This window comes from Epinephelus fuscoguttatus, linkage group LG17 (genome assembly GCF_011397635.1).
Source record: "Epinephelus fuscoguttatus linkage group LG17, E.fuscoguttatus.final_Chr_v1".
NCBI classification, from domain to species: domain Eukaryota; kingdom Metazoa; phylum Chordata; class Actinopteri; order Perciformes; family Serranidae; genus Epinephelus; species Epinephelus fuscoguttatus.
In genome coordinates, this window is record NC_064768.1 from 25,413,166 (window position 1) to 25,638,927 (window position 225,762).

General features: G+C 42.0%; 9 protein-coding genes and 1 long non-coding RNA gene across 35 annotated transcripts; 2 read left to right on the forward strand and 8 right to left on the reverse strand.

Moving 5' to 3' along the window:
• Positions 1-1,220: 1,220 nt before the first annotated feature.
• On the reverse strand, positions 1,221-8,446 carry LOC125904645 (ubiquilin-4-like). The gene is made up of 11 exons (XM_049602206.1): positions 8,252-8,446; positions 6,549-6,700; positions 6,209-6,357; positions 5,854-6,116; positions 5,527-5,685; positions 5,134-5,356; positions 4,581-4,720; positions 3,908-3,991; positions 3,113-3,228; positions 2,821-3,028; positions 1,221-2,727 (listed from the first exon to the last, which is right to left on the reverse strand). Exons 1-11 carry the CDS (start codon positions 8,444-8,446, stop codon positions 2,575-2,577), a joined length of 1,842 nt encoding a protein of 613 aa, XP_049458163.1. The 3' UTR covers positions 1,221-2,574.
• A 3,251-nt stretch (positions 8,447-11,697) lies between these two features.
• On the forward strand, positions 11,698-14,683 carry LOC125904762 (lens fiber membrane intrinsic protein-like). Of its 2 annotated transcripts, none has more exons than XM_049602375.1 (5): positions 11,698-11,916; positions 12,599-12,807; positions 13,368-13,517; positions 13,649-13,783; positions 14,414-14,683. In XM_049602375.1, exons 2-5 carry the CDS (start codon positions 12,633-12,635, stop codon positions 14,473-14,475), a joined length of 522 nt encoding a protein of 173 aa, XP_049458332.1. In that variant the 5' UTR covers positions 11,698-11,916; positions 12,599-12,632; the 3' UTR covers positions 14,476-14,683. The 2 variants fall into 2 exon arrangements, with proteins under 2 accessions (XP_049458332.1, XP_049458331.1); XM_049602374.1 differs by lacking the exon at positions 11,698-11,916 and adding an exon at positions 11,994-12,157.
• Positions 14,684-18,788: 4,105 nt separating this feature from the next.
• tinagl1 (tubulointerstitial nephritis antigen-like 1) lies at positions 18,789-49,637 on the reverse strand. The gene is made up of 12 exons (XM_049601832.1): positions 49,470-49,637; positions 45,139-45,449; positions 41,441-41,507; positions 34,769-34,861; positions 34,554-34,668; positions 31,454-31,580; positions 30,946-31,096; positions 30,631-30,817; positions 29,429-29,474; positions 28,353-28,476; positions 24,215-24,260; positions 18,789-23,003 (listed from the first exon to the last, which is right to left on the reverse strand). The coding sequence occupies exons 2-12, from the start codon at positions 45,440-45,442 to the stop codon at positions 22,836-22,838; spliced, it is 1,428 nt and encodes a 475-aa protein (XP_049457789.1). The 5' UTR covers positions 45,443-45,449; positions 49,470-49,637; the 3' UTR covers positions 18,789-22,835.
• A 4,370-nt stretch (positions 49,638-54,007) lies between these two features.
• On the reverse strand, positions 54,008-73,437 carry LOC125905000 (uncharacterized). Its single transcript, XR_007451609.1, has 3 exons — positions 73,305-73,437; positions 68,572-68,742; positions 54,008-54,088 (listed from the first exon to the last, which is right to left on the reverse strand). It is a non-coding gene; the product is annotated as an uncharacterized LOC125905000 (long non-coding RNA).
• Positions 73,438-73,679: 242 nt separating this feature from the next.
• Positions 73,680-79,462, forward strand: cfap300 (cilia and flagella associated protein 300). Of its 2 annotated transcripts, none has more exons than XM_049602502.1 (7): positions 73,680-73,815; positions 73,943-74,024; positions 76,154-76,223; positions 76,340-76,497; positions 76,583-76,755; positions 76,898-76,964; positions 78,295-79,462. In XM_049602502.1, exons 1-7 carry the CDS (start codon positions 73,706-73,708, stop codon positions 78,424-78,426), a joined length of 792 nt encoding a protein of 263 aa, XP_049458459.1. In that variant the 5' UTR covers positions 73,680-73,705; the 3' UTR covers positions 78,427-79,462. The 2 variants fall into 2 exon arrangements, with proteins under 2 accessions (XP_049458459.1, XP_049458460.1); XM_049602503.1 differs by having other exon boundaries at positions 76,340-76,446.
• A 143-nt stretch (positions 79,463-79,605) lies between these two features.
• On the reverse strand, positions 79,606-155,096 carry LOC125904838 (potassium voltage-gated channel subfamily KQT member 4). 3 transcript variants are annotated; one of them, XM_049602501.1, is made up of 14 exons: positions 155,000-155,096; positions 102,673-102,763; positions 100,660-100,786; positions 100,343-100,518; positions 99,575-99,700; positions 98,445-98,555; positions 98,259-98,354; positions 98,084-98,172; positions 96,773-96,898; positions 93,695-93,924; positions 93,514-93,613; positions 87,015-87,146; positions 84,583-84,721; positions 79,606-83,511 (listed from the first exon to the last, which is right to left on the reverse strand). In XM_049602501.1, exons 3-14 carry the CDS (start codon positions 100,775-100,777, stop codon positions 83,314-83,316), a joined length of 1,641 nt encoding a protein of 546 aa, XP_049458458.1. In that variant the 5' UTR covers positions 100,778-100,786; positions 102,673-102,763; positions 155,000-155,096; the 3' UTR covers positions 79,606-83,313. The 3 variants fall into 3 exon arrangements, with proteins under 3 accessions (XP_049458458.1, XP_049458457.1, XP_049458456.1); XM_049602500.1 differs by lacking the exon at positions 155,000-155,096 and adding an exon at positions 142,882-143,676 and having other exon boundaries at positions 93,695-93,921; XM_049602499.1 differs by lacking the exon at positions 155,000-155,096 and adding an exon at positions 142,882-143,676.
• Positions 155,097-155,182: 86 nt separating this feature from the next.
• Positions 155,183-183,060, reverse strand: nfyc (nuclear transcription factor Y, gamma). 14 transcript variants are annotated; one of them, XM_049603358.1, is made up of 11 exons: positions 182,958-183,060; positions 170,772-170,881; positions 170,510-170,578; positions 167,583-167,696; positions 165,279-165,374; positions 162,483-162,659; positions 158,834-158,902; positions 158,225-158,377; positions 157,820-157,924; positions 157,666-157,725; positions 155,183-156,511 (listed from the first exon to the last, which is right to left on the reverse strand). In XM_049603358.1, the coding sequence occupies exons 2-11, from the start codon at positions 170,868-170,870 to the stop codon at positions 156,392-156,394; spliced, it is 1,062 nt and encodes a 353-aa protein (XP_049459315.1). In that variant the 5' UTR covers positions 170,871-170,881; positions 182,958-183,060; the 3' UTR covers positions 155,183-156,391. The 14 variants fall into 14 exon arrangements, with proteins under 14 accessions (XP_049459315.1, XP_049459308.1, XP_049459318.1 ...); XM_049603351.1 differs by having other exon boundaries at positions 170,510-170,581; XM_049603361.1 differs by having other exon boundaries at positions 170,772-170,878; positions 182,958-183,049.
• Positions 183,061-183,580: 520 nt separating this feature from the next.
• Positions 183,581-195,318, reverse strand: si:ch211-13c6.2 (uncharacterized protein LOC100000125 homolog). 3 transcript variants are annotated; one of them, XM_049603365.1, is made up of 13 exons: positions 194,991-195,318; positions 194,630-194,698; positions 192,456-192,480; positions 188,249-188,335; positions 188,025-188,164; positions 187,788-187,907; positions 187,625-187,670; positions 186,259-187,216; positions 185,970-186,090; positions 184,708-184,773; positions 184,499-184,600; positions 184,138-184,402; positions 183,581-184,029 (listed from the first exon to the last, which is right to left on the reverse strand). In XM_049603365.1, the coding sequence occupies exons 1-13, from the start codon at positions 195,045-195,047 to the stop codon at positions 183,773-183,775; spliced, it is 2,313 nt and encodes a 770-aa protein (XP_049459322.1). In that variant the 5' UTR covers positions 195,048-195,318; the 3' UTR covers positions 183,581-183,772. The 3 variants fall into 3 exon arrangements, with proteins under 3 accessions (XP_049459322.1, XP_049459321.1, XP_049459323.1); XM_049603364.1 differs by having other exon boundaries at positions 184,138-184,405; XM_049603366.1 differs by lacking the exon at positions 192,456-192,480 and having other exon boundaries at positions 184,138-184,405; positions 194,991-195,049.
• Positions 195,319-195,459: 141 nt separating this feature from the next.
• On the reverse strand, positions 195,460-206,252 carry LOC125905416 (regulation of nuclear pre-mRNA domain-containing protein 1A-like). The gene is made up of 7 exons (XM_049603367.1): positions 205,843-206,252; positions 202,457-202,586; positions 200,795-200,901; positions 200,548-200,642; positions 200,168-200,294; positions 198,072-198,247; positions 195,460-196,343 (listed from the first exon to the last, which is right to left on the reverse strand). Exons 1-7 carry the CDS (start codon positions 205,991-205,993, stop codon positions 196,245-196,247), a joined length of 885 nt encoding a protein of 294 aa, XP_049459324.1. The 5' UTR covers positions 205,994-206,252; the 3' UTR covers positions 195,460-196,244.
• Positions 206,253-207,564: 1,312 nt separating this feature from the next.
• On the reverse strand, positions 207,565-220,566 carry LOC125904466 (uncharacterized). 7 transcript variants are annotated; one of them, XM_049601865.1, is made up of 12 exons: positions 220,157-220,566; positions 217,199-217,255; positions 217,035-217,112; positions 216,806-216,948; positions 216,594-216,716; positions 216,447-216,504; positions 216,019-216,297; positions 211,434-211,570; positions 211,193-211,309; positions 210,987-211,044; positions 209,974-210,042; positions 207,565-209,847 (listed from the first exon to the last, which is right to left on the reverse strand). In XM_049601865.1, the coding sequence occupies exons 2-12, from the start codon at positions 217,221-217,223 to the stop codon at positions 208,517-208,519; spliced, it is 2,418 nt and encodes an 805-aa protein (XP_049457822.1). In that variant the 5' UTR covers positions 217,224-217,255; positions 220,157-220,566; the 3' UTR covers positions 207,565-208,516. The 7 variants fall into 7 exon arrangements, with proteins under 7 accessions (XP_049457822.1, XP_049457823.1, XP_049457820.1 ...); XM_049601866.1 differs by having other exon boundaries at positions 220,448-220,539; XM_049601863.1 differs by lacking the exon at positions 220,157-220,566 and adding an exon at positions 218,857-219,247.
• Positions 220,567-225,762: the final 5,196 nt, after the last annotated feature.

The following is a 225,762-nucleotide window of genomic DNA, read 5'->3' on the forward strand; positions in this document are numbered from 1 at the left end:
CCGGCGATGGTTATTCTGACTGTAATGTTCTTAAATGTACAGTTGGTTTACACTTGATTAAATAGGTCCATACATAGTTATCTTAATAATGTTTTAGAAAGATTCCTGGCAGGAAATATGCAATTGGGTACTAACTATAGTGAAGACACACCATATGGAAAGGCAGATGTTTAGTTGGTTGATTTCCAGAGGAACTCCCTGAACTCCAAGCCGATTTAAAAACGAGAATTACCACCTCACCGTTGTATGACTCCGCCAACCAGTCAAGTCACGGCTGCTTCGCACACATATTAATCCCAGAAAAACAGAATTAGTGTCACCAATTCAGCATCTGACTGAATGTCTTCCCTTCTGTTCCTGAGATATGACATTCAATAATGGACTGCAAAGTGTTTTTGAAGAATATTATGATGCCACTGTGAAGGTGACCTTTGACCTTTTGGAAATAAGTATCTTCACTTGATCATTTTACCCTATCAGATATTTGTGTGAAATTTTGTCATGATTAGCATATGAATTCTTAGGTTATGGCCAAAAAGGTGTTTAGTGAGGTCACAGTGACCTTGACCTTGCAGTTCATCCTCGAGTCCAAGTGGATGTTTGTGCCAAATTTAAAAGGAAATTCCCTCAAGGGATTCATGAGGTATCACAGTCATGAGAATGGGTCGAATGGATGGACAACCCAAAAACATAGCACCTTCAGCTATAGCTGTCGCCGGTGCGTAGGCATGAAAAGTAATTATTTATTTATTAGTGTTTAAAACTATTTTATGCTCCCCTTTAGACAAAGTTCACGTGTTTGCATGTTCTCCAAAATTACCTTTGATTAATACCAAATAAATTTATTATTATTATATTTATAATTCTTTTTTTTTTTCCTTTCTTAATGCTTTGCAAAGTATCGGATCGGACTTGGTTTCAAAATAAAGGACTCAGTATCGGATCGGATGCAAAAAAAAAAAATGTGATCAGGACATCCCTAATACTTGGACCAAACAACTGTGCCCTACGTACTTTTCAAAATGACCATTTGTTCCCATAAAACACATCATTTAATCTTACATTGCAAGATGTTACATTTTCTTGATTAACAACAGAAGCAGATCATAATTCAATTACTCTTCATGAACCTCAAGGCCAGAAAATGTTAATGACTGGAAAGCGACAGGCGCCATCTTGCACCATCACAAGGCTATAATCACCTGACACAGGGCGTCGACTGTTTTTGACCATGTTTTATTCTTTTTTAGTACAGTACTGTTAAAAGTTAGTTTCAACATGTTCAATTGTGAGATGGATTTTTTTTTTTCAGCTGAGGTCAACAGACAAAGCAAAGCTATAGAAGCAGTTGCCAAGGTTACCACAACTACAATGCTGAGATTTTCAAAAGAAAAAAAAAAAAAAAAAAAGACAACCTAGAACTTGATTTTATAACGTATGGTGCCACCATACCATTATTGTTTGTAAAACCTTTCCAATATTTATTCACTTAATTTTTACTCACTTAATTTCCACGTTTGAGACAAATCAAAATTATCTCTAGGTACTAACTGCACCTCAAAAAAAGAAAAATATGATAAAAAAAAAAAAAAGAAGAATCAGATTAAAATGAAAGGAAAGCTTGTTTGTTTCATTCATATTCATTCTAACAGCATCCTCTGCCTCGGAGCTGCTACGACGCGTTGTCTGATTATGGTTACAGTCCTGGATGATGCTGTGTGGAATTTATTGGGGGTTTCTAATTAACCCACTGAATGGGGGGTGTCATTTGCAGACGAATGCTGTTATAGGGCAGGGAAGGGCAGAAGGCACAGCAGTGGTGCCTCAGAAGGAAAAGACACTGTGCACCTGTGAGTGGGCACTTTTATCTGGAATGACAAATTACAAGTTAAGGGAAGTGTGGAGGGCGTCATTTTCTTAAAGCGCTTGCAATAAATAGTGAAAGTTGTCGGGCAGAAACAGCTATTAATGTAGAATCTCGAGAATGGGGGAAGAGGGAGGGACTGGGGTTGAGCGCCTGTGTGGACAAGATGTCTTCCTGTTCTTGTTGATGATATCTGTCTGTGGACCAGAGAATGTTCATGTATTGATTTGCCAGTTAAATGCTAACAAACTGCTTCACAATGGCCATGTGAGACACAAAGCCAACAGCCAATCACATCACACGGGTTTAATGTGTTTTATGTAAATGTTTGTCTGCAACACTCGACTCCAGTTTTATGTGAAGAAAACAATGAATGAAGAAATGGTTGGGTGTCCCTTTTCAGTAGAGTTTCTCACTCTTTTCTCTGCACCAGAACACCCCTCACGGTGAGAGTGGTTCAGTCCGGCTCTACAGCAGCACTCTGGGACAGAGATCTGATTGGATGGTGCCAAAAAAGTATGGGGACTAGGGAATGATCTGAGAACAGATGTAGAATGAGGGTCTTACAGATCCTGCCCAAGTTTCTTCAGCAAAGTTTGGGACAATACACTTAAATTTCTCTTGGTTCTCTGTAGATGCTGGGTGTGTTTATGAGTTAGGTGTGTATGTGTGTATGCACGTGTCTGTGTGTCAGTATGTACTGTATGTCTTTACGAGGGCTGTGAGCCCAGCAGTCTCTCAATAGCGGCATTGATGTCTCCTCCAGTAGCGATGAGGGCCTGCAGGTTGGCCTCGCGGTTGATGAAGCCCATGGCGCTCAGCTGATCCAGCTGGGACTGGAACCGCACCTCTGGGGTCTGGGTCTACACGGGGGAAAATTAGTGGAACTTCAGAAAAAAAAAAAAATCATACAGGTGTGAAAGATGATGTATCAGTGCATGCGCGTTTGTGTGTACCGTTGCACTTCCTCCGCCTCCTCCCGCAAACATCTGGAGCATCTGTTGCATCAGCTGCTGCTGGGCAGCGTTTGTTCCCGCACTGCTAGGTGAGGAGGCCGGGTTCTCTGCGGGCATGCCCCCACCTGTGGGTATGCCAGGAATTCCACCAGCTATTCCTCCAGGAATTGCACCGGGAATTCCACCAGGAATACCACCTGTCATCAAACTAGGCCAAAAGAGAAAACAGAAAGGTTGGGAATAAAATCTACCAAGTAAAGCAATATGTGTGTATCTGTCTGTGAAAGCATACCTGGGCATGAGGCCTGGTGCTTCTGTCTGCAGTGTCTGTAGACCCTGCTGGATCTGCATTAGAGCCTGCATGGCCCGGGGATTGGTCATCACTGACAGGGCTTCTGGGTTCTGCATCTGAAGACAAACATAAGTTGCAGCATTTAATTAACCAACCGATCAACCGATTAGCAATCCATTTCTTGTAAAATATAACATCTGCGAGAAACGTAACACATTACACATACACGTACTTACACTGTGGGATTATTCTTATATCTATCATTACATAATTAATACTTGAGCCTGTATATATACACATATGCATTTTCTTATACATATCTTTACATATTTATACTGTTTTATACTGTTTACTTCTGACTCTTGAGCTGCTGTAAAAGAAAAATGAAAAAACAAATTTTCCCCAGTGTGGAATCAATAAAATCTTATCTAATTCACTGTACCATAAAGTGTTAAAAGAGGAACATCTAAGCGATGTACTGATCAAATGTCTGGAATTCTGACCTTGAGTTTCTGAGAAAATGACTAGTGGCTTATCAAAAACAAATCTAAACTAGTAGCCAAAAATGTATAATAGATACCCACAATCCTAGAGACAAAAATGTTCAGCATGTGCAGATACATGTCCGTGATCACCTTCACATCCCCTTGTTGTAGTGTACTGCCCCCTATAGGCCAATCTGTACCTATCATGTTACACCATGAGGACTGTCTTCATGTCTTATTGGACAAAAAAATAAATATATCAAACGAAACAATCTATGACTGGATTATCAGACTGAGATATGTGTGGTACCTGCTGCAGAAAGATGGGCAACTGAGATCTGAACTGTTCCTGCAGCTGTGGGTTTCCAGCAAACAAAGGGTTATTCATCAAAACCTGGTAAAGAAAAAGACAGAAGGACAGTCAAGGTAATGAATGTGTCATTCCACATCGGAATATCATGCTGACTCACTAGAGTTGATGTGTACAATATATTTGCTTAAGCACAGGCAAAATTTTGAAAACAGAAATAAAAGCTTGAGTCTCTCAGTTTTCTGTCACAATTTGTGCAACACTCCAGTGTCAGGTTTTCCAGACTGCCGCACACTCAGCATTGTTTGTTAGAACTAAATAAGTCAGAGCTGTGTTGTTTATTCTTTCTTACAATTTGCTGCAAATGCAAATAAGCTTAACAGACAATCCCCTCTGTTGAGTGTGCACTAAATAGCTGGGCTTATTGGCCTAATGCACAACAGGCCTCACTAGATCCTACTATTTACAATTCATTATAAACTGCGGAGTTCAACATAATCAATCGATTATATGTGGAACACAATCTGAATAACAAAGACTTCTTAAACAAGCTTTGAATCTAAATAACCAGAATGTGCACTGTAATATGATCTGTGGCTGTGGGTGTTTTATGAGCGATGGGTGTGTATGTACAGTACATGTGTTTGTGGGCACGCGTCTTTCTATTACATACCTGGGAGGCCAACTCTGGGTTCTGAGCCAGTGACTGCATCATACTGCGCATGTAAGGAGCAGACAGCATGTTCTGCATCAGCTGAGGGTTTTCCGAGATCTGCTGGAGTAAACTCTGCATGCCCGGGCTGTTGAACATCCCTGCAACGCACAAAATGAAAGGAGTTTAGTTATATATGTGTATTAGTGTTTCTACTTTGATATAATACTTTGACAAAAAATCAATATCTGATGCCATTTACCACAGGGGGGATATTGACATTGAGGACATGACATTTGAAATTTTTATTAAAAGATAAACACAAGGCTATAACATATCAGCAACTACTTTTTTTCTTGGTTAGTAGCAGAGAACAGCAGAATGACTGTAGTAAACATAAAGAGAGAGCAAGAACACACAGCTTGTGCGGGTTTAAATAAGTACTGAAACTGTTTCAAATATTCAGAATCAATATGTACCTATTAATCGATATTTATGACAACGCAAATGTGTATTCAGCTAAGTAAATAAATACATGCAGGTGTATTAAGAATCATAGCCTGCTCCGTATTACCATTGCCCAGACTGCCAGGATTGATGCCAAGAGGGTTGGACACACTGGGGGTGGTGCCCCCAGTGGTGCTAGAGGTTCCCGTGGTGGCCCCTCCACTCTCAGAAGGGTTAGAAGAATTTGGTGGCCCCCATGGATTGGGCAGGGGTTCTCGGTTTTCTGTTCGTGATGGTTGGGCACCAGACTCAGAATTCCCACCTAGAGCTGAGAATGGGTTGCTACCAAACTACAGGGAAAGAAATTGGACAGATTTGAACACACAAAAAGTCCAAATATAGCTACACAGGCAAGTAAAAACCAGACAAAGGTTACAGAATGTATGAAAACAAATGCTGGGAAGGATTAACACAGTGCAAACAAACAAGGATTTGATAAGTAAACATTCCTCCCAGATACCTGTTCCCTGGCAGCACTAAACATGGGTTCCTGGATGTCTGTGTACATCCTCCGCAAGGCATTGTAACCTCCTGGGATGCTCTCCAAGTTGCTCAGAGCTCTGTCCTGGTTCCGCATCATTTCCTGCATCATGGCTGGGTTCCTGGCCAGCTCCATGGTCTGGGAGTTGAGATAAAGGGAGAGTGGGGGCAAGTCAGTTAAAGTTCATTCTAAACAGAGAAAGTAAAACACTGAATATACAGAAAAACAAAATACAGTGGAAACTTTCTGTAGTTGTGCCTGTGCAAACTATCTGAGTGCCATTTAGCCCCTCTGCATGTCCTTTACCTGTCTCATGAGCTCAGGGTTGTTGAGCATGTGGGAGATCTCAGGGTTGCGTTCCATCAGCTGTTGCATCTGAGGGTTGGCCATGATCATCTGTCTCATCAGGTCTGGGTTGGACATCATGTTCTGCACCAAAGGGTTCTCCATGATCTGAGAAAGCATCTCTGGGTTGGACATGAGCTGCCTCTGCATCTGCTGCTGCAGCTCCATGAAGTTGGCCGAGCCCATGCCCATTCCAGCCAAACCGGCCAGGTCACCAAAGCCAGCTGAGGGAGGTCAGATGGGTGGGCGTTGGTTACACACATTACTATTCTAAGTTAACTAACGAATGTAAATAGTTACACACAGGTGGACTCACTTAGAATGTTGGGCGTCTGTGTGGATGGTGCGGCAGTTCCAGTAGAGCCTGCTGTGGAGGAGGGGTTGGTACCTGGACTAGAGGTGGAGGTATTGCCTGCTTGAGTGGAGGTTGAGCTAGAGGCCGAGGTGCTACCGCCATCTCCTGCCCTACAGAGACAATTTGTAGAGAAATTCAGTATGTATGTAATCTGACTGTGTCTGGACATTAAGTTATACATAAATGCAACAAGAACTGCAGCTCACTGAATTCCACACCAAGATTGTATTGCAAGATCCTATAGGCCTGCTACAAAATGATCTTTTATACCAACATGGATTATATAATAATGTAGCCTTACTTGTGTGCTGTCTTTATGACCAGGTGAACTGTTAGCCCATCCTTGATGCCGTGTTGGCTGAGGCTGTCGCCATCCTTCAAGATCTTCCCTGCAAAAATCAGAACCAACTGGTCCTGTTTGGCTTTGAACCGCCTCGAGATCTCTTCTTTAAACTAAAAGACAGCAAGAAATGAATAGAGATTAGATTGAAAATGAGACAAGAGTGACAGAAGGTGAGAGAGATACAGGAAATTAAAACGGATAATATCAAGAATAAGATGGTTACACCTTAGTAGAGCTGCTTGAATGTGTTTCTGTTCTTTTGCAACCCTCAGGCTTTAAATTCCAATTTCCAAGAAAGTCCTCTGTACTTATCCTATTAGCAGTGGTCTAAACACTCCAAATCTACAAATCACAGTTACTCTGACTACTATGCAGAGCATAATTTGCACAGAAAATGCATTTATCCTGAAGGAAGCTGCTCTCTTGTTACATCTTTCATTTACACTGCAAATAAGAGCTATCTTATCTTAACACTCCAATCAGCTACATGTAGTGCAGATATGGCCACACAATCAATTTTAAACATTTAAGTAGGATATGAATTCTGATTGCTGAAAAAGATGAGACAGAACCACCAGACCACACAGTATCAAAAGTACAAAATCTTTCAAAATTACTAAAAGAAAAGTGGATGAATCTCACTGTTTATGACTTTATGGTCTGTCCTTTCATCTTTCTTGTTCTATTGATGTTATGGGGTTTTAAATAACATATTATTTTATTATTATTTTTAGTGTGCAGGCATGGAAAATCTCTTTGTGGTAGCTTCTGATGATCCAAGTTAAGAATAAAGAAGAAAAAACGCTGCTATTATATTAGTTATCAGCTTTGATGATTTCAAACCAGTGTAATGTCACGTTAAGTGTATATGTATTCAAGAATTCCCAGTGTGTATATCAAATATAATGCCACATGTGGATGAGACCGTAAACTTGGATCTAAGTCCAGTGTTTAAGCATGAAACACGTGTTACTGTGCTATAACCTTTCAACACACACAGCCAGACAAAAATGGCTACTTAAGACCACATAGTAGTCACAATTGCTCGACAGCAAAGCTGGAGAGACTACTCTGGCTACATAGGTGGCATTATGGTTTCTCTGTAGCACGTCGCCAAGCCAACAGGGGCTCTGAGAGTACTGTATATTCCCTAGAAAGCTGAATGACTCAGTAGCAGCAGTGAGAATGTTCTAGACTGATACAAGGCTTTAGCATCTCTAAAGCTATTGAGCTGAAATGGGAAATGAAAGCGATTCATCGTATCTTCCATCCAAACCACTTCCATGGTTCTATCAGGCCGTTATTGCTTCAGCGGAGCCCGTCAGCTGACACTTGTTTGGCTACCGTTAGCTAACGCTGGCTTAGCTCGCGAGCTGAGTTAGCTAACTAGCTAACTGTTACCGTTAGCCGGCTAGCCGGTTAGCCATTTCATACGTTAACGTGGTTATATCCCTCTATTTGATGTTAACGGCGTTAATAACGCCAAACGGTTGTTGACCCAAGCTGTATCAGTTTCATTACACACAGCCTCTTCAATTTCACACACTATCAGTTAGCCGGTAGAGAGTGACGACAAATGCTAACACGGCTAACTAGCTTCCTAGCTGAAGTTGTGGGCAGGGGCATGACGTTAGAGCTCCCCACCGGCGAAATCGACAAACCTGAGTGACAGAGGCATCTTCTGCGATGGCGATTTCTTCTTTGTCTTTAGGAGTTTTTACTGTGACCTTAATAATAGTTCCCTCCGATTCTTCAGGTTTATTATTGTTGTTATTACCAGGATCTGCGGCGCCTTGGTCAGCCATCTTTACTCCGCCGATGGAACAGCTCGGGTCTGGCGTCAGCTTCCGGGTCATAAGAGGTCAAACCTCTTTCCAGAACGAATCTCAGGAGTTCACGTCTGCCTGGTTGTCTCGGTCACTACACTGAAAATATGCTTTTTCTGTTCATACAGGTTTGTGTAGTGTTTGATAAAGGCGCTGCCTGTTAGAACTTGTTTCTAAAGATGATAGTTGGCCTGTGTCAGGAAAGTTGTCCAAATATTTATTCTATTTAACATGAATCAACTGTGACAATTTGCTGCTTGTTCCTATTTCAATGTCTCAAAAACAGCTGAATAAATCACATATTGCTCTGGGATATACAATGATGGATATTTTCCAGAACTTACTAAATGATTACTTAGTCAAAAATATGTAATTGACACGTTAATCTATTATGAAAATAATCATAAGTTCCAGCATCAAAGTAAAGTGGTCAAATCATGTCAAATAATCTTATTTTTACAGATTTGTGATATATTATCACACATCACAAATGTGCCTCAAGGGGCTTTACACTCTGTGCAGAGGTGTAAACCTTCCTCGATTTGGATTAGTATGAACCCTCCCCCAAGAAAAACCTTAAACAGGGAAAAAAATTACATATCTAATTGGTCAATAGGGTTGCAACGGTATGACAGTTTTACAATAACCATCTTAGAAAATGTCACAGTTTCACTGTATCACGGTACATGATATCAGACAATAATTATCATCAGTTACAATGACCCATAAAGGAATGAAAACATATTTTTTGTTTGTTTGTTTGTTTGTTTGTTTGTTTTTTAGTTAAAAAAAAACCTCTTGATTTAAAAGTCTGTGTAAAAGTCTGAGAGGCGGTGCAGGAGTAAAGCAGATGTGCACATGCAGATGAGATTTTTTTTTTTTATTCATTTGCATTTTTGTTTTCCATACTGTTGATAAGCAAACCATATGATAACTGGCAATTTTCATATGGCAGTTTATGCTCAGGATGTCTTTATTATCCTTCAGGGACAATTTGTTGTGCAGTCAGTAGTATCGTACACATATAAATGAATAAAAAAATATGCAATAAATACAGAAAAAGACATCACATAGAGTTAGTTTAAAATAAAATGAAATAAAATAAAAAGTATGACATGAAAGGGTCATGTTGGTATAATACTGTTCCTTTACTATTTAGTTTTTGCTTAAAATAATTATATCCCCCGGCAGTCAGGAATTAGAGCACATGTTCACACTAAGTTTTGTTCATATTTGTGTTTAAAGTTGCACCAGTTGAATATCCAATAAACCCAGGAGCTACAAGTGTAAGTTGTTTTCTAACTACAGTGCATATGGTGTTGATCTCTTATTTCCACACTCACAACTGTTATTGAATCTGAGGAGAACTGACCTCTCTAAGGTCATCATCACTTCACAACATACTGAATTGCTCTGTGGCGAGTATTAACATAATTTTGTGTCTGCATCTGTTTAGAAATGTCAGACTTAATTTCTAGTTTTGATCAACCAGTTAATTACAATACAGTGTGTTAACCACAGATGGGAATGGCTTTTTTGTTAGACGACCCTGGGTTGTGTTTCTTTAGTTATGAATATGTGTGAATATGCATATGCATATAATCCTAATGCTCAGGCTCCTTCGTAAGGTCATAAGGGCACCGCTGTAAGAGCTGGCCAGAGTCTCAGGGGAGCCAAAAGCTGGTCTTATACCCTATTAAACATTTTGTACCACAATACAGTGAGAACTTGGAAATAATAATGTTAGCCTGTCTGACCAATGCTGACCTGTTCAGTCAGGAGTCATCTGATGGGACTCCCACTCCTCTGTTGCCCTGGGCTCCGGCCAGGAGTGCCAGCAACAGTTTATTATGAACACACTTGTCTGACATTTACATTTTTAAACAGTTTATCCAGAGAAGCTTCTCTAAAAAAAGGGCCTTCCATGCATACAGAACTACTACAGTCTCATTGGTTGGCCACCAGTGCCTTCACTAGAGCGGCTGGACCTTAGGTGCCTTGCTCAAGCGTCTCCTCAGTGGGGGCCATTCACTGCTTATCATAACTGCCCTTTCTTGTTTATTTCTTTTCACAGACTGAGACTGAACCATGCTCTGCCTCGTGCTCACACACACACACTCAGACACATGCAGACAAACAGAATCTCCTACAATCTCTCACATTACTCACAACCTGTTTGAACATTATGTACATAGTATGTTACGGATTGTATGTTTGTCTATGAAATACATGACCTGAACAGTTTACTTTTTGTGATTGCCTCCTGGAAAGAGTGTGCGTCAGCTTAAGAGAGAGCAATATGTATACTTTGGGTTTTTTTGTGAGTCACATTAGTTGATGAAAATGTTCACTTTTTTCTTCAGCCACAAAATGACCATTTGTATATCAATTAGTCATCAAGAAAACATACATACCTCCATGAAAAACAGCGAACATATTGATTTATTGAGTGATTGACATTTACCAGACAAAACCATATCAAAACATCTGTTATCAAACTCTCTCACAACTTTTGCAGTATAATCCAAGTCTCATTTATCCCGCCATATGCTCAGTATTTCCCATCACTTGCATTTCTGCTTCAAAACCTTAGTATTTGAATCTGGCTTTGAAGAGAGCGCAGATATGTTTCACTTTCAGTTCAGTTTTTAAAAGTACGGTTTAAGCAGAAATTCATGCGTATGGAAAGTACCGAGCATATGACTGGAGAAATGAGACTTGGTTTTTACTGAATGAGTTGTGTGAGAGTCTGTAAACACATGTTTAATGTAGTGTTGCTGTTGTTTAATACAGACCCCAATCAATTGATGAATCAATACGTTTGCTGTTTTCCATAAGGCATGTGAGAAAATCAAACTTTCTTCACAATTCAAGTAACACAGGGAGTTACATATGGTCAACTGAGTGCAATATTCCTTTAAGGTGTTGCTCAGCAAATAAAACATACATTTGATCTTAGTTAAGACAATCCTATAGTAGTGGCAGAGAGACACTGCCTGTATAGAGCGCTCCCTCTATATGTGTCCCTCCACACCGCCGCAGTGTGACAGCACTGAAAGAAAAGCGTGTTTCAGCATATTGCATTGACACACACAGTCCTGCATACCTATGCATATCCCCAGTTCTAGAGCACACCATTTACAAACAAACAAAAAATCCCCAAAAAGAAACATGGACCACCACCACCCCTTTTCCAAGGCCCCACAAACCCAGCATAGACACACACAGTCAAATGTACGGGGTCACATGCACCGTGGCCCCTACAGTGTCTCATTCAAGTGCATCCCACACAGGGAGACAGACTGCTGCAAAGGATTTTGCTTTCATCAACAGAAAAACCAGGGGACAACTTTTTGGTTGTAGTATTGTCTGTGACTCTCTCTCTTTCCCCCCAAGTGAGCAACAGCTCTCTCTCTCTTTCTCTCTCTTTCCCCCTCCACTCGTTTCTATCTCTACCTCTGAAAGGTGGGCAGTAGAGAGGGTGCATTTCCAGAAACAAGGTAAGGGATCAGATTTCTGGGTGTTTTTTGTGTGTATCCTAGTGCAATACATTGTAGCTTATGATGACTGTGATTGGAAAGAGGCTGGCAGAGTCAGATAAAACCTCATTACTGCTGAACAAGCACTGGTGTGACAGGAGGATAGGGAAGGGGAACAACGACAAACCGTAACATCAAAGCCTTTACAGTGGTCTTACTTTGCATCTGCTCAACTAATAGTGATGTTTCCACTAAAGAAGAGGTAAATATGTTTGATTTAAAGAGTGTGTTACTTACAAATCAGGGGTTCAAGCAACTATTCGTTGTTGTTTGTTTCATTAATAAGTGGTTGCCGTTATGTTTATGATTGGCTGGCAGTGTATGTGGTTTTCAATCGGAGCTCCAAGTCAAGTATTTAATTTCACTGTCACAACCCTTTCTTGATGGATACTTTGTGAACTGTTGGCAGACTTTGTATGAGTACTAACACATTTTTAAAGATGTTATTGTTCAAGTAATGCAATGTCGTGAACATATTTCAGTGTGTTAATTTTAGCTATTATATATCCATCCTCTTAAGCTGCAGGACTTGAAACAGTATGTGTGTATGTTAAGTGTGAAATGTCTTTGACTTTGTCACACTGTAAGTACGTGAACATGTGTGTGCAGTATTAACTTCCATTTTTTCCTCACTACATCACAGTTGCTCTGCAGCGGCCCCATTATCTCAGCTCAAGATGTACAGCTTTATGGGAGGGGGCCTGTTCTGTGCTATTGTTGGTAATATCCTGTTGGTGGTCTCCACTGCAACGGACTACTGGATGCAGTATCGCCTCTCTGGAAATTATGCCCACCAGGGTCTGTGGAGGTACTGCATGTCCAACAAGTGCTACATGCAGACTGACAGCATAGGTAAGGACACTCAGAGACCCCGGCCTACAATTTCAAAGTCCCTATATATTTGAGCACCAGCTAGTCATGGATGGATTACTGAGCGGGCCTACTGCACAAAGGCCCAAGGGCCCAAAGTGTCAGGGGGCCTTCACTTGCAAAATGTCTCTGAAATTAACATTTTAGGACCAAGGGGAGACTCAAAATGACCACAAAGAGATGCAGGAGGATTGTAAAGAGACAGAAAATAACTACAGAAACAGGCAAAACAACCACGAGGAGACACAAAATGACAAATAAGACACAAAGTACCTCAAAAAGAAGGCTCCCATGTGGAGGGGCCCTCTTAATCTGTGTCCAGGGGCCCACTGTTTCATGATCTGCCTTTGCAGCTAATGCAAGAGACATGCCTTTTTATTTCAAGTGTGACAAATGTTATTTGATGCCACATACTGCTCAGTCTTGTGCATCTGTTATTTGGAATTAAAGGGGACTATATATAAATAGACTATAGACGATATAAAGAGGTTTACGAGGATGGCGTATTTGATTGATATTGATTTCTACCTGTTTCCTTCCAGCGTACTGGAATGCCACCAGGGCCTTCATGATCCTTTCAGGGATGTCATGCTTCGCAGGCATCATCGCTGGCATCATGTCCTTCTCTCACTTCTCCTCCTTTGAAAGGTTCAACCGCTCCTTTGCTGCAGGAATCATGTTTTTCGTCTCCAGTGAGTCTTGTTTCTCCTGAATTCAGACACACACACACACACACACACACACACACACACACACACACACACACACACATTTACACTTAGCTTAATAATAACTAGAATATAACTCCCTTTTCCCCTCTTAGCTTTCTTTGTTCTGCTGGGTATGGCCATTTATACTGGAGTGACGGTCAACTTCCTGGGGAGGCGCTTCGGTGACTGGCGCTTCTCCTGGTCCTACATACTGGGCTGGGTGGCCATGCTCATGAACTTCTTTGCAGGTGAGAAAAGACAAGGGCCAGGAGGCAATCTTTGGCCAGACATTTATTATTATCATTATTACTCAAAGTTGTGAGAGAGCTCAGAATAAGCAATAACCACAGAAGGTAAAATCAAATATTTTTGCCAATCACCTTTTTTTTGCTACGCATTTTGACATCATATCTAGTCCCACTGATATTGTGTGAATAAAATCTTAATAAATATTCATAGCCAGATTGTTTAAAGGTCCAGGGTGAGGGATACATTAGCAGAAATTGAATATGATATAATAAGTATGTTTTCTTTGTTGTAAAATCACTTGAAAATAAGAATCATTGGGTTTTTGATACCTTAGAATGAGCTACTTATATCTACATAAGAAGTGGGCTCTTTCCCCACTGAGTCTGCCATATTATTTCTACAGTAGCCCAGAATGGACAAATCAAAGCTCAACTCTAGATGGGGCCATTCACGTTTTCACATCGGCCTCTGTAGTTCTCCTGCGCTCCTGGCACATTGGAGAAGTTTAATTTCTGCAACCTCACTGTTAGATGCAGCTCAATCCTACGCACTGGACCTTTAACAACTGCTGGTAGACTGCCAAATGTAATCTGTTATACATCACCTAATACATTGCGTCTGTCTTGCAGGTATTTTCTACATATGTGCCTACAGAATGTGTGAATGCAGGAGAGGAACCGGCCCACGCTAGAGGGAGACAGACAGTTTGTTTTAAAAAAAAAAAAAAAAAAAGGAGGACAATGCCACTTTGAATTAAGGGCAAACAGAAGGCGGTGCTGACTGATCTACTGAGGAGATGACGTTGGATGCTGCTCCCAGAGGCCTTTGATGGTCAATATGGAATTTTTGGGAGTAATCATGATGATAGCAAAGAGGAAGTAACGGCGTGTCTAATTATTGTAAAGGGATACTGGTATTATTTAAATTTCTCATGACTGTAATTTGACACATTCAATAAAACTGGTCCTCGAATGTTAGTGTGATGTTTGCAGCCGTACTGGAAGGCCACCAGAAGATGGCAGCACTAAAGCACTCTGCTCAAAGTATGAGAGCAGAGCGCTTGGATTTGAAAAGGAGGGATGTGGCCATTGCATTACAGGATGAGATTCAGACTGTTGAGAAACATCAATCATTTATTTAAAGTCCTCTGACTCTTTACACCGGAGCAAATTCAGCATCACAGACAACTGAAATAATGTCTCCCCTCAGGGAATGCTTTCCAGTAGCAGGGGTAATATATAGTGGGAAAGTGTGTAATGTTGGAATATTAGTCTACACAGCAGAGAACAATACATCAAAGGTATACAGTCCATATGTTTGTCTCAGGATTCCCCCTGAGGCTATTTGATTTGGTCCTGCTTCGGTACTTTTGACAAAGATCCCCCCAAACTATGGATGTTCTCTATTAGGTTGTTTATGGGAAAGTGTTTTGCCTCTGGCAGCCAACATGTTTGTTGACATCCCCTGAGTACACTCAAGTACAGACAGCACATGGAAAACTGGTGTTTGTGTCTGCGTGTGTGTGTGTGCAGAGCAGGCACAGCACAACCTGAGGAGAAGATCATGTCCCAGGACCGGGAGGAACCAGGGTGGGGTCTCCAGCCCCTGATTGTTCCACTGCCTCTGTCTTTAATAACCACTTCCTCCTCTTTCTTGGTACTCGTCCATTCCTCACCATCAGCTGGGAGGAGAGGAGCAGTAGCTACTGGGGTAATGAATGCTTTGGCTACTTGGTGACGCAGAAACAATGAGAGAAATGTAAACAGTCACCGGACAGATCCCTTGATCCAAGTTTCCATACTTGGTCGCTGTGGCTGCTGTGATGAGATAAGCTCTGTAATATTGTGTGCTCCTCTCCAGATTCTTTCATAACACACTCTGAAGCCTTCACAGAGGCCAGGTCTTAATAGCCTGTGGGATGACTTGGCGAATGTTCACATTTTAGCAAATCGACTAAATGATTTACAATATTTATTTACTGCAGATACACAATGGGAGATTTTATAGAGCCAGGGTTGTAAAAATTGAGGACATGGGAATGGTGGCGGTGGTTTCATTAATCTGTCGCTTCACACATGCACAAAGTAAACTGTGAGAAATGATCATAACATTTTTCAACACTACAAGGAGCTTGTATGAGCACTTTTTTGTGAGGGGTTATATTTTTAGAAGATTTAAAAGGATTAATAGTTTCCAGGTCAAAGTCCTGGTGTGTAATCATCTCAGAAAATCATACAAAATTATCTGTAAGTACTGGATGACGTTAAAGTGCTATAATATTATTTTGCCCAAAACAAGGGAAGCAAATGACCAATAGCATATTTTAATTACATGTTTTTACATAAAACATAACTTTATTTACACAGCAAAACACATTTTTTCTGGGCATCGATGTGGTAAGAAATAAAATATGAGATTATTTTTAAAGGTAGTGACATTTTCTATAGAAAATTAGATTCGTATCTCAACAGCAGGACATTTTTGAGCTTGTAAAACTGCACCAATAGATATTTTCTGCCATATGTTACCAAGAGAAACCAACCAGAACAAATGTGTACTTACGGTTGAAGTGTAACTTAAAGTGAGCTATAGATATACTCCTAATCTCATTAAAAAGTTTCATAGGTGAGTGATTCAATGCAGGAATGCAAGGTTAAAATCACCCCTCCGAGGCATGCTGTGCTGGACGCAGCAGGTCTGTTCAACCTCTTATTAGCTGAAGTTTGTAGAACATGACGTCGGTGATAACACCTGGTAGTTTTCACTGACAGAGTCTGTTGATATACTGTATGTGACGATTCGCTCAATGTGGCTGATTTTACAGTCCTGCAACTTCTCTCACTTCAGTTCACTCTCAGTTATAACACTGTCCCTGTCTGAGGCAGATGTTCACCCAGGTGTTTATGTGGGATACAGACATGCTAAACACACTCACACACCAAAACAAATTTAAGCAGGGGAAAATGGAAAGTATATTTGTGTTAAGAGTGAAGATTGGATTCTTTTTTGTAGAGAGTTTAAAGGGGAACACCACTTAAATTAAGAATTCCAATATGTTGTTTCAGTGGCTCAGGAAAGTTCAATAAATATTTGTGGCCATGAGTTACTCGCTCTCAAAGCCAGAGAAGTAAGTCTCAAACTTTTAAAAGTGTAAAGTCTTGAGCTGCTCCAGAGACAATGAACAGGAGCCTGGTTTTATGGAACCACTGAATGTTTTTCTGTTTTATACTCAAATGAGCTTTATTGTGTTGTAGTGTTCTCAGTTCTGAAACAGAAAATGTGCCCATAGACTCAGATCATTCCTCTGGTTGCTTACATGGACACAAATAACTCGTTCAAGAGGCATATCCCCGTTATATATCCGGGATATGTTTTTGACATGAGCACAGAGAAATCAGTTTATTCATATTCCCCGTATGGTGCCTGTGATGCCTTTAAAAACAACATGGGAGATGACAGAGGCAGGAAATATTAAACATGACACTGTACATTTGATAGTACTTAACAACTTAGCTGCTAATTTCTTCTCAGCTCTGATTGCCAGCAGCTATTTGCCCTAAGCGCATCCACTTTCTCTTTTTCTTTTAACCACAAAAACCTACTAGTTACCCACTTAACATTATTACTGAAAGCAGCTACACTCCTCGTATAACACTGTCCTCCACAGTGGCGCCAGTCTCGGCCTGCCATTCTCAAAAGACAAAATTCGGTTTCTTGAGAAGTGAGACACTGCTGTTGCCGCCATTTTTTTTTTCTGTTACATAACTTACTGTTAATTAGTTATTTATGTCTATGGAAACACAGCCAGTGTTATCTTAAACATCTTTCCCAGTTCGTTGTCTGTGGAGCAGCTCCAGACTCAATACTTGATGACATCACAAATTTGAGTTTTAGCACTGTAGTTTTTGGATTTTGGAAAGAGTTGTTCATGTTTACTAAGATTTTTGGACTGTCTTAGACCATAGGGAAAAAGTATGAATTTTGACAGTGGGCGCAGTTCCCCTTTAATAATTGAATTTAATATTTAAAGTTAATTTTGTTGTGTTTTTAAAGAGATTTAGCTGACAGGAAAACACACGTACACAAGAAAATAGATAAGAGACAATGTAAATTGTCACAAGTCAGTTAGTCTGTGCATTATTATTTTTGTCATAGTCATTCATACTGTACGACTACGCGAAGCCAGACTTTCTTTTACATGACAAACTCACTGAAGCCAGATCCACAATGCTGCCTATACACTTCAATACACAAAATAAAAAGTCCATGAATCTGACATGATCTAGAAAACCAACTGGGACACATTTCACAATCAGCTCTTCCTCATCGTCTAAGCTCATAAATCACACACAAAAACATCCAACACTTATTAAATATACATTCTGTTCTTGGTTTTTGTGATAAAGCTCACAAACTTAGACGCATCAAAATTAAACAACCATTATGATTTTTGATCATCTGTATGCCACAATATTTTTTGTGCCACATTATGACGAAAAAATAGATATTTACATCATCAAAGTTTGTACAGTACAGTCTGAGTATTTTGAATCTGCTGACCTATCTGTGTGGATCTTTGGTTTCTAATTAGGTCAGTGATAAGATTAAGAGCTTGTATGTTCTTAATTTTTTTTATTCTAATTGTTTAGATTCTGATATTATGATGGATTATGCGCACTCTTGGGCTGTGTCTCCCACTGACTGATGGTCAGAGTTATTGCTCTCAGTGATGGAAGAGTATGCTGACACAGCAGGATCTTATAAAAACTGTCCTCATCCCACCCGGCCTCATCCCATGGAGCTTCCCCCTGAACACCCTGTACCCAGTCCCTCCCATTGTGGCTCACTGATCCCTGATGTTCCTAAAAATCACACACCTTCTCAACCATCTAACCTTCATACATGCAGACTAAATAACACATTTTTCCCCCTGATAATATCACTTTATTTAAATACTTCAAGGATACGATACAAACAGGTGCAAGTGTTCACAACGAGACCGCGTGGTTTTGGAAAGACTTTATTGTGCTGCACAAGTGAACACGAACGTGGTATTGCATTTAGTGCACACAATACAAGAGACAGAGAGATAATAAAACATTGCACAGGAAAACAAGAAATAAAAGTATATAATTTACACATCTTGTCATAAATAAAGTCTACACATCAGTGAATATGGAGTGAGTCATTTTACATAAAATACACAACTTCTGAGTGGATGTCTGCTGCAGCTCCTGTTTTTGTTTTTTGGAGGAGAGGTTGTGAAGTCGGAGAAAACTGTTGCTGAAAGTAAGATCGAGTTCTACGGAATAGACTTGGGTTTTGCAGAATATCGTTATAGTTATTCTTGGTCCCATTGAAATGTAACTCTCAAAGTTATAATTAACATGGCACATATCGTGTTCCTCATGAACATTTTTTACCCCTCTTTTCTATAAATATTCAGTGTCATATGTAACATTTAGGTCCAGGTAACAGTGAATCTTAATGGCTGTTAATCAAACAGCAAAATAAATGGACACTGACAATAAAATACCTCATCTAGCTTTGGTCAGATTCTAATACTCCCCTCTGCATGGAAACTGTTTTTCTCAGGCCACTGATACACACCAGTTCATTCAGTCTGTGACCTGAATCAGGCTGTTCTCATGCACTGTTTTTACATATACCTTCAAAAAGTAAAGCACCAAAATTCGTATATATTCCACCTAGTTATGAGTCAGTAATTCATGTATAACCCACATATTTGAGAGGGCTGTGATCACATGACCAACACACTGACTGGACTAAATAAAGAAGTAGTCCCTGTAAAAAGGGCTACTGGGAGAAGTTTTCCAAGAGGGCTTTTTTAGCAGAAAGATTTCTTGATTAAGGTGAGGAAAAAAGTTGCGGTTTGGGTTAAAGTAAACAGATTTCTGTCAGAACAGGCTTTTGAGAGAAAGCCTACACAGAAAACTTATCCCATGTGCATAAAGAGGCAAGCTGGGGTGGTCACAAAACACGGGACATTCCCACAGGAGACTGGTGTTGAGAACCGGGTGACACCAAGTGAACTTTGACTTATTTTAAGGCACGTCGTCACCATGTTTCTTTTCCTGAACCTAACCTAACTTTACGTAAAGTACAAAAATTTATGTTAACGTCATTCCTGGGGCACTAACGCTTCATTTCCACATGGTTTTAAATGTCCTTATTTCCATATAGTATGTGCACCTAGTGTTCACACAAGGAATTGCATCTCTTTAAGGATGGATTGGAACGCTTGGAAATTTAATTTTGAGTATTTTTCATTGTCCAATCTTGTGGAATATGCACATGGAGCATCACAGAAACAAAACCAGGACCAAAAATGCCTCGCAACGAATATGTAAGAAGGTTGGCCTGTCAGGTGTGTAGCCAATTTTGTCTTAAAGTTTTGTGTCTTTCTTAAAATACGCATGATCCACTATGCGGGAACTCTATATGTTACACAGCTAGCATGCTACCAATAACAGCTAGCTAAAAATGCTATCGAATTTTTCATTTAAGAAAAAAAGTATAAATAAATTTGTTTTCATGTGAACTTCCTGTGGCACAGTGTATCTGTCCATGTGTACACGAGGCAAATTCCACACCAAAAAAACAAATGGAAGAAGGAGTTTCGCAAACACATCGGAGATCACGCAGGTTCTCATAGGAATGAACAGACTTCAGGTGGACTCGCATACACGTGGAAATAAGGTGTAAATCGTTAGATGTCATACGAACCGTTGTATGAGGATACGCTACCTGAACTTGTGCATCTCACACTGTCGCTGCTCTTGAGAGGGTTATGACATATTTCCTAAGAATCAATATTAAAAGCTTCCCAATTCCTGGTGAGAATAAATTGTATTGACACAAACAAACAAATCTGTGCACTTTCACTGAGGACTGCACAATAGCAACGTTAATCAATCTCGCAACTTCAGTTTTGTCCATTGATCTTTTTCTCTCTTGTAAAGGAGTTATAGCAACATGCCCACAGATGAAAATATATAAAAGAAGAACCTCCTTCTTTCTCCTGACAGAGGATTGTGATAATCACTCTGCAGGCCAAAGAGCTCAGTTTCACATTGTCCTTGGTGTTGTTTATTGTAAACCTGTCGTGCATCTCATGTTGACGGGCCACTCTTCACCTTCCCCTGCCCACGCTCACTTCAGAATGAAAGCAAAGAGTCACATTGCATGAGAAACATGCAATAACCACTTATCTATCCACCACATTACACACTGCCTGTCCATCCAGCCATTTCTCTTTGCTTTTTATCTGCTTATACATGCCTGACGGAGATGGACCTTAAAGATCACAAGACACGATGATATAGATAAAGAAAAAGCCGTTTGAAGTTACAGCTGAAGCACACCAGGATGTAATTTAAGGTAAGTGGTAATAATACTCCATGCTTTCCTTTTCAAGTGAGGCTGTGCTCCACAAAGATCTGAAAATCCCTCAATCAGCCCGCAATCGGTTGAAATAAAGACATCATAAAGCGGTGCAGCACAGAGAGGCACATGGCTGATAAGTCGCAACATGTTAAAGTTTTCTAGCAGAAAACAATAAAAATTAAAGTGAGAACATTAAACCAAAGAGCTCATCTGCAAACTGTGTGGCTTTCTGCATTAGTTAGAAGTGGCTTTTACACATTTATTACACAAGAAATGCATCAAACTACAGACTCTGCAGTCAAATACTGTAGCACAGACTGGACTTTAGCAGCAGCATCCCCACCTCATCCTCCTCACTGTGGTCAAACACTTACAACTATGTAGAAGCACAAGCAGGAAAAGCAACTGAGTGATGAGTGTGTTATGAAAGTTACTACATACAGTACATTGTAAAACAAGTAGTAAAATAAATCTTCACAATATAACTGAAACAAAAAAATAACTTCTTTATCTCAAATTGTATCAGTGTACACAGAACAGAGCAAATTAAGACTACTATTCATAAAAACTCTCAGTGGTCAAAACAACTCTGTTTCTTTAAGGCATTACAATCTTTCAGAGAATGCATCAGAGTTTTATCTTTTCAATCAGATGGTGGGGTTAAAAATGGCAGCACGGTTGTTATTTATATGTTTATCATTGTTCAAATGATGCATGTTGAATTTGATGTGCTGACACTGTTTAGACATGTAGAAGAAGGTTTAGCTTTTGTGTTGGGAGCCATTTTTAAGGTTGATCATTGTCGATGGCAGTGTAAATCCTCCTAAAAATCCCAAATCAGAGTTCTTGTAATCTTATACGTCACATCAACAAGAGTCTCCAGTGTCTGATTCTACGCTTTTTACTGGAATGTGTGAGAAACTCTTCTGCCTGCAGCTACTAACTCTGTACAAGTGTCCTCTCTGAAACTGAGGGAATGGCCCGAACTGTGCCTCCCTATAGCTGACAGGTAAATGTCAGTAAGGTCATCTATGATATATTATCGTGTTACACACATTGGCTGGGTGTGTCTCTCTGAAAAGGACTGATGTCTGATAATCTGGCTCTCGGATTTCCTCTCTTCCAAGCTGCCCCTCTGAAATTGTGTTTGTCTGGATTTAGAAAAGACTAAAGGTTTGGGTTGACAAAGAAGCACGGAGAAGAATAAAAAGATCGGTTTGAGCTTCTCTTTCTGTCACCACCCAACTTTGACATGAACGTGTTTCACCAGATGCTACTCTGAGGAATCTGGGAAGTGTGGTCTTTGGATGAGTAGGTACCTGAGGTGCCTGAATGTAAGGCGATGTAAAACAGCTTTAGCTTAGTTTGAGTTGTTTTTGGTGCCATAAACCTTGAGTTAAACGGACAGCGAGGAGGGTTGTTCTCTTAAAAGGGGCAAAGGTGGAGGAGAAGGGAGGTTGTATTGAAAAAGAGGGTTGACAGGCTCTGGGGTTGATTTTGCGGCTGTCCCAGCCAGCTTGATGGATAAGGGGATGTGCTGAGACTCTTGTGTGTGGTTCTCCTCGGGGGGCAGGGGGGTAAAAACCATCTATAGGTGGGATTAAAAACAAAGGTCTCTGTGGAGTTTAAACATCTGTTGTGTCTCTAAATGTGACGGCGACGATGGTGGTGATGGTGGTTGTGCATGTCCTCCATCGTGATCCTGCCCCACACACCAATCACAAATGTTTCAATCTCACACTCGTTGTCCCCGCGGGCGATACGGAAGTAGCCGTTTTCTCCCCAGTTCTTCCCCCAGGAGTTGGCAGCAATCTGAGAGGAAAAGCAAAGTCAAACTTAGTATTAATAAGGGCAGAATTTAATTTGAGAATGCATACATAGGACCTGGTTATATTCATTCAATGGAAACAAGGCATGGGACAGTATGAAAATTTCATGTCTCGATTATCCTGGCCAAAATAATTGCAATTCACGATACCATTCCCATAATCATAAAGATATGCTTAAAACTCTAAAAATGGCACTAAAATATACTGGATTTACTTTACCTTACATTTTGTTAAGAAACTAATATTGTTATTCTTTGAGGTTGGTGCATATGGAGTACAACCCAATACATTTTTAAAAAATTTTCCATAACGTTTCCATATTCAACCCCTTTTCCTGACTTTATTTAAGTAATTTTAAATATGTATATGTGATTGAATCACCAGGAATCACAAGCACAGTGTTGTTTGCAAATAACAAACCCATTAATAGACAACTGTTTGAACTACAGGCTGAGATTTAGTTGGAGACGACAGTCAGATGAAGCTGTAGTGTATGACTGTGACTCACCGCAGCAGCCTCCCGCTAAAGCTAACCTTAGCTATCCATCAGTACTAACTCAAGCATCATTCATCCATTTACCTCACTGACAGTGAATATTCAGAATGTCATGTGCCTCAAAGTGCAGTGTGAAAGCATGGGTTGATCCTTTGTGCAACAGTTTTTCAGCTTTTTCCTGCTTCTCTCCTGATGTGACAGGATGTTTCTTTCCCACAAAAGGGTGTGTGACCTTGTCGATGATGTGATGACACTCTGGTATGGTCTATGCGTGTCACATGACACTAGTGACGCTTCAACAGTCACACAGCGCAGCACTGGATTTTAAATTGGTGATACGAGGAAAGTATTTCACGTAACGTTAAGGCATGTTTGGGGATTTTTATGAACATATTTTTGTAAACAATGTATATTCAAAACTGTTTCCAGGAATTCTGTAACCATGAGAACACTGACTGTTGGTCGCCCAGCAGTCCCTTTGGGTACTGCTGGACACAATATTCATGATTATCCCGTTAGGTAAAATTCAGTGTTCTTCATTGCAATGCACAAAAAATCAATATCACCCCATCCCTATTAACGAAACTATGAAACACTCCCTTTAAAATGTGAATTTATTCATTAGATAAAGCACAGTGTTCAAGACAGTTACTGGCTAAAATCTGGTTGGGTTTGTTTTGCACACTGAAACAACTTACCCAATATTTTTTTGATGTCCCATCAAAGTTTCTCTCCTCTCCCCACCTGGCACACAAAACAGAGAGGATGGTTACTCAAAGTGAAGAGCCAAACAACAGGACAACAAAATATCTTTAAATAGACATATCAGCTGTGCCAGAGTTGAAATGCTATTTTTAAAGGATGCCATCCAACAAACATGTCAGGTGTAAACACTTCTCAGGAATGTGCTCACCTAAAACACGTTTGGCATTATTTGATGAAGAAAAGCAGGAAGAGGTATAGGTAGTGTTCAAGAAGGGGGAAAAAACTTTCATCTTGTTAATAACAACATCCTGAAAACAAAGTATTTATGGCTGGACACCGCCTAGTTTCACTCCTACATCATTCCAATCCAAAGAACAAGGAGTTCCCCTTTTCCTCTGCCATTTCCGTACTCCAGACATGAAACAGGAAGGAGAGGGTAGGTTATGAGGAAGTGAACACCAACTCAATCCTGTCACAGACAACAACACATAAAATGCACAAATATACACGTGCAGGTCTGAACTTAGAGACCTATCTTTACCCTCTGTCCTCGCCAGCAACTTTGTTCTCAGGAAACATTGGCAAAGGCCCATAAATTCCCATCATGTCTTGCGCTTTGGTCTTAGCTTAGCCACTGCCAACTTTTAGACGCCCGCCGTTTCTGCTTGTCATGATCAAAACATTCTCCCAAAGCCAATTCCCATCCTGTTTTTGCACTCCAGGCCTTTCGTTTCCCAAGAGACTCCCGGTGCCCAATCGCTTGTTATCTTTTATGAGGGAAAGGAATGCTGGGAAATAGAGTGGCTGGTCTCAGACTCTGCCAACTCAGTAGCCTGCCACCACAACACTGGCAGATAGTGCCAAGCTTCTATCAGCGTGTGTCTTTATTAGCCCGCGACTGGAGTCAGATGTCACATCGAAAAGAAGCAGACACGTTAAAAACAGCTGTGTAAACAACTACAATCTGAAACAGGCTGGACGGATGGGATTCGTGTTTGTGACTGAGGGCACATTCACACCTGCATAAGTGTGTGTGTGTGTGTGTGTGTGTGTGTGTGTGTGTGATCCCATATGCATGCCTGCCTGCCTGCATATTTATTGGTATGGACAGAGCCAGACAGGATCAGACCACTGCTGATCTCTTATCTGGCCTCCAATCAGCTCACTTGCTCACTCCGGGACAATGATGGGCATACCGCTGTGCCCATGTGCCCCGCCCTTCCCCAACGCCCCTCAGCCCACCCCTGACCTCTTCTCCGAGGTTTGATCCCCCTCTCTCTGTCCGGTGCAGTCAGGATCAGCGGCCCAGACAATGCCCTTTCCACCACAGTGGACCTCAATGCTCTTTCCACAAACTTTCCCAGGCCCTGGGCTTAAAGGAACGCACCGCTATGGGATTTGGCCTATGTAAACACACTGATGCCTGTGGCTGGCAGGTTGGAGCTCAAAACACTATGTAACCCCCGCCTCTCTTCGTTTCACTCCATCCGCCCCAAAACCCAGATGTCGCTGGTACATCCACATCCACTAGCTCAGTGAGCGCTGAGGAGTCAGTAGAAGGTGCCAAAGAGCAGGAGGCATTCAGGGAAGTTGGGAATCCACATCCTCAGCATCATCTCACATCCTGCATACCTCCACAGTTCACTGACAAACTGAGACTGTGGCGATGCAACTACAGTCCACAGATACTCTTATTCCACCAGATCAGCTCTGGTTCTTGTTGGTTCTGTTTCATTCAAGATTCTTTGAACCTTGGCGCTATCTAGCGAACAAACCATCTCCACTTGTTTGCATGCAACTATTGTAATCAAAAATGTGTCACCAACGTAGGGTGTTGCACAATGCACAATGCAAGTTAACAGTAGCAGCAAAATCACGGATTACATTGATTCCTTGCGAATGATTGACCCACTCTTAATGAGACCACTGCATGCTCCATTTTTTTCCCTCCTATTTCGTCATTTGACTTCTCCATCCTCTCTTTCCAACCGACACAGCCACTGATGTCGTCACTGTTTTTTGGTTTCAGCTGAGAACCAAAATTTTGAGTTCTGAACCAATTTATTTTTGGCTGAAATGCTCTGAATGGTTCAAAATTAGGTGCAGGTACCATAAGCAGTTCCATGTTGGTGAAAAAGAGTACTGTAAGAGTCTGTAAGAGAGACCTGTGCATCCAGTTTTCCATAAGGGGAGCACAGAGCAGCTCATGCTTACTGTATGAAGGATGTTGTTCAAACAAGCTAAGTACAGGTTGGAGGCTGAGTGTTTGTCACACACATGCCTAAACCCGCCATCTGATCTGAAAAAATAAAATATACATCCAAGACATGCCCATTAAAGGGACATAAAAAGCTGCTTGTATATGGGTTGTGTTTTGTCTGCACCAGTGGCCAATCAGATAAAAGCAGAGAGACTGCTTTTATCACAGCGCTGAGATACTACTGTATGTCTAGGATGTTTAGGGATGAGCTCAGATGCTGAGGTACTACGATACAGTCAGATGCTCTCAAATACACATTCCTCAGCCCTCATTAGACACCCATTACGAGGGAGCTGCTCATTTTTATAATTTGGAAAGTGAGACTAGTGCACTGCAACGTATCACTGTCATTACAGACACACTTCAAAACCAGCTGGAGGACCCCTTGCCAGATATTTACAAGTGAGAGGAATGTGACTTTTTACAGACTGAAGCCTCTCACTGCCCTCCAGACAACACATAAAAACAGCAGTGAACTACCTGTCTGTCTGCAGGTAGTCTAAACGATAACAAGAGTGTTTTGGCTTGGGTATGGAGAGGAGAGAAAGAAGAGGAAGTGGGGCGGTCAGTGAGTCAGATGGCCGGCTGAGGAGTGATGATGGAGACATCACAGAGAGATAGCAAGAAAGCAAGGGGGGGAATAACGAGAGACAGGTGGGTGGGGGCAGGTAATCCAGGTGTGTCAGCCGTCTGCCCGCCTGCATATTTGTGGTCGTTGTAGTTGCTAGATAGAGGAAGAAGGAGGGGGAGGCCTCGTCTGGGGCAGACGGAGGAGTGGAGCCAAGGTGTGTCTCCAAGAGCAACAGACTGGGAGTGGGGGGCTTGTCGGCACGTATGCTCTTAGCTGTGTGCAAACACACGTGCAGGTGAGGCTTTGTATCAAATCTGATACCAGCAGCTATTCAATTCAAATCTGATTCATCCCTAATAAACCCTTTTTCTGCTGAAATGGCATCTGTTGAGCATGTAGCAACAGTGAAACCAGACATACAAGGACTCGGATCGGGAGGAAGGAGGGTAAATGTTTTTGTCCAGAACCCATTCAATCAAGTTTGCGGAACGTTGCACGTGGTTTTCCCGTCAATAACTCAAACTGAACAAAAGCTTTCATCATCAAAAGGCATGAAATCCTAGCACAATCTCAAAGGTGTTTATGTTGAGTCTAAACGGGTTTGTGCACAGAGTAAAACCTCTTCTTAGGGCCATGCTGTGAGAGCAAGAGCCTGACACACCAAGCCGACGGTCAGACATTGATCAAGGTCTGGCTGTCGGTTAGTGTCTGTCACCCTAGTTTTGGCAGTGTGTCCCATCCTGTTGGCACTAGTTGGCCCTTGTCTGCTTTTTGTTGGCCGATTCAGAATGTTGAATCGACAATAGAGACAGCGGAGCCTGTTGCTGAGAAATCAAACTGATTGGCAGTTCAACTCAGCGCAGTAGAAGAGAAAAAGGAAGTGAGGAATGTAAACAAATGACTAAAGTCAAGAGGGCGTGAGATTGAAACAAACTTGTTATATTAGGTAAGATTTTTTTTAGCCATTGAGCGCTTTAGCACATGGTGTCCTTTGTTCTTTAACATCGGGTTGTGATGTTACTACCGTCACTTGCTGGTATGGAGAGTAATTTCTTTTCACGCAGACGTGGAATGTATGTGCTAGTTGGCCATTAGCTGTGATCTTTGCGTTGTGTTCAAGTGCAACTTTTTGCCTGAGACACAGGCAACATGAGGCGACGCAACAGTCGGTCTTTGTTGCAACTACGTCTTTGATGTTGGTTTGATGTGTCTGGGCCTTAAAATGCTGTTGTTTCATAAGACAATGGGAAAAGGGTTGTTATTAAATGTTGTGCACTGTTACTGTAAACTGGTAACTCACCCAATGATCCTGATCGAGTGTGTGCCGTGTTTGCGGTACTGTGAAGGTTTGGTGAAACTGACGTCAGTGTGTTTGTAGATTCCACTTTTATAGACAAAGAAGTCCTCGTGGACCTCCATAATCGCTGCAAGAACAAACAAGCAGGGAGAATTAGTAGGTGGATATAACACACACACGCGATATGACTATTCAAGCTGCAGAACCTATTATGGGAGGGAGAGATAAAAATCTTATTCAAACAACAATTAATCTAAAAGTAATTACCTAATTTCACCAAACAAATTCCAATTTCCCCCCTGAGACACACACACCCAGACATCAGACAGGGCAGCAGTGTGTGTGTGTGTGTGTGTGTGTGTGTGTGTGTGTGTGTGTGTGTGTGTGTGTGTGTGTGTGTGTTTTTGAGCTGAACTCCATGTGACTTTCTTATTCCAGTTCAATGGGAAAACTCTCCGGATGTGAGAAATTCACTCTTTCGGGGGACTACCTGCACTTAATCCAGTATTCTCCACAAGAGAACAGTGTGTTGACCTCCGCTCTCATAAACAACTTCCACTGACATACAATGCATGAGTTCATGAGTCCACACACACACCTCTACACTTTTGTGTCAAAGAGAAACTCAAAGGCAAAAAGGGAACTTGGCATAAGGCCAGTAAGTTTTCCTGCTTAACAATAAAACAAGATGCTGGCTCAGAGAATCACACACACACACTCACACACACACGCACACCTACACGTGACTCATCTATTCATGTGTACTTGACAAAGGTCCAGATGGGCACCAGACAGTGAGGCGAGCTAAAGGAAAGTCACTTCCACCACACTGACATAAAGGCCCATGATTTTTGACCAGGTGACTCTGGGTCAAAGTTAAAACCCAGGACAAAACCATCACGATGACAAGGTCAAACATGACCTCATCTGAGGTCAGACACCTAACACGAGGCTTCACGGTGCATGTGCTTAGATTTGTGGGTCCCTTGGGAGTGTGGTGTTGTTTCGATTTTTAAAAAAGCAGCGCTCACTTGGGAGCAAATGTTGACACTAAGATATTATGTACAAGTTCACCTTACCTTGCACGGGGCCATTATCCATGATCTCCTTCATGATCTCCTTTTCCTGAGTGAGACGATAGAAGGAGCGATTTATAGGCAGAGGAGAGAGAGACAGACAGGAAGATCATTACATGTCAGTGAAATGGAGAGGATGAAAACAACCCCCCTGGATGTTAAAAGTCAGATAACAAGATTGAATCCAACAGGGCCCCTTGGCCTTAATGCCTGGCTTATTGACTTCACAGGCCATCGGGAGACAGAAACAACAGGCAGTAATGATTTTGAGAGGCATTAGCCGTCATTTAGCAATGATAGATGCAGGCTGATAAAACCACATGTCGGCTGCAGCTCAGTGGTTGACGGAGATGCACGCAGCTGCATGCAGAGACGGCTTCTGGAAATGGTTTTAGTGAACGTTACATGATACTTTGAGCTCAAAAGAAAGGGCAGAGGTGCTTTCTTCTTGAAGTGGACACGTTTAGATCATCCAGCCTTTTAATTAAATTTGTAATTTTGCCTTTAATGTCAGCCAAGTAGAGAATGCACATATAAATGTACACAGCAGAGTTATTTATCTGTGTTTCCTCAGTGTAATCAGTCAGACCTTTTGGCTGCTACGCTCTCATATCAGCTGACAGATTTTAATTTAATCAGCTCCCTATTGCAGCTGAGCATGAATAGATGACATGTAGAGTGATTTGATATTAGAAGGTAAATATTATCTTATTACAGATACACATTTGAGTCTTGAAATGACAGTAGATAATGATTATGGATGATGATATGCAGTCTGTAGATCGGTTTAATTCACTTACTGGCCTGTATACTCAGTGTATTTCAAACCAAACTACAATCAAAACTGATTTAATTCTGTATAATATTTCAATCAACTTTCTCAATCCTGAATCCAACTGCCTGGACCATTAAAAGTGGCAAACATGCAGGTAAAAATACAACTTCCCGCTCGTCATTGATTCAGTGATGAGTGCTGTCGAGCACTTAATCCTGTACATTCCCATGTTCATTCACAACAGAGTCAAGTATGCATGAAGAAAGTCTGCAAAAACACATACTGTAATAAACATGTGAAAGAGATTATAGCCTGCTGTGGCATGAGAAGGTCCAAAAAATGTACAGTGAGCTCATTAAAGCGGAGTGTTTACTGGAGATGTAAGAACATATCGTCCTGGATGGATGTCTTGTGTTTGTGCAGTGCTTACATTGGATGAGAGCCTGTAGGGTGGTGTGGACTGGTAGATGTCGTTGTGGTAGTTGTGTGTGTTGGGGCAACGTTGTGTGGCCTGCCTCTTCCCCCGGCCAACCGAGCGACTCTGCATCATACAGCGGCCCACCTCTGCTGGTGTTTCCTGCGGGGGTCGGTATGGATAACAGTCTTCTGTCACCACTCTGTGAGAGAAGAGGAGAGATGGGAAGATGAGCCAAATCTTTAGAGTGTCATCGTCAAGTAATCACCAAAGTTACTGTGTGTTGCTTTGCTTTTTTTGTTTCCAGTACATATAAAATGGAGCCTTTACCCTCTACGTCGGAGGTACCACCAGGCTCCATCGATGCGTCCCCCAGCACAGCCTCCCTGGTTGCGTGTGTCACAGGAGATGAGATTTTGTGGGGACAGCTGAGGTGTCATGTGACCCATAGACTGGATGGAGATTCTGTCTGATGCCACAGCTGGTGAAGAGGAGAGGAAACATTACAAAATGTCAGACCAAAATTGTTACAATTTGTGTCCTCAGGAAGCTACAGTATGTGATAACTAATGTCAATCAATCATCAGAAGCAACACCCAAACATCTGCACAGAAGATGACATACTTCAGCTATAAACTTTAGGAAGACCTTTGCTAGGCAGCACATTTTATAAACTGGGAACAAGGCTGCAGTGTCTGTGTATTTCTTTTGACTTTTTTTTCAAATATGTCAAAAGTTGCTCAACTTTTGTTTTTATTCTTCTATTTCTGTCTTTCCTGTATGTCTTATAATGACATCCCACATTTCCCAGCTTTCATTTATTCTGTTCCTGCTCTACCTGCAGTTGAGAAAGCCCAGGATGCAGCACAGTTGCCCTGGTCCAGTGGCTCATGGATCTTTCCCGGCCACTTCTCTGCTGAGTTGAAATAGAGCGGCAGATGGTCACTCTGAGGATCCATGTTCATCTGACAGAGAGAAAAGGCGAGTTGAGTAAAGTCAGTAGAGCTCAATAACAGTTACACTCCCGCAGAGCAACGCTCATTGAGTAAACATTCATGTTTCTCAGTAAAAACTATTATTATCATAAGTGACAGCCCAAAAATGTAAACAAGGATTTAGAGTAGGCTGCAGCAGTGGGATGACTTCTGTGAAAGTATAGTGTCAGGCAGTGCAGAGTAATTATTTGCCCACAAACCAACAGCTGCAATTAAAATACTTGTGGACGGCTTTGTACGACAAGTTTGGATCATGGGCAGATTACATAAGTCTGCTAATCAAACCTCCACTAGAAGGGACGTATTCACAGGCGATTAGGACCATTTGGCTCAGTGTCAATCTCTGGCGCTGTAGAATAGACAGCAACCTTTGATTCCGGTCCTTTCCGTAACACCATGAGGCCATTTGGTTATGCTGAATGCATCATTCGAACCAACTGAACTCATGGCTTTTGTGGAGGCATCCATCTCTATTCAAAACACCAGTATCACTGTGATGATGAATCCTAATTAGGATAAGTCTGTGATGGATTGCAAATATTTTCCTGATAGCGTAAATTCACGCACAGGTGCTTCTCAGATGCCAAGCATACTCATTGTGTTAGTCTCCACTCGAGGGTGGATGCCCTCCTAATCTCCCAGTTATGTGTGATATGAGGGCACACACTTCTGTACAACTGACTTCCCTTCTCTCACTCTCAAGGAGGCTGCCCGCCTGCACTGCATTCCTCCGATTAATAGTGAGGTATTCAAAGTACAAACGGCCACCTGATACAAAACTAAGGAATGTGCTCCTGGCCAGAGATTTGTAGTTGTGGGAGGTCAAAGTCTAAAAGCACAGACACCTCAAACACCTGACCTACAGGCGTGATAAAAGAGGGAAAATGGTGGCAAGAATAAGTCTGAATTCATTCATGAATTTTCCATCCCTTACACGGGAGCGTACAGACAGACATGAAAGGAGAGAGGGACAGAGAGATTTATGAATGGGCTGCGAGACTCTGATGTGGTTCCTGGCACAGGTAGGGACACGCTGACGGCGGAAGAAGGAGGGGGAGCTGTGAGGTTGTTAGGGTGGAAGGAGTCGTGGAATGCTGGGAGAGGTAAGCGCAGGGAGTGAGGATGGATGGATGGAGGGATGGATGGAGGTGGGGAGGTGTAGACTGAGGAGGAGGTCTGCTCTTTATTCTCCAGGCAGCCACTATCCCCTCCATCTTCTCTGTCTGATGTTTTGGTTCCGTCTTATGTAATCTGTCTGGGTGCAATGTAAACAAAGACTGAGCGGATCAGAGCGGGCTGAGGTTCCAGACGGCAACGCCATTGCATACCGACAAGCCACCATAATTAAGCAAGAAACGTTTTGATCAGCACTCCCTTGTTGTAATAGGTTTCAAACCTGCGTATCGCAAATCATCAACTCACAGGAAGTGTGCAGCAGCTTTTAAAGAAGTGAGAAGTCTCAACAAAACTGTAACAATTCAATTTTTCTCTGCGTTCTCACCTGTCACTAAAACTTCCTCTATCATCCACACATCACTCACCTACATGTGTCACACACTTGTTTTTGACTGGTGTACATACACTATATTTATATATAGGTTTTTAATTAATATGTTTTAAGAATAAGAGATTAAGAATCATGGCTTAAAATTAGTCAATATAGAGGACCTACAGGAGAAAGGCTATTTAAACTGATGGTTGATCAAATGAAAGAAATCCTTTAATAAACTGAAAATAAATTAGTTTTCTATGCAATTATTTGCCTCTCTAAACAGCTGCTAACCTGGTTTTATAAATAGTATCGTCTCCAGACCACGGCCAAAAACATAATTAAAGTAAAGAGATCTCATTGTAGGAAACTGAAATGTAAAAAATTAGCTTAACTGACCCACTGTTGGTTCCACCACTGCAAATATACAAAAATGATCAAAACTTATGTTGAAATCTAAAGTTAAGGGCTGACCCACATGCTGAGAAGCCTATAACTTTCAATCGTTGCCATGGTAATCGATGTCGAAATCAGGGTTCAAATGCATTTTTATAATTACCCCAAAAATCCAAAATAGCCCATTCATCAAGAAATAGTTATCCAAGATTATTCATTATGCATCAACATTAATTTTTTTGAGTTTCTTCTTAGACAAGGACATTTAAACTTTGTGACAGTTTTGTGACTCAGACTCGCTCTCATCTCACTACTGAAACTGGGACAGTCTGACCACACCTGATAGGCCCACAGACATGCTAGCAAGATGTCAAAAAAAACCTTGAATTTGCAAAGGTGACTCCCAAAAATCAAGCGCCAGATATGCTAAAGGAAACTAGTATGTTATAAATCTATTATGAGCTCACCACATCAGGCCCTCTCAAAGCTTCAGTTACTCACAACAGTGAAGCTTCAATGCCCACAAACTTGTATGTGGAACAGCCCTAATCAACATGTCTGAATTACGGCGAAATGCACTGTATTTAAATCATACAGAAGCAATCAATATCCACACTTGCTGCAATGGTGCAGCTATAAAAACATGACATCATGCAGCTTCAGTGGGGACGACAAATGTACCATATGTGATTTATGTGACACTTAAGTGTAAAAAGTGCAAATATTTCTTAAAGCGGAATTTTTAGGGGGAAACCCGAGGTTTAAGTGGTTTGACCCAGTAGCAAGAAGTAACGTGATATTCCTCCAGTCCCTGTATGGAAATAAGTTCTCGCACGCCTCTTTTTAAAAGCCAGGTCAGAGGTCAAAGGTCAGTTACAAAACTCAGGGCATGGCAGGGTTTTCATGACTTGCTTAAAGGCATGTAAGCAAAGAATATGACTGCTGAACTTTGTACCTGCGCCTTCAGGAACTTGACCACCCACCTGTGTCTCTGTCTACATTTGTCTTTGTCTTATCGACCCCAAAAATCATTTTCAAGGATGAAGGCTGTCCTGTACCTGGATCTCATTCATGTTCATGATAGTCCTGGAGGGTCTCTGTGTGCCCAGGCGGAACCGGATGCCCTCGTCTAGAGTCATGCCGTAGAGCTGACTGTAGTTGGCTGCCTTCCACCTAATAGGAGGAGAATGTGTTTGTGATCATGCATAATAAAGATCTTATTGTAGAGCATTAAATACCATCACGTATGTTAGTTAATGTGTCTGTTTTTTACCCGTAGTTTCCTCTGTTGATGGCATGGATCATGTCAGGATCCATCAGACAGGCGTTCTGCTCACACTCCCAGCGTCCTGTCGTCCCACATGTACTACAGAGGAGAGAGAAAGAGAGATGAGACCATTAAAAGGCATGAGCAGCTGTAGTTGCATGAAAATAGTTCCAATTTCCATATTTATGCTAAAAGCAGTCAACAGCTAAAATAGACAGACCTTGTGAGGCATGAACAAATATGCAAAGGCTCAGAGGAATTCCAAATAAGAAATTAATTGAGAGATGAATGTCAGTAACTGCGGAAAAAAAAGGGAAAATAAAAAGAAAGTAGGGAGTGAGAAGCAGAAGGAAAGGGCACAGGAAACATTCAGCCTTTTAAGGCTGCAGAGCGCAGATCCATTTTTAGTTTAAAGGCAGTGAGAGAGACTAAAGAATTCAAGATGATGACGGAAGAGATAAGAGAACAGGATATTAATGATGACGATGCTGTTTACTTTGGGGATGTTCAAAAATAACTTGCACTGTGTAGTTTTTGATGACTCACTGTGTGTGTGTTCATGTGTGTGTGTGTGTGTGTGTGTGTGTGTGTGTGTGTGTGAACAGTGGTGGGGTGAGTATCAAGATTCTTTAATGACAACATAGAGCACTGTAAAAGTTCTGCATTCAAAGTATTATCAGCAAAACATACTTAAAGAATCAAAAGTTGAAGTATTCATTATGGACTGGCCCATTTCAAAATGTTAGCCTCTGATATACACACTACTGTGTACTGTAATAAATCTTTAATTATACTTCATTATTTTGGATAAACACATTAGTTTAAAAATTATATGCTAGTAATCGTAGTTGTAAAAAACTACGTAGGAGTAAAAAATATATTTCCCTGTGAATGCAGTAAAATATAGAATGGAAACATTTGGCTAAATTACAAGCACTTAACAAAAGGTCACTCATACAGATGAGTCATGACACATATGACTTCAGTTCACCTTCGGGCGATACTTCAAGAAACATTTTGCTGCAGATAAATATTCAGTTTCACCAGAGTCCCTTAAGCTTTCTGATTAACTGTTTAAGACTTAATTTATGTTCATATTCCATCCTGTATATTTTCTAAAAGCAGCTGTGTGGAAAAAACAACACCAAAATGGAGGCCTGTCCCTTATAAATGGTATATTATCCTATCAAGATGGTACAGAATAATGCAGAATATTTACACTGATAATACAGTGATTTATACATGATTGTTCCAAAACATAAAAACACTGGTGGGTCAACTTTTGTGTTTTAACTATTCCTGAGACCCTCTAATGTCATATTATTCCGTCATTTCTTGCAAGAGTCATCTGACATTTTGAAAAATAAACTTTCTGCCAGCTAACGTGGATTTGTCCAAAGGTACAAATCAGCACTTCTAAAGTTCACTAATTAACAGGTCGTATCTCATTTGTTTAATCACGATTTTGTTTTAATCTTTATGCCAAGCTAAGATAACTGGCTGCAGCCACATAGTTACTGACATGAAAACGGCATCAATCTTCTCATCTAACCCTTGGAAGTAAAGCAAATAAACACGTTTCGTAAAGTGTCAAACTATTCAGCATTTAAATGCAATCTTTCAGTTTGCTCTATCAATACAGACATATTTCTTACTCATTGTTGTTCTCTGTCTCTCAGAGTTGGTCTCCTTATGTACACATTAAGGTTGGCAGGACTAGATACAGGTATTATGTTATTATGTAGCTTTCTAAATAAATAGGTTCAAGCAAGATTCTCTCATTTCCCTTGGAGATTTCTTGATGTTTTTTTGTTGCCTGACTGTAAATATTTCCATTCTCAGGTCCCTCTCACTGAGACTACCTGGTTAAATGAAGTTACTAAGTCACCATAAATAACAGCTGCAAGGTCTGACGCCATTTTGGGAATATTATAATGAGCGACAGCAGAAAGAATGAGGGGTGTTTCCCACACAGGCGTGTATAGACTTCCAACCATAAAGTCTACTGTACATTAGTCGTCATGTTTACAGAGAGGGGAACCTGCCCAGGAGGATCATTAAACAAACACACACACACACACACACACACACACACACACACACAATGATGAAGAGGCCAAATTCCCCTTTAGTCACAGTGAAGCCCACAGAGTGTGTATCAACTCTCAAACTGCGCTCCTCCCTGCTGGGTCTCTGAGACATGGGCAAATACAATGTTCAAGCACACACCCACTCAGACACTCAGACACACAGACACTGGCAGAGTTAAGGCCAGGACCGTCTGACGTCTGATGGCTTTGAATTGAAGAAAAAACAATGACCTTCTCTTCCTCCCTTCAGCAGGGACACATCAGCCCAGTCGCCAGACTAAGGTGTGGGCATCATACGTCTCTGCAAACCACCATTATGTAACATATGTTTGTGTGATATACATGCAGCGGGGTTCAGATTACGAGTATATGAGCTGAGTTCCTCATCAGGAGGAGGGAGGATGGTGTTACATCTAGGTGAGACGGCTGCCAAGCAGCAGACAGCAGCACACCAGTGTTCAAGACCAACAAAACCAGGTACTTTTAATGAGAGTTTGGGACATTTCCAGCTGTGGTTGTAACAACAAAAGCCGTTTTTTTTTTCACAAAAGTTAGGGACATTTCCAACTGTGCTCGTAGCAACCACACCGGGTATTTTTAACGAGAGCTTGGGACAATTCCAACTGTGTCTGTAGCGACTAAACTGAGTATTTTAACAGGAATTCTGTACGCGTGGAGTCATGTTTGCAGCAACCAAACCAAACTGGGCATTTTAAGCCAAAACATGATGTTTTCCCACCCCTAACCAAGTGGTTTTCGTGCCTAAACTTAACCACATGACAACGACAGTGTTGTGAAAACATAAAATTTAAAATTGAAACATATCGGTGACATGTATACAAATGTAAGATGTCCATGATTTGCAGAAATGTACAATGCCAACATTTATTCTGCCGTTTGGGTTGAACACACACATGCAGCTCAGTGCCAGCAGGGGAAAACAACAATAAATTCACACAGTAATGGTTCTCACACACACACACACACACACACACACAGAGGGACGGGCATTATGACAAACTCATGGAGACTGAGACAGAGTGTGACTGATAAAAAAATATGATGGCTCGTGGGACAGTGGGAAGCCATATTTCATATTTTCCATCACACTCCCCAATTAGAGAAAGACACCCACTTCACCCCTGAGACCATACACACACTTGCATACATATAAATAAACACACACCTGGGTGACATTAGAAGTATTATCTCGCTATATCCTGTTAGATCAGTGGGAGCAGAGCCACGTTTGTGTGTGTGTTTACATATGACATCTACATCATCTGAGAAACTGTACAACAACTAAGAAAGTCCAAGCTGGCGTTGGCTATTGTCCAATCTGAAGTGCTCTGAAGACAGAGCAGAGCTGCTGCCAAACCGTAGCGGAGATGGTTGCTCCTTCAGGGCTGTGTGAGATTGCGGGCTTGAGCAGGAGGCGCCATTTTTCAGATGATTTGGAGCAGATAAAGAGTTATCAGGATGCCAACAGCACGGGGAGGAAAAGGTCCCAGCTGGGGATCCCATTAACACAACAATAGACTGCCACACGTATCACGGTACATCTTCACACACACGCACACTACAGTAAACTAAGCATTGCTGTCATACTTCATGCTCAGTCAGGTTGCGTTTATATGCTGTCTAACACTGACACAATCTGCACACGAGGCAGTTAAAGCTAAAAGATAACATTCATACCTACTGTGATGCGGATGGTTGAAGAGCTAATTTTTATTGACAGGGATGTTTGGCTTCATGTTTTGCTCAGTTGTTAGTCAAGACATGTAGGAGGTAAGGTAGCAGCGAGACTTTGGAGGGAAAAAAGGGAGTCGACACAAGGCAGAAGCTGTTAGAGTTAGGAGGACGCACGTTTGGGAAATTAATAAGTGGAAAGTGTAGGAGTAGGAAAAGGGAGTGTGTGTGTGTCCCTCTGCGCCCAAAGCTGTGGTGCAATTTTTCAAGCATCCATGTGTATTGCCTTAACAAGCACGTGTGAGAGCATATGTGCATAAGACTCTTTTGTTTGGCGGCGAAAGGGGGAGTTAGCACATACACGCTGTTTTGTGGTGGACACTGGAGGTTATTTTTACCACACAGCTCAACCTCCTCTAGTCTTTCCTCCAGAGGAAGCATTCGCTCCACCATTTATCAACTGCCAACCTCGCCTGTCAACGCACCCATCAGATGCTTTAGGTCAAACCTAATGAGCTGCCATGATGCGTATCTGACTGACACAGGACAGCTCAGGACAATGTGCAGACCTTACTGTGAGGAGTTTTAATGTAGGGACTATTTTCTCTCTATTGAACTACAACCGCCAAGCAGAGCACAACAAAGAAGGAAGTGTGCATCTACTCACGGAACAACCTTAGCTCGATGGTGATCTGGTTGGCGGATGTAGTTCAGGAGAAAGAAAATTGTTCCTACATGAAACTGCTCACAACAAGTAGATTATCTAGTAACCGGGTCATGGTTTCTGGAAAGAGACAATGCTGTTGAGTTTTTCAAATTAATTTTTTGGGCGCTTTGAGCACCACAAGCCGGAGTCCTCTACTTCCTTTCTATCTGAGAGAAGGCAGACATCTCTACAGCTGAAACCACTGAGCAACTCACACCAAAATGATCTAGACTGATAAATAGCACTACAGAAAGCAGGAAAGAATCTGTATTTTTGATATAGTGGTGAACTGTCCCTTTAAAGCAGAGGAACTGTCCCTTTAAAGCAGAGGATGTGGAGATCAGCGGGGTCAGCGTGGTTTGGGTTAGAAGTGTTGCGACAAACCGCGATCTTGTGTTCTTGTTTCATGGAGATAAATATAGTGATACAAATGGATGTTAAATCAACATTTGTGCACATGCATGTTCACACAGAGTCTTTGAGGAACATCCAATGATATGGACATGAGAAACCACAGTGGAGGACAGGTGAGGAATTCCCATTTCCCCTCTCCCTGCCTTCACTCACTTGACCTCCTCCGTCTCCCTCCTCGAGTCTCTCAATATCTGCTTTGCCTCTCCTTGACTGCTGTCGATATCAAGCACAAATATGACAGCAGCCACATGGACTCTGTTGCCCTCAGGGCGTAGAAGGCCATGGAGATAAAAAGATACTTTGCTGTCACTGAGAGCTAATCTAAAATACTGCTTTTAGAAACTCTTGGTGTCATGTCAGGGTCACAAAGTGAAGGACTGTTTGTAAGTGCATCCATCAGTATGCCAGAACTGGAAAAATACTGCAAGGAGATCTAATGCATCACAATATCCAGCCTCACTTTTGTGCTTTTATAGGATCTTTATCAAGATGAAAGTAAGAAGAGTTCGAAGGCTCAACAGAAAATCTCTTTCAATTATGATTAAATTTGCCAAGTTACTCAGCAGGGGGTATGAAAAACACTGTTGGAGAAGTTGGTACACACAACGTGCTGTAGCTACGAGATGGGATAAATTAACACGGGGTCCAAAGCATTTGATTTATCCTCAGTTATGCAGCTACTGTTCCTCCTCATCATAACAGATCATAACAGAGAATGCTTTGGAATAAATTATTACTCTGTTCATCAGCATTAACTGTATAATACATGGAGCAGACTAAAGACTAAATATTATTCTCCATAAAACTTAAAATAAGTCAAGGCCTACAGCCTGTTGTTTCTCTAACTGTATATAGTGTTCCTTCCTTTTCTGTCTCATCACGCTCATACTGAACTACAGGCCTTTTCCACAGCTGATAGTTTGACTTGTCATAGTGGGATAAGCACAGGTATTACCAATAATATTAACAATGTTCTATTCAAATAACCCAGGAAGCTGTTTCAATGTGAACGTGCAGGAGCCAACGGGATTTGAGCCATGATTAATTTAAGATGTACACCTGTGCTTTTCCTACTGTCAAGATAATTTATGAGAAAAAGTGTAAGTATGGCCATAAGTGTAGATTTCAGGGGTACACAGGGGACACGTCAACCTCAATATTAAGAACGTACCAATAAAAACACAATGTGCATCAAAATTCAACAGAATGCACGAAATTAAATGTTTCAAAATGTTCTTGTTGAGGATCCCCACCCCCTTTAATATCTGCCCCCAATGTTGAAACACATCACACACACACACAATTATGGCATACAGAGGATATAATATGATGATAATGTGATCAGTGCAAGATTTCAACTCAGAACATTGATATAAAACAGAATATTACGCCACCAGTGGCTTTATTATTAGAAACACATGCTGTGCACACATATTTCTGTAAACCCACCCAACTTTATTTTTAAACTCCACAGCAGATCCCACAGGTTTTAAGAATACCAAGTTCTGTTCGTCAGCATGAAATCTGAATAACTGTGATGCAGCTTGTTGCAGTGTTGCGTCAATATAAACATGTCATCTTGGGCTTGAATATCTCACTCAATATAAGCATGTAATGGTTCATGTGAACTGTTAGAACAAGCAGATGTGGAGCATATAGATGAAGTGGGGAGGAAATGTTTTGAAGCTTAAAGCTACTTAAGGGGACGTTTAAGGGAAAGCCAGGCATTTAAGAGGTTGAAAGAGAAATAAGAGGAAGAAAGAGGGAGGTACATACCATAAATTGCAGTTCTCTTTGTATGTTTGCCCCGTGAAGAACTTGTTTCCATTTCTTTCGCAGGTGCCTGAGAGGAGACAAAGAGAGGCAATTCAGTATATATGGCTTTTATGTGGCTTATCGGCAATGATCATATCACTGATCTCAGAGACAAAGCCACGCACAGTCTTAAACACAGATAAGAGTCAGAGATGCACTTTGATATACAGCACTTAGACTTAATATAGTGCAATCACACGGGCAGATTCCTTCACTTGCAACACCAATAAAAGCTTTAACGCTAATTCCCCAGGTGTGCGTGAGTGTGCAGTGTGTGTGGGTCTGTGTGTGCAGTGTACACACAGAATATGTGAGGTCTAAGGAGCTCTGAGCTCCAGTAATCCAGTGTAGGAATGTGGCGTTAGCTTCTTTCCTGCCTTCCCAGGCTTCCTGGGCCCTCGTCATGCTTTAACCAGCTTACGCTCCACTCCGCCACCTCTAGTGAGACCAAGGGAGAGGGCCACGAAAGTAGCCCGTCCATCACAGCCATAATTAAAGGTGTACTGTGCAGGACTTTCCCCAAAAAACTGTGTAAACTCACAGGTAAAAAACAAACGTACATAAGTAATCCCTCTCAATTATCACTTGTGAGCCAGTGGAGGTGTGTGGCAGTGTGTGTATCTGCAGACATGACTTCTTATTTCACTGTGTTAGGGATGCTCCTGGGTACAGCACGCAGGTTCGACTGGGACTTTCAAAGGTAGGCTCTTGATGCAAGGCTCTGAGCAGCACGCATCCAAGATGAAGGTACAAAAATCGCAGACAGAGTGCCAGAAAAATGCTAATACACCGATGCACAAATAAAGTGATGTGAAGCAACAAGCTCGCTCAAAAAAGAGAGTGAATTTGGGGTTGGCTTTCACTGGCAATACTCTTTACAAACAGTAATCAACAATTCCTGCGCAGTATTTCTTCAAGCGCCAGACGCACTGTTCCACTCAGAAATGTCACAAACCACAAAAATGATTTAAAATCTGTCCTGTCAGACTTTTGAACCCTGCTTCCTAACAGACTGTTAAAAACCGTACTGGCCTGGTGACAGATTCACAATGATGTTTATCCACAAGCAGATTTACAGTGCCAGTGTGAATTTCATATGGAATTTAGGGAACGAGCTGGCTGAGAATTTACAGCGTGAGCAGGTTTCCTTGCTTCTGGTGTGAGGCCCAGAGCTGATTGTGTGATTTATGACTGAGGCCCTCTGTTATCCGTCATCCCCTTCACAGCTGTCTCAGCCAGTCTGTCACAACTCAGCGACTGCAGAACTGAAGGGTGTGACAAGTTACTCATTGACAGGGAAGGATTTTATATAGGGGCATTATGTTGAGCTGAAAGTATGTGGTTTCATGTAATAGGTTATTGTAACACTGTCACAGCATGATGGAGAGGTTTTTTCTGTGTGTGAATATTAGAAAACTATACACTGGAAGATGTTGATGACATCATGAGAAAAGTCCAGCTGTGTGAAGTATTGAACACTGAGTTATAGACTACAACAATCTGTGACTGCAGGGCAGCGATAAGAGAAAGGACCTATTGTAAAAGATCTGTCACCTCCTTCCTTTAGAAGTTTTCCTCTAGGCTGTGTGACTGTGTGCTCAGATGCATGTGTGTGTGTGTGTGTGTGTGTGTGTGTGTGTGTGTGTGTGTGTGTGTGTGTGTGTGTGTGTGTGCATACTCTCAAACATGCATGTGTGTCCCACCTCGTGATCCCCCTACCTTGTCGTCCAGGGAACACATACCTGTACCGACCCCTCTGCCTCCCGTCCCGCACCCTGTCTCTCCGTCTCTCCACATAGCCCACATTCTTTCTCCTGACCTCCATTCATCCCTCCATCCACCCCTCCTCCCTCCCTCTGTCTGGGTTAATAAGAAGCCTACTGTTCCCTGCTCTGTTCTCAGGTAGACCTCCGCTGACGCTGGCACATTTTACACCTCTGCACTGAGGGAATGGCACTATAACTGTGTGGGGAGTCCAAATGTAGTCAGCTAAACTGGATGGAAAATGAGCTAAATCTTAACTTTTCTACTTAGGGTCTGTACAGAAATTATCAGGGGAGGTCAGAGGATCAGGGGGAGGGTATTTAATTTTAATCTTCACCTGGAGGGTAATCTATGGAAGCCCTGAGAGGCAAGTAAGATGGTCTAAATTGTTTTCTCTCCTTTGTTTGACTTAAGAACAGATGAGATAAGGTTCTGCCAGGATAATATTTGTAAGTTCCTTAAAACAATTCCATCTGCGAAACAGGCGGGGGGGAGTTATGCCAGGATCATTTTTTCTAAGATACTTCTTTTTTTTTTATCAGGGAAAACAGGTTTAAAAAAAAAACAAAAAAGGTTTTTGTCAGGATCAAGCATTTGTTATTTTAATACTGATTTCAGCCACAAGAGTCTTAAATGCACCACTGCACCAAGATTGTTTTCACATGATAAACTTTTTTTTTCCCATCTGTTTTTACAGATGATAAAAAGTAACATAGGGACCGTTCTTTATTTGTCAAAGGAGAAAAGTGGCTGGGGTGTGGCTCTGTTTTGTTTTTGTTTTTTTAAATTTTATTTTATTTTGACACTCCCCAAAGCTACAAATATTCCATCTTGAGCCTCCCTGAGTGACTGGCAGAAAATGCATGACCCTCCCTTTACCATAAATTAGTTATTACAATTTAAAAATGTACCCTTAGATGTTTGAAAGTTAAAGTTAAAGGCGAAATCCTTGAGTTAAAGAGTCCTGGCTTTTCACTCTTGTCGAGCATGTCGGTTAGTTGGTAAAAACTATTTATTTTTGGCAAAATTTTAAATAAGATGTGTAGAATAAAGTGATTTTGATGAAATATCAGTATTTTAAGCTTAGATTTGGTTATGTTTTTATCTGACACAAGGGTTTGTTCCACATAATGTGTTCAAGGTACGTCGGAAATTTAAAAATCCAGTGATCATTGCCGTTTTTATCATTTCTGGCTGTGATTAAGCAGTGTAATTTTGGCATTTTTTTAAAGAAAACATGGCTCCGGAAGACATGTTTTCTTTAAAAACTGGCAGAAAAATAAATACAAAACACAACAATTTGCATGCCTCTCTCCAAAGCCAAAATAAAAAAACACAAGTTCCACACCAGTGCTTAAAAAAATATTTGACATGCCTCTCCCTTTTTGCATGACCCCCTCCCGTCTTATACATAACAAACAGCCCCTTAGAAAAATAATCTGGCATAACCAAACCAAACACAGGAAAGAAAACTATTTAGATCCGACTTAGAAAATGGATCACCAGATATATTTTTTTCCCCTCACTTGCCTCTCAGGGTTTCCTTAGTAATCTAACTTTTTTTGGAGAGCAGGGGAGAGTCTCTTTTTAAATTTTTCAGCCTTCCCTTCTGAGATGTATTAATACAGTAGAGACTGGAAAAAAGATGGCAGTCATGTGTCCAATCTTTTTTAGACAGTCCCTTATCTTAAACATGTTTATTTCTTGTGATATTAATAAAGCAGGTATGTAACTGTAATTCGATTTCAGGTGTCATGCTGCTCCTGTCAGTGGGGTTCTGTGCTGTTCTCTGACTGAGCTTAACTAACTAAGACAGGGACACACACACACCTGCAAAACTCACTGATGCGCACACACAGACACATTCATACATTTGCTTGTGCACCCTTACTTACCTATGAAAGGTGGCTCAATGCCGAGACAATGACCCCAGAAGTCAGGGCAGCAATCAGAGACGGTGCGGTTGCAGAACAGGTCGCAGTAGCAGATGGTGTCCAGGTAGGGGACCGTGCACAGGTCGTCTCTGCCGGGGCAGCAGCCTCCTCTCCTCTCGCAGTAGGAGCCAAACGGGTCCCTGATGCCTCCAACATGGAGCGGACTGGCAAGCTCCCGCCTGGTCCTTCTGGACAGGATTCGATCTGCAGTGCTCTCTCCCACCACCAGGAGCAGTGCCGCCACAATCAACAGGAAGAGCTTCATGATAAATCTGTGAAAGGAAGGGGGCAGGAAATAGGATATGAGATGTTTAGCTAAAGGTAATACTATACAATCCATGCCCTTCTATAATCCTTCTTGCAATGTGATAAAATGGATAAAAGTGTTTGCGAAAGCTGGCCTGCTCTTGCAGAGAAGAGGTCTACAAACTCATGCTTCACACTCCACAGGAAGAGAGGTGAAGAGGTCGCACTGTGAGCAGCATAATTGGGGTATGACTGCTGCCAGCACACCATCCACCTCCCGCTGAGTAATTCACATACACACCGAGGCATATGCACTCAGTAGCACACATGCACTCACACAAAAGATAACATTTAAACAGAGCTGGCAGCAAATGCACATGATCCTTGGAGATCATCTGCTTATTTTTCCAACTTTCCTTTAAAGCATCCAAGACAAACAGCAGCTAAATATGAAAATGCACTCAGCAAGAAAGTGATGGGAATAAAGTATGTGACAGTAGAAACACAGAGGCCTTTAAACATGTTGAATTATGTAAGAGAGGGTCACTTCAGGTCTCAGGGTGAAAGGTTCTTGAGCTACCTTTATCAGTCTTAATCATGCGATTTTCACATTATCCTGTTTTTTTCCTTAATAAGTGCCAGTATGTAAGCAGTATTTTCACTAATACAGCACTGTTTGCATTGCAGTGACATATAAATCCAGCAGCACTATAATCACACTATTATTAAATATTTTGCATTGCACCTGCCTGTTTAGTTACAAGTATGAGGGAGGGGATGTTAGCGCCTGAGATTAGCATGCCGGAAACAACGTAATGTCCTGCTGTCAAAGCTAATCTGTCACTCTCGAGGAAATTGTATGAGTGAACAAACACGGCCCATGTCCAGTATTAATGGACCTCTGAGACAATAAAGTTTATCTAAATGCCATGCTGGGGGCACGGTAACAGCGCAGGCAGCAGGAAACCTGTTTAATACGATCACTCTCGTGCTCCAGGTGGTGACTCTGGTATCAACGGGTGCAATCAAGAAAAATCAGCAGATTCAAGAGAAAGTGCTAATGGAGCTGGGTCTGAATCATTTTACAAAGTGCTATTACAGGAACCGTCCTGATCTTGACTACCAGCTGCACCAACAACATGATGGCTGGTATTGTTTTCAGCCTGTGAGTCTGTGTGTGTGTGTTATCATGGCAAAATGCAGCCCAGGTGACACCTGTAGCGGAAACTACCACTGACGCAGTTTTGAGTGTGTTGGCAAGGCTGTCCGACTTATTCTGGAAAGATTTTTGTTTGTGCAAGACAACAAAACAAAACATTACAGGTGTGTAGTTGAGATAATAATGAAGGCCAAGTTCAAAGATGGGTGAAGTCTGAGCAAGGGGGCTGGATATAGAGGGGTAGGAAGCAGGGAAGTTGTTCTTTGTTAGTGATGTCAACGTAAAAAGGTGAATTTCCACATGGCAACAGAGTCAGTGATTTAACTGTCACACTATGTACTTTCTAGGTGTGTGCACATGTAACATCTTCAAGGACCAGTCGTGTGTGTGTGTGTGTGTGTGTGTGTGTGTGTGTGTGTGTGTGTGTGTGTGTGTGTGTGTGTGTCTGTGTCTGTGTGTCTGTGTGTGTGATTGAGCAATCCACAGCTCTCACTCTTAGGCTCAACAAAGGTCAAACAATCATCCATATGTATGGCTGTTTGTGTGGACATGTTTGTGTGTGTGTGTGTGTGTGTGTGTGTGTGTGTGTGTGTGTGTCTGTTGGTGTCAGGTTACTGAATGTGTGAGTCCATATGGGGCTGCACAAAGACAAGGGGTTGGCCCGCTGCTTACATAAATAGCATCATTAATTATCCAATCAGATCTCGGAGCACAATGGACACTCAGCACATAAAGCGGGGCTCCGGAAAAGATCTCTGCTGTCCTTTTTTTCTGCATGACTGCGCCTTTAGTTGAATCGTGCACACACAGCCCGCCCGCACACACACACACACACACACACAGCCGGGCATATGGCAGCATGGGATGGGCAGGTCTCCTCCTTTACACAAGTGTTTTGTTGTGGCAGACTCTGAGCAGCAGTGCAATAAAACACCCACCAGTCTGCTCACCAAGCTGCTGAGGCCTTCAGGTCAAACTGTCAGCGTGAAAAGACACAAGTGCTGATTGTAATGCTGACAGCACTTTAATATACAACTTCCCTACAGAGCAACTTAGGTCTTTTAGTGTAATTTATAGGAATACTTCACCCCTCAAATGACCATTTGCTTATCAGTTACATGCCGTGTCACGGTGAAATCAGGAAGAAAACATTGTTTCTCTCCCATGTCTCCACAGTGATCAAAGAATCCAAAAATAGAGAACTGAAGCCGCAAAACTGAACTGACAAACTCTTACACAACTCATGCAGTCTTATTTATCCAGTAGGATGCTCAGTACTTCCTAAACACATGCTTTTTCAAACGTAAGGTTTAAGCAAAAATGTATGTGTTCGGGAAGCACTGAGCATACAGACTTGGGTTATACTGCACGATTTGTGTGACAGTTAGTAAACGGATTTAGATTTGTTTTGTTTTGATTTAGATTTGCTGTTGTTAAACGCGGACGCTCCTACGATTTTGGATTCTTCATTCACTGCTGAGGTATGCAACAAAAGTTTTCTTCCTAAATCCAGTGTAACCAGTGGATATATGTTATTCAAATACAAATGGGCATTTGGGAGGTGAAGTATTCCTTTTAACAAACAAAGAAAACATTCAAGTAGCTGCAATATATGAATGTATTCAGAGGTGTTTGGTGCAGCTCTCAGCTTTTAGCTGACGAGTTCATATTATCAGCTCCTTTTAGTCTTATCAGAGTGTCACAGAAGCTGCCATATGGCCCATCAGTGCTCCTGACAGCTGTGGCCAAGCTACTGATCCCACACTGCAGCCACAGGACCGATGAACCCTCAGGAAGGGCAACCCACACACACACACACACACACACACACACACACACACTCAAACACTCACATATACAGTGTCTTAGCTGGACCTTCATCACAGCTTCAAGACCATCTTCACAACTTAAACCTGCTCAACCTCAGTAAACTGAGCAACAGGTTAGTCTTTATAACACACAGACCTTAACGTGAACGCTGACACTACTTTCTACTTTCTTTAAAAGCTTTTAACAGCATGCTGAGCATTTACATTTGTGGGCTCCAAAAATGAAAAGGTGTTCATCTCACCTGTGTTGAGGCGGAGGCAGAAATATCAGCGATACATATCTCAAAACCTGGACAACTAAAAACTAATACTACAAAATGTTATGTTGTAATCTGGGTGAGCCAAGCCTTTAATGTTCCCTGCTTACACTTTATGACCCCGCTCTTTTACTTTTCACTTAACTTTGAGCTATCACTGCACCACCCGTCAGATAATTCAGTCATCTTGACTCTGTATATCTGTATAAAAGCCCTTTCAGCTACACTTCCCTCCGGGTCACACAGTCCTTGACGATTATCTGTGCAGCTCTATTTTTAATACAACCACCAGGTCAAGGAGAACTGAGAGCATTCATAATGCCGTGCAGGTGTCTAATGAGGCCTGCAGTACAACAGGTGAGTGACGGGTAACTGGTTGCGGTGTGTTATCACTCTCATTTTGAATTACACAAGAGGAGCTGCCACAATCTCACTGGACTCAATAACCTCTCATAAAGAAAAAGAAATCTCAGCAGTCTCCCACTCATATTCTCGAAGGTATTCCTAACTTGAATATTGTGTCCTACAATCCCACACCCAGAAGGTAAATATGTCGTAACAGTAAAGACTTCGCTAACCTACAGTAAGTTCTCTGCACAGAGGAATTAGCTCAAATCTAAGAAAAAAATTGATTAGCAACCATGTGAATCAGGAAGTTTAAAAGTTCCCATAAATCAGAGAGTTGGTTAAGATAGCATGAGATCAGTATAAACCACACTGTGGTGTTCACTGCACCTGCCTGCAGTCTGGTATAACAGAGGGCTGCTGCTGAAAAGTAAAGAGAGCTAAAATTTTTGTTACCTTGAGTTGAGAGAGAAATCCTGGCTTTGTAATCCGATTTAAAACAAAAAAAAAACAGAGATTTGCTGATGTGTTTCTCAGGAAGTCATCCACAGGTGGAGAGGTAAAAAAAAAAAAGTCCCTTGTCTCTGTTCCTCACTCTCTCACTGGATCTGCTCTGCCAGACTCTGTCTTCTCTATATACAGGCAGTAAGACGGGCTAACCACTCCCCCCCGACCCCCCTTCACTCTCTGCCCTGTCCCCTGCTTCACCGCCTCCTGCTCAAATCTGTGCTCTCTCTCTCTCTCCCATACACACACATACACACACTTCTTCCCCTTTGCTATCTCTTCATGCCTTTCCTCTCTATATCAAACTGAAACCTTCATACTGAAAGTAAAGTAGTTTTCACTCCTCTTTATTCACTCTCCTCCTTCTTCTTCTCCTTTGTTTCCACTGTCACTTCCACTGACAGCAGCAGCAGTTTCCTCTCCACTATCTGCGGCTTTCCCCTGCAGGGTCAAATCCACTTGTTCCTCTGTGGCAGACACAGTGGTTACTACTGACCTCCTGCTCACCATCTAGTGGTCACGGGTTGCATATCTTCACCCCGGGCAGCCAGGAAATTATTATGGGATAGCCAGTGGAAGACTTCCCTACTTCTAGAAACTTACAAACTAGCCTCCGGGGGCGACACTTTGGCAGGTTTTTTAGGGAGTACAAATACTCTGAATGTGCAAAATATTACAGATGTTTTCTCTCTGCGTGATCTACGTGTCTTGAATCTGTTTACATCATTTGTCTCAGTGTTGTAACGTCTCCTCCCCTTCAGCCTGAATAGACTATAACAAAATAAGTCATCTGTTATTGATGATCTGTTTGCTTTTTTTTTTTTAGCAAGTCAGTGAACTTCAAGAATTTTGAATTGAGTAATCAACCCTCTCACGCGCATATGATTCAGTCTGCTGAAAAGATCGATATTTTTATATTTGACACCAGATTTGTCAAATAGTGAAGTGATTTCTTTTGTTGCATTTTTCAGGATAAGAATCCTAAATCGGTGTTTAGGAGACCATCAGGGAGGTCCTGAAAGACACAGCTGTGCCACAGACCCCCCTTTGGGTTGATCAATAAGCTACAGCCTGAATCAATAGCTGTGATGTAGAGTAGGTGGGTGGGTAGGGCAGGGCTAAATCCAGGACAAAAGACAACACTGCCCACACTAATATAGGCCTATTTAAATGTGCGTACATTTAATTTGCTCCGCATAATTAGCAATTGTAGATCATTTACAGAAAATGGGCAGTGTCTTGTAACAGGTCAGTCATGTCCTTGATGAGCAAATACTCATGACAAATGACCTAATGGGTTCCCCAAAAAATCTGTAATAGGTGAGGTGAATAAATAAATGTCAGACAGTTATAATTATCTACTGTAAGGAAGCGTTCCCTGCGCAGTCTGCTGTTTTTGCTTGTTGGTAAAAATAGATTAAATGTGACAACTGACTGACTGGCTTTGATTCATCACAAATTAGATTTTTCCATTGGATTATTGCAAAAAAATGAGCTCTGTGGCAAACAAAAGTTTAGACAGAAGATAATCTTCAGAAATGAACACCACTTTAATGATCTTTCAAGCGTTAATGCAATCACCAGAAGTAAAACAGCTAATGCTAGTCTGTAAAAGAATTACACCACAGTCGTGACTTAAACGTTACTACCACTAAGTGTTCATGTACAGCATGATGATGTTTAATGTTCCAGACAAGCTTTGTAGTCTCAAATAGCCACTTGTAAACAATCACCTTTTGTAAGACAGGTAAGGCCCCGATACACCAAGCTGACAGTCGGCCATTGGTCAATGTTTGGCCTAGGGTTTGCCCTAGTTTTTGCAGTGCTCAGGAAGAGAAACGGAGGTGAGGAAAATACTTTTTTTTTTTTTTTTGCCATTTAGCTCTTTAGCAAAAACGGTCGTAATTGTATTAATTCTTCATAATTTGTTTGCTAGCAAACGGTAAATATTTGTTCTTTCATCACGGTATTGCGCTGTTAATGTGATAACTGGGTAACTAGTGTCTTGAATCCATCCTGTCGGTCTTTTCGTTACCCTTTTTGAAAAAGGCACACAGACTACTGCCAGCTGCTGGTATGGAGAGTTATTTCCTCTCACACAAGCACAGAAACATAGATGCTAGTTGGCAGTTGGCTGTAGTCTTTGTGGTGTGTTCAAGTCAACTTTTTGGCCGAGACACAGGTGACATGAACAGACGCAACAGTCGGCCTCCGTCGCCACGAGATCTTTGACTTTGGTTTGGTGTGTTCACCATAAAAGCTTTAAAATTCACAACTGGGGTATTAACTGATGTATTCTATATCATAGAACCAAACGTGACAGTCTCTTAAGTTTGTGTTACCCACAGACATTATTTCTGGCATCTAATCAAAAGTTAATTTGACTTCAAAACAAAGGAATCAGAAGAGTAAAAATGCGAACTAATTTCCAGGTTTTAGGACTCTTACATGCAACGCTATTATTTGAGCAATTGAAACTCTGCTAAATCAAAAAAAATAGTCCTCCACAATTTTCTCTTTGTTCAAGGAATTTCCAAAAAAAAGAAAAAAAAATTACCACCCTGCGTTCGTATGCCCATACACCAGTCAAGTTTCTTTTACAGTGTACATCCACGTCTGCCAGAAAATGCAGAACCTTATGTCACAATGAAGTTGACCTTTGGCCTTTTGGATATAAACTGTCATCACTTTATTATTTTTGCTTAGTAGACATTTGTGTGAGGTTTTGTCATAATTAGCATTTAATATCCTGAGTTATGGCCAAAAACATATATTGTGAGGTCACACCGACCTTGACCTTTGACCTTCAACCACAAAATTCTGAGCAGTTTATTCTTCAATCCATCTGGACTTTTGTGTGTCAAATTTAAAGCAATTTAAAGGTGTTCTTGAGATATCATGTTCATGAGAATGAGACAGATGCAGGGTCACATTGACCTTGACCTATGACCTCTAAAATCAAATCAGTTCATCACTGAGTCCAAGTGGACGTTTGTGCCAAATCTGAAATTCCTTGAGGCAATTTTGAGATATCATGTTCACAAGAACAGACAACCCGAAAACGTAATGCCTCCGGCCATAGCTGGACTGAAAAACCCTCATAAACTGCTTACGGCCACATACTGCAGATTGGTACTGGCTACTGTTTCATCTCCCAGTGTTATATTACATGCAGCATATTGAAATTAGAACAGGTTTCTCATGCATTTTTATTTTTTTTTTTTTTAAATCATTGTGATGTTACATTGGTGCTTGGTATCTTCCATGGCAGCCTGGTTGGAACATCCCTTGAAATAAAGACATCAATAATCAATCATCTCCGTCAATAACCTGCAGGATTTACAAACGGTGCCTCTGATTTACATGACAGAAATGAAAAGCTCAAACGGTGTCTGTCAGTAAGCTGAGCAAAGATGAGACAGTTCTGAGTAACAGGTTCGCTTTTCAAACAACACTGTAATTATAGCTTTAACACCTCTTACTCAACCTCCTGAGGAAAGGAGGTCTAAGCTGTGTTTACAGTGTTTTATTGTCACCACCTGACCCGATCATTTTCACAGGTCTTACTGTACATGTTGTTTACCATCCAGTCAAGATTGATTCAGTTGCACTAACATGTAGAGAATGTTATTTTGCACATATACTGGCAGCACATGAGTCACGTATAAAGGAATATAGCCGTGATGCCTTATTGATGGTAAATGCACAAGAGCTTGATTGTAGCCATCTGCAGTAGGTGTATGTGTGTGTGTGTGTGTGTGTGTGTGTGTGTGTGTGTGTGTGGACCCTCAGATAAGACCCCTGAATCAGAAGAGGAAGTCACCAGACGAGGGAGTGTGTGTGTGATTCACGTCCAATTCATCAGCAAAGACAAGGAGAGTGAATCACTTTGGATGCCTGTCAGAAATGTTTCACAAGATCTGTAGGCGGTGTGTTGTAAGACTCCTGTATGTACATTCGATATGTACAGACGTAGGCCCGACCCACCCTGTGGTGACTCAGGCCTTAACAAGCCCTCCAGATGTTTAACCGTGACACTTGATTCTTCGGAGCAGCAGCAGTTAAAGGGAACCAGATATCACATCAGCAGTGCTTCTGTTTGTGAGGTCATTTCCCCGAAAATAGACTGAACTGTGGAGGCTGAGGACACACATGGCAACAATAGAGCCTATACATAAAGAATGCAGCGGGTGAACTCTAGTGAGAAGCAACACACAAACACGCACACAAAAGACAGTTGTGTGTACTTACAGATGCATTTGTATCAATGGACTCTAAATGTGTTTAATAAGGAAACTTCGGGAAGAATAATTTAGCACTGAGATTAAACCTGACAGACACATGGCGTGGGCCAGACACACATACACAGTCATCCTGAGGAACAATCCCTCTCTTTCTCCCGATCATTACATCACAATCCTCCCCTGATGCTACGCATCGAGGCCGGGAATCCCAGCTGCACCGTGTCAGGGTGGAGGCCTCCTCTCCTGACCCCACGGAGGAGTGGACACATCTCCATCTCGCCATGCTCTCTGGTGTATTTCCTGTTCCAGGAACACGCCGGACGGCTGCAGCAGAGAGTAAACAAGAATGGGCGTGCTGACGGCACACACGTGGACAGAGTGCATCAACAACCTTTCTAGATGTTTCTAAGTTAGCAGTCGGTGTATGGAAACACACCCACATGTTGGTGTTGATGAGAAGCACAGATATTTGGGAGACGATCAGAATTTCTATCGTACTGTTTGTTCTCTTTTTGCTGCAGCTGGAATTATGGCACTTTACAGTTTTGTTTTTGAGAGCAGTGGATGTACTTTTGTTTGGTGGTCACATGCCTCAAACAAAACAACCCTTACACAAGCAGCTTCATGGGCTGGAATATGAGATACATCTATACTAGTCTCCTTTCTCTCTATAATCCTCTTGTTCAGGTTGGTTTCAGGCTCGAATTCCTTCTCACGTTGAGTAGAACAGGTCTCAGTCCTGTGAGGGGATCTGCATTTGCTGTTGCTCTGCACTTTTCTTAGACGAAACACGTCAGTGTAACACGTGTATGGTAAAAGGAATACCTTTTGTAAAAAGGGACAGTTAGCCCCCAAATCAAAAATAGATATTTTTCCTCTTACTTGTGGTGCTTTTTATCAGTCTAGTTTGCTGAATGTTGGACATATTGGCCATAGAGATGTCTGCCTTCACTTGAATAAAATGGAACTAGATGACATTTGGTTTGAGGTGCTCGAAGTGCCAAAAAATACATTTGAAAAACTCAACAGCAATGTCTCTTTCCAGAAATTATTACGCAGTTACTCAAGATAATCCACACACTTTGTTGTGAGCAGTTTCATGTCGGAACCATCTTCTTTCTACTGACCTACACCTGTCAACCATATGACCACTCAGAAGGAGGCGTGTATAGGCTCGTGCTCCTGATGGCCGTAGATACATAAATAACACAACAGGTAAGAGGAAAAAATTGTATTTTTGATTTGGGAGTGAACTGTCCCTTTAACATGACTGCATGGATATGAAAATCCTTACTGTACGTTCACACCAACAGCAACCAGAGCTTCCAAAATGGCAGAAGTCATTCATTTTCAATGAGAGCCCAGTGACTTAGGCAACTTCGGTGATCGGTGCAGGTCCGGAGGGGAGTTAAAACTAGTTTAACTTTATGGTAATGAGCTCTGACGCAGTTTGGCGGCAACCAATCGGAATGCTGATGTGCTTTCATGAAGCGGGTCCCAGAGAGCAAGCCATGTAACTTTGGTTCCTACAGCACACTTGTTCCGACAATGGGTATCGAGAAGTTGATTACTTGTGTCCGCGGCCACTCAGTCCTGTATAATGTGTCGCTGTTTGGTTACAGAGACCAAAATAAAAAGAATGGGGTTTGGGACCGCGTTGGTTGGTCTGGTGAGTTTTAAAGTGTGTAATGTTCATAACAGAGGAGAGAATTGCAGGCTAATGTTGCAACGTAGCATGCAAGTCTTCCTCGCTTGGTTTGAATGGGATAACATACGTTTCTGTTTTCATTGACCAAACATAACTTTCCGTAGGCCAACTATGAGCTTTTTGAGTGGACAACAACAAGCAGCAACTATGCTGCTTTCAAGCCAGTAGTCCGCTTTCCGGCTCCCTTAAATTGACAAGCACAATCAAACGTTCAATGATTCACGTGATGAGCGACTAGAGCGACCAAAGCTGCCACAAATACTTTTGACAGTCGTGCCTCTTGGGCGTCCACGACAGACTTTGCCTCTTTGGAAGTTTTTGGTCTGAACATACAGTTATGATGCAAAGGTTAGAGGATTTGAAAGTAGACAGAGGGTGTTGGGTCAATTCCTGAAAATTACTCAGTTAAAGGGCAGACAAGATGATGGTAACAACTCAGTACAAACACTAGAGATACACACTACACACACACAGTCATATGGTATCAACAATGACAGTGTTAACTCTCTGTTTTTGTTATACCCAACAGGAATAACAAAGGAAGGAAGAAAATTATGTTTATATGCTCCTAATTTGTTTGTTTTAAGCACATTTTTAGGAAATGAATGGGCTGATCATGGTAAATAGGCAGTTTATAAATTCAAGCTGTTGTTTAGAGTAATTAAAAAAGTAAATTCTCTGATTCCAGCTTCTTAAATGTAAATATTTTCTGGATTATTTACTCCTCTGTGACAGTAAACTGGATATCTTTGGGTTGTAGACAAAACAAGACATTTGAGGACGACATCTTGGGCTTTGAAAAACCATTTTCTGACATTTTACAGACCAAATAACTAATAAAATAGTCGAGAAAATAATTGACAGATTACTTGACAAAGAAAATAATCATTAGTTGCAGCCCCAGTATGAAGCACATGACTCTGACACTTGGGAGCAGCATGCTGAGCGCTGTGTGTGGTCATGTTTAGGCAACAACATTTTGGTTAACTTCAGGAGAAGACTAGTTTTGGTTAAACATGATACAGTAAACGTGTCGTATCTTGTCATTTGTGAGCTTTTTCAATATTTAACCAAGAACATGGTCTTTCCAAAATATTAACTATGCTATGAGTGCATAAAAATGTTAAACACATTTTAGCTGCTATGAGCAGATATTGCACTGCATATAGACGGGACAATAAATGAAACATGTTGTCAGTTAACATTTTGCAGATATGTTCAGAATGAACATTTTACAATTGACTTTGACTCCCTGAAGAAATATTACTATATTTTTGGAAACAATGAAAGCGTGATTCCAAAGAGAAGCAGACAGAGGGGTCTACAGTCTGTGTTTGAAGGATATATCCAGGATGTCAAACTGACTCAGCAGCAACAACAGGTTAAAAAGACAAAGATAGTTAGAAGCTAAAGCCGAACTATAGGCTACAGCTCACAGTGTAAAAGTGAACCACCACATCACTGCTGATCACCACAGAAGACAATTAATATAAAGGGAAACTTTGCTGATATTGAACCAGCTGTGTGGCATCGCAGTGTGTGCAGATGGTGACTTGCTCCGCCCCCGTGCTGTTGTCAGCACCCAAACCTCTGCCGCCGGACTGTCAGGGATCTCTGTGAGAAGTCAACCAATGTTCATCTGCACACACTGTGATGACACACAGCTGGTTGAATATCAGCAGAGTGTCCCTGCTTCCCTTCACTGGTTCCTGTACAGCAGGGTCGGTCTTTTTTTCACAGTTATAATCATTAAAAAGCAAAAGCAGCATGTGTATACATTCAGTAGGCTATATCTTCAGTAGCTAGCTAGCTAACCCTACACTTCTCAGGGTTTGATTTTGGTTTTGGAACAGGGAAGAAACGTATGTATTTTTCCAACCTCTCCAGGTAACGAGTGTCATTAATACACGACGTGCCCCAGGCACAACATTTAGCTCCAAATCCACAAAACCAGCCTGAAAATGAAGGAAATCTTAAACGACTGCATTAGAGTCAATGGAGCACAGCTGTGTTGTTGTCGGACCCTGGTCTGAGCCGGCCCGATGCTGCGTTATGATTGGCCAGTCTGCAGGATAGCAGGACTTAGCGAAGTGTCAATTGGCAGATTTATTAATTAATACCGTTTCTTTATTACGTTAACGGGAAAAATAGTCGAAGCAGCACTATGTTTCCTTCAACGCATATCTACTGTTGCAAATTACTAATACACAAATGGAATTTCTAAAAGACAGCTTTAAGAAAAAAACAGCTATTATCTATATTGCATAATATTGCATATTGACCTAGACAAAGCACTTTTTCCACATGTTTCCATTAGTGTCAAACACTTTCACAATCAGGATGAAAAAATGGATTGCTCAGCGTGTACTGCAGGATGTAGACTGCAATAAAGGTCAGTCTGTCTGTCTGTCACCTCGGTCACCCTCACATCAGGTTCATATTGATTGTGAAACCACTGACTTGCAGATTGATTGTTGCTGACTGAGAGGTGACAGATTCTGAATCATTCAGTCAGGAAAAACTGAATCGCTAAAAATCTCTGAACTTCATTCAAGTCAGCAAAATTAAATCCAAGTTCTGCTTGATAATATTCATGAATTACAAGCTCAGCAGTGAATATACAGTATGTGTGATCGGAGTCATGTTCAAGACTTCAGATTAGATGTTTCTTTTATGCTAACATCACTGGTTACATGGATATTTAACATTAAGTCACTTAGCATCCTGGTTTAGGATTTATTTGTTTTGATTAACAATTAAATATTCATTGACAGTCATGTTGTCACTTTCAAATTACAGCCTACACCATGCCTCAGCTTTCCCTAAAACACTAAAAACCCAACATGTCATGACTTACTTTGAAGCCATACAGGAAAACACACACACACACTTCAGGTATATGGTGAACTGCCTGTCTTTATCAGGAGTCTGATCTGGAACCATGAAACAATCACTACAGATCCATTTAATAAGATCCCTCTTTATGTTTTATTACTTTAAATTAAACTGCATCATTACTCATTACGAGACAAAGTCTGCGCCTTAAGGTTTCACTGTGTAACTCAGTGAAGACCTCCAACATTTTATTGCCACAAGCAGAAGTTACTGTACGTGGCATGCAGAGACTTGTTGCTTTGATGCTTCTGTGTTTTTCAGCTGCACAAACACAGGTGTTTCCATGAAAGTGCTAAAATATTACAGATTGGTTGTAATCACCACGTCTTTTATAAAAACAACAGCAATCAATTCAAAGTCTCACTGGGGGGAAAAAGATTCTCTGACTTCCAAAGGGAGGAAATGTAACACTGGACAGTTGAAGGAAACACTTGTATGAGGATGTGGCCAGATTTGAGATGTGTGTGTCTACTGAGAGGAGAGAGGAGGAGCACCTCACAGACTCTCCCTCCAATACACACCCTCTCCCTCGCCTATGATGTCATGTCTTCACTTTAAATAAAAAGACAAGCGGAGGTATCAGGTGGTGCTTCTTGCCCTTCATCCATCCTTCCATCCCCACAGGGACTCAAGCTATGGTGGTCTTAATACCCTCGCTCAATACCTGTCAACCATGCACTCATCCATCCATCTATCCATCCGTTCACTGAAGGCACTCATCTCTCCTAATGGAGCGCGCATCCACCAGACCTTCATATGGACCACTTCAAAGGAACAGTCACAGCAGTATTTAAAGGAGCAGTGTGTGGGATTTAGTAGAATCTAGCAGTGAGGATTGTAGATTGCAACTAGCTGAAAATTCTCCCGTGTTCAAGGCGTGAACTCCTAGTTAGTTCCTTCAGTGTTCATTGTTCTGGAGATTTTTACCAGGAGCTGAATTATCCGCAGAGGTCTCCTCCTCTAAAATACATGATTAAAACCAGTAAACACTGAATACATTACCAACAGTCCAGTTCCTAATGTACAGTATATTCATTCAAAATTCTTGGTGAGGCTGTAAACTATACATTTTTGGAATCGCTAGAACATGAGGAATATGAAGTAATGTTTCCATTTTGTTCAAACTCTCTATGTACATTTTATTTATTCAGATATTCACATAAACTAAGAGCAGTCACTTGGACATGAATTCATTGAATTTGGTGGTGGAAGGTCAAATGTCAAGGTCACTGTGACCTCAAAGAAATCTTTATAGTTGTAACGCAAGAATTCATTTGTTAACATTTTACACAAATGTCTAACAGGATAAAATGATGACATTTTATATCCAAAAGGTCAAAGGTCAGCTTCACTGTGCCACTATAATGCTCTGCAAAAAAGACTTTTCTGGTCATCATTCAGCGTCATATTACAGGAGCAGAAGGGGAGACATTTGGTCAGATGCTGAATTGGTAACAAATTTAGGGAATTGGTAACTTTAATTTTGGGCGTCCACTTTGAAACTGTGTTGATTGTATATATCTTCTGTTCTGTGTTGAAGATGTGTGTGAAGCATCCAAGTTTTCACAGACATGGATGTAAACTGTAAGAGAAACTTGACAGGTGGGCAGAGACATCCAAGCACGATGCAGTTTTGGTTTTTAGATCTTGAGTCCTGGTCATTGTTTACTGCAAAAGCAAAGGTCAGTGCATTGTAAGCCTCTTGACCTACAGGAACATCTTTGTGTAGAACAATCTCCTTAGCGGTGGTATCTTACCATTTCAGTGATGAGGCCTGAGGAGTTTGCAACTCAACGTGTCCTCCAACGCGGTCAGCGCGTCCTCTGTAGGTGGTAGCTTGTTACTCTCTGCCTTATACTTAAGGCTTAACTTAGATAAAATCAGCGTCTCTCCTACGCTGTTTGACTCATTGCAGCCGGGCACCTGCTAATGTGTGCTCACCTTTTTTCTTTGACAACTTACGACCCAGAGATTCCGGAGTTATTTTCTGGGAGCCAAATTATCTGCAGAGGTCTCTTTCTGTCCACAGAAAAACACAAAAGTACCTATCTAGAGCCATAGTTTAGTCTACTGTAGAAACAACACTCTGTAGACAAGGACCCGCTCCCTTTTTGGGTATAAATGGCTTATTCTAAGGTAACAAAAACACAACAATTCTTATTTTCAGGTGATTATATACTAAAGACAGCATACTTTTTATATTATGTTACATTTTGGACAGTACATCCACCTAAATCCTTCACACTGAACCTTTAAAAACTATAACATTTTGTGGCAAAATCAATAATTTTCAAGAGCATCACTAAGATCGTGTGAGTCTTTACAATTTTTCTGTGTCAAGTTTAACTTGGGGGCGGCACAGTGGTGTGGTGGTTAGCACTCTCGCCTCACAGCAAGAGGGTTGCCGGTTTGATCCCGGGCGTGGGAGCCTTTCTGTGCAGAGTTTGCATGTTCTCCCCGTGTCAGCGTGGGTTCTCTCCGGGCACTCCGGCTTCCTCCCACAGTCCAAAGACATGCAGATTGGGGACTAGGTTAATTGATAACTCTAAATTGTCCGTAGGTGTGAATGTGAGTGTGAATGGTTGTTTGTCTCTATGTGTCAGCCCTGCAATAGTCCGGCGACCTGTCCAGGGTGTACCCTGCCTCTCGCCCGATGTCAGCTGGGATAGGCTCCAGCCCCCCGCGACCCTCAAGAGGATGAAGCGGTTAGAAGATGAACGAATGAATGAAGTGAATGAATGAATGAAGTTTAACTTGGGTGAACTTTGACCTGTAAATTAGCATCATGGACCAATAAAAGACTCTACTACACTAAATGCTATTCACAAATAAAATATCATTCATTACAACAAAAGAGTTCAACTATGTTGTCATGTCGTGTTGTTAAAAATGCTGAGTCACTTTTCAAATATTCACTTAGTTTAAGAAATGCTGTCTTATGAAGTGATAAGCTGTATGATTCATTGCAGCGTGACTCGTATGCAGCTTGATTTCTTCGAAATTATCATTTCCGCAAATAAAGCGGAGGCAGGTTTGGCCCTTAAGGAAGGATCTGTTTTATTTGGAGCAGACTGAAGTTCAGAGGGCCAACGGTGAGGCTCAGGGGGCGGCAGCACCTCTCCTGTGTTTATCATCTGTTTATCCTGCCTAACTCACACAACTGTTACGTAAGCTGACCTCTATGGGGATTCGAGACTAAAGAAACATCTCATGATTTTAAACCATTTGGTTTGTTTATGCTGGTAAATTAAAGATTTTATTAATCGGCTTGCCCAGTGTTATTTTAGGTCAGTATTAGATTAGAAAGATATTCTTTGGTCATCTGATATCTGCTTTCTCCCACTCCTCAAGCAAGTTGTGTACAATTTATTCTCTGGCCTCAGTGGTTTGTGTTCTGAAACAATGGGACTCACTGACCACAGGAAGTGTGTGTGAGTGCATTAAATAAGCATACAACACATGCATGAGCAGGGGTGTGTGTGTTGCTGCAGAGGCCTGCGTTGGGTCCAGGGCAGCAGACTGTATGAGCAGACCCCTTGTTGTTTACCAGTCAGTGTCACAGGAGCAAGATTGTCTCCCTCAGAGGCGACAACAGGCTGGCAAAGACTTGAGATTACATTCCTGGACGCCTGCGGAAAATCCAGCATCATGTTCCATATCGAGGCAGCCGTACACGGACTGTTACCGCGGAGACCAGAACAGAAATGGGCTAAACAGAAGTGTCGAGAAGCAGGACGAGGGGAGCGTTTGGGTTGTCTCGCAAATGTCAAGTGGCCGAGAGTCATCAAATGATAGGACTGGAAAGTGTTGTTAATACGAAATGCACTTCATGTACAATGCAGTTGTGTCATGTTTAAGTGGAAACTACTGACGGTCTCATGTTAACAAACGAGAGCAGTTTGTCATCTATTCACTCTTCATCATGGATGAGTCATATGACATTCACTCAGCAGAGGCCTTTTGTCCCAAGTGACTTAAATATTTCAACTTTACTCATGTACAGTGGATGTTTGGATGAGCTACAACAACAGCTGCTCCTTCAGTAATTTGTTCAGTAATCTAAATTATAGTTCTGTTTTATTTATGTGATACAATATATGGCCAAAAGTATGTGGACACTTGAATAAAGCATTGAAGTATCTGAGTTCATTCCACAGTGCAATCTAAATAAATGTAAACTCCCATATAAAAGAATTTGTTTATTACCTGCTGTATCATTTAGACAGCTGATTTGATTTGCAGATGTATTCTAATTGTGCTGCTTGGTTTCCAGAAACTATGGAGTAGTTACTCATTATCATCCACCCACCAACTGCATATTTCCATTGACCAAAAACCATGGTGCTCATGAACAAAACACTTGATCCTGTGATGACTGGTGACTGAAAGCAAACATACAGGCTGAATGCAAATGTTCGGACATCACTGCATGTGCAGACTTGAGGACTTTGCGGGCGTGTTTTCAGGAAGTCTGCGAGTGACGGCTGTCTGAATCCACAATTCATACAGTCCATGCCCCCGCAAAGGACCTTCTGCTGACTTCAGAGAGTCTGCTTGGGGTGCAGACTTCACTGATTTAATTACCCACAATTCACAGCAATACCAGTGTAACAATGTAGGTTTTCCAACTACTGACTAAAAAACAAAACTTTTAATCAATGTGTAAAACAATTACTGCATTAAAACATTACTTACCCATCCATCTATCCATTGTCATCCGCTTATCCGAGGCTGTGTCGCAGGGCCAAGCAAAGCACCCCAGGCATCCCTCTCCCCAGCAACGCTTTCCAGTTCCTCCTGAGGGACTCCAGGCCAGATGAGATACGTAATCCCTCCAGCGTGTTCTGGGTCTGGTTCTAGGACGTGCTCAAAACACCTCCAGCAGAAGGCACAGAGGAGGAATCATGATCAGATACTCGAACCACCTCAACTGACCCCTTTCAATGCAAAGGAGCAGTGGCTCTACTCCGAGCTCCCTAAGGATGTTCGAGCTTGAATCATGTGGGGCAGAAATATTATTCAACCACATCATGACACAGAAACATGTAAGGGTATGCTTCACAGTGGAAAGTAAAACAGACTTGAGGCCTGTCTATCAGCGCTGTGGTCGTGCTGCCTGCTCTCTCCGGTTTTACGCCAGGCTCAGCTCCTTTCAAAGACTCCTTGCAAAGCACTCCTCAGGGGTTTTTTTCAGACTTAACTGTATTGCGGAGTTGTGCACAGCGGTGACCGGATCTTTGCTCTCAAACCACAAAAACGTGATGGCACAACAGTCTCCTTCAGTACATTATTCTATTCTTTCTTTTGATTTTCACATTGGCTAGTCATCCTGTTTAATTTGTCTTCTGATTAAATCGGAACCGCTGAAAGTTGTAGGAAGCCTCTGCAAGTCATTGGTTGCTGGCAGACACTCTGTGCTGCAATAAAATGGTTAATCAGCAGTGCCGTGTACTGTAGAGCCGATGCACTGCTGGTTCTGCCGGCCTGAATAGAATATAATGTCTATAGCCTTACTGTTGTGTACAGCCTTTATAGAGCTGAGCTGAGTAGTGATGCGCAGGTCGACCTGTAACCCGCGGGACCCACAAATGGACCTGCGGGTTGGGCGGCAGTGATCGTCTGTTAAATCGGTCTGTAAATGATATTCTGACATTATTGGCTATTATTGTCATGGCATCCGAAGGTACTGATGCGTTGAGCAGGTGACAGTCCGCGGTCGTTTTCAAAACACACTTGTGTCACACACTCCAAAAAAAACTTGTTGAAACTTTAAACAATAATTTATATTATTTATTTATTTATTTTAAAACGGGGGAAACAAACGTTGACAAAAACAGTTCCATAATTCATATTAAATTCAAAAGATAACGAAAAAACAGCTACAAGTTAGAGGGAATAGTGATAAAGTGATAAAACTTGGCATTGATCCACAGCCTCAGACGGAAGCCTGCCGTGCACAAGCTGCATTGGTAGGCGATACTATATTTTCACATTTTTAACAATGCAATTTAAAAGTTTTGATTTTTACTGATAACCTACATTTACCAACAACAAAAAGACTACATTTAGCACCAAAAAATGTAAAAAAAAAAAAAAAAAAAAAAAAATAATAATAATAATAATAATAATAATTTTAAAAAAAAGTAAATAAAAAAACGAATATCGAATACCAAATTTTCATAACGAATACCTACCCATAGAAATGAATATTCGAATATCCGAATATTTGGGTACAGCCCTACTAACAACATAAGCAGCCAATCAGGGACAGTATTGTGGTCGATTATGTAAAATGCAGGCCGCAGCTTGCACAACACTAGCGGCAGCTCCGGAAGCAACAATTGCTAACTCTAACTTTAGTAAACACAGCAATAAGTGATGTTATTGCTGAAATAGAGTCAATGATAACAATTAAACAAGAGCAAGAGTATGTATTTGTTGAGTTTCTGGGAGGAAAAGATGCTTTCACCGGTCTTGCGACGATGTTGAAAGAACAAATAGTGTTTACCGTACACTAGCGAACAATAACACAAACAATTACAAACCGTTTTTGATAGAGCTCAACGACTAAAAAAATGATCTCACATAAGATAACAAGTGCTTCCATCTCACGCCTTCTTGATTTTAGCTTTTGTTTGCTTTACTCACTTTGCTTTCTCTTCTCGTGCACTGAGCTGAACTGCCAATCACAGTGATTTCACTCACTGACAGGCTCCACCGTCTCTAATGCTGATTGCTGAATTGACAGAAATACAGCCTCCAAAAGCCGACTAAGGCCAACAGTGCAGGACACACTGCCAAAACTAGGGCAACAGACGCTCACCAGCAGCCCGACATTGACCAGTGGCCGACCTTCGGCTTGGTGGCCTTGTGGTCTTGCGCCCTCCCAGACTTGACGTGATGATGGTGAACATGTCACATTACGTACAACTGAAGGCCACAAGTACTAAGTCTACAAGTCCAGAGGGTGACTTTTGGATTAAGTCAGGTTTTCCTGAGCTTGTTATGATCTCAGTGGTAGCTGCAGTGTGACTTAACTACACAGAATATCTCTACGATAAAGAGAAGCTGTTATTTGATAATTTTCTTTTTCTGACCACCCTCAGCCAATGACTTCAAAACCATGTGGACTGACAGACACCACTGGTGAGACAAAAAAATCTATTTGTTGTTTTGTTTTTTGTGTACTTGTTGGAGCAGACACTCTGAACAGCTATTAGTCCAAACCCATACATCACCCACTACATGTAATGGTCCTGACCTCTGACCCCTGAAGAGCTGAAACCTCTTTGTCTTTAAAACCACAACACTAATCCTGTGCGGCCGACCATCAGCACCGATCCCCTGAGACCATCACTCTCTCATGACAGCACCTGTTTTCCATCAATACATTGTACGTAACGTTGCTGGCAGCATCAGGCTCAAGAAGCACAGTATGGTGAGGAGACAGAGAGCAGACAGTCTCACGGATATGATCAAACATAGCTACATCAGTGAGAGCCTTATCTTCAGACTTCCTCCACCTGTGGCCCCTCACCATTCCAGCTCCATCTCCATCCCTCTGGTCTCTTATTCCCCTCCTCCATATTCCTGCTCCTCCTCGACGTGTCCCTGCATGACTCCTCTAGAATTCCCAAAATATCTTAGATACACTATCACACAGTGAAAATAAAACAAGAGTGTGTGCTTGGAGGAAGACACAACAAGGCAGCTCTGGTTTCTGATGTTCCCATTTCTCTTTTAGCCACTTCCTGTAGTTCCTGCACACACTAAAGGTTTGGAACCCACTATGATGGAGATACTTAACTTAAGGCCCATGGGCCAAACCTGATCATTGTCTAATTCACATCGAAAGTAGACAGATTCACATTAGTTTTTTTTGGTAATTTGAATGTAAATAAGGTGCCAGAGTGCATAAGATGCAACAAAATACCAAACAAAAAATGCCAGGGAAGGACCCCAAGGATCCCCGACAGAGGTTCAGGCAAACCTCCCCCTAAAATCCTAGAAACACTCCTGTCTTGCATATACTTGAGCTCTGCAGGGCTGCTGCAACTGGATTTGCTTCGTTTATTCATTGTATCTCATGAATATTAATGTTTATTTTTTAACTGGCCCCTGGCCTCAAAGTTATTTAGCAAAGTGCCCATTGGTCAAAATAAGCTGAAAATCCTGGCTCTCTGAGATCCTAAGGTCACCAGTGGGGTCACCAATGAAAAATAAATGTCTGTCATACACAATTTATCTTTTTTAATAAAAAATATTTTTCCTGTGAAATCTTGACAGTTCTTCTCATAAAAAAACACAAATTTAACAATCTGCAAAGGAAAAATCAATATTTTTTAACTGCTCACAACTCACGTGCACATAATGGCCATGGCACCACAACATATGATGAGGCGTGGACATTGCAAATACAGTATTTTAAAAGGTCACAAGCCACAGCTGTTTACAAGGTAAGGTTGCGAACAGCCGTTTAATTCGTAAAAAAATTGGATAATGTATTCTCATTAAACCAATATCAATATCTAAATAATAATGATAACTTAATTTACTTGTCTAAACAGAGTAACAAAGTGCTTGTGGGGGAATTACGGCCATTTTCAGAATTCATCGATGTTATTCCTCTGTTCAAAATAAGTCCAAAAAATATTAGTAAACATAAATGCCTCCCTTCCAAACAGAAAAACTTGAGTGTTAAAACTCATATCTGTGATGTCATAGCATAAAAAGTCTGGAGCTACTCCACTGACAATGAATTGGGAAAGATGTTGTAGATGACACAGAGAGCACCCCGGGGAATGTTCAGAGTATATGGGAACATTTTCTGTCTCCGAGCTGAGAACACAACAACAGGATAAAGATCATTTGAGTATAAAAAAGAAAAACATTCTGTGGATCCAAAAAATCAGTCTCCCATTCATTGTCTATGGAGCAGCTCCAGACTTTATACTTGATGACTTCTCTGGTTTCTGGCTTTGAGAGAGAGCAGCTCATGTTCACACGTATGTATTGAACTTTCGCAGGCCATGGAAATAACATACAGGAATTCTTGATTTAGGTGTTATTACCCTTTAAGCATATCAGCTTGTACACTGGTGGCCTCTGCCCAGGGACTATAGGTGAGGATCAGCTTTTAGGTATATCTGTTGCAATATATGAACAAAAAAGGTCATTAGAAAAGTTTAAAATCATACGAGAATTAAACTGTAAAAAATGAAGAGCATACAAAAACAAAGAAAAGGTGAAACACATTGTTAAAATGTCGGAGAAGGTCATGCAGATATTGTCTCATCCTGTAGGAGCAAATGTTTTGATTGTAAGGTTTGTCGTCACCAAGGGAACCACAAACGCACAAACACAATTACGCCTACCTGTTGAATTACGTTAAATGTGTTTGGGTCTGAGCATTGTGTTTCATTTTGACATTGTCCACTGTGCAGCGTCACAATATGCCATTCAAACACAGGGGCAGAGCGCACAGTGACTGAGAATAACCACGCTCCCTCTGGGACTCACAGGCTGCACTGGCTGACCCTGAGCAGAATATAAAGAGCGCAGTAACAAAGTTCACTCTCGCCATGACATCATCAGGAAAAGTTTCAAATACTGATTCATTCATTATCAAAATACTCCAGCAGGATTTTTCCATTGTTCTAGAGTCTGGGCAACACTCTCTCCCTTGGTCCCTCAGTAGCAGTGGCAGACTATATCGTCATATCATATCATATCATATCATATCATATCATATCATATCATATCATATCATATCATATCATACCAGCTCTGCCATCCTTGTGATCTGTGTGTACAGTCTACTTTAAAGTGAGATGGAAAGAGTGGGATACTAGAACACTGTAATCAGGTAAAAGTACTGTTACTTTAAAGACATGTTACTCAAGTAAAAGTAGGCCAAAAGTAAAAATAAACTTAATGTTACTGCATTACATTTTTAAAAGGGAAGATAGAAAAAATAGCCAACAGAAAAAATTGCAGTAAATATCAGCAGCCCTGATGTTTGAACCAAGACAGCACTTTGCTGCCTGTGCATACAACTGAAAATCAAATACATAATGTTAAAGCATAGTAAAGTAAAAGGAGACACTGCACAGTTTTTACACCTCATAGCACGACCATGCACAACATGGTTGTTCACATTCTCATCTGGAAAATGAGTTACAAGTCAGTTTGTTGTTGTACTCACCTGTGTGAACGTCATTCTGTGAGTCCTGTGCATGGTGAGGTCCTCAATCTGCTGCAGGTTCAGCTTCTCAGTGCATGATATAAGTCCACTCCCAGAATAGCCAGTCCACTCGGTGTCTCTGTCCCATTGCACTCCTCAAAGTTTTCAGAAGGTTTTGGGCTGAATGAGGCTCTGCAGTCACATCAGGAAAGTTGTCAAATACTCAGTGAACACAGAAGTCAGTTGAGCACTCTGCAATCAGCCAGACACAGCGTGCACCTGTTGATGACATCATAGGTGTGTTTGATTTGTGCCACTTAATGTGCTAGATGGGTGGGACATTAAATCAGTACTTAATTAAGGTAGATGCAACCCTCTTTTTTAACTATGCGGAGGTACAGTAATGCTAACATAACCCTTTTTGGGCCCTAGCAGTCTCTGTGGGCCCCCACCCTTTCTCTCTGGATAAATGTCTCTCCATGTACCCTTTTAAATTTTCCTTCACAAAGTCAGTTTGTTTTCTTTCCCTTTCTTTCTTTCTTTCTTTCTTTTCTTTTTTGGGACCCTCATTTCCCTTTCTTGGGGAAAGACATGACAGTGTATGTTGGCGCTCCAGCAGCATAAACAGTCACTCACTTGCCTCTAGCTGGTTTAGAGATTAATCCAAGTGCAGGGGTGGACTTAACCATTTTGCTTCTTTAAAGGGGACAGAGGGGCCTCAGGCACCTTAAAACATTTTTTTCTTTACAAAGCTCAGTCTCTCAATTGATTTATTCAGCCAATTTCAATACAGTTATGGCACTAACTATGAAATAAAACATTACAAACATAACCAGACTTTTCATTCCAGGCTTTTCGAGGGCCCCGTTCCCATTGAGGCCCTGGGTAATGGGTCACATTTTCCCCCCACTACAGCACCCCTTAGTCCCCACCTCAGAGGCTCTGACACCCCCCATGCTTTCAGTCAAATGTTCACACATTTCTCTCTGTAAAATGTCCTTTTCCTTTTGTCTTCTTCTAAACAAATACCCAAACTTCTTCTATGAACATAACCTTTTTTATCTATAGAAGTAGACAACTGCTCACTGTGCAACAGCGGCTGCAACTCAACTCTGTGCAGTGATTTTTGTGACATAAGACGAGGCAAGAAAATAAAGGACAGAAACAAATACTAAAGGTTGACCAAATGAAGATGATGATGGTGGCAGAGATGATAACACGGTCTGAAATGGTCCCCCCTGAAGGCTTCTCTGGGTGGGGATGTTGTGAACTGGAGCCACGTTAAGCCTCATAATTGTTTGAGTGACATTTTGGAATAGGAGAGACAGCCTGCACCGACACAGTCCAGGTCAGATCGTGTTTCAGGGCCTGGAAACATGATCAATTAAGTTACACTCACCAACCAACAGTCACAGCACTGGGACTGAGTGCTCCACTGCCACAGGCCCTGTCAACCTGAGAGTTGACTCACCTAAATATTGTATCACTCAGATCACCTGGCCCTGACTTTCTCTTTTCATTCTCACTGTTAATATAAAACCCAGAACACATCCATCCTGCAGAGGCACAGGTGAGTGTGGATAATGGCGTCTGTGACCATAATCTTTGTGCTGGTCTGAGTGGAGTGATGAAGAGATAAGAGGTTTCAGTCCAGTCACTTAAACGAGCAATTTTGCTGACGATATAACACATGGGAAGGAATTTCAAGTGAGCCTTCAACAGCATTCACAAAACAGAGTTTGAAAAAGAGTATTTTTTCACGACCAAAAGCCTGAATTATATCTGTGTTTGTCCTCAAAACATGCAGGCCACTTTAAATGAGCCAAACGATATTGGTCACCATCAGACACTCCGGCTGATTGCTGTTATGTCAACCCAATTGCCAGAAATAATGTTGCCATTGCATGTCTCCAAAAATCATGGATACGTTACATTTGTACATCATTATCTAGCGGATACATTAAAACTTTACGTGTTGACAACCCTGTGGTGAATGTGTGGTTAGATTTAGACACACTAAGCACTTGGTTTTGGTTAGGAGAAGATTGTAGTTGGCTTAAAAAAAAACATTTTTGGTGGCAGAAATCCCCATTGGAAAAAAAAGTGTCTAAGTAAAAAACAACCGCTTTCTGTGCTTCTGTTCCCGCTGGAAAAAGAGCAACAAGTCATACTCTTAAAAGACGCTAGAAACACAGAACCAGTTTGGTTGTTTGTGGCGGTGTGTGGTGCCGCACTACAAAAGTATTCTGTAACATTACTCAGCTCTCACACATCAGTAATTTAGGCCTATGTTTGTTTAAATGCATATCTGTGTGCCTTCCCCACAGAGGTCCTTAAAGTCCCTTATTACTTGAAAAATTACAGAGGTCGTAACCTCAGCGTCCTGCCTAAACTTATTCCTCTACTGTGGCTGCTGAAAATATTTGGAAAGACACCAGTGAAGGCTGCTTTATGGATATGAGGCAGAGGTGCCATGTGTCATCATTCAGCAAAGTCCTACATGACATTTGGAAGTGGTTCAATATCTGTATAACTGGTATGGAAACATCACGGACAGCAAACATTCCTCAGGTGTTACATCTTCTCGCCTGCCTCGCCTTCCTGCCTGCCACGTTTTTCAGTTATGATCCTGATGAGCATGAATCAAGTGCAATTACCACATAGCTATCAGCAGACAATGACGAATTACACTTTTGCTTTAACAACTTGACTCAATTATGTCAGGTTATAGCCTGGCTGTACGGTATCAAAACATCAATTTTGCACAATTTACTCTCTCCCTCAATCCCCACATTGGGCTGTAGCAGCTGGATTTGGCCCCATCTTTGGCCTATCATACATCCTCCGCATTAAGCCTGTCTCTGTCTAGACACTGAATTATCCCAGACTGTTTTTATTATGAGAATGTAATGTTTAAATACAGTTAAGCTTATTACTCAGATTATCATCAGTATTTTGAGGATGGTGTTATAATAAACTTATGGCTAATGGGTTTACACAATTGTTATTAGTCTGACATCATAATACATTTTACTATAATAGTCTAGTCAGGCAGAAGAGGGACAGTGGTACATTTTAACATCTACAACCTGCAGCTTTAGCCAGTTTTAACAACAAGACCAAAGGCATTGAAACACAGCAACGCAACATGTTAACATTATCATGACTTCAGGGTGCCCATGCCGGATATTCTTGGCTCTCCTCATGGGGAATATCAGGGTCTGAGTGTCCTATACTGGAATGTGGATCAAAAGGATCCCACATCCTCCACCATCCTGGAATGTTGGGAATGAAATGAGCATCTGAGCCAGGATGAATAAAACATATCAGTAGGGATCTGTGGGGAGTTACAAGGACAAGTTTGGGGAGAAAAATACTATGTAAGGTTGTACAGGAATACTCTAAACACATGGACAAGTGCTGGTGAGAACCTTTGGAGGACGCAGTGCCCTTTGGATGTGATGTCAAAACAAAGAGCAACCATCTATAAATGTAAGGTTAACAGTGAAAGGGACCTTGTCCTTTTTAGTCCTGAAGCTCAGGTGTTCCTGCTAGATTGAACAAAATTTACAAGAGAACGTCTGAGGCAAATGGAAAGCAAAGAAAGGCTGTCATCATACTACTTTTAAATCCCCCGAATACATTGATAAGAAATACAAATAATTTGCTATGCTACACCAGACAACCATGCAGCTGTCCAAAATAATCATCATCTAATGCAATAAACGTAATAAACTACCATCATTATTACAACCTGTTTTAGTATTGTGGTGTACTGCAGTTCTGCATGTGGTTTGTCCAGGTGGTGTTGCATTATATTTGTCAGATAACCCACAAAATCTGAGTAAAGTGCTGGCCATTTATGTTGTGCTGCATGTGTAATTACAGTAACGTAGACAGTAGTAGCTGTCATTCATAGCATATTCATATAGTATACTATAGCCAGGCCTGCTTATGGTAATTAATATAATATAGTAGGAAATGAGTTTACAAATTTTTAAGTTATTTCTGGGGCAGGGGGACAGGACCCCCAGACCCCTCTGCATAATTGGTCCCCTGACACCTGGTATCTCTTATAAACATCGTGTATGCACAAAATACACTAAAGCTGAGATCTATAAAAACAGACTTGGTGGGAGAAACTCTGACCCATGCTTACGGACATTTTGGAGACAAGAAATTGGCCGTGCAGATGGCAAGGTGGAAATCTGATTGTTGAAATTGTCAAACATTTTTTGGCGCATGCCATTTAAAAACACACACATTGTTTTATGAATGAGACGCCTGGAGATAGCCTACATCTGTGCTCCACCTCAGGGCACTTAGATGAGAAGCTCACATTATACTGATACATAGTGAAGTGAACAATATTTAGTTTCGTTTATTTGCACGTATAAATGTGTATAAAAAAGACAGTAAGAACTCATTTGAAGAAGACAGGACATTGGGCAGGAGAGGTTAGAAGCCAAAATGGCTAATGAAGATATCTCCCCTAGTAAATATCAAGTCAGAAAAATTATTTTTTTTAAATCATCAGTTTCAAGATGAGGCAGTCACACAAAATGGACATTAACATGTTTAGCCACAGGTTGAGAAGCATTACAATAAAATACATGCAGTGTTATGTGGCTGAAACAGGCAGACACACAGAAACAGCCTAGAGCCACAGTGTTTCTACAGCAGGACAATGATGCTCTCTGGTGGCTGTGAGGACATGTCGCCTGTCCCACAGTTGGGAAACGTTTATGACTCACCTTGGTAGACGAAGGTAATTTGATACGTTTGTGACAGCGAATTAAATAAATTTATAATGACAAAAGAAATATAGTACCAAAATTAAAATAGACGTTAAATGAAACGTCAAAGCTAACGCTAGCATAGCTTTTTTCTAAAGGAAGGTTCTAGTTACAAGCGGTTGTCAAGGCAACAAGTGCACTCATCTCCTGAGCTACTGAAAACAGAACGACCACCCACTCCGTCATTCTTCCGTGTATCCGGCACAAACCGTTCATACTAGACGCTGATTGGCTGTTAGTGAGCACACCTGCTGCTGATTGGTCTAAACGCCTACAAACCTGCTTCTTATTTATGAATACGAGTGAGTGTTCACTCTTTTATGTAAGCTAACATCAATAACTGAAGCAAGAGTAAAGACATGGCAGGAGAGAAATGCGCGTTTGAGCAAACTTTTTCTTTTAGTCCTCTCCCCTCCAAGAAGCCCTCCTTCCTACAGGACCGAGACACTTTAACACTGTTAATGAAATGGTAACGTATGAAATTAGCTAACCTGGACATCTCTGAAAACTTTATGAAATGATCTCTTTCCTCTGGCAGTTGGGCTTCCGTAGATTAGCTAATGGTTGTCTAAAGTAGAGGTGTGTGTTAATTTCAGGTCCATGCTTGGGAGGATTTCAGCTCAGTGTTACAGCTTTGACCAGTGCTTTTACCCCTACAGCAGTGAAAAGTTTGTACAGGTAAGACCCAGCATGATAAATGAGGTTGCTACTCTGTAATTACAATTTAACCACTGACTGATCTGTGATGCTTAAAGCAGGGGTAGGCAGTTTTGCCCTTTCTGTCCTGAGCCCTTTCCAACAGACAACCAATTACCATGAGTTTCTGCACATGCTTCATACAGTATTTAATAATTTCCCACACATCGATTTATTTAATCTTGTTTTGTTTTTTTGTAAAGTTGCACACTCATTTAGCCGCTCATTTCCCTGCTCCCTCTCTGTTTATCAGACCACAAATTAAACAAGTGTGAGCAAGCTAACGTTAGCCACCCCACGACCTCTCCGCTTTTCTCCCCGCTGCTGTGGACCGTTTAGTCGGGAGGAGAGCGGGCAGCAGTTCTGGAGACAGCGCAAACCTTCCATACAGGTGTTTTCGCTGGCTGGATTTGGGTTGCCGCGGCCGCAGACTGGGGGCCTGTCTCTGGAGCTGTTGTCTGCTCCCCTCCCAGTGAGGTGGTCTGTAGTGGCGGGGAGTGAACCAAAGGAAACACTGTGATTCAAGGCTCCAATAGAGATGCTAGATATTGGATTTTTTGCCGATATCTAAAATGCATATAAGTAACAGCTCATTTGACAGATAACTAATACTGTAGATATCAAATCCACTGTTTTCCTTCCTTAATTTTAAGGATCATCAGTTGGAAGAAACATCATATTATGGATGCATACTGTTAGTGTAATGGTGCACTAGCAGAAACATGGAATACAACACTTTTCAGTGTATGTAATATTCATTTATTGTGCAAAATGAGAAAAAGCATGTATTTCGGCATTTCATTTTAAAGTCAATATCGGCTGATACTGATGACATGCCAATATTCTCATGCATCCCTAGTAGGCAAGGCGGGGCGAGGCGAGGCAAGTTTATTTGTATAGCACAATTCAACACAAGGTAATTCAAAGTGCTTTACAGAGACATTAAAAGCAACAAGACACAATTTAAAACAATAAAAACAGTCAATTAAAAAGGGAAATAGAAATTGAGAATGATAGTGATAATAAAATACAGTAACATAAAATAAAAACAGGCTCAATACATTGCATCTAAGAGCACTGCACAGAACATTTGTATAGCTGCCTAAGCTAGGTATATGGCCAAGGGTCCAGGCCATGATGGCCTATATCACTCCTGCGACTGCCACCAAAAAGTGCTCTTAGACAACATTTTAGTTTAATTTCAAAAACCGGCTCTGTCAGAGATTTCAGCTAGGATCTCTTGTCCCTGGCTCTGAACCATCTTGAATTTTGTTGGCCGGGTCTGTTTTTTAATGAGTGTATAGGACGTCTCCCTTAATAATACACCCAATGCGCGCCCACTATTTGCTCTTGAGTCCTTCACTCAGAGTCTTACTGTCCTGCCGGACACAGGTTCCACACACTGGTCTTATTCAGATTGTAATGAACTCTAAAGATCCATCACAGGACGTCTCCCTTCTAGATCTGAATTCACAGCGTGCTCCCCAGTGTCGAGTCACAGCAGCTGACTCAGACTTCCATGTTCCTTAGACTCTAAAACCTCTCCTATTGGAGATTTCAGCCCGGACTCAGTCCTCAGCCCTGAAATCTCTGACATTTGCAGCCAATTTAACAATAAACCCAAATAGAGTAGTCAGGATAAGAATAATAAAAGAATAATAATAAAAGGCATAAATCAGCAGTGTGTAGCAGGGATGTACCTGACGACTAATTTTAATTAAAGACTAGTCGACTAGTCTGAAAAAAGGAAAACACTCAGGAAACAGTCAAAATGTAGCACAATTTATTGTTAAGTATTTGAAACATTGTCCCAAAAATATTGTGTCCATTAAGAGCCATTTGAAGCCCTTAATCATAATCTTCAACAACCATGTCGGATTTCAAATGCTGCTGAGGGGGACCACTGTCTGATGGCTCTGTAGTACCCACTAGTGGCGGGCAGCTGCATGACTGACATGAATATTTCTGGTGCCGACTAGCGAGGACGCGGACGTTTAATCGTTTAGATGACTAATTGCGTGCAGTGCACTCACTGGTTGTCTGTTCTGATATATTGACTTTGTATATTTGGTCATATTTGATTACTCTTGACGTCACTCTGTAATATGTAGTGTTTCTTCAGAGATCCCAATGTGGTATCCAGTCTGAGAAGGATGGAGGCCGGAGCTTGGGTGCCTCTTGGTATGTTATGACCCCCAGAAAGCCTTTCATCACTGATGGTAGGAAATTGATCTCATGTGCTGGACAATATTTGCAGTCAAATCTCAGTGGAATGTTTCTGTGCATGTATGTCGTAGACAAGCCAGTGGTGTCCATTGATGTGGAGCAGGTGCTGTGCACTAAGGTCTCCATGGATCTGTTTGACCCAATCTACTCTTGCGGGATCCTGAGACCCTCTGGACATGTAGTTAAATGCTTTCATGATGTCTACCCCGACTATGATGAACTCAGACAGGTTACTCCCTTTTCTCATCCTTCAGTCTGTCTGTTTCTATCTTTTCTGACATGCCATCAGTCCAAGTCTCCCTCTGTTCCTCCAGATGCTGCAGGAAAAGGACTCTGAGCTCTATTATGTGGTTGGGAACGAGGAGCGAGCAGAGTTTCTGTTTAGACTCTTTAAGCACCTGTGTTTCGGAGGAGAGCTCTGTCAGTATGAAGACACCATCGAGCCTTACATCAGCACCACAAAACAAATCTACAAAGACCTGATCAGGTGCGCACAATCTGACCATCTCTCACCGCTATATTTGAATCCATACTGTCCAACAATATAAACACTTTAACAGTTATTGATCTGGTTATTAGATACACCATGATCTAATGATAACATTGTAACTCTACCTTTCACTATGTAGTGTTCAAAAGGATCCAGAGACGAAGAAGATCAGTGTGCTCTCCACAGTCCTCAAAGTCTGCGCTTATGTAAGTGACTGGTTGAATGTCTGTGCCACCAGTACACCAGTGCAAAAATGCCATTGAATTAAACTGGACTTCTAATTGACAATTGAAAGCCATTGTAAGATACCTGATGAATGCACTTAATGTAGACAAGTATTTATTAACTGTGCTCATACTGATACAGTTCACACAGGATGTCACTCGGCCAACATATAATGTTTAACTGTTCTTATTATAACTCAAAATTATTTATTTAACCCTTGAGGAAACTCAAAGTCCAAAAGAAAGCACAACAAAAACCAAACTGAAAACACGATGAACAGGGATGAGCACAGGAATAACACAGGGATGAATGCAGGATCGACAGCAGAATGCACCCAGGGGGAATCCAGGATCAACACAGACAAACTGACAAAGAACAAAGGAAATCACACAGGTATATATACACAGAAAAATAATCAAAAGAACGAGACAGCTGGATTAGGTGGACGTGGGCAAAAGGAGGGAAATGGAGATTGGCTAACAACAAGGGTGTTGAGGGGAACACTAGGGTGGAGCAAACAAGACATACAGCACAGGTGTGAAGGGAAGACTCTGGGAACAGGGAAGGACTAACGAGACAGGTGTGACAGAAAACAGGCGGGAAAACACACAAAGACAGAAAGTAAAACCAGACATGACACGAGGAGAGAATCTACAAAATAAAACAGAAAGCATATTAAACATGAATTAATAACATGAAACAAGGAACACAAACAGAAAACTCCAAAATAAAGTCCATAGGATAACAGAATATAAACAAACCCAGGATCATGACAGGTATTATGATTATTTTGTTGACTCAAACAATTAACATTCTTACTGTTACTATTTGACTGGACTGTCAGTTAGCCATCAATGAGGTCAGTCGATGTGATGAATCCTCCGCTGTGCAGAGGATTGTGGGTCAGAATAGCCAGAAAAGCATGCAGGCTTCCATACTGCAAAATGCGACCAGATTGCAGAAGGACATCCTGGCATTTTTTTGGTACACTGCATTTGACAGTCTGCGTATTGGGACATGATCTTGTTATGGTATACTTAATAGTTTGGTAGTATGGATGATGGAACGTACAGCTTTAGATAGGGCCATTCACGTTATTGCATCAGCCACTGTAGTTCTCCCACATGCTTGGCACATAGTAGAAGTTTCAGCTCTGCAAACTCACCACTAGATGCCACTATAACCTACACGCTGGACCTTTAACAGTGGAACGGTGGCAGTTCTTATGCACGTCACGGCTGTCTGTCACATACACAAGAGGCTTGCTTTCTCATATTAACACACATATATTGTGTTGTTAATCCTCTGTAGGACGAGTCTGGACTATGTTACCCCGGCAGACGAGAAGAGGAGCAGATGTTTGCCTATTTGATTGTCGACCCCTTGAAACGTCACGTGACTGTGTTCTACCACTGCTACGGTGTAGGAATCTTCACACTGTGATCGCATGAACGTTGACATTGTCCTGGAGTACTTGTCAGACTCCTGGTGGACATGAGAAACACACAAGCTCAGACATGGAGTCGTACCCAGAAATCAGTTGAACACAATGAAGTCCCAGTTTGAGATACAGAGTTAAAGGATTCATTGTTTTTGTTCTATTAAAGTACGTAAATAAAATGTTTTTAAACAGCCATAAAGCCTGCCACTCTGTAAATGTCAAACATTACACAGCACTGATTAGACAAATAAAGAGACCAAAGTCGACATACAGTCCAAAGAGCTTTATTGAAACAAATAAATTAATAAGTTACTCAAGTGAGCTAATTTAATCCTCAGCAGATACATTTTTGTATCTCTTTCAAAGATCAAATAGAGGTGTGCATTAGTTTAGAAAATAAGATGAGCGCCATATTTCATCAACCAGTAGCTACATCAATTGGAATCGGAAGACTTTGTTGGCTTTTAGCGTTTTGCTTATTGCTTTGATCAGTTTCATTTTAACAACAGTTCCAACACCTAAGAGCGCAGTTAAAGGGCAACGAGCTGGAATGTCAAATGGCAGCAAGTCAGTGGTTGATGGATGGTTGGGCGTCGTGGAGAAGAACAGAGTGAAAAAAGAGAACGTGCAGATTGAGTCATGCATAGCATTCAGTCAGTTAGACAGACAATCAGTTACTGTTTCTCATACTCGGATTTCTAGACTAGCGCCCCCTAGTGGCCTCAGAGGTAGTTGTGTGGAAGCCATATTCTCTATGTGACATGCTTATGAAAGGACACATGCCTGCAGAGTTTTCCTGTGACGATACAAATGTCCATGCCTCCAGATCTGACTGGCGTTAAAATACAGTAAGGGTGTCAATGCGAGGAGGTCCCGGCAGAGTTACAATGATATGCTACACATATAGTAATATTCTCAGAAAATATCAAAGGTTGCAGCAGTCATAAAAGACCCCTAAAAATTACATATTCAGAACGATTTTGATGGTGTTTCTTCAGTTAGGCCAAGGTTTTGGGAAAAAAAAAAAAAAAAAAAGAGGGCATGGCTATTCTCATGTAATACCCCTATGAAACCCATCTCGTCAAAGCAGCATTAATATTTAAGTTTGAGAAAGAAAGCCGCACCATATCAGTTACAGAACGAAGACATAGAAGGCACAGGTCGCTTCCTTTCATGTCTGGACTCAAGACTTTACAGGAGACATCCTCAAGGTTTTTTTTTTCTTATAATACTGGGGCCACTGCTAACAACAACATGCAATACAGTGGTCTCACGTTTTCACAAAACTCAACATTGCAGGTGACGATGAAGTGACGGTTTAATAATGCCTCTGATAAGTAGGCAGCTCTGCTATAGTTCAGGCCAATGGTTCCCAACCTTTTTCCTTAATGGACCCCTTTCTGTCATGACGACCCCTGACTTATTTTAGGGATACTTTAGATTATATTCAGTACATAACAATTACAGTACAAAACAACTGATAAACTGTACAATTAACCCAAATTTTGTGCACAATGTCTAAAATAAACTGACTATTTTTGCATTGATCTCAGCCTGTGGAGCTTTTTGTGGCTTTCTAGCCCAGTTATATTGGTGTGCGAGTATCTCCTCTGCCGTCCCTTCTTCTCTCTTCTCTCTCCCATGTTTTTCTTCTACTGGATCCCCTCAGGGATGTGTTCTTACTCCTCTTTTATTTTGTTTGTACACACATGAATGTCAGAGTAATCACGCATCAAGATTTGTCCTTAAATACGCAGACGACTCTCTTATTGTAAGCCTTTTTCATGGATCAGAATATGATCATGGCCCAGCACTGGATGAATATTTAACTGGTGTGACCAGTCTTTCCTCCACATTAATGCATCTAAGACCAGTGAGATGTTCATTGATTTTCGGAGGTATTTAGGCACTGTCTTAGATGACAAGGTGACTTTTGATGTGAACACTGACAGCATCTGTAAGAAGGCAAACCAACGCCTATTCTTTTTAAGGAAGCTGAGGAGTTTTGATGTAAATGGGACAATCATGAAATTGTTCTGTTCTGCTTTTATTGAGTCTGTTCTTTCTTTTAACATGGTCTGATGGTTTGGTTGTTGGAAAAAGTGGTCAAGTTGTGCTGTAAGCTCACTGGTGTTACTTTAAATAACCTCCAGCATCTGTATGTAGAGAGGGTCATCTCTAAAGCTCAGACTCTCAACATCCCCTCCGTGTTGAGTTTCAGATGCTTCAATCAAGGCAGAGGTTTTGCCTCCCTAAATGTAGCACTAAGCGCTACAGATCGTCCTTTGTTCTGTCCGCTATCGCTTTTCTTAACCAGCGGTGGCAGCGGTGTCCATGATTTATCCCTGACAGTGTGTGACATTAAAGTTTTTACCTTATTGTTGCTCTTTTAGCAGCGAGTGAAGGCTCTGTGAATTCAGCTTGTGGTCAAGTCTTCATTTTCTTTATGCTGTGTTTTAAGTTTAATCTTGAATGATAATCTCAACTTGAAATATAACAATTTAATTAGTTTTCTTCACAGAAATGAACAAAATGCTAAGATATAAGTCTTCTGTTTGACAATACATAAGTTTTCTGACACCCCTTAAAATCAAGAAAGCCTTGTTACACCCCGTTGTAGCTATGGCGGCCCCTAGTGGGGGTCAGGACCTTCAGGTTGGGAACCAGTGGTTTAGGCTACACATAAAGCTACACGTAATTTCTCTAAGAAATGCATGAAAAAATTGTATGAAACCAAGAGCAAGCTCTGACGTGCCATTTTATTCCTCATGGCATCAGATCATAAATAGGCTGATCACTGAAGTACATTCACTGTTTGAAGTCTTAGCTTGAATGGAAATGCGGAGCACCTGAGTCAACTGGTTTGACTGGAACAAATAAATGCAGGGACAAAAGGAAACTCTTTTCACTGGCCAAATATAGCATGGTGAATGTTTTCTCAGTCGAAGCTGGCAGCAATTATCTGATGACGTTAAAAAAATATACATATGAGCTCTGCGAGTGGTGAGCGTGAACCTGATCGGCTGTGTGTATCGTTACAGTTGTGTCATACATGATTTAACTCCACAAAAATGCTACATTTATTTCAAAGATCATATCTAATTGAATTAAATATGTTAACTCAAATCCTACATTCAACTTTAACAACCAAAATCATTTAAAAAAAAACAAACAGAATTTTGCCATCGTGGGTTACACAAAATCGAGTGCATGAATCATTAATTACAGTAAAGAAATCAAAACACAAAGATAAAAAGACAAAAGGTGTGTTATTTATCAAGTGCCAAAGTATTTAAGTAAAGGAATTGCTTTCATTATATCTGTGTGTGTGTGTGTGTGTGTGTGTGTGTGTGTGTGTGTGTGTGTGTGTGTGCGTGCATTTGAGCACTCTCCAGTTTTGTCCACAAACACACAGCGTTAACTGCACATCAAACATCTCCATGAAAGAACCAGAAAAGACAGACGAGTGCACAGTAACACCCGCAGGTGTCAAAACTGCACACCGTCTGTTTGTAGTGAAGCTGTAAGGCTGGAACCATTTCCTAAGACACGTGCATTCATGAGGATAATGGCCTGGAATTCATGCGTTAGACCTGGACGCCTTACAGGTTGTTCATGGTTTAAAACTGGCCAGAAAGTGTCTTCATCATCTCCGCAGCTGCTGACTGCGAGATCACATGCCCGATGAGTGTTAGAGTAAGAACGATCTTCCTGTGAGAAAAGTGGAAGTATTACTGACACGGTAAACCTGACCTGAGGTTAGACGTGAGTGACGAGGAGCAGTGCAGAAAAGTGTGACATCAGTGTCTAAATTCTGACTGAGGATCAGTGAGGTTTTATCTACAGTAACATGCATGTCCGGGGGGCGGGCTGCAAGACAGAGAGGTTTAAAGGGCATGTTAAAAACAACAGAAATACTGAACTAGGAGATACAGTTGAAACATTGCAAAGAAGGGATCTGTGAAAGGACATTTTGGCTCTAATAATCCTAAATAATTAGGGATATTCCTCACTTCAATGCCAGACAAACAGGGACTTTTTTTTGCAAGTGGGCTTATTGGAGATAGAACATCCAAGAGGGAATGGAGATGAAAACAAACACTGTATGGTACACAATCACTCCAGCGCATTCTTCCAGCTGTTTTCATGTGACATGTTTGGGCAATTTAAGCAGGATTTAAACATTTAAAACTCAAAGGTGTACCGTGGAGGTTTGGTGTTTTGGTGAGGTCCGAGGGAGCAGATTATTTGTGTCAGGGTGTGAAATTTGCAGGTGGGACCCATTACATTCATCACAGCCATCCTAAGGTACTGAACAAATGACTGGCATGGCACTTGCAGCAACTGCTTGTGTCAGCAAACTCTCAGTCAGTTGATTGAAGCAGCCAAGAAAATAAAGAAATGACGAGGGGAGGAAAAAAGGGACGAGATTTCTCCAAAGATTTACAAAAAGTCAAAGCTTAAAGTCTGATTATCTACAGTTGGAAGCTTTAAAGGAAGCGTAGATATATGTATAGCATGAGGTGAGTTTGTGAAAGTGGTTCAGTAGTCAAGTCATACATGTTCATGTGCCCTCTCTTCATCTCCATCCTCGTCTAGTGGGTCGAGAGGCGTGTGCGGTGAGCAGCTTTGGCTGAGGCTCCTTGTCAGGGGGAGCCATCTGGTGGCCTCTGTCTGTATCAGCTCTGGAAACACATTCACTTCAGGAAAAAAGAGGAGAGGGTGCAGATTTGAGATGGAAAGGGGTAAGAAGATCATCCCGAACAGATATGAAATGATTGATGACGTTAAGGTCGGGCTGCTCGAAGTGAGGACTCAGCCACAGGAAGACGTACTGTAAAGGGTTTTGTGTCTGTGTTTGAACAGCCGTGAGACTGCTCCGCTCACTGTCATTCCAAGTTGCCGCTCTCAGAGATGTTGAGCGTGTTAGCAGAGGGGAAGAGGTCTCTTTGGTCCGTGGGGCTGTGGTAGTCGGACGTCAGGTCGGGGTCCAGGAGGGAGGACAGGGTGAAGTGGGACGAGCCTTTCTTTAGGCACTGGGAGTAGAAGTTGAGCAGGAGGTCCAGCTTGTTCTCTATAGACTGTACCTGAACAAACACACACATTGAGACTGGGATGTGTGGAGCTCTTTTAACACATTTTCTAATGAGATATTGACATGTTTTGGGAATTTTCCATGTTCTAAGCTAAATGATGCTAATATTGGAGCACTGCCTCATTTGTTTGGCATTTGAAAATGACAGATCTCATGCGTCTTAACCCTGAAATCCTCTTGGGAGCTGCAGAAAAGAAAGGCTGATAAAAGAAAGCCCACTGCGTTAGCTGAACAGGGACTTCAGCTTTTAAATGCTCGATTACTTCATTTCCTGCGCTGAGTTTATTGCACTTCCTGTACTTCTTTTTTTGGATCGACAAGGGTGAATGAAGGCGATCCACTGGGATTCTGCAAGTGTTTGACGGGTTTACACGGAGGGCACAGATCCACAAACGGTGTATAAATGAACAGTGTTGCTACAGCCTAAAGCAAGTTAGAATTAAAACTTTTAAAGACATTTTACTGCCACTGGGAATTAAATCTAAGACCAGTTTTACAATAACCAAAATCAAAGGGAAAAATATGACTGTTTTTTGTCTCATGGCGGAGATGAGGGTAGAACAGAACTGGGAAATACCTGACGTTTGTTGTTTTTGCCGATTTTTTGTGTTTCTCACGCTGCACGTAGGATTGCACTAACTTGATTCCCATCGAGACTGTGAAAAACGTTTTGCATAAAATACACCCAGCCTTTTATCCATTGCCTTGTACCTGTTTCAGTTATGCCGCGAAATCTTGGTTAAATGTGTTTTTTTGCTGAAGTTGCACTTCCTCAAGCCGTCCAGGGTACAGTTGTTAGTCATTGTTGTTAGTTCTACTTTCCTGATTTGGTTTTAATTCAAAAAGCATATGATACATTGTTTTTAACAAATAGATGTTTTTAGATTTTACGATTCAGCTTTAGAAAAAATACAATTCAGAAAACGGGGTATTTGTCTTTACATTTTTAAGACTTTTGAAAGATTGATTTTAGACATTTGAATACCAATCAAGGACTTATTTCTAGATTAATGACTTCAATGCCTTTTATGACTTAAAGAACACTTAAATAAACTCTTGTTACCTGTTTTTCCACCTTGACTACACGTCCCATCATGCTTAGTTCATCCAGTGGGTCCAGTTCTGGCGGCGTCTTCTCTCCCTTTTCAGGGCGCGCTTTCTTGTCGGGCTGAACGGCTCCTCGCCCAATTATCTGGTCCACCCTTTGATACAAAAACAACGTTTTTTGTATTAATTAGACGACAGAAGTTTTTAAACTCTCTGTATTGATTTGAAATAAACTTAAAGGTATTTTCCTAAAAATCAATGTACAGACTCATACAAAAGTAATCCCTCTCAATGATCACTTATGACCCACTAGAAGTGTGTGGCGGTTTATTTATCTGCAGAGACTGTATTTTCTTATTTTCTTCTTATGATGTTGTGTTTGGAACATTTGGCACAGCGTGCAGGTGAGGTCAGGACGTTATAAAAAGCTATGAAAATCATAAACATCACACTGTAACTACACAAATACAGTGAGGCAAAACACCAAGCGCTTGCTCCAAAACAATTAAATCTGGGGTTGGTTTGTACTTCACTTTCACGAGTGAGCACTGCAGGAGAGGATGGGGATGAAGAACAATGAAAAGTTGGCCTATTTTCTGTTAGACAGGTAAGTGCCAGTGGTTAGTGTCATTAGCCTGCTAAAGTATCTGTAACACTCCCACCATAGTGCAGCAGCTTGCAGTGTATGTACAGTCAGTGTGGGGAGGAGGAGCCAATGAAATGTTGTGTTTACAAACAGTATGTGCATTTATGATCTGATTGTTAATTGAGAATTTGGTACTTACTCTGCCCCCTCATGCACATAGTTTTTACTGTTGTTCACAGTGCCTTTTTGTATGAACAGAGTATATTATGTATATGTATATCTGTTTTCGGTGCATCTACTGCTATTAGCTGTGACTTAAGATTGTTTTTTGTTATTCTGTGCCTGTGAGTTAGTACTACATTTTATGGCGGAAGTGTTAAGTGTTTGTTCACACACCTGCTCTGATTGCTTCGAGCGTACTTAAACGCCACTTCCGTAACCAGAGTTACACACTGAAGAAGACTTTCTGTCGAAACATCTGTTGTGTACTGGTACTGCCATCCAAGCTGGTTTATTAAACTTACTAAAAGGACACTTGAGAGTGCTGGCGTTTTTCCCTTTTTTACAAACAGTAACCTACAATTTCCTGCACTGTACATTTTGGGGAAAACACTTGCCCATTTCTTGTGGGACAGGAAGATGACATGAGGGGAAATTCAATTTTTTTATTTTTTTTCTGGAGGGATATCAGAGCGTGCCCAGCCCATGAACAGGTGCCCAGCAGACCCTCTACACTCCTACTCCATCAGGGAGTGTAACTATGTTTGTAGTCAGCTTCACAGCTGAATAAAACACCCTTCATTACGATGTAGGGTGTATAAATACAGTGGCAAGCTTTGAGACAATATCTCTCTCTGTCATAACTTTTTATAACCACAGAGAAAAATAAACTATATCCTATAATTTATCAGTACATGCTGCTATTGTTTACCTGATTTTTTGTATATTATCCTTTTGCCATTAAATTTAATATATCAGTAAATAAATAGCCAAAATAAATAAAAAATTAAATAGAAATAAAACTTGAGGGCAAACATCCTGTTTTTCACCATGATGTTCAGAAGCTGCCTGTTTTTTTTTTTTTTTGCACCAGTCCCTGTAAATAAACAGCACCTTACATTCAAATGAACACAACTACCATTTTCTAGAGACAAGAGAAGGGTATATCTTATTCTAAATACAATCTAACCTGTCTAAGCTGTTAATCTATGTATGACAATAATAATTAATATCTATCTTAGTTTGAGTAGTTTAGGTTTGTCAGTGTGGTCGCACAGAGCTGTATTTGCACATGATGAACACAATGCAGCCTTGCACATGCTCAATAAGTTGGTATCCATGCAGGCTCGCTGTTGGAGGGGTTTATAATCTACTTCCACTCCCTGCTAGTTTGTTTTGGATGGCACTCAGTGTGGTGGTCCCTCTGCGTGAATGTGGAAACAGAATGGAAGTAGGTAGGGAGAGGGTGCAGGAGGTAGTTTGGAAAAGGCCCTCTGTGCTTGGATGGGGACTTGAAATGGCAAGCCTCTGGTTTCCAATCCAGGTTTTCACAAACTGAGCTACTGCCACCTGCGTAAGAAGATTGATTCCACTCCCCTCTCTGTGTGGTAATTATGAAGCTAAGTGAGCTTGAGAGGTGCTGGACGTGAATGTTGTTACCTCTTAACACAGCCAGGCTAGCTTTTTCCCCGTTTCCTGTCTATATGCTAAGATAAGCTAACATGCTGCTGACTGAAACTTGATATTTACAGACAGACATGAAAGTGTTGTTGATCTTCTGTATTTTCCAAAATGTCAAACCAATACTTGATGAGCACACAGAGAATTAGAGATTTAGCTTTTTTTTTTTTTTACGTGCATACCGCATCTGCAGGCTCTTGATACGGCCCAGCATATCCAGGTGTCCAGCGGAGTACTGCTCTATGACGTCCTTCACATCGTACGGACGCAGCGTCTCCTTAAACTTCCTTTTGGCCACAAGGAACTTTAAGATCCTGCATAAACACACCAGAGTTACTGTTACTATCACTCCTCTGAACACCTTTAAAGAGCCTCACACTGCACACACACACACATACAGGGAACCTTTGGAAAAATGCAGGGTCAGGACAGCTATCAAACGATACGGGGGACCCTGAGAATAACAAGATTAATTACAGTCAGAGTGACCTTATCATTCATAAACAGCTCCATAAAGAGAGCAGAGTCGCCCCCACTTCTTAACCATATATTGTGATGACGACAAGGGAGACATTTGCTTATCAGTGTTTGCTGTTTCAGCAATTAGAAAAAAAATCTCACATAGTGACTGGTAACACACACACACCTCCATCGGAGCTTTACCCTGTTCCTGCTCTTTTGTAAGTATGACAGCCATGTTGGTGCCACTGGAGGACCTCAGCTGCTCTCACTCCCAGCATACACATCACCACCCACACCCCAAATGTGGGGGAATCACACAGAGGAATGTTGACCCAGCACTACTGCACCCGGTGAACACATCACTGACAACATCCTCTGCCAGAGGCGGTCTGGTTGGGCGTCATGCTGGAGGGAGTGGAGGATGTGCGAGAGATAATGGGAAGGGAGCGAAGGAAAGTTTAAGCATGTGTGTGTGTGTGTGTGTGTGTGTGTGTGTGTGTGTGCCTGGCTTCTGTGTTGGGTGGGTCATTCAATTCCCCTCTTATCACTTATGCGATAGCTCGCTCAGAGATGCTGGCTCCGCAGAAGGACCGGAAACACCAAATGTAAGCGAGACAAAATATACACACTCAAGCTGTCATCTCACCCTGTGATGGATTGCGCTACAAGTCAAGCCGGGGGAGACGAAGGAGTGAGAGAGAGCGGGAAGGCAAGGAAGGAGGGATTTTTTTTAACAAGGAAATCCTATCTCACACACCCAGACGACTAAGTCCACTATAATACTCCTACTTGCCTTCATAGGAGGAAGAAAAGAAATCACATCAAAGGTCTGGGAAGCAGAAGATCAGAAACACTCAGCTGTTCTGAGGAAAAAAATCACACACACACACATTTGTGCGCACAACCATACACACTCGCAAAAATATAATGCCATAAATGCATACATCTACACACACTCACAGTCAGAAGTATGCACACACTAACACAACAACACACACGTGGGCTTAGCAGGAGCAAGTGAAACCTGAACTTGAGAGTGGGGTCAGTTTCTGAAATAACCACAGTAATCTTTGTTAAGGTCTGCAACGCTTGCACTTACAGCAGCCACATGCAACGCACAGTTTTGTGTAGTGACCGGTGCTGCGACAAAGACGAAGAGAAGGTGTGAGGGAAGGAGAAGAGGAGCGAGAGGAGGAGGAGTGGTGGTCTACAGCTGGTGCCATAGCAGCCGTCAGCGCACTCTTCCCCCTCACGCAGCACTCTGTTTCTTGATGACTCCTGCGTTTGGGGTATTTTTGCAGGCGCTCTTTTCTTATTTTGCAGGTAGATGCAGATTTTTTTGCCAGGGTGGGTCTCAGGTGTGGGTAAAAGAAAAGCTTGGGAGGGGGGGGTGGGGTACTTTAGATTTGGATCCTCCAAGGGTTTCTTCAAAATGCTGACTCTCTTTCTCGGTCGATGAAATGGCTTTCATAATACATGGTCAGGTTTGAGCGTGGCCCCCTCTCTGCCCCCAAAAAACTTCCAGTGCAACAGTCACTGGCAGTGGTACAGTACAGCTGGCACTGCTCACCGAAAGGTATTATACCTTCCTAATGTAAGGAAGTTGAGACGTAAAAACACAGTGATGATTGGAGAGACAGGAAGTGTCATCTGTGCCCCAAAATGCTTGCATAGCTAGTGCAAATATTTTTGCAATTCAGCAAAGGTGGATCCCTGATAGTCTCCAATGGCAAGGTTTAATCTGTAACTTAAAAATGACTGTTATGCTGACACGATTCCTAGGTGGGCCAAGTAGGGTGAGCCACTGCAGGGGCAAGTCTGATTCTTCGCCAAATACAACTACCTACCTGCCGTATGTGTATTCAATCATTCTTACAGAGAAATGTACTGAGTAAACATTATATGAGTTTAAAAATATAACAGCTGAAACGCTACAAAAACTGATGACGATGACTAAAGATCAAATGGTTATAAATCGTACGCATGTCCAAACTATTTATTTAATAAAGTGAGGTTTCATCCGAGACTGCAAACGTGCAGAAATTTTGTGTTTTGTGCAGTATTGGATTGTCTGTGTGAGGAGAGTCACAGCAGAGAGAGCACAGAGAGATATCAGGCCTTGTTTTACCATCCTCCTCCTCCTCTCTTGCTCCCTCTGCCTTTCCCTCCGTACGTACTCTGAACACCGTATGCATTTATCCGGGCAGCCAGGCACTGATTAACCACATGTGTCTCTCTGAAGTGAAGTCTCAGCACTAAGGCCTGCTGCAAAATTCTGTGTTTCACAAACATCAATCATGGAACTCGCCAAGGATGCTGCATGTGTGTGTGTGTGCGCAAAGCACCTGCTGTTTACACACCTGCACTATCTATAGGAACTCCCTCCCTTCTATTGTGTGCAGCACAGAGCAGCTGAGGTCAGAGCGATCTGCTGAGTCAAGTGCAAACCTGAGGAGAGGTCATATAATACCTTATCACTGGCATAATGATATCAAATAAATATATCACGCTGCATTCCAAGACAGGAAAATATCTACCTGCTGTGTGTCCAAAAGAAAAAACCTTAAATCAAAAGGAACACCTCCCCCCCTTTAATGACCATTTGTATATCAATTACTCACCCTGTGTTAGGTTGGATTAGTGAACATACCTCCACCATGAGTGACAAATCCAAAGACTATATCAAAATATATAAATCATTGTGTAACTTTGGTGTTTTAAAGGGTTACTGCAGATTCACCAAAGTCATGGGTGGTGAATTATTCCCTTAAGTGTCAGCACATCACCTGGTTCAGACAGCAAGGTTGCTTTACTGACAGTGACTATGAACTTACTTATTAAATTATAGCAATAATCATTACAAGGATGGATCATTTAAAGTCGTAGTGAGATTATGACATCTCATCGATGTGACCACCAGGATGCCCAACACAGCGTTTCCAGACACGTACACACTTCATTCACAAGCCTCATAGAGTGCATATGAAGCCACGCAAGACAGCGCCACGCTACTCAAGAAACGCTGTGCAGGAACAGCGCTGACATCAAGGAACCCAAAAGAGTCGATCTAATCCGCTCTCATCAAACCTCTCTGGAGACCAGTCGGGCCCCAGCACCAGATGTTAGCATGCATTTGTATTTATTTTCTGCCACCATCAGTGGAAAAACTCTGTTACGCTACGAGTGTGTGTATATGTGTTTGAGATGGGGGGAGAGGTTGCATTCATGATATTGCTGGTAACCCTTTGGGATATATGCACGTTTAAATACAGAAGTAATTTCGCATTGCACGCACGAGTAATTATTAGAATTGTGGCGTGTATTTGCCAACAGAGCATTTCTTCACGCACACACTGTCCATGAGTTATGAGTGCGTAGTTTACATGTGCAGAGTGTTTGCTTTTCCTCCTGAGTGTAAGCTGAACTCATTCAAAGTGTTTAAGGACATGTTTTGTAAGGACATCCATCACTTACTACAGTGGCATTACATGAAAGCTTATAGTCGATGAGTTGCAGAGGGAAATGACACAATGACAGCAATCAACATCAGCAATGCTCGTAATCAATTGTTACTACAGTTGTCCTTGTCTAAACAGTACACTATCATTTGTCTGTGCGCAGTTGTAATGTACCATGATCCTCAATCTGTACAGTATCTGTGCGTGTCTGTGTACTCTCTTATAGGCCACCCTATCACGCCATATGACCGGCCTGAATGAGCTGGGCTTGCTGAGTGACAAGGTCGCATGAGGGAACTAACCCTGCCTGCAGCGGGGCTCAGTTACCTCTCCTAAGTGGACATTTCTGCTCCGTCAGCTGAATCTGCACACGGCAGCACCTAAATGGAGGAGCAGCATGTTCACCAATTAATGCACGCTGTCAAATCCCGTGAGCACGGCCCATGTGTAAATGCACATGCATGTGTTGTTTATCCGACCAAAGTGTACTTAGTTTAATAATGACCTGAGGCACAGCAGCTCCAGCTTGCACCTTAAAGGTTAAGTTTCCAACCTGGACCCTCGTTCCCACGTTTTTGTGTGTAAAGGACCAATGGGAACAGCAATTTCTGAATTTGGCATTGAGCAAGATGATGTAAACACTCAAGGCATGTTCACACTGTCAATTATTTACGTTCACTAAAAGTGCTTGTTTTTGCTGCTGACAGGCTCAGGATGTTATTGTGAGTATCTCACAACATCACGTAAAGGATCCCTCCAGAGACAGACCATTTTTTAAAGAGTGAGATCTATTTTATTTAACCAGAAACGTACTTAAAATTGCTATAGCCAAACCAACCAGACTCCATTCCAATAAACAGTAATTCCAGCATGTATAGAGCCAGCATGTTTTTACATCTAACTGAATGAACTAAGGGTTTATTTCAACCAAACAAGAGTCTGTGACTGTTGGAACAACGAAAGGACGAACCAAGACAGTTTTGTGTGTTTCATTTTGTTTCTGTTAACTCTGAATGAAGTGTGTTTTAGGATGATGAAATTACTGGGTTTTTTTTTTAAATGGAGTCTGGTGGCTTTGGTGATGGCAATTTCGGGGCTGTTTCTGGTTAAAGTCACAGTGTGTAGGAATTTCTCCCATCTAAAGTTGAAATCGTATATTGCATTCAAACGGATAGCACACTCTAGCACCTCACTGTTTCAAATGCGTATTGCAACAACGGTAGCCGCTGTGTACCAAAAAGCTATGGTAATACTGATGAAACCATGTCGTCCGATACTTGGAGTATTCATTCAGGCTCCTACACAGACACACCCGACGTGAGTTGACAAACCCCCTCCTCACCATGCTGGCTGTGCTTACAATGCAGTAGAGGGCTTCATTGGGATTGGATCCCACTGGGTCCCGCGGGACCCAACCCAAATCTTGCGGGAGCGGGCAGTTTGAACTTTGCTGCTGGTGGGAACGGCCAGCTAAAAAAAACACTGCGGGATCGGGATGTAGCCTATAGTGACAGGATGGAGTTAACAAATGATGTGGAAAAGAAGCTCAAACAAGGTCTGAAGGTGCACTGAGCCCTCTACTTCCCAGCGTGCTCAAAGCTGGTGTGTTTCATCTTCAGTATCCCCGCATCCAGTGCACCTTCAGCGCGGGCCTTTAGCGTCTGTGGGCGCATCTTGGAAGAGAGACGCACGGGATTGGGACCGCAGTCGGTCAGCAAAATTCTGTTCCTCCACAGCAATATTATGGCCAAGTGATTAATTTGTTAAATTCATTCGTTTCATTCGTTAACTTTGTTTATTTTATGTTATTTATTAGTGTTATTTGAGCCACTCACAGCCAACTCGCGTTGCTACTTGTTAGAGGCGTGATGATGCCGGTGTGATTGAGCATAGGCTTTATCTTTTTCTCATTAATGTTTCTTATTCAGGTCTCTCTTAGAAAAGAGACCTTGACCTCAATCACTGCGTGATTATATAAAGGTAGAAAAATAAATAAAATACAGAGGAGGAGAATAGAATATGAAACAGCCTTTATTTCATTAAAAACTAAATGAAAAGAACGAAATAGGAGCGCTATTCCTGAGCAGTGCGTCAAAAGACATGCAGGCCAGGGAAACGAAACAAACAACCCCAACATGAATCTCTTTATTAATAGCCTAGAAAATGACGTGTTTTCTCCTGCGGGACGGGAGAAGACACAAAATCAATGCATCTCTATTATTGTGGGGGCATAAAGTCTCAGAGTTTTGCGGGAGCGGGTGGGAGTGTAACACACATTGTGGTTGCGGGCGGTAATGGTCAGAAATCCAGCAGGAGCGGGCAGGCACTTTTAGTGGACGAACATTGGCGGTGCATATTGTGGCCTGTTTGGCAGCTGCTGGCTGCAGCGCTTTCACTGCAAACTGGACCAAAACTGCTGTTCCTATCAGCCCCTTAAACTCAAAACATGGGAAAATAGGGTCTAGATTGACAAATACTTAACTTACCCTTCAATGAGTCTGTATACCTGGAAACAGCAATACAGTTGAACTCTTCAGACATTGCTCTTGTCCTTACTTAATCTAAAAGTGTAAATGGATGTCTCAACTGTTTGTTGGGGAAAAAATGTTGTTTGTGCCCAAAGGAAATAGGAAAACACATTTTTTTATTGCTATTAACTGAATGGGACAGTTACAGGGTTGAAGAAGAACAACCGTATGTGTACAGCTTAAAAAAAATCCACTGTAGGTATAACTGATATACTGTTGATGGCAGGACTCACCTGACAGCCCGTATGAGTGTCTTCACTGCAGGGATTACCTCCTCCATGGCCACGTCACAATATGGTTTGTCTTCCACACTGTCCTCTCCAACCCCCTCCACTGAGCCAAGACAATAAGAGAGACTTCATCATGCAGAAATGATCCTTGTGAGTGTAGAGTGTTTGAACATGTGTTGCTTACCATCAGCAGGTGGACGTGGTTTGAGGCGGAGGGAGGTACGAAAGCGTGTGCGGTCATTAAAGCTCCAGCTCTTCTGGACTTTCCCTGGGCTGGTGGGCTCAGGCACGTTTTCCTGGCTGGGAGAGTGGCGGACACCGGAGCCCGGGGGCAGCGGTGACGCCTTGTTCCTAATGGTTTGGGACGATCGGGAATTGTTCATCCTGATCCGATCCCGAAAGCCCATTTTACTGCTGACAGTGAGGATAAAATTGTTAAATGCGAAAAGGTACAGCAATCATTTCGGATCATGATAGACACTGGGTTTTTTTTCTCAATGATCGCAATGTCCATGCCTTTGACCTTAATGGAAAACTAAGCTGTGTTATCCTGGGAGTTTAGTGCAGCAGCAGAACAGCAGCCTGAGCTTGTTAGAAAAGAGTCAGTTAGTATAGGTGAACACAACAAAATATGGCCTCTGACTTTTACAGCAACCACCAGAGATACTCGTCAACAGACAAAACAGGGACACAAACAGACATTTACAGTTTGTCTCAGTGAAGGACAGACTGGCTGACTTGTCGTGGAGGCAGTTTGACCACAGGGACCACTCAATATTGCTAAAAACTGATTCTTGCCCTGAGGATTTGCTTATTTAATATGCCTATCATAGCACTTGATTCAGCAAAATCAGACTGAAACCTGATTCAAGACTTGCAGTAGTGCTGGGCCGGCGGAAAATGTTCCACCTACCATCAGAATAAAGACATGCTTCCTTAATCCCTTCAACAGAGTGAATAAGCATCAAAATATCAGCTTCAAAGCGCAGCCGCACAGAAGGTGTCTCATTAAGTGCTCTATACCACGCAAAAGAACCAAAGGCGGGCCGGTATGTGAGGTCATCTATTTACAGAAGGAAAGCTATTTGGCGGCCATCTCTCCAACAGATCGACCTCCAATGCTGCTGTTATAGCATGCTCTAGAGACCACTCCCTCTCTGCAGCCACTTACATGTTACACACTGTCACGGATCCATAAGGCAATGCAAACATCATGCACCGCGGAGCAATTCCAGCCCAGTCGCTCACTCCCACATTTTTTTTTTACGATGATATACTCTTTGTTGTGCGTGTGTTATAGCCGGCCATTTAAATTAAAATTTAAATAGTTAAGGGGGTTAGTGGGAACAGCATTTCATACAAGCAAGCTGAAATGCGTCAGGTAGACTGGAGGAAATGGGGAAGATAGAGTGAAAGAGCTTTGCATGCAGTTGGGAGAGCAAGCAAATGATTTGGATGCATTCAGCGAAATGAACGTCACTGAATCTTTCCAAAACATTAAAGAATATCGCATGCAAACAGAAACGTTTTAGCACTCTAAAGATGTTTTTTAAAATACAGCACAAACATACTGATTTTGTTCAAAGGTCACATAACTAATCTGAAATGGGAAAGCATGCTGAATCATTTAAACCTTCTCTCCAAGAAGATACTATGAATGAGCCAAACAACTGGATTGAAAACATAAAGCGAGTCAAGAGCGGGGCAATTCTTTTGACTTCAGCTCCAACGTGGGAGAACGTGTTGCTTATTTTTGAGTAAATACTTTATTTCGTCATTTCATCAGAGACGTCTGATGAAATGTTTAATGTTTAATGTATTTTTGTCACATTGTTATAAACCATCGAGGACTTCTGTTGTGTTTTCAACACATGGTTTATCATGACTTTGAAGCCAAACCAAGGAAAATCAGCCCTCGTTTCTCCTGAGCTGGAGAAACACCCTTTTAGGAGGGAGGAGCACAGCAATTCTTCATAGTAAAGGTTTCACTCAAGCATTTCTGGACCAGAGTTCGGTGCCTTGTTTAAGATGTTGAATTGGTAAATGCTGGATATGGTTGAAAGTACAGTAACAAAACATTTAGCAAGCCGCTGCACCAGTCCACAAATTTTTGAGTGTTTCAGGCAAGGAGAGCAGGATGTGTGCATTGAAGGAGGAGTGGGAGTGGTGTTGTTGATTTCAGCGTGCCCCGTGCACAGGCTTGTTGCCGTGGATACCTCTGCTTGCGGCCACCGTGAATCCGGAAGAGACCCCGTTTTTTAGAAAGGAGTTGACTGGGAAGACACACAAGGCAGAGGGAGAGAGGGTGAGGGGGAGAGAGGAGTGGAAGAAGGGAGGCGGTGAAGGAGGCCGAGGAGTTCTGGGACACAGCCTCGGTACGTGGTTAACACGTGAGGACAAATCGTAGCAAGGAAAAAACAGGGAGAGAGGGTGAGGTGTGAGATCTCAATATTCCAAATAGCCCTTTCCCCTCCTGATCTTGTTGCCTTACCTATTCTGGGAATATACTCCTGAGAGGCAATTTTGGATTATGGAGACACAGTCAGTGAGAAGTGAGGAGGGTTTGAACCAGTAGGTGGGGAAGGATCATGCAAAGGCTGTGGGTAATGTTTGACCTGAGTATATTCATCAGGACAGCCCATTAAACACTATGGTTTTACAGCAGCTCCTCAAATCAAAGACATTTCTACCAGCAAAACTTCTCTCATCTCATGCATGCATAGGTCCAGTACATAATCAGCCCTGTATTACCTTGGCCTTTGATAAAGCTAAAGAATCTAATGCAGCAAATCCGCTCTAACTACGAATACCCTTTAATCTACAAGCACAGCTCATGACTTGAAGAACAAACCTGCATGGGGCTTCAGCCTTCCTGAGAACAGATGAAGGATGGAGGATGGATGGCATGGAAAAGATATGATGGAAATAAAGGGAAAGAAAGAGGAAGACAGGAAGAGGCCAGTGAGTGAACAGCGGGAGGCGGTGGAGATGGCAAGAGTAAGAGCTTAGCAGACAAAGATGCAGAGAAGCATGGAGGAGGGCCTGCAACACAGTGGTCTCAGATCAGCATTAGTGAAACGTTAGATTCACAGCACATCTGTGCAGAAAGCTCCGGAAGCAGCTTTGTACACCTGTTGAATGTATTCCTCTGTAAGTCCCTGTTGTTACTGTTGTGTTTGGGTGCCTGTGTGTGAGTGTAGGTAGACTTTCGGCCACCTGTCTGGATGTACTGTGAGGCTGTGAGAGGTGGCGGGGTGCGTACCTGTCCCCCGACAGGTAGGGGGAGCTGTAGGGCCGCAGCCCAGACAGCAGCGTGAGGTAGGAGTTGTGGAGAACCTTCTTGGTGTTACGCTGTCGCTGGAGGTGACTGAACAGTAGCGTCAGTTCTCTGACACCCCCACGTGCACAAATAAACACACACACAAAAAAAAGAACATGGCAAATGAACAAAAAACAACAAAATATGGAAAAACTCACAAAAAGGCCAAATCAATGGTCCAAACGCTCAAAAGAAGAGGGATACTTGAGAGGAATAATGTGTGAAAATCTGAATTTAAAGGAACAGTGTGTAGGTTTAGTTGGATCTAGCAGTGAGGACTGCAGAATATAATGTGCTGAAACATCTTCCATGGGTCAAACATGAGCTCCCTGTTAGGATTCTTTGAGTGTTCATTGTTCAGGAGGTTTTTATCGGGAGCCAAATTATCTGCAGAGGGCTCTTCCTCTCCAAAACAAACAGACCAGTTGATCTAAACTGGTAAAAACACTGAATAAAGTAATTCCACATTTAAAAACAGTGTATTGAGTGGCTGCTTACAACAGTGGCCGATGCAAAAACATGAAAATAGCCCCATCTAGAGCCAGTGTTTGGTTTGTCTGTTCTGGGCTACTGTAGAAAACATGGCGGTGTGACATGGTGGACTCCGTCGACAAGGACCTGCCGCATACATAGATGTAAACGGCTCATTTTAAGGTAACAAAAACACAACAATTCTTATTTTCAGGTGATTATAGACTAAAGAAAACATACTTTTTATATTACATTCCATTTCTGCCAATATATCCCCTAAATCGTACACACTGGACCTTTAAGATGCAGCACAGTGACAAGTTTGATTTGAGTTTCTCATGTTACCCTCCTTTTAAGCAAATAAAAATTAGTCAAATTAATACATAAATGCAAAATATAAGAAACCACTGCGTAGAACAAAAGTCATGAAGATATAATGGAATAGTGGTGGCAGAGGCATTTGAAAGGGCTCATATTTAATTTAAAAATTAATGGGAACCCCATTCCTTTTTATTTGAACCACCACTGCAACATTAACTAAATAGAGTTCTTGATGGACAAAATGTGGGAACTGTGTGTGTATTAAAAATATAAATGTATGAGCAGGGACAAAACACTATTTTAGTGACACTAGGGACACACACATTTTTGTACATAAATTGTGATGCAACTCTCAAATCTCTGTCTGCATTTATTACAACACATCAAACAAATGCCCGAACACAAATTGCTGACGGTTGAATCCACTCAGCGCTGAAACTGTAGACGGATGGGAGCGCCTACCTGAACGATGGCAACATGCTGTCATAGAAGTACCATGTAGCAGTCAGATAGGAGTGTTTAGCATCTGTAGAGTAGAGACGCCATGCAGCCTAATGAAGGACACACATACACAGAAACAAATTTTTAGAGAGACCCATATTAAAATAGCCTAAATGTCTCTCACTGTGGTCGTTACCTGTATCAGGTTGGCAGCGGGCATCCTCCTCTTCTCAAAGTGCTTTTGCCGATGCTGCTCTTGAACCTTCAAGGCAAAGCCTGACCCCAGAATTCCCTGAGGGTCAGAGGTCAAATCAAAGTCAGGAGTGGAGTCACTGGCAGGGCTGTGAGTAAATATATAGGTGTGAATATAAGGGAGACTTACGGCGGGCAGAGCAAAGAAAGAGACTCCTAGAAGAGCAAAGCCGGCAGCTAGGAGACGTCCTTGCCAGGTGCGAGGGGTTTTGTCACCATAGCCAATAGTAGTTAGAGTAATCTAGGTTGGGTGAGAAAACATACATGATCTCACGCAAACATACAATATGATAGGTCTGTGTGCATGTTGTATGTTTTACACCTGTCACGTCACATGTTTTGAGAGTGTCCAGGGAACGTCATATTTCAAAATCATGTCACTGTAAAATTGTGTTTGCTGATCTCTATGCCATTGTCTATATTCCTACTCCTAGACCATGACTCCTTGATGGTTGTCTCAGAAAACAATCTTAAAGATTTTCTCCCCTCTTTTCCTGTCTGTGTCTACTCAAACTATCAAATAAAGTAAAAAAAAAAAAAGCTAAAAACAAATAACCTTAAAGTGTGAGCAGTTTCATGCGGGAACTACTGTCTTTCTACTGAACTACAACTGCCATCCATATCACCGCACAGACGGAAGCATGTATCTGCTGCTAGCTCAGCCGAGGAGGACGCCATTAATGTTTACATCTCACGCTGCGACGAGTGACGAGGTTGACAGGTGTAGTTCAGTAGAAAGAAAATAGCTCCTACATGAAACTGCTCACAACAAGGTCTTTGGGTTATCTTGAGTAACTGGGTCATGATTTCTGGAAAGAGACATTGCTGTGGAGTTTTCAAATGTAGTTTTTTGGCGCTTTGAGCACCACAAGCTGAGTGTCATCTATTACATTCAAGTGATGGCAGACATCTCTACAGCTGATATCTCCAACACTCTGCAACTGTGGTTTTGATTTTGGGCAGAACTGTCCCTTTAAAATAAGAACATGTCACAATCCTAGGACACTGCTGATATTTGAATGTAATTTCTTTGGATAAATATTAATATGAAGTAAATCTGGAAAGCTCTGAGTGGACCTCATGAACAAATACAGCTGTCGAGGTCTATATACTTGTGATCTTTGTTACTGCTTGGTTCTTCCATTCCCAGACGTCTTGTTTCATATCTCTATATATCTATCAATAAGACCATTTTGATGACAAAAGTTAAATATTTCCTTTTTAGATCCTCTGTGCATGTATGTGTTACGCAGTACTCACAGTCCCCCACCAGAGGGAGTCTGCATAGGTGTTAAAGTCTGAGTTGATGTCTTTCTCTGCCAGGTAGACGAGGAAGGAGGCAAAGATCAGGACGAGGAAACCTATGTACCACGCTGTAATCAACTCCTGAGAGAGAGACAGAGAGGAGGAATCAATCACACCTGTCAGCAGCAGCAGCAACAGCATCTTCACCATCATGATCCCTGCTGTCATTACCGTATCACTATCATCATTATTGGCCAAATTCCCGTCATCATCACATTTGGCATCCACTTTGACTTGGCTGCACAGTTCTGCTTAGACAGCTGATGCATCACTTCATCATCATTGCCACCATTTGTGTTCTGCAGCCGACCGATGGGTGTCAGGTGTTTCGGTCAGCACAAAAACTAACAACTAATTGCCCAAAATTAGCAGCTAAAGGGGAGTTTGGTGTTTGAGGGCAGGGGATGTAATCAAGTAACAGCTGGTCATCAGTAGACTCACCACGTATTCCTCAGCAGTGAGAGTTATTAAGTTATTTATCCCATTAGAAACCATCATGAACATTGTTGCCAGCCTTTAAATAACCCTCTCCCCCCTGCTCGTATAATAATCCATGATGCTGTATGAGGCTGCCATGCATTACTTTACTTTTTATTTTCAATGTCTGCACAACTAACCACTGTCTACAAATGTAGGTTGTTCATAGAAACTAGAGAAAGTGTGTTTTTGTAGTGGAGCATGTGTAAAGAAGAAGGGCTATATTTAGCAGGCTGTCATTCCCACCTTGCTGTGAGCGTAAACCACTGAGCCCAGTAGTTTCCAGGTGCCTCCCCGTCGGTCCATACGAACCATTCGCAAGATCTGCAGGAAGCGCATGCTGCGCAGGGCTGACGTGGCGAAGATGTTGCCCTGCGTCCCAGCTGCTATCACTGCCAACGATGCCACAAATACTATGAAGTCTGTGAAGAAGTTCAGAAAGGAAACACAGACCGAAGATGTGAAGATAAGTCATTATGAGGTGGTAACATTTCAATTTGCTTACAAACGCACAAACAGGATTTATGTACTATTCACACACACACACGCACGCACACACTAACCTATGACACAGAAGGGCTTCCTGGCAAATCTCAGCCGTCCCTGCCATCCACGGTATCTGCAGCAACAGCCAGCCGCCCAGATCCTGATGAAATACTCCAACCCAAACACCACAATCATCACAAACTCCTACACACACACACACACACACACACACACACACACAACAGGTCAGCGACATGCAGCAGTCAAGTGAGCGTATTGTTTGATGGAGCTCTTTTTTTTGTTTGTATGTATCAGCTGTTTAGCAAGTGTCGCCTAAACAATACATCCAAGTTATTGATTGTATTTGAAGGTGCAGCGTGCAGGATTCAGTGGAATCTGACAGTGAGATTGCAGATTGTAAACAACTGGATACTACTCTCTTTCTAAGCGTGAACGCAAACCTATATGAGCCTTCACTTTGATGTAAAAATCTGAATGGCCTTCTTGAGAGCCAGTGTTTGGTTTTTCTGTTCTGGGCCTCTGCAGGAACGACGTGGTGGGCTCCAGGGAAGAGGACCTGCTCCCAGTGTAGGTATAAAGGCTCATCCTAAGCTAACTGGGCTGTGGTGATAGAAGTCATTGTAGCATGTATGGCATTGTTTAGCTTACAATACTGTTTCTAATATGCAATTAGCCAACTTGGACAAATCTTGGTGGGAATATATGGGAAATAAGCACCTTTGTTGCTGGAGAACCTGACGACACTTATTGCTGACTGAGGTGATGTGTTGAGTAAAATCTTGTGGCTAATAAACTGCTTTTGTAGTTGGAAGAAGTCATCGAAAGATAAAGTTAGATGTGGCGATACTCCCAAACAGGGGCAGAGGCCTTTTTCTTGTAGCATTATTCCCGCCTTGCAGTCTGTCCCACCAGTAGACTGACCTCTGGTGGCGTGAGCTGTGCATTACACTGCATTGCCCTAATACAGCATCGCCGTACCAGTTCAATAGAAAAAAAAGGCTATTTTTTTGCCCAAACCTACTACTAAACATAATCATGAATATTAAGTTTAATTTCTGTCAATAGATTCCCCCTAAATCCTGCGCACTGGTCCTTTTTAAAGCGCCATTTTGGTGTTTACGCTGCAAACAATGAGGTGAGTATGGCCGCATAAAAAGTTAAAAAGCATAAAGTATGTCACGTGATGAAAAGTAATTTCTCTTTTTTTTTACAATAGCATGGGAAAACACCTCCTCATGTTGCAGACGCACAAACACTCATCATATTTCAGTCTGTGAGAAACACTGATGAACGATTTATATGTCCTACACTCTATTTATGAAACCTTTGTCATGACATCATTTTAATTAACCTCCCTGGAAAATTATAGGCTGAAATGTCAAGAAACAGATTTGTGTTCAACACTTTGTTTATTTTTATATTGGATTAAATCAAAAGATTAAAAATCAAAGTTATACCGTAACAGTCACATCCTATTAACACGCCGCTCAGTCAGTTTACTCTCTCTTTGTCTTCCTTTCTTTCCGGTTTCTGGACTGTACGGGTAGTTTAAGGTGCACTGAACCAATCCGTCATTAGAGCCAATGTTCATGTAAGTAAAGTCCTCTAATGGCTGATTGCCTGCTAATGGCCGCGTGATTGATCGACAGAGTGAACAGAGGGAATGTGAAAGTCAAGAGACTGACCATTAAATAGCACGTAACGATGAGCCAGGTGGGAAGAGAGACGGGAGGAGGAGGAGGAGCAGTTTGAGAGAGGACGAGTCAGGTTAAGAAGGAGAAAGTGTCCATTACCTTTCACTAAAGCAGCCGGAGCACAGAGGAAGAGGGGAGATTATGGGATAGCTATTAGGATTAGTGGATCATGTCTGTGATTTCCTGCGCAGTCAACAACACCTGAATCCTCCCACCTGCTTACATGGCTGTCTGTGACTCCGCCGGCAGACAAAGCAACACGTACGTAAGCGCATATGCTGCAGTAAGTGAGACGGCATGTATGAAAGGATAGTATATGAAAATGGATGCTGAGGTAGTCATATGTGTGTGTGAGAGATAGGGGAGAGGTCTCACCAGGATGAAGAGGCCTTGGTTGGCGAACTTCTGGTGGTCGGGGATGGTGGAGAACACTGACAACACCAAGCAGCTGAACACCAGCAGAAAACTGAAACACACAATCACGTGCAGGTCAGTAAACACATTTCAAAATACACCACATCAGAAATAAGAACACACTTAGGTTTCATTAATCCCTTCAGAGGAAAAACAGAGGGACTAAAACTCATTAAAATATGCTTTGTTCACTCTCTGAGTGATTAACCAACAGGGAAAAACAAAACTGCAAATAAGCCGGAAAAGATTTGTTGATCCATAACATAATAAAAGCACAGCAAGTCATATACGGTCAGTGGCACAAGAATCAGAGCAACGTAACAGGTTTAGTTGTTTTATGTTAATGACGGTACTAATACACAGTAGCTGTACCTGAACATAGTGCATGTGAATACAGTGCATGTAGAGAAATTGATCTGTTGATATATGGTATAAACAAAAACTAAGTTAAAGTCAAATTTAAACAAAAGACAAAGGTCCTTATGTGCACATTTATGCTCAGGAACATTTCCCTGAGCCCTAGAGACCGGCCACACCAGAGGAGGACAGACATTGTTTGTTGTGTGAACTCAAGCTGGAGCAGATGATGCGCACTTTTGTTTTAATTTCCAGTCCACGAGGACATCAAGTGTGTACTTTTTAATAAAATTGCATTAATCTATGTTGATTTCTTTTGGGTGGATGACTTCGCAAAGTTTGGGAGAAAAGGCAGAATACTTTGTTCAAGACCGAGCTTCAAAATATCCTTTAAACTTGAAATGAAAATGTTTACACACTGCAGCTGTTCTTTTGGTGTCCTAGAAACTCATAATGTTGGGCACTTTGTGTGCATGATACAAAAATAAAAATCAAATCTATAGTTGTACTGAAGCAGTTGATGCCAGCCTTACATCAAACAACTTTTTAAGCGATTGTGCCGTTGCAGACAAATGTCCATTGTCGTAATAAAATCATAAACTCAGTCCCAGCTGTCTTGAGTGAGTCTTTTTTTTGTCTTGATGTTCCCACAAAATCAAACATGGTTAATGCTACTTTAAGTTTGTAATGTTGGCTCATGGAAATAGTGAAGTTAAATGACGTGAGCATATTTAACAACCAATAGCGCTCTCTCTGGCACCAAACAAGAAGAGGCGCAAGAACATGAACAAGCCTTGGTTCTCTTGGAGGCTTGGGCAAGAGTCTGTATTTAATTCTGCGTGTATGTGATCCACCAACCAGCCCTTATTTTGGTGTGAAATATTATTTTTTTAAATGTTCTGCCTCTCATTCCCATGATCTCCCCTTCCACTAAGATAGCACAGTTAACCAAAGAAGGCTGGTAGCAAGTTGAGGCGACAAAATCCAAAATGTAAAGTTTATACCCAAATTCGTTTATCTTTATGGATTATATCGATGCCAAATTGATAAAAAATACTGTTGACATGTGATGCCTTTAATCTTGTGTTTCTACAGTTAGGCGTTTTTGCGGAAACATAAGGAATTGTTAATATGTCATATTTCTCAATGGAGTTTAGCACAATACCTTCCATTAGGAGCAGGATGGGAAATGATCTTAAAAGGAATCTAACTGTAGTCTTGCAAACACTAAGCCTGCAAGAACTCCAGTCTTTGCAAAATCTTATAGTGTGTGACTAAAAAGTGACATTGTCTTTACATGTGAGAAGACTCAAGTCTTCAAAAAGTCTTTTGAAAGTCTTCTAGTGTATGGTAGACATAACTCTTTTCAATGACAGTGTTAAGCAGCATAATGCTCTGTACTGTACGATGACTGGTATTGTACCACTGGGAACCTGCAGGTCTGCTTGGACAAAAATTACTGTCCCACACAAGTAATGGCCACTTCAGTTCGAGGGCTTCTCCAGAATAAAACACGACATAAATTCTGGTAAATTGTGTCTCATGTTCGAGGTGCTCTCATGTTAGTTTAAACACTTCATCTTTTCCATGACTCAGGAGAAGTGAAAGTCTCCACTGGACAATCTTCATCAATAACTCGGGTTCGAGACGAGAGAGGAACAATCACATCAGTTTCACTTGTATCTAACATCTCTTTAAGTTGCCAAAAGTAGCATACAGCCAGTACATGGGAATTCCTCTTTTAGAAGAAAAACAAGAGGCATGACAGTTCCCTCGCGGACAAATGTTTTTAGGAACAGGTCACAAACTACCTGTCATTTTGCATGGTCTGTTCAGAAAACCTCTCTCTAAGGGTGATGCATTAACTTTAACTTCAAAGGAAAAACATTTATGTTGGAAAAAGTGCGCTCCTGAAAAGAGAAATGTTGGCACTTATGTAGCAACCGACGCACTCTGTCCCACTTAACCAGTGGAAAAAGTTATTGTTAGATGTTTCAGTAGAACTGTCGACAGCAAGATTAAAAGGAGGAGCAGTGTTACTAGACAGCAGAGAGGTGGCATTTCATTTCAGGTGAGGTTAGGATAAAATGCCCACATTGTATTTTCTTTTAATCATTGCATGATCAGTGAGATTTCATATTAATTTTATGATGTGCAAATAATTTTTCATGGCTTTACATGATTGTTAACACATTCAGTTTTGTATGAATCATGTAATATGAAAGGTGATTTGTGCTCCTGGTAATAGTGGGATAGAAAAAAGAATCCACATTTCTCTCAGTGTTACTGTAAACATCACAGGTCAGGTTGAGTAACTTTAACCGGCAGTCTCATTAAAGGAGAACTTTGGTATTTTTCAACCCAGACCCCCCTTTTCCCATTTTTTTGGTCTAAGTGACTCATGGAAACTGATTTTTGACATTGGTCCTGCACTGAGCGAGAATGCTGCAGGTAGCAGCTACGAAACAGGCTGCACTGTTACCATTAGGGCAGCTGCGCCATGACAATTTACTTCTATTACAAGTGCTTGTTTTTGGCTTGTTATTATGCGTGTCTTACAACATAATGGAAAGGACACTACAGAGAAATTAAACATTTTTTTCACTACCTTTCACTTGTTCCGTTTTGTTTGAGTCCGAGTCTTGCTAAAGGAGAAGTGTGTTTTCCATATTGTCGAAATCAGCTAAATACTCAGCCTTGACCTTGAAAATCTTTTAGATAACAGTAAGCTATGCCTCCTGTACACCCACACAACAAACTATTACTGGCACTCCTCTCTACAACTCTCACTAAAACAAGTCTCTGGAAACAAGTCACCTCTAAAAGTCAAATCTCACCTCTCGTGAGATCTCAGAACGAGACTTCTCGATAGCGAGGCTTTGACACAGAAAAGACTAGAACAAGCAAAAAGTGCAAAGAACATTTTATTTCTCTGAAGGATAATTTACGTAATGTTGTAAGACACTCATATCAACAATCTGAGCCTATCATTGGCAAAAACAAGCACATTTAGTGGACATAAACTGATCGGGTGCACCTGTGCCGAGTGGTGACATTGTAGCCTGCTTTGCCGCTGCCAGCTGCAGCCCTCTCTCACTACTGGATCACTTTAAATGATTGTTATTCCCATGAGTCAATTAGACATAAAAACAGTTCCCTTTAAAGATCAGCAGGTACTTGAGAACAAAAACAACCAGCATTCAAGAACCCATATTAGGTCAGACAAGCAGCAATTATCTAACAAATATGACTATTAAAAATAAGAGTCATTAAAACATCAAATAATAACGCATTAAAATGTCCCATACTTTCTTTTATTTCCTATGATTAATACTGTGACAGGTAGTGGATACAGTTCTGTGTTTCCTACATTTTGTATCAGGATGTGACCTTTTAGTTTTATCTACAAAAAATGTGGTCACATATTTTCAAAAAGGGACTATTCATTCAGTCCCCAAATGAGAGAGAATAATAGCTGTTAAAACTGAGCTTAGTGTAGTCACCATCTATCACAGTGGCTGACAAGGCAGTCAGAACCCTAATGGACCCCTGAAAATATACTGTGTACTGTAGTGTTGGTCATCCCTTAAATGTTTGCTGGTTTAATCCATCAAACTCTTTGTGTATGACACCTTTACTGCAGCTCAGAGACAAGAGCCGAAGCACCTTGACAAAATATCTCTGATCACAGTATCATGGATGGCAACACGTTGGGTAAAAAGAACAAGAGCTGAGAGAGACAGAAGTGAGAACACACAGCAGCACTGCCCGCTGGCCCGCTCTCTGTTCCATGTGAACTGCAAACAGCAAGGCGGGATTAGCCAGGTGGCAGCTGCTGCTCCAGCTGGTCTAGATGTCAGAGCCCAAAGTTAGAGAACACCTGTTGGATGCTAAACCAATTCTCATGGTCTCACACAATGGTGCCCTTTCTCTCCGATTAGTAATGCGATCAGCAATTCTTTTGTTTGGCTAATGTGTGTGAAAATAAATCCATTTTCAGAACTCACATAAACAAAGCTGCTTTAAAAATTGAGTACAAGTCAACAAAGCAGTGATGGACAACTGGAATACACACAAATATAGGACTGTACGTCATCTATATAATCATATGCTGCCCCACCTGTTGAAAATAATTGGAGACTGACACACTCAATTTGTAAACTAGGAAGTGGTATCTTTGGAAACTCGACAACCTAAGGCATCCATTGGTACCAACCATGTTGGCCTGGCTTGTTGGAAAGAGGGCTGTATAACACTCCAAAGTTAGGCTAAATGTGATGAGGTAACAACTGGCATGACCATTTTCAAAGGGGTCCACTGAACTCTCACGTCAAGATGTCTAAATGAAAATGGGTTCTATGGGTCCCCATGAGTCTCCCCCAAAATTACAAAGGCTTTTACCCAGTGAATGTCTTGTTTCTTACAATCAATCTACTCCTTCAAATTAAAGCTGTATATTTGAAACCTTAACCTTAACCTTAACCTATTTGAAGAACAATGTACATGTACAGATACACAACACATCAAAACCAAATTGTTCTGAAACCCCAAATGTTAACTGTACTAACTATAACTATAAAACTATAATATATAACTATAAAAAATAAACCAAAGTAAAACAGTATGCAATTCCTTAACTCTCACATTGACATGGTTTTTAACTGGCTTAAAATGGTACAAAAAAAATAAGGGAAACTAACAAAATGCTACATCCATCAGCAAAAATTATGAAGAAGAGGAAACAATAAGAAAGACTCATTTCCTGTCAAACTAAAATCCAGAGTGATGTGTTGAGAGGAAGAGTGAGGAGGTTTGACATGTTTGTCTTGCATCAGCCCGACACCAGAAGTGATTGAGGACAACAGGAAGGACGGATAAGAGAGATGTTGGAAAAGTCTGATAAACAGTGTTTACTGTAGATCCACTAGATTTGGCGCTAACTATAAATGTAACTAATTACTGTTGACATGGGTTCGTTTTGTCGTTACTTTTGTCTTGATCATAACGCATATGCACAGTCTGTGTCCTGGATTTTTCCGTCACTGCAATGGATGATGTGAAATAGTCAGTCAGCATTATGATGCATTCACATTCACATGAATTCAGGCAGACAGTAGACGTATAACACTTTCGCAAAAAAACAAACTGAACAAAATGGCAGGACGTCAAAATGAAATACGCATGATGGAGTAATATCTATAAATTGAAATCATTCTGTGTCTAGCATTTTATCGAAAAAGAGAGTAAAACAGAGTATTAAAAACTGACTTGTGTTGCGTGACTTGAAGGCCTGCTATTTCCCTAAAAACTAATTACTTTCATACACAGCAATTGGCACAGTAATTTGACTACTTTTGAGAGAAGTAACTAGTAATTGTTCCAAATTAATATTTTTTAGTAACTTGCACAACACTGCTGATTAGAATAAGATATTAAATATATTTGTAATTCATACTTTCAATCTGTAAAGCCTAAATTCTGTCATCTGCATCTTAAACTTAAAAAAAGACACTAGACAGGAGTCAGTGAATGAGCAACTTCTCCCACTGTTTTTGTTTCGTTTGCCTGGCTGGCCACAGTTTCCAGATGGCGAGGCACTACTCATAGAGACAAAGTAGATCTTAGACAGCTAGAAAGACACCGTACACCAAGCGTGAATAAACAGACACCCCCAAAATTACCACTGTATATTTCTCAGCCCAGTGATGCATGCACGGAGGAGAGTTTGTGCTTCAGCCACGGCGGAGTGAGTTTGAAAAAAACCCACTCAGATGACTCTCTGCAAACAATGCATTTTGGTCGTTCATCAACTGAGTAATGTGCTGACTAAACTGTCTGTCTTTTTCCCCTCAATTAACTCAAAGCGCCGTGTGTATTTCCATAAGGAGGAGATTAGTCGGGGCAGCATCTCAGGTGGTTTCTTTCATTGACTTGTGCTTTATGACAGGAAACAAGTCACAGAACAGATAGCCAGATCGACAGCTTGGCTTTTACAAAATGCAGACGCAACATTCCCGTAGAAATAAGTTATGAAAGCAACTCTGCGTTTGCCTGAATGTAATACAATCCCTCACTGTACATACAGTAACTCTAAAAACACTGCAATGAGTTACTGCCAACACAGGTCACCATATCTGTTTATGCAGCCAGTTTGCATCATCACAATGTAGAATTCTGCCGCATGTCGTGCAACAAACCTCTCAAACCTCATCTGATTCAGACCACAAGCCACAGACGGGCCTCAAATCACAATATCTGCCAAACTCACATGTGGCTGCAAAATACCACTTACAATGACACTGAGAGTGTACCAAAGATGACTGATGATGATTAATTATGGAATAAGGAAGGTTATATTCTATATTTTTATTAATTACTTCATCAGACCAAAACCAACAATGCATTAGTACATCTCTAAATACGTCAAACCTCCCTGGCCTGTCTGTGGCTCTCAGCCCCACGCCCATTGGTTGCTGCTAAATTTTCTAAAAGCAAGATTTGAGCTGAGATTATTTTGTGTTTTAAGCACTTATTTATAACATCTTGAATTACTAGCTCGCAGTTGTGTGCATCAGTAAACCAGTGAAGTTGCAGTTTACATCCACGTCTATCCAGACTCACACTGTGACGGCCCCTCTGCTTGGTTCCTTTGCTGTGTCTGTGCTTTCTCATTCCAGGGATGCGGAGCTTGAGTGTAATCAGTGTCACGAGACACACCTGAGCCCGGTGTGCCCCGTGTACAATACCACACCTCATTGCTCTGTGTCTTTGTTTCCGTACAGTACACTTTTACTCATTCAGTCCCATCACTACTGACTCTACAGATCTCTCTCAACTATTTGTGTGACCTGTTTGTCTTATTTCGATTACTTTTGAGGTTAGTAAATCACTTTAATTGTAAGTTTACCCATGTGTCTCCTGCTTTTTTTGTCCAGGCTAAAAGCCAGGCCGTGACAACTGTGGCCCTGACAGTGGACAATGCTTCAGATATGGATGCTTCACAAACATCTTTCCCTCAGCAGCATAGGAGGTCTATACAATCACCACAGTTTCAAGGTGGACACCAATTATTAGTATCACTGATTCAGTATGCGACCAAATGTCTCCCCTTCTGTTCCTGAGTTATGGTGCTGAATAATGCCCAACATTATGGTGTTGCAGTGAAGTTGACCTTTGACCTTTTGGACATAAAATGTCATCATGTCATACTTTTTTCCTCTGAGACATTTGTAACATATTTTGTCATAATTAGTGTAAGAATTATTGCATTATGGCCAAGAACACGTTTTGTAAGGTCACAGTGACCTTGACATTTGACCTTCGACCACCAAATTCTAATCAGTTCATTCTTGAACCCAAGTGGACAAATTTGAGAAAACTCCCCCAAGGCCTTCTTGAGATATCGCGTTCACAAGAATGAAATGGACGCAAGGTCACAGTGACCTTTGACCACAAAATTCTAATCAGTTCTTTGTTTAGTCCAGGGATGGACTGGCCATCGGGAGTACCAGGAGAATTCCCAGTGGGCCGCTCCAGTGTGGGCTGGTAGAAAGCTCTTTTCTTTTCTTTTTTTTAAAAATTTATTTCAGTTTTTGGCTCATCTGCCCACAGAGCGGAGAGATGATGGGCCCACTGGTTTGTGTCTCATCTGAACACTGGCCAATCACGGCCCACCCCATCCTACTTGTCAAACCTCTACACACCACTATGATCTTTCTAAGAAAGTAGGATAGTCCTCCCTCAGTGGGAGGAGGGCCCAGCATCGCATATTATTTGTATATAAGTCAATCTGCACTCTACTCCAATACCATTCAGCTAAGTAGTGGTATTTGGGGTTGGTATGTTCATGTATTGAAGGGGAGTACAAGGATGGGGGATGTCCAGCTGATTGTGGTGAGCTGGTCTGGGCAAATGTCCAGTGCTGATTTTATATCTCAGTCCAGCCCTGGTTTAGTCCAAGCAGACATCTGTGCCAACTTTAAAAAACAAAAAAAAAACCCTCACAGTGTTATAGAGATATCATATTCACAAGAGTAAGACAGACCAGGTCACAGTAACCTTGGCCTTTGAACACCAAAGTCTAATCCTTGAGGTTAAGCGGATGTTTGCGCTGAATTCTAAGAAATTCTTTGAAGGCATTTCTGAGATATTGGCTTCATTAGAACACAGCCGGACAGGCAGACAACCCAAAAACATTATACCTCTGGCCACGGCTGTCTGTGGTGTGGAGGTGTAAAAAGTGACCTGACAACGCTCAACTCTGCTCATATCTGCTTTGTTGTTCCAAATGAATGAATAAATGTACAAATAAACAAATACATTATTTAAATAAATGCATAAATAATAAAACTCATGAGGAGACATTTAGGCCAACGCGTGACGCATGTAGAGAGGGAGTCACATTTCTGCTGAGGGCACACTTTCACCCGAGCACCTCCATCCACCATCCCGTCTTCCTTTCACGGAAATGTCAATTAAAAGCAAAGCATCAGTTGAAATCCACCAAATCAGCAGGGTTGGTCTCATGGGGACATCCGGAAAAAATCTGCTCAACCCTGAGTGCTTTACTGACATGCCTCAACAAAATATCCACACAATGAAATATCTCACCTGGAGAAGTTTTCCAGTCTAGCATTTAGAGAGGAGAGAAAGTAAATACCAGAACAAATATTGCTCTCATGGCCAAGACAACAAAAGAAATCACTGAATATCTATTTCGAGGTAACGATCACAATGCCTCCGCTACGCATAGGGTAGTGTTTCATCTGGTACAAGTGGCCTGACCATGTGACCTAACCAGGGATGAGGGGAGGATAAAGTGAAGTAAAAGCCCATCTCATTATACGCATTATTAATGGACATGTTAATGTATAAATGCACCGCATGTCATGTGGCAAATCAAAGAGGCTGTTGTGATATAATAAATAAAATAATTTATGAACGTCAGGAGGCGGAAGAGAGGTTTACTGTAAGGCTGTCTGCATTAGTAATTGCTCCAGAACTTTTAGAAAAGAATAATGCATGCTCTGCTATATACACAGAATATCTGACTTTTCTCCAAAAGCTGGCCGAGTGTAATTTGTCTCGTGGACACTGTGGAGGATCAGGAAAAATGCAAGCACAGTGAGACATAGAAAGAAAGAAGATAGGAAAGAAGGAAAGAAAGAAAGAGTACACGTAACTCTTTGTATATATACAGTTGTTATTCATTCACATCCCAGGTACCGTATCCCTCCCCTGAAACTCTAACCGATCACTGTTACACGCCACAAGCCTCTGTATGTATAAAGTGCACACAATTTGGCTCACGGCCTGCAAAGCTCCAGAGGGCCATCGGGCTGCTGGTGAGGCCAGACAACAAATAAATGTACAGCAGTCTACAGGGCAACCAGATTGCTTTTAATGGAGGCTAAGCCGGGCGCTTTTACTGCTATTTTCCTGTAAGCATACATAAGTGAGGAGGGAGGTCTCACATCACTGTGACTGGACTGTGAAAACATTTTAGTGAGATAAATAGGTATAACCAGTGCTAATAAACATATATGACATTGTGTATTGGTGCATTACACAGTATGTAAGTGTTTATGAGATTAGCACTCTCCGCTCCGTGCCAGTCAGCACGACTGGCAGAGGGAAGCTGGACTGTGGGAGAGTGCACCTTTGATTCAATCACCGCTGGATGATAAAGCAGCTATCAGTTACACACAACAGAGGAGGCGGAGGGATGAAGAAGACTGAGAGGGGAGATGCAGAGAAACAGATGGCTGATGATTCAAAGAGAGGGGGGTCCTGAGGTCATGTCACTTCACCTGTACATGTAAGCGCGTGTATGTCTATCTGCGGCGCCAGTCCTGATCAATGAGGCTTTCAGGAATTGACCCACAATCTGTGCACATGCTGCAGTTGCACAAACACACAAACAAAAGGAGAAAAACGCACACAGTCCAATTATTGAACACACACTTGCAGCGACACCTTCCACAAGGACATACACAGGTAAACACATAGACCCGCTTATACAAACAAACCTAAAAAAGCTCAATTAGAGCACGAGATGTATTTATATCCACGGTTAAAAGACATATTAGCTTGTGTCAAATCTCACCTCGGAAACGTGTTCAGTGTTTACAAAAGCGCACACAAACCTTTCCTACACAATGCTAACAGCATCTAACAAACAAGCATTAAAGAGAGGAGCTCTGGCCGGAGAGGGAAGGAAAGAGGTGAGCAAGTGGGGGAGTGTTTGAGCAGAGAGAGAAGGGAGGGAGAGGAGAAAGAGAGGAGGAAGGTGGAAACAGTAGAAAGATATTAATAGCATTTCTCTCTCCTTAAATAGCGACTGCAGGCAAAATGTGCGCAGGTAGGCTGCAGAGCACAGCGCAGCACAGCTCAGAACAGGCCGGTCTCCCAGTTACCCCCTCCTCCTCCTCCACCGCCTTCTTCTGGGACAGCAAACTTTTCACGTCAGGAACAAAAAAAACACACACACACACACACACACACACACAAACAAATAAGAGATGAAAAGTGCTTTTTCACGAGGAAAGAAGCTGAGTGAGCGATTCAGTGGCTCTCGTACTGGCGCATGCCCTAGGAAGGGGTGGTGGTGGGGGAAGTGGATCTGACATGAGTGTTGTGTAAAAACAAGAGGAATGTGCTTGTTTCCCTCTGAATGCACAACCTTCAGGAATATTACGTGACTAGATCGATTATTTACATAATGGTGAGAAACAGCGTCGTGTCACATAAGGTGCAGCCTGGGCAGTTTGCATCACACAACGACGCTAGCGGACACTTCCGCACAAATAATTTGCTTTATTACATACACGGACTCCTCACACGCCACAAAAGTGCCACACGCTCTCCTTCGCAGACACACTACCTACTGTTCAGCCAGATGATCTCACACACACATTCACACACTCAACAAAGAGCCACAGACTGCCCTGCTGTTCCACTGTCTGTCTACAGATGATGCATTTCAAACAGAGTGCCAATTAGACTGATACATTTTCCTTGCTGGAGAATGTCACTCCCAGTCACAGCAGCCATGAAAGTATCTGTCATCGACACACACACACACACACACACACACACACACACACACACACACACACACACACACACACACAGTGCCTGCACTCTCACTCAGCCAGTGTTACATCACATCATAACTGAGTCCTTTGTTCTCTGCTTTTGATTCATTGAAACTAATCCTTTAGTTGCACAACGCGTCAGGTAAACACAAGACTTCTTCCCTTCGCTGAGTGTTTGTTCCTGACCCCTGCTCGCTGTGATATTTAAGTATCACCCACAATAGATTAAGGCTGCGGTACTTGCAAAATGAAGTTCCTGGAGTCTTTTAACCAGCTGCGAGGACCTCAGTGATTTATCAGCGCCTTCACCCAATACAAAGTAACATTTCAGGGAGTCTCTTCCAGAGAATGAGGCTTAATTACACACAAAAAAATCCATGAATTCCAAGTGACATTTCCAATAACTACATTTTAATGGTTTCTTTTGGAACTGCTTGTTTCCTGCTTTTTATAGTTTCAGGGCATTATGCCAAGTGTAATCATTTTGGAATAATTAGACCACAAGCAGGACAGAAAACACTTGATCACTTGTTAACTTCCATTCTCTTGGTTACATTGCGTAAAATATCCAACTTAATGAGCAGTTTTCCTTGAGATATACTATGCGGGATTTCCTCAAAAAAAAACAATGTATAGACTCATACAGAAGCAATCTCTCTCAATCAGTGCCGAAAAAACTAAACGCAACTGTAGCGAGGCCAAACGCCAAACAAGAGTGACTCTGGGGTCAGCTTTTACCTTGACAAACTATAACCAACAATCCTGCATAGTACCCCTTTAACTATGGAGTCTTAAAAATGTTTTAATACAAGTGAAAATAAGAAGCAGGTTGAAGATTATTAGTTTAAATCTTTAAATCTAAATAGTTTAAATCAGCAGCTAATCAGGTGGGACGGTTGTTTCCAACTCCAGTCAACAAGCCTGACTTAAGGAGAGATATCCATCAGAAATACTCATAAATCATGGCTGGAGTCAATCCCAGCACACACTGGGTCAAAAGGAGGCTACACCTGGACTGGTGGTCAGTGCATCTCAAACAGAAACCTTGGAATAACATGTCAGAAACTCTAAAGGAGTCAGTAACATTTAAACAAAGCGATTGAACATCATCTGAAACCTGCTCCTCTGCTCATCTTCCCAAAGTCAGAATTATGAAAGATGCATCTGACTTTCTGAAACCGATAATCTGACGAGCGCGCCCATTCAGTGCACCAGGACTAAAAAGACGTGCAGAAGCTACAAACTTTCTGGAGAGAGAGATCAGAGAGATGGTAGCCATTCAGATCAAGCATCATGTCACGTTGTAGTTTATTGACACGTTGACTTTTCAGCTGTAAAATGTCCTGTTCAGTATCTGTTTTGATTACAAAAAAATGTAAGGGACCTGTATCAACACTGTTTGTTGATGTCGATTTTTTTTCTCCAATCAGTCGATAGCTCTGCCTCAAAAATTCAGTATTGGTCAGACTGTACTTCCATCTACACAGAGAAAATATGCAAGACATGACCTTGGTGTCTTCATTGGCAGTTACAGCTCTGACAGCAATTTCACTCCTTGAAACACATAACAATCATCTTGGAACACAGTGTATCCGTCCACAAGTATCAAGAAAATGTTGCATGAAAAACTGATGTGCACAGCAAACTAGAGAAATGATACTTCACTTGAGAGAAGAGGCTCAGCTCAACACGACAGGAGTTGTTGACATGTATTTGCAGGGTAGAGGAACATCATTTGTGCACAATATACAGTAATGTAATCTGGTGCAAAGGTAATATAAAAGTACTACACCACAAACTACACCCTCAGAAATTACAAGAATACATGTCAACTACGCTGTGGATAACACATGACGAGCTTTAGGCAGAAAAACCACCTGGTTATGGTTGAGAAAAGATCATGTTTTGGCTTAAAAAACTCACATACCTGCTTGGAAACATGGAAACGTGGCACTATCCTTGGAAAAACAGCGACAGGTCAATGAAAAACAATGGTTTTTGTGAGATTTGTTAACGGTGGTCTGTAGCTTGGCAGGCATCTTGCCTATGTGACATGCAGCTCAGTTAAATCTACTACTTCCTTTTCGAAATGTTAATATGACACTAATGAAAAGTGCATTTGGAGCATATTTGTGGTTCGCAGAAACGTTAAATGCATACATTTAATTCTGGTGACTGGGCTAATTGTATTAGTGTAGAGGCTGCTTACACACACAACTAAATGTATAGCCTATTATAGATTCACGCAGCATATGAGGAGCGTACTCGACACTGGTGGTTTCCTGTGCCTCAGACACATGACTCTGTGCAAGTATGTGGTACAGATGGTTAGAGACTGAGGAAATATGTCCAGTGTGGTCACATATGTAACCAGTAAATGGAGTGAAATAAAGAATAACCACAGAGAATAAATCCACGATGTGAGAAAGGTTTCATGAGGGCTGGACAAGTGTGTGTGTGTGTGTGTGTGTGTGTGTGTGTGTGGGTGTGTGTGTGTGTGTGTGTGTGTGTGCGTGCCTAAGGGGAACTGGATTAATGGTAATTACACACAGTTCCTTGGTAATTGTTGGTGCCATGATCTGGTGGGAATATCAGATAGCTGCGTAAAGGATTTCAGGAAAATTCATTGTGAAATTGTCCACATAGTAAATTGTATTAAAAGTATGTGATTAGGGAAAGAGAGGCTGGGAAAAATGAAACCATGTGATTTATATACATGAAACTGACATCCGTTGTTCACTAAGCCCGAAGAAATAGTGACCATTATAAAGACCTGAATGGTCTTATAATCACACACACACACACACACACACACACAACCTCCCACTACAGCCTGACACACACCCTCCCAGAGGATGCACTCCAGTGTTTCTGATGCTTTTTTTATTCCTGCTCTTTGCTACGTATGGACTTGTCAGTGAATTGTACTGCATGGAGCGTGGAGATCCAACCGAGGTGGAGGCGAAGTGCTGAGAGAGCTCTGACATTTAGCTGCGGTATTGTTAGCACCGGCTATCCAATTAGCACAAAGCCTACAGACCCTTTAGTACAGTAGGTGTATGGGCTGCCACTTCACGCACCAGTGTGCTTGTATAATGCTGACATTTCACCATTGAACCAGTGAGTGAGCTCAACTTTCACACAGCCTGGATCTTCAGGGCTGGAGGTTTGGCGAAGGGTCTTTGTTAAGACCAAATGAGAGAATTCTTAACAATTCTAAATATAATTTGTATCAAAGTTTTTTGCACTTATAAAAACTTCAACCAGAAGACACACCAGCTGAAGTCAGGACCAACCATGTGTCTTGCCAGATTATTGGAAGCGAAACCCCTCACGACCCAAAACACACAAACACCCTACGCTCCGTCACCCCCCCTCCTTGGGCTACGCCTGAATTTCAAGCCAATCATCATTACTCTGTGACAGGTCTAATCTTGTTACCATGGCAGCGGGGATCTCCAGTGATGGATTACAGAGGGTCAGGGGCATCTCTTGAGGATTGAGAAACAACAAAAAGAAAGCAGTGACTGTAACATTTGAACTCTGGGTAATGGGATTGGCCCAGCAGTTTGAAACGAGGGGTGTGAGAAAGTGAGCCAGGGTCACTCACGACCCTGGTGGTCAGCGGATCTCGAGGAGGATTTACAGAGAAAACAATGGTTGCAGTAATGTTAAGGCCTCCGTCACTAATACCGAGGTCTGAGGGCATTTAAAGCACTGTGCGAAAACGATCTATGACCCAATGTGAATAGTGCGGTGATGCTGTTTATGCGACACACGTTGACGTTGCCACATATTTTTGACAGTCAAAAAAATAATCTATTGGTGACACTGTTTCAAAATCATTGTAGTGAAACCACATATTTCTGGTTCGTTCCCAAAAACACGGACATTGCATCAACATGGCACATGTTGCAGACCAAAGTGACCTGTGCCTTCATCTAACTGCTACACAAACATTAACTATTAATTCCTAAACAGTCTCACTCTGCCCATTATGCTCGTCCTCATTTAACAGTAAAGTGAGTGAAAAGGGCACTATACTGTAATGGACACATTTTACACCCAGAATTCGGACATTTAAATAAAACAAAAGTAAAAGTACAGCTGGCACAGCAGTACTACACACATTCACACACTAAGCGCCGATGTTGTTGTGCGACATGCATATACTGTTGCAGTGTCTCACTTTACTGTTGAGCTTTCGATCTATTCTACCTTCATTACAGCTCTTTTTCCAGTCTGGACTCATTGATGTTTTCAGCACCTTGCCAAGATGGAGCTGGGTGGAGCGGTAGCTATTCTGCATCACATGCATAGATTGTAAAAGTAATGGAAGGAGCTACCAGGACATCAGCCATTGGTTTGTGGACTGCCATTTTAGAGCCTCAAGTTCGGCTTGTTCTCGTTTTTTTGCAACCAGAACAGAACGTATTTGGATGAGAGGCTGGTGCTGTGGAGAAGCGAGGGGTGGATCTGACTGAGAAGACAAGGATGCTTTGGGCAGACAGCCTGTCACTCAAAGTCGTCCGCCCTTAATTATGCATAATTGTGTCATAACCATGTGGGTAGTATGTGTAAATGAATGTGTGAACTTCCCTCCATCGAACCAGTGCCTAGATCTCCGTGCTCCCCCTCCAGCGAAACTCTGTTGGATGATACGCTTTCGGGCTGTTGCTCGATCTACAGGCTGTATCTGCGTTTTCATATTGCCCGCCACCACAGACACAGAAAGCACAGAGGTGGATCAAGAGATACACCCACTCCTCTCTCTCTCTCTCTCTCTCTCTCTCTCTCAAACTCAGACCAAATTCCAATCAAAGGTTAAAACTAGGCAGTGCTTTTACTGCAATGCAAGAGTTTGTGAACAGGAAGTGGGTGCCATACTGTTTCCTGTATAGTAAAAACAGACTGACAATACTGGCATCAAACAGTGAATCTACACAGCGCTGATCAAATATAAACCAAGATTCTGCCTCTGAGCCTATTTCTCTCCTTAAATCTTCTAAGAAACATGTTTTAGCTTACTGTGACACCACTTTCAAAAGTGTTTGCGCCGTTCTGCTGCATAGACATCCTAGTTTAATGAAAAGACTTTCCAGTGGCGAAATCCGTCTTTAAGCTTTAATGAATTGTAAACGGATAAGTTATATAAAAATTCACCCACTCTACAGTTGTCATGGATGTTTAAATTAGCTATAGAGACCAAAACTTTTTTTGTACCAGGCTGTAAACATGTTTACTTTAACATGGAGGTCTATGTGGGTTGGCTCACCTCTGAAGCCTGCCTCAAGTGGCCGTTGAAAGCACTGCAGTTTTTGGCACTTGAGTGTTGGTTTCATTTTCAGCCCCAGAGATTTCCGCTCAGTTACACATCATGCCTCTTTTGCAGCATTATCCTGCCATTGTTTGATTCAGTATGGAAAAGCAAAACCGGTGTAAGGGCAAATCTTATTTACAGCAGTATTGCTGAATCTTTGTGTAAAAGGGGCTATAGTGCACTTTATAGTGAACAGGGAGTGATTTTGGTTCATCCACTAGAGTCTTGCAAGTCAGCAAGTGAATCCTGTTTAAACACATATCTTTAGAAAACAACAAACCATCTCTGCAGTACCACTCTGTTGTCAGTTGGTAACCAAAGCAGCAACCCCATGACGTTATGGCTGCAGTTTGTTCTTTGATGGTGAACCTTCAGTTGGTATGGGACAGATATGCAGTAGCTATACGGGTGGTGACTTCTGTGCCGAGTACCCAGAGTCCGCCTCCTTATCTGTCTGTTAATGTTATCTTCCGCTGTGATTGAACACTGGTACCCAGGTCACATCACATGGAGGGGCTGCACTGTGTTACTCCTCAGTCCAGTGTCACTGCTGCTATCCCTCCCTGTCAGACGAAATGTTTGAGCGTCTGTCTGTGTGTCTTTGTGTAACTGTCAGTGTCTTTATGTTATGTGTAATTTTTAGACAGAGTCCAGAGCCACGGGAAAAAAAGGCTTACATCACCTTCCAGTGAAGCCCTGCAAACACCACCACCTACCACACAAACATACCACAAACTTGCAGTTACTTTACAATTTTCCACAAACAACTTCCTGCACCCGAACCATGTTGTCCAGCACTGAGAATTTAGGGTTGGTAGCTTTGTTTTTATTCCTTGTGTATTGCACAATATCACGATCCAAGGCAGTGGGCAAAGGAGCACAGCTGACACTTTTGGTAGGATAAAGGTTACAACTCCTCATGTACTGCTGCATCCGCTTACAGCTAACACACAGCAATGGTTTTATGAAATGCAAATCACTGTGTTGGCTCATGTTCACTTGCTGAATATAGCACAGGAAGTATGTTTTCAACACATGGACTTGGCCTTCTGTTTGAGTACATTTTGGGTCATAAATATCTCACCTATGTACAGTGTTATTTTTTCCCCGCTCTGACACACATCCCCTTGTGAGCTAACAAAAACATGAAGCAGGATAAAGAGCATTCATTAAGTTAATACTTTCTGTCCTCACACCAAGTCCCTCCTTCATGTTACTGGACTGGATAATCAATCATAACTCAATGGCTCCCACACAAGATTGCAGACGTCAACATTTGCTTTCAAGATAACAGTATCACAACAAACACTTAAAGTGTACTTTAGTCCCCCTAAAAACCTGTCGTTACAATCGCTCTTTCTTACAACCACTTTCCAATTCTCACCATGACTTCTCTCCCTTCTCCTCCCCTCATTTCCTCCCCTCCTCCTCCTTTCTTTAGTGTATCTGAAGCAGAGCCAGGATCAGAGTGGACCACTTGTGGGCCTCTTAGCCACACCCTCTCCCCTCTTTAACTCATTACAACCAATTAGGTGACAGGCCAGGGAGGGGAAGGAGAGATAATACTCCTCTGAATTATTCATCCTTCTGCTGGATCTCATCCTACCTCCACCCTGCTACTGCTCTCGCTGTCTCTTAGATCTCTTTTTGTTGCTATTCTCTCTTTACTGTCTGTCCAGCTTTTCACCTGACTCTCTTAAACTATGCCCACAATAAAGGACCAAGTCTACTTAAAACAAACTTGTTTGTCCAAAGTTTCCAAACAATATTCAAGCGTAAAAGTGTCACAGCGAATACGGGCCAAAAGGCTAAAGGCAAATGTGTCACGCTCATTTGACAAATGAAAAGTGACAGAAGTAGGTGTCTGAGGATTGAAAATCTCAGACATGACATCTAATGTTCGCACACCTGGCCAAACGCTGCATTAAGTGGCCGTGTTTGTCAGATTTCCAGTTACATACACATAAAAGTTCGAATGCTGTAAAGGTGGTTTGAGACTCTGTGCAATCAATCATCCGACAAACAAAACTGAGTAAAAGTGGAAAATCATTTCAGACAGACGTGATGGGGTGGGTTTCAGACGCTGTTTAATCGTCCAGGAAGCACTTTGTTTATGGTAAACTGAAACCTTGGGCTGGCTAAATATGGTTATATATCTTTTTGGCCTCCCATCCACATTAAGCTGGTGTTCCTCATAAGTGAAAACAGAGCTTTTTGAAAGCACTCTCCTGAGTGGATGAATCTAAAAACCACCAGCTATGCATTTCAGTGTGGACGAAGACTTGATGAGGGGAAAAAGCAGAATTATATAATTTTCTATTGACATGGTGTTTCTGTGTGGACAAAGATCTTCATATGCAGGTGATGTTTTCATTCATAAGCAACTACTTCAGACTTGATCATAGTCTTCGGGTTAGTTGTGCTTGATTTCTAGGGCTATGGATAAATCACATTGGAGGTATCCGCCGAAAAACCCAGTGCCAAGTAGCATCGAAACTCCTCCGAATAATAATGCATTTTGTACCAAGATCTAAGACTATTTGGATGGTTTTGATCGCAGCCAAGAATCGCAGGCATTCTTTGAGTTATTGCGTGATCGGCCCAGGAACACAGCAGCTACAACCCACACAGCCACTAAAATGTTTAAAAGCATGGCTATACCACACAGCTGTGGCGCCTTTACACAACTGAATGCTTCCATTCATATGATGGGTCATCGAATGATGTAGAAAAAGAAAAGGTATTCCATTAGTATCAGTATCACTTAAAGGGTACCGGTATTGCTACTGTAATTTTCAAACAACACCCAGCTTTGTAAACTGTACAGATACAATTTGTTTTCCTCACTACCTCTTTCACTTTCATTGACCTTGTCTGAAGTGCACTGTGGGACACAGGACGTTCTCGGACGTCACAGGACACCATGAGGTCTGGCAGCCTGAGGCCAAAATGATTGATTGGCCGCTGATAAGTAGCAAAGAGTAAGATAGACAGAGAGAGAGAGAGAGAGAGAGAGAGAGAGAGCTAAGAAGAGACAGAGGAGGAGAGAGAGAATAGATATAGTACAGTAATAGATGTATGGATAGAAATAAGAGGAAGGGGGTGAAGAGAAAAGTAGCAAAGACCACAAGGAGTGAGTATCAGTCAGACACAGACATAGATAATGAGAAAAATGGTGGTCAACAGACAGAAAGAGGTGGCTGAATAATGTATTGGACGGACGGGGGGACAGGGCGACGAGGAGAGCCAGAATGGAAAAGAGAGAGAGATGAGGTATCGTCTGTGAGGTCTCATCACACACTTGCTGACATTGCTTTAATGTCAGGGCCAAGAGAAGACTAGAGGGTCCACCGACACACACACACACACACACACATACACATACATTATTGCAGGGTGAACATGTTTGCCGGCATGTAAGGACAGATTTACTGTATGTTTGAGCAGTGTTACAGGCTTTTTCTTTTGCAAAGGGAGCACAAAAATTCAGGCAGGACTCCTGCATGACATCATAACATACAAAAATGAGGACAGTTTGATGTGGCAGGTTTACGTTTATATTTCATACTTGGCAATAATATAATTCTGTACCTTCTACTAGAAAACATGTTTTGACATTGACTGAAACATTTGCATCACCAATAACACTTCATTATATTCAGTCTCTGCTGTAAAACAGGAGTGAATTAGTGTGATGTGGAGCCAGAGCAGCAGCAGGCGCAGCAGCTGATGTAGCGGACTTGGAAGACAGGCGCAGGACAACTTTTGGACAAAGTGTCTCCCTGTTCTCCTCCCCCTATAGTGAATAAATCGAGGTATGTAGAGGAATAGAAGGAGAAAGAAAAAACAGACAGAAGGAGAGGGTAGAAAAATAGACAAACCGTGCAGCTAGGAGAAAAAGAAAATATAAAGTTTTGATGGAAATAAGAGAGAAGTGAAGCAAAGGGAACTGCAGAGTAATCACACAGTAATAGAGGAAATGACGCTACATTTAAGTGAAGCAATTGCGCACAAAAGGCAATAAGAGCAGGAGGGGACAGAACTCACACAAAAACAGTCTCACAAGAGTGTCAGGCAGCCTGCGTAATTATGGCTCAGTCATTAACATTTGATTACTGTTTATGCTCTGCTCACAATGCAACTGACCAGGCATTTACCCCCCAACACACACACACACACACACACACACACAGTCTCCATAAACCTACACATGCATGAATGCACACACATTTTGCAAATGCACTCACGCCAATCAAGACCTTTCCTGACAGCATGCACACTCAGCTACATGAGCGATGACACACACGTATATATACACACACGTATATATACACACACATTGCAAAGCGCTCTGCAAGCGAGGCAGACCTTATAAATACGGTCCCACAGTGTGATTTTGTTTGAGCTCCGTCTCCATGGTGCTGCTTCCTCACATGTTTATAGTGACTGCGGTTATAAATTAAAATGATCTTAACAACACTTAAGATGGGCCTTGCATACGGGCGCAGCCAGGCAGGGACAACAGGAGAAAGACGCAGAGACCTGGGCTATCCCAAGATCTAGAGAGACAAGAGACAGAGACAGACAACAAGCAGAGAGAGCGGGAGGAAGACAGGGAGGTAGAAAGAAGAAACAAGGTTTGCTCTGAACTACGAGTAAGATGTGAAGCAGCTCTTGACATAAGGTATACTGAAAATTCCTGAAGATGTTTTAGCGGTGGTGGTTTGTGTGTGCCTCTACAACCGTGCATACACGTTAGGTACGCCTGCACAGTCAGGCAGCCTCCTCATCCTGAAGACTATATGCACAGTGCTCATGCGCCTGATGGGGTAAAGTTACAAACACAAGGAAACAGAATAAAATCTAATACCAGAAAAATAGCCAGCCAGAGAGACACAGACGGATATAAAGAAGCTGTTTAGACCTAAACACATCAATGCAACTGGTGCACGTCAGCAGAGACGTGCACCATTGATGATCTGTCTTTACTCACACCAGATTAAAGGTTTAGTGTGTAGGATTTAGGGGGATGTATTGGCAGAAATGTGATGCAGTATGTTTTCTTTAGTGCATAATCACCTGAAAATAAGAATCGTCGTGATTTCGCTACCTTAGAATGAGCCGTTAATAGGATGCAGGTCCTCATCCATGGAGAAACTGCTTTATTTAGTATTTTTAGCAGTTTACATCACCTGGTCTGTTTGTTTTAGAGAGAAACATACCTCTGTAGATAATTCGGCTCCCACTTAAAACCTCCTGAATAATGAACACTGAAGGAATTCTAGGGAGTTATCAGGGAGTTCACGCTCAGTACCCTTGAGAAGTTTTAGCTGGTTACAATCTGCAATCCTCACTACTAGATACCACTAAATCCATCACACTGTGCCTTTAAATTCAAGTTTTAAACTTTTATTTAGCTTTCAAGCTAACATTTTAACAACTCACAGCAGTTTAAAGGGCCAGTGTGTAAAATGGGTTGAAAACAGTGACATCAGTGGTCAAATTCTAGATTGCAGGGCTCACTCGCTCACCCCTCCTGTCGGGTAAATGACGGTGGCCTCGTAGGGACAAAAAGCCTTGCGCACGAGTTTTTCAGGAGTAGGTCTATCTAGCGACGAAGTGAATGTTTATTTAGAAATCTAAACCATGTTACGATATTGTAATGAATCCCTCACGAGCAGGAGACCAGAGGAGCGTTCGGGAAAAAGGCCTGTTTATTTGAGCACTCCAAAAACTCCGGTAACACTCCAGGGGGTAAAAGACTCCCAAACTCTGACTCTTCTAGCGTAACAGACACACTTCATAACTTTACACACATACTCGTTTACCATACCGAGTGGGGACCCCCTCCCCTCTCTGCTCCGCCAATCTCCAGCCTGCAGAAACAGAGTAAACAGAGCTCAGCTGTTTATTTAGCCTAGAGATATCTCCGGACTATAGTAGCCGCAATGGACGACTTTGAACACGATTTTGAAGAGTTTCTTGTAGCGGACACAGACCCAGAGCCATACCTGTTTGAGCCGGAGCATACAAATGAGGAACTCCATGTGTTTGATGCTGAGCGGGCGAGAAGAGAGGCTGAATGCACAGAATGGGATTCGGTGCTACTGTTACCATCGTTGGGGAGATATATCACCAGGAGGAAAAGCGCCGCAGAGAGTGCATCACAAGGAGTGAAGTTGCGTCTTCTTTTCCTCACAGATGACGGTTCGGGTTCATTCTCTCCTGTTGCGTGGTAAGTGTGGTCCATTCACAAACTTTATAAATAAAAAAAACTTTTCACGGGCGGCACGGTGGTGTGGTGGTTAGCACTCTCGCCTCACAGCAAGAGGGTTGCCGGTTCGATCCCGGGCGTGGGAGCCCTTCTGTGCGGAGTTCGCATGTTCTCCCCGTGTCAGCGTGGGTTCTCTCCGGGCACTCCGGCTTCCTCCCACAGTCCAAAGACATGCAGATTTGGGGACTAGGTTAATTGATAACTCTAAATTGTCCATAGGTGTGAATGTGAGCGTGAATGGTTGTTTGTCTCTATGTGTCAGCCCTGCGATAGTCTGGCGACCTGTCCAGGGTGTACCCTGCCTCTCGCCCGATGTAGCTGGGATAGGCTCCAGCCCCCCCGCGACCCTCAAGAGGATGAAGCGGTTAGAAGATGAATGAATGAATGAAAACTTTTCACTACTCTCTATCGACGAACTACTAACACTCTATGCTGTTTCCTCCTCCTTCTTCCTTCCTTCCGCTGTCTTCGTTGGTTTATTTATACACGCGAAACGCGTTCTCTGGCTGGCTGGATTGTCCGCTCGGGCTGCCTTACGTACATGGCGGCGCAAGATGGCGACCTCTCTAAAGTAAGGCCCTTGCTATATATATATATATATATATATATATATATATATATATACATATATATATATATGTATGTATAAAAGCATAATTATAAGGCTACGAAAACCAAACGAATTTTATTTTATAGTGATTATACACTTGTATACACATATTAATGGGTAGAATATTCAGATTCAGATTCAGATTGACAATAAACCATGCCAAATATTACACACTGGCCCTTTAAAAGTGCATGTTTTTTTCACATGCAAATACATCCATTTTTCCTTAATGTTCAACATCCAAAACATCTCCATTTAGCACATCCGGTTATATGAGGCCATTGTGGGTAAATGAGCAGGACTGATTTATTGAATTTTATGATTTTTGCATCAATGTGATGAAGTAAGTTTATTTGCAGGACTGGCCAAAATCAGACAGACAATTTCTCAATTGATTTTCCATAAAGTTTTTAATATCACAGTAAACATAAATCTGAAGATATGAAATAAAATACATCCTCATAGAGGGTTTTAATGTCTATTGCCCATATTACAGGAACCTGATATTGTCTCTGGAGCCTTCTTTAAAAACTCATTTAATGTGGCTTATGATTATATTTAGGTGTCTATCTGTGCTCTGCATCAGTAGCTAAACGCGTCACCTTTTAGTTCGTCACTTAATGCCTCAGAGTCATCGTCGTGTAGACCAGAGAATGAGATACAACAGAGCGGGCTTTGGCACATTAGTATAAACCGACATGTTAATTTCTTATCAGTGTTTAGCTATAGAGTTAGTTTCCACATTATTCAGCATCTGCTGATAATCAGCAGTGTGCAGGTGCAGCCACCCATTAGGGTCAGGCCTTAAGTGTGCTGCTGAGAGATAATGGCAAAGCTAAAGCTATTGATTTATCTTCTGCCTGCCCTTATGGTCTTCGCAACCGCTGGCGACACACAGACCCTGCTTCCTAAGCACTCTTCATCACTCTAACTCACACTAAACACATTGACGTGCACATGCACACTGCTTACTCCAATTCAAGTCCTGATACCTCTTGTTATTGTAAACAAAGGTGAAAGGTGAATGAGGATCATACCGCCGGGGATGGTTACTGTACAGTGTGCCCAAGCTGAGGACAGTGCTCTGCCTTGTTAAACAAACAGCATTTAAGAGCGGCGTATTCAATTGCGGGACAACTGTGCAACCTTTACAGAGGGTGATGTTACACAGCAGACTTCCAGTGGCTTGTGACACAATACATTTCCAGTCATAAGAGAATCAGACTTTACTGGCAGGGCCGTCGATTGTGACCTACGTCCAAATTGTCCTGTTTTACCTAACAGCTGGGCAGCAGGGTTTTGACAGTCCAGTGTAACGCTGATTTAAAGCAGGGCAGTGTGAGAACTAAAGCGGTGGCAGCACAGTAAAGTGATTCAAGAGAAAGCGCCAGGCAGAGAGGTGCTGGGTGATATTTTGCAGTGAGAATAGAGGGAAGGTGATGCTAATTAATCAACACAAATCAGGATTGAATGTGTGCAGTAAAATCTTTTCTGATCATGTCTCTCTTTTTTTGCCATATGGTGAAAATGCACTGATGTTAAAAGTAAAAGTGTATTAAAAGGAAGCAACTAAAGTTGGTAATAGAAATAGTATAAAAATAGGCCTCAAAAACACACTCTCCCTAAATTAACAAATGAGTGAGCGTACTAATTCTTGAAGTAGCAGGTGGACTACTTTTTCTGCCATTTTTGCACCCAGTGAGTTCAAGCTCCCCTCTCTCGCAGTGAGAAGGCTTATGACGTATGCCTGCAGGTGAGCTCGCTGCATCTCCCCCTGTCCCCAGGAGTACTTTCTTCGAGTCTCTTTGTGACTTACATCTTCCTCCGAATGCAAAGGTTCTTTTGTTTCTGAACCATTCACTCCAGAAACTTTTCTTGGGCGCCTCTTAGGATTTTACACCATATCTTCTGCCATCGCTATGGCCCTCCCCACCCCACCGCAACTCTGGTATACTGTGAAATACAGACAACTCTCACTGACAGTGGTCAACGTAATCAGTATTGCATGAACTCATTTTGCAAGGGCGTGAATGTAATGGACATTTATTTACATGTAAAAGTTCCACACTCTCGCAGGGACGAGAATTGGGAACCTGTCGCAGTTGAGAATCAGTTCCAAATTGTCAAATCCATCGCATTTCTGATCTTCTCAATGCCGATTATTAATGCCGGCATGTTATCATGACAGTTGCACATTGCAACAGTGGCGTCAAACTCATGTGTCTACACTGCTGGAAACTTGTAACAAGAAGAAACGGTCCAAAACGTGACTTCATTTTATTACTAAAGATGATAACAGTGCTGTTTGTAAAGTCTGTAAAATAATAATTTCAGTTAAGGGAGCAAAAACAACAATATGCTGAAGTTTGTGTGCCATTGCTTACAACGAGCAGCACATCTGTTAGCGAGGGTAAATATCCTATGTTGTAAGAATGCTAAAAATCTGTGGCCTACTTTTTTCCCCACACAGAAACCTGCTCAAGAATCAATAAAGGAATCAGACCAATAAGCAGGAACGATAATGTCATTGGCATCAATAACATTTTTATCAATTCCTATCCTTATACTCACTGGTTAATTTAGTCTCTCTTTAGTTTTAAACTGGTGGGACAGCTTGTTACACGTTTTAATCTTTGCATGTTTGTGTATTTCTGTCTCTGTGTGCAAATCTGGCTTCAACTCATGCCATCCATCTTGATTGTTAAATAACATTTTAGTTAAAGAATATATGCATTACAACAACAATTTTAGAAAACAGGCTCTGACATTTTGTTGTGTTGAGACCTTTTAACACTCCTGCAACAGAAATAAATCAAACACATACAGCATTATTGCAGTACAAACGTTTGTATACGTTGTCTATTTGTATCCTCAAACTGAAGTTATCCCACCACCTCAGCATCACTGTGTACACGGAAATGTGTCAGCAGCTTAGAGGAACACATACTTTGAACAATATAGTCTCCTGAGAACACACTGGGGATACACTGGCAAAAATCCCAGAAAATTAACAAAATCCCCCACCTACGGCATTTTGTTTAAATGAATGACTGCTACAAGAAAATGACACAACAATTTGTCAGTATTTGCAGCCCCTGTAGTGCGTCGACTTGAGCAGACTCGCCACCTCTGCAGAAATCACCGATGCCATATATTGCAGAGAGAAAGAGAGATGTAATAATAAGACATACAGTAGAAAGGAGCTGGGAGACTGCCTCTGGATTTTCCTGGCTGTGAAAGAAGATCTGGAGTGTTTAGAGATTCTTGATTAGTCAAAATAAACTCTTGGCATCCCCCTTTGACCCTCCTGACCAAATGCCACAGTATTCCTGACCGGCCTCGGCAACAATAACATAACATAAACACAGATTACTGCAGATTAGAAGGTGTCAGCACCCCTCCTGATGACCCATCTGCAGGAGAATGAAACAGGACCATCGTCAGTGGCTCAAGGTCTCTGCTGACTGTGCATGTTTTTGCATGTATACTGAATTTCACCTTCAGCCATTTTACGTGTTCTGTACTGTCAAGTAAATAAACAACAGTAGTTTGCTCCCCCCCCCCCACGGTAATGGTGTGTATGTGGATATATGTGTGCGTGCATGTCCTGTTCCTCGGTGAAAGTGAGCAAAGAGAGCAGGACTGAATACTGGGGGGGAAACCTGACTCCTGGTCGGCCATCCCAGGACAGACAGTCCCCTCCCCAGGGAGACACATTTTGCCCCGAAAGGAGAAATTAATACAGCTACTAACCTCAACTCTCCCCTCTCTCCATCTAACTCCTATTCTCCTCTCCTTACTGTCCCCTCCATGCACACACACAAATCACTCTGTTATGAGCCCTTTCCTCCTTTGAAGGGCGACAAGGCTATGAACACCTCCAAAACTGTCTCTGGACATACTGTATGCTCCTGACATGTCCTCCCACCTTTTTCTCTCCCTGTTGGCTTTAAAAATACTACCTTTCATCCCCCATTGGCAAGCATCCGCCCTGCTGAAGTGCCCTTGAGCAAAACACTGAATCATTCGAGGGCTGCTGTTGTGGCAGGGGAGGAGCGGAAAGAAAAATTTCCTACAGGGATCGATATAGTATCACATTATCATTAATATCATTCATCCTTAGCAACCAAAATCAAGCTCCCTCCCACTCCGTCTTCTGCGTGTCCTCTCTGTCACACTCTGGTGTCAGCGTGTAGCAACCACTCTATGGAAAAATAAAGCCACAGCAGGGACAGCAAGGAGGTTAAAGCAGTTGCTGCATAATGTGACAAACCACGGGAAAGAGATATCAGGACACATGACATGAGACCTCCAGGTGGACTGTGACAAACGCACGGATCAGGTGTAAATATGGGGGACATGTCTTTAGACTTTTAAAAAGTAAAACAGCAGGATAATATAAAGGCATGTATATCTAACGTGATTAGTGTCATTTATTAAAGTAAATTAAATATTTTCCCAGATGTCAGAGTGGTGGACGCATTTCCATTTAGGGAGAAATGCATTCCAAGATTAATCTCTATCAGATTCCAAGTTTTAAATGAGGTATTCCTTACCCCAAGTCCACTTTCAAAGTTTGAAAAAGCATTCTTTTAAGATAACACTGAACAAGAATTAAGCTTTTTTCAAGATCTTTGAAATACAGGCCATTCTCATGCACTGTTCATATGTTTTCCCATAAAAAGTAATGCACCAGAATCCATACATATTCCATACAATGATGAGCCAGTATATTGTGCATAACCCATGTACTTTGGAAGGCTGCAATCATGTGACCAATGTGCTGAAGGGAGTAAAGTCAGAAGTGGTCCCGTGCATTTCAAATAGGAGGCAGGTTGAGGCAGTGGATGGGTCACAAAACATAGAACATTCTCCGAGGACTTTCCTTAAGATAAGGGTGTTGGGATCCGTGTGGACTGTGAGTGAATTTTGAGTCATTTTAAGGTACGTCCTCACCATGTTTCTCTTCCTGAACCTATCCTCTGTAACTTTACATTAATTGCTAAACTTTACATTAAGAACACAACATCATTCATGGGTTGCTAATTCGTAGGATATCACACAAACTGTTGTAAGAGGATAATTTGCCAAATGACACCAATGTGATTCTGCCCCTTTCAACATCTTTTACATGTTGTATTATATCTCTGATGCGCTGTCGCCCACAGAGGAGGGACAGCAGCACCAAAACATCGAGACATCTTGACCCAAAAATGACTTTGTGTCAGTCTCCAAAACTGTTTTTGAAGTCTCAAGAGCACAAATAAGCCAGTCATCTTCTCCAAGTTCACTCTGGACCTAATCTCATTAGCAACTTCACTTGACATCGGTTCTTCCTCACTCAAATCAAAAGAAATTCCAAAGATACTCGATCAAAGAAGCATTACTGGGGAGCAGCACTACTGGTGTGTTTCTACAGGAGACTCTAAATGTCAGAGCTTTTGAGACTTTATTTATCACTACCATTATAATGCTTCAGACTGGGCAAACTGCACCAACCAGTAGGCCGTAAGGTGCATATCCAACACATCCTCATACATTTTAAACACATGGGGAACACTGTGAAACAATCACAGGTTCGTTAGGTTTCAGCAACAAAACTACTTGACTGGGTTTAGGAAAAGGTCATAGTTTGGGTTTTAAAAAGGCATGTTTGTTAAGTAACCTAAGTGACATAGATAAGTTAGCTAATGTACCTAGCATAAGTCAGGTATGTTACTTAAGTGACATAAATTAAGAACGATAAGTAAGTTGTTAGATCAAAATAGGTCAATGCTGACTTTTGGTTTCACATGAGACACAAACAGCAGTGTCCTGGATCAAAGTCCTGTGTTTGTTTGACCCGTCCATCCACCATGACCACCTAAACAGACTTTGTCGCTCTTCATACCACGTCACCTGACCTCCTCCTTTGCTCCTGTCGAAATTACTTCGGCCACTAGAGGTCCCTTTCTAACAATAGGATTATTGGAGATAGAGTGAGGCCATGCTACCTCAAATCTATGACTCCGATGATAACTGATAACAGCCATTTAATGGCCTGATACTATTCGAAGAGGTTGGTTTATTCGAGATCTCCTTCATTATCAATAAAATATTCATTTTGTCAATAAAAAGTGAAAAAAATGTCTATCCCAATGTCCATATCCAAAAGGCAAATACATGACAAATAAAAGCAGTAAATTTGTCGCATTTGAGAAGCTGAAACAAGTAAATCAATTTATCGAAGAAATGTTTAACGTGATCATTTTTAACTTGTTCATGTGACACTTATTACTTATTTATCTATTGTATGTTTTTATCTGTAATACTTTTAAGGCATAGCTGATCTTGCATGTTCTTTTACACAAACAGAGCCCTTCTAAGAAAAGATATGAATGACAATCAGGACTGAGAGGAAGAAAGGGGAAGAGATAGAGTGGCAGTGAGGGAGGGGGAGTCAATTAGACAGGGTAGTACAGCAATAGGAGATTATATTCCCACTCAAGAGGAAAGGGAAGGAGGGAATGATGGAGGAGAGAGAGAATGACGGAAGAGCAAAGGCATTTGGGCCATAAAGGATCTTAATGGAGCAGAATTTACACAACCTGCTGAGGTGAACAGATAAAAAAAGCAGCCGTAAATGAACAACAAGCATCCAATCTGCAGTCCTGAGCAGGTTAAAAAAACCCACACAAAGTGCCGAGTGGCTTTCTCCCTTCACCGTTTTACGGTGCCACTTCCCTCTACACTCCACCCTTCTCTCACTCTTACTTAGTCATCAATAAAAACACATTCATGCGCTGCTAAAAAAGCAAACAACAAAACAAAAAGCTATTTTCTGACATTACTTAGACCATAAATAATGAAAAAAAGGTCCAACACCAAACGCATCAGTGGTTTTTGGGGGATTTTGTGTTGCGTGGTTGAAAACCTGGAAAAGCAGACCAGACTGTTTCCATGACCCCAGTGAAAAAGCAGATTAGCTGGCAAAGACCAGGTTCAGAGAAAGGGAAAACTGCAAGGATAGAGGGAACACATTCAATCAACAAGCTGTCTGGGCTAAATGAGTTTAATAATGTCACAAAGGCAATTCACCTTTAATGAAAAGCTTGCATGCTGCATTCTGTGTGCAGTAGTGTTAGCACAAAAGATGTGTGAAAAATTAACCACAGCCATACACAGTAGATATTTCAAAGCCTCTTTGACCGAACCATCAGCGGAGAGGTTATGGAGAGCATTAGGCCGCGAGTCCTGTTGTAGGTATCTCCCTCCACATCTATAAATAATGTGGCTTTAGGCTCACGCTTTCATAAACACACACCATCAGTGGTGCTTGTGCCATAAAAGGTTAAAGTGAAGGGATTCCCACAAACTGTGGAGACTGACGGATTTATCTGGCAAAGATTTATCTGGCATGATAAGTTTGCTTTGTAAGTTTGTGAAGCTACTGTTTCGGATCAAAGACAGGGAGAGGGAGAGAAGCTGACGTCCTAATGATCATTTCTTTAGACAAGGAATAGTTAAAAGCTTCAACAGTGGGGGTGTAAGACTACACGTTCATGTTGAACCGTTTGGTATGAGGCTTTCGGTTCAATACGCATTACAAACTGAACAAATCAATGAACTAATCCCATTCTATTTGGAAAATAAAATATACATCTTAAACTGTCTTTAATATAATGTTCTCGGTGCCACTGCACTCACCAAGGCAGCCCACACGATGAAAACAGGCAACATGCCATCGATCCCTCCCACCCCCAAACCAAGACATTCTGCTCCAGTGAGACACACTGAGATGGACGTTACGCTAAGCTAGCTCATTGCAAGATGGTTCGTAGCGCCATTACCAGACCAGACACAGAAGACCCTCAGTTAACCTACAGGTCTGCTGTTTGAAGCCAATTCAATTTTGCTGTGAGGTATGAGGGTGATGGCAAGAGAGTGGTGTATATAAACACACCGAGCTAAAGAACGAGCCACCGCGCAACCACAGACTCACCTTAGCAGCTACCTTAGTAGCACAGTAACATACATGACCCCCGAGCCAAAGTACAAGCCGCTGTGCAGCACACAGTCTCAGCACACGCACCCTCTGAACGAGAGCCGCTGCATGGCTATAACCTCTCGTTCAGCAGCTAATGTTAGCACAAAGCACACACCCACAGCAGTGCGCAGCAACTGCTGGCAGGCTGGGTAGCCGATTCAGGCTAATAGACTGAGAGGTACATCGGCTGTTTAGCTTGTGTTTATATGATTGTGGCATTTAACAGAGATGTTTATTCATTTATTCATTAGACTGAAAGAGGTCAGAGAGTTTGTGGGGCTTTGCAAACTCGCCGTTGACACAGCAGGCGACAGACACAACACTGATACTGTACTCTTTAATGTCAACAGCAACATAGTATTTGGGAAGGGAATTATGCCAAGGATGGCTCCATTGCATCATTGAGCGTGCTTTTAGAAAAACATCCTGGACACATAAATGATGAAAAACTGTTTAACGGGCCAAATCCGCAATTCAGTACTACACAGTCCCCTGTCTTTTCACATTTTCAGCACGTACTTTGCATTTAACTTTATGACTTTAACAAGCCCATTTCAGCCAGACTGTAATTGCTGCTTTGTACAAAAAAAAAACAAAAGCCCAAATTATGTTAGATTATACATTTTAAATTTTAAGAACATACCAAACCGTGACGCCACTGTATCGTTTTAAACCGAACCGTGAATTTTGTAAGCTGTAACACCCTATTCAACAGATATGCATGCTCTAAAGTGTTCCCTCTTACATTCAACTGGTGTTGTCACACTGAAAACAATGTTTTTCTTGCAGCAATGCACATGCTCAAAAGACTCTGAGATTGTCACACATTCAAAAGGCAAAAAAGTGCAAGCAAAAAACAAAACTGAGTCGTGCTGCAAAGGCCCACATGCAGCCTGAGCTAATGAGACAAATGACGAGAAGACAGCGCTGTCAGTGAGTGAGAGGGAGAGGGCTGTGGGGGCACTGCAGCAGTGTGTGTGTCAACTCGCTGTTGGAGTGAGATACTACAGAGGAAAGTGAGTATTGAAACCGCAAATATTCAAAGTCAATATGTATCGATGAATTAGAATTTTCGACAACACTACATTTAGTTACTGCAGGCTGATGTGCATGCGTTTAGGTTTACATTCAAAGGTGCAGTTTGTAAGAGAGACATGTTAAAGTGGTACTCTGGGGATTTAGTATCAAAGTTGCATGAAGCTTAGACTCACAAGTCAGTCTTTAGACACTTTGCTTAACTAAAGACTGATGACTTTCTCCCTGATTTTGTGTTTAGATGGGCGGATACAATTTCAGAGTTTAAAAAACTCCCTACGTTGCAGAACCAATAGTAAATCCGCAGGGCGGTCCTTCGGTGGCTTGCTGAACTCTTGTGCTCATAAACATAGTCCGACTAGAAACACGTGTAGTGGTACAAAATGGCTCAAGTCGCTGTAAGTCCTTCATTCCCACAATCTTGTGGACTGAGCACACGTTTGATAAAACAGAGTTAAATCTCTCGGCATCCATTTTCAAGCTCTCTGCGTGTTTGTGTCCTTGCAGACGAGAGAAGGGGGAGCGCACATTTCCGGGAGGGTGTGTCCTTTTCAAAAATGCAAGAGGCATTGCTTTGTTGCCAGCCGTTTTCTCCGGTGTGTTAAACACACTTTAGAAAGGAGTGTCCCCAGACTATCAGAAGGCGGAGATCTCTGATTGTCTGGTGGCGAGACTACATGAAGCTGGGTGATTCACAAGAGACAAATCTCAAAAATCTAAGCAGCAAATGCCAAGACATCATCACCTCTAGTCTCTGGTATGGGTAAAGCTCCATGAACACTTGATGTGACACTTTCTATGACTTGATAACATCTTTTTGTCAGATCTCTCTCCCCTTGTAAACTCCGCAACTTCAGTTTGTAGCGCAGGCTTTCTGTAGACCGCCCAAGAAAAACAAAACAATCAGCAATTTCGGCAAGTCCCCCAGAACAACATATGTTTACATCCGAGGGAAAAAGTCCTCAAGTGGCCACAGTAATTAGGCAGGCTGTTCTCACAAACTGTTTGAACATTTTACGGCAAAAAGAAGTTGGTACATATCTCACATAATGATAAGCCAGTAATTTGTGCGTAACGTATTTTGGAAGGCTGGACAATATGCTGACGGGTGACAGATCAGTAATTGGAACTGTGTGAACTTGGAGTGAAGTTTGACTCATTTTAAGGTACGTCATCACCATGTTTCTTTTCCTAAATCACACCTTTGTAACTTTACATAAACTGCATAACTTTATGGGAAGGACGTAATATCATTTGTTGGCTGCTTATTCACAGGATATGGAACTGTTGTGTGTGCATTTTCGTAAGAAGGCCTACGAATAGTGTGTGAGGATATACTGAAGTGTGACAGGAACTAATAAGGAAGTAAGGTCGTGTTATCATAGAGTGATAAAGTCTGCATAGGGAAGAGGTCGGAGTGGACAAATGAGTCAATAAAACAACTGACTTCTTCGGAAGTGATCATTGTTCATTTCATGTTTCAAACCAACGGTCAAAACTGGTTTCTTTTAGCTATGCCCACAATCATTCCTGAACCTTAACCATGTTGTTATTACTGTTACCATGACTACAAAGATCCCCTAATCAAGTACTTATTTCGACCCACACCATGTTTGTTTCCTAGAGCTAACAAACTTTTTGCAAAGAAAACCTTTAACACATCCTATACAGGATTTTCCTACAAAGCAACATATAGTCTCATACAAAAGTAGTCCATCTTAATCATTTTTAATGACCCACCAGAAGTGTGTGGTGATGTATTTATCTACAGAGACTCTACCTTTCTTTTTTTCTTATTATTTTGCTGTGTGCAGGACGTTCCTGAGCATGGAGCACAGGGGAGGACAGGACTTCGTAAAAAGGTAGCGACAAAGTGCCACCAACAACAAAAAAATGCAGATATATCTTACAAGAGTTAATCTGGGGTTGGCTCTGATTTTAACTTTCGCTGGTGATACTACTTTCACGATAGCACATTTTATATTTTTTTTTGGACAATGTTACAATATGTGTTGATATCCTAAAGTCTGCCACAATAAGATTTAAATTCAATTTACTGTAGGGGCCTGCGATTGACATGAGATATTATCAGTAAACATCCTCATTGTCTGTTTCTTGGCTGCTCACCATTATCTGCTTGGTGCTAGGCTGCTTGCACTGTTTGAATGTTCAGGACGGAGGTACACTTGGACATAAGCGGTGACACAGACATGCAATGGGAATTTAAAAATAGAGGTGTATCTTAAAGATGACGAGATGCATCATTTTCAGATGGACGATGTTGAATCGTTGATTATTGAGCCAATATATCGATCCAGGTCAGTGTATTGTTACATCCCTACAAACAATAACTGACAATTCTGGCACAAAGCCTTTAAATATAGCATTGTCACATCATAATATCATATTTATTTTCCAACAGTGACTTGTAATGGACAAATGATGTCATTCTCAACCTGTCGAGCCACAAAATCCACTATGTAAGAGAGTTTCCCTTTAACTTGATAGGAACCAATGAACAGACAGCTGCATGATATACTAGATAAAATAATTGTACTAACTTAGCCTCTTATGAGGGTCTGCAAAGAGCTCCCTTAAAAAACATCTACTTGCAAAGACCTTTCTCTTTAACCCACTAATACAGACCATTCAGCCTGAGCTCAGGTCTAAAAATCTCATGTTATAATTTTGCTCCACATCACTGCTCCTACTTTGTAAGACATCAATAATACATGGCCGCTATATTTTCACCCTCCTTGGAACCAATCAATCACTGGGTGGTCAGCGCTTGATCTTGACTGCTTTTTCTGTCCACCCACATGCACCATTACTGTATATCCAGGCTGGGGTCCAGTGAAATGCTGCTGTGAGCCAGAGACTAAGATGTAGAATGGCAGCCAAAGCCAAGATCAAGACATGACATGGCTTCTTGGGCTTCCACAGTGCTGGTATTAGTTGGCACAGCAGAGTGTTACCTCAACAGGGACCAGTAGCCTGATTTTAGACATCCACGGGCCCAATGGACCTCCTGTGGGGATGAATAACTACAGGCCAAAAATGCGGCCTCATGTGATGGTCTATATGTGGCACTGCCTATGGTGCAAGTGGGTGAGGGGTCAAAGGTGAGGGGAAACACTGAAACTGATCCCTCTAAATATTACCAAAGATTGTACAGATGACACAACCAACAATTAATCTAAAATGATTATGATTAATCAATTAGTGCATGGACAGAAAATTAATCTGGAACGCTGAAATTCATTTTTAATCATTGAAGACTTCAGTATGTCACCCCATCCTCCGGGATATTGTGGTTGTCACTATGTTCACACTTTTTATAAACTAAACAATTACTCGAGAAAATTATCTAACAGAACAATCACTAATAAAAATAATCACTAGTTGCAGTCCTTACCAATAGCCCCTAAAAAGGTCACACCAATTCCCAAAGTACCCTAGATGTAAGTATTTCCCAGTTTCCCTGGGTCACATGTTTGAGTCGTGTGAGTCATTTTTTGGACTTCTGTTTTTAATTCACTTTCAGAAACAGGTGGTGATATAATGACTCTAAACACTCTACTCATTTTTGGACTAGTCAAGAACGAGAAAGAGCTTCCTGCCTTCATACAAATGCAATTGCATTTGCATCATTGCTTGTTCGCCGTCTTATATTGGTAACTAGAAGGGAAGGAGCCCTCTTACCTATATTCAGTGAATCCTGGAGGTAATGTCACTACTGAGTTTGGAAAGAGTTAGGTACTTACGTGGATCAGGGGACAAACACAACAACACCTGGTCATCATTTATTAACCATGTTGAAAAGTTGTCTCTGACATAAATCGTTTTGGTATTCTCATGTCTGTCGACAGATGCACTGGCTGAGAAAAGGAAACACATGCAGCCCTGACAGTCATATCGACTCAAACAATCAGATGTCTGTATTCTTATGATGAGAAACTAAAAGGGAAAAAAACCCCACAGATACTGTTTTACGTCTACCATTGCACATCAAGCACAGTACAATGAGGTATGTGTGTGAACTACACAGATCGAAACTTTCTTGCTGGGCCACTGGTGTTTTTACACAAACTTTAACGGACGTAACCAGCTCAGACAACCAGACCGACCCTGCTGCTGACATCGTAGTTTTACTGCAGCGGAAACAAAGAGAAGGGATTCAAAGGTGACAAAGAGGTCTTGAGCTTTTACTGTGAGTGAGTGAAGGGACCATAACAAGACGTGCGGCACTTAACATTTCAAACGGCCCACGCACCATTTGAACCAGAGCCTCGACGAACGCAAGAACCGGCAGTGTCGTCTAAGCAACCAATTGGGCTGTTGAGCAGAGGAATTCTTTTTTCACAGAGCCAAAGAAGTGTCTGGAAACACTATTGTCTTTTAACAAGCTCCTGCGTCCTTTTGTTGGTAGTGTAAAAAAACAAGGGTTTTAGTTGAGTCTCTTCACCCAACTATTGCCATGTTTCAAGGAGGAGAGGAGAGGAGAGGAGAGGAGGAAGAACTCAATGCCAGCTCTGAATTAGCATACAGCTGTTACACTTGCAGAAGCGAGTGTTTGAAGAACTGTCTTGTCCACAGGAGACAGTTGACATACAGATGTAAAACAGTTTACAACAATGTAACCTGAACCGTTCAGGAGAGAGGATGTTAAAGTTAGCCAAGACCTTTATCCGGGAGAGAAATCTGTCTTTACGAGGATGCATCTTCTGTGCAGCTGTGACGGCAACAAGGAGGGGTGAGGAGTGTAGTGGGACTTAAGCGGGTACCCGTGGAGAGACATTACAGTGGAGTGCTACTTCACCCTTTTCCCATACGTGCTCTAACACACACCTGTGACAAGAGGCTCTCTGGAAGCAACGCATCTGTTCCAGCGTCCCCCATTACAATGCAGGACTAATTAAAGGATCGAGGGAAGTTAGCACAGCGCCCTACACAGCAGTGTATGGCTCAATTTAATTACAATAGATCAACGCCGCCTTAATTGAGCTTGGTTGTACAATGAATTTCCCTCACACATGGTACAGCTCTCAGCATGGTGAGTGCCTCACATGTAATTAATCAAAACAAATGCACAGCTCAGGGTGATGCAGTATCATGGGAATGATGCCGTCAACCAGACATATGCACACTCAACACGCATCATGTCAAAGCACAGGGATTTTTGAAAAGATTTTAGTCTCAGGTACATTCTGCAATCTGTGAGATGGTGATATAAAACAGGCCATCACAGAGGCGGCTCACTTCCAAAGTCTCCGTCTTGGAGGCCGTGGCATCTGAAACATGATCTGGGCACCTCAGAGCGCCTGCCCTGCCTCTCTGACAGAGAAATAACAACAATGGCAGAGCTGCCATCCACTCTGACACCCAGTAATGTCATGGAGAATGTCATCCGCAACTACCCTACAAAGGCCATCGCTCTTATTGAGAAGCACACAGGGTGGAAGTGGTAAATAACATATCAGTTCGTTTGTAGTCCCCTGGGAGCGGAAAAGGAAGAAACAGAAACAGAGAAGTGAAAGAGCTGAAGGACGAACTGAGACATGCTGATCTGCACTCACTAATGTGCCGATGGTACATGATGAGAGCACGTATGAGAAGCTTTGCAGTGGGATTTCCCTCTGCTATAAACACATGATGGCATTGGCAGGGAGACTGCTGCACTTGTCTAAACAACGACATGGAAAGCACAGCCGGGTCCAAGGAGCTCCCACACATAATGCTCTGTCCACTATGTGCCAGACGCAGCTGGAGGAGAGCTGCTGGTGCACAACTGTCCTGGGCTTCACTTAAAAAGACATATAATGACATGATAAATATTCAGTGCATGAACTTTGACTTTTAATGAGACGCTTAGGCCTACCATTCAAACCAAGCACACCGATTATTTTTTGAGTCATTAAAGAGGTTAATTTTGAATCTAAAACAGGTGCATATTTAATTAAAAGACAATTCAGTATAGTTTGGATTGGAGGAGTAAGTGCTGTGTGTTTCACATATTAGTTCTGAGCTTAACAGGCATTGCTACCAGTGAGCTCATAGTTTTCCAGTGTTTACATGTTGTATAGAACATATGGTACACGGACACTTCAAAGCCCTGACAGAATACTTTGTACAATAAGAGGGAGTTGCTTCAGTGCATGTGTTTAATTGTTGAGATTATTCTTCATCTGGTTAAAAAGCTGTCACGTAATGGGTTCAGAACGGGTTCAAGTCCTTCTTTAAAAGAATGCTTCACCCGCAAAGTGACTATTTGTAAATCAATTAGTCATACCGTGTTACCTTGGTTTTGCGGAGAAAGTTTTGTTTTTCTCTCATGCCTAAATGGAAAAAGGCGAACATATTGATTTATCTGGACTACATCTAACAACAGAAAAACTATATTAAAGCATCTGTTTACAAACTCTCACACAACTTGTGCAGTTTAAGCCAAGTCTCATTTATCCAGTCATCTGCTCAGTACTTCCTATTCACTGAAACCTTGCTATTTAAAACTGAAAGCGCTCTCTTCTCCAATAATATTTCTTTATTTAGTTTGCAAACATGCATATGTTTGGGAAGTACTGAGCATACAATTGGATAAATGACTGCACGCATTGTGTGAGAGTTCGTAAACAGATGTTTTCACATAGTTTTACTGTTGTTAAACGTGATCCCCAATCCATAAATTAAAATGTTACCCATTTTGATTGGACGCATGCGAGAAACACAAAGTTTTCTCCCTGAAATCAAGGTTAACGCGGCATGACTAAGTGATATACAAATGGTCATTTTGTGGGTAAAGTGTTCCTGTAATGCATTATTATTATACTTCACTTGTCAGAAAATGGTGAAACAAACAAGTCTTGCGTAAATAAAGTTGTAACCACACTTACAACCCACACACATGAGAAAACTGATGTTAATTGTCACTTCCTGTCATTATAAACCTTTCCAGTGCATCATTCACACCTCCACCATTTTTAACTCATTAGTCAAACATGCCAACTTGCAGGAAATATTAAGTGAGTCATTTCAAAGTATGGCTATCAGCAGGCATCAAAATGTTTACAAGGGAATTTTGATTTTTGAAAATGCCAATTACTCCCTGCGGTTTTGGACAAATTCAATTTAATATCCAGGATCCTCGTGATGATTTAATCAGACAGAGACAAGAGGAAATTGAACAGGGGACCCCGTGTTGTGATGATGTATGGCATGTGATCGCGCTAATTGCCGCATAAGCAACTCTGCTTGGTTAATTGGAAAATTTATCAAATGACTGCTGGCATATATACTGATCAGAACACATGATTGGAAACAAGTCAAAGTAGCCTTTCTCGCAGCGTGTAGCTCCACTCTCTAACTTTAGGACACTTTAAAAAGTTGTTATTGGGAAAAAAAAAAGGTGGAATTTTAACTGTGCGTAATTTGGTCACAATAAAAACAAACACTTACATGAACGCATGGTAGATGAATGCCCATCCTCTTGGTCTTTCCAGCACGTTGTACAGGCAGTTTTGCAACTTCCTGAAGCGTTTGCTTGAAGCGGAAGAGTTGGCCCGAGGTCCAGGCGGCCCGGGCAGCGGGGTGCCCAGCAGACCCGTGCGGTGACACGGGTGCCCGCGCTCCGGGGTGGACGGCTCGCTCCTCTCCGTGTGAACAGCGGTGAGAGCCACAAACTCTACCCGCCTGTCGTCGTTCGGAGCCGGGGGCACCAGCATCCTGATGCCGCCGTTATTTGATGGACTTCCTAACATCTTCAGGCTGGCACGATTACACTACATATGATTTGACACTTTTCACTGGATCATCCGCAGGAGCGCACAGCAAAGTTTTAACCAACTCATAGTCCGGTTTCTCTCGCCTGTAAAGTGGACTAAAACTAGTCTACCGGTCAAAACACATGAGTAAATATCATTCCTGCTTTGTTTCAGTCTCGGTTTGCTTGGATAAGATTTAAAAGTTATCTGTAAATCAAATCACGGTCGCTAAAGAAAAGATGCACAATACTTGGACAAGTGCGTCGCGGTGAAACGTGACCTTCAGCGATCATTGTTGAGAGTCAGATGTGAGAAGTAATCAGCGGGGTGCAGAGAAGTAATAAAACGTCCACCAACTCCAACAACACAGTCAAAGACCTGCCATCGCTTTGCACAAACAACCCAAACTGACCTTAATCAAGTGAAGCATCTATTACCATAAATACACTTGAAACGTGCAATCAGAAATCACTAAGGAATCACTGGTAAGCCAGCGAGCGCAATGCTCCTGCAGTGGATCTGTGTCCAAAACAACTATATCCAACTACAGCCTGTCGTGAAGTTGGTCTTGGATGTTTCTATAGTTTGTATTGGCAGAGTGAGACTCGCCACAGTCGCTAACATCAGCCTGCTCTCCCCTACTTGTGCGCCCCTCCGGTCCAGCGCTCCTCTGCTCCGGTGGCAGGCGGGGTGGAGCGCGCAGAAGTGAAGACCATCAGTATGATGTCAACAAATCGCGGACGACCAACTCCGAAAGTGTGTAGAGAGGCCAAATAAACGCTTGCCGATGTTTGCATCTGGGTTGTAAACGCTGACAAAGATGAAAAGCTCCCTCTGTGGAGACAGAGGAGCGTTGGAGAGAGGCGAGGACGGGATGGGTAAATCAGAGAGGGGTGCACGGTGAGAGGATGACCACACGGTGTTTTTCTTTTTCATGCAGCTTTCCCGGAAGATTGACATTTCTGAGAGAATTGGTAACTTTAATAAGAACTGCTGCTTGTGCATATGCACCTAAATTCTCCAGAACTATTATAAAGGACCCAGGGAGTCGTTTATAAAGATCAAAGTGCCCCAGATCTACTTTTTAAGCCTTCCAAAAACTGAACAATAACTTAAACACTGTCCCTATTTTTCACAGGTTTAAAAGATCTAAGACATTTCTATGCACACAGAAGACTTTTTCTCTCAAATTTGGGTAGCAAATTTTTAAAACCCATGTCAGTGAGCACTTCTTTTCCAAGATCATCCATCCACCTGACAGATGTGACATCGAGATCCTGATTAAACAGCATCGTTACTACACAGATGTGCCTTTGGATGGTCACAATGAAAGCCAATCTAAAGTGGGCAGTTTTATCTTGAGGGGAAAAAAGACATGTAATAGGATTTCACAGAAATGCATATTTTTTTGGTCACAAATTGTCGATAATAAAATGCATGTGTTTGTTGTCTGTAGCTTATGCCAGCCCATGTAAACCCACCCCCACCATGGGACCCAAATTTGGATTTATCTGTAAAGAGGACACTTCTCCAAACTGCTGGATGCCATTGAAGGTGAGCAGTTGCCTCCTTAGGTCAGTTAAAATGATGAACTGCTGTCACGTCAAGACCTATGGTCAAGAACCTGGTGAGGATGATGAGAACGCAGATAAGCTTCCCTGAGTCAGTATCTGATGGTTTGTGCGGACATTCAAACCAGTAGTTGCATTAGCTGTCCTGGGCCGGTGTGGTTAGACATGGTCTATGGTTGTGATGCCTGTTGGATGTACTGCCAAATTCATGTAAACAACATTAGAGATGGTTTATGGTGGTGAAATGAACATTCAGTTCACAGGCAACAGCTCTGTTGGAATATCTGCAGTCAGCATGCCAACAGGCCTGACTCACAGCAGACACTTTGACTTGTCATAGTAGGAAAAGCACAGGTGGTACATATAAGACGGATGATGGCTCTGTTCTATTCAGGTGTTCCAGTTATGCCTGCTTCACATTACATGACATTTCTATGTTCTGACAGTCACTATGTCACATTAGGCGATTGTGGAAACATAAAATCGGGCCATGACTTGGCCGACAGACATGACGGACTACACGATGGTCCACACCAATCATCCCCAGTCGTCTGTCACTACGTGTGTGATGTCATCGGGTTATTCTTGTTCTATTTTTATTATTATTATTACTATTATTTCCGTCACTGTGTCTGTTCATGTGCCAGCTGAAATGTAACTGTAGTAACGTGAAAAGTGCCACCAGATGGGAGGAGCTACATTTGAAGTACTGTACGCAAAAATACAAGACACTGAATCCCCCACAACAAGTTCCTGCAAGTGTTTCACAATAAAAGCCTATTTAGAAAATGAAGGGATTCTCTCAGCCAAGGTTATATGTATGGGGCTTTTAATTTGAAACAGATAAAGGAAGTGTTGATTTTGAAATGATGGCACGATACATTGCCTTTATCAAGGCAAACAGAATCCGATAAAAAGTAAAAATATAAAAATACAGAGGGAATAATAAATAACGGCCCGTTTATAATGTAGTCTGTTTCAAATGAAGCTGGGAGCCTCTGCAGTTGTGGTGAGTAAAAGCCACTATTTTTTAAATTTTCTTACTTTATGTCCGTCTCCATTATGAAGAAATAACATTCTTTGCTAGCTTGATGCTAATGACAGTAACGTTAACTCAGCGGGTTGATAAAGTGCCTCTGCTGTTTCACACCATCATTTTTCCCTTTTTTACACTGTGTGGTAACATGCCTAGAGGAAATATCAAAACCCCTGGGGTGTTGTTGTCATGTAGTTGTTTCTATGGTAGCAGATCGCTCTGTGTTCCTATTTGTCAAAGTGATGGCTGTGACGGGAGCAGTCGTGAACGCCAAAAAGAAAATCAAACATGCTAGACTCTCTGATGGAAAGTTGTGAGGCGTCCCTGACGTGGCATCCGTTGTCGTCTACTACGACACACTACACGAGATGAAATGATGGATTATCGTGTATGACGCTCATTGTCATTCACGATCCTTGCTGAGACCATATGACGCTGCGACGGGCTAGAATCGGGCTGATATCATGTAGTGTGAACCAGGCATTAGAGTGATGGTGAGCGAGCATGCACAAGACCAGGAACCTGGAGGAAAAAAGCAGCTAAATGGAATTCAGCCATTGTTCATCTCATTATTCACACCTGTGCTTTTGTCACTATGACGAGTCAAAATGTCTTGCAGCATCTGTGGCATTGTGTTGTGTGATCAAACTGCACGTTTGTGTCCTTTCATTGTGACCATCCGGAGGCACACCTGTGTCGTAATGACGCTGTTTAATCAGTATCTTGATATGCGACACCTGTCAGGTGGATGGATGATCTTGGAAAAGGAGAAGTGCGCACCAACACTGATTTTAACAAACCTGTGACCAAAATTTGTGAGAAATTTATCCATTGAGTGCATGAAAATATCTTAGATCTTTAACTTTAATCTGAATGCAAAATTGTTGCATTTAAATTTTTGTTCAGGGTATTATAACTTGTCCAGAGAGTAGTTTACACTGTTCCAAATGCCCCAGATCTACCTTTTCTAAGCCTTCCAAAACATAGTTATTAATGGTGAGTGATCTGAGGTTACAGAAGTTTCCTTTGTCTTCCCTCTGAAATGAGAATGTCACTTGTGTTTATTGTGGAAGGGGGCTTGCATCCATGGCTATAGGTGTTTGGGACAGCAGAGACAGGTGCTGGGGGACACAGCGACAGCATGTCAGTGGACAGAGCTTTCTAAATCTATAACTGTGACACACACACAGAGAGCTTGTGGTTATGACACAAATACTGGGGTTATGGAGCACAGCCCTCTGTGGAGAGATCACCTGTCAGAAGGGCCTCTGAGGAATGCATTATTGAGGTGGTCCCCAAACTCCTGTTGGCCTCGGCGTATCATCTGACCACCAACAGTGACATCAGCAAACACTAAAGTAATTCATGATGTGTCTTTGAGGTAGTATTCAGCTAAACAGAAGCACTTGAATGTAAACCTAGATGTGCTGGAAGTGAAATTCCTGAGGAGGAAAAGAAATGAGTAGTTTGGAGAAACAAATCTGCTCTCTTGCTCTGGGACCTCATCGCTCACATCTCTCATCCCCCACTTGAGTGAATCATTCTTCACTGGCAGCATTTAAGTATAATACATGAATGTTATTCCTGAATAAAAATACACACCGTTTTCTGCATCTAACGAAGGAAATGACAATCTACCGTAGACATGCGTTCAGGATTGTGAAAGTCTAACAGTGTTCCACAACAAACGGCAGAGGCAGGTGACTCATGCTAACTATGTGCGTTCCTGTCCATTGTGGCGGCTGCAGTTTATGGAACATGCAGGTCTGTGGAATGACATGAGGGAATGTGGCTGGAGTCGCTCACAAGTCACAAATCTAGACATTATTCCCAGGGCTCGCTCCATTACATAACTTAACATACTAATCCTTAACTCTTTACTTAGCATCCCACATGCTGACTGATGGACTCACTGACGGCTATAAAATGGAATCAGCTGCTGACAGCTGCACTTCTTACAGCAATGTTTTAATACAGACCGGTGGCTTGTTAACATGAAAAACTGATCTGAAATTTAATGTGATATTTTCCAAATGGATCTCGTGTATTGAAAGTAGAGCTGCAACAATTAGTGGGTTAAACAATGAATCAGTCAAAACAAAATGAATCACCAACAGTTTTGATAGTTGATTAACCCTCTGGAGTCCACAGACGTGCCAGTGCGTCCAAATCATATGACTGATTTAAGATGACGTAGCAGCAAGATGCAGCCTCGCTGAGTCTCCGTTTCAACTTGTGTCGAAAGTGCGAACTTCAACTATATACCAGTTTTAAATTGTGTTGGTCAGCCAAATAAAATCAGACTTATGATAAACAATTTATGCCATGCTTTTTCCTGAATATTGTCATCACTTTTGGTGCGTGTTTGGTGCAGGAACAAACGGTAAAAACGGGCTATTCTAACAAAAGTACTCGCAAGCAGAAGGTTTTTTTTGGCACATTGAGCACCTCAAGCCGAGTGCCATCTAGTTCCATTGTGTTGGAGAGAAGGCAGACATCTCTACTGCCGATATCTCCAACACTTGGCAACTCACACCAAAACAATCTAGACTGATAAACAGCACTACAGGTAAAAAAAAAAATTATATCATATTTTTGATTTGGGGGTGAACTGTCCCTTTAAGTATGTGAAATATTTTGTTTAGAAGTATATAATAAATGCACATTTGAGATGATGAGGCTCTAGCACAGCACAACCATATTTTGACATAATTCTGACAGTTTTGGAAACATATCCAGACATATATATGGTGCTGTTCTAGCTTTTAAATATGTGTTTGGAAATATATTAGTAAAACCTATATTTGGAATATGATCAGTTGAGAAGCACATAAACAACTGATATTTAATTCATAAATAAAACTTGTGACTTAAAGTGAATTTAGGTGTAACTGGTGAAGAAGTAAGGGCTGGGCCTTTTAGCAGAGGTGTAGCTTTCTGCGTACTTGGAGTAATAATGTAAAGTAAATGACACAAAGATAAAGGACAGGGGATCTAATCTGGGAAGGTCATCTAACTGTAGAGTCTTGTGGAGCCTAACCACCCCACGATGAAAGGGGGAGGTACTAAATCTAAACATCAACACAGCGCCATCCTGTACGGGGGATCTCCCACCACAACGCGCTCTCTGTTAGCCTGGTTTCCTCTCTGCAGGCCAAACCGCGGGGCCACTAAGTAGGAAGGTGTCGATGGACAGGCCAGCCCTGCTAGTATCCTCAGGGATTTACATCAAAGTTTCACTGAGGCAAAACCATGCACCCCCTCTTTCTATAACAGTACCAGACGTGCTCCTGTGATACTTTCACCCAGTAATCAACACTAAGAGCTGAGCAGAGGATCCAACGTGACCCTCTGGGATAAAGACTGCCCGTGACAACACACAACAGCTGAGCAAGGTCAGACTGTAAACTATGAATGTGGAAAGGGCGGTTGAATGTACGAATGTATACTACCCAACCATGAGGAAGGGCTCACTCACTCTGGTACACAGAGCTGGTGGCACTCAGGGTGGAATTACAGCTGGGGATGACCCAGAGCGGACTACTGGGGCCCAGTGTTTGGACGCGGCTGTTGTGTTCCCTTCACGCCCACCTCTCCCCTCGCTGTTGTTTTTCCACTGCACTCCTCACTCCAAGCATTCACTCACGCCCCAAAGAGCCCGCTGAGCTCCGGGAGTCGACAGCCACTCAGGGAATCTATGGGAACTTAAAAATACTCACATCAGCAATTGTGCGCTACACATAGTAGAGTACAAACTCACTGCGTCTGACCCCCACCAACCTTTTATTTCCGCTGCGCACTTGGACATTTACTTACGCCACTTAATGGCTTTCCCAGGCCGCACTCTTGTTTGCCTTTATTTAATCTCTTTTCTCCTTTTCATCTGTTTCCTCCTCTATAACAGTTGTTTCTAAATGGAAAACATCACAGGGGCTAAGAGAGGAGAGAGGAGGGGGCTGAATTGTTGACATAGTGTCCGTTGTGTTGGGTTAATGTTGTTGTGATATGTCTGTTCATAGTCTTTGGAGAGATGAAATAACATTGTGTCAAACAGTGTTGTATTTGGAACAGGAACCTCTGCTGAGCAGCACACACCAACCATCATGTGGGCGCTGAAAATGTCAACTGACATGAGGTCGTTTTCCTGTGTTAATCAATCGGCCATTCTGCAACATGTAAGTGTCAAACACTACGTTCATGACCAAGTCAGGAAATTACACTAACTCACTAAGTGGTCCATTCACGACCAGTCAAAAGATCCTTTGTAACTGACTACCGCTCTTAATGCTTTTACAGCAGTGACAGAGCACGCTCCTGCTAAGAGTATGCGGCGTGTCACTGACAGCCATTTAGAGGGGTGGAGGGGACCACAGCGGAGACACTACCTCACTTCCGTCAGGCAAAAACAACCCTAACCCATAAAAGTCTGAGCTATAAAAAGATTGAGCCAACACACACAAGCAGTAGTATTAAGAAGTGCTATAACAGGACTGATTTTAAAACATACAGATGAGAGAGGAGAGGGGAGTGTGGCATCAAAAACCTCAGGTTGACCAACATCATTTATTAACTCATAAAAGTCATCCCTCTGTATCTGAAGAAAGAAAGAAGAAATTCTGAAAGTGCTCAGACCAGAGAGAGTCTTCCTCAAGGATTTATTTGGGGTGGTTTTTAGTTTCTCAACTGTCCTGAATGAACCTGAATGATTTGGACGGTGGTGTATTAAAGGGCCACTGTGTAAAATGTGTTGAAAACCGTTGAAAACAGTGACATCAGTGGTCAAATTCTAGATTGCAGGGCTCACTCGCTCACCCCTCCCATCGGGTAAATGACAGTGGCCTCGTAGGGACAAAAAGCCTTGCGCAGACACAAGTTTTTCAGGAGTAGGTCTATCTAGCAACGAGGTGAATGTTTATTTAGAAATCTAAACCATGTTACGATATTGTAATGAATCACTCACGAGCAGGAGACCAGAGGAGCGTTCGGGAAAAAGGCCCGTTTATTTGAGCACTCCAGAAACTCCGGTAACACTCCAGGGGGTAAAAGACTCCGTCCCAAACTCTGACTCTTCTAGCGTAACACACACACTCCATACACACATACTCGTTTACAATACCTAGCGGGCACCCCCTCCCCTCTCTGCTCCACCAATCTCCAGCCCGCACACTGACTGACAGCATAGCAGGTAAACAGTGCTCAGCTGTTTATTTAGCCTAGCAATATCTCCGGACTATAGTAGCTACAATGGACGACTTTGAACGCGATTTTGAAGAGTTTCTTGTAGCGGACACAGACCCAGAGCCATACCTGTTTGAGCCGGAGCACACAGATGAGGAAAGTCATGTGTTTGATGCTGAGCAGGGGAGAAGAGAGGCTGAATCCTCCGCTCCCATTTTGCTGCACAGAATGTGATTCGGTGCTACTGCTACCATCATTGGGGAGATATATCATCAGGAGGAAAAGCGCCACAGAGAGTGCATCACAAGGAGTGAAGTTGCGTCTTCTTTTCCTCGCAGATGACGGTTCAGGTTCATTCTCTCCTGTTGCGTGGTAAGTGTGGTCCATTCGCAAACTTTATAACTAAAAAAACGTTTCACTATTCTCTATCGACGAACTACTAACACTCTCTGCTGTTTTTTCCTCCTTCTTCCTTCCTTCCGCTGTCTTCGTTGGTTTATTTATACACGCGAAACGCGTTCTCTGGCTGGCTGGATTGTCCGCTCGGTCTGCCGTACATACATGGCGGCGCAAGATGGCGACCTCTCTAAAGCAAGACCCTTGCTATATATATATATATATATAAAAGCATAATTATAAGGCTACGAAAACCAAACAAATTTTATTTTATAGCGATTATACACTTATATAAACATATATAACAATGGGTAGAATATTCAGATTCAGATTCAGATTTGATAATAAACCATGCCAAATATTACACACTGGCCCTTTAAAGCTACAGTTGTTAACTTGTATGTACATAACTTTTTGTCATGTTTGTTGAAACTGTCACTACATCCACACAGGAGTGCATGAGACAAAAATCATGACCCTCCTACACCTTGTAGTGTCTCTAATGGCATTTGCTCAAATCTACCACAGCTGTTGGAAAACAACTAATCAGAGTTGAGGAGTCTCTAACGCAGATGTCAGTCATGTCAATCACTGCTTGTGAACTGCATGCAAACTGTCAAACGAGACAGTGCCGATCAAATATGTTTAGTTTAGTTTATAGTTTAGTTTATTTACTTTATTAATCCCCCTGAGGGGAAATTCAATGTTTTCACTCTTGCTTGTCAATTACACACAGGTCTGAAAGACACACACATGCACAAACAGGACCTATACATGCAAAAAGTGGAGAGATGTCAGAGTGAGGGGGCTGCCCTTGGTGAGGCGCCCCGAGCAGTTGGGGGGTTTGGTGCCTTGCTGAAGGGCACCTCGGCAGTGCCCAGGAGGTGAACTGGCACCTCTCCAGCCACCAGTCCACGCTCCATATTTTGGTCCGGACAGGGACTCGAACACGCAACCCTCCGGTTCCCAACCTAAGTCCCTATGGACTGAGCTACTGCCGCAAGATTCTGTTACTGCACTGCCTATTTCTCATCTCCTATGTTTTTGGAAACATATTTTAGTGCACTGTTAAGCCGCAAGTTGAAAACATTCATTCATTACTGTCACCGCTTATCCTGTTGGGGGTCGTTGGGAGGCCGGAGCCTATCCCAGCTGACAATGGGCAAGAGGTCGGGTACAGGGCAGCCATTCACACTCACATTCAAACCTACAGGCGATTTAGAGTCACCAGTTAACCTGCATGTCTTTGGACTGTGGGAGGAAGCTGGAGTACCTAAAAACCCACACTGACATAGGGAGAACATGCAAACTCCGCACAGAAGGGCTCCCCCACCCTGGTTTCAGACCAGGAACCCTCTTGCTGTGAGGCGACAATGCTAACCACTGCACAAGTGTGCTGCAAAAGTTTGCCAGTTGAGCCAAAAATGAAGCACCACACAACGCCAGGCAAATGTTCTCATTTTAGAGCTAAACAGTACACTAAGAAATGTTTCTGTAAACATTTCAGGTGAGAAATAGGCAATGCCGTTGATTCGTATTTGATCAGCGCTGCAGTTTGACAGTTTGACCGCAGTTAACATGCAGTGATTGACATGATTGACAGCTGCATTACATACCTTATGTACTACTGTCAGGATACAGTGGTAGATATTAATATTTCCTTAATATTTGATTAAACAAGTTACTCACTGTAGCTTTAAGGAGGTCATCATTGAACTGTTGGGCTCACCTTCAAGGCTCCATGTCAGCAGCTGTGGTGCTTTAGCAAAAATATATTCTCTTCTTTGTAAATTAAAATAAATCTATTTCTTTTTTTGGAGAGCAGAGTGTGTGTTAATTATTGGGCAAAGAATATATCTAGTTTTATTTTTTTAAATCGATTCCGACTAAGTTGTTTTTATTATAAGAACTAACAGCATCTTTATTCTGAATTAAAACATGGACATACATTCAGTCTTTTTTTGACTAGAATCAAACTACTTTATACACTTATAAACAAACTTTTTTTGGGGGGATGAGGATTTTAATTGTTTTTAAGGTCTTTCTTTGTCATTGTTAAACAGATACACTGTTCTGTTGATGATCACGCACCCTGACCTTCTTATGAAAGGAGATAAGCGATAAGAGAGTTTCACTGAATTGTCACATTATTCTTACACAACACTGAAATGCCAGCACCTGGGAAAAGCTTGCATTGTGGTTTAACGGTGATTTCAAGAAGCTGTCCCGACACCTCAGCAAGAGAGAGAGGAGGATCAAACACAAAGTGAATGTCCACTCCTGTTACGGGTTTGTCCCTAAAATTAGTGAGACCAACTGGTGTTGTGGCCCAATCACAAGGTCCAGACTGCAGCCAAGGCAGTCAGCCCCAATCCATCCGGCCCAGGTTGCCTTGATCTGACCAGACGAGCCGGGCCAAGAAAAATACCACCACACAATCCTTTTCATGCTTGACTTAAGCTCAAACATTCTCACAATCCTCGCTGCTCTTATTAGAGAGAGCCGAGCATGAGTCTGCACTCATTAATGCTGTTATTGTTCGGTGATTAAGTCGATTAAGAAAGAGCCCCAGACTAATGTTTACGTGTGGCTCTGACTACTGTGGCTGAACCAGATAATTGTGTCGTTAGCGTTCACTTAGAGTGTATGTGTGGCGGAGAAAAGAACACATCTACGACTTTTGAGCTTTGACTTTTAACTCTGACAAAATGTTGAAAGCAAGACCTTTAACTTGGTGTAAAGTGGGACATTATGAGCCACCTGCATCTCTCTGTCTGCCTAATTTTCTGTTCCACCATAATTACTTCTCTTCCTTTTAAGATTTAGGTCGGATAAGGAATGCAGTCTGATCTCGCAGGAGCTGAGCAGTCTCCAGCCAAATAACTCGTGACTCTATTGTTAACCGCTTGCCCTTTTGTAGCACACGAAGCTTTTCCAGCACTCGAGGAAGGTTGCAGAAACAAGATTAGTGGTGTTCATATAGTCCGGTTTGGGTGCAACGTGGGCACATATTGATTGCACATTTTTGCCACTGTCTTTGCTTCTTAAACAATGCTCCTGGTGAAAAGTTGTAGACCTGTGTGTTCTGCAATAAATCAGGTGCCCTAATACAGCACATCAGAGGCACTTAGAGTTTGTTAGATCAGTGCTGCCCTCCTGTGGCCATTTGGGAAAACAGCGCAAGCCTCACACTGACAGATGAAACAAGCAGTATGTTCCTGTGTTCATTATAAAAAGGAGTCTTGGACATACAAATTAGAGGCTGGGTAATATATCGATATTATATTATTGTGATATCAGATGAAATATTGTCTTAGATTTTAGATACTGTAATATCTCTCTGTTGTCTTTCCTGGTTTTAAAGGCTGCGTTACAATAAAGTGATGTAACTTTCTCAACTTCAGACTGTTCAAGCTGTTCTGTTGGTCTTTACACAATTACAATATTGTCGCAATATCAAGATCAAGGTATTCAGTCAAAAATACTGCGATATTTGATTTACCTTCTATCGGCCAGCACTGATTAAAGATACATTTCCTCTGATGATATAGTCTTGACGTCATACCCATTGGATAAAGGTTACTATGAGACCAATAAGGATATTTTGGGCTCTGGTAGTGGGTTGTGTCTACCTGGAAATACAGTTGGATGCTGACTGGGATGGTTCAAGTCTTATCTCTTGGCGTGCTGTTGCATTTCTCTCCTGCCTCCCTGTCTACACTCCACACACTAGTAATGCGCTTAATTCACCTACAAACAAACAACAAAAACAAAGATTAGCACTCCATGACACAAACTCAGAAAAATACCATGACTCTTAGACAAGTTATCTTTTTTAATTTTTTTTCTCACAAACAAAGTTTGTTTACAAAAAGGAACGTCGAAAATAAAATTGTACCTATCTATTGCATGTCATGCTGGCAGTTTAAACTACATGCAAAAACAACAATAACAACATTGATAATAATCATTACTGTACAAAAAATGAGGGGGAAGATATGAGGCAAAACATCTCAAAACCAGAGGAAAAACACTTGTATTGGGGAATAAGGAGAGTTCTATAAAAAGGGTGTTTTGTTTTATGCTCCAGATGGAGTCATGTGTTTGTACATGAGACATAAACCAGGGCACAAGACTCCACCCGAGTAGAGAGGGATGTGTAAAACTGCATAGAAGCAGAGAAGAGATTCCCTGCTCTAAAGACTGCGTTGTGAAGAAGAGTAAATGAAAGGAATAGTAAAGATGACTGTGGGGTGTGTGCTTGAAATACAAACACACACACCCTCACACACACAGTTAACCTATACAGTGTGAAGCCCTTAAAACAAAAAGTCATGCTTCGTCGTCAATGTGGAACACAACACAAAAGAGAAAATACATGAATTTTTCACTGAACCTTATAACCTCTTTTCAAAATCTCTTTGACTGACTTGCTGTAAAAAGTGATATCTGAGGTATATGGCTTCATTTCATCTGTCAAACTACATGGAAAACACTAAAGAGAGAATGATTTGTATTTTTCCAGAAAGAAAGCAGGAGGTGAAGAATCCCATGGCCACTTTGAGCCACAGATATGCCAGGAGCAGGTCATGTAGAGAGACAAACACTTTTCCAATTCATTACCAAACACAGAGCAGAAAGGAAGGCAACAGGAACAAAGCAAACTTAATGTTTGAAAAATGTTTCAGGCTCAAACATGAGATGATAAACAGAGTTGGTCTGTGGAGACACTGGTGTCAGGGACTGCGGCAGTTGATGCATATATTCACTGTGGATGTGGGTAACAAGTACAGAAAGTTCAAAGCATGGATGCAACTTAACGTGTAATTTTTAGAGTCAATCAGTGTCCCTTTTTTTTAACCAGTGCACTAAATTTATCACAAGATTTCAGGTGCCCCATCTACATGAGCAGTGCTTGAAATCAAGTTTATCAAGAGTCCCTTGACGAAGTCGGTGGCATCTGTCGGCATCACATGGGCTGGTATGCGTGTTGTGTGTGTGGAGAAAAAGGTTCCTGGTTGGGCTCATTCAGTGCTGACCTGCGTGACCTGTGCGTCAGCTGTCTGGTTTGTGGACTGAATGAACATCGGTTGGGTCAGCTCCTGTCCTGCTGGCATTGTCACCTGCTGGATCTGATACAACTGCTGTAAAACAGAGAGAGACAAGAGAGGCTGAAGGTCCAGGTGTTGGTGAATTTTAATGGTATGACATCTGATTACATGGTTTTATACACGGTGCTATTTAGGCTGTTTCTAAAATTAAATATCTTATCTGACTGCATTAAGGATTTTAAGGATTCTAAGGATTTTATTCGTGATTTTATCATTGCATTTGTGTCCAATTCTGATTTGTGGTTTTCTGTCTGATGTTATTAGTCTGCAACTCACTTTTAATGCTGCCAGTCTTGGCTGGTACAGTCTTGAAAGTTTTCTTGGTTAATTTGAGGTCAAATTTAGTCATGCATGATATTGACACTGTTGAAGGAAACTGGTCCAGACATGACAAACAACCACAAAATGCACAACAGCTAAAGGGCTGATAGCAACAAATTGAAAAGACACCAATCAGCTGAAAGAGGGACTGTGGCTTCAGACTTTCTCCACGGAGGGAGCTGCATTTAATCTTTCATGAGTTTACAATGAGGTACAAAAACTGTGGAAGGTCATACTGAACACTGTTTGTAAAATACCCATCTTTCTCTAAATCTTGAGACACACATGACGTGAACGGGCTGTGTTTCCTTTATTTAGTACTCTATTGGATGGATGGCTTCAATTATACTTTAGTTCATTTAGTATATCCTCCAGACCCTCATCTCACAAAGCTACACATGATCCCTCTATCATTATTATTCTCATTACATCATTTATTTATTTATTTAATTTGACTTTATGTTAATTTTTACTTTTTATCTTTTTTCTCATCATGTATAGATATCTGTGCTGGTATGAAAGTTAAATATTCTGTTTCCTTTTTCTATTACAGTGCACAGAGATTCAACAATTCAACTGTTTCTCTTTCTTCAGCAGATGTTTAACAGATTATCTTTGGAGTATGTGTGACAATTCATGAGCATACCTATACTCTCATAATAATTTAGCTGAACTTGAACTATTCACTCAACCTATACAGCATAGCTTGAGTGAATAGTTCAACTGAGACAAAATGAATCAGTTTAATTGTTGAATCTCAACTAATAGGCTAGTGACAATGTTACAAATGTTCTCTAAACTATCTGTGCATGGACTATCCAGATAAACAGCTTTGCCACACTGGATATGTTCGTTGCATTTGTTACCTGTCCATCAGTAAACTGGTTGAACTGCTGCTGTCCTTGCTGTACCTCTGCCTGTGTGATCTGAAAACAAAACAAGTTCAATTTAATTATGTAAAATACTTGGTTATCAGATATTTTGCTTTATAGATGCTATTTTTGTTGCTACTGTAATTACCTGCTGGGTGTTGGCAAGAGTCTGAATCTGTCCTTGGACCACTTGTGCTCCAGACACAGGCTGAGCTAGACGGATGTATTGTAGCTGGCCCGTGTTTAGCTGCACCTGCAGTTGACCAACACAAGGGGGAGACAAAGTTTGGTTCGGAGCAAAGGTCATTCCAACACAGAGGTCACAGCCATTTTCCTTCTCTGGACAACAGTAACCAGAATCATTCACTTTCCGCTGGTGAGTTAACAACTTTGCAAAACTCACGTTTGATGATTTACATCAAACGGTGGAGAATGGGTTATTGTCTAAAAACTTGACGAGTTTATCCACAGTTTTAGCTTCTTTGCTCCATCATCAGTTCCTCCCCTGACTCCTATAACTCTGTTGTTTCAGCTTTTTCATTTTTTTTCTTACCGGGATTTGCTGGATCTCTCCTGTGTTGGTGATGATCTGCTGCATGACCTGCATGGTCTGGCCTTGGGGTTGAGCTGTCTGGGCTTGACCCTGGGCAGCTTGGACAATCTGTACCTGCTGGCCCTCACTCACCTGCATGGCCACAGGTGCACTCTAACAGAGAGAAAAGAAGAAACAAAGAAAAAGAAAGACAGACAGAAGTTACGCATTAGTTGCTGAGCAACAACTGGTACAGGCATGTAGTTTATGACTGACACAAAGGACCAGGAAATCACTAACTTCCTGGGAGTAAGATTTTAACCAGCACCATGAAACTTGTTTTCTTAAATTTTGAAAGTCTGTTAAAGATCATCAGGCAGGTACTAAGATATGGGCACGTGAGACGACAACGCAGCCTTCGAGACCTCTCTTTGTCTCCTGTCTGTCACACTATCTAGGAGAGGCCACCTGATCTCATGCTGGGTTCACCCCTACAGGCCTCAGTCACCTGAGCAGGACAGAGCATGTAGGCTGCGGTCACCTACAGGGCTGTGGCAACACGTAGTGGCCTCTGTGTGTGTGTGAGAGAGGTTAGTGAATATATAAATGCACATGAGCATGTGTGTTTACCGTGATGGGTGTGCCCTGTGACTGCACCTGCACTTGCTGTAACTGCTGCATGGTGGCACCTTGCAGCATCTGATGGCCCAACAGAATAGAATGAGAAAATGAGAGAAAGACACACAGTGAGAAAGCAGCGATTGCAACAACTTAACACATGAATGTAAGCATGTGTGGAGTGTGTGTAGAGCTTGAAGGTTAGAGCAGCATACAGTGACATATAAGCAGCAAATGACATTTAATGACATGTTTATGAATGACAAAGAAGCTGCGGTGAAATGCCAGAAACAGGTAAAAAAAAAAAAAAAAAATCATGGTGGAGTTTGGAGAGATTCTGAAGATGCATACACATTGACATTTACAGCAGCTTAAATAATGTCAGCTGTGGTTTCATAAGCACTTATCTCATACTGAGAGTATTGGTGACCTGAAAAAAAGGGCAGAATTGGCACAACAGCAGCAACTAGTCAACCAGTTGTCTTCTTTTCTTTCCTCATTCTTATGTATTTCCGGCATTCCATAGACCAAATCTGTTGTACCATACATGGCATGTGCCTGAGAGATAGTGGCAAGCTAATAAGACCTGTTTTACACCACAAAATATCTATAATGTGACCTAAATACCATCAAGAGGAATAGTTGAGATTGAGCTGGTCGACAACAAAACAGATACCTTTCACATTCAACACAAAACTGAGGGAAATTCTTAAAATAAGCAGGTTGCAGTAGCTGTTCTTACATGCACAATCTTTCATCACTCTGACTGACATCAATCTGATAAGAGATTCCACCTTGACGCTGAATAAAGTGATCTGAAAAGATGTGTGTTTACATGCGCCAAAGCATTTAATCAGAATATGTATTTTTTCCACAGCTACAAAATACAGATGTTCCCTAAATTATCGGGAGACTTTACATTTTAACGACATTCCCTAAATGTCTCGTATGCAGACTACTGCTGCTGGTAGCGACAGACGGTTGCTCCTTTCCAGTGACTCCCTGATTCAGCCTGTAACAATGTTATGTAAGGCTGCAGTTTCGAAATCAATAGAAACATTCATTAATCAGAGCACTCACATAAGAACGAAGCACAAATAGAGCGCTAAATATTTTTGAAGTTATGAACAACTCCTTGTCAAAATCAGCAAAGAGAGAGATGTGCAAAAACAGTCATGTGCGGGCCCCTGGAGTCCCCTTCGTCACCCTATGTTATCCCCACGTGGGGCAAACAAGCACAGAGAGAATATATTCATTTTAACCAGAGAGAAACGATTTGTGTAAACAATTTATGAAAAGACTTAACATCTCTTCTGATTGACATAGTTATATGAGATATTTTATTCTGGTTGGGCTAATTAGTCTAGTCCATGTAAAAGCACCTATTGCCAGAGGGATTGAACTGAAGCTTCAAAGATTCCAAGTTTTTATTTTATCTCAAAAGCGCTTCAACAAACCAAACATCCTTTTGAGGGAATTTAAAGCTTTCTCCATTTCCTCCAGGCCCACTTTTTAAAGCGCTACCCTGTAAATAGCCTACAATGGAGTCTACGTAAGGTGAGTGTCAAACTGTGACCTCCCTGTTCTCAGCGGGGACTGCAGCAGTAGCAGTGCTAGTGAATCAGGCCAGGTCTAAACGAGTATGACAGCTCAGCTAAAGGCAGTCTGCTGAAGCAGCATGAAGCACCACAGCAGCCCAACAGCATGGCTAAATGACATGCAGAAACCAAGCTAGAGAGAGAGAGAGAGAGAGGGAGAGAGAGGGAGAGAGAGAGAGATAATAAGAAAGAGAGACGACTGAAAGGTGCATGTTTGATATCGCACTGACTGATATAAACAGTGTATGTGTCTCTTAAGTGAGTGTGAAAGAGAAGCAGAGTGTGTTTTATAAGTGTGTACTGGGGACTTCTGAACTAACTGAAACAGTGAGAATTAATTTAAAAAAAAAAAAACGTACTTGAAGTGTTCAGCGAGCCTTTGATGATGATTTCTTTGAGTTATTAAAGGTCCAATATTGTATAAAGTCATATTTCTGTATCTTTTTTTATTATAAAGCAGGTATAGGTGCTAAAAAATACTGTAGAAGTATCAAAACACTGCACAAATGCACAGTGCATATACAGAAACTGTGCCTTCAAACGAGCCATCAGGACTTCCTTAAAGTTGTGATGTCAAACTACACTACATCAAGGTAAAAACGACAGCCACAGAGCTATTACAGTTATTCCCCCGGCTGCAATGGCGGTGCAAAAACGCCAAGAGTGCAGATAAGGAAGACCTGGAAACGCTGTTGAATTAGAGCAGCTTGGGCTTATTCAGGAGGGGGCTTAAAGAGACAGATGCAAAACGCAGCGTTTCAGACAGAGGGTGAATACAAGTGTTACAGCACAGACAGTGTGAGAAAATAATGTTTTCTTTGAAAGTGTATATAAACATATTCTAGTAGAAATGCTACATATAAGTATGACTGAAACTGAGCGTAACGTGAGTGTTTTCTGTTTTTCTGCTTATAAGGTATAACACACACTGCCTACTATATGATTTCAGATACTCAACCATGGCTCACACTCTCTATGATTGATATGTGTACATTTTGGAGCACGGCTCGACAGTAACTGTTGCCAGGTTGCCATGGGAACCATTTTGAGAAATTGGCAATCAATCATGGTCTTTGGTTGCTATCAGTGGCTACCAGTTTTAACATAAATAGGGAGAACAAACAGCAATAAGTGCACCCCAGAAAAAACATGTTTAATATTTTTTGCTAATACAGTTAGAACCAAAACCAATACTGAATGTGCATTGATGCATTTACTTGTGTGCACACATCTGTTTTAGAGATGGGGTGAAGAGTTCGACTCACCCGTCAACTTCACAAATTAATGTGCAAACTGATTCAACTCACAAAGAATTTTGTTCAATTTCTGTAATAAAGCTTTTTAACATTCTTTGCTGTTGCACTTTCATTATAAAGCTGACGTATATCCACATAGTAATCAACCACTTTTACAAGTTAGTGCTGAGCTCTGTGTTGGATATTACGAAAATAGACAGGGACTGACTACACACATTCAATCAGTTAGTTAGGTTAATTGTTTGTGTATTTGTTTATAAACATTAAATTTCCACTGGGATTCATATAGGTAAATTACAGAGAGGGAATTATTCGGCTTCCTCTGCAAGGTTACGAGAAAGGGTGTGCATCTGAGTGTAGTTATGTGCCCTGGGTGTGTTCTGAGGTTCAGTTATCCCTGCTGGTTGGACTACTGAATGTGAGCTAAGACTAATATCAATAAAGCCAGGTGTGATGAGCCAAGTAACAAGCCTTCTGCAGCATGATTCCAGGAGGGTGGAGTTTAGAATGTGCTGCTTAAACTACTTGGCAGTGGTAATCCTTCAGGTGTCAAACAAACACACATGCACTCAAACACAACAGCCCTTTCTTGAAATACAGTGCAGGCTTCATTAACTGGTAATTTGTGTTTCTGTGCAGTGAAGCTCTCAGCTTCAGTCTGTGTGCTTCTCCACATTGCCCCTATGACTGCCTAAAATTTTCACATCGAGCTGTGGTTTCATTTAGTTGGTGCTTCTTTAAATCTTGGTGTGTGTCCTTTGTAGAAAAACCCTGTTATGAGCTCTTCAATCAAGCTGTTAGTAATACCTGTCCTTGCTGTGACTGAGCGATGATGATCTGTCCAGGCTGGATGGTCGTGGCTGTTTGTGCACCTGGCTGCTGGCCCTGTTGTGTGCCCTGCACCTGTACAGCTCCAGGCTGCTGGGCCAAAGTGAAGTAGTACTGCACTGGCTCTGCTGGGGCAACCGACTGGCGCATCTCCTCCTGCGGACGACACACATACACACGCATCGAAGAGGGCCTATCAGTCCATTACATCTCCATAAATTATTTTTGCAGGTGTAACGGTAGAGGAGGGCAGGTCTGATAAATAACTGATGGGATGTGGCTGGGGAAGAGTAATGTAATCTGGACATAAGATCCATTGCAAGCACCATACTGTTCAATACCATAGAGTGCAGGCCAGGAGGCATCAGCCAAAACAATTTACACATACACAAAAAAATGAGTACCAAACATTTGTGGCTCTACTGTAATACAGGGAGGGGTGGGTAGAAACAAGTTTCAAGTAAAGCACAAGTAAAAAAGGTACTTTTTCTAAGAAATGAGTACTTTTCATGTTCCCTTTTTAAACTATACTTCTAATCTTTCTTCAAAAATATTTCTGAGCAGATAATCTACTTTCCTGCATTTGTCATTTACAACTTCATTATAACTGGCAGATTAAGTGTGCTCCTAAATCAATCATCTAATGTCGTACGCTAAAACAAAAGCATTGTTGTTAGAAGAAATAGAGTGTCCTCTTTCTCTGTGAATTTACAAACAGTTAAGTTAGGCACGTTAACTCCGAGTATGGTGCTCTGAATAAATGCAACAGCATTTCAATTTTCCAAACGATCCAGTTTGTGCCAGAGCGCGCTCATTACATTTACAGTAATCCTAACAAACTTTGCAACACTCAGATTAACAGGTTTCTACACATGACATTGGAGTTAAACTATGAATGGTCATTAGAAGAGGATGAATGGATGGAAAGAAGTCTGGATACTTCAGTGCAAACCTCCGCATCAGCTCATATGACATCAGCCTATGTTGCAACGCACTGTCTGATCGAGTCGTTAACTCATCAGTATCCACACATGCGGCCAAAGAGACTGCCGACAGACTCTTATTTCACTGGTTGCACAATAATTGGAAACATATCGATAAATGTACATGATAGAAAATAGCTGGTGTGTGGTAACATGATGAACTACACAAAGTAGCAGGCTAGTGTGCAGGACTGTTTATGTGTTACTTTGCAACAGTCCAGTCACAGTCCAACTGCGGGAATCGTTTGTGTTGGTGCAGCCAAATAAATGACTAAATAAACAAACAGATCATAACTTGTTGCCATTTATTAGGGTTGCAACAGTAGGAGATTTTCACAGTACTGTCTTAGAAATTTCACAGTATATGGTATTAACATTTTCATTATCAGTTACAATGACCACAGAATTATTTTTTGGTTCAACAACAGCTTTTTTTTTTTTTTTTAATAAACCTGAAAGCTTTTTACATAATGGAAGTATGTGTAAAAACTCTGACAGGCAGTCGATGAGGAAAGGAGATGCACATGTGCAGGGGAAATTGTCCGTCCGGTTGCATTTTATTTATTACTGTAGATAAGCAAATGTACACGCCATGATGATCACCTATTTTCATACCACTGTACTCGGTTTCATGGTGTGACGCTGCAACCCTCCTGTCAACTAATAAATTGTGCTTGTAGAACTGTTGTGTAAAAATCACTAAATATCAGTACAGCCGCACTCTGTCTCGTGTTACATCCTAGAGCCTACCTGCTCTACTACTGTTTTTCATTTTGTACTGGCCCACACACCTTAAAAAAATATTGCATGGAATGACAGTGTACTTTGAGTAAATTATTAGCTCAGTACTTTTTTACTTTTACTTGTGTAATTTTCTCAAATAATAATTTTCATTTTTACTCAAGTCATTTTTTACAGGAGTAATTGTACTTTTACTTGAGTTTAGATTTCCAGTACTCTACTCTCCACCGGATATAGGTATACTAGAACTAATAATGTGCCTGTTATTGATTTATTTATGTAAACACTCTCTCTGGCCACAAAAATGCGGTGTCAGAGTTTGCTGACATTCAGTTTACTCAGCAAAGTTCAGCAGGTTAGATACTTGCTGGCACGGGAGCTTGAACCCAGGTCTGAGAATTATCACAAATTAAATTCTCAGTAAACACTGACCTGTGTCATTCTGTTTTATAACTGACTGATGAGCAGGGCTTCATCTTGATGAGGTTTATCCATCACCAGAAGCGTAAACACCCTTCTCCCAGCTCCATGACAACACAGCTGAGAGTGTAGGATGTTTACATGCCTGGAGACAGTCTACTTGACACCAAATTTAAATATCTCACTCCTCCATCTGGTATCCTACATTTCTATCCAGTACATCAATCTCTGACTTGAGCAAAACTTCAGTGCAATGTGCTGCTTTCTGTTGATTTTATCCTTATTGATTTGGTCCCTGGTAGAGGTCGTATTCGAATGCTTGATGAAGTTGTGCTTTTCTGATACTAATGGTACAAACTGGTGTCATCGAGGTTACTGTTGGCTGTCAGAGGCAATAAGATGCTGCAAACATCCGACTGAAAGCCCTCGCTGTCCAAACCCCAGCTTCCAGTCAAGGATGTTTACAGCACCTTCAGGTTGCCAACAATGGAAAAGCATCTGAGATCAAGACTCTCTTTTCCCCCGTGCTTACTGTAATGTGTAAACAAATTGTTCTCTCTAGAAAGAAAAACTCTGAACACCTTATGAGACACCTGCTGTTTGCCTCACTGTGCAGCGTGTGACTTCCTACCTGTCGTTTAGGCGGCTTCAGGTCATCCCGCGGCACAATGTCGATCAGGAAGTCAAACTGGTCAAACTTTGTTATTGCCATAGCGATGTCGTTCCTCTGTAAACACAACAGACACAGAGGGTCAGGCGATGAGGTCAGACTTTAATTATGCTAATTCAATATATGCAGCGACCTATATATAAACATGCCTCAAGGCCTAAGGTCAACTGTCCCAAAATAGCCACACAAGAGGCTACTGTGGAATTGAAATTAAGTTCCCAGTAGGGCTGTAACAAGCATTAGCTTTGATAACTGAGCTCAAAGGAAGGGAGGAAAGGTTTGGAGCTAAATACCAAGTTATATCTGCCGCCGGCCCCACCGCACCTCATTGCCCTCACACTAATCATGGCCCTCCCCCAACTTATTTAGCTGAGCTAGCATCTCAGCCACTGTGGACTTCAATTTAACACACCACATCTCCGCTAGCATGTCAGCTAAGGATAACTAGCAACTTGACATGCCCTTCTCTCCTTCTGATCGGCTAGTACTCATTACCTGGGACTGGTTGACGTTAAGGTAAGAACGTAAGGGTAAGCCCAACAAGAGGCAGAGTCAGGCAGTGGGATACACACAAAGGGCCCCCAATGAACTAATGTGCATACATGGCCGAACTGTCTACCACAACAAATCACAAAAAAAAAAAAAAAAAAAATCAGACAGCAACACACACACAGGTGGCGTGACTTCACTCTACGCTCAGGACACCATAACTCCATTATATCTTTACATAACAAACAGCAGTTTGCAGCAAAATGAATGCTCTGGACCCTTTAAACACTCATGAAAATAATCATTTGTCACAATGAGTTACATTTAAGTACAATAACAGTCAATTAAGTAAAAGGGAATAGTAATGAACAGTCACCCCAGCATCACAGTCATAACCCTGGATATGTGTGATGGCTGGAAATGAATAAGAATGACGCCTTCCTGCCCTCATGAGCACAGGCTCCGCTGCTATACGCCTTCCTATATCCACAGCAGTGTGCTGTCTCTGTGGAATTTTCCACAGGATATTGGCTGTCAGGACCCCCCATTGTGGCCCTCCCTGCACTCAGGGCTATTTATAGTAGCTTGATTAATATCTGGTAACACCAGGTCACATCTACACTTGTTCTATTGATGAGTGTTGCTATGGTGACCTCAATTGGCGTGGCCTCTTCACAATGGGACTCGGGTTCTGCATGTGTGTATGTGCGAACATGTGGAGACGGAGGGTGATGTTTTGTCTCACTTCGGCACAAGGAAATCACACATTCATGAGGTTCAACCGTCAACACTGACTTCATACATCATCTGTGGTGTAAAATGTAATTAACATGTAAATCTGCACAATTATTGAAGCATCTATTTAAAGTGTGCGGTGTAGACTTCTAACACCTGAGAGTTTCGTGCTAAAAAAAGGACTCCGAGACAAAGATAAGCCAAGACAACAGCAAAGTGAACACACTTCCAAAGTAGGTCTTCAATTTAAGACTCCTCCAAGACTAACTACGATGAGAGCGATTACACTGCCTTTTTTTCCCAGTCTCTTTTCCTACCTGCGTTGGCGCGTGCACACACACACACACACACACACACACACATCCATGGGCTGCTAATCTCTCAGAGGTATGTGAATGGATAAAGTGGACTTAAGGGCTTTCATGTTCTGCTTCACAGTTTTCCCCTCTTGACATCCAGGTGAGACTCTTGTCTGATTTTCCCCAACAGTTCCCATCAGCGCTCTCATGTTCTCTGCTTCCCTTTTCCCCCCCTCACATCATTCCAGAGTCCATCTTATTCAACTTTGGGACAGCAGAGCAGGCAAAATGGCACCGGAGGGAAAAGTGGGTCAACGGCACCCGCCTGGCTTTGCTTTCAAAGTCAATGGAGGGATAGTTCTCAAGGGGATGCTGGTATGGGGCCTCAGCTTGTATATGCACACAGACACACACACAAGCACTCAGACACACAGCGAATAGAAATCAACAAACTAAAAGGAGACCCAAATGATGCAAGGGTGTGGGAGAGAAAGGTAGTAGAAATGTACGGGAGGAAGAAAGAGGTAATGTAGTTATTACAGTAGATGGATGTGACAACCCCAACAGACAGGGTGGAAAGAAGACAAGACAGAAGACAAAGGAGGAAGGGGTAAAAATAAACGGGTGAATTGTTTTCCTTTACTTAAGCATGATCTGATGAAGGTAAAACACACAGGGTGGACTTGGAGGAGTGAAAGAGTGGCAAGACCAGAGTTTACAGGTCTCTTTAAGTATATCTGACCTGTAGCGTGCGTCTCTTATTGTCCTCGGTGTGGATCCATGCTCTGAGGGTGAGCTCTGTGATGAAGATCTGAGCTGCCTTGGCAAACAGGACCGGAGCCTCTGCACTGATCATCTGTAAAGAGGAGATGAGAGGTACACCTGCTTAAATACACGTGTAGAAAAACTTCAAACACATATCAGCTATGACATGAATCAGGACCTGGGTGACAAATGGCTGCAACACATTCACACATGGTGCAAAATAAGCAGCACAGACACATAATAATTAATTTATATGCTAATTTGTCAGCTCAAAACACTACTCAAACAGGACAATATTGTTCAGCTGGAAAATGTCATCATTACTCACCAAAACACTTGAACATTTCTATTCTTTTCATCACAGCTGTGGGTTACCTTCAAACCTTTGTTTGTCCCTAACAACACCTCTTCAGCTGTAAAATCACTGCTCTGCAGGCCTCTAGTGGAGAATTGCTTAGCCTCGCACTCCACTTCTTCATTCTGAGTGGCAATGAACTCTCAGACCAAGCCACAAGGTAACATGGACATGAATGTGAAATTAAATGCACAAGGTGGAAAATAATAATGTCACTCACATGCACACATGCAGTGAAAGCTGCTGTGTCAGGGCTGACAGAAGGGTCCTGTCTTCAGATATGTTAGTGAGCTCCTGATCTCTTTACCACTTTAAGCTACAGCTTAACTAACGGGATAGTGCTCTTGACACGGCACATTCAAGCCAAGCCCCACACACACACACACACACACACACACACACACACACACACACACGTTTCACAGCTTTCTCTTTAGAGACTATGACCAGTCCTGGCTGATAATCTGGTGTAATGGGGGTAAAATAATCACTCCTTGTGCCTTAACTGTCAAGTTCAATGTGACTGACAAATGTTGGGAGATGAGATCCTGAGCCGATCTGAGAGACTGTTGCTGGTATCAAGGTGTTCTTACATGTGGCTGCGTTACAAAACAAACAATAAATTCCAAATGTTTTTTACCCAATTGCTGTTCAACATAAACCACAACTTGCAGCAATGTGGAATATATCTAAATCGTCAACTAGTGGCGAAAATCTTTGCAATGTGGAACCATATTAGCAATGAAAAGTGGCTGCATACAGCTTCACACAGCTACTTGCTCCACAAACTGCTCTGTAATTTCACTTAATGCACACTGTTAATACGTTTTGATGTAAATCTATTTGATATAAATAATGGACTTCTTATCAACAGACACTGCTGAATGCGCAAGAGCTGATAATATTTTTCCATTATAAAATAAGTCCAACAGGCCATTCAGAGGCGCCAAGTGGTCTAAACACAACAGGCAACAGGCCAACAACTTGATAGAATACAGGCACAAAATTAGAAAACATTATCAGTCAGGCATTAAAATAACCAAACTTTTGTCTAAAATGGAAGTAAAATCAGAAGCATTTTAACAAGCATGAACTCACAGGAGCTGCAGCCACGAAGTGCACGCATCCACAACTCACCGACACTTGTCACTAGTACAAGAATGCCTCTTGACGATAACCAGTTCATGAGTTATAAAAGGAGACAAAGCAAAATGGTGTCTGTGTGTGTCTATGTGTGTGTGTGTTTCTAAAAGTTTGGTCATGTTACATGAATCCGCTTAGATGTTACGAGCCTTTTCGTTGTACACCACAAAGGGTGGAGAATATTTTTAGACAGACCAACAAACTGACCAAGCGACAGACCAAGCAACCTATAGAGCTGATGGTCGCAGGTAAAAATCTGGTTCAAGCTACACATTTTTCTTATTTTTGCTTATTTTTCCCCCTTAATCCTATCTCTGTTATTAAAAATGACAAGCATGCTGAATACAGGGTTCCTACACATTTGGAATTTCAAATTCCATACTTTTCCATACCCTAATTTCCAGACTTCTCTGGGGTTTTTTTTTTTTTTTTCAGAGAATATGCGACATCTGAGTAAATATATCAGTGTATGATATTTCACATCATATTTAATTATTCTTAATAGGCGATTGTGGCCAAGTACCATAATGGCATGCAAATAAAAACTCAGGTAAGTTCAATGTCTGGGCTGAGGCAAAAAGGTTGGGACTCTGGGTGCAAGCGATGCAGTAACGAGACGTCTGCGTTTTTTCCTTTCATGTGGCTCAGAATCGCCTTCTCCCCCATGTTGGCGATGTCAAATGATTTCACACAAAGCTTGCATCTAGCTCTGTGTGTGAATTGGGAATCTTTGGCCAACCAGTATTTATATACGGTATTGTCAAGCCATCCATTCAAAAACTTGCATCTACACATTGTGAACCACGTGAAACTCGTCTTCTTGTCGAAGGTGCAGTGTTGGAGTGAAACTTGATACCTGGGGGGCTGGAGGAGGGTCATGGGGCAGTGGACTGGACATACCACTTGTCAATCAGGTAAAAGGGGCGGAATGTTTTCTGAGACGTTTGCTCTCACACAAACTGTGATTGGCCCGGCATAAAATACGATCCGGATTGGTTAAATTATTTTTGGAAATACCTAATTTTCTATTTTAGAAAACAGTATTTTAGAACAGTGGTAATAGTCTGGAAACATAAATATTTTCCATACTTTTTAATACCTGGAAATTGATCACATTTATTTCCATACTTTTTCATACTTTCCATACTTGCGTAGGAACCCTGTGAATATGAATGGAAGACTTTACAATTTTACCATGATATTATAACATAATAATTATAGAAACAACCAATAATTCACAATTGCCATATGCTCTTATAGTTTTGGTTTGATTTGTAGTGGATTTAATTTCTCATTTTAATGAAAAGAACAGTACTAGAGCTATGTGGATTCTTTTACTACACACCCCCTCCTTCCAGTAACAATTATTTTCTCAAAATGGTCAGTTATTACGGCTGTCCTCTTACCTTGACATCCTCATCCAGCTTCATGATTTTCTTGATTCGAGCAAGAGGCAGCTCCTGCACGCGGAAATCCTTCTGGAAATAACGGATGGGTGGTCAGTGAGAGACACAGAACAGAGCACAAAAAAAGTTGTGCCTCAGTATTTGCATGTGTGTAAGTTTGAACCCATATAAAACCATTGAATCTTAATATTAATTTGGCTGGTGTGTGTGTGTGTGTGTGTGTGTGTGTGTGTGTGTGTGTCTGTTTCAGTGGACAGCGTACCACAGTCAGGTTCCTGATCTCCTCCATGACACGAGGCCAGAAGGACTGCAGGGTTTGCTGGGCATCGCTGCCCCCGGCTCCAAATGCATCTGCGGACATCCTCTACTCTGCTGCATCAAGGAATGACAAAGGAGGCAAGAGGTAGAAGCAAAAGGTTACTTATTAGAAAAAAATAGAAACAATGTAATGAGTCAAGACACTTGAGACAGATCATTCAACACAAGACACCAGGACACAGAGTACAGTGTCAGTCTAAGCCAGGCCTGTGCTGCCCAGAGCTCATGCCGTGTGTCAGAACCACATGGCCTATAATTATAATACAGTGAAGTCTAAAATAGAGCCCCGACGGGCGTCTATTCCTGTCTTTGTGGGATGTTGACATGCCCAGGAACCCACCACCACCAGACTGGCTGCACACTCCCTGATTATGAATGGCTCACCTTCGGCACATAGCTGCAGTTCCTTTACAAACACAAGCATGCCATGTGCAAGTCACTGCTGGTGACCCCACGCACTGAGGACAATGCTGAAGCCACAGATCTAGAAGACCAAAGTGTGATTGTGTCACAGAGAAACAATGTCCTGACAACAGCTGCATTCTAGTGTTTTGAGGGATGCACATGTGTGTGAACCCACACAGACGAATTCTTGCAAACTAAACAAGAACTGTACAGTGAAATAAACCAACTGTTACACACACACACGCGCATGTAAAAGCCAGTGCTTACAAGGGGTCTGACGGTTTGAAAGAGGATCCAGCAGGTTACTATGGCATGCCAGGAATCTGCTGGGGGAATATTGGCCTGCCTGTCTGAGCATGCAGGGCTTGGAGTGTCTGGATTGCACTCTTTCACTCTCTCCCCTTTTCTCCCCACCTCAGTGAAAAGATTCGCCAGAAGGAAGAAGAAAGAGAAACATGGGGGGGCAGAACAAGAGATGAGTGTGTAGAGCTACTCAAGAGAGACGGGGTGTGTTTGTGTGTGTTGTTGAGGGAGGGGTAGTGCCTTGTCCAGTTCAGCATTAATCCAGCGCTAAGACAAAGTGCCAAAGGCTTTAACACGGGGAGGTAAGAGACAAACAGGGCCACAGTCAGACTGCTGTGCAAACTAGCTATGTGGGTCAAACAAGACAGAAAGAGGGAGACGAGGAGAGAAAGAGAGAGACATGACAGAACAAATAAAGAGAGTGTTAGGAGAAGGGGGGGGGTCTCCTCTTTATCTTCTCTTTCTTTTTTCACTCGGGGCCAACAAGCATGAATGGCTCCAGCTCTGGTCCAGCTGACAGACCAATACAAAACAAAAGACGGCCTTTTAGGCACTCCATCTAGTGTCTCCCCCGTTGCAGCGGTGTTGTAGGGGATTGTTCTGAGTCTGGGTCCACATCAGCTCCTTTACTCCAGGAGCATTTAAGTGCAGTTGTAAATATTTCACACCAGTAAATCACTAATCCAGAATCCTGGATTGATTTTTGACAGGAGAGATTGCTTCTCTGGCAGTTGTGGGAGTTACTGAATAATACAGAAGAAGCACTGCTGCATCCTGTTCTGTCATTCAGTTTTCAACAGAGAGTAGCCTAAATCAATGAGACAGAATGGCAGCGGGGGATGGCTTTATATAAATCAATCAGGCAGCTTGTAGCTATGGCGTGCCGGGCTAGTGATTGACCTTGACAATGTCTCCCCTTCTCTGTCTGACGCTTCAGTGTCCAGTTGCATTTCAAGGTTGATTGAAATCCTGCAGTCACTAGAACAATCCCAGCATTCCACGGGGCCAGAATGACTGATGGGAATTGTAGTTTTTCTCCTCTGCCTGATGTGTAAACTGACCTCTGCCAGTTCTTGCATGACCTCTGTGTACTCAGCAGCACCATGACCATGCAAATATGCTGAACAAAAGAAGAGCAATGAGAGCCATTTGTGTTTTTTCCAGCTAAACAGCATTTCATCACACATATCAGCACTTGATCTTGTGATAATTTCGAACAAGACAACCTTGTGTATCTGTGTGCGTACTGTCTGCCAGCTTGTGCGGTTCTCTCCAACTGGTAGTCTGATAAGACACAATAATTAGGCAATACATTTAGCAGCATTACAGACAACCATCAGGCTAATTACCATGGTAACAACACTGTGGCCCAGAGGAAACAGAGAAGGATAGGGGAGTTAAAATAGCGAATGATTCAAGTGATTTAAAAAAAAAAAAAAAAAAAAAAAAAAGTAAAACACACAGGCCACCCAAGCTCCTTCTGCTCTCACAATTCTTTTAAACTCCTGTCTTTTCTTTTAAAACACTGAGAGAGCGAGCTGTTATTAAATCACACATACACCCCAACCCCCTCACTCTGACCCCGTGACCTTCAATCTAAATACACAGCCACACACTAACCACAGCAGCAGGAGGGGGGGGTGCAGAGGAGAAGTCAATATGTGAGAAAAGAAAGCAAGTGTGACGAGAGCCAGGCTGAAGCGTGAGAGCGGAAAAGTGAAACGCAGCTTATTGGAATAAGAAAAGAGGGGTTAAGTATCAACATGCCTTTAATGTTGCTAGTTAGTGTGCTCTACCTACAGTACACCAATATTACAATATTTCCCAAGGCTTTGTATCAATGGAAAGTTGGCGTGGGAGGCCGCTGATGTCAGACACACAAGTGCAGAATATAATTTCTTCTACTGACTTCTGCAACACCTTCTATGGTTCAGGTCTAGTCTAGTCAAACAAATACTCTGAGTGGGGCTATTCGCTGTGCAAAGAAAATCGATTTTGAAACTCCCCGAAAGTTAATAAATGTCAACATTATAAAAGTTGTAAAAAGTAAAGAGGTTGATGTGGACAATGAGAGAAAGCCAGTGTCAAGACTGCTTACTATAGTACTATTTGCTTCTGTATTTCAGTTCTCCATCTATAGGAAGTGTTGAAGTACTCCTTAAATGGAAATCTATGCTAAAGAATTTGTTAAACCTTGGTGGTTCAGTTCATTCCTTAAAACGTATGGTCAGCATTGTAAGTCGCTCCAAATAAAGAATCAGATGTGGTGGACACATTGAATTTTGATGTGAGCTTGCTATTCTGGATAATACTGTGTATCATTGTGCTGTGATGAACCTGACATCTCTGCTGTGTTGTTCTAAGCTGCCACTGTATGCTATATTAGGGTACATTGTGTTGTTTTGCACTGTGCATCTCTCCTCTCCTCTTCCCTGCGGCTCTGTTGTCCTTCATCAGGTCATTGAGACAGAGAGATGCCGGTGTTGGGTTTCCTACCAGCTCTGCTGTGTGTGTGTGTCTTTGAGGACAAATGTGATGCCTGTGCTTTGTCGACACTGTCCAACACAGCAACTTGCTCTTCCTCCTTCAGCGGATCTACATCTCTCTTCCTGTCTCTTCTCCAGTACTTCCCATCTCTCTCTCTGTCACCCGTGGGTGTGCGTTTCTCTCATGCTCTGTCTTACTTGCTTTCACCTGATCCCCTTCTTCCAACTTCTCTGAGAAAGTCAATGCTGCTCCGCTTGCGGCAGCTGAATCAGCGCTAATGTTGTTCTGCCAGCCCAGTCCTGCATCTCTCCGTCTCCTCCCTCCCTCCCTCCCTCCCTCCCTTTCTCTCTCTCTCGCTAAACTGGCACGTCACATCAAGTGGCCACTCACAGCAGCATCAGCAACTCGCTCCAACTCTGACATCACACCACTTTACATGAGACTTCAATTCCTGCCCAAATAAACCTGATAGCAGCGTAGGCAGAAGACCGGAAAAACAACAAGATGGTATCACTTAGACTTATGCCTATTCATTTGAGCTTTAGGATTAGTAAAGAGCAAAGAAAGGACAAAGTTTTCAGTGACTCAGGCATCCAACACAGGCACTGTCATAAAACAGACAGTACAGGTAAGCAGATGAATTAATTGGTCTTTGGTTAAGGTGAAATGTCCTGCAGTTAATTGCCCCCTTAATGACCTGACTGATGGTGTAAATTGATCCTAATTTTGCTGAGTGCACTTGATAGGTAATGAGGCACAGCAGTTTAGGACAAACTGAAGGCCGTTTGAGGCCGAAGAGTGAACTTTTCCCCGAGGTGTTTCAGTATCACATTGTCATTGTGCTGAAGAAGAACTCATTTAATCCCAGATCTTTCCCTGAAGCAGAGCTGACACTTCAGATTGTAGCAGATGTGCGCTGAGACAGCCTGACCCACACAGAAATAAAGGGGCATACATTGTGTGAAATCCATGTGTATAAGTGTGGCAAGCAGGGTTGAAATGGTATGAGATTTTCATGGTACGATAACCATTTCTGTTTCACAGCATATGGTGTTACACAACTATTATCATCATCATCATCATCATCATCATCATTATTATTATTATTATTATTATTAATTACAATAACCTTCAGAGGAATTTAAATAGAAGTTATTTTTTGGTTGAACAACAGCTTTATTATAATCGAAACTTAGAACCATTTTTCAAACAAAAGTTTACGTCAATAGTCTTACAGGCAGTTGAGGAGGAAAGGAGCTTTTTGTTTTAAAACACTGCTGATAAGCAAATGTATACGGTATGATAATTGTCAATTTGACCACTTCAACCTTAAAGTGGCAAGTGTTATTCACACTTGTCTGCGAATTTTTGAACCTGTGTCACAGAATAACTTTCTCTTAGAGTCCCTCAGCAAAATGACTACATTTAGGTCATGTCCGCTATATTTAATTAATTAATCAATCTAAATGTGAAATACTGTGAGAAAGGGTTTTTTAAAACTTATTTTGCAATGCTCTTTCAATCTAGTAAGACTGTAACATGGAAATAGGCAAATGATGATTTGGCAGAGGACATTTTCTTTCCCCATATTATGACATTAAAGCAACTTCACACATTGTAACCCTTCATAGTTGCTAAGAGTTCAAACATCATGCTGTACAAAGAGCAAACATGTAACCACAGGGAATTGTTACCACAATGTTTCACTGTAAATTATGAAATCAACTGAAAGACATGTTTTCATGTAAAATATTACCAGCTATGGGATGGGTGTTGCTACACTGGCATGTCTAGCAAGAGGTCAACTTTCCACATGCTGCTGTGTGAAACTGTCAGTGATGCAGAGTAGGCAGTTCTGCAGGAAGGTCACTAAAGGTTAAAGGTTTAAACTGAAGCAGAAAAACAAATGCAACACAACTTGTTACTCTAAACAAGGATATATCATTGGACCACTGAGAATCTTAACTCAGGGTATAACATACACTATGTCAGTTTTATTCTGATTTACTACACCTAAATAGATGGCTTATATACAGCCTTGGTAACAAATGTCATACTGGCAAACATTCATTTCAAATGATGGCCATAAATCAAAGCGAGTATATTTACAAATCCTGAACTATTACAGTGTTCACTTTCATGAATCCAATCACAAATACCACACAGAAACAAACTGGCATGGTTACAGCATGCAGGGTAAATGATCTACTCAGGCAAAACAAAAAAACAAGAAGTTCCCAGCCAGGAATTACAGATTAACTACTGGGACATGCACAACATTTTCACAGATGTTGGTGCAAATGTTTTGTGATTAAAAAAGAACAGAGGGGGTTATAATGACGGACGTTCCTAGCTGTGACCTGCAGTGCAACATCCCTTTGACATGGCTGGACCGAACCAGCCAACCAAACAGCCCCTGCAAACTTTGCCCTTGGTTCTGCTTCAAGCCAACTCCAGGAAGTGCTAGTCACTGATCTCCCAAGGTCATTCAACAGAGGAGAGAGAGAAACCAGAGAGGGAGGAGGGGGAGAGAGAGAGAGAGAGAGAGAGAGAGAGAGAGAGAGAGAGAGAGAGATGAAAGAGAGAGGGGGAGGGAGAGGGGGGAGGATAGAAAAGGACAGGTTTTTCAACTTTCACTGCAGCACTTAAGTGACCCCAGTGGTTCAGGCTGTGTACTTTCTAAGAAGCTTAATAAAAACATCACATACTGTACATATTAGCTATGTTCTGTATCTCCCTTTGGGTTTCGCTTCCTCTCATCTCCCTCTACATGTTTCCTTCTCAATGCTGACAGAGAGACTGCAGGAGCCAATCTCACATTCCTGTGACCTTCATCCAATGCTAGGCCCAGTCTCTGGCGTCAAAGTAGGCAGGGCTAAAGCTACCTGCATATTAAATGCTGGAACACAGCTGACTCCCCCTGGCTGCCCACACTGTCTTTAGTGACAGTGTACACATGTAAAAAACACAGGGGTGGCAAGGGCAAATGAGTGAACGCACAGCGGTAGTGGTCACCTTAGTGATAAGCTGAAAGGCCTAGCTATTTCTAAGTGGTTGGCATGTTTCATTTACTTCTACTTTCCACCGGTGTGCCTATGGTACTCTACAGGCCACAAATGATATTCAAATCTCATGCAGACAGCAGCCAACCCTGGGATTTGGCAGCAAGGGCTTCAACTTAAGAGTTATTTTTAGTCTCCCTCTCTCAATCTCTCACACTCTCTCTTTCCCCATCGGGACTTTGTTTTGTCAAAGGCACCAATGGAAACTTTCAATTAGGGAGTAAGGGAGGGGAGAGAGAGGCAGTCGGAGGCAAGTGAGAGAAGAGGCGCCCTCCAAAGATTCCATCAGAAGAGATCAGATCAAACTATTAGCCTACTCTGTCCCTGAAGCTGACAGGCTGACAGTCTGTCCCATCTGGGCGTCTGGCACTGTCGGGGCGGGGGCCTGGGGGGTCCCGGGGTCACTGAAACCAGCTGCACCTCCACCCCTGGGGACCCATGACACCAACAGCGACAACAACACAGAGAGATATCCTCTCAGAGTCCTCCATATACAACAAATCTCCTTTCAACATGGATGCCATCTTTGCCTCTCGGCTCTGCGTCACTGTCTGGCGCTAGCGTGTAAACAAGGACGTCAGGGGGAAAAAACAGGGTCCAGACCACTACGGTGAGGCACTGCGGCCAAAGACCCCCAGGACATCAACACCACCAAGACAGTGAGGAACATCTGAGCACAGAGTCTGGCAGCCATGCACTTACATGCAGTCCATCACGGGGCACTGGGTAAGTGTTGACGTGCGTGTGCATGGTGGTCCAAAGTCAAAACACAACAAGTGACAGCTAACTCTACATTGTTGCTTTGATAATTCTAAAAAATACAGAAAGCATGCAACATGGACAAAAATCTCTCCTTTTTCTAACCACAGTTGTTTCTTTAAAAAGCATCAATGCTGTACTGAAGTGACAACTGAAGGACATGGATGAGACCTACACACACAAAGCGCACAACTCCAGTCTCCCAAGGAGAGTACTACAGGACAGGAAGGGGAGGGGGATTGAGGACGGCTGTAAAGGACAGACACTGTCTCATCACTGCAGAGCGTGATGGAGAGAGACACCAGAAAGTGAACAGAACCGCACATTTTCTTCGCAAACTCAAAGCCGAACCAACTTGACAGGTCTTTTCTCTATGTGTGTGTTTTCAGCGGTCAGACTTACCCCTGTGCCCTTCATGGTGAATGGTCTGCCCTGCTGGAGCAGAGCAGAATAGAGGGAAACAGATAGCCCTGTTCAAGTCTCCTTGAGAGCAGCAGCGGCAGCAGGAAGAAGAGGCACAGAGGCTGACAGAAAAACTCTCTCAAGCTCCTTCACTTCCTCCAGTCTCCTGATCGTATCAACAGACAAAAGGCACTCTGGCTCCGCTGGACGGCTCTAAAAAGGCTCTCAGGCTGGACACACAGAGGAGCAAGCCCCCCTTCTTCTACCCCTCCCCCCTTCTCTCCTCCACTCTCCCTTTACACATTGCCCCGTCTCCTTCAGCAGCCCCCCAACGTCCTCCTGCTGCCTCAACATACAGCCCCGCTCCTGTTTCTCTTCTGACCAAGTCCTCTCAAGTCACTGACCTTCTCCCTCTCTCTGTGTCTTTTTTACTCCCTCACCCCTCTCCCTCTCTCTAGCCAGTGACCCGTGCGTTTGTCTTTGAGCTGACCCCTGGCCCGGCGCAGAGAAGGGAGCGAGAGGGAACAGAAAGCCAGCACAGCAGCAGGCAACAGCGCAACAGCAGGCAAACAGTACAGCGGCACTCCCGACTCACAGACAAAAATCTCTAGCCTCCTTCCCCTTTAACATTCAAGAGTAATCAATCTAGCATGCTACATGATACTCAAACCCCGCCTCACACCCGGCTCCCGCCCCACTCTGACACTTGCAACCAATGAGAAGACAAGGTCCTCCTATGCCATTGGACGCTGCACACACCAGTCAGCTCTGACACATCCCCTGCTCCTCCCCTTTCCTCCGCCCAACCCCCTTTTACCGACAGCCAACTTCCTGCTCTAAGTTACCTTGAGCTGCAGGATAGGGGTCAGGGAAAAGAAAAGAGGAAGAGAGAGTAAAGAGGAGAATAGGTGAAAAAGAGCAAACAAAGTTGTGGAAAGCTCTCCGGGGAGTGCGTGAGGGCGTGCTGGTGGTGGCTTGCCTCGGCATTGTTTGTCCTCGGGCGGTCCCTGCCTCTCCTGCTGCTGGACGGATGAGAAAGGCTCCACGGGCTGCTCTCTGACAACTGCTCTCTGCTTATTTACAATGTCAAACTAAATGTCTCCCTCCGCCCCGCCTCCTCTGTGCCGCTACAGGCTGACAGCACCGTGATGCAGGCAGCCACGCTGGCCCTCACTGGCTGAAACAAGTGTCAGGATGGATGCCGCATGTTGCATCCACATGATTTAAAGTACAAAAGCATACTAGGCAGACTCGCTGTCTCATACGTGTGCACAGGTATACATGCACATCCACACACACACACACACACACACACACACACACGTTTTGCCCTTGCTTTCTCATTCATCCTTGCTCACAGTCACAGGTACACACTGCACATATCTAGCCTCTAACCAGCCTACTTGTTATAATGAGATTCATTGTACTGTTAATATTATGCTAGAGGAGGAAATAAATTGTCTACACGCATGGCCTCTCATTATTCTCTTAGAATATGAATTAGTTGAGTTAGACTTTATTCAACAAATAGTCATGACTCATGGGAATAATTAGTTATGCAACTAAGCAACCACAACCTTAACTCAATGAAAGCCTGTCAATCAAATTTACACAAAAACTAATTACTGCTAAACAGATCATTGTAAAGCTTTTGTACAACATGAAGACAAATCAGCTGACTGGAGAGCAGAGAGGGAGAAGAGGTAGAAAAAAAGAGTGCATTTCATTCTCATCCTATTTGTGGATAAACAAGACTTAAGAGATATGGGTGAAAGTCTGTAAACAAGGACATTGTTGTCTTGACCCCAAAAAACTACGCTCACAGCAACTTCCACAATTAAAACGTCATCAAAAAACCACGTCAGCAATGTCATACAATGCCCTTTTGTTCGCTTACCACTGGTTTAAGGTGCATTCTTTCTGCACAGTAACCTTTACCTTAGAGCACCAAAGCATGACACTGCTGCTCATGTGCACAACTCGTATTTTATGCACCACCCACTGCATATTTCCACATCTAATATGCAACTCATTAAGACACTTAAAGCTTAGAAAATAAAATGAGAAGTGTCAAATTGACAGTGCGATGGTTAATGACATTTTAGCCAGAGAAGCATTTAACTGATAAGTTGTTCAAAGTGTGGCGATATGACCTGAAGCTTTATGCTGCATATTACTGCAAATCCTGACTGTAGTGAGGAACACAACGAGCTTAAGAGAGAGAGAGAAAGAGAGCAAAACCTGCCCCATCAATGAAAAACTTAGAGGGGGAGGGGAACCGGAAGGATGGAGAAGGACAGAGAGGAGAGTTGTTACAGGATGGGAGGGGTAGAACAAGTGGAGAGAGGGCGAGAGAACGAGATAGAGACTCAAGAGAAACAAAGCTAAATGTTCCCTTTTCTATTTTTGTGAGGAGCACGGGGACTGGAGCAGGTACTACAGCCACCCAGTTAATGATTAGAGTGGAGCTGCACAAATATTAATCTCTCCGGCAGTTCTCTCTGTAGATGTATTCTGGCTACCCAAAATGCCACAGTAATGACACCTGGCAAGGTCACCGTACAAATGAGACCTTCCCATGACCTATGCTGCCCGTAGCAGGGACATGTTTGCTCTCACTGACGCTGTTTAGAGATAAACATACACCAGCCAGACTATGGGTTTCATAAACACACAGCACCCTCAGGGTAGCCAGGCCTAGCTATGCATTCACCCAAAAATTACAAAAACACATGCAGACAACACCTGCAAGAATAAATGGTTAGCTGACGGTGACCTAACTTATCCAGTCATGATAAATATATGCAACTGCTAGATTAAACATGTACGGAGAACAGTGGCGTAAGACCACAACATTACTATAACTCTTCTAGGTTAATAAAGTAAGCTAAGCTGTGGGAAAGGTTGCAAGAGTGTAAACTGCACACACAGGATTTGTCTCCACTGCTAACAATTAATAGGAAATGCTGAAGCACCTATAAATTGGTCTATTCACTGGGGATATAGCAGAGACATTGTGTTGTTATCTATACATCTTTAATGTGAAACAGGGTTCCCACGGGTCCTTGAACGCTTGTGAATGAGGGAAAGAAGGCCTTGAAAGTGTTTAAAAACATACATAGATATGGGTCATTGAAAGTGCATGACTTGATACATTTTTTTCCAAAAATAGAAACTGAGGTGCTGTGGATATTGTCTGTTGTCAACATCTTTCGCTTTCTAATTGAGCTTCTTTAAAGCCTGCTACTTCTCATTATAAAAATGTTCAGCACTATAACAGTAATTAATCTTTATCAGTGTCTCAAACTATGCTGTCTTGGGTCCTTGAATTTGAGTAGACTGTCGCTGAAGAGTCATTGAATTTATTGTTAAAGAGGGTGTGTGAACCCTATATTCAAGGAGGGCATTTCTGATAAGCTAAAAGCATTTATTTGCTAATAATTGATGGAAAAAAACAACGGAATGAAACACAAGTGTAGCTTTATGTTAAATGATATTGATTTGTTTTGTCAATGTAGCTTGATTTAACGCTCTTCTTTTATATTTTGAGGAATATAGGCAGGGTTGGAAATATGCATTAGCCAAATGCTGGTAAAATATGTAAGTGGCTGCTAGATTTGCTTCACTCACCAGCCAATAAAAGGTAATTTAATGTAGTGGCTGGTAACAGTTAGATTTGGGAATCCAGCATCCACAGTGGCAGGTGGACAAAAATAGTTCATTTCCATTCCTGATTATATAAGGTATACACATTAAGTTTTATCAAGGAGTGTTGCATGCTCTATCCTGGGTAGGAAAACAAAGACACATAAAATGTACATGTAGGTAACAGTGTTTTTACAGTGGGAGCAGGACACTTTGTTGCACTTTAACTGGATCGCTATAGCATACATAATAAGCCAGTTAACACGAACAAAGCAGCTAGCAGGAGACTGAAGCCAATGCAACATCCCGGGGTAGCAGACAGAAGTCAGTATTTATTTATCAGTGAGACAGCGGTCGCTAAAATAAACCTGAATATTAAAATACAATGTAGTGCTAAACCGTAACACATCGGCTGCTAAACACTTGGATTATCAACCCTCAACGCACATATTTAGCAACAGTAGCTAACGTTATGATAACGTTAGTCCCTGCCGACCGTGCTAACGTTAGTGAAGTTAATGTTAGCTTGTTGGAGATGCACACCGGTGACCGTTGTACAGCACCGAGGACCATTCGCAGTGTTCGTAATTTTTATCACCACTGGACAACGGGTCCTGCCATCAAGTGAAAGTTTGCAAAGCTTTCCAAAGCTAGGAAGAAGCAGTCTAACCAATAAAGACAACGTTTGGATCTGTCCTTCAGACCAATCAAACCTCGGACTAGATTCCACCAATCAAGGTTTTTAGGGCTAAGTTCGTTCTGCAACTGACGCCATTCGGGGCCCATTTGAAATAGCCAGTCCGTCTCACAATCACGCACACAAGAGCCAACATGGCGGACACATAGCATCAGTTTCCTGACCGCCCGTGATCCCTTCAGTGGGCCACCAATAAGCGCCTCAGAGAGCGGGGAGGGAAATGGCGCCTATGTTCATCTTCCAAAACAATCGTCTATTGGTCAAGAACAGCAAATGAAAAGAAGCGAAATAATTGCTCGTACTTCCACCCAACACGGACCTCTTTCTTGTAAACGTCCCACACACAAACGCATTTTAATTTCTTACTCACTTTGTTTAACGGGTTCGAAGTGAAGTCCGGCTCAGCGTATTATTTATTTTATTTAGCTAGCAAGGGGAAACAAGATGGCTGCTACTCGAACCGGAAAGAGTTGGGTGCTTGAACGTGATGACGTAGCGAGTACGTCCCCTGAGCAACGGCGTCAGTAACGAACCGCTCTTCATTTAATCAGACGTTTATTATTAAATTTGCTAAACTGAAATGGATGCGGGCTATATTGTCAATATATATAAAGCCCCAAAGTATTACTAATCTCAGTAAAGCAAAAGTGGACTGATAGAAATAATTATTACAATTTTTACATGACAGTTTTGTTAAATTACAGTGTATGGTGATACAGTAAAGTAAATGAATGCTGCTATAATAACAGGAAGAGCTGATATGACGGATTAAGCACCAAAATGCTTTAATATTTTTTTTTTATTAAGCTCCCTTAATGGACCACATGATTTACACATATCGGCGGTAAGTACCCTAAAAACATCAGTTGCGTTCAATTAAATCAAAGTGAACCTTATTACATTTGCTGCACAGTTAAAAACTAACATTGCAGTGAAATATTACAACTGGTTTATAACAGTGATACAAAGAATTAAAAGACATGACAGCTGCAGTTGAAAAATGGTTTAATGTTTACATACACACTCAGTATTTTTCAAGAACTAAATTCACAAGTGTCAAACGCAAATAACCTAAAAAACAGACATGATGGAAGAAAATTTAACATCAAATTATGTCTTCAAATCAAAGAATCTCAGTAAATGTATGGTTTTTAAGTTTATAGAACTTTTATGGAAATTTGACTATTATTTCCTTTTTACAAGTTCCAGTAGGGTGGAGGTGATTTTATCCAGGTTGGAGGAGTACTGAGGGCCCCTGTCCATCCTGGGTCCTCGTTCCACATGGAGCGGAGGTGAATAAGAGTGGGAGTCCAAAAACTCCTTGTCGGCAGGTTGGTAGTCACGAGGGTGCTTGGGTTCTTGAAACCTTTCAGGATAAGGGTCTGGCTCATCTGGACGGGTGATATGAGGCATCCGAGACATCCCGTGCTGCCCAAAAACGTCTGAAAGAAAAATAGGAAAAAGCTTGAATGAAAGGAAGTGGAAAAATGCAGCTTTATTCTGACAGAGGGAGTCAGAAGAATATCATACATTATACAGTGTGTATTTACCTTCATAACGGCTTCTGTTTGACTGTCTGGGTTCCCCGTGTACAGGATGGTGGTATTCTGGGATGGTGGTATTCCTCTCGTCAGGTATATGCTCATGCTGCTGCCAGCCTCTTCCTCTGTGATCCTCTTTATAGTAGCTGTCTTCGGCTTGTCTGAGGTCAAAATCTTCCCTGAGAGGTGTGTCATATTGGTGTCTTGGAGACAGCTTTGGGTCCGGGCTTAAGCTGTCATAGTCTTTGGGGATGGCTGCTCGACCTTGGCTATTCTGCTACAGCAACAAAAACATGTTTCTTTAAATCATTTTTCAGTGCAGGGATTTTAACTACATGTTCAGATAGAAAGAGTGAGCAGGGCAACATACCGCAGCTCTCTCCGATTTTTTGCTCTTGAATTCTTTCAGAAGGTTGCAAAGTTTGTTCTTCAGGAAGTCAGCCTCTTCTGCATTTTCAATTTCAATGTTATTCTAGTGAGCAGAGAAAAGGACAAAGTTGAGATGCCCCCTTCAGTGAACGGATGCATGACAAACTCATCACTGCTACGTGAGTTTCAAATACAAATTCACAATCTTACCAGTATATCAAAGACGCCCCCTGACTCAGAGTCTCCTCTTTGGTAGTTTTCACTATGATGAGGGCTCTTAAAAAAAGGACAACAGGTTTGACATCATTACAACAGTTAGTTACAACAACAGAAGACTGAATGTCCACATAGCATTTTTATTTTCTGAGCACCCCCAACCATCCCGACTTTTCCTCAAGGGACCCCTTTTCTATCAATGAGTAAACTGACGACCCCTAAGTCACATATTTTATGTATATTCCATATTGTATTCAGTTCATATCACTAACAGTACAGAACAACTGATAAACTGTGCTATTTACCCAAACAGTGAATGCAATAACTGCAGGATGTTTGTGCAAAACAACTATTTGGATAAATTTTGAGCAAATTATTTCATGTGAATATTGCATCAGAGATATTTTTGGAAACTTTTATATGATTCTTTGTTTTGTTGTTTTAAACAATCATACATACTTAATCAGCTTCTTTTTTGACAAACAGTGTTTCCTTCTTCTTGATGCTTGACCATTGTTCTATTAGTTTTTTGATCGTTGTAACTGAATACTTTTAATGTGCAACAAGGCTGTTTAGCAGAGAGTAAAGGCTCTGCGAATATTGCTTGTGTTCAGGTCTTCAATGTGCCCTTCTCCTATCAGGTTCCTAAAGTTTAAATCTTAAATAATAATCTAAACTTTTATTTTCACTTAGTTTTCCTCAAAGAAATTAATGAAATGTTCTGAAGCTTTGGCGACCCCTACTGGGGTTCGGGAAGCCCATATTTTTTCAGAGTGCTCCAACCTATTTGTGAGTCCGCTCCCAGCACCTCTAGTTGAAAATCTCTGAACTTTTCAGAAAGGCGCTGGTGTCGTCACTGTCACTCTTTTACTGTCTATCCTGAGCTGTATGATATGGCAGTAAAAAACTATCACAACAAAGACAGAAAGCCATTTGTGGGAGCACATCTGCCAGACACTGAATCAAGATATTATCATAAAAACAAAACCCACACACAGCTCTTCATGAGTTTTTCCTTATCCACTGAGAGCGTCCAAGGAAAAAGGGTGTCATATTTTGTAAAGCCCTCTGAGGTAAACTGAAATATGTGATAATAAAATTGAATTTCATTGACTTGAAAAGTGAAAAAAAATGTTGTAAGGACACACATCCTATGTGCGTGAACACATTTTTTTAGATTAGTTAGAAGTATGACAGATTGGTAGGTTACTAGTTAATAACAACACATTATATAGCTACATTTTATGATTCACTACCTGTGATTCTGAGTAGAAGTCAGGATACTGTGGTCCTTGGCTTTCAGGTCTCAGTGGTGCACTAACCGGTCGCAGACAATGGCCAAATTTTGGATTTGGAGGTCCATACTCATCACTGAACCTTAAAGCAGAAATCAAACATGTTCATAAACAACAGACATGATGTCAGAAGATAAAGAACCAAAGCATTCACTCAAACAATATAAAACACTTTTTAAGAAGGTATCAGTCAGCCAGTTTCAATGAGAGGAATCTTCATAGATAAACAACCAGATACAGGTTCACTCACATCTCCTTTGTCGTTTCCAGCTCCTCTACAGTGGCATCAGAGAAGCGACTCTTTCTTTTTCTTTTACCGTGGTCCTCATTGGCAGTGGGGCCTTTCAGGAAACGCCTGAATGGCTCCGGGATGTCAGATATGGCCCTGGTAACTTCCACTCGTCTCTGGGAGTTAAGGGGTCCAGATCTGCTTGGTCCAGGGACGTCATCTGCCTCCACTTGATATGGTTCTTTCATCCCATGACAATAATCTTTGCTCGTACCAAACACAAGGTCACGCGACCGGTCACTCTCCACAGGTGTGGGAAAGCTCCTCCTGTTGGCCTCTGGTTCACTCGACCCCTGCCTGCTTGTTCTATTCATACTGTCATATCTACCAGGTTCCCTGTCCAGTGACCACCGTTGTTCATCATCTTCTGGGAAAACCGGCTGCGAGGACTGGCGCTCAGCAGAGCGAACTCGTCCACGCCGAACTTCCTCAGAGTAGAACTCCTTCAGTGGATCTCTTTCTGGGTAGGACCTTTTGTAAGGAGGAGCCTCTTCTGGGTAATACTCTACGGGGCCACGGGGCATCTCGTCCCTTGATTCATACGTGGGAACACCACCTGGCTTGGGTGTGGCTCTTCTTTGTGGATCTTCAACATATTCATCTTCATACTCCATACGATAATCAGGGTCCATATACTCTCCTCTGTATGAATCACTTTCCCTGTAGTCTGCCCTCCGCGGCTTATCTTCCATGTGGTCATGACTGTAAGTATCCTGTCGCTGCTTTGGTCTGTCTCTGTCCAACATGTAAGAGTCTTCTGGATGGAATGAGGGTGTATCTGGGTATCCTGAGGAATACCTCCCTGGCTGAGAGTGCTTATCCTTATAGTTTTTGAGTTCTGGTAGAAGTGGCGGTAAAACTCGCTGGGTCGAAATTTTCGGGATGTTTCGGTCCCAATTTTGCTTCTGCCTTGGGGGAACTGGGGAACAGAAGTAAATACATATCTCCGGTATAATATAGTATTGTATAGGCTCACAATATTTTCTATCAATAGTGCCTTACAGCTGTAGTGGCCCTCAACCATATGACTCGTAAACTGTTCAACTGCAGGTGAAATTAGGGAATCTAGCATTCTTCTGACAAAGAATTAAAGGCAATAAACTAGATTGTGAATCTGAAATTAAGTATTGGTCAGGCTATAATTACTGATAAAAAACATTTTTTTTAAAAACTCTAACATCTATCCTTTTAAACTTTTGGTGCAACTCTGACTTGTTCACTCTGACAAGTGAAAAAACACAACACAAACACAGGAAATACTGTATGTAACCATGCCAGTGTCTTATCCGATATCTATTAATACTCAGAATTCACACTATGATTGTACCTCTTGTGATGTTTAATCTGCCTTCTGTCCTCTTTTTCGGCAGTTTCTGAAAAACAAAAAAACAGTAAGCACAATCAATATATTATTCTCGAAATTAGGATTTTAAAAGTACATGTCTTAATCATATTCAACATGTCTGGTTACTGAGATCTGTATGTTTCACCGTTGGACATCCTCGTCCATCCTGTCTCTCTATAATCTCTGCTTTGGCTCGTATGATCTTTCCTCCGTGGGTTATTATTGACTGTTTAGTCCAGGTCACCAAGTCTGGCCGTTTAATCTCCTACATAAACACAAAGGAAAGGCATTCTCACTTTGTTTTGTCCACTAAATTTAAAAGCAGAAGCAGGCACTCAAAAAGTACCACTGGAAATCTGTGACAATGTTCACAATGCTTTACCACATATCTCTGCCGGTGTTTGCGTCCAATCACATGACGGACCGTTTCTGAGAGGTTGGCGTTCTGATTACACAGCCTGCATGCGTATTTGGGGCCTGACTGTGGGTCACTACAAGGCAGTTCATCCAAAAAGTCCAAACCTGAGAAATGAAGGCAGTAAATTAGTTGGATTGGGATAAAATTTACATGGAAAATTGTTTAAAAATTTGTATCAAGTTATTCACCGATGATTGGCTCATCAAGCTTCATGTAATCCAGATATTGTACAATGTCCTCAAATATCGGGACACGTTGCTTTCTGACAGCATGCCCTGAGAAACCCAAACACTGGTAGTTAGAGAAGAGAAAACATTACAACAGAGAGGATTATTTTAAGATCACAAAGTATGTCTGTATATATGTACAACGCAAGGTCTAACTTAAGTGTAGAATGCATTTTGTCTATCCCATACCATATCATTTGTGAGATGACCTCATTTGCTGGTGAGATTACAGAACAGTACAAACACCAGTGCAACGTGCCATTACCTTCATGTCATTTATTTGTTTTAGGTATAGCTACAATTCACTGTATCATCGCACAAGAGTTTGCAAAATGAATTTCCTCAACATGCAGTTGATGTCACAACCATCTCCCTCAAGCCTAATTAGTGAATGATCCCATATTCCCTGCATATATGACAGACCAATAGCAGTAAAGGAGGTACACTGTGTCACTGTAGCTGCAGCCAAAAGGGTTCCTAAGATCATAAATCTGACTACTGCAAATGAGTAACCATACATGTATGATCTCCAAAATTTCACCTTTGAACACTTCAGTCCTCACATTCAGCTCTACTTACATCATCAAGGACGTCGTCTCTTTGAAACAAACATGGGGTGCAATCTTCTTTATCTCGAGATTCTTTGGCGGTGTTGTGTGAATCTCCTCAGGTAAAGAAATACTGACCAAGACGATTTTATGGTATATAAACAGTGACCAGGGAGGCATTACGACCCTGGTCTCCTGTGATGTTACTTACATTACCAACAGTAGAGGAAAAATAACTTTTTCCTACCATCCCAAGATAAATAAATTCCCAAAAATGGTTGCAAAAAATGTAGGTTTGCTCCAAGTATGAGCATGCCACAGTTCTTCGCCCAGTTTCAGCAAACAGAAGTCCAAGTTTCTGTATTTGAACACATTGTTCAACAGGTAAAACTGGAACATGCTTCCAGAGGCTGCACATCAGCAAGCATGCACTGGAGTCTGAAAACATTTTGTGGCTGTTTCTTTTATACATGCGAGTGGAGCTAGGTATCGTTTAAAAAAAAAAAAAAAAAAAACAGTACCAATACCAGTATCCTTAAAGTGATACCAATACCAATACAGTACTTCATTCAACACCAATAATGTGAATGGAGTGGCATGTAGTACAGCCATACTTTCGAACATTTCAGTGGCATCACCGCATGCTGCACTGCCACCTCCATCAAACACACCGTGCTTGACATCACCACACTACAGCCTGTATGGGTTGTGGCTGCTGCTGCGCAAGTGTGAGCTCCATGCCAAGGACAATTGTGAGAATTCGCCCGGCTGCACACACATTGACAGGGCTAACCGTTAGCATTGAGCAACAAACGTTACCAAATGGTTAATAAAGGGTTTAATGACAAAGGTGAGTCATTTCAGTGAGTTTGTTGTGACCTTTTAGTGGCTTGGTGTTGGATGTTAGCCACTGCTGCTGTGTTAGCTTGTGCTAACTGGGCAGAGTTGAACAGACAACTGCAACAGAAAGTCTGCAGTCGGGGATCAGACCCCTGGCGCAATAAGGATCGTATGCGGGTATCGTTTGACTGGAGACATTGCAGTACTACTTGGTACTGGGTTATTTAGGTCGATACCTTTAAGGTATCAAGTACTCATGCCCAGCCCTACATGTAAGGAGCTGAACGTACTTTTTCTTTTCTGTTTTGAATCCACCTCCCAACAGGAAGTTGGATCGAACTGTCCACTTGTTTGATGTGCAGGACTGCACTCCATATGCTGTGCACACTGGCATGCACTGGCACAAGCATCTGTGACTTACAGTTACCCTTAACATCCTTCTTTGTGTTGAACCACAGAGATGGTTCCGTATTTTGGTGCACTATTTATGTTCTAGCACCAATGATTAATGTAGCTGCCGAATTTGGCTACATTAAGTGTTTGGGCAGCCGTGTAGGCACATGTGTGCCCGTGCTGCCCAATTTCATTCAAGTGACACACATTTGAATGATGAGTCATTGAGCTACATTTCTTTTGACTCAAAGGACACCAGCAGTGGGCACACTCTCAATTAGTGGGCAACCACAGGTCTCAAATCAAACTCTGAAGAAGTTTGTCACTGATGAACGTAGCCAACTTGTGCGGATTTAAAACTGTACACATCTCCCTGTGCAGAAAGCTAAACAGGGATCTTCATATATATTTTCAGACCGCACCATTAAGAAAATGAGGGGCATTCTCAAAGCCTACCAGTTGTGCTCAGAAACTCTAAACTGACCAAACAGGGCACACAGCAGAGGAGGCTTCTCTCCGGCCCAGTTCACAGAGAGCCAAGCCCAGCTCACCTGCTATCCAAGTCCCTGGCGTCGTTGCATCTGAGGCCGCATCCAGACAAGGTGATGGCTCTATAACCATTCTCTCCTGCTGGTAAATGCGTGAGCCAGTCAGCCCAAATTGAAGTTATTCATATGCAATCAGTGACTGATTACTATACAAGACGTTCACAGAAGCCCAGTGCACACTGGGATCACAGCAGAAGCCCCTGAGCTTAAGGATTTTATGCACCACTCTCATGACTCAGCTACCATGGGCAATCATCTCACTGCTCATGACACAGTGGAATGCCTGTCCTCCACCATAAACAACTGGCCATCCATGTGAACATTTGAAGTGACAATCAGCTCTAGTCAGCTGTGTTCTGGCTAGCTTTGGCTAGTTTCAGTACCCAGAACTATGTGCCAGTTCTGTACATAATGTATTACAAGACTTGCGTTAGTCTGGCAATCACATGTGGATTGATACAGCCGTTGGGCACTCTTCTCTCTGCAAACTGACTGAGCTGCATATCAACATCTTGTTCCAAAAATACTGGCATTAATCTGCTGCTATAGCAGCCTGCACTGGGAAGGTTCTCCACAAGATTTGGTAACCTGACAACAAAACTTTTCTCCAATTCAGCCACAAGAGCATTTGGGCCCTGACACACCAGGCCAATGGTCAGCTGCTGCCCAGTGTCGATGTCGGGCCATTGGTAAGCATCTGTGTACCTAGTTTTTGCATTGTGTCCGGCACCATTGGCACTAGTCAGGTCTTGTTGGCCCCTGTGGTCTTTTTTCAAACAATTCAGTATGCTGAATCTGCGTTAAGACAGCAGAGCACATCTGAATGAAATCACTCAGATTGACAATTCAGCTATGTGCACGACACGAGAAACCAAAGTGAGGAAAGCAAACACCAGATAAAGTCAAGAGGGTGTGAGATCAAAACAAACTTGTTATATTAGGTAAGATTCGTTTTTTTTAGCCACTGAGCTCTTTAGCAGAAACAGTTCAGAATTATTTTTCATGAGCACATGGTAAATATCCTTTGTTCTTTCAGCATCGGGTTGTGTTGCTAATGTGCTAACTGGTTAACTGGCATCTTGAAGCCATCCTGTTGGTCTTCCAGTTCCCCTTTTATAATGACGAATACAGAATATCACCACCTGCTGCTATGGAGAGTTATTTTCTGTCACACAGGCACATAATGTACGTGCTAGTTGGCCATTGGCTTGTAGTCTTTGCCGCGTATTCAGATGCGACTTTTTGGCCTATGCACAGGCGACCTGAGGCAACGTAAAAGCCAGCCTTTGTCACCACTGGTTCTTTCATGTTTTCGGTTTCAGTTTGGTGCGTCTGGGCCTTTAGTGAGGTCCAGCACTGATGTTGGGCCTGGCCCATAGTTGGCATTCCCTTTAATCTCAAACTTGCTCAGTGGGTTGAGGTCAGGGCTTTGTGCAGGTAAGTCAAGATGCCCCTTAACTGGAAGTAAGAAGCTTCAGCCAAAGCATGAAAACAGCCTCAGACAAAAAGTACATCAAGGTGTGTAGACATACTTTTGGCTGTACAGCGAAAAGATCAAGATCGGAATTTGAAGTTCTTTTTATCTGCTATAAAGCACAGGCACATATTTTCAATACAGTACGATAAGAGTCCAACCGATGACGTGTCCTTTGACTTGATTTAAGTTCATATCCATTCTTAGAAGATCACAGCCCTTAATGGATCTCAACTAAAATGCTGTCCATTAAAATCGGGCTGTTACCTTTGTGGGTGGACTGAATTACCTGCCAGAGTAGACAGCAAATATACTCAAGGCCAGAACAGATCAAAATGACAAGGCTGAAGATGAAGTCTACTTACCTGAAGCAACAATGGCATCCTCTTTCTGTCAGGAACGAAAGGAAAGCAATAAAAATTGAGTCAATCAGTGCTGGGTAAACAAGACACTGGTTCACCACTGCTACAAACAGAGAAAGGGTTATATAATGGAAACATATTTTCAGAACATAATTGTTGATCAAAACCACAGCTCACTTGAAGTGCAGTAAAGGTTTTTGTTAATTATTTAATCATAACTGCATTTCTTAAGCTGCCTTCCCCAGAGAAGGCTTTATTACCTGTTTCAGACCACAATTAATGTGAAAATGGATGGAGAGAGAAGCAGAATAGTTTTCCTTAACTCGTCCAAAAGATGTGGCTCAATGACGAGGCAACTTTTGCTTCCGTGCATTACTACAGTGATTGTGTGTTGGGCAGTTAGCTCTGCAAAAATATGGCTGACCACACACCAGCACTGTGTCTGAGCGCATCCAGTGTAGACACTGGCCAAGGACGGAAGCTCCTGTAGCTGCACAGCGTGGATAACGTGTTAGCATCTGTAATACTCAGTTTTAAAGGTTTTGTCCATGTTTGCTTAATATTTGTCTTCCAAGCCTGGCTCTCCAGCAGCACAAAGTGAAAGTATTGAGTCAGCTGTCAAACCTTTCCACCAACACATAAATCTGTAGTCTCTTGTGATTGGCTCCCTCGCAGAAGATGACCCTCGCAGAAGATGACCTCTATGTGACACCACTAAAGCACCTGCCAACAGGTCTCTCAAGAAATACTGTTCCACAGAATGACAGAATATGATCATTTGACCAGATGGCCAGACTCCATTTGAGATAGTTTTCAAGCTCCAATCATCCCAATATTCTTGTTTCCAGGATTTCTGGTTGTCATGAATGAAACATCAACCACCATTCCTGTAGTGCGGTGTAAGAAACATCCGTAGCAAAAAGCTGCATTGTTGTTGCCTTGAGTCTTAGTAGTTGACTGGTGTGGACCAAGAAAAGTGCAGGTTAAGCTATATGAGAGGACCTCCAGAAAACAATAAGCTGCTTTAGAATTGAAAGGAAACACTTGGTGATGCCGAGCAGCTGCACAGCACGTTTTTTCAAAAACAGGAAACCTGCTGCTCCTGCAAAACATTGTGTCCGTTACAACTCGTCCAAATGTGACTACTTTAGACATTCATTCATTTTCTGTAATCACTTATCCTCTTGAGGGTCGCAAGGGGGCTGGAGCCTATCCCAGCTGACACTGATCAAGAGGCAGGGTACACTCTGGACAGGTCGCTAGACTATCACAGGGCTGACACATAGAGACAGGCAACCATTCAGACTCACATTCACACCTACAGGCAATTTAGAGTCATCAATTCACCTGCATGGACTGTGGGAGGAAGCTGGAGTACCAGGAGAAAACCCGTGCTGACACGGGGAAAGCATGCCAACTCCGCACAGGGGGACTCCCCCATCCTGGCTTCGAACCAGGAACCCTCTTGCAGTGAGGCGACAGTGCTTCACTACTTTAGACAACATAAAGAAAATGCAGATCAAAGCGTATAGGTCAGCCTGACCTTAATATGTTAATAATGTGCTGCTCTTTCATGTGCCATAAACTTACTGCAAGGTGCACTCTTCAAAGACACGGCACTCCTCCAGACTGGCCAAGATGCAGACTTTACAACAGTTGCTTGTTGCTAAAGAAGCGACTGAACACTTCACAGTTAATCAGTCATGGTAGCCAGGGTACACCATGAAAGCACATGAACAGGATGCCGATGTGCACAGAATTCCTACTTCAAATCTGACCAAGAGGAAATGTGGACACCTTGCTTGTTTTTGTCCCAGATCTGGTACTTACTGTGCCACCGTATTATTTAACTTTGGCATACCAAGATGCATCGTCTGCCTGGCAGAGGTAAGGTCTCATGATGTACAAGCGGTCAGTAAATCAGAGATAAAACACTGGAGAGGTCTTTGAAAAGGCCCTCAGATGTTGCAAAACTTGAAAGGATAGTGAAATATCACTTTTGGATGCTCCTTGTTTCCTGTTGTGTAATCCTGAACCTGTGAATGAATAAAAAGTGACCATGGCAAAAAAAACTTGACCATATATCGATGGGTCTAAATCATTCTATGTTTTAGCTAGAGTAGTAAAAACTCCACAGACTGCATAGTTTATCTGCAGCAGTAAATGGTGCTGTGTACCTTTATATGTCCTGGTGTAGTCAGGTGTATCTTGTACAGGGTCTCTCCCCTTATGGACTTATCACAGATCTAGTTTCAAAGAGAAAACATGAATCAATGAGTGTCACAGCTGAGTGTGATGGTATGATACACAGTCAGCTGCCATTATATTAGCTATTCATAGCCTAACTATCATCATACCTAACGTTATAAATGAGGTGAACAGAACATTAGAAACATCTATTTGTATAACGCAGCAGCTGCATTAGATATAGCTTGGTTTAAGGTCACACACTAAAGCCAATGCGAAAGCCATGCTACGTTTCTCAACCAACCAATCTCAAGAGGTGCATGTAAGCAAACGTTCACTAGCTCAGCTTACCGTGCATTCAATAAATTCATCCTCTTCTTCGTACGGTGTTTCGAGATTGCTGTCCATTGTTGGATGTTTTATGACTCGCGTTCACGGTCACTTCCCAAGAAACCGCTAGTAAGTTAGCTAACTAACTAGCAAGAGCAACCAAGCTAATGCTAACGTAGTTAATACTTTAATGGATGTTGGCAAGCAGTTTGTGCTATCGTGCTAGCTTTCTACCGAATTAGCGTTTGTGTTGCTATATACTTTGAGTGCTGTATTGTCTTTTGCTGCTTCTGTTTACAACGAAAATTGTAAAAGAAATGCTAATAATGAGTACTTCCTGTGTGCTTGTGGACAGTTGCCCGCAGGAAACAAGAGCGGGGTTATCTTTGGTTCCGATCCCGTTGCTGGACATGTGTTTACACCCCCTGTTGGCCAGGACTACCACATGCATCAACCATAATGTCACACACTGCACACAGGACTGGAAAGATTAGGTCATTTTGTGTTTATTTGGTTCAAGGAAGAATTTCCCTTATATGTACAAAAACAAACAGCTTAAGTGTGGCTTTGCAAACTGGGGCTCCGATCAAGCTCTGTGAGGCATCTGCACAGCGTTCAGTAGACTCAAGGATAAAACTATGAAGCATACAGTAAACATGACAACGGACTTTCACTCCTTATTTCAGTATAGTGGAGGTCTGAGTGACTATGAAGATATCGGGGTACAGAGATACCTCAGTAATTTATCTGAATGACCATTTCACAATCATAAGCACTTACAGGTGTGACTCCCATCATATTTACATGCAAATTCAAAATGTACACTCACTAACCCATGGCTTATACACCCCTCTATGACAGCAATCCAAAACACTGAAAATTATTATGAATGATAAAGGGATATCTTCTGGTGTATTATCTTAAGTCACTATAAATACAAAAATATCACACCAGCATCACCTATGACACTTCAAAGCTGTGAAACTAAAATGGAGCCAAAGCATGACGGGCCTGTGTCTGTTACATGAATCTTAATTTGTTCACTGTGCTGATGACACAGAGCACAAAGAGATGACCGCACTGACAGGAAAAACAAAAAGGACATTTCTGTTAATAAAAGCCATGTGGATAAATAATCTGTTAAAGACAGATGAGAACCACAGGTCACCACACAGACACTTTCCAAAATAAAGAACAGAAGAGCGTGGCAATGTCACTGATCAGATATCTAAGAGACATGAGATGTTTCAGTAGCAGGAAGGTCAGGAACTTGAGTCAGTTTGAAGAGTTGTAGAGTCCTCCCGGAAGGTTGTTCAGACGAGAACGTAGCTCCTTCCGGACCTGGGTCACCCTCGCCAGTTTGCGCTTGTATTCCTGAAAAAGTCCACAGCAGAGAGGGTTCATCAGAGCTCAGATATCTTTGAGTTTGAATGAGTGACGTGAATGTTTTAACAGTCTCAACGGTAATTTCTGGCCTAAAGGGTACTGACAAAATGTAACTGGAGAATCTGATTCAATATGTAGACTGCATAAAACTGGAAAAAAGTTTGTCATTAATTTAACTTTGTATTGCATGATGCATCACAGGATGTGGCGTTAGCTAAAGTACCTTAACTTTAATGACACAAGTTTGCATTTCTGGCCAAATACCTCCATCAAACATGTTGTATTGTTCCCCACAATTAAGACTCATTTCAAAGCACCACCACATTTATAAAAAGAGGTTGTTTCATCATATTTAACTATTACTTTTTGGCTGTTCAGCGTGCAACCCATTTAAAATCTTTCAAATAACTAAATTTATGATGAGATTTGAACTGTATCACTACTAGGCCCGGCTTCATGGATACCTCACTACATGATTTACTTGAACTTCCATCCTCAAAATAAAAACCTTCTTCCTCCAACTGATTTTGTGACTATACCAAGCAGAGAGGGTTATAGTATTTGGGTTTATTTTACTCTCAAAGTAAAGACAACCAGCAAAACTGCAGAGGTTACTGTGTCATATCCTAGGGCCCGTTAGACTGTAAGAACATGTCACAGAAACAATGGCTTTGACACATTATCCAAAGGTCATGTCAGCAAGAGAACAGGCCATTTATGTATCATATATATGCACCACTTTTTAACGGTAACATGTAGTGTCACTCAAATGTTTCATCTCTGCTCCGTCTTTGCAGCATGCAAGTGCTTATTGTGTTTGGCAAGCAGCTGATTCATGTCGGCATGTCTCCTCACCAAGTTCAGTATGAATCACAAGTGAAAAATTACATTTGATGCTATTAATAGCACATCATGACAAAAAAGTAGAGATAAAAAAAAAGATTGTCTCCTCCAAGTTTTGGTTTTGTTTTGACCTGTAATGACATTCTGAGGTTTCCTCTTTTTCAGCACATCTATGACTTGTAATGAATTGAGCTCTAAACTTAACCTTTAATGTGTAACTAGCATTTACTGAATGTCACTACTACAAAAAAAGAACAAATATTGCTGTTAAAGAGCATATTTGACATTGAAAATGTGTACAATGCATGAATCACCAGGAGCTGCAAGTGTTGCAGCAAAATAAAAGCACTCACAAAATCAAGTTTTATTTTTTATTTTCATTTTTTTATTGCAAAAGACTTGACTGTGTGACGATACATATATGAAATACTTTATCCTCTTGGTATCCTGTGGATAAAGGCTGGACAGTTACACAAAATAAAAAGGATGGCTATCAGAAAACAAGAAAATCTGTAATCTAGTATTTAGGTCGATACTTACCTTGTAGGATACTTCCTACAGTGAGTAAAGATTGAACTGAGTTAAATGACAAAGGCTAAAAAGAAAAATTGGGTATTGAGTGTGACTAATTAAGAATCTTTCCTGCTTGTAACACTAACAGGCCTGACAATCAAACTGAAATCTACAGCAACACAACAGACCGTCTGCAGAAGTATGCAACATGCTGAAATACATGAATAGAAATGTTAATTCAAAATAAGTCAGAGCACATGGCTACACAACACAGATGAACAACAAGAATCAATAATGGTGACACAGAGGTGAGGCAGACCAGACGTACAGTGATTGAAAGGAAAAAAGTGATTTACGCACTTCGAGTTTCTGCTCATTCTGGGTCAGGCCGTCCTTCTGGCTTTGGAGGAAGACCGTTAGTGTGCGTGTGAGCTGCCTCCTATCATCAATCTCTGCTGCCAAGCGGCCACTGTAGTCTGCTAGCAACATGCAGGCCTCCTCCACCAGCCGAGAAAGCCGCTCCCCTGATTCCTTATCTGAAGCACATAAAGCACACAGAGAGCAAGGCACAGTGTTTAAACATGTCAAGTCTGGAGGGTTCAGCTGAAGGTCATTCAGCTATCCATTAAAACAGGTATTATAACTAGCTGCTGTATAATCACAGGCAAATCAAACATTGTTTCCTGTGGCAGATGGAGGCATTATAGCCCTTTATAACTGTGCAGTTTTAGTGCCCTGCTCAGTTTGTTTGTTGAAGTGAAGGAAGGGCCTCTATGCTCCGTAGCCTTCAAATGTACAGTGTGTCAAAGTGGTTTAATGACTTGACATGCTGTCTCAGTCTTGAGGATATGGCTTTCATACAAAGACCATCAGTGAACTATAATGACATCAACCCTCTGAGACCTGTTTCTGTCTTCTCTCAGGGGGGCAGGGGATCTTTAGAGGGAGACAGCAATTCAAACATAAAATGGAAGCCACATAGAAGTGGTGTAGAAGAAGAATATGCATGAATTATTTTTGTATGCTGTATATGTTGTACTGGGTATCAGGTGTTATGGGGTAATTAGCGGTCATCCTCACTATATATAGTAGGAACCTTTCTTTGCCTGGTCTTGTGTTCCGAGTTGAATGGACACTGACAGGTTTGTGATGGAAAATAAATGGACGGAGTGTTCAACCGGCAAGTTTGACTCAGACTTTAATTCATCAGACGAACAATAACAGCACATCAATTAAGTCATCCTAGGTGCACCATGTCAGTGGCTTAAAGCGTTGGCTCAGCCTCTACAAGCGGTATACATCATCTGAACCTGAGGATTAAGTCAGTTGCAGCTCCGCACTGTGTCTCAAGTTTTTCTATCCATAAATCTGTAAGAAACACTGTGCTGTGGTTACGCACGTATTCAAACTGTTCAAATTCAGAGAGACAGAGACTTAGAACATTATGAGAGAAGTATATGATGGAAATTCACATGCTCAATTATGTCTCCGAAGTTGATGCAGCAGATGTTGGTTCATAGTCCGACACAGATTTACAAAAAATTTAACAATTTTTGAGCAGAATTTTGTTTTTCTTTAACGGCCGAACATTCCACTAAATTACCACATTAAGACACGAACAGCTTGAGAAACATCCATGCTGTGATTTCGTATGAGGCAAGCACTTCTGTTCTAGAAACTGTTCAGAAACCTCATTATTATCAATATACCTATGAAAGCCATACATCCTCTGAGTGCCAGAGGTCTTGAGTTTGTGACTGTACAGTTTCATGAGGTTGTGATTATCCTAGTGATCACAAGAGGTAATTTTATACAATGAGGTCAAGTTTCAAAAAATAACTACAGGGACTAACATCATACCACATGAATAAAATCTGGTTTAACTAATCCACAAGAGTCTTAAGATTTCCAGTTACCAAAATTATACATTTACAAGACTTTTGGGGGACTCCAGTATACGGAGATAATCAAATACACTATTCTTAGAGAAGGTGAAATTAACAGATTTATACCGCATGCAAAAAAACTGTATGGGATTAGTATTAAGTGGGCATGTCCATAAGGTGAGGCTTGTGGGTACTCAAACTCAACCTGTTTTCATTCACATATCTTGAAGTGAAATGTCAAGGAATCCCTGTGAAAATGGCCCTGCCAGTTTTTCCCCTCGCAAAAGTTTTGCATAACTTTTGAGCTCTATTTAGCCTTTCCTGACAAACTAGCATGACACGGTTGATACAAATGGATGTGTTAGATTGTATAGCATAAAAATTGAGAGCACCTCAGCCCCTTAAAGACAGCTATGTTGGCCGGGATTGCCGGCAGTTCCAACAATGTCAGAGGGTTAATCACTTTATTAGCTAATGAGTACACGTGTCAATGAGCTATCAAACAGACCTGTGTGTGTGAGTGTGTGTGTACACACAGTATACGAAAGTATGCTTCGTCCTGCCTCCTACCTGTGATCCTGTGAAGCAGTGACGTGTCTTGCACCTCTGCAGGAAGGGAGGAGATGCGCTGACGCAGCACTGAATCACCAGAGGCTGCATTTTCCAGCTCCTGCAGAGCCCGGATTAACTCCGCTGTCTGAGGCAGAGGAGAATTATAAGCAGGAAAAGGAAGGAGAGAAGTTAAAAGGAGAATGAATGGTAAAATTAAGAGTAATCATAGCTTAAGTGTCGAATACAAACAATATTGGAGAGGCTGCAGAGAAAGGAAGTATTATAGTACAAATCAATCCAGAGGCAGCTCTATGGACTGTAAAAAGTATCACTGTGCTTAAGAGTATATTTCATCAATACTCTGTATTTATGGCTTCACTGATTGTGTGGGCAATCACCTGTGGGGGCTCGGCTGGGGAGCTCTGTGAAGCAAAGTCCTCAACATCTGGTCGGATCTCCTCATACGACCGCTTCTTTGCCTTCTTTTCTCCATCTAGGATTTATGGGACAAAAACAGAAAACCATAGTAAACCATGCAGGGAAGTCTTACAAAACCAAGCTAGCAAGGTTTAAACCTGCAGGTTGGAGCATAAGTAGCTACATTAGCTTATTGCTGTAAGCAGTGTTCATGATGTGTAAACTTACACAGGACTTGTGAGAGCTGATCTAGCAGGTTATTCTCGTACACAGCTCTCTCCTGCCAGATTGACAAAACCCGACCCAGCTGTTTCTTACAGCCCTCCTCGCCATCTCTGGACAGGACAACACAAGACAATACACTTCAGCGAATATGTCCTAGTATGCTAGCTGTATGTCCTGTGTCTGCACTGAAAGAAATCTGAGCCACACAACACTGTTGTGCTGTACTCATGCACAGGACGGGGGAAAGGTCATGGATGTGTAAAGAGAGAGGCAATGACAGCGAGAAGAACAGTAAAGTGGGACTTCTGAAGGAGAACTGATGGGATGGATGTATTTGTTTGGTTGTTGAGTTCAGATATCAAAAGTCTTTCTCCAGAATGCTTGACTCCACCTGTAGGGCCTGTGTCGACACCGCGTTTTTTCTCTGAGTGCTGGCCTTTTTTTTTTTTCAGTTGTTCCTAATCCTGGTGAGGAGAGAGCATACAGCCGGCTAGAGGAAAAGTGCCATGCCCAGCTTCTTTTTTCAGAGCGCTCTGGGTTTTTTTGTGCAGCTCCTTAGAGTGTTTTACCTGAAAATCAGTGTAATCACTGCCGCGCCTTCAGCTTCAGTACGGTCTATCCTGAGCTATATGATAGGTCAGTCAGAAACTATAACAAAGAGAGAAAAGCCCAATTGAGGGAGCAGATCGGCTGGTCACTGAATGTTGCTGATGTGATGAGTGCTGTGCTTTTATCACTGTATGCTATGTCAGTTTGTTGGTAACTAGTCAACTGTCTGTTAATGAAGCATTACTTGCAGAAACGTAGCAAGTCATTAAAAAAAGCACCAGGAATGTTTTTTTTGTTTTTTTTTATGGAGGAACTGGGATGAAGAGCTCCTCCCACCCTGCCACAGCGTTTCTGATTGTGTGCTTGTGCACAGAAAGGGGGAAAGGCCACAGATGTTTGGGTGTTGAGTTGAGCATTTTGACAATCTTTCTCCAGAATCCCTGACTCCACCTTTAAGTTGTAATTCTCTAGTGTTTCCAAAATGACTCTTGCAGAAACAACAATTTCTTGTCTTGGTAATTTTGAAATCAAAGATGTGTATCAAAAAACGTCACTACCTAAACAAAAACAAATATAGACACAACACGCTCACATAAGGTAAGTCGCCGGTGCATTTTCCTGAGATTTTCCTCTGACGCACCAGTCATTCAGATATTTGTACAGAGATTTTTTTTTCAAAATATTTCCTGTGCCATTTACAGATACATAGTCACTATTAGGGCTGCCACTAACGATTATTTTCACTGTTGACTAATCTGTCGATTATTTCTTCGATTAGTCGACTAATCATTTCATCGAAAAATGTGTTAAAATGTTGAAAAATGTTGGTCTGTCTCGCCCAAAATTACGTCATCTAATGTCTTGTTTTATACTCACACCAAAGGGTTTTAGTTCACCGTCAAAGGAGAGTGTGTAAAGCTGCCAATATCTGAACGTAAGAAGCTGCAGTAAGAGTATTTTGGGGGACTTTTATAGTACTTTTCTATGAAAAATGACTCAAACCAATTAGTCGACAACTAAAATAGTCACCGATTATTTTAATAGTCGATTAGTCATCGATTAGTCGACTAATTATGGCAGCCCTAGTCACTATTGATTTGTAATATAAAATCTCACCTGTATACGTGTTTGAATGCATCAACGATGACCGGTGCAAAGTCCTGAGTGAATTCTGGTCCTTTCTTCTTGCTGTTCTGAATGACGTCATTGGCCAAGTAAAGGAAGGTCAGCTTGCGTGACACCTGAGCTGCATGCATTCAAATATACACATACACATATCACAGTGAGGAATTTGGTGATGATCCACAGGACTGAACTACAAGCTGAGCAACACAGTGGTATGGCAATAAAACTATTAACTGTATAACTGATTTCATTTTTCATCTGGGTTATCAATTACAAGACAAAATGTAAACGTAATATCCAACCAAGCCAGATAATTATACATTAAAGTTACCCCTTTTTCTATGTATCAAACACAGTAAATCACAGCTATCAGTCACAAATACAAACATCTATCCAATAACAACTGTTTATTCACACAGTTTGTTCTGCACTATAACTATACACATAAGCATCAACGGTTAGGGCATTTAAGGACATCATTACACAAATAATTCTTTCTTACAACTCTCTAATCACATGGCTTGTTTTATGTCTTTTCATAAGGGTTTTATCCACCAACATCACCTTCATGGACACAGACACATCATACAAGTAATGGTGCACATCTCATGGTTGTTTTTGGACTCGTTACAGTCAACACTGAGCTGAACGTAAAGCTCCAGAGAAATGTGCCATCTCTGTCCCCACTGCTATTAACACTGCACAGTCCTTTCAGTCCTCAGACAAGCTCCCAAAATACAACAACCACTTGAGATATCATTAGGTTGTTGACTAGCTCCCGCAGGAAAAGTGTGCCAGTATTAGCTACGACTACAGCACTACACAGAGACACCCATACGACATATCAACTACTTCGCAAAATATTCACAACAACTCTATTATGTACTTGTGCATCTACTCAATAAATTTAGTGAACCCACTAAATTTTATTGTTATGATTCGATGTGGATACGTTTGCTTACAGTGGTTGATGGCTGGTGATCTATCATTAATACAAAATAAATACAAATAAATATATTGTTAGAAGCATATAGGCCACTACTTACATTACAACAATGTTCAACACGTTCAGTTTTTAGTGTAAGACTGTTTTAAACAGAGTGACGTGACATTTTATTGGTCTATTATGGTGACAAAGAGCCAAAAACACACTGCAAATCACAGGTGTTAATTGTTCAATGTCCCTCTGGGGGAAAAAAGTCGATAAAATATTGTCATGGTGCAGCCTTTATTGCTTGATGGAGTTAAGTATTTACAAGATTTGACTCTGTGTTAAATCATAGTATTAGTCATAGAAGAACTTTAGTTCACAATAACGTAGTCTATATTATTTTCTCTGGTACTGATCTGCTTGCTGGGCCTTTAAACACTGCACTGACTGTAACTTCAGTGTATCTTTTATCCCTTCAGTTTCAGCAGTTGACAGTTATGGGCTTCAGAGGACACACTAAAGTGATGTGTGTTTGTACTAGTGCTTGAGAGAAGAGAGCGTGAGAAAGAAGTGAAGAGAAAAATCTTACTGAGAAACCAGTTCTGGCCTAGCCAATGTTGTCTTACATCCCAGAATAAATGCAGCATATCCCAGCAGCCCCAAATAGATGTAGCTGGAATATCTAACTAGCATGAATGGCATTGGCCAGTTGCATCAGAATCTGTCATTGAGGTGTTGATTGACCATCTGCTATCCCACGTGACCCACCTATTTCACTTGTTCAGTGTTTATTAACAGAAGAATGATTGAAGTATGGAATAACTAGAGAAAGGGCTAGAAAAGGAGAAAATGTTGATGTCAGGTAGACTTAAAGGGCAACACCACCTACTCGAAAAACTCCAGTATGTTATTTCCATGGCCTTGAAAAGTTAAATAAATATTTGTGGACATGAGCTGCTCTCTCAAAGCCAGAAAGCAGAGAAGTAAGTCTCAAACTTAGGACATCATTAAGTATAAAGTCTGAAGCTGCTACAGTACATCCGCAATTAATGGGAGACTGATTTGATGGACCCACAGAATGTTTGTTTTCTTTGACCAAATTAGCTTTATTTCATTGTAGTGTCCTCGGCTCTGAAACAGAAAATGAACCCGCACACTCAGAACATTCCCCTGAGTGCTCTCAGTGTCATCGTTTGCATCTTTCGCAATTCACCGCCTGTGTAGCAGCTCCAGACTTTATATTTGATGACACCACACCTTTGAGTTGTTCATGTTAACCATTACACTAAACAAAAATTTAAACGCAAACCATTGTTTTTGCTCGCATTTTCACAGGTTCAAGTTTCAGGTAAAAATACTTAGTTATTTGTCTCTCACATTTTGGTTGCAGTTTTCCGACACCTGACAGATGTGGCATATCATGATGCTGATTAATACACATGATTACTACACAGGTGTGCTTTGGGCTGGTCACAATAAAAAGACACTAAAATGTACAGTTTTATCACACAACACAACGGCACAAATGTTGCAGGTTTTGACAGAGCGTGCTAAATTTGTGACCAAAATCTGAGGTCTTTTGTGTGCATAAACCTGTAAAATATGGGGGCAAAACCATTAGTGTTCCTGGATTGCCTTAGACCACAGGAATAAAACTACCTACGAATTAAATATATGTATGAAGTTTAAAAATGTGCGTAGTTTCCTTTTAAATCTAATGCACTCCTGAGGTCTCCCACTTGGGAGGAGCAGAAACAAGTTGTGAACTAAACACTGACATATCAAACTGTGCTGACTGATAGGCTGGCCATTTAATGGTACTAGAACAAGCTGTAAACACAAAATTAATGTTGTCACCACTAAAATATGTTGTGGTAAACATACTAACAGCTGCTTGGTTGCACATGGTTGCATTTGCAGCAACATTAGCATTCATTTGGTGTGGTCAATGTGGCAACCTCCTCCAGAGGGAACTATCTGGCTCTTTGTGTGCTAAATGTTCCTGCTAAATGTCTGTGGTTTGCTGTTGCTTTTTACTTAATGTCCCTTTAAATCCGCAATAAGAAGGGTCAACTTGAGTAGCACTTCAGGGCCGTGACACGTAGTATGAGGGCCTTATGTTGGCTAAACTATTGGGAGACTCCTATTACCTTGTGTGCCAGGGCTAATGAGCAAGTTCAGTTTACTGTTAACGTTATACTTAGCATGGCTAACACATAACCAGGCTAACATTATATAGTAACATAGTTTGAATTAGCTTAATGTCACTGTTAGACAATGCGAGTAAGTCAAAACCTTTTAAACTACCTGCTCGAGTTAGCTAACAGTTAGCATTAGCAGGTTACCGTGCTAACAACAACGTTAGCTGAAATAGTTGGATAATTAGCTTTAGCCACAGCTAACTTTTGACTAATGTGGGGAACTAGCTAGCTCTTCACGAACTTACCTTTTTTCAGTTCGTTGATCCAAACATTTACAATGGTCCTCGAGTGTTTTCTATGATGAATGAGCCACAGCGACAACGTCTGCACACTTTGCTGTGAGTTGCTGAGCTCGGACAGTTTCTTTTCTAAAGCAGCCTCAGAGAAAGCTGACATCTTGACGAGACCACAGGGAGGACTGGACACTGGGAGAGGCAGCTTTAACGTGTCCCCCAGATGTGTTGTCTGCCGCGTTAGCCAATCACTACAGAAATTTTAGCCATCCACATTAGACGACACACGCTTCCTCCTCCTATGTAAAAACTGACCGGGGTTGTTGATGTTAACTCGCTGCAGCCGTCCTCTCAGTAGTGTTGTGGTGCGGCTCCAGGCAAAGCAACCACAGCAGTCTGCTTCTTCTTCTTCCTTGATTTTAATGGCGGTTAGCAAACCAGCTTTCAGGCGCCTTACCGCCACCTACTGGACTGGAGTGTGGTACAGCAGATTACCATCAAACAGAGCAAAACAATAAAAAAAGGAGTAAATTTCTCTCTGTTATTCCTGTCACTCTTCATCAGTTAAATAGTAGCTTACCTATATTCCTTGATGCCTGTCCAAGTAGACTGCCCAATGTAATACTGTGCTTTTCTTTGGTTAGTCCTGTTATTAACTACAGGGACCCCCCAGGGCTGTGTGCTAAGCCCCCTGCTGTACACCTTCTTCATGGTGCTGCACACCTCCCAGACCAATATCAGCATTATAAAATTTGCAGATGACACTACAGTCATTGGGCTGATCACTGGTGGGGTAGAGACATGCAGAAGACAGGCAGCAGAACTGGTGGCCTGGTGTCGGGACAATAATCTCTCCCTAAATGTACACACCCCAACTACAGTCTTTTTACACTTCTGCTACAGGAGTGTAAAATCCAGGACAAAAAGACTGACCAATTTAAGCAACAGTAACAAGCTAAGACGCTGTTAATCAGGAAGAACTCATTGGGAAAACATTGGGACTTTATTGTTGTCTTTTTTGAGGACATTGGGACTTTATTATCATTGACAATGTTTAGTTTTTATACTTATCAGGTCCTACTGATCTCAAATAGCTAGGAGAAATTAAAAATGTACGCCAAACAAAAGTTCGGGTCTCAGGGGGATAATATTCCCCATAATACAGCTGTATACACTGACAAGTGGCACAGCAGTGATCTTCTTCTTTGGAGGTTTTAATGGTGGTTGGCAACCAGCATAGCAGGTACATTGCTGCGCCCATCTACTTCAATGTGTGGATCAGAGATTAGATCCTACTTGTTAATTCAGTTTTGCTGAGAAGTCTTAGAGAGTCTTACTCTCTTGAAACCTCTTCTTGACCTTCCTGTGTTTCCAAACGGTGAATTGACTTTATATTGTAAAGAGATCATCCTCTCTTGTTTTACTGGTCACTAAAAGTACGTTTGTGGTTTCTTCTGATGTCTGAGGATGAAATTCCTTGTTGAATCTGACTCAAGCTGAGGTTTAGAAGACATATATACTGCGGCTCAAATCTCTACTACAGCCATCCCTCTCCACCGTTCATGATGTGAATTTCAATCTTAAAATTTTCATTCAATCATTTCAAATCAAAGAAAGCAAATCCTTAACCATCCTACATTTCCTGTCAGTCTACTATAAGCAATTACTAACTCGGTCAATAGGTTTATGTAAGTAAGACACAACAGTCACAATTCCACCTCCTCAATGCCAAACTTAAGAGATGTTTACAAAACTTTATTATGCACCACAGCATTAGATATTTGCATTGTTACACCAGCTGCCAATGTAAACATACAACATATACTTATGTTACAGAGCCTTATATTTCCAAAGAGAAGGAGATTAATCATTTGTATCATTTCACAAGTTTTGTTTTTGGAAACTTAGAGTCAATATCAGTAGCATTCCATAATACATGGACATATTCAACATAAATATACTATCTTTAATGGTCACAAAATAACCAAAAAGAGGTCATCCAAACATCATAGAAACAACCTCAGCCATTTTTACTGTAACACAATTAGGAAAGTAGTACATTTGATCTTGTTTTATCGCATTAACATTTCTCTTCAAAGGTTTAGAAAATCCATTTAAGCACAAACATAACAACCATCACACATCTAATGCAATCTAAAATGAATTCTTCTTTGGAGTTATTTTGGCACAGCTTGTACATAAATACAGTCACATTTGACATATTGGCTCAAAGGAAATAAAAAAGTAGCTATTTGTAGTATTAGTAGTTCATCAATTACTGACAGCTACAAACCACAGCTTCAGTGTGATTGACAACTTTTATTTCTTTGTTGCTGCTCTGAACCAAAACAACTTATACAACACTGGAAAAAAAGTTTGAAGCTTTTATACTGAGCAAGTTACTCATCCTCACTTGGTTAGTGTGCATGTTACACCTAGAAATATACGAATGCCAGTACGTTTCACTTTAAAGGATGTAATTATCCCCAACATTCTTGAATCATCATTCTGAGATAATAAAAAAAAAAACAAAAATCATTTTAGAGGAACAACAACAACAACAAAAAATATGCCAGGGCAGAATTAGAACCAGGGCTGCACCATGTGAGTGTGATTTCATTAAATGAGCATGCAAGTCCCTTCAGTAGAAATCTGGTCTCGGTCAAGTGTGGTAATGTATGGAGAATCAAAATTTGGAATATTCAAACATAAATGGAGTTGTTCCACCTGAACTTCCTGAAGTCCTCAAATCTGAAAAACCAGTGGCTCGGAAATTACAATCAGAGTGAGGTGCATAACCCAGAGCTTGCCCAGGTGGGGTGAAAGTATTTGATTGGGACACACCACCACCACGTCCACCACCACTGCTTAGTGGATGAGGGAAGCACTGGTCAGAGTTTGTCCTAGGTCCAATATTGTAATTGGGGTTAGACATCACACTATGGCTGTACTGGATGGCTTGATGGGCTGTAGATTGTGTCATATAGCTATGTTGAGCTGTCTGGACAGGACCAGTGGTGAACTCCATGTATGTTTGCAATTGTCTCTGTTCATTATCAAGAAACCGCACTCTTGGTTCTGGTGCAATACTGCCACTGTGACCAAGGGAATCTCCTGCACGATGATGCATGTAGATCCTAGCAAGATCTGCATGAGCACCCAGTTCATCAGACAAACCATACTGACCCACACCGCCTCGCTGAAGGCTTGTATGAGCTTGTACCATGTACTGATTTTTGGGTTGTTGTTGGTCATACTGTTGAGTAGCGTGTGAGCTTATCTTGTTCTGTCTCTCCTCTCTTGACACTCTTGTGGCAACTTTACTCTGTGTAGTTGGATTGTACCACTGCTCAGTGCCACCTGCCTCATGTCTGTAGGAGGAGTTACAAGATGGCCAGTTCTCAGTGTGTGATGCAGCAGGTGACAGCCACTTGTTTTCTGTCTGGGAGCCTTCAGTTTGCCACTCTTTGTAAAACCTCTTACTTGAACTTTCATGAGAACCGTGCTGTCTGTTGTAATAATTGTCCCCACACATCTTTTGATATTTTGTTCCAGTTCTGTCCTCTGACTGCTCAAAGTATTTGTTGTCACTGGAACAACCATCCACCTCTTGATACTGAGTGACTGTGAAGTTCCTTTCCGGCTCCATGTATTGGTAAGTGTACTCATGTCCACCATAGATGTCTTGCTGAAGTTGTGAGGTGTGCACAGCCTGGTTAACTGCAAATGATTCACTGTCACAGTCCAACTCACAGTCCTCTGACAGGGACTCTGGCGGGGGACTAAGATCTAAGTCCCGTGAAGTTGAGTATCCAGATGTCACAGAGAGGCTATCCTTGCTGACGGAGGTCCTCTCCAGCAGCACTGAACCTTTGGTAAGAGGCAGGCTTACCTTGAATACAGTATTAGTCACTCCCTTCAGTTTTCTCTTTGCTTTCCTCCTTTCTGCCCGTTTTGACAACGTCGTGGCACATTTCTCTGGCATGCCTTGATTCAATGTCTTGTTCACACTTGACCCTTAAAGAAAAAGTGTAAATTGGACCCAAAAAGGTTTAAAAAGCAGGAAATTACAAACTACAGAATTACTGAAAGACTTAAATTTTGGGCCCCTTCAAGTGAACTGTTGCTTCCAGAAACACAGACCTGTGACAGCTTTTTTCCACTTCTGGTTCTTAGTGTGTGTCCATCCACCACTATGTAGCATCCTTAGACCTTTTAGACAAAAAAAGAAAACAACAACACAGGGAGTACACATACATACACGAGTCTTTGCAGTAAGACATGCACCAGGTGAAAGAATAAGTAAGCAGTTAAAAGTAGCATGTTCATAACTGCAAACACTGAAGTGGTAGATGAAACTAGAATTACTGCCCCAGGGTTGTATGCCTCCGTGCACCAGTCAAGTTTATCTTACAATTTACATCCATGTCTGTGAAAACACAGATGCGTCACACACATTTTAAAGGCGCTGTATGTAAGAATGTGGCCAAAACGGTTACTGCACTCAAAATCAAAATACTGCCACGAGTCGTGTCTGCCCCGACTTTGAAAAAATTCCCTCAAGCTTTTCTTGAATTATCACATTTATGGGAATGAGATGGATGCAACCTTGACCTCTGACCCTTGACCACCAAAATCTGATCCGATCATCCTCAAGTCCAACTCAATCTTTGTGCCAAATTTGAAGAAATTCCCTCAAGGCTTGAGATATTGTGTCACAAGGATGAGACAGATGGACAGACGGACAATCCAAAAACATAATGCCTCCGGCCATGGCCATCGCTGGCGTGGAGTCGTAAAAAAGACTAAAGGAGTGTGAGGAGAACAAGAAAGAATGGAGATAAAAAGGGGGCAAAAATAATACAACAGTAGATAGTAATAGTTGTGCTTGGCTTCCCTGCTGAGAACAGAGGCTGTGGTCACCTTGGATTCGCAGTTACTCAATGCCACCTTTCAAGCTTAGCAAGAGCTGAAGGTTTCAAACTTGAGACCTTGTATCGTGTGAGGGAGCAGAAAGTTAATTAAATGTTATACTTATATCACAAATCATTCTTCAAGAGCAGAGAGCTAAAGAGGTGCTGAAGAGGAGCTAAAGAGGTGAATGGTCTATGGTTTATAAACAAGGAAACAGTGGATGGGCATGCATCTGTACTTACACCAGTGGTAACTTTTGCCTGTCATTAGGATACAGAGGGATTCTGGTGCATTTACCACCTGGGAACATGAGATGTTTGTACATGTTGATGGACAGATGAGTACAGCTGAACTCTACATCTTTGTGGCAAAGAACACAAGAGCCATTTTATACCTATGTTAGCACAACCAAGGCAGGATAATCTGTACATCAAAGCAAATATGATACCTTTGGCTCTCCTCTGCCCTCCTCTCTCTCCACTCTCTTGGCCAGTGATTGGAGAAGCTGATTGCTGTCATCAGTATCTGCCATCATTACCTCCACCTGCTCAGGGTAAGTTTCCATCTACACACAGAGGTTTTCAGTAAACTTAAATGTCAAACCTGGTATGTTTTCTACAGCCTTTGGATGTGAACTGTTAATGACTTGTGTTTTTTTCTTTTGAATTACTGATCCACAACAAACTGACCAAGTAGTTCACGACATGGGAAGATGTGGTTAGGTGATCAATGATGTCCATTTTGTTGGATCTGATGCGGCAGCAGTGACATAAGAAACAGTGCGTGTAGCCATCTTCACTTCTACATTCAACCATGCGGAACAGACCTGTTGCAAACATGCATAAGCAGCTTCATTTAAAGCAATAGTCACAGCAATGGCCACAGATTAGAGATGATCGACATCACTGTCAGGACTGTATGATAAATATATAGCTACAGACAACAGCTAGAAACAGAGTGAAACATGCAGCACAGCTCCAAACCCAAAGATAATATCATCCACCAACCAAAGCTCAGTAAATAGCATGTTATCTCTCTTTGATTTGTTAAATCAATACAGAAATTGAAGTATAAAACCACCACTTTGTGATTTTACTGGGGTTTTGTGCCATAGGCTTACTAGTGCTTGGCCAGGAACTGTTTTCAGGCATGTTTCTAGACCCAGTCAAGAAATAATCTAAGCCAAGATACGTATTTACCAAACAGACATGAAGGCGATATCGATCTTCTGTTTAAGAATATGATTAAATATATTTCCCAAAATGTTAAAATTAGAATTACTGATGTGCAGCATTCATAACTGGTTATGGTCCAGTTAACAATAATTAGGTGGACAGCTTCAGTGAATTTCAACAATCAATATGTGCAGAAATGTCTTATTCTACAAGCCACTATGAATCTACACCGATCAGCCAAAACATTAAAACCACTGGCGGGTGAAGTGAATAACATTGATTATCTTGTTACAGTGCAATATTCTATGAGGAAACCTTTGGTCCTGGCATTCATGTAAATGCTACCTGACGTGCTCCTCCGAGAACCATCACCTTATCGTGGTGGAGGAGTTTGAGTGCCCTAATGACCCTAGGAGCTATGCTGTCGGGGGCATTTTGCCCCTGGTAGGGTTTCCCATGGCAGATTGGTTGTGGGCGAAGGGTCAGACGAAGAACGGTTCAAAAGACCCTTCATGATGGATACGAACAAGGACATGTGTACCCGGCCCGGAGGGTTACCAGGGCCCCGCCCTGGAGCCAGGCCTGGGGTTGGGGCCCGTGGGCAAGCGCCTGGTGGTCGGGCCTTCGCCCATGGGGCCCGGCCGGGCCCAGCCCGAACCGGCTACATGGGCTCGTCCCCCTGTAGGCCCACCACCCGCAGAGGGATCCAGAAGGGTTCGGTGCAATGTGGATTGGGCAGCAGACCAAGGCGGGGGCCTTGGCGGTCCGATCCTCGGTTACAGAAGTTGGCTCTTGGGACATGGAATGTCACCTCTCTGGCGGGGAAGGAGCCGGAGCTTGTGGAAGAGGTTGAGCGCTACCGGCTAGATATAGTCGGCCTCACCTCGACACATAGTTCCGGGTCTGGAACCCTAGTCCTTGAGAGGGGTTGGACTCTCTCCTTCGTTGGAGTTGCTCCGGGTGAGAGGCGGAGGGCCGGGGTGGGCTTCCTGATAGCCCCCAGACTCTCTGCCTGTACGTTGGGGTTTACCCCGGTAGACGAAAGGGTTGCTTCCCTGCGCCTTCGGGTCGGGGAACGGGTCCTGACTGTTGTCTGTGCTTATGCACCGAACAACAGTTCAGAGTACCCACCCTTTTTGGAGTCCTTGGGGCGGGTGCTGGACAGTGCCCTGACCGGGGACTCCATTGTTCTGCTGGGGGACTTCAACGCTCACGTGGGCAATGACAGCGGGACCTGGAGGAGCGTGATCGGAAGGAACGGCCTGCCCGATCTGAACCCGAGTGGTGTTCAGTTATTGGACTTCTGTGCGTGTCGCAGTTTGGCCATAACTAACACCATGTTCAAACATAAGAATGTCCATCGGTGCACGTGGCACCAGGGCAGCCTAGGTCGCAGGTCAATGATCGACTTTGTAGTCGTATCATTTGACCTGCGGCCATATGTTCTGGACACTCAGGTGAAGAGAGGAGCAGAGCTGTCAACTGATCACCACCTGGTGGTGAGTTGGATCAGATGGTGGGGGAAGCGCCGCAGACCTGGCAGGCCCAAACGAACAGTGAGGGTCTGCTGGGAACGCCTGGCGGAAGAACCTGTCCAGATGATCTTCAACTCCCACCTCCGGGAGAGCTTCGACCGCGTCCCGAGGGCAGAGGGGGACATTGAGTCCAAATGGGCCTTGTTCCGCTCTGCCATTGTTGAGGTGGCGGTTGTGAGCTGTGGCCACAAGGCCGCTGGGGCCAGTTGCAGCGGTAATCCCCGAACCCGCTGGTGGACACCAGAGGTGAGGGAAGCCATCAGGCTGAAGAAGGAGGCCTACAGGGCATGGTTGTTCTGTGGGTCTCCGGAAGCAGCTGACGGGTACCGGCGGGCCAAGCGGAGCGCAGCGGCGGCTGTCGTTGAGGCAAAAACTCGGGCGTGGGAGGAGTTCGGTGAGGCCATGGAGGAAGACTATTGATCGGCTCCAAAGAGGTTCTGGCAAACCGTCCGGCGCCTCAGGGGGGGAAGGCGGCAACTTGCTCACACTGTTTACAGTGGGGGCGGGGAGCTGCTGACGTCAACTGGGGACATTGTCGGGCGGTGGAAGGAATACTTGGAGGAGCTCTTCAATCCCACCAACACGTATTCCAGTGAGGAAACAGAGACGGGGGTCTCGGGGGCGGGTCGTCCAATTTCTGGGGCAGAAGTTGCTGAGGTAGTGAAACAACTCCGAGGCGGCGGAGCCCCGGGGGTTGAATGAGATTCGTCCTGGATATCTCAAGGCTCTGGATGTTGTAGGGCTGTCCTGGCTGACACGCCTCTGCAACATTGCGTGGACATCGGGGGCAGTGCCTCTGGAGTGGCAGACCGGGGTGGTGGTCCCCATTTTCAAGAAAGGGGACCAGAGGGTGTGTTCCAACTACAGGGGGATCACACTCCTCAGCCTACCCGGTAAGGTTTACTCCAGGGTGCTGGAGAAGAGGGTCCGGTCGATAGTTGAACCTCGGATTGAGGAGGAGCAATGTGGTTTTCGTCCCGGACGTGGAACCGTGGACCAGCTCTTTACCCTCCCCAGGGTGCTGGAGGGGGCATGGGAGTTTGCCCAACCAGTCCACATGTGTTTTGTGGATTTGGAGAAGGCTTACGACCGTGTCCCCAGGGGCATCCTGTGGGGGGTGCTCCGGGAGTATGGGGTTGGTGGCCCCTTGCTAAGAGCCATCCAGTCCCTGTACCAAAGGAGCATGAGTCTGGTTCGCGTGGCTGGCAGTAAGTCGGACCTGTTCCCGGTGAGGGTTGGACTCCGCCAGTGCTGCCCTTTGTCACCGGTTCTGTTCATAACTTTTATGGACAGAATTTCTAGGTGCAGCCGAGTGGTGGAGGGTGTCAGGTTCGGTGACGGGAGGATCTCGTCCCTGCTTTTTGCGGATGACGTGGTCCTCCTGGCTCCATCGAACAGTGACCTCCAGCTTTCGCTGGGGCGGTTCGCAGCCGAGTGTGAAGCGGCTGGGATGAGAATCAGCACCTCCAAGTCTGAGGCCATGGTCCTCAGCCGGAAAAGGGTGGATTACCCACTCCAGGTCAGGGGGGAGGTCATTCCTCAGGTGGAGGAATTTAAGTATCTCGGGATCTTGTTCACGAGAGAGGGTAGGATGGAGCGGGAGATTGACAGGCGGATTGGGGCAGCGTCAGCAGTGATGCAGGCGCTTAACCGGTCCGTTGTGGTGAAGAGGGAGCTTAGCCAGAAAGCGAAGCTCTCAATTTACCGGTCGATCTACGTTCCAATCCTCACCTATGGTCACGAGCTCTGGGTAGTGACCGAAAGAATGAGATCGCGAGTGCAAGCGGCCGAAATGAGTTTCCTCCGCAGGGTGGCTGGGCTCAGCCTTAGGGATAGGGTGAGGAGCTCAGACATCCGGGAGAGACTCGGAGTAGAGCCGCTGCTCCTCCACATCGAGAGGAGCCAGTTGAGGTGGTTCGGGCATCTGGTAAGGATGCCTTCCAGACGCCTCCCTTGGGAGGTGTTTCGGGCATGTCCAACCGGGAGGAGACCTCGGGGCCGCCCCAGAACACGCTGGAGGGATTACATCACCCAGCTGACCTGGGAACGCCTCGGGGTTCCCACGGAAGAGCTGACGGAAGTGGAGGAATGGGAATGAAATGGGACAAAGAGCTAAAGGTGTCATCCTGGCCTCCAAATACCCCAGATCCCAATCTGATCGAACATTTGAGGGACGTGCTGGTACACTAGAGGTAGGCCCGATCTACAGTGGGTCCTCCTTGGACTGGACTTGGCTCTGACCTGTCAAGGCATGAACACAATGAACACAGGACCTCTGGAGGGTGTTCCTTGATGTCTGGCACCAACACGTTCTGTCTGGTCTGCACTGGTGTTTGGGTGGGTGGAGCATGTCAGGTGGCATCCACATGAATGTCAGAACCAAAGGTTTCCCAACAGAATATTGCATTGTAACAAGATGATCAAAGTTGTTCACGTCACCTGTCAGTGGTTTTAATGTTTTGGCTGATCGGTGAATGTACCTTGCAGTCCAATAAGTTTGACATTTTCTGTACTTTCTAGCACCTGTTGCAATCAGTTACCAATCAACCTTTACCAATGCTCACCAATAAGAGGCTTGGTCCCTGCGTAGCCATCAAGAAAGCTGTTGCCGTAGTCTGATAGCACAGAGGGTTCAGGTGATGTGTTCTTTAACCAGTTTTCTGACTTGATGAAAGCTACAGTTTTGTTTGTCTTTGCCGTGGTCTTGATGGTGTCTGGGCTCTGGGAAAGCAATACAATCCTTTGCGACTGGATGGGATAGTGCTGCTGCTGCATAGATACGGTCTCTGAATGGCTCTCACGTTCACCCTGCCCATCTCTTAAGATAGTTATCAGAGTTACCGCTGTGGTGTTAAAAAGAGAAAGAGACTGATATGGAATAAAAATGGACATGGATATGGAAAAACAATGGAAATGAGAAGACTGATGGTGGGATTGAAGGGGTGGAGAAAGGCAGAGAACCACTGCTCTGAACAAATGAATAGTCACTGACCGTCATTCTCACTGTGTGTCGCCAACTTCTGGTATACAGCGTCTTCAGCCTCTAACCACTTCATATAAAAGGTGCAGAAAGACTATATCAAAAAACATGCATCTGTCTGCAACTAAAACAACGGCATACCCGGTCAAGATACCATACCTGGACATCCCCTGGTCCCTCTTTTCCCTCAAGTATCTTGGCCATCTCCATCAGTGGCCAGGCCAGCTTAGAAAGGTCAGTCTTCTCCTTCCACTCAGACACTAAGTGCGGGTGCCAGGCTTTCTGTCAGGCAAAACAACACGAGATAAGACACTACCGTCCAAAGCAGCACACAAACTTGCCATTATGCCTTCTCATACAGTGCTACTTACAATGTAGTTGTATCTGTGGAGACTCCCCATAATGTGGTTCCGCATGTCCGCTTTACTAAGTCGACACACACATACCTCACACAGGTACAATACCTCTGTGTTGCGGGTTCCGGCCTTCACACATTCTATTATACTGCCCAGGCCTGAACATACATGAAATGACAAATTATTTCAATACACACAGGACACACACAACATATACACACAGCAGAGATTCATTGCTACAGACCAATAATAGGTTGTAGTCTGTTTGGGTTGTTCAGATACGCCTTCAGAGAGTCAAACAGCTGGCTTTTGGTAGAAACTCCTACAAACAGAGAAGGCATCAGGCAAATATATTCACAGAGGAATGGCATAGCATGGTAGTCCACATGCAGAGAGTAAAAGACATACCCGTTTGTGTTTCAGCCGGCTGCATGCTGCAGTTGTAGAATCTCCACCTGCATACAGCTAAAGTTGGAGCTTCCTGTTAGTAATTTTAATTTGAACGTGCTTGGTGTTCAGATGGCTGAACTGATTTAGTCTCCCTCTAAAACAGCATGAAAACTTGAAGACTTGATCATGTACAAAGCTCAGTACATTTAGGCAAGTCTTTCGTGAAGTCATGACAAAACTTGTAGGATTGGCTTTTCCACTGGACCCACAAATTTTGGGGTCAACACCTTTCTGAAGATTGGGCAGCCCTACTTGATGTATACTGATATTTCACCAACACCTTATTGTAAAAAGGATATCGGATCGATACACCATTAGTCCTCTGATTAAGCCAGGATTATTTGGCACCATGTTTGTGTGTGTGTTCTGTATGGTTTTTAAACTGAAAATAAAATATTCCACAAAAAAAACAACTGGCCTGCCAAATCAGGACCACTGAATGACTTTGCACACCTAATACTGATGCACTTGTGGAGGTTAAAAGGTGCCAGGTTTTAAAAGCAAGTTAAACAGTGGGTGTTTCTCACAGTCCAGGAAGGATTCTGAAATGGCTCAAATTCAAGGATGCTACATCATCGATCCCCGCCTAAGGACTGTTCCAATGTCAAGGATCCTTCAAATTCTACAAAGGACAGAGTCCGTCATTCAGAGAATTTTCAAGGATGCATGTGTGTATCCTCAGCAAGTATAAAGTACCCACAATTCGTTGCTCACGATTTGCTGGAAGCTGCACCAGTGGAGCTAAATGTGTCATTTCTTTGGATTAATATCTCCAGGAGTTTTTAATCATACAAGCATGAAAAATCACTGACATAATTTACACTTTCCAATGTGTCCACTGCCGAATAATGAGATTTTTAAAATATCGTGGTTAAGATAAAACATAAAAGTGTTTAATCATTTACAGCAGTGATAGAGGGCTAAGTGCCACAAACATTTCATTTAGCCTGCCTGTTTGTTTCTTTAAGTATAATTCAGAAATACGTTCTCCCTAAAAGTCACGTGACTTTGAAAATACTGCTTGCATTTGTTCAAACTATACAACATTAGAGAGTGCTAAAATTATCACAGTACCCTGGAACCCTGTCAGTCCCCAGAGGGTTAATGGCGCACACCTGGGACACTCGTTAGCCTGCTCCAATGTGTATTCAATGACTGCTAAGAGGGACTCTTTCCTTTTCTCTGCAGGATCCTTGACTCTGAGAAACATCAAGTGTCTACCTTGCTTTATGTAAAATGCCACCTCAGAGGCTTCCCACCCTGACCAGAATACAGGTCTCTGAAAAACAATAAAGGCTTCAGGTGGTCATATTTAAAGAGATTGAATATTGTGCAAAATCTTGTCAATCAGCAGCATCAGTACAAAAGAATATGTATCATATAAAATCTATACTACTATACAAGCTATATGCTGACTACTTTAAGTTATATCTAAGTGTCATTTCTATAGTGTTGTCCCATGACAAGATATAATAAAATATTTCCAAAAATGGGAGGGGTGTACTCACTTATGTGAGATACTGTAGGTGTTAAAACAATACTGGTGAGGCCATGTTGCTAAGACACTGCTACAAACATGTGAAGTTATCCCCCTGTAAGGCGGGAGATAAACTCACCTGCTTCCTGACGAAGCAAAAATCGGTGCCTGGAATTGGGCCAAATGGCTCCTGACCTCATCCTCACCTTCTCTTCAAATCGTCCTCTGTGTTAATTTAGTATCTTAGGTTCGGTTGGCTGGTACTCAGAGAAACACTGGAGACCAATTGAATCCGGCACAATCGAGTTTAATGTGTTCACAAGCTTCAACACATACAACTCCTGAGTCAGGCTCCGGAGCAAGACTGAAGACTCACTTTCTGAGCTCTCCCTTTTATGCTGGTGAAGATTGAGAGAATCTCCACCCTTTTCCTTTTAGCCCTTCCTTCCTTCCTTTTTGCCTTTGTTCAGACATGCCCGAACATGCCCAGGCATGTCTTAATGGTGTAATCTCCACTACCCCCCCCCCCCCCCCCCCCCCGGAAATCCCCAAACTCTCCCACCATTAGGTTTGAACTCAGGTTCACACTATTTTTTAAAAACATATGGAACTTGGGGACTAATACTATAAGGTCCCTTGTGCCTATTATTAGACTTCCAGGCAGTACATGGTATGGTGTGTGTGTGTGTTTTCAATATATGAATACAAAACTTGTGTAAAAAGTGTTTTGCCATACATGGATACATAAAAACATTATTATGTGAACTTCAACCTTAATCAACTTTACTGATTAATGATTAATGATTAAATCTTACACTACACAAACACTACATTCCTCAATAGCTGCCACTTTAATTTGGCACCAGCATCACTACACAAGAGTGGAAATGTATGGGGAAATGCACGTGTAATGACAGTGAGAAGCAGAATGACTGGATGAATATATAGTTGAAACTGCAGTTATTTTTCTTAAGACATCTCAGGCTGTTTATCATCTGTAACGTTTTCACAATGTGCTTGCTCTTCTTTACACTAAAAGAAAGGGAAAATTATGGAGGTTTAATTAGTTATAGGTTATTATTGGGATCAAAGTGGGCTGTGTGTGGCCATGGACTCAGATCAGTTAGTGGCTACTGGCTTACACTTAGCACCAGGTGGCGCTGCAGTATCATCAAACAGCTCAGCCGTTACCTAAAGTGACCTTTCTGTCATTTAAACCAAGTTTCACTGTGGTCTAACGTTATATCTGCTGCCATAGATACCGACGTTAATTCATCAAACCGACTGGGAACGGACAAACGTTACCGACAAGCTTTTCAGGTAACTTAAACAACCGAAACTAACAATCATGTGCTCGACGTGTCGCCCAAAAAAACAGCTGTAATTCACGTGTTAACACGGCAAAGACAATAACTTCCTACTGTAGGTTATTAACTTACCGTTCGACGGTTAGTATCCACCGAAATCTGGCACCAGTGACGTACGGTAACCGACAAAGTGGGTGAAGCTTGGCAACTGTTGTCTTCAGAGTTCAGTCTCTCTGGGCTGTCCAAGCAAACCAACAGATCCTGCTTATCTTCGAGCGCGCGCGCGTATGTGCATGTGCATGTGGACCGATTTCAAATTTATTGGCACCGTCACAAGTAAAAGTCCTGTGTTGTCGAATAATAATACAGTTCAGTAGCTCATTTATTATGTGTTCAATGATGTTGGAACAAGGTACATGTTACCTGCTGCAGGCTGGAGGAATCGAGCAACAGAGACAGGTGGCGAGAGAAGAGCGCCCCTCAAGTCTCTGCCTGCCTGTGTTTCAACCGTTTCAACCCCAAGCGGCCCATTATCCCATAACTTCAGTGGAGACGTCACTTCCTAATAAGGCAACACCCAGCGGCCGAGTCAAGCATCACATTCCTCACATTACATGTCTCTCCTTGGCTGTCAAGCCCTTCCCACAACACAACACACAACAAGGAGTGAATGAGAACATAACAATGTAATGTGAACGGTATAATAAAAGTAATATTATATATGAATGTCTATAAACCACTACAGTCCTGCATTCAAATTGTTATTTAAAGAAATAACAGGAGTACAAGCATGGATGTAGTTAAAGTGCAAAAATTAGAAGTACTATTTAAGCAAAAATAATGGTTCATTTTTGGATGGTAGCTGGTAACGATTGGGCTAACTTTTATTTATTAATTTATCTACTGACTGACTTACTTATTTACTTACTTATTCATTTATTAAGTTACTTACCTATTTACTTAATTACTTATTTGCTTACCTATTTATTTATTCATTTATTTGCTTACTTAGGCTACTTATTTTTTTACGTACTTATTTATTTACTTACTCATTTATTTATTTATTTATTTATTTACTTACTTATTCATTTATTTACTTACTTACCTATTTATTAATTTAATTACTGATTTACTTACTTATTTACTTACTAATTTATTTATTTACTTGTTTATTTATTTACTTACTTACCCATTTATTTATTTATTTACTTACTTACCTATTTATTTATTAACTTAATTACTGATTTACTTACTTATTTACTTACTAATTTATTTATTTACTTGTTTATTTATTTATTTACTTACTTACCCATTTATTTATTTATTTACTTACTCATTTATTTATTTATTTACTTACTTACCTATTTATTTATTAACTTAATTACTGATTTACTTACTTATTTACTTACTAATTTATTTATTTACTTGTTTATTTATTTATTTACTTACTCATTTATTTATTTATTTGCTTACTTATTAACTACTCACTTATTTATTTACTTATTCATTATTTACTTATTTATTTGCTTGCTTACTTACCTACTTACCTATTTATTTATTTATTTATTTATTGACTTATTAACTACTGACTTATTTATTTATTTACTTACTTACTCATTTATTTATTTATTTACTTACACATTTATTCATTTATTTACTGACTGACTGACTGACTTATTAATTACTATATATACTGCCTGGTGGCTTGTGAATCTGTCTCCCAGGGATCAATAGAGTCTTATCTTACATCAGGATTTCTTTGTTCATTATATTTTGTATTATTAATCTTGATCTGAGTAACTAGAAGCCTATGTTCTGCTGTCAAATAATAGTAAGAATAAGAATAAGAATAATATAAACTAGAAAAGCACTTGGAGAGCGCAGACCTCCGCCAAGCAGCTCGGATTTCCTGCCATTTTATTATTTTATCCACTTCGCTTCAACCGATCACCACCAACATTTCATCATCTGTTCCTTATCCCATTATCAACCTTTCCTGAAAATTTCATCAAAATCCATTTAGAACTTTTTGAGTTATTTTGCAGACAAACAAACAGACAAACACCGGCGGAAACATAACCTCCTTGGCCGAGGTAATTATTGTTATTATTATTACTATTATTACTATTACTATTATTATTATTATTATTATTATTGTTATAATGACTTTATTAAGGACACAGAGAAAGGTCCATAGCATACAACACACAAAAAATAATCATCTATTTACCAAAATACGATTATATTCCTATTTAAGCAAAAATAATCGTTCATTTCAGGAAGGTAGCTGGTAAAGGTAAGGCTAATTTAAGCAAAATACTTTTTATTGTTTTTATACCCTGTCTTAATGCCTTTCTGTCTAGAGCACTTTGAATTGCCTTTTTGTTGACAGGTGCTACACAGATGTGGTAGGAAATGGTAGGAGATGATTTACCCTGTCATAGTTAGGAAACAGGAGGGGTCACAATAGCCTTCAAACATTCCCAGCTTTGTGTAGGGGAGATGCAGGCTAGTGGGAAAAATATTACTTTATGATTGTAACACGTTAAACTGTGCTTAAGGGATCTATATTTTGCTTAATTTGCTATATGCTGTGTATCACATCCATTTTAATTAATGTGAAAACAAGAACTTATCTCACAGAATATAAGCGTATTTCTTTGGGGAGAGGCTCTTCCAGTCACCAGAGAGGAGTTGCTTCTGAGATCTGTGTTGCATCACAGAGTTGTTTTTGTGAAACATCCGCCTGTCCTTGGACTTAAAAACGGATACATAGCATCAACATTGAGTCTTTCTCATGAGTTGCCACAAATTTCTCAAAGTCTGGCCTTGATGTCATTTCATGCATGACTTTTAAACTCCAGCACATGCCACAAGTGGGAGAGAGCTGACCACCTGACCTTGAAACAAGACATGACCCAGAGAAGCCCTCCTCCCTTCCTGTACTCCCACCATTATGTGATAATTACTCTCAGGAACTGTGTGTAGGTTTCTGTAAGACAGGAAGGAAGCGCATCGGGGCCGAACTCCGACATTCACAATACAGAGAGCAGAGGAGGATTGTAAATGTGCGACCATGTAGAGACAGAAATGGCATGCCGTCATGTTAACAATATACGTCATCATGTTATAAAGTGAAAGGTTTCACCGTATAACACAAGAAATTTATTTTATTTAGTGAATGCAAATTTCTCAAGCCAAGCAGTAGCCTCTTCATCTATACTGTGGAGGGAGACTAGGCCTCCTTATAGTCTTTGGGGAGGGCAGGCTTCAATAATATGCTCCATGGTTTGCTCCTCTCCACAAGCACACATTGGGCTCAAGCTGCTCCCCCATCTGTAAAGGCTGGCCAAGCAGGGACCTTGACCAGTTCTAAATCTGTTCAAGGTGGACCACTGTCTCCTTGTGAGGTGGGTACCAGAGACTGGTTGTGTCAGGTCTGACACTAGATGTTTGTTTGGGATGTCTTTGAATTACCATTTAGTCACCCAGGCAGACAGGGCATCAAAGTCAGTGGGTGGGGGGTCTTTCCAAATTGGACATCTAGATCGGAGACGAGCAGGTGGTGGGTTAAAGATGTCAGCGTGGACTGGTAAATGGGGGGAGTCTTTGACCTTTTGGAGCACCCTAGTTCAGTTCGTCTGATGTTGAGGGGGAGTATGTTAGATAGGACAGGGAGCCAGGGGAGCGGTGTTGAACAAATAGTTCCAGTTATGATTCGACACGATAAATAGTATGTTGTTATGTAGTGTCTGTCATGCAAAATAATATAACTTTAGTTTATGAAGAGATCAGACGGAGCCCTCTCCTCTCCTCTTATATGCTTTACTCACAAGTGTGTGAATTGACCTGGATATGAAGCGTCCGTAGCGCCAAATAATATAAGGGTAGTTTCTAAAGAGCCAAAAAAAAAAAAAAAAGACTTAAAATAAATCAGCAGCAGCAGTCATATTTCAGCAGTGGAGCACCACCGCTGCTAGTTGCATATAGAGGAAACACTGTTGCTCAATGGATTTGTTCTGTTTTGGAATACACAGTATTCTTCCAAATTAGTGTCAGTGTATTTTAATATTGAGAATTTCGCTTCAACAAGCTCTCTCTTTCTAGACCATACACCTGTTTGCATCCCTGAGAATAATGCCCAGCAGCATTGCTCAAAAAGTTGCTCTGTGTATCATCAGTCAAACAGTTGTGTTGGTGAGTCAAAATGAATGAGGGCTGCGCAATATTAGACAAAACTGACAATGTGACGACGATTATGTACACTGCAATATGTATTGCAATATGGCCCCCGGAAAACTACCCGCTGGGCAGTGGTAAGAGCTGATGTCCAATAGGAGATTTAATTATCTTAATCTTAATCTAGGATTCCTTAGATAAATATTTTGCGCATCCCTGCGTTCCCAATTTAACATACTCTCTCACTATCGCCAAATTAAATAACTAACTCAATCAATCAGCTTTGTTCACTAAGTTTTGTTCACACCTCTAAATTTGGTCAAAAGTTGGTTTTCATCCATTAGCTCAATTAAAGTTAAATAATTGCATAAAGACCATAAATAATTATTTCAGTTTATTTTGCTTATTACCCTTAGCCTGAGGAACCTAACAGCTGTAAGTTTCCACCGAGCTCCTCTCCTGGGGGCCCGGGAAAGGGCCCCTTGAAGTGACAAAAATCGGTGCCTGGAATTGGGCCAGATGGCTCCCGACCCTGTCCTTCGTGTTTCTTCCAAATCGTCTTCAGTTATCTATTCAGTGCCTTAGGTTCAGCTGGCAGGTACTTAGAAAAACACTGGAGATAGGCAGGATCTGGTGCAATCGAGTTTATTGTGCTCACAGGCAATAACACAGACAAACTCACGAGTCAGCCTCCGGAGGATGACTGAAAAATTGCTTTCAGTACTCTGGCTTATATGCTGGTGGAGGTCGAAGAGATCTCCACCCATTTCTATAGTCCTTCCCCTTTCAACCCGTTTCTACTGGTGGCAGATTTTCCGCTCTTGTTCCGGCTCAACTGTAATCTGCCACCAGTATCTCCGGAGCTGTTCTCACTCTATTTTTTAAAAACGTGTGATCCTGAGGGACTCTCATGCTACAGTCCCTCATGCTTCCGTGCGATATGACCCATTACACATATACTAGGTAATACAATCATTTGAGTGTGTGTGTGCCTTCCCGTGTAATATAAACCCTTTGGTGCAGCAGGCAATACAATCAAGTGAGTGTGCTCTCTTCGTTATACAGCACATGGTATCTTGCATAAGCTTACATAAGTGCCATTGTAAGTTCACAACATCATGAGAATACATTATATCCTTACACAATATATGGTGCGTTTAAGGAAGTTCACAACAGCATTTGAGGAAGTCTGCTACAAGTTCACAATAGTTTTGATGAAGTTCATTGTAAGTTCGCACCTGAGGTGTCACTAAGAGTTCACGCCGTTACATTGCATATCACACCTAAATGCAGTATTAGTTTTTATAATAGTCTACATACAAACATGGTTATACAACTGTTTGTTTTTTTATGCTATATAGGCCGGATAAAATACACTTTTACACTACACCCTACACAGGTTATGTTACCCTGAGGCGTAGAGCGTGTATGGGGTGTGTGGGGCGTGTATCAGTTGTGTGAGATGCGCTGAGCTTATCTCTCAAGGGCTCAACGGTGAACTTCCGAAGAAAACCTATTCTCTCTGCGTTTGTGGTCTCCTCATGAGAAAGCAAACATCA

What these genes read in the sequence shown, in the direction of transcription:
- cfap300 (XM_049602502.1), top strand. Translation starts at nt 73,706, where the DNA reads ATGGCAGGAGAGAAATGCGCGTTTGAGCAAACTTTTTCTTTTAGTCCT. An exon ending in CGGAGCTTGGGTGCCTCTTG is followed by an intron (nt 76,224 to 76,339) that starts GTATGTTATGAC and finishes TGTATGTCGTAG; the next exon opens with ACAAGCCAGTGGTGTCCATT. An exon ending in ACTATGATGAACTCAGACAG is followed by an intron (nt 76,498 to 76,582) that starts GTTACTCCCTTT and finishes CTGTTCCTCCAG; the next exon opens with ATGCTGCAGGAAAAGGACTC.
- LOC125905416 (XM_049603367.1), bottom strand. Translation starts at nt 205,993, where the DNA reads ATGTCAGCTTTCTCTGAGGCTGCTTTAGAAAAGAAACTGTCCGAGCTC. An exon ending in GCATTCAAACACGTATACAG is followed by an intron (nt 200,902 to 202,456) that starts GTGAGATTTTAT and finishes TGTCCTGTCCAG; the next exon opens with AGATGGCGAGGAGGGCTGTA. An exon ending in CCCCAGCCGAGCCCCCACAG is followed by an intron (nt 200,295 to 200,547) that starts GTGATTGCCCAC and finishes CCTCTGCCTCAG; the next exon opens with ACAGCGGAGTTAATCCGGGC.
- LOC125904645 (XM_049602206.1), bottom strand. Translation starts at nt 8,446, where the DNA reads ATGACCCGGAAGCTGACGCCAGACCCGAGCTGTTCCATCGGCGGAGTA. An exon ending in TTAGTGCTGCCAGGGAACAG is followed by an intron (nt 5,357 to 5,526) that starts GTATCTGGGAGG and finishes CTTTCCCTGTAG; the next exon opens with TTTGGTAGCAACCCATTCTC. An exon ending in GCACCAGGCCTCATGCCCAG is followed by an intron (nt 3,029 to 3,112) that starts GTATGCTTTCAC and finishes CTTTTGGCCTAG; the next exon opens with TTTGATGACAGGTGGTATTC.
- si:ch211-13c6.2 (XM_049603364.1), bottom strand. Translation starts at nt 195,047, where the DNA reads ATGGACAGCAATCTCGAAACACCGTACGAAGAAGAGGATGAATTTATT. An exon ending in GGATGCCATTGTTGCTTCAG is followed by an intron (nt 188,336 to 192,455) that starts GTAAGTAGACTT and finishes TGGGTTTCTCAG; the next exon opens with GGCATGCTGTCAGAAAGCAA. An exon ending in CTGGAAACGACAAAGGAGAT is followed by an intron (nt 186,091 to 186,258) that starts GTGAGTGAACCT and finishes TTCTGCTTTAAG; the next exon opens with GTTCAGTGATGAGTATGGAC.
- LOC125904838 (XM_049602499.1), bottom strand. Translation starts at nt 143,183, where the DNA reads ATGTTAGGAAGTCCATCAAATAACGGCGGCATCAGGATGCTGGTGCCC. An exon ending in TTCATCTACCATGCGTTCAT is followed by an intron (nt 102,764 to 142,881) that starts GTAAGTGTTTGT and finishes TGTGTGTTTCAG; the next exon opens with TTTTCTGCTGGTGTTCAGCT. An exon ending in AGCATGTTGCCATCGTTCAG is followed by an intron (nt 96,899 to 98,083) that starts GTAGGCGCTCCC and finishes TGGGGGTGTCAG; the next exon opens with AGAACTGACGCTACTGTTCA.
- tinagl1 (XM_049601832.1), bottom strand. Translation starts at nt 45,442, where the DNA reads ATGAAGCTCTTCCTGTTGATTGTGGCGGCACTGCTCCTGGTGGTGGGA. An exon ending in AAAGAGAACTGCAATTTATG is followed by an intron (nt 34,862 to 41,440) that starts GTATGTACCTCC and finishes TCTCCTCTGTAG; the next exon opens with TACATGTGGGACGACAGGAC. An exon ending in CACTCGATCAGGATCATTGG is followed by an intron (nt 24,261 to 28,352) that starts GTGAGTTACCAG and finishes TTTGTGTGCCAG; the next exon opens with GTGGGGAGAGGAGAGAAACT.
- LOC125904762 (XM_049602374.1), top strand. Translation starts at nt 12,138, where the DNA reads ATGTTTCCACTAAAGAAGAG. An exon ending in ATGTTTCCACTAAAGAAGAG is followed by an intron (nt 12,158 to 12,598) that starts GTAAATATGTTT and finishes ACTACATCACAG; the next exon opens with TTGCTCTGCAGCGGCCCCAT. An exon ending in GCTCATGAACTTCTTTGCAG is followed by an intron (nt 13,784 to 14,413) that starts GTGAGAAAAGAC and finishes TCTGTCTTGCAG; the next exon opens with GTATTTTCTACATATGTGCC.
- LOC125904466 (XM_049601863.1), bottom strand. Translation starts at nt 218,917, where the DNA reads ATGAGGTCAGGAGCCATTTGGCCCAATTCCAGGCACCGATTTTTGCTT. An exon ending in AGGGCAGAGGAGAGCCAAAG is followed by an intron (nt 211,045 to 211,192) that starts GTATCATATTTG and finishes TCATGTTCCCAG; the next exon opens with GTGGTAAATGCACCAGAATC. An exon ending in AGGCAAAAGTTACCACTGGT is followed by an intron (nt 210,043 to 210,986) that starts GTAAGTACAGAT and finishes TTTGTCTAAAAG; the next exon opens with GTCTAAGGATGCTACATAGT.
- nfyc (XM_049603351.1), bottom strand. Translation starts at nt 170,870, where the DNA reads ATGTCCGCAGATGCATTTGGAGCCGGGGGCAGCGATGCCCAGCAAACC. An exon ending in AGATCAGGAACCTGACTGTG is followed by an intron (nt 170,582 to 170,771) that starts GTACGCTGTCCA and finishes CGTTATTTCCAG; the next exon opens with AAGGATTTCCGCGTGCAGGA. An exon ending in TGAAGCCGCCTAAACGACAG is followed by an intron (nt 162,660 to 165,278) that starts GTAGGAAGTCAC and finishes TGTCGTCCGCAG; the next exon opens with GAGGAGATGCGCCAGTCGGT.